This window comes from Phaseolus vulgaris, chromosome 1 (genome assembly GCF_000499845.2).
Source record: "Phaseolus vulgaris cultivar G19833 chromosome 1, P. vulgaris v2.0, whole genome shotgun sequence".
NCBI classification, from domain to species: domain Eukaryota; kingdom Viridiplantae; phylum Streptophyta; class Magnoliopsida; order Fabales; family Fabaceae; genus Phaseolus; species Phaseolus vulgaris.
Genome location: NC_023759.2, coordinates 228,492 through 510,364, shown reverse-complemented (window position 1 = coordinate 510,364; position 281,873 = coordinate 228,492). Strand labels below are relative to the sequence as shown.

At 30.8% G+C, this 281,873-nt stretch overlaps 37 protein-coding genes, 2 long non-coding RNA genes, 1 other non-coding gene and 1 pseudogene across 46 annotated transcripts; 20 read left to right on the top strand and 21 right to left on the bottom strand.

Moving 5' to 3' along the window:
• The first annotated feature begins 1,593 nt into the window (after positions 1–1,593).
• Positions 1,594–3,769, top strand: LOC137816343 (elongation factor 1-delta-like). The gene is made up of 8 exons (XM_068619441.1): positions 1,594–1,738; positions 2,001–2,109; positions 2,192–2,308; positions 2,513–2,600; positions 2,718–2,844; positions 2,954–3,067; positions 3,294–3,455; positions 3,579–3,769. Coding segments are annotated over exons 2-8 (696 nt in total). The 5' UTR covers positions 1,594–1,738; positions 2,001–2,023; the 3' UTR covers positions 3,581–3,769.
• A 1,197-nt stretch (positions 3,770–4,966) lies between these two features.
• Positions 4,967–7,142, top strand: LOC137816346 (L10-interacting MYB domain-containing protein-like). 2 transcript variants are annotated; one of them, XM_068619445.1, is made up of 3 exons: positions 4,967–5,231; positions 5,913–6,248; positions 6,323–7,142. In XM_068619445.1, the coding sequence occupies exons 2-3, from the start codon at positions 5,919–5,921 to the stop codon at positions 6,905–6,907; spliced, it is 915 nt and encodes a 304-aa protein (XP_068475546.1). In that variant the 5' UTR covers positions 4,967–5,231; positions 5,913–5,918; the 3' UTR covers positions 6,908–7,142. The 2 variants fall into 2 exon arrangements, with proteins under 2 accessions (XP_068475546.1, XP_068475547.1); XM_068619446.1 differs by lacking the exon at positions 4,967–5,231 and adding an exon at positions 5,291–5,515.
• A 2,050-nt stretch (positions 7,143–9,192) lies between these two features.
• Positions 9,193–12,496, bottom strand: LOC137816345 (protein SPA, chloroplastic). Its single transcript, XM_068619444.1, has 5 exons — positions 12,139–12,496; positions 11,949–12,032; positions 11,806–11,857; positions 10,315–10,471; positions 9,193–9,381 (listed from the first exon to the last, which is right to left on the bottom strand). Exons 1-5 carry the CDS (start codon positions 12,286–12,288, stop codon positions 9,360–9,362), a joined length of 465 nt encoding a protein of 154 aa, XP_068475545.1. The 5' UTR covers positions 12,289–12,496; the 3' UTR covers positions 9,193–9,359.
• A 1,297-nt stretch (positions 12,497–13,793) lies between these two features.
• On the bottom strand, positions 13,794–16,728 carry LOC137816342 (sm-like protein LSM5). Of its 3 annotated transcripts, none has more exons than XM_068619440.1 (6): positions 16,574–16,726; positions 16,369–16,459; positions 14,834–14,889; positions 14,606–14,729; positions 14,266–14,338; positions 13,794–14,099 (listed from the first exon to the last, which is right to left on the bottom strand). In XM_068619440.1, the coding sequence occupies exons 3-6, from the start codon at positions 14,865–14,867 to the stop codon at positions 14,067–14,069; spliced, it is 264 nt and encodes an 87-aa protein (XP_068475541.1). In that variant the 5' UTR covers positions 14,868–14,889; positions 16,369–16,459; positions 16,574–16,726; the 3' UTR covers positions 13,794–14,066. The 3 variants fall into 3 exon arrangements, with proteins under 3 accessions (XP_068475541.1, XP_068475540.1, XP_068475539.1); XM_068619439.1 differs by lacking the exon at positions 16,369–16,459 and adding an exon at positions 15,624–15,675 and having other exon boundaries at positions 16,574–16,714; XM_068619438.1 differs by lacking the exon at positions 16,369–16,459 and having other exon boundaries at positions 16,574–16,728.
• Positions 16,729–20,184: 3,456 nt separating this feature from the next.
• LOC137816340 (HVA22-like protein i) lies at positions 20,185–23,523 on the top strand. Its single transcript, XM_068619437.1, has 7 exons — positions 20,185–20,650; positions 21,216–21,256; positions 21,364–21,462; positions 21,674–21,730; positions 21,835–21,898; positions 21,988–22,197; positions 22,662–23,523. Exons 2-7 carry the CDS (start codon positions 21,225–21,227, stop codon positions 23,214–23,216), a joined length of 1,017 nt encoding a protein of 338 aa, XP_068475538.1. The 5' UTR covers positions 20,185–20,650; positions 21,216–21,224; the 3' UTR covers positions 23,217–23,523.
• A 3,391-nt stretch (positions 23,524–26,914) lies between these two features.
• LOC137816339 (uncharacterized) lies at positions 26,915–33,002 on the bottom strand. The gene is made up of 13 exons (XM_068619436.1): positions 32,628–33,002; positions 32,432–32,547; positions 31,318–31,507; positions 30,997–31,078; positions 30,456–30,526; positions 29,972–30,013; positions 29,368–29,492; positions 28,995–29,088; positions 28,367–28,463; positions 28,114–28,289; positions 27,932–28,037; positions 27,517–27,603; positions 26,915–27,360 (listed from the first exon to the last, which is right to left on the bottom strand). Exons 1-13 carry the CDS (start codon positions 32,741–32,743, stop codon positions 27,250–27,252), a joined length of 1,413 nt encoding a protein of 470 aa, XP_068475537.1. The 5' UTR covers positions 32,744–33,002; the 3' UTR covers positions 26,915–27,249.
• A 15,421-nt stretch (positions 33,003–48,423) lies between these two features.
• On the top strand, positions 48,424–51,688 carry LOC137816338 (uncharacterized). The gene is made up of 3 exons (XM_068619435.1): positions 48,424–49,163; positions 49,325–49,425; positions 50,803–51,688. The coding sequence occupies exons 1-3, from the start codon at positions 48,691–48,693 to the stop codon at positions 51,453–51,455; spliced, it is 1,227 nt and encodes a 408-aa protein (XP_068475536.1). The 5' UTR covers positions 48,424–48,690; the 3' UTR covers positions 51,456–51,688.
• Positions 51,689–56,392: 4,704 nt separating this feature from the next.
• LOC137816337 (hexokinase-2, chloroplastic) lies at positions 56,393–60,156 on the top strand. The gene is made up of 9 exons (XM_068619434.1): positions 56,393–56,790; positions 57,001–57,151; positions 57,485–57,667; positions 57,919–57,993; positions 58,242–58,397; positions 58,494–58,589; positions 58,684–58,814; positions 59,044–59,125; positions 59,545–60,156. The coding sequence occupies exons 1-9, from the start codon at positions 56,510–56,512 to the stop codon at positions 59,887–59,889; spliced, it is 1,500 nt and encodes a 499-aa protein (XP_068475535.1). The 5' UTR covers positions 56,393–56,509; the 3' UTR covers positions 59,890–60,156.
• A 538-nt stretch (positions 60,157–60,694) lies between these two features.
• LOC137816335 (AP-2 complex subunit sigma) lies at positions 60,695–62,661 on the top strand. The gene is made up of 6 exons (XM_068619431.1): positions 60,695–60,935; positions 61,020–61,118; positions 61,194–61,244; positions 61,417–61,590; positions 62,133–62,192; positions 62,406–62,661. Exons 1-6 carry the CDS (start codon positions 60,933–60,935, stop codon positions 62,445–62,447), a joined length of 429 nt encoding a protein of 142 aa, XP_068475532.1. The 5' UTR covers positions 60,695–60,932; the 3' UTR covers positions 62,448–62,661.
• Positions 62,662–63,025: 364 nt separating this feature from the next.
• LOC137816334 (uncharacterized) lies at positions 63,026–67,776 on the bottom strand. Of its 2 annotated transcripts, none has more exons than XM_068619429.1 (13): positions 67,099–67,776; positions 66,721–66,905; positions 66,207–66,255; positions 65,826–65,941; positions 65,494–65,704; positions 65,154–65,388; positions 64,998–65,061; positions 64,842–64,896; positions 64,657–64,717; positions 64,473–64,569; positions 64,039–64,359; positions 63,730–63,954; positions 63,026–63,480 (listed from the first exon to the last, which is right to left on the bottom strand). In XM_068619429.1, exons 1-13 carry the CDS (start codon positions 67,193–67,195, stop codon positions 63,130–63,132), a joined length of 2,067 nt encoding a protein of 688 aa, XP_068475530.1. In that variant the 5' UTR covers positions 67,196–67,776; the 3' UTR covers positions 63,026–63,129. The 2 variants fall into 2 exon arrangements, with proteins under 2 accessions (XP_068475530.1, XP_068475531.1); XM_068619430.1 differs by having other exon boundaries at positions 65,835–65,941; positions 67,099–67,698.
• A 3,363-nt stretch (positions 67,777–71,139) lies between these two features.
• On the top strand, positions 71,140–72,302 carry LOC137816336 (gibberellin-regulated protein 11-like). Its single transcript, XM_068619432.1, has 3 exons — positions 71,140–71,273; positions 71,737–71,797; positions 71,872–72,302. The coding sequence occupies exons 1-3, from the start codon at positions 71,196–71,198 to the stop codon at positions 72,051–72,053; spliced, it is 321 nt and encodes a 106-aa protein (XP_068475533.1). The 5' UTR covers positions 71,140–71,195; the 3' UTR covers positions 72,054–72,302.
• A 1,936-nt stretch (positions 72,303–74,238) lies between these two features.
• On the bottom strand, positions 74,239–74,767 carry LOC137815398 (gibberellin-regulated protein 11-like). Its single transcript, XM_068618540.1, has 3 exons — positions 74,690–74,767; positions 74,502–74,541; positions 74,239–74,420 (listed from the first exon to the last, which is right to left on the bottom strand). Exons 1-3 carry the CDS (start codon positions 74,765–74,767, stop codon positions 74,239–74,241), a joined length of 300 nt encoding a protein of 99 aa, XP_068474641.1.
• Positions 74,768–77,471: 2,704 nt separating this feature from the next.
• LOC137815397 (gibberellin-regulated protein 11-like) lies at positions 77,472–78,041 on the bottom strand. The gene is made up of 3 exons (XM_068618538.1): positions 77,935–78,041; positions 77,744–77,783; positions 77,472–77,661 (listed from the first exon to the last, which is right to left on the bottom strand). The coding sequence occupies exons 1-3, from the start codon at positions 78,010–78,012 to the stop codon at positions 77,480–77,482; spliced, it is 300 nt and encodes a 99-aa protein (XP_068474639.1). The 5' UTR covers positions 78,013–78,041; the 3' UTR covers positions 77,472–77,479.
• A 3,471-nt stretch (positions 78,042–81,512) lies between these two features.
• On the bottom strand, positions 81,513–82,076 carry LOC137815396 (snakin-2-like). Its single transcript, XM_068618537.1, has 3 exons — positions 81,985–82,076; positions 81,793–81,832; positions 81,513–81,710 (listed from the first exon to the last, which is right to left on the bottom strand). Exons 1-3 carry the CDS (start codon positions 82,060–82,062, stop codon positions 81,529–81,531), a joined length of 300 nt encoding a protein of 99 aa, XP_068474638.1. The 5' UTR covers positions 82,063–82,076; the 3' UTR covers positions 81,513–81,528.
• Positions 82,077–84,930: 2,854 nt separating this feature from the next.
• LOC137816333 (snakin-2-like) lies at positions 84,931–91,775 on the bottom strand. Of its 2 annotated transcripts, none has more exons than XM_068619428.1 (3): positions 91,574–91,775; positions 91,384–91,423; positions 84,931–85,112 (listed from the first exon to the last, which is right to left on the bottom strand). In XM_068619428.1, the coding sequence occupies exons 1-3, from the start codon at positions 91,649–91,651 to the stop codon at positions 84,931–84,933; spliced, it is 300 nt and encodes a 99-aa protein (XP_068475529.1). In that variant the 5' UTR covers positions 91,652–91,775. The 2 variants fall into 2 exon arrangements, with proteins under 2 accessions (XP_068475529.1, XP_068475528.1); XM_068619427.1 differs by lacking the exon at positions 84,931–85,112 and adding an exon at positions 90,834–91,288 and having other exon boundaries at positions 91,574–91,770.
• Positions 91,776–97,099: 5,324 nt separating this feature from the next.
• Positions 97,100–98,284, bottom strand: LOC137815336 (transcription factor bHLH53-like). Its single transcript, XM_068618481.1, has 2 exons — positions 97,700–98,284; positions 97,100–97,315 (listed from the first exon to the last, which is right to left on the bottom strand). Exons 1-2 carry the CDS (start codon positions 98,282–98,284, stop codon positions 97,100–97,102), a joined length of 801 nt encoding a protein of 266 aa, XP_068474582.1.
• Positions 98,285–101,303: 3,019 nt separating this feature from the next.
• Positions 101,304–102,577, bottom strand: LOC137815335 (transcription factor bHLH52-like). Its single transcript, XM_068618480.1, has 2 exons — positions 101,942–102,577; positions 101,304–101,525 (listed from the first exon to the last, which is right to left on the bottom strand). Exons 1-2 carry the CDS (start codon positions 102,575–102,577, stop codon positions 101,304–101,306), a joined length of 858 nt encoding a protein of 285 aa, XP_068474581.1.
• Positions 102,578–105,857: 3,280 nt separating this feature from the next.
• LOC137816332 (vacuolar protein sorting-associated protein 35B) lies at positions 105,858–114,238 on the top strand. 2 transcript variants are annotated; one of them, XM_068619426.1, is made up of 22 exons: positions 105,858–106,065; positions 106,128–106,224; positions 106,326–106,449; positions 106,572–106,760; positions 107,193–107,286; positions 107,411–107,546; positions 107,639–107,728; positions 107,827–107,949; positions 109,043–109,117; positions 109,184–109,243; positions 109,842–109,958; positions 110,061–110,300; positions 110,373–110,438; positions 110,632–110,721; positions 110,803–110,892; positions 111,814–111,903; positions 112,132–112,200; positions 112,462–112,542; positions 112,633–112,740; positions 113,270–113,373; positions 113,635–113,748; positions 113,828–114,238. In XM_068619426.1, exons 7-22 carry the CDS (start codon positions 107,690–107,692, stop codon positions 114,036–114,038), a joined length of 1,677 nt encoding a protein of 558 aa, XP_068475527.1. In that variant the 5' UTR covers positions 105,858–106,065; positions 106,128–106,224; positions 106,326–106,449; positions 106,572–106,760; positions 107,193–107,286; positions 107,411–107,546; positions 107,639–107,689; the 3' UTR covers positions 114,039–114,238. The 2 variants fall into 2 exon arrangements, with proteins under 2 accessions (XP_068475527.1, XP_068475526.1); XM_068619425.1 differs by having other exon boundaries at positions 105,859–106,065; positions 107,490–107,546.
• A 2,077-nt stretch (positions 114,239–116,315) lies between these two features.
• Positions 116,316–122,568, bottom strand: LOC137816331 (ABC transporter B family member 13-like). The gene is made up of 10 exons (XM_068619424.1): positions 122,224–122,568; positions 122,042–122,096; positions 121,209–121,384; positions 120,917–121,117; positions 120,482–120,741; positions 120,027–120,340; positions 119,476–119,699; positions 118,173–118,962; positions 117,839–118,080; positions 116,316–117,710 (listed from the first exon to the last, which is right to left on the bottom strand). The coding sequence occupies exons 1-10, from the start codon at positions 122,479–122,481 to the stop codon at positions 116,487–116,489; spliced, it is 3,744 nt and encodes a 1,247-aa protein (XP_068475525.1). The 5' UTR covers positions 122,482–122,568; the 3' UTR covers positions 116,316–116,486.
• A 3,634-nt stretch (positions 122,569–126,202) lies between these two features.
• Positions 126,203–126,970, bottom strand: LOC137816330 (uncharacterized). Its single transcript, XR_011081790.1, has 2 exons — positions 126,831–126,970; positions 126,203–126,731 (listed from the first exon to the last, which is right to left on the bottom strand). It is a non-coding gene; the product is annotated as an uncharacterized lncRNA (long non-coding RNA).
• LOC137816329 (uncharacterized) lies at positions 126,859–127,715 on the top strand. The gene is made up of 2 exons (XR_011081789.1): positions 126,859–126,998; positions 127,416–127,715. It is a non-coding gene; the product is annotated as an uncharacterized lncRNA (long non-coding RNA).
• Positions 127,716–129,026: 1,311 nt separating this feature from the next.
• Positions 129,027–131,413, bottom strand: LOC137816323 (uncharacterized). Its single transcript, XM_068619418.1, has 5 exons — positions 131,325–131,413; positions 130,865–131,208; positions 130,240–130,319; positions 130,099–130,157; positions 129,027–129,603 (listed from the first exon to the last, which is right to left on the bottom strand). The coding sequence occupies exons 2-5, from the start codon at positions 131,174–131,176 to the stop codon at positions 129,299–129,301; spliced, it is 756 nt and encodes a 251-aa protein (XP_068475519.1). The 5' UTR covers positions 131,177–131,208; positions 131,325–131,413; the 3' UTR covers positions 129,027–129,298.
• Positions 131,414–132,350: 937 nt separating this feature from the next.
• On the bottom strand, positions 132,351–135,505 carry LOC137816322 (uncharacterized). Its single transcript, XM_068619417.1, has 7 exons — positions 135,220–135,505; positions 134,676–134,738; positions 134,507–134,586; positions 133,829–133,937; positions 133,451–133,610; positions 132,956–133,119; positions 132,351–132,844 (listed from the first exon to the last, which is right to left on the bottom strand). Exons 1-7 carry the CDS (start codon positions 135,220–135,222, stop codon positions 132,494–132,496), a joined length of 930 nt encoding a protein of 309 aa, XP_068475518.1. The 5' UTR covers positions 135,223–135,505; the 3' UTR covers positions 132,351–132,493.
• Positions 135,506–136,504: 999 nt separating this feature from the next.
• LOC137816328 (synaptotagmin-2-like) lies at positions 136,505–141,733 on the top strand. The gene is made up of 12 exons (XM_068619423.1): positions 136,505–136,948; positions 137,563–137,661; positions 137,773–137,823; positions 137,932–138,055; positions 138,734–138,852; positions 138,994–139,095; positions 139,229–139,303; positions 139,423–139,499; positions 139,576–139,822; positions 140,309–140,659; positions 141,048–141,179; positions 141,308–141,733. Exons 1-12 carry the CDS (start codon positions 136,838–136,840, stop codon positions 141,434–141,436), a joined length of 1,617 nt encoding a protein of 538 aa, XP_068475524.1. The 5' UTR covers positions 136,505–136,837; the 3' UTR covers positions 141,437–141,733.
• Positions 141,734–143,459: 1,726 nt separating this feature from the next.
• On the top strand, positions 143,460–150,390 carry LOC137816327 (uncharacterized). The gene is made up of 2 exons (XM_068619422.1): positions 143,460–143,770; positions 146,708–150,390. Exon 2 carries the CDS (start codon positions 146,819–146,821, stop codon positions 149,966–149,968), a length of 3,150 nt encoding a protein of 1,049 aa, XP_068475523.1. The 5' UTR covers positions 143,460–143,770; positions 146,708–146,818; the 3' UTR covers positions 149,969–150,390.
• Positions 150,391–152,353: 1,963 nt separating this feature from the next.
• On the bottom strand, positions 152,354–153,172 carry LOC137816321 (uncharacterized). Its single transcript, XM_068619416.1, has one exon. It carries the CDS (start codon positions 153,050–153,052, stop codon positions 152,705–152,707), a length of 348 nt encoding a protein of 115 aa, XP_068475517.1. The 5' UTR covers positions 153,053–153,172; the 3' UTR covers positions 152,354–152,704.
• Positions 153,173–157,032: 3,860 nt separating this feature from the next.
• On the top strand, positions 157,033–162,099 carry LOC137816326 (endoplasmin homolog). The gene is made up of 15 exons (XM_068619421.1): positions 157,033–157,445; positions 157,533–157,653; positions 157,726–157,879; positions 157,990–158,070; positions 158,210–158,321; positions 158,408–158,534; positions 158,645–158,783; positions 159,218–159,335; positions 159,467–159,669; positions 159,782–159,997; positions 160,090–160,255; positions 160,492–160,630; positions 160,724–160,874; positions 161,030–161,434; positions 161,517–162,099. Exons 1-15 carry the CDS (start codon positions 157,379–157,381, stop codon positions 161,769–161,771), a joined length of 2,454 nt encoding a protein of 817 aa, XP_068475522.1. The 5' UTR covers positions 157,033–157,378; the 3' UTR covers positions 161,772–162,099.
• Positions 162,100–163,584: 1,485 nt separating this feature from the next.
• Positions 163,585–166,098, bottom strand: LOC137816320 (thaumatin-like protein 1). Its single transcript, XM_068619415.1, has 3 exons — positions 165,932–166,098; positions 165,171–165,849; positions 163,585–164,406 (listed from the first exon to the last, which is right to left on the bottom strand). The coding sequence occupies exons 1-3, from the start codon at positions 165,981–165,983 to the stop codon at positions 164,208–164,210; spliced, it is 930 nt and encodes a 309-aa protein (XP_068475516.1). The 5' UTR covers positions 165,984–166,098; the 3' UTR covers positions 163,585–164,207.
• A 2,264-nt stretch (positions 166,099–168,362) lies between these two features.
• On the top strand, positions 168,363–168,446 carry TRNAL-CAA (transfer RNA leucine (anticodon CAA)). Its single transcript has one exon. It is a non-coding gene; the product is annotated as a tRNA-Leu (tRNA).
• Positions 168,447–185,917: 17,471 nt separating this feature from the next.
• LOC137816325 (thaumatin-like protein 1b) lies at positions 185,918–188,457 on the bottom strand. Its single transcript, XM_068619420.1, has 3 exons — positions 188,211–188,457; positions 187,424–188,117; positions 185,918–186,498 (listed from the first exon to the last, which is right to left on the bottom strand). The coding sequence occupies exons 1-3, from the start codon at positions 188,263–188,265 to the stop codon at positions 186,300–186,302; spliced, it is 948 nt and encodes a 315-aa protein (XP_068475521.1). The 5' UTR covers positions 188,266–188,457; the 3' UTR covers positions 185,918–186,299.
• A 3,456-nt stretch (positions 188,458–191,913) lies between these two features.
• Positions 191,914–197,460, bottom strand: LOC137816324 (protein PSK SIMULATOR 2-like). The gene is made up of 13 exons (XM_068619419.1): positions 197,167–197,460; positions 196,685–196,923; positions 195,640–195,953; positions 195,228–195,320; positions 195,049–195,139; positions 194,551–194,644; positions 193,902–193,999; positions 193,669–193,738; positions 193,435–193,532; positions 193,158–193,274; positions 193,015–193,091; positions 192,641–192,685; positions 191,914–192,473 (listed from the first exon to the last, which is right to left on the bottom strand). Exons 2-13 carry the CDS (start codon positions 196,889–196,891, stop codon positions 192,005–192,007), a joined length of 1,773 nt encoding a protein of 590 aa, XP_068475520.1. The 5' UTR covers positions 196,892–196,923; positions 197,167–197,460; the 3' UTR covers positions 191,914–192,004.
• A 3,317-nt stretch (positions 197,461–200,777) lies between these two features.
• Positions 200,778–203,264, top strand: LOC137816319 (tubulin beta-3 chain-like). Its single transcript, XM_068619414.1, has 3 exons — positions 200,778–201,464; positions 201,750–202,019; positions 202,444–203,264. Exons 1-3 carry the CDS (start codon positions 201,065–201,067, stop codon positions 203,121–203,123), a joined length of 1,350 nt encoding a protein of 449 aa, XP_068475515.1. The 5' UTR covers positions 200,778–201,064; the 3' UTR covers positions 203,124–203,264.
• A 1,544-nt stretch (positions 203,265–204,808) lies between these two features.
• On the bottom strand, positions 204,809–207,964 carry LOC137816318 (uncharacterized). The gene is made up of 3 exons (XM_068619413.1): positions 207,681–207,964; positions 206,419–206,797; positions 204,809–206,326 (listed from the first exon to the last, which is right to left on the bottom strand). The coding sequence occupies exons 1-3, from the start codon at positions 207,753–207,755 to the stop codon at positions 204,975–204,977; spliced, it is 1,806 nt and encodes a 601-aa protein (XP_068475514.1). The 5' UTR covers positions 207,756–207,964; the 3' UTR covers positions 204,809–204,974.
• A 13,481-nt stretch (positions 207,965–221,445) lies between these two features.
• LOC137816317 (GDSL esterase/lipase EXL3-like) lies at positions 221,446–227,817 on the top strand. Its single transcript, XM_068619412.1, has 5 exons — positions 221,446–221,794; positions 225,363–225,493; positions 226,247–226,471; positions 226,655–226,910; positions 227,471–227,817. Exons 1-5 carry the CDS (start codon positions 221,485–221,487, stop codon positions 227,659–227,661), a joined length of 1,113 nt encoding a protein of 370 aa, XP_068475513.1. The 5' UTR covers positions 221,446–221,484; the 3' UTR covers positions 227,662–227,817.
• Positions 227,818–235,150: 7,333 nt separating this feature from the next.
• LOC137816316 (GDSL esterase/lipase EXL1-like) lies at positions 235,151–238,880 on the top strand. The gene is made up of 5 exons (XM_068619411.1): positions 235,151–235,535; positions 236,491–236,621; positions 236,720–236,953; positions 237,135–237,390; positions 238,497–238,880. The coding sequence occupies exons 1-5, from the start codon at positions 235,223–235,225 to the stop codon at positions 238,685–238,687; spliced, it is 1,125 nt and encodes a 374-aa protein (XP_068475512.1). The 5' UTR covers positions 235,151–235,222; the 3' UTR covers positions 238,688–238,880.
• A 1,471-nt stretch (positions 238,881–240,351) lies between these two features.
• On the top strand, positions 240,352–243,720 carry LOC137816314 (GDSL esterase/lipase EXL3-like). Its single transcript, XM_068619409.1, has 5 exons — positions 240,352–240,752; positions 242,214–242,344; positions 242,437–242,670; positions 242,887–243,142; positions 243,253–243,720. The coding sequence occupies exons 1-5, from the start codon at positions 240,461–240,463 to the stop codon at positions 243,441–243,443; spliced, it is 1,104 nt and encodes a 367-aa protein (XP_068475510.1). The 5' UTR covers positions 240,352–240,460; the 3' UTR covers positions 243,444–243,720.
• A 3,721-nt stretch (positions 243,721–247,441) lies between these two features.
• On the top strand, positions 247,442–250,348 carry LOC137816315 (GDSL esterase/lipase EXL3-like). The gene is made up of 5 exons (XM_068619410.1): positions 247,442–247,728; positions 248,601–248,731; positions 248,922–249,155; positions 249,324–249,576; positions 249,707–250,348. The coding sequence occupies exons 1-5, from the start codon at positions 247,467–247,469 to the stop codon at positions 249,895–249,897; spliced, it is 1,071 nt and encodes a 356-aa protein (XP_068475511.1). The 5' UTR covers positions 247,442–247,466; the 3' UTR covers positions 249,898–250,348.
• A 1,974-nt stretch (positions 250,349–252,322) lies between these two features.
• Positions 252,323–255,164, top strand: LOC137815334 (GDSL esterase/lipase At1g23500-like). Its single transcript, XM_068618479.1, has 6 exons — positions 252,323–252,629; positions 253,039–253,169; positions 253,556–253,783; positions 254,278–254,533; positions 254,661–254,860; positions 255,144–255,164. Exons 1-6 carry the CDS (start codon positions 252,380–252,382, stop codon positions 255,162–255,164), a joined length of 1,086 nt encoding a protein of 361 aa, XP_068474580.1. The 5' UTR covers positions 252,323–252,379.
• Positions 255,165–261,570: 6,406 nt separating this feature from the next.
• LOC137816313 (la-related protein 1B-like) lies at positions 261,571–266,034 on the bottom strand. The gene is made up of 6 exons (XM_068619408.1): positions 265,199–266,034; positions 264,312–264,885; positions 264,090–264,231; positions 263,930–264,020; positions 262,276–262,347; positions 261,571–262,159 (listed from the first exon to the last, which is right to left on the bottom strand). The coding sequence occupies exons 1-6, from the start codon at positions 265,691–265,693 to the stop codon at positions 261,998–262,000; spliced, it is 1,536 nt and encodes a 511-aa protein (XP_068475509.1). The 5' UTR covers positions 265,694–266,034; the 3' UTR covers positions 261,571–261,997.
• Positions 266,035–268,548: 2,514 nt separating this feature from the next.
• LOC137815333 (GDSL esterase/lipase At5g63170-like) lies at positions 268,549–270,959 on the top strand. Its single transcript, XM_068618478.1, has 5 exons — positions 268,549–268,802; positions 269,322–269,452; positions 269,680–269,907; positions 270,057–270,312; positions 270,730–270,959. The coding sequence occupies exons 1-5, from the start codon at positions 268,562–268,564 to the stop codon at positions 270,957–270,959; spliced, it is 1,086 nt and encodes a 361-aa protein (XP_068474579.1). The 5' UTR covers positions 268,549–268,561.
• Positions 270,960–273,278: 2,319 nt separating this feature from the next.
• On the bottom strand, positions 273,279–277,500 carry LOC137816312 (la-related protein 1B-like; annotated as a pseudogene).
• Positions 277,501–281,873: the final 4,373 nt, after the last annotated feature.

Below are 281,873 nucleotides of genomic sequence, written 5' to 3'. Positions count from 1 at the left end.
AACTCATGTATAAAACTATACATTTATGGATGGTTTGATAGTTGAGTGATTGGATAAATCTAACAAAATTCATTATGATAAACTCTAAAAAAATCTGATACCATATTAAATAGTGATCTTTAAATTTAACTAAACCTTATAATAAAATTTACATTTATTTTTATATTATGATATTATGAGCTGTTGTTATCTCTAGTTTCGAAATTAAGTCACTTTCACCATCACATTTTTATTTCTTTTTCGTCTTTAATTTAAATTATTCAAATATAAAGTGACATATAGCCACCTTTTTTATATCATTCCAATAAACTCATTTTGGTTTATTGAACCCATTTGATTGATCATATGAACTCAGTTAACAAGAAAAAAAAAAGAGAGAAAGATACTAGAATATACATTGTGGAAGAATTTACTAGAGTATGCTACGAATACTGATTAGGAGTTGTTGAGATTGTGACTGAAAATATAGTATTAATTAGCAAAGTAACTTATTTAGATGCAACAAAGTCAATGAATAAATGGTTATGGTTGGTATTTTATTTTGTTTGAAAATTAATCTTAAGGAGAGTAATAATTGAAGAAAACATGTGATGGTGACTTTATTGAATGAAGAAATGAAGAAGATGGCAAGTGTGAAAAACAAAAAGGAAAAAGGACAAAGTGAGTGACAATTGACAGGTTCTTCTGATTCTGATCTTACTCATACAATACATTTTTCTTAATTACTTTCACAAAACTTTCTAATTTATTTATCATTAGCTATAATAGGGACAATTACATTTCTATGTACCATGTTTTTCAAAGTCGCAGCCATTCATTTGGTGTATTCGATTTTGACATGGCAATTTAATTTAGACGAATAAACAAACTTAACTAATGACATAAACACTCTCTTTTTTTCAAATATTATTTAATAACTATTTGAAGGTTGTACTTCATGGGTTGAGTTGGGATAAACGGTTGTTCATATATATTTATTTTAAAACACTGATATTTGTAGTTAGAGATATCAATGTCGTATCAATGTAAATAAAGAGATTCTTAATAATTAGAGATAATGTTTATTATGAACATACACTAATAAAAAGTTAAGTAAAAGAAATTAGTGTGAGGATTTTTAAGTATACATAAGAAAGTATCGAACGACAAATCACACAATAAAGTAATCTCAAAGCTTGTTTTCAAATTCGTAATTAACTTTTAGATTACATAATTCAAAAGCTTTTTTTTAGATGCGTGATTAGTTTTCGGATTATGTAATTTAGAAGTATTTTTTAGCTTCCAGATTACATAATCCTGAAGCTTTTTTCAAATGTGTGTCTAGATTACATAATCTGAAAGCTACTCTATGGGGTGACACAAGAAGGTTAAAAAAGTATTTTCACATTGTGTATGGGGTGACAGAAGAACCTATGGAGGTGCAAGAAGAAACAGTCCACACACAGCCACCTCATAATGCCACACCTAATTATTTGAGTATCTAAATCTATGGGGTGCAGAATGCAATTGCCCAAAACTTCATTTCCAAACCCAAACCCATGCCACATATTCTAAGTAAACTTAGTAAAACTTAGGTGAGAATAGCAAAGCCCATTGAATGGGTAGTAACACAGTTTGATGATGGCCCATATCCAGATTGCAAATTGGGGTAGGGTTTTAGTTTGAAGCAAATAGAAAGTGACACACTCACAATCTCTGTCTCTGCTTTCTGCTGCCTTCCTTTGCCTTTCTCGCACTGGTAAGAAACCTCTTCTCTTTCGATACATGATTTCTTCCTCTGCAATTTCTGTTCCCAAAACCTATGCTAATTTCACCACTTTCCCTCTTAATTCCCAAATTCTCTTCGTACAATTACAATTCTGGGGGTTTAATCCCTTTTTAGTTCACTTCGCAGTTCAAACATTCTATTAATGGATTTCAATCCAACATCTCATTTTTCTTGCCCTTTTTTTGACATTCGTATTGCTGCTGTTGCAATTCATGTTATGCAAATTTTCCAGAAGAATTATCATACATAGCAAACATGGCAGTCACATTCTACGACCTTAGCTCTGCCTCTGGGTTGAAGAAGCTTGACGAGTACCTTCTCCCACGCAGTTACATCACCGGGTATGGCTTTTATCCATCTTCATTTGTATTTTTGTTATTATCTTTGTTTTTTATGTATTGTCCCATTTTGCGTGCTCTTTAGGTACCAAGCTTCAAAGGATGATCTCACTGTCTATGCAGCTTTGCCAACTGCTCCATCAGCTGAGTATGTGAATGTGTCCAGGTGGTACAAGCACATTGATGCTTTGTTGAGAATCTCGTAAGTTCGCTGAATTACACTCCAATTATATGTATAATACTTTATATGGATCTGATTATATTTGACCTATTTGAACACGGAGATACGTACTCTAAAATATGTATAATACTGAATTACACTCTAATTATATGTATAATACTGGACATGGATATGATTATATTTGAGTGACCTGATTATATTTTTATGCCAATTTTGTGTCCACAGTGGTGTTTCTGGTGAGGGTTCCGGTGTCACTGTTGAGGGATCTCTTGTTGCTGAGCCTGTTGCTACTCCCCCAGCTGCTGATACTAAGGCAAGTGTCTTTCCAGTGATAGATATTTCGACTGTGGTTTTGGTTTCATGTAATTTTTGCATTGTGTGGCTTAACAGGAATGGGTTATTGACCTTTGAGTGTAAATTGTTTTTTCAGGCTGCTGCTGCTGTGGATGACGACGACGATGATGATGTGGATTTGTTTGGTGAAGAGACAGAGGAAGAGAAGAAGGCAGCTGAGGAAAGGGCAGCTGCAGTGAAGGCATCTGGAAAAAAGAAAGAGTGTAAGTTTCACATTTGTCATTTACCTGTTATCTTTGAACTTTATTCTGCTCTCTCCCCTGATTATAGCACTTGGTTTGGTGTTGATTTTTTGCTGATTCCATTTTTCAGCTGGGAAATCATCTGTTCTGTTGGATGTGAAACCATGGGACGATGAAACCGACATGAAGAAGCTCGAGGAAGCAGTGAGATCTGTTACCATGGAAGGGTTGCTTTGGGGTGCATGTATGTCATTTTTTATTTATATATATTTTGGGTTTGGTTATTGATATTCGTACCTGTTTTGAACTTTTTTAATTTTGATCCACTTCCCAAATTAGTTGAATGATAAGATTCACTTTTCTGCATTTGTTAGTGTTATATATGCTGTTCTCTAGTCTTTGATTTAGAGAAAAGTGGTACTTTCTGCCCCTCTTTTGTGGTTCTGATATCAATTTTTTTCGTGTCTTAGCCAAACTTGTTCCCGTTGGGTACGGCATCAAGAAACTGCAAATTATGCTTACTATCGTGGATGACCTAGTTTCTGTCGACGATCTTATTGAGGAACGTCTCACAGTTGAGCCCGTCAATGAATATGTCCAGAGTTGTGACATTGCAGCCTTCAATAAAATTTGTAAGTATTTTTTAGATGAGTTTTTTATCCCTATTCCCAAGTGGTTTTGTATTTCGTGATAAGATGCATATTGTATATGGTTTCACTGCTTGTTCTAATGCTATTTCACAACCTTTGTTACAGAATCTACAATCGTGGGACTTGGAGATCATGGCAACCAGAGGAATTGTGATATTTAGAAACTATGTTCTAGGGCTCATGTTTGTTTCCAGAAGCCTGTTTGTTACTCTGTTTTTGTTATACATTGGTCTATTTGTGTGATGCCATCGGATTATTTGGAGAGTAATCATTTTAGGCTTTAAGCCTTTGATTTATGTTGTGTTCTTTAAAAGCCTTTGATTCATGTTGTGTTCTTTAAAAAGCCTTTGATTCAATGGTGATCCTGAGCAGCTTCCTTTTAAGTTAAACCCTGTAAAGTATGAACAAACAACAAATGAAGATTCAATATCAGTGATACAGGAAAAATAATCTTCAATGGCACATTAATGAAAAAGGTGTTCATGGTTTAATCCAAATATCAGATAAATTAGAAACTTTATCTCAAAGTGTTTTGCAAGTGCATTAGCCAACATCTCCTGATATATTTCTGACCCTGCAAAAAATGGCAATTGAGAGAAACAGTGAGTTGAAAAGAAAGGAAATCAGATCCTAATTTTTTCATTATGTTTTTGACACAATATTCAAAGTAAATGTTAATCATTATAACTAAGTTATGAGTTTTGCTCTTAGTTTGAAATAACTTTTAATCATTAACAAAATTGTTTTGTTAAAAAAAGAAGAAGACATAAACACACATATATATCATTATATAAAATTACAAAGTAATCTATAAATTTAATTGTGTATAATAATGGTTTTTTAAAAAAAAATTAATGTACGTTTATTAAAACATGTAAGATATTCTCATTAAATAATATACTTTTTTTAAATTTATACTTTATATGTGTATATATATATATCATTACTTAAATTCAGTTTAAATTTAAATTGATTAATATCAAATTAAAATAATCTTATTTTAGATAAACTAAAATTTTAGACTGTTAAATTTTAACCAATATTAATTTATCTTTGATTTTAAAAATTTGAGTTTCAACACAAATATATCACCCAAAAAATGTGTTTTGATTCGAATAATTATTATTAAGTTTTCTTCATTTTATTAATATTGTCATATATATTATCAATAATTATTTATCATTAATATTTTCATAATTTAGAAATTAAATAATGAAAATATTGAAAATTTAACATTAGATTGTTGAAACAGAACACACAAAAATTCAACCATAACATTAAACATAATATGAAAAAATGCAAGTTTAAATTATTTAAATATAAAGTATTAGCTTTAGTGTCGTTTTCGTCGATTTGAAATTAAAAAGACTACATTACTCTGTTTCTAAAAATAAGTCAAACTTAATTGAAAACGTTAAAATATAATTAAACTGATATTGAAATAATACGATTTAGATTATTAATAACACATCGAGCAGAAAATCATTCAAAAAAACGCTCATTCTCTTCTAAATCCCAAATTAATTCTCTTTCTGTCTTTTTTTTTCTTTTTCCTTTTTTCTCTTAGCACTGTTTCCTTTTACCGACACCTCTCGCCGACAACGTAACGGTTCGCGGTGGCCGTTCCCGGCGGCGCCGCCGATCTCTTCCATCCTCTGCCGTCAGATTCATATCTACTCCTCTCCTTTCGTATTCACACTATCCTTTCCTTTTTCTCTTTCCCTTTCGCTTTCTCCACCGCAACACACTCAACTCTAGGTATTTCTTTTTCATTTTCATTTCCATTTCAAATGTTAGTTTTGTTTTTTATTTGCGAGGTGTGAAACGAATCTGATCAAATCAGAGGCTTTTAGTGCATTAGACGGTTCTGTTACCTCTGCTGGTGTTGTGGAGTTTGATCTTCGACGCTGATCTTTAATTTACTTCGCATTGCTTCGACCTAGTTCTTTGATTCAGCGGTTTTTGCCTCTACATTTTATGTGTTGTGTATTGAGATGATAATGAACACTATCTACGTACAGCAACTCTAGATTATTGTTGTTGTAAGAACACTGCGCTTGCTATTGTTTAAGTTTGGAAAGAAAACCAAAATCGTTGTTATTATGAGTGTGTTAATGGAAGATTTTCGGCTTTGAATTGTACAATGTTTTGAAATACAGGAATTGTTATGGCAATGCAATCGTTGTTATTCAGTTTCATTTGCTTTAATGTTGTTATGTGATGCTGTTTGGAGTGACCTTTTTTCTTCAATGCCTCTTTTGTCATGATGGATAATGTGGTAGTCTTGTAAAATTGAAATTGTTGATATGTGACTTTGGTTTGAGTGATAAGTTTAAGCTTCAAAGTCAAGAGGCTCTTTTACTTTTTCTTAAATTTTAGTGGGATCAGTGCAGGAGGGGCTTTAATGAGGATGTTATTGAATTATAATCATTTGTGCAGGCGTGGATGGAACTTGAAGCCAGCAATCATCCCAAGCAAGAACGATCAAGGACAAGATGGACAGCATCCCTTGACAAGATATTTGCAGACTTGGTTGTCAAGCAGATTCAACTGGGAAATAGACCAAACAATGTTTTTGACAAGAAAACATGGAATCACATTCGTGATGAGTTTAATACGCAAACAGATCTTAATTTCAATAACAATCAACTGAGGAAGCATCTAGATGTTCTTCGGACCCGCTTCTACAATTTGAAATCCGCTTATGATCAGAATAATGATTTTGTAATGGATGATTCCTGTTGCATTGGCTTTGAGCAGTGGGATGATATAGGGGTAAGTTCCTTTCATTATAGCCATCTTTTCCTTTGTTTATTCTTAACCTGAATAGTGCTATTTTTGGTATGCAGGCACAGCCCAGGCACGAAACAGTTAAAGGGAAAGATTGTCCAATATACGAGCAACTGTGCACAATCTTCATAGATTCAGCAGCTGATGGGAAATACGCCCAGTCTAGTCATTATGAAGAACTGGACAAATCTTTTGGAACTGATGCATCTGGCTTTACACCACGTCTAGAAGCTAAGGTCTCACATTATGAAAACCCATCAACATCTAAATCTATTCCTGGGAATATCTCAACTTCTGAGAAGGTCACCAAGAATTCTCTAGATAGGAAACGGAAACGGTCGTACGAGACACAAACTACTAGTCTGGATCAAGACACCTGCAATGCTATGGCAGAAGCCTTGTTAGATATGGTTGCTGTTTCAAGGTTAAGGGCAGTAGTTTCAAGTGTAAGTGATGACAAGTTTTCCATAACAAACTGCATTAAGGCTCTAGATGAGATAGAAGACATTGATCAGCAGCTCTACTTTTCTGCCCTGGATCTCTTTGAGAACCCTAGCTTAAGGGAGACATTCATTTCTCTAAAAAGTGTCAAGATAAGATTGGCATGGTTACAAGGAAAGTGCAGTAAAAGTCCCTTACATTAGTAGATTTAAGACATCAGCATAGATTTCATAGTCACAACACAAATGCTCAGTTTATACCCTCCATTTTGTTTGACTGTAAGTAATGCCATTCCTAGTTTCAACTTTTTCAACTTGCCGTAGTTGTTTATACACATGCTTTTTCAACTGGATTTGATAGTTACTTCTTCGAATATGACTTTTATGCACCTTCTGATCCTGTTGACTAATGTAAACTAGTGTATGTTGAAAATGCGCATATTAGTAGTGTGATTTGTGGAATATATATGCAGATTTAAATCATCTAATGCTTTGCTAAGCATGCTCAGTTTACTGGGGCGTGAACTAATTTAGTTACATATTTGGTCAACTTTTTAGAATGACTAGAACATCAGAATTCAATCCATTTTGGAACCACTTTAGATTAAATTCGTAACAGTTCCAAACGTAGGGCGAAGGTAGTTACCATACAGATTTTCTTTCGGAAATATTTAATTTGAAATTACAGGGGTAGTGGTCTACTTCAGAAGAGTTCTATAGTATCACTGGCTTCGCTCACCTGATTAAAAGTAAATAAAATAATTGTTTATGTTCAATTGTTCATTCCTATGTAATATAGATACTGATACGACAAGATACAAACACGTAGTTATATATAATCTCTATGAATATCGGTGCATGATACATGTGTCCGATACAGACACGTATTTTAAGAGAAGTGTTCGAGTTTATAGTTAAGACAGACACACCCTCATGAGAAGTGTCCGGGTTTATAGTTAAGACTAAAAACCAAGAAAATGCACATATGATATTAAATTGGGATCAAGACAAAAAAGTTTCTTCTATCGAAAAAGGACATGCTTCTTTTGTTGAACTAAGTATAAATGGTTTGGTTAGATATTTTTTAAAAATTACTCCGGGTTTATAGTTAAGACTAAAAACCAAGAAAATGCACATATGATATTTCTTTTTGGGCTAAAATTGTCACATGACATGCTTTTTCTTTTTAAAATTCTGTCACCTTACTATCCACTTAATTGTAGGGTTTAAATTTGTTTAGTTTTTGAAATAATTTTGTCTATTTATTTCCTCAAATTGAAAATTATTATTTTTAATTTATTACCTGATATTTCTTAATTAAGATGTTGAACGAAAAGCAAAGTGATCATATCAAAATCTTCAAAAAGAACTTTTAAATTTTGTTAGACACTAAAATTAGTGATTTCAAATTTTAAAAGAATGGAAAACACATTATTTTACCGGAATTGAAACCAAAATGTATATATTTTACGAGTACATTCATTTTACAAGCCTCTGAAAACATATTTAAACCTACTTTCTATTATATGTTAATTATTCCAACTTATGTTTATTGACCTTTTGGATTGTCAATCTTTTAAAGTTATCTTTTGTATTTTTATTATTTTAAAAATAAACTAAATATCAGTGATAAAAAGCATAATAATTTTTTTTATAAAATAAGAAAGTATCGTTTTATTAGTATACACACAAAAACATATATATAGTATTCATTTAATTGCCATTTAATATTTTTGTACTTAATGATAAATTTATACCCACAAGTCTTACTAAAATAAAACTTATTTAGTTAATTTTCTATATTTCTTCAATAATGCGCAAATTTTTTATACGCAAAAGTATTAGTTCAAACTCCTTCAAGCTTTAATGATTTTTTATACGCAAAAATATTAGTAAAGCGCTTCAAATATATTAGTATATACTTAACGTTTTTAACAGAGATCTTGCTTAGTATAATACGGTATAAGTTTTTACACACATTTTCAGCAGAGGACAAATTATTTTATTAAATGAAATAATAATAAAAACTTGTTAAGTTCGAGTTTTAACTTAATAAAACTAATAGTTATACTTTTTTTTCGAGTGAACTAGTAGTACTTGTGATGAAACATACTTGAAATTAGGTAACCAACAAAGTTTACAAATCAGTTAATATAATCTTATTTAGATGAAACTATTGATTTGTTTAAATAAATTATTTTATTTCTAAAATAAAATTATTGATTTGTATGAATATATTTGATAATGATATGTGTACACTTAATTTTAATAGTTTTATTAATAATTACTAGAGCAACTCTGGTACTTTTAGTCCAACCCATATGCACCTTAAAATGCCTCTAAAAATGTAATTTTAAGCATTAAAGCAATAAAAACATAATAATGAAAACTTTGAAAAGAATTTGAAATAACGAATTTTTGATAGAATGTGTAGATGTACAATGTTTGGATTAAATTAGAAGATGATAAAAAGAATAACATTCAAGACAGAGCCTAATAATATGATATCACTGATTAAAATGTAAACAAATCAAAGGATGAACATGGTTTTTGATTTTGACAGTTGCATTAGGTGTGTACTCATATCAGAGAAATTAAATAAGTACATTAACCTCATATCAGATCCAAAATCAGAGCCAATTAGTCTTAGCTTGCCTCAGTCATCATCTTTGAATTCTCTGATTAATTTGAAGCACAAAACAGCAGTCAACAACAGTACAATACAGAAGACTTGAATTGAACACTTTTCTATAAACAATTATCATCAGTTTATTTTGCAGAAGTGACTAGTGGTTTTACTATAAGATGCACTAACCAAATCAATGCTCATGTTTTTGTTGAAGAATAGTTTAAGGTTTCTCAAAACCATTGATCTTTTTAGCCTCTTATATGCTGACTCATTCCTTAAAGTACAGCCTTATTTTTATTGCAGAGAATGTTGATTGAAAATTTTTCCATGGTATGCATATTGACTAAATTTGTTCTTGGTAATTTTGAAGACAGTTTTTATTAAGAAATGAACTTTAAATCTAACTCAAACTTACAAAACTGGCTTAAAATGTGAGGTTTGTACCCACTTATATACTATGAAAAGTCATTATCTCTAGTCGATGTTCTCCAACAGTTTCAGAGACATTCTTTCGTAAACAGAGAGATTTTAAGCGGGAGGAAGATAGGGCATATGTACTGCAATTTTAGCAGAATGTCAGAGGAAAATGATTTTAAAGTAAAGATGAGAGATGTAACATCACAGTTGAAGTATTTGGGATCAATAATTCAAAATGATGAAAGATTGTTAAGGATGCACACAAAAGATGCAAGTGGATGGCTAAAATTGAAGATTATTTATGATCACAAAATGTCTACTAAACTCGAAAGAAGTTTTATGGGACAGCTATGGCATTGAAAGTTGGACTTTAGAAGGGTAGGGAATATGGTAGGAGTGGCATAATTGAGAATGTTAAAATGAATGTATGACCATACAAGATACAAAACGATTTTAGACAAATGACATGGTATGATTCATGTAGCTGATCTGATCTAATGGAACAAGGCTTTTGCTATTGTTGGTAAATTACAAAGAAAGGGAAATTAGGCTGCAGAATCCATACCTGCGATCAAGGTAACGAGGTTGAATTCCAGATCCTTGACAAGTTGTGCATGTGAGTGAACCAACACCATCACAATTTATGCATCTAGAGACCTCATTCTCACCCCCACCAAGTTCAACTGTCACATTGCCAGATCCCAAGCAAAACCTGCATTTCTCTGGCCACAATATAACAATTCGAACAACATTGGTCAAAAACTTACCAACAATTGAATTCTCAACTTCAGAGGAAAGAAAGAAGTTTAACTGCTAAATCTATGAAATAGCATATCCCTGGCTTGCTGCACTCTCAATTTGAGATGAGACAATCAAATTGTCAAAAATAATGGTTCCTCTCCATTCTCTTTAATTCAGCATAGTTTTTTTATAAAAAAATTCATGTTAGGCATCAACTTGACATCTCAGTTAGGTTAACACTTCAACTAACAACAATCATCTGTCATCATATGAAAACATTCAGCATAGTTGAATTGTTTCCCTTTTCCACTATAGTAAGCAGGTTAGAGCCAATCTTCACACCATAGGACAAAAAGACATATACCTTAAGGACATAATTCTTACATAGATAACAACTGTGTAACCAAGTGTACATTTACAGTACTGTCTGGCACAAATTAAAGAGGTTCAATTTGACGACCTTGTAAACGCTTGTTTGGATAAATTTCCTCATAAACACTTCTAAGAGGACCCTTATATTAGTTTCTCTCGAAGATTATTTTTAACTTTACATAAGTTTATTTTCTTATCTTAAAAGTGTTCACAGAAAATTTTATTCAAACATACCTTTTGTTATATCTGGAATTGTGGGGAAAGAATCAGATTTTTGTGTCATTGAAATAAACACTGATTGATTACATGGAAAATAACGTTTCCCTGTGTTAGCTGCTTAATGGGAACATTCAAAGTGAAAACTGAGGCTCAACCACATTAGAGGGGTCTCATAAGAGCTGTAATTAGGAGGTGTTTGAACCTCAGAGAGTGAATGCCTCCACCTCCTAGGACTTCCAAAAAGGCATTTGGAAGAACTTCTAAAAAGCTATTTTCAGCTCATTTGGGAAGGTTCATGTTAAGAAGAGGGTTTTAAGCCTAACTCAACCTCATAAAAACAGTTTATGAGGTGAGGTTTGCACCCTCACGCCAAGGGTGACAACTCGTGCGTAAGATAATATATTACGGATGGTCCGATAACGACTCGATAGCGGGTGACCTGATAAGTCTAACAAACAATCGCTAGAATAGACTCGAAATGACTCTGATACCATGTTAAAAAATGAACTTTAAGTCTAACTCAACTCCGTAAAACTTGCTTATAAGATGAGATTTACACCCACTTGTAAAGAATGAAATGTGCCAGTCTTTAGTCGATGTTCTCTTATTTGATAAGAACTTTATGAATAACCTTAATTAAGTTAACTAGTCAAACACATCCTTATTCAACAATTACGATTGTGTAAACAGTGTATGCACTCTGATAAAAGATAATAAAACTTACGAGCACCAGATCCACTACACGGGAAGCAGGGCTGCGTGTTTTCTCTCTTAGCCTGCAACAAAGAGAACCTGTGATCAAAACCCAAAAAATCTGATGAAAAATAAAGATACAAAATGGTAAAGTGCAGAGTAAAAACACTTCACAGCATTATCGATTTGGTTTTCATAGAACACTGGAATGCCAATCCCCACAGCCACACTCACAAGTCCTACACTTATAGCCACTACCTGAAACAAACAAACAAATTAGAACCAACAAAAAGAAATCAAGATCATGTTTGTTAGATTGTAGAAACAAGTAATAACTGAAAAAAAGTGAAGTTGAAGGAAGAACCGTGTTTTGATCAAGTTCCAAAGCTCTAATGCGTGGATAAGAAGAGGGTTTTGGTTGAACAAAATTTGTTGCTAATGGCTTGGATTTTAGAGGGCAACAGAGAAAGGAAGAATGGAACTTAGGGAGAGAAAGAGAAGGAGAAAGTGTCATTTCTCACTCCCTTTTCACTTCAATTCAGTTCAGTTCAATCTCTGTGTTTATGTTTTGATGAGTTTTGTGGTATCTGAACTGAATGAACTCAAAAGGAATCGTTGAGAATGGGAAGTGAGGCAATGAAACTTCCAACAACATCATCCAACCAAAACCAGTGGCAGTAACGACCACATAGTCATTGTCCCATCTTACACGTGGCTCTATTATCATCATCATCATCATGCATTTCATTTCAATTGTTTATTATTATATTTTAGACAAATTCTTCTTAGACAATTTTTTTTTAAACTCCATATTTTCAAAAATATAAAAAATACTCATATATTTTGCTTAAGTAAATTTAAAATACAAAATTTGTATTTTGAAGTCTACCATTCAAAATACAATTTTATATTCTTAATTGTATAGTTGTGAAGATGTTCTATTCCAAAATTGTAGAGTTCTAAAGATATTTTCATCAAATCAAATTCTACAATTCAGAAAAGTAAATTATACTTCTCACAAAAAATATGGAGGTGTAGGAAGAAGGTACGGAGGTGCAGGAAGAAAATGTCTAGATTTTATCATCCAAAGCCCATTCTTTTGGCAAGCCCAACTCTAACATTTTTTTTTTGCATCTTTAATAAGATTAAAAATAAATATGAATAAGTCTAATGTATTTTGTTTGAGTAAATAGGTAACTTGGACTTTTAGTGTTATATTTTAATGTTAATGGTACATTTTATCATTTAATTATTATTAGTATTTTTACAACTTTTACCATCTATATTTTCATAATTTACTATTAAAAATTTTAATTCTCGCAAATTATACTGAAATTTTAAATTTCTAGCAACACCATGATGGGTCGTGTCTTTTTAAATGAAACGAGGTTAAAAAAACGACATTTTGCAAACACTTAATAATATGTTATTTTAATTTTTTACATTTTTAAACAAATTAGTGAAATTTATAAGAAAAATGAATACTTTGATGGTAAGACGTGTGACAAAATTAATTATTGTTTGATTATAGAATATGCAATTCAGACTTTATTCCACTTGTAAATTAGTTTTTTAAAAATTGTTTTGAATTTCGGAAGAACGAAGACAGAACTTTATAAAATATTAAAACATAACATTTTTTAAATAAAAAAGATAGCCAAATTTGAATGAAACATCTTTATATAGCTATATTTAACACATTATAAATAGACAACAAGTTAAAAAAGACATTTATATCCTATTTTTGATGTAAAAAACCTACCCATTATTAATAAATAAAATCCAATAATAACCCACCTATATATAGCACCAAAAAGATAAATACTTAGTCATGATTAAAAAAACCCACTTTCTATTACAACCAAACCAAGATTAGAACCACTTGTCATGAAGATTTAACTCAGTTCGATAGAATACGTGAATTTGTGTTATAAATTCTTGACACGTTTAAATCCTATGGATAAAAAAATTATTAAAACCTAATTAGGAATCAAAGAGGAGACCAATTGACTCAATATAGAGAGAATAAAAACTGATCAAAACGGAAATAGGAACAGGAATATAAAGGTGCACACACCTCTGTCATAATCAGTAGGCATTAATTGTTACACTGGACAATCCACCGTTCAACATGATGACAAAAGTTTATGTTATTACACTACAATCATGTATTATAAAAACAAAGTTAAGGAAGCAAAAACTTAGTGGCCAGAATCCTCGTGAAATTATAGGATTTGTGTGCCGAGAACTGGTGTGTTACTACTGGTAATCGAGTAAGTACTTTTCATTCTGTCATTCTGTCTCAGGTGAACCACCGGGGACCAACTGCATTACACCAGATAATAGTTAGTTAGTACCAGTGTAACACTTACGAGGAACAACTGAAAACCATGTTAGATTATTGCCGACACTTTCTAAAGTTGCATGGTGAAATGATTTATTAATACTCCAAATATTTCAGATAATGGAAAATAATTGAATATTGACTTACAATGGCAATGTTGTTTCCATTGAGTAAAATCTGATCGAGCTTGGTTATACGTCTCCCTTCAGCAGTGATCTCACTTTTGTATGAATATAAAAGCAACAAAACAATTCATTTATTACATACTCTAGGCATAGCCATGTGCATACATGAACATATATCGAAAGCTAATACAAATCATGCAGACACAAAAGTCATGGTAACCAACCCCTCTGTAAGTACAAATTCAAACAGTCAAGCTGATAATCAGAAATGCTGCAAAGTTCCTCGAATAACAGAGAAAATGGCAAACACAAAATCCAAATCCAAAAGAGAAAAAAATCAGAAATGCTGCAAAGTTCCTTACTATTCAGTAACATCTTCAAGAACCATGTTGACATAAACATCAAAACCTCTGAGAGTGCCGACAAGCTCCTTGTCACCTTTCATTATCACCCATATTTTTGAACCTATACACCGGTCAATCAACTCTGCATTTTTCCATGCAAATCATAAGTTCTCTTAAACACACTTCAAAGCTACATTGGATTGGTTACAGATAAAAAACCAAAAACAAACTAATGAAATCAGAAACCTGATGGTAGAAGCTGTGAAGGATTATTGGCCATGGAAAATTAATCTTCTCAAAATCTGCGGAGGATACACATAAATAATATAACAAATAAAGAGATGGAAATTTTATTTATCACCAAACAAATGTTGTAAAGAATAAAATGTGTCAGCCTTTAATTGATAGGTAATTAGGATTGTCAGTCAATGATCTGCCAGAACAATGTTAAGAGCTACCAGAAATTATCCATCCTCTCCTAATAAGTAATATTTCATGATGAAAATAGAATTTTAGTAAATTTCATAGTTGAGAGCTATGACAACAACACAGTTGAAAATAGCAGGAAACACAAGGACCAATATGTGTTCTGATAGATCCGCAAAACCTCCGTGATCACACCATGTCCTGATGTTTTACAGCATTATTGAATCTGTATTTAAATACTACCAATACAAGAAACTCTATCCTGAGACATTTTCCCATGATTACCCACTGTCAAGATTGTCTAGAAAACCCTTGCTTGGTATATCAATCAAGACCTACTGATAATTTTGGCACTCAAAAGTTGAAATAGGAAGACCACTGCTGACCCTACTTGATTGGTCTCAAAGATGCGAATAGGACCTTAACCATCCGATCTTGGGTCTCCTCAAAAGGTATCTACACCACCAGTCGTTTTCGTAAAAAAATCTCATCATTACAGACAGTCAAAGTTACTTGGTAAATAACTAAACTAAGAAATCTGTATCTTGACAAACCAGGGTTTAAAAATAAAGCACTATAGCGAAATAGTTTAGTGTAGTGAATCAAATACCAGGCTGAATACCAGATGTAGTGGGTGGGATACCAGAGCTATGCGTTGATTCCTAAAAAAATCATTTGGACAAAGCTGTTAGGGCCTTTGTTAGGGAGGTAATTTTGGCTATTCAATTTCCACAACTGAAATTTACAGCACGTGAACATTTTGAAGAAGACATGTATTTAGAAGACTGAATACTGCTGTATAGGAAACTTATACTCGACTTTTGTTGGTATTTAACCATATGTTTTGTTTAAGACACCAGTGATTTTCTTTTGTTAATTTTGAGTAATTTGTAACACTTTTAGAGAATTTGTATATGTATATAGAGTATTAATTATATAAAGAATAAAAAAAAATTCATACTAGCAACATGTGAAAAAGAAAGTAAAACATAATTAAAAATAAAACAAAATTGATAAGCACCCAAACACTTGGGAACAAACCACACTCAAAAACCTAGCGGATTTCACTCTAGAACACTTGTGTACATTTTACTCAACTCCCCGTTAGTGAGAACCTCCATTAGAAGCCCTTTTCGAGAAACCAAGAACCAGCTCGAATTCCAATTGATAAACACTTGGAAAACTCACCCTCAAAAAGCTAGCAAAAATACTTCATGGAGCATCTTATACTACTCTACAAGAGACTTAGCAATCCAATAACACAGAATTTGCAGTCAGAAATTAACAGGCTGAATTGAATTCCACAATAAAAAGAATTTAATCAACATGAAATTACTGGTCGCATTCTCACTAACAATTTATGAAGCTAGTGTTGTATCAGATAGCAGCAACATCCATTGATCGGGTGAACCAAAACCAGTAAATCAACTCATTCGCAAATAAAACCTAACCTCCATTCACGAATATACAAAAAGCTTAAGACACCATAGCAACCAAACCAAACATTCATTTAATAAAAGCAAAAAAACACCAAAATCATAAAACGATACCAAAACTTACTCGGCAAGAGATGAAAGACAATCACAATGGCAAGTGTAGGTTTTCAGAGAGGGAAAAACAATGTTAGGGTTGTGCGAATTTGAATTTGAATTTGAATTTTAGTTAATAGGAACAGAGTTTCATTCAGATTTCATGTTCGAGACTGTGAGAAACTCAGTGAGAAAGAGAAGCGAATTGGTTGTCATACATTTTGGGCTCGGCCCAAATTCTATTTCCTCTTTCATTTTTACATTCGGCCTTTTCTTCCTCCACCCCCACTATTTAAAATGACTATTTTATCCTTTCTAAAAGTGACTTAGATTATTTTGGATTCTTCGAGAACAAACTTTACAAAATTTCGAATTTTTGAACTACGGAACACATGAAACACATTCTGGAACGGACTGTTTCTTCATGCACCTTCATACCTTCTTTTTTCACCTCCATAAATTTTCGAATTTCTAAAAAGACCCCTATATAATATTCTGGATTACATAATCTAGAAGTCATTTTTTAAATTTGTAATTAGCTTCCAGATTACATAATCCAGAAGCCTTTTTTCAGATGCATGATTACTTTTTGGATTACATAATCCGAAAGTCTTATTTAGCTTCCGGATTATGTAATCCGAAAGTCTTTTTTCAAATAATTTTTCGAATTACATGATCCGGAAACTATTCTATGGGAGTGACACAAAAAGGATAAAAATATATTTTCATGTTGTGTATGGAGGTGGCAGAAGAAGATATGGAGGTGCAGGAAGAAACAGTCTATGGAACGAAACGAGCTTTTCAGAATATAATTTTTGAAAAAAAAATTTCAACACATACATGATAGTTTCTGAAAAGAATGTTCTAGAATGAGCTTTTCGTGAAAGAATTTTCAGAATAGCTTCTAAGACGAGTTTTCTCTTATTTTTCCTCTCAAAGAGTGTAGTGAGGAAGTGTATTTTTGTCTTTTTCTGTTACTAAGGAGGTGCAGTTAGTACTAAAGGGTGCAGGAAAAAAAAACCTTACATGTTCTCATGTGGGCCTAGCTCCACCCATCTTCTACTAGGCAAATTCTTCCTACATTCAACTTTTTTTAAACCTACACCCTACACACTTTTGAATTTCCAAAAATACTCTTTCTTCTAAAAATAAAAATCTAAATAAAAAAAATACATTTTCGAAAAACAAATCTATAATAGAATATTGTGCTCCATAAATAAAAATTCAGAATAGAATTAAAAAAAAAAATCAAAATTTCATTCTAAAATCAATTCCAAAATATAAAAGTTATGTTTTGGAAAAAAAAATCCAGATATATATTCTGGAATCTCTTTTATTTAAGGAAATATTTATCATTTTACATAAAAATAAAATACAAGTTCAAATTTAATAAGTTGTAGTTTTTCTGCCTATACGTAATTAAACTACCAAATGCAATATTTTTTTCTTAGAAAGGCTAAATTTATGAAAATGATAGATTTTTGTAATTATTTTTCTTGAATAATAATTTATAGCAACCGTATTGATTTTTATGGAATCTGGTTTTGTCTTTCATTGTGACACCCTCCAGACACATTGTGACATCTGATGCATGCACATTTTATTTCTGACACAATAATAGCCTTCTTTGCTGTTTCAATTTTATTCCCAATAATAGCATTACAACACACATTAGGTATATGCCCATCCATGTGTTTGTTGTTTTTTGCTTTATAATTCCACCATTCAAAATCCAAATTTGAATAATCCAGATTTTCCATAATAATAATATCTCGTATAATAATTTAGATATTTAATTATCAGTAAGTAACTGTTTTATCATTTATAATTGTTTTATGAATTATAACTATTTGATAAGTTATAACGGTTCTATCAGTTGTTATTGATATCAGTTGTAATTATTTTAATAATATCAGTTTTTTTTATTCTAAGAATAATTCTTGATTAATAAAATATATCATTTTCTTTCTCTCCTTCTCTTCTTTCAGATGTATAAAACTAATATCCAACCATTTTATACTCCTCCAAAAACTCACGCTCAAGTTCACAATCTTAACATGAGAAAGATGTGTTAAAAACTAGAGATTATGACATTTTATAGTATATAAATGAGTGTAAACTTATATTTATAAATCAATTTATAAAGTTGAATTGGGTTTAAAGTTTACTTCTTACTGAGTAATTATTTTTTAAAAAAAATAAGTTAAAACGAAAAATACACTAAACTAGTGTGAAGTATCCATGAAAGAAAGAAGATAGATGAAACATGATTGTGTTTGTTAGATTCTTTATAGGGTAAAGAAAGAAAAAAAGTAGAAATGAGTTGTTGTGGTGAAAGAGAGGGAAAAAGTTGGAAATAGGAGATGGGTATTATATATATAAAAATGAGAGTGAAAGGCTACCAAATAGACATAATTAGGTGGCACATGAAGGAATGAGCAACATTGGACATTGATGTTGAAGTTTGGAAAATTGGTATCATGGTACATGATAATATCTATATTCAACATTGGCATGCCCCATAACATGCAATGAAATGGATCACTCATAAACTTTAAGAAGAAACGTAGAATCCAAGGCTTTTGCTTCTTTTTCTTTTTCATTTTCATTTTCATCTTCACCCCCACTTCTTTTCCTCTTGATGAGGAAACATCAACTTCTCCAATCTCCACATGGTTCCCTTTTCTTTGCCCTTTACAATGCATAAATTATTAATGATACCCTTATAGTCATATCATCAAAGGGTCCCTTTGCCTTTCTCAAATAAAACTTGACCCTTTATTACATGAGAGTGCTCTTTTCCTCTAAGCTTTTACTTTTTGAACCCAATAATCTACCATGGACATGCTTCGTTTCTTCTCTTAGCTTTCTTCTGCTTCACAAAAAAAAAAACTCCAAGAGACCCGTGCTTCCCACTCCACCACCTCTCAAAGATAATAATTATCCCAATCCAACTTTCTTTTCTTAATTATAGAATCTTTTCTCATTAATTCTTTAAATTATGAAAACTCCATGTAAATTTCCTCAAAATCAATTCAATAATTCAAAAAATTTAGTACTAGATGTTGGAGATCCCACATCGACTATAGATTAGAGTCTTTCATTTATATATAAATGGGTGCAAACATTAACCTCAAGAATTGATACCCAAAATGACGTATCTATCTCCTCAAAGAAAACAACCCAAAACATCAACAAACATGTAAGGTCAATAAATTATCTTTTTCCTCCCTCTCTCTCCCCTATTTACCTTAAATACTAATTTTTAAATCACTCAAAATTTGTCGAAGTTGAAATTAGTTATTTTGACCAGCACATTTTTCTTTCTTGCTTTACCTTTTTCTTATTTCCACTATTTTTCACATTCCTCTGCCAGATTATAACGGTTAAAAGTAAAAGAAAAAAAATAATCTTTTACAACTATTTAACTCAATGTTGTAAAGAATATTTTTTTTACAATGATACCTACACAATCTCATTTTTTATACAACTACCTTACAACTCTCAATACTATTATTTTAATATATTTTTATATAATTTAATTATAAATTTATCCTTTACTATATATTTATTTTTAAATCTATCCATCAAAGTTGTATGCAACTCCAAGAGTTCTCAACCAATATTTTTTTTTTTTTTTTTGTGTTTTGAATATTTGAGTGAAAGTGAAGGATAATTGATGAGCGAGGATCACGCCAAAACGAAGGCTACAACACAGCGCACACAATCTTTTCTCGTAGCTACACTACAGTGTAGTAGTGAGTCATCGATAGTGTATAGATTAATACACTGCGCACACTCTCTCACACTGATCCATAATAATCAACACAAAAACCATTTAAAATGCCTCTTCCGTTCTAAATCCAAAATCCTAATTCTCTTTCTTTTCTTCTTCTTTTTTTTTCTCTCTCTTTGCACTGTTTCTTTTCCCCAACACCTCTCGCCAACAACGTAACGGTTTGCGGTGGCCGTTATCGGCGCCGTCGCCGATCTCTTCCATCTTCCGCCGCCAGATTTACCTCTACTTCGTTCCTTTCGGATTCACACTGTCATTTCCGCTCTCTTTTTTTCTCTTTCTCTTACTTCAACGCAACGCGCTCAGCTCTAGGTATTTCTTTCTCATTTTCACTTTAAATGCTAGTTTTATCTTTGATTTGCGACGTGTTAAACAAATCAGATTAAATCAAACGGTTTTAGTGCATTAGACGGTTCTGTTGCATGTGCTAGTGTTGTGGAGTTTTTATCTTCGCCGCTGATCTTTAATTTACTTCGCATTGCTTCAACCTAGTTCTTCGATTCGCCGGTTTCCGCCTCTGCATTTTTCTGTGCATTCCACGGTTAGGTATTGCGGTGACTGATGAGCATTATCTACGTACGACAACTCGAGAGTTTGATTGTTCTAAGAACACTGCGCTTGCTATTGTTAAAGTTCGGAAAGAAAACTGAAAGGAATTGTGGTTCTGTCAAGAAAAATGGGCTGTAGGGATTAGGGATAGTGTTTAGGATATTGTCATGTTGCCATTTTATTGTGCTTGGAATTGGATGATTTTTGGCTCTGAATTGTTGAATGTTTTGAAATAGATTAGTTTTTGTGGCAATGCAATTGTTTTTATTCAGTTTCAGTTGCTTGAATGTTATGCTGTTTGGAGTAACAATTTTTTTTTCAATGTCAGGGATACAGAATGATAGGATCCTTTCTTACCTGGGCGCTTGCGTATGTATTTTGCTGTTCTAAATTTCCAGGTTTTTTCTGATATGAATGGTTTGTGTGTGAGATTTGAAGGTTAATCGTTTTATTTGGTTTTTTTAATTTATTGACAGGATGGTCTTTGGCTATGCTTATCCAGCTTATGAATGCTATAAAGCGGTTGAAAAGAATAAGCCGGAAATTGAACAACTCCGCTTTTGGTGCCAGTATTGGTATGCATTTACCATGTTTGGTTCAGCTGTTGGCAAGAGAAATAATCATTTTTGTTTTCAATAGCTTTTTCTTGATTTGCTGGAAAATAATGTCATTTCCCCCTCAAAATAGAGCTAATTTGAAACGCATTATAGATTCGTTGTTTGTGCTTAACGTGATAACTTCTACTAACAAATACTGATACCAACTTTGTTTTTCCCCTTGTTGCAGGATCTTGGTGGCCGTTTTAACAGTATGTGAGAGGGTTGGTGATACTTTTATATCATGGTAGAGGATTCTATCTTGGATGTGCTCAGAGAATATCTGCTTTCCTTATTAAAAAAAGAGTTTTTTTAATGACTTCTTAATTTTAAATTGATTTCTTCATGAAGGGTCCCAATGTACAGTGAAGCTAAGTTGGCATTTTTCATATTTCTTTGGTATCCAAAAACTAAGGTATGAAACTTCTTATTATGGTTGAAAATCTTATATTTCTTAGTTGCTTCTCTTCAATATGACAGTAGAATTTAATATTGATGTGTTAGGGAACAACATATGTGTATGACTCCTTCTTCAGACCATATGTTGCCAAACATGAGACAGAAATTGATCGAAACTTGTTGGAACTGAGGACAAGGGCAGGGGACATTGCAGTTTTGTATTGGCAAAGAGCTTTCAGTTATGGTCAGACTAGAATATATGACATTTTTCAGTTTGTTGCTGCACAATCGACTCCATCACCTCGACCTGCTCAGGTAGTTGATTATGATTATGCACTGGTTGTGTCTGCTATTATGATTGAGTGTGACTTAATTATACTAGAATATCAATTATCAGCTTTCGTATGTGGCATTGAATTGTGCCTCCCAAACTGATTTTTTCTAGTTTTTAACGACAAAATATGTATTTTTTAAAAATTTATGCATAAGTACATTTAAAGGTGCCAGACAGAAAACCTGTTAAAACGACATTGTACAAAGAAAGAGGAAAATATTGTAGTAAGTAATATTTCCTTTTTCCATGATAAATGTTGAAACGAAGATACTGCTTTTTGGTTCCGTGTTTGTACGTTGTTAAAAGTTATATATAGTTATTATCCATTTGTAACTTCAGTTTGTAGATTAATAGTTGCTTGGTGCTTCAGGAGGATGCAATTATTATCCAACTCATTGTTTTTTATGCATATCAATAAGAAAACAATTTGTTCTTGAAACCACAGCAACGCCCAGGTGTGAAGGTCCGTCAAACAGCACCTGCAAATCACCAACCAGCTGCTGCAACAGAACCACAAGTTGAGGAACCTCCATCCCCTACCTCTAGCACATCTTCAAGTCAGCTCCAGAGGGAAATAGCAGAGGAATTGGATTCTCCAAAAGTTCCTAAAGCAACCACATCTGCAACAGCTTTAACTAACAAGAAGACTCCTCTAGCAGGCTTAAGTAGTCAGAAATCGGGTGGAGCAGGTTTGAGCACTCAGAAGTCTGGTGGTGCTGGTTTGAGTACTCAGAAGTCTGGTGGAGCTGGTTTGAGTACTCTAAAATCTGCTGGAGCTGGTTTGAGTACTCAAAAGTCTAATGTTGCGCCTGAAACAAGCATCCAATCTGCACCAGCAGAGGCAGAGGCGAAGCAGATTGAAGCAGCACCACCATCTTCATCCTCTTCAGTAAATGAAAATGGGAATCCTCCAACTCCTACAAAAGAGACCCAAATGGAAGAAAGCATTCGGGTAACACGTGGCAGACTAAGAAAAACCCGATCAGCAGGAACTCGCTAGCACACGGATTATTGTCAAATTTTAGCCTGAAATAGGAAGTAGGTGGACAATGATGACATTGAATTGTTGTAAAACTTCATGTAAATCTGTTTTCCCAAGTTTCCATTCCATTTGTTGCTTCATTTTATATATTTTTTTTTATAAATTTTATCTTGGCACGGAAGCATTTGTAGCCTGATGCCACTTTATATGAACTTAGTTTCCAACCAGATGTTTGCATCGGCTGCTTTTGTATAGCTGGTCTTCATGTTGGTGTAACACTATTACCAAGTTTTTCATTACAGGGAAGGCAGAATAACTTCATTAATTCGCAACTTCTCTCCATAATACCTCTTTGAATACATTACACGAAGCAGGTTGGTTATGCACCACATCAACCAAAAGGGTTGGTTTCACAAATTTAATTTAGAATATGCTAGGAAGTGGCATTTGTTTTTGGTGACATTAATTGTTATGTGGCGAAGGTTAAGTGAGTTAAGTTACAACGAAATCGTGGTGTATGGGTTAAGTAAAAAGAGTTGTGACTTGACTATTAGTTATAGTTTTTTGTCAAGTGGTAAATGTTTGATCTAACAATTAGTATTAGAATCAAGGTTACAAATTTGATTTCTAGAAAAGCAATTGTGAAGGAGAAGATTGTAGTTAGTGATATCAATTATTCCGTGATGGAAGTCAAGTGGGTCAAGTCACAATTGAATCGTGACACTTAAACTTTTATATTTAGAAATAGTTGTATTATGACTATTAGCTATATGTTTTGGTCGAGTGACAAGTGTTAGATTCAATAGTATCGATGTATATATAAAAAGATATCAATGCATAATTTTCTTTTTAAGCGGTTTTCATAATTACAATTTATGTTGAAATTGGAATATGAAATACTCTTTTATACTCTAGATTCTGTCGATTTTCTTTATTCCATTATGTGAATACTTTGAGAAGAGTTTAGGTGCAAAGAAGAAAGTTAAACTTAGAAATTCTACAAGGTTTCGAAATTTCAAACGGAAACTTTCAGAAGTATTCAGAAACTAACGTCTTCAATATGCTATTTACCCTCAGTTTGACTTGGAATTCTATAACGAATTGAACCGTTGCAACAAAGACCTGGTCATTTCTCAATCGACTAAATTTTGTTTAATGTTAACTAAATCGCACTTTCATTGCACGAAATTATCTCTATCATAATATTTAATCTTGGTTATGAATATTTCAGAGGTAGTATAAAACTATTTTCTACTGCAACTTAAACCATGGTCTCATACTAAAATTTCTAACATTGTGGAATAGAAAAGAGAGTGCAGAATAATTGGTAGCATTTCCTCATCCCAAATGAATGGATGAAACTAACAGCTACTACAAGTGATGTGATGCAAAATAGTTAAAAAAAGAGTTTTCAGCACATGATAAGGGTTTGGGTAAGAGAATTTCTTTCCACTAGCCGTTACCATTGACTTTTCACAAACTTATCCTTTCATTGATCACATCATCAAGAATTTAATCAACTTATATCATAGCATATCTTTGATGAGAAAGGAAACAAGAAAATATAAAGTTTTTGTGATGCATGTAAATGAAAAAGAATTACTGTATATAGATTTAACTATTTGAAATAAAGTTAACTATCATTAAACATTTCAATATTTTCACTACATTAATCCATAATTTTTTCTCCTTACTACAATTACTTTTTTCATAGAACCCAAATCTTTCTAGAGTTTATTATTACTCTACATCCAATTAGTGGTATTTTGGTCTTTGAAATAGGATTAGCTTGAAGTGCTTGCAACAAAAAAAGATGGCATAACCAAAGTGGACCTATATTTGCAATTGCTTTTGGTATGCAAACCCCATGAGCATGACACCCCAACTAACCCTGCAAAAGTAGGGAAAGCTGAACACTCTCACTCTTCCATTCCATATACTTTGGATAAATATTCTCATTACAATTCTAACAAAAATATCAGTTACCAACTCTTTCATATCACTTTCATTGCACTCATTTTAGAATCCACAACAATAATACTCCTACTACATCACAATACTTCATCTGTTTACTAATAAGAGATATGCACTAATACATATTGGAAGTTGAGACTTCTAAAAAAAACATTATCAAATATAAATCAATTTTAGATAAAAAAAAAATTAGTTCTTATAGACTAAATTAAATATTATTTTAGAAACTAAAAAAATTATTGGTTTCTAATTTAGTTTTTATTATTGATAAATAGTTTTTAACTTAGTATATATTAATTACCAAGGTTTTTGCTACCAAATTTAGAATGTAGATAATTGGTAGTTAAAACCTTGGTAGTTAATTAGATACCAATTTAGAAACAATTTATCAATAATAGAAATTAATTTAGAAATTAATAATTTTTTTAGTCTCTAAGATAGTATTTAATTTAGTTAATATAATAATTAATTATTTTTAGTCATTAAAATTGATTTCTGTTTAATAATTTTTTATTAGTTGATTTCTGTTTAATAATTTTTTATTAGTGTGAAGTGATACCAACTTTAACAAGAAGAAGAGCAAGTCCACCATCATAGGATTTTTTTCTTAATAGTAAGTAGAGATAATTAGAGAGTGATCCTTCACCAGCATTGTACCATCCTTGCTAGTGGAAGCATCTATTGTTCTTAATGCACAATGGACACTAATGCCATAACAATCAACGATTATGATTTAACTGTATATTTCCTCTCTTTTTTTAATCTCAGAGCAACTTTAAAAGTATAAATAAATAATAAAATATAAAATTGTGAGGCCCATTTAAGAAATATTTTAGAGTTATAGGTTAGATTAAAAAGTTTATTTGAATTGTTTAAAGTGGTAAAATTGATGTAATATTATAGAGAAGAGTGAGTTCTATACATAATGAATTTTTAACAACTTGATGGAGTTGTTCAGTTGGATTTTCCCTAATTATAAACTACTTTGAAAGTAACTGTTAATCTCATGTTTGTTGTTATATCTCACTTTTCATTCAATGGTGGGTCCCAGAGTTGTTCTAAGTTTAAAAACTCATTACCAACACAAGTTTGATGCAGTGCCTTTTTAATTTTATTTTTTTTGTACTGTTGTAGTGCCTTGTTTGGTAAACTGCAACCACTAATTCTTACAAAGTCAGTGTTTGACATTAGTTTAAACATACATTTTAATTGCTTACAAAGTTTCAAAAATAATTTCATCAAAACCCATCCAACCAAACTCTAAAACAAATAGGCATTGAAAGGTGTGGTGGGTCCATTAAAAATTATAAAATTATTGGGTTGGAAGCATCTATTGTTCTGTTATTTAAAATGGTTTAAAAGGAATGAAAATATGTGTATTAACAATGGTTTCTAGAATGTAGTTATGCAGGTCGACACATATACACTAATAGAAACATATGGCTAAAACAGAAGTTAAGTTATTAAAATTTTAGGAGAACATAATTACATAATTACATAATTCGAATTTTTTCTAATGAGATTAATTTTACATAATCCAAATGAATGATTAGTATTCGAATTATATAATCCAGAATATTATTTTTAAAAATATATTCCATATTAATAATCCGTAAATTAGCTTTGAATTATGTAATCTAGAATATATATATATATATATATATATAATTTTATAAAATTATTACTGAATTTTATGGATAAAAATGTATTTTCACGGTTTTTTATAATGTGACACAAAATCATGAAAATGCAGGAAGAAGCATTCAGTAAAAATACCATCAGATTACAGCCCACGATAAAATTTCTGTGCCAGTTAAGATCATTGCAGGCAGTAAACATTAAAATAAATAATTAGTGTACATTCTCCATGTCATGTCCTTTGGCCGACCAAAAACCTAGTGGGAAACTCAAAAATGTTAAATTTGCACAGCACCGTATGCAGCCGAAAAGATGACAGTTGGTCCCTGAAAGCCTTGGGATTCATGTGCTATTTATCCAATATGCATGCACAAGCTGGAAATTTGACTGATGGCAAGAGTGAGGATGCAAATGGAGAAAGTGGGTAATCAAAGCAAAACTATTCTGTTGGAGCTATGGAGTTAGCTGTGCTGCATATCTTGGTTCCACTTAGAATGTAGCCCCCAAATGCACTCATTTGCATGCATGGGTGAGTTCTAGATGGAAGTACCTGTGTTATAAATATGAATGAATGAATTGTTAAAGGAAGGGTGTGATCTGTATATAAAAATTTGATGAGTAACATAAATAACTTGTGTTACTAAAGGACTTCATACAAGGTGTATAATTTCATTACATTGATATGAATGGCATAAATCACATGTACCTGGTATTCACGTAGCCAAGGCTCTGATATTTGCAATCCAATGGCCATTTTCCCAAGCTGTAGATTGTGCATGCAAGTTGCAAGAGGCTGCATTTATACAACAGTGGACGAAGATTCTGTTAGTTTAAGTGATCCACACGTTGGTATAGGACAAGATAAAAAGGTCAAGGAAGGAAACTTCATGAAACAATGGAGTGAAGAATTGGAGAAATCAGTTGTCAGAGAGATGCAAGACAGAAAACATTTTGAGTTCTTGAAATATTTTGGTATTCATAAGCTACCCGGAGAACACGGAACTTGATCCCCCAATATTAAAGAATTAAAAGAAATCATCAGTTAATAGAAAATATTATCATGCATGAATGACACCAATAATTACATAATAATTCATCAAGCTAGAAATGAGAGAAAATACCTGAAGATATTGGTGATAAATGGCAAATGGAGCAGAGTTTGCTAAAAGGGGCAAGAGATCTTTAACCAGTGTCCAAGTATCCAACTCTGGTGCAGCAACAATTAGACTGTACAGATGGAAAAGAAAAATGTTCAATTCCATTATTCTTTGAACCGTGAAGGGACATATTTAAAGTTAGGTACCTAGAAAAACCATTTTCCTTCCACAAGTCAATGACTTCTTTCTGCGCCCTCTCTCCAGCCTTTGGAGCTTTCCGAACTTCTAGAGCAGGTTCAGTATTCTCTGTCCCAATATCAGAAATTCCATTTTCCGATGTATGAGAGATTTCCACCATGCTGACCGATGCAGAGGTTTCATCCTGCACACCATCATAACTTATTATAGTCTGCAAACAAAACAAAACCTCCATCAAGAGATCAAGGAGAAGCTACTTACATTTGACTGGCTTTCCACATTGCAGACATCATGTTGCAGAATTTGTTCAGATGATTCTTTTGGTAATAACAAGTCAGAAATGGGAGAACGTAGAATTCTGCAACAAATAAGAGATGAAGATGATAAAGCCAGAGACAAGAAACAAAACCTTGGAACATATTCAAAATGACCACCTAATGTGGGTTTACAAACAACTTGTTCAGAATCATTTTCTATGGTTCTCAGATATATAACATGAAACTAATAATATCAATTATATGAATACAAGAGATTCATATGGTGAACGACCATATAATATCAACTATTCTTACTACTAAATTATCCATCATTATCTATAAAGAGACCTCCATAAAATTTTCTCCCTTTATCCCTGGGCTTCATAATTATTAAATTCAAAGAAAAATTGTGTCTAAAACTTATTGTCTGGAATTAAAAAATAATTATTTTAATATTGTAAAAATATCCAGGTTTACAAAGAACATCCAAAACTATCTTTGAAAAAATAAAGCTTAAAATATGCAAACCATCCATTTCTCTTTTAGTAACCAGTACAGCAAGATTGATAAAACAGATTATGATGATTTTAATAAGAAAATAATTATTAATGCAATAAAACACATCATCTAACCTCTTGCAGATTTCATCACTTAAGTTAAATATCCTCACGATATCCATGGAATATGGTGCCTGCCCAAAATATGAGTTGCATACAAAACCGGTACCTGTAAAATATTTAATGTTGTTACACACTACAACACAGGTCTATCACTTGCTCAGTCAGAAGATCGTTCAGAACAATAGAATATATGTGTATATATATATATATATACAACATGGAAGTGCTATTTCCTTTATATTACCATATTCACTGGCAATAATTCCTCAGTTTATTACACATTTAGGAGTTACAACTTCTTTTGTAAAAGAACCATATTTATACTTATTATTAGGGAAAAAATGGCACTATCTAAATGGCCAACTTAGTTTAATTTATATTATACCTCCTAAACGTTCTGCCACAGCACCAGTGAGAAGGCCACCAACCGTATCAACTACGAGAATGTCAGAACTTGAAGAGACGTTAGCCATGGAAAGTAGAAGGGACAATGTGTCTACTCGCAGGAATCTGAATCATTAATAGTTAGTCAGAAACAACATCAAGGATAGATGATCAATTCATCGAGAGAAGATAAACCCACTATTTTAATTCTATAAACAGCCGAATATGTATTTTTGTATGTCTGCACAGCAAACAGGATACACAAGTGCAAAAACACGAAAAATAGTAAGAATATATACATCCCAACACTGATAATAAACTCAGGAGTCTGACTTCTTCTCAAAGTCATAAAGTTGGGAGTTTGCTTTAATAAAAACCAGAAAATTAGCAACTATAAAGCCTGTCTATCCAGTTTAACATATACAATGATGAAACTTTCTCTCTTCTATTTCTTTTTACTTTTTTTTAAAACCACATACATGCATCATAGATTTTAATACTTGTTCACAATTTACGTCATGCCCCATAAGAATAACTCAGCCAAATAGAAAATAAATACACATGGTAAAACATGTGAGGAAAAAAAAAATGAAGACAAGACTTACCCAATTTTGGATGGATACTTCTTAAAATAGGCTTCACATATACTGGAGGAAAAAAAAAAGACTAACTGTAAGTAATAGAGTAGAGACTCAATATCAAAAACTGATACAGTATACACTTAAAGATATGTATGTCAGACAAAATATAAGTCACAAACAACTTCATAGTAGAAAAATATCCTGTTCTTGATAGATGATATATCAGGGGGAAAAGTCAATCATTAAAGAGAATGATATATTTGCATGACGTAATTATTTGTATAACTTTTATAGAATAATATAATGCTCCTTTGTCCCACCACAAGCGAACAGTTTGTAGTACAGTGACAAATGGCATAACAGCATAATGTCTTATCATCAACAGAACAACAGCCAGAAAGTCCAAATAGGGTAGATCTAAGGCATGTGATCAGTTGCAAAAAAATATTATGTTAACCATTATCAATATGTAATAATAAAAACAGCACAGAAAAATAATCATGGAAACCTTCGAGCAACAGGACGCCTCATAAGTACTTTTGGTGCATATTTCTTCTGCTTCTTAAGTCTATATTTCTCCTGCAAAAATGGCACAAGATTTACTTCAATTTCATTCCTAAAACATATATATATATATAAATATATATATATAGACACACACAACAAGGTCCCAAAGAGATAATACTGTGATATTTTGGTCTCCAAAGGTTTACAAAGTTGCCAACATGCTAACATGTTCAACCTTTCGTTATTTGGTTATTGGTTATTGCTTATTTGTGAACCCTAACAGTGAAACTGATGTAAAATGCTAAAGGAACATATATAATGCTATTTGTCTGGTAGAATGCTTATATGGAATGACATTCCCACCTACAACCATATATGGTCCTGAAATCAGTTGTTGCAGTACATTTGGAGAATGTTTAGGATGGCTTAAATTATTGACTCCAGTTGATTTTGTTAGAAAAATAAAGCTATTTGAGAATTTACAAAAGCTTTTCGTATATTTACTCCAGAGTAAACCATGAAAGCTTCAACAGTCAAAATACCTGTGAGAATGATGTTTTCTTTTCAAATGTCGCGCTATTGGCAATGAGAGCTTCAATTATTTCATTACCTCTTGCACCCTGCCTACATAAAAGATACAGGATATCCATTCACCACTAAATTCCACAACATTAACAAAGAAATAATATATTGATAGGTCATTTCAGAAAAGCAAGTAGAATTCACAAGAATAAACTCAACAAAGAACACTAAAACACACTCACATTACACGTCAAATCAAAGTCGCAGAACCAAAATTCATTTAATCCCCAAAAGCTATTACCAGGAACCAATACTCAACCAAGAGAAGAAGATGCACTCACCTTCTCATAGCTTCTATATCTTCACCAGTAAGACTTTGTGCGGTATTATTGTCAACCAACGCACGATTGTCCCTTGACTCAACATTCACTTCACCATCTCTTACTTCTTCAACGTTATTAACATTAACTTTGTCCCTCAACTCATGACTCCCCTGACCATCTCCTATTTCCTCAGCATTGTTAACATTAACTGAATTGAAAATAGAGAGTGACCGTTAGAGCAAGAGAAAACAATGGTAGGGTGCAGAAAATGCATCAATTAACCATAAAGAATAAGATTTTAAAAAAAAATCAATCACAGATAACCTCACTCAATCACTCACAAGACAGAAACAGGCCTATGACAGAACAATGCAATTCTTTTTCTTATGAAGAGGCAAAAAAGCTATTGAAATCAGACTTGAAGACAAGGTGTTAAGTCTGAACAACCAAAGTATTACACAAAAAAGAGCAAATGTTTGACACAATGCAAAACATAGCAGCTCCACCGTTACATTTCATCCTTAAACTAATCCACCCTTTCCCTAAAGGTATCCAAACTAACTAAAAAACCCATGAAAACTCCTCCCATATGGGGCAATCTCCACACATATTTGCATGTAATAAGTGTGCACTGATATAGTTGCATTGCAGTAACCATTTCAAACAACTCAAACACATTGTACTTTTTCCACCACCCCCCACATGTATATTTATCATCAAACTTCATCCCTAAACCCTGCACACAAAAACACCGCAGCACCAAAGCCAGCCAATACGTACTTAAAAACATGGTCACCCCCAAACATACATCCCATATGAACCCAAGTACAAACTACAGCCTACAAAACAGAACAACGCTATAACAAAGTACAATCTAACATTGGCAAATGAAAACTAGAGAAAACTATCTATAAATCATAATGGAGTTCTACATATCATCATCTAGTCACAAATTGCCAAGCAAGACCAATTTACTGACTTTTACAGCAACTACCTACCTTAAGAGTCATACAATAAAAAAGGTTTATTTTACACTGCATAATCAGAAGTGAATACACAACGATAACAAACAACACTTTACTCAAAATGGGAATGGCCAAAAGCAAGTAAATGAAAAGGAACACGAGTGAACCTTGTGCGGGAGAAAGACAAGGCCCTTCGGGAGCATTATCTACTTGAAAAACAGTACCAAAGGCACGACCAATTAAGGGTTGCAGAGAGCAGTTTTTATTCCCAATCTTCAATTTCCTGCAACACCAATTTTACTAGCATTTAAAAACCAGTAAATAATATCAAACACAAAATAGAAAAAAAAGAAGAAAACTAACGCTGCGGGAGAGAGACGAGCGAAAACGAGACGGTCTCCATCGTTGATATCAAGCAAGACGCTGCAACCTTCCCAAGTGACTCTGCCACTGTTACTGTTACTGTTACTTTCTCTCATCTTCTTCTCAATTTTATGTAAATAAACTTCTAAACTGAGTGTTTAACAATGAAATTTTCAGTCACAGAGAGAGAAAGATCTGATAATAAGATTGAACTATGTATATATGTTTGTTGATCGTGCAGCAATTTTGGTGTTTTCGTGCTAGCGGTTTGTGTTGCGTCACAGGCATAAACCCCTTGTGACATAAACTGGGGTACTATTCGAATTAGAATTAGGTTTTGGAATAGGATCTGTTAACCGTTGCGTTTTTCGTCATAAACTTGTGTTGGGCTTTCACTTTCTAATATATTGGGGCTGCTTCTTCCTGCACCCCATGACTTGTTTAGACACGTCCATAAAATTCAAAATTTCAAAATGGTCCTTCAGTAAAAAGTTAAAATAAAAGCTGTTGGTAAGTGAGTGAAGAGAGTGTGTGGATTGAAGGTGGTGATGGTGGCGGTGGCGGTGGTTGTTGTGGTGGTGATGGGTTGTGTTGACGGTGATTGGCATCATTGGTTGTAGTTCATGGTGGTGATATCGTTGATGTAAGTCTCAAAAGAATTTAAGACAAAATGCGACAAATTTCAGGTCAAATGAATGAGTATTCAGTTAGGAAAAAAATAACACAGTTTCACATATACAGACGAACATCCCTTTCGACCGTGGCAATGATGAATAAAAAATTTATTGCAAAGCTTATGGGACGAATTTGACGCTCAAACCTTAGCGAGAACTCATACAAGAACTTTCATATGTTGTTTGGACCCAGATAAGGAGGCAGGTCCATAGACAATTCACCAAAATAAGATGCGGGGAAGAAAAGTCAGGACGTTTTGTTTTCGGTAAATCACTTTTGTTCACTCTTCGTCTGGGAGTTACTATGCCTTACTCCATGGCTATTTTGGTATGAAAAATTTATGAGACATTCGCCATTGTGTCTAATGAAATTTTGCTGAGATTTGAGCCCCAAATTCGTCCCACGACATATTTGCAATAAATTTTTTATTCATCACTGTCACGGCTGAAAAAAAAGCTCGTTTGTGCGTGAAACTATTTGATTTTTTTCCTAGGTGAATACTCATCCGTTTGACTTGAAATTTGTTGCGTTTTGTCCCAAATTCAGTCGAGATTCTTACTTGTAATTTAAGGGAAAAAAAGTACTTCGGGAGAATTTTTAAGAAATTTTGTGCAAACCAAGGCTATGATCATCCAAAACTTGTGAAATTATGCTCTACATTATGCAATTTTATTCGGGGTCCGTATTGCTTTGAAAAATTCACACAAGTACTTTCATATGTTGTTTGCACCCAGGTAAGGAGGCACGACATAAACAAATCACAAAAAGAAGATACGGAAAAGAAAAGCAAGGACGTTTTGTTTTCGGAAAATCAGTTTTGAGTCCCAGATTCGTCCCACAAGATTGGCAATAAATTTTTTATTCATCACTGTCAGAGCTGAAAGGAGAGTTCGTTCGTGTGCGAAACTGTTTGATTTTTTTCGTGGGTGAATACTAATCCGTTTTACCTGAAATTTGTCGCGTTTTGTTCCAAATTCAGTGGAGATTCTTACGTGGAATTTCGGGAAAAAACCATTTCGGGAGAATTTTTCTGAAATTTTGTGCAAACCAAGGCTATCCTCTACCAACACTTGTGAAATTTGGCCCTACTTTCTGCAATTTTATTCTGGGTCCGTATTGCGCTGAAAAAATCCACACAAGTACTTTCCTATGTTGTTTGCACCCAGGTAAGGAGGGACGTCCACAAACAAATCACAAAAAGAAGATACGGGGAAGAAAAGCCAGGACGTTTTGTTTTCGGAAAACCAGTTTTGTTCGCTCTCGGTCTGGGACTTACTATGCCTTACTCCTTGGGTATTTTGGTCTGAAATTTTTACCAGACGTTCGTCACTGTGTCTGTTGAGTTTCGGATGAGATTTGAGCCCCAGATGCGTCCCACAAGATTGGCAATAAATTTTTTATTCATCACTGCCAGGGCTGAAATGAGGGTTCGTTCGTGTGCGAAACTGTTTGATTTTTTTCGTGGGTGAATACTCATCCGTTTGACCTGAAATTTGTCGCGTTTTGTCCCAAATTCAGTGAAGATTCTTACGTGGAATTTCAAGAAAAAAGCATTTCGGGAGAATTTTTCAGAAATTTTGTGCAAACCAAGGCTATCCTCCACCAAAACTTGTGAAATTTGGCACTACTTTCTGCAATTTTTTTCTGGGTCCGTATTGCGCTGAAAAATTCACACAGGTACTTTCCTATGTTGTTTGCACCCAGGTAAGGAGGCACGTCCATAAACAAATCACAAAAAGAAGATACGGGGAAGAAAAGCCAGGACGTTTTGTTTTCGGAAAACCAGTTTTGTTCGCTCTCGGTCTGGGACTTACTACGCCTTACTCCTTGGGTATTTCGGTCTGAAATTTTTACCAGACGTTCGTCACTTTCTCTGCTGAGTTTCGGATGAGATTTGAGCCCCAGATGCGTCCCACAAGATTGGCAATAAATTTTTTATTCATCACTGCCAGGGCTGAAAGGAGGGTTCGTTCGTGTGCGAAACTGTTTGATTTTTTTCGTGGGTGAATACTCATCCGTTTGACCTGAAATTTGTCGCGTTTTGTCCCAAATTCAGTGGAGATTCATACGTGGAATTTCAGGAAAAAACCATTTCGGGAGAATTTTTCAGAAATTTTGTGCAAACCAAGGCTATCTCTACCAAAACTTGTGAAACTTGGCCCTACTTTCTGCAATTTTGTTCTGGGTCCGTATTGCGCTGAAAAAATAAACACAGGTACTTTCCTATGTTGTTTTCACCCAGGTAAGGAGACACGTCCAGAAACAAATCACAAAAAGAAGATACGGGGAAGAAAAGCCAGGACGTTTTGTTTTCGGAAAACCAGTTTTGTTCGCTCCCGGTCTGGGACTTACTATGCTTTACTCCTTGGGTATTTTGGTCTGAAATTTTTACCAGACGTTCGTCACTGTGTCTGCTGAGTTTCGGATGAGATTTGAGCCCCAGATGCGTCCCACAAGATTGACAATAAATTTTTTATTCATCACTGCCAGGGCTAAAAGGAGGGTTCGTTGGTGTGCGAAACAGTTTGATTTTTTTCGTGGGTGAATACTCATCCGTTTTACCTGAAATTTGTCGCGTTTTGTCGCAAATTCAGTGGAGATTCTTACGTGGAATTTCAGAAAAAAACCATTTCGGGTGAATTTTTCAGAAATTTTGTGAAAACCAAGGCTATCCTCTACCAAAACTTGTGAAATTTGGCCTACTTTCTGCAATTTTGTTCTGGGTCCGTATTGCGCTGAAAAATTCACACAGGTACTTTCCTATGTTGTTTGCACCCAGGTAAGGAGGCACGTCCATAAACAAATCACAAAAAGAAGATACGGGGAAGAAAAGCCAGGACGTTTTGTTTTCGGAAAACCAATTTTGTTCGCTCTCGGTCTGGGACTTACTACGCCTTACTCCTTGGGTATTTTGGTCTGAAATTTTTACTAGACGTTCGTCACTGTGTCTGTTGAGTTTCGGATGAGATTTTAGCACCAGATTCGTCCCACAAGATTGGCAATAAATTTTTTATTCATGAATGCCAGGGCTGAAAGGCGGGTTTGTTCGTGTGCGAAACTGTTTGATTATTTTCGTGTGGGAATACTCATCCGTTTGACCTGAAATTTGTCGCGTTTTGTCCCAAATTCAGTGGAGATTCTTACGTGGAATTTCGAGAAAAAACCATTTTGGAAGAATTTTTCAGAAATTTTGTGCAAACCAAGGCTATGCTCTACCAAAACTTGTGAAATTTGGCCCTACTTTCTGCAATAATTTTCTTGGTCCGTATTGCGCAGAAGAAATTCACACAGGTACTTTCCTATGTTGTTTGCAACCAGGTAAGGAGGCACGTCCATAAAAAAATCACAAAAAGAAGATACGGGGAAGAAAAGCAAGGAGGTTTTGTTTTTGGAAAACCAGTTTTGTTCGCTCTCGGTCTGGGACTTACTACGCCTTACTCCTTGGGTATTTCGGTCTGAAATTTTTACCAGACGTTCGACACTTTGTCTGCTGAGTTTCGGATGAGATTTGAGCACCAAATTCGTCCCAAGAGATTGGCAATAAATTTTTTATTCATCACTGCCAGGGTTGAAAGGAGGGTTCGTTCGTGTGCGAAACTGTTTGATTTTTTTCGTGGGTTAATACTCATCCGTTTGACCTGAAATTTGTCGCGTTTTGTCCCAAATTCAGTGGAGATTCTTACGTGGAATTTCAGGAAAAAAACCATTTTGGGAATATTTTTCAGAAATTTTGTGCAAACCAAGGCTATCCTCTACCAAAACTTGTAAAATTTGGCCCTACTTTCTGCAATTTTGTTCTGGGTCCGTATTGCGCTGAAGAAATTCACACAGGTACTTTCCTATGTTTTTTGCACCCAGGTAAGGAGGCACGTCCATAAACAAATCACAAAAAGAAGATACGGAGAAGAAAACCCAGGACGTTTTGTTTCCGGAAAACCAGTTTTTTTCGCTCCCGGTCTGGGACTTACTACGCCGTACTCCTTGGGTATTTTGGTCTGAAATTTTTACCAGACGTTCGTCACTGTGTCTGCTGAGTTTCGGATGAAATTTGAGCCCCAGATGCGTCCCACAAGATTGGCAATAAATTTTTTATTCATCACTGCCAGGGCTGAAAGGAGGGTTCGTTCGTGTGTGAAACTGTTTGATTTTTTTCGTGGGTGAATACTCATCTGTTTGACCTGAAATTTGTCGCTTTTTGTCCCAAATTCAGTGGAGATTCTTACGTGGAATTCAGAAAAAAACCATTTTTGGAGAATTTTTCAGAAATTTTGTGAAAACCAAGACTATCCTCTACCAAAACTTGTGAAATTTGGCCCTACTTTCTGCAATTTTGTTCTGGGTCCGTATTGCGCTGAAAAATTCACACAGGTACTTTTCTATGTTGTTTGCACCCAGGTAAGGAGGCACGTCCATAAACAAATCACAAAAAGAAGATACGGGGAAGAAAAGCCAGGACGTTTTGCTTTCGGAAAACCAGTTTTGTTCGCTCCCGGTCTCGGACTTACTACGCCTTACTCCTTGGGTATTTCGGTCTGAAATTTTTACCAGACGTTCGTCACTTTGTCTGCTGAGTTTCGGATGAGATTTGAGCCCCAGATGCGTCCCACAAGATTGGCAATAAATTTTTTATTCATCACTGCCAGAGTTGAAAGGAGGGTTCGTTCGTGTGCGAAACTGTTTGATTTTTTTCGTGGGTGAATACTCATCCTTTTGACTTGAAATTTGTCGCGTTTTGTCCCAAATTCAGTGGAGATTCTTACGTGGAATTTCAGGAAAAAAGCATTTCAGGAGAATATTTCAGAAATTTTGTGCAAACCAAGGCTATCCTCCACCAAAACTTGTGAAATTTGGTCCTACTTCCTGCAATTTTGTTCTGGGTCCGTATTGCGCAGAAAAATTAACACAGGTTCTTTCCTTTGTTGTTTGCACCAAGGTAAGGAGGCACGTCCATAAACAAATCACAAAAAGAAGATACGGGGAAGAAAAGTCAGGACGTTTTGTTTTCGGAAAACCAGTTTTGTTCGCTCTTGGTTTGGGACTTACTACGCCTTACTCCTTGGGTATTTCGGTCTGAAATTTTTACCAGACGTTCGTCACTTTGTCTGCTGAGTTTCGGATGAGATTTGAGCCCCGGATGCGTCCCACAAGATTGGCAATAAATTTTTTATTCATCACTGCCAGGGCTGAAAGGAGGGTTCGTTCGTGTGCGAAACTATTTGATTTTTTTCGTGGGTGAATACTCATCCGTTTGACCTGAAATTTGTCGCGTTTTGTCCCAAATTCAGTGGAGATTCTTACGTGGAATTTCAGGAAAAAACCATTTCGGGAGAATTTTTCAGAAATTTTGTGCAAAGCAAGGCTATCCTCTACCAAAACTTGTGAAACTTGGCCCTACTTTCTGCAATTTTGTTCTGGGTCCGTATTGCGGTGAAAAAATAAACACAGGTACTTTCCTATGTTGTTTTCACCCAGGTAAGGAGACACGTCCAGAAACAAATCACAAAAAGAAGATACGGGGAAGAAAAGCCAGGACGTTTTGTTTTCGGAAAACCAGTTTTGTTCGCTCCCGGTCTGGGACTTACTACGCCGTACTCCTTGGGTATTTTGGTCTGAAATTTTTACCAGACGTTCGTCACTGTGTCTGTTGAGTTTCGGATGAAATTTGAGCCCCAGATGCGTCCCACAAGATTGACAATAAATTTTTTATTCATCACTGCCAGGGCTGAAAGGAGGGTTCGTTCGTGTGTGAAACTGTTTGATTTTTTTCGTGGCTGAATACTCATCTGTTTGACCTTAAATTTGTCGCGTTTTGTCCCAAATTCAGTGGAGATTCTTACGTGGAATTTCAGAAAAAAAACCATTTTGGGAGAATTTTTCAGAAATTTTGTGCAAACCAAGACTATCCTCTACCAAAACTTGTGAAATTTGGCCCTACTTTCTGCAATTTTGTTCTGGGTCCGTATTGCGCTGAAAAATTCGCACAGGTACTTTTCTATGTTGTTTGCACCCAGGTAAGGATGCACGTTCATAAACAAATCACAAAAAGAAGATACGGGGAAGAAAAGCCAAAACGTTTTGCTTTCGGAAAACCAGTTTTGTTCCCTCCCGGTCTCGGACTTACTACGCCTTACTCCTTGGGTATTTCGGTCTGAAATTTTTACCAGACGTTCGTCACTTTGTCTGCTGAGTTTCGGATGAGATTTGAGCCCCAGATGCGTCCCACAAGATTGGCAATAAATTTTTTATTCATCACTGCCAGAGCTGAAAGGAGGGTTCGTTCGTGTGCGAAACTGTTTGATTTTTTTCGTTGGTGAATACTCATCCGTTTACCCTGAAATTTGTCGCGTTTTGTCCCAAATTCAGTGGAGATTCTTACGTGGAATTTCAAGAAAAAAGCATTTCGGGAGAATTTTTCAGAAATTTTGTGCAAACCAAGGCTATCCTCCACCAAAACTTGTGAAATTTGGCCCTACTTTCTGCAATTTTGTTCTGGGCCGTATTGCGCTGAAAAATTCACACAGGTACTTTCCTATGTTGTTTGCACCCAGGTAAGGAGGCACGTCCATAAACAAATCACAAAAAGAAGATACGGGAAAGAAAAGCAAGGACGTTTTGTTTTCGGAAAACCAGTTTTATTCGCTCTCGGTCTGGGACTTACTACGCCTTACTCCTTGGGTATTTCGGTCTGAAATTTTTACCAGACGTTCGTCACTTTGTCTGCTGAGTTTCGGATGAGATTTGAGCCCCAGATGCGTCCCACAAGATTGGCAATAAATTTTTTATTCATCACTGCCAGGGCTGAAAGGAGGGTTCGTTCGTGTGCGAAATTGTTTGATTTTTTTCGTGGGTGAATACTCATCCGTTTGACCTGAAATTTGTCGCGTTTTGTCCCAAATTCAGTGGAGATTCTTACGTGGAATTTCAGGAAAAAACCATTTCGGGAGAATTTTTCAGAAATTTTGTGCAAACCAAGGCTATCCTCTACCAAAACTTGTGAAACTTGGCCCTACTTTCTGCAATTTTGTTATGGGTCCGTATTGCGCTGAAAAAATAAACACAGGTACTTTCCTATGTTGTTTTCACCCAGGTAAGGAGACACGTCCAGAAACAAATCACAAAAAGAAGATACGGGGAAGAAAAGCCAGGACGTTTTGTTTTCGGAAAACCAGTTTTGTTCGCTCCCGGTCTGGGACTTACTACGCCTTACTCCTTGGGTATTTCGGTTTGAAATTTTTACCAGACGTTCGTCACTGTGTCTGCTGAGTTTCGGATGAGATTTAAGCCCCAGATGCGTCCCACAAGATTGGCAATAAATTTTTTATTCATCACTGCCAGGGCTGAAAGGAGGGGTCGTTCGTGTGTGAAACTGTTTGATTTTTTTCGTGGGTGAATACTCATCCGTTTTACCTGAAATTTGTCGCGTTTTGTCCCAAATTCAGTGGAGATTCTTACGTGGAATTTCAGGAAAAAACCATTTCGGGTGAATTTTTCAGAAATTTTGTGAAAACCAAGGCTATCCTCTACCAAAACTTGTGAAATTTGGCCCTACTTTCTGCAATTTTGTTCTGGGTCCGTATTGCACTGAAAAATTCACACAAGTACTTTCCTATGTTGTTTGCACCCAGGTAAGGAGGCACGTCCATAAACAAATCACAAAAAGAAGATACGGGGAAGAAAAGCCAGGACGTTTTGCTTTCGGAAAACCAGTTTTGTTTGCTCCCGGTCTGGGACTTACTACGCCTTACTCCTTGGGTATTTTGGTCTGAAATTTTTACCAGACGTTCGTCACTGTGTCTGTTGAGTTTCGGATGAAATTTGAGCCCCAGATGCGTCCCACAAGATTGACAATAAATTTTTTATTCATCACTGCCAGGGCTGAAAGGAGGGTTCGTTCGTGTGCGAAACTGTTTGATTTTTTTCGTGGGTGAATACTCATCCGTTTGACCTGAAATTTGTAGCGTTTTGTCCTAAATTCAGTGGAGATTCTTACATGGAATTTCGGGAAAAAACCATTTCGGGAGAATGTTTCAGAAATTTTGTGCAATCCAAAGGCTATCCTCTACCAAAACTTGTGAAATTTGGCCCTACTTTCTGCAATTTTATTCTGGGTCCGTATTGTGCTGCAAAAATTCACACAAGTACATTCATATGTTGTTTGCACCCAGGTAAGGATGCACGTCCATAAACAAATCACAAAAAGAAGATATGGGGAAGATAATCCAAGACGTTTTGTTTTCGGAAAATTTGTTCACTCTCGGTTTGGGACTTACTACGCCTTTCTCCTTTGGTATTTTGGTCTGAAATTTTTACCAGACGTTTGTCACTGTGTCTGTTGAGTTTGGGCTGAGATTTAAGCCCCAAATTCGTCCCAGAAGATTGGCAATAAATTTTTTATTCATCATTGTCAAGTCTGAAAGAAATGTTCATTTTCGTTTGAAACTGTTTGATTTTTTTCGTGGGTGAATACTCATCCGTTTGACCTGAAATTTGTCTCGTTTTGTCCCAAATTCAGTGGAGATTCTTAGTGGAATTTCAGGAAAAAAACTATTTCGGGAGAATTTTTAAGAAATTTTGTGCAAGTCAAGGCTATCCTTTACCAAAACATGTGAAATTTCGCCCTACTTTCTGTGATTTTATTCTGGGTCCGTATTGCGTTGAAAAAATTTACACAAGTTCTTTCATATGATGTTTGCACCCAGATAAGGAGGCACGTCCATAAACAAATCACAAAAAGAATATACGGGGAAGTAAAGTCAGGACGTTTGTTTTCAGAAAACCAGTTTTGTTCACTCTCGGTCTCGGACTTACTACGCCTTACTCCTTGGGTATTTTGGTCTGAAATTTTTACCACACATTCGTCATTGTGTCTATTGAGTTTTGGCTGAAGTTTGAGCCCCAAATTCGTCCCACAAGATTTGCAATAATTTTTTTATTCATCACTGCCAAGGCCGTAAGGAAGGTTCTTTTGTGTTTGAAACTGTTTGATTCTTTTCTTAGGTGAATACTCACCCGTTTGATCTGAAACTTGTCGTGTTTTGTCTTAAATTCTTTCGAGATTCTTACGTGGAATTTCAGAAAAAAACTATTTCAGGAGAATTTTTCAGTAATGTTGTGCAAACCAAGGCTATCCTCTACCCAAACTTTTGATATTTCACCCTACTTTCTGAAAAATTGTTTTGGGTATGTATTATGTTGAAAATATTCACACAAGTACTTTCATATGTTTTTTTGCACCCAAATAAGGAGGCACGTCCATAAAAAAATCACAAAAAAAATATACAAGGAAGAAAAGTCAGGACGTTTTGTTTTCGGAAATCCAATTTTGTTCACTCTCAGTCTGAAACTTGCTACGCCTTACTCGTTAGGTATTTTTGTCTGAAATTAACAACAAATATATGTCATCACATGAAAAAATAATTACTAAAATAAAAATAAAAAAATATGGGAGGTCCTCAATTCTTGATTATTAAATGGTTAAGTCTGTTTACAATTTTAAAATTTATTTTACTTTGAGTAGAATTCAATTATCAGATTCCTTAAATACAAAACAATATATTTATATTTTAGACTGAGTTTAAGATAATTATTTAAAGCAAAACACTTCTTCTATTTTCAATTTTTTTTCAAAAGTATTACTAAGTTACTAACTGTATAAATGTAACAATTATCTTTGAATAATTATTTCCTTCATTTGATTTTTTTTTCTCTTTTCTTTTTAATGTTTGAGTTTCGGCTTTTAATCGAAAATGTATCGAAAAAGGTTCTCCAACATACTTAAGTAAATATTTGATATTTAACTATAATTAATATTGTAATAATTATAAATATTTATCTTAATTATTACGTTTATTTATATTTATCCTTTACTATTATTAGGACTAGACTAAAATATGTCGTCATATTAATATTTATATGCTTACCGACATGCTTGTACCATTCGACCCTAGTACAGAAAAATGAATTTTCTTTTTTTTAGAATTAATTATGTTACCGATTTAACAAAACTATACTCTATTTTACAATAAATATTTTAGAAGTTTATCGTTGGAAATCGTTAACTTTCATAACAATTTTTTTTTTTAAATTATATACACTTATATTTTATTCAATTAATCAATAGTGTTAACTTCTAAAAGAAAGAAAACGAACAACTTTATTCAATTTTAGATTGGATTCGGATTGATTCTGAACCAAATTCTTAATCCTTGAATGATTAGGTAATTGAATTGACAATTAAATAACGACTCATGCTAAGAAAAGATAGGTGACCCTCCAATGCTAGGGTAGGGTGGATCATGTCTTTTCATTTTAGTTGCTAAATTATTGTTTTATTATTATTGTAACATGTTTTGTGTTAAAAAATTAGGGTTTGGAACAATGATGTGTAGTTTATATGTGTTTTTTTATGCTAATTTTGTTAATTGAATGGTTGGCCAAATCTATGTCTCACCTAATGATACTAATTCTACATGACTTGTCCCATTTACTCAATATTAAAATTCATTTCTCATCCTTTTCTGCATTGTACGTTGAATCTCACAGAAACACATGGAATATGACATATGTAATAAGACCAACTCCATCTTAACTTTAATTATTTCATATTTAATTTTTGTGTTCTCTACACATAATTAATGTTGATTTTTGTAGAATACTAACAATGGTGAATTTTATGTAAGATATTTATTGTTATTTTATGTATTTTTTTTATTTTAATAATATTTTTTATATATAACAAAGATGATTGTTGATATTTAGAGTGTGAATTTAGAGTGTAATTTAGTTAAGATTTTTTACATAATTATGTTTAACCTGAAAACTTTATATATGAAAAAAAGTAGAGATGATTTTGATAAGGTAAGTAAACTCATTTGAAAGTTGTTGTATGAGGATTTAATGAACATTTTCATAAGATAAAATCAATTTATATGTAAATTAAGAATAAAAAAATAAAATTAAAATATTTACAAAATAATTTTTTTAATTTGAAAAGATATCTCAAATTTGAAGAGAATTTATTTAATGATGATGTTTGAAGACTTAGATGTTCAAGATGTTTTTTTTTTGTGTTTTTAACTTTTATTGTATGTGGTTATGGTAGTTTTTTATATAAGGTATTAGGTTTTTAATTTAACACATTGTCTATACTAAAATTAAATAAAATAAATTTTTTTTTATAAAGTTAAAAATGTGAGAAAATGTTTTATCACTTTATTAATTGATTAAGCTTTCAAGTAATAAAATTAAACTATTCATGAGTGGTGTGAGAAGAAAATAATCGATTAATACACTGCATTTAAGTGTTTTCAATGTTTTTATAGATTAATTGATTGCAGTTTTGTTGAATTAATTAATTTTTCTTTATTAAATATGCAAAGCGAAATTAATCTATTAAACTGCACTATAATCAATGTTGTAACTGTTTTTTAGATTTCAGTAAGAAAAGTCAATGCTTTAAGTAATCAACTATATAGTTATAACTCTCTTCAAAATAAAGTTTTATAAATTCAATAAATAGAGTCTTGATCTCATTATTTTATATAACTAATATTGTTGCAAAATGTAAAATTTAATTGAGATTATTTGAGTTGTTTTTATTTTATCAATAGTGTTTTTAATTATTATTTTTTATAATCATAGAGGTTTATTGTGATGATTATCTCCTTTATATAGTTGTTAACTAATTCAATCCATTTTTATTAAGGAAAAATCTATTATTTTCTAACACAATTTATATATAAATTAAATTTTAATTTATAGAAAATTTATTTTATTTATTATTAAAATTATCCAAACAAATCTTTCCTTTAGTGGACATTGATTAGAAGGTGAAAATTAGCATATATTTTTTTGGCTCATATGCTTTTAACTTTTGCTTCCTTTTGGAATCTTGGGCCCATCACACATGATCGTTTCTTCGTTGCTTCAATGCACTCTTCTCTTTCTCCGATCTATTTGACACTATTCTAATTGCTTTATTCTCATGTTGACGAACTTTCCAAAAGGAAAAGAATAAAATAATATTTTTAATATTTATGTTTAACAAAAAAAAAGTTTATCTATTGATTAAAACTTCAATTTTAATCGAAATTTTAACTACAAATCAGTTGTTCATTAGTAGATAAATGTAAATATACATAAAAATATACTTCTTTTATCACTTTTTACATAAATTTTATTTTATTTTATAGACAAAAGTGCTTTTATGTCATTACATGTTGAATATTTTTAAAGATGAAATAAATTTTCGCAAAAATAGAAGAAAGAGTACATATATAATGTTAACAAATTATTTTTTGGGTAAATAGTACATTAATAAAAGGAGATAACATGTTAATAGATTGTATGTCAAAAAATGATACATTTTTATTAAAATGACAAGGTTTTAAAAACAAAAATAATAATTAATTATCAATTAATTAACTGATTCTGATATGAACCACGCAATAAAAGAAAATAGTAATATACTGATAACTAATATTTTTTTATATAATCTATTAACAACCCTTTACTTAATTACTTGTCAAAATACTAATAATTATTTCAAATATTACTATTGTAAAAGAATTATTAGTTTGGTGTTGTCAAATCATGATTTTTCTGAAAACGAAAATACTGCATTTAGTCATACATTACTATGCATAATAAAAATGATTGGCTTTTGCAATTATCATTTTAAAAATTATACCTAAAACTGTTTTTAATTGGTTGATAATGTAATATAATTTTCACGAGTGGTGTATTAAAATAAAAGTAGTGAATAATTGAGATAAGTCTTCTATTTCTATCTTGATCATATAAATGTGAGCAATTAAAAAACACCAAAGTTATTTAAAATGCACACTTGCAATATGGGAAACTCACGAATATGTTGCCGTACGTAGATATGCAATGCAATAAGTGATTATTTATCTGCCATTAGTGGCATTATTCACACGAACTACACATCCTGGTCAAGTGCCTATTCCTGCGCTACCTTTTTACTATCAGATCTTGTCAAATGTTCATCTTCTCCCACCAAGTCATTCTTAATTAAGAAAAAAATAACTTCTCACCTTAACCTTCCTTTTTTTTTCACCATTCCCTAGGTGTAAAATAGGTATATCTTACTCTATTTTTTTTTATCCGACAAGTCATGTCACTCAGTCTTGATGATCGATCAATCGAGTTATAATACATTTAAAGTAGTTATAATAAATAACAGTTAAGACAATTATAGAGATTCACTAAGAATCAGGGACACATCCCACTAAATCTGGATAGCGTCTCGAGAAATCAGAAAACTCCCTACAACTAAGTTAACATTAATATTTGATAGATTCGACTCATCATAATAGAGGGTCTATGACTAAATATTATAAATAAATCATCTACAAATGAATAAGGTATGCTTTTATCAAAGACATCATATACTTTTATACATATTACTTACTTTGGATAACCTTTTGCAGGTTAACTCTCAACCAGATATGAAGGAGCGAGTACGAGAAGAGGAAGAGGGAGAGATCCAACACCAAAGAGTGAATATGAGAAAAAATCCAAAGGAGGAACGATCAAGGGACGTTGCAACCAATAACATGTATTATTTAAGTCCTATCAGTTTATACGAGTAAAGTTAGAATTCAATGTTTTATACGTGAAAAATTTATATAAAAAATGAGATTAATGATTAATGGTGGTTATCTATTTATATTGTTATTTTTATATTGCATGTTTATACATAGATATAAATCAAACTCTTGAGACTATTAATATATGTCTTTTTTTATATAATACTACTCATTTCTACCTAATAAACTCACATTTATTATGGGAGAAAATATTTCTTAATTTTCTTAGTAACTAATTCTTGTCTAGAAATTACTTACCATTTTTTTTTCTATTCACATGTCTACTACTACAACTAGAAACTTTACACATATCCATCCACATGAATGGGTGAATGTTGAAACATGGAATTAAAGATCCACCAACACACTTAAGATCTTGGTTTTTTCCTCATGGTCGAAGCACTAGGCCACACCTTCCTAGCCATAACATGAATAATACTATGTTATAGGGGGTGTTCACATGGCCCATTAAAAAAAGTATCAAACATTAATTACCATTTCGTATCTTTCAATTTTTCTATTCATTTCAAGACATTCAATAGCCCTTCCACGTTCAAATAAACTCAAACCCCAAGTTTTAGTTGAGAAATTCAAATCTCCCTTCACTTGTACCACAAATTTTAGTTGAAGGACAAGCACCCCACCACCACCCTCTGTTCAAAACTTTAAAGTGGAGAGAGAATAGTAATAACAAATATACCAGTAATCGAACACGTCCAAAATCTTAGTGCAACATTTATTTATTACATTCCCAATAGTGAACCAGAGGTAAATTATATCATCTAACGACACAACACTGATGACATAGACACAGAAAAATATATAAATATCTAAAATGTAAAATAAATAAAAAACGGGTGGTACATCAGTACTCTTCCTGCCGGTTGACCGGATGCGTCTTTGTGCGTGGCTTGTCCTCACGAGTTAGGGCACCTTTGTTCTGCTGTGAAATGTTCCCGCTAGTTGACCGGGTGTGTCTTTGTGTGTGGCTTGTCCTCGTGAACTAGGACACATTCGTTCTATTCCGTCTGTGAGTACTTGAAAATGTTTGTTTATTTTTATAATTATAATAAAATTTTATATAATAAATTTGAGTTTTTAAAAAATTAATGTATTTTTTATTTTTAAAGTTGTATTAAAATAGAGTTAGAATTATCAAAAGTTTAATAAATATTTTTTGAATTTGACACTTCACAATAAGTATTTTAAAGTATTGGTATCTAATACATGTGTCTCTGAATTGTGCTAGAATTATCAAAAATTTAATAAATATTTTATCGAATATAGTATAAATATTAGTATTCAATACGTGTGTTGCAACAGTGTTATAATTATCAAAACTCTAATATTTTTTGAATTGAATATTTTATATATATATATATATATATATTAATATATACGTAGACAATTTAAAATGTATTTGAGTCTGATAAGAGGTAAGTGAATTTTAATTTCACGCGTTGGTAGGTCCAAAGCAGTGAAAACAATAACTATGGTATGCAAAATGAAATAAAATAAGAGCAGCATTAAATTCTGATACTAATACTGCTACTCCATTATACTATAACATTAGTCAATAAATAAAGAATGAGTGTGTGTCCCACCACACACACCACCCTCTGCACCCTTCTTTATTACTCATCTCAGATCCTCCATTCTTCTGTCTCTCATTCACACAAACCCTTCACAACAAAGAAAAAAAAAATCAAAACTTTTTCCAAACACAACCTTCCCTTGTATGAAACACACACACAGAATCACCCTTTTGCTTCACAAACATGGCTCTCTTAACTTCCTTGCCTGAACACTCCACCACCCCCAAACGCCACAAACGAAAACCACAGCAGCAGCAACACCAGAAGCAGAAGCAGAAGCAGAAACAGAAACCACCCTCTTCATGGGATCAAATCAAGAACCTCTTAACCTGCAAACAGATGGAAGGTTCGAGGGTTCACGACCCTTCAAAAGGGTACTCGAGAATAGGGTCTTCTTGCAGCTCCATATGCAGCTTCAGAGACGTTGTTCATGGGAACACACGTGTGGTGCATAGGTCTGATAACTCTTCACCAGAGAGTAGTTCTCTGGGTCAGGAAACTGGTTTACTCACCAGAAAACCGGTAACCGCTTCTACACGCTCCACCGCCGCCAAATCAAACGCCGGAACAACCTACACGTCATCGTCTTCCAGGGGGATGCAATTCAGAAAGCTTTCTGGCTGTTATGAATGTCACATGATCATTGACCCCAGCAGGTAATAATAGCTTTAATTTCTCCATAATTAATTAAAAAAAAATTATTAAATTTTCATTTTAAACATTATTATACAACTTCACATCTTAATTAATTTTATTTATAATAAAAATTCAAACACTTGAATTAATGAAAATGGCTTCAAAAATATTATTAATTCAGGTTACCGGTTGCAAGGAGCACTGTGTGTGCTTGCTCTCACTGTGGTGAAGTCTTCCCTAAAATGGAGAGTTTGGAGCTTCATCAAGCTGTTCGTCATGCCGGTACTCTTTAATTTCTCTTTTTCTAATTTTTTATTTTCAGAATAATATAAATTCATCATTTTTTTTTCTGTAATGTGATTTAATTTTCAGAAGAATGCATGCATTACATAATAATTCCTTCCTTTAATGCCATTTAATTATTTATTTATTCGTTCATGAACGTTACTACTACTAAAGGCTAACGTTTTTACATAGTTAATCCTAAAGAAAAATAGTAATGAAGTTCTTCTAACATTCACTCGAAGAATTATTATTTTTTTCATGATATTAACAAAATGTTGTAATTCCTCTGTTTTTTTTATATATTTTTTTAGTTTGATATTTATTTATTTATTTTTAGTTAAATGTTTTTAAGTTAATTCTTTTGTTGTTATTTATTATAAATTTATTTCCCCCTATTTTTTTGATTTATTATGAAGAAATAATAAAGATAAAACAGAAAAAATATGTTATATATATTGATTTCTACAGACAGTAGTCTTGAACTACACTCAACAGTAAATGTTTTAAAATTCAATTAAGAAATTTTATAGAACGAATTTAATGTTTTTTAATTAATCCATTATGCATTGACGATAATTTTTTTTAATCAAAACATAACTTCTTTTGTTGGCAATGAATAGAACAATTGATTGAGGTTTTTGTTTTAGTTTCCATGCAGTAAATAACATCATGAGTGTTTCACTTTACTGAGGAAAGAAAACTTTAGCAGCGATGTAGAACAGTAGGATATAGATCTGATGGGTTTGTTTGAAGCATGATAACACTTGTGTCTCTGTCAAAGTTAATTGATTGGATTAATTGCCTTGTGGTTGAGGGAAAGTGTTTGTGGGGTTAAAACGTAACAGTAAGCTTCGAAAATTGAAACATGCATGTGATGTTCACTATTTTGGAACCTTTTCTCCGATAATTTTGCTCTTCATTGTTCCTTCTGTCCCAATCAACATTTGAAGAAACTAGCTAGAGATGGTTCTAAGATACGCATCTTTATTAAGATTATGTTTGTTTAGTTTGAATCCCACATCGAATAAAAATTAAGAAATTTTATAATATATAAGAGATTTTAAACTTTTAAAAAAATATTTTTGTTTTAAAGAACCGCAAGCATTGATCATGATTCAGAAGATGTACCCACCAAAATTTGAGTGCAATGGTTGTGGGGCAAAAACATCTGTAGATAACTTGTTGTGTAGGAGTATACGTACGAGATAACAGCTGTCATAAACGACAATATAATTAAAAAAATAATAATTTATTAATTTAATCACAATTATAAACTTATAAACTGTTAATTTCGATTTAAATTATAATATTTATATTTTATTGTTAAATTAAATAATGCATGTCAATAATATTAATTGTGTGTTTGGGGAACAGTTTCGGAGCTGGAACCGGAGGATTCGGGTAGGAACATAGTGGAAATAATATTCAAATCGAGCTGGTTGAAGAAGGATAATCCGATATGCAAGATCGAACGGATACTGAAAGTGCACAATACCCAACGCACCATCCAACGGTTCGAGGAGTGCAGGGACACGGTAAAGAACCGTGCGCTGAGCAGCACCAAGAAAAACCCCAGGTGCGCAGCCGACGGCAACGAACTCTTGCGGTTCCACTGCACCACCTTAACGTGCGCACTGGGCGCACGTGGGTCATCCTCGCTGTGCGCCTCCGTACCCGGCTGCGGTGTCTGCACAATCATCAGGCACGGTTTCCAAGGTGGCGGCGGAGGGGACCACGCGAAGGTCAAGGGCGTGGGAACCACCGCCAGCAGCGGTAGGGCACACGACTCCGTCGTGTGCGGCGACGGCACGCGGAGGGCCATGCTGGTGTGCAGGGTGATCGCGGGGCGCGTGAAGCGCGTGGCGGAGGACACGCCGCCGTCGGAGGAGGAGCACGTGTCGGTTGCGTCCTATGATTCCGTAGCCGGGTACGCTGGAATCTACTCGAATCTCGAGGAGTTGGTTGTTTTCAATCCAAAGGCTATTCTTCCTTGTTTCGTGGTAATTTATAAAGTGCCTTCGTGTTAGGGAAAAAAAAAATTAGTATTAATCTGTAGTATTATTACTGTGTATTTAAATTTGAATTCGAAATTTCACAACCCTACGAAAATAACAATGAATAAGTTACTAGTTATTGGTAATTGAAGTTGATAACTAGTAATTTATTGATCGTTAACTATATGGGGGGTGTGGAATAGTGAAATGGAAAAGTGTAAGAAGATAATGGTTGTTGAGTTATGAAATTAGAATGTTGTAATGTACTTTGCATGCTTCGTTGTTTCTGCTACTTCTGCCATGCACACGCATCACCAACTATGGTGGAAGCTCCATGTGGAACCCAGTTTGATGTCACCCTTTCTCCTACGGTTTTTTTTCATTACTTTTCTAAATCTCGTATATGAAAATGAAAAAGTTTAGGTATATTTATATATTATGAAATATTATATTTTTTAATCAATTGGAATATTCAACACATTTTATTACATTAAAATTATCAATTCATACGTGAACTATGTGATATATAATAAGATTATTTAAGAAACAATATTAGCATTTGAAGAGATTTAGTGCTTTACGTTAAGAAGTGGGTTTTAAGCTTAACTCAATCTTATAAAATCGGCTCAATAAAGTGAAGTTTGCATCCATTTATATACAATGAAATGTCCTAATCTCTAATTGATGTGGGATCTCCAACCCTTTAACCGATTATGTTAACATGGTAAACGAATGATGAGCGGTAATTAGATGAAGAAATGAAGGGTTGATGTGAGAGAGAGAAGATGGGATGAATGAGTGAGTGTAGAGCTAAAGCATTAAATCATTGAGATGTCCTTTTGGGAGCACACTGTAATAATTAGGAAGTCCACGCTCATTTTTTTTATTTCAGTCTTCTATATATAAAAAAACAGCAAAATGTCTTTCCCCAAAGTAAAACATTGGAAAGGATGCAATTACACACACAAATTTTGAATCCTAAGTATCAAATATCACACGAGTAACTAATATGTTACCTAAATATTTATTAATAGCTTTTGTTTATACAAATAAAAAATATCATTAAACATTAAAAGTAATACACATTTTACTTTTTAGTATCAAATAACATTAAAAAATGAATAAATTTTAAAACAAAAACCCAAATAAACTAAAAATATAATTTTAAAATTAGTGGTGCTTAAAATATATATTTTTTATTTTAAATATAAATATTTTTTAATCTCTAAAATATTATTTAATTTAGTCAATAATTATTATTATTTTTTATGTAATAATTTTTTTTAGTAGTGAGATCTGTCTATTCCAATTTTTATTTAAAAATAATAGTTACGTATTTATTTATTTTATTTCTAGTTCTCATTAAATAGTTTTAACCATTTAAATTGAAATAAACTTATATAAATTTTGCCTTCCAAATTTAAAATTGATTTTGATTTTATTTATAATTAAAAAAAAAGTGTTTAACTTTAACCACTTTCTCCCAAGCACCCTATTTCGTATTTGTTCACTTTTATGACATTTGCGTATAACACCGACAAAGGCTGATTTTTTAAAAACTTCAGAAACGAAAAGGATCGATTTTAATTATTAAAAACAAAAAATGCTTATTTAAATATTCGAAATAAAAAAGAATAAATCTCAAAACATATTAAGAGAATAAGATGTAGTGTTTCTTCGTCAACGTTGTTCATTATCATCTTCAACTTTTGTGTTTTGTCGTGGTTATAACAAACGTGAGGATGCAAGAATTTCTTCTTCTTCTTCCGACCAGAGAATCTTTTATTAATTATTTGAAGGATTTTTTTAATCAACAAACAATAAGTTAAATAGAAAGGGAAGAGATATTTCAATACAACTCAGATAAACGTTTGAAACAGATGTTCGATCTCTCAAACCACACAAATATCAACGGTTTTCTACCACGTTAATACAAATAATTGGACATTGGATCCAATATGAGAAAGAGAAAAACATCATTGGAACCTTGTTTTTAATCATGCTCACGACTACACTTGAACTAGATAAAAGATTTCGCGTGCATCCACTTTTACTTGATTAAACATTATCTCATTCTTGTGTTCCAAATGCACTAAATGATTGAAATCCACATTCTTTTCCACAACTTATTACCTTATTTGCTGAACCAAATACACTAAAATTGTTCAAAGTGTTCTTCAAAACAAAATGGTTTACGAAACTAATCTCTATCCCTTTACTGCATAAATTCCAAACAACATTATTTGAAGGATTAGTAGCATGATTTAACGGTAGACACAGACATAATCATGGTGGTCAACAAATTGACAAAAGTGGTTTGTAGTATTAAGCATGATTGAGAGAATAAGAAAAGAAAGAAGAGAGAAGGAGCAGGTTTGCGTTGTCCTTCACTTAGCATAATGAAGAACATTGCTTTCTGTTCCTTTTTTGTTTCTTTTTTGAGACATGTATCTAGGGTTGGTTCATGGGAGAAGCAACACAAGATGATAATGATGATGATAATTGCAAACACATGCGCCAGCACATGGAGATTTTCACTGTTTTTTTCTCTCTGTCTTGTTCAATTGTATTTTGGGACAAGCCATGCATTCCAAACACAATACTTTCCCACCGAATCTAACACCCCACAAGGTCTTGCTAGAGGAGTGAGTAATGCATCATTTTGTTGCTTCCATTTTCTTAATCATAAATTAAGAACTAGGGTTTAAGTTGTTGTGCTTTTCCATAGCAAAAACGACAAATTTAGGGTTAGTGGGTTGCTTATTCTTACCACTTATAATCATTCTCAAAAGCTATACCCACTTTAGATAATCCCCTCTCTATGTATGTACTTTTCATAACCAAACTTGTATACTTTAGAGAAAAAAAGTTTTTACTCTTTACTTTTCTAATCCTATTTAAAACATTACTTTTATTATAAATATAATTAATCATATTTTAATATTTTTTGGAATAAAAAACTAAAAGGTTAAAAATCTCATCTTAATTAGAAATAAGATAATTTGTTCAATTATATATATAAGTAGGTGTAAATCTTAATTTATGATCGATTTTGTAAACTTAAATTATTAGAGTTTTGTAAAATTGAGTTAAACTTAAAAAATTTACAAAATTGATACTATCAACTTACTTATTTTTATTTTTAGTCGATATGAGATTAACTTTAACGAGATACAAATTATTTTTAAACGCTTATTTTCTAAATACTAATTTGTGAATATAGCTTTTTCATTTTTATACATGGTTTTTTTCTTAGTGTTGTAAAAATAATTAAATTTCCATGATAATTGGTCATAGACATATATTTTTTGAAAGTTCAATATTAACTGATGATATTTTTCAATTTTTTTCCCGAACAAACTTGTAGCAACGAAGACGTGTGTCTGGTTGATTTTTTTCTTACAAATGCTAGCTTAGTTATAGTTTCATTCAGACTTAAGCTAAATAATTGTAGTTATAATTACGTATATAATAATTTTTCTGATTTGAATATAAAAACTATTTTTTTTAAATATGAAATTTTATTTTAATGATGTAAGATATGGTAATTAAATTGTGTAAAATTCTTGAGAATGTTTGTTCTCTCTCTTATTAAAAAAAATTGTTTTCTTAGTGTGTTTTTTAGAAACTACAAATATACGGGAGGAAATTTATTTAGAATCAGATAGGTTTTTTTTTATATATAAATATTAGTTTTAAATATATTTAATTTTCTAAAAAATAGTATATCCTTACTAAATTTCAATATTTCACTGGATTTGGATGGCACCAAGTTTTTACTTGGATTTGGGCTTAAGGTTTGGTTGGCCCATTAGAGAAAATAATGAAGGCTGCTTCTTCCTGCACCTCCATACCTTCTTGTGCCACCTCCATAAGTTTTTTGTATTTCAAAAATACTCTTTTTTAATATTCCGGATTACATAATTAGGAAGTCTTTTTTCTAGATCCAAAATTAACTTTCGGATTATGTAATCCAGATGCCTTTTGTAATTAGTTTCCAGATTACATAATTCATAAGTCTTTTCTATACATAATATTAGTTTTCGGATTATGTAATCCAGAAGTTTTTTTTTTTCAGATGTGTGATTAGCTTCCGCATTAGATAACTCATAGGCTTATTTCAAATCTAAAAAAGAGTTCCAGATTTTATAAATCTAAAGAACACTTCCAGATCCAAAAACATATTCTAGATTATGTATGGGAGTGGCACAAAAAGAATAAAACGGTATTTTCACATTTAGTATGGGGTGGCACAAGAAGTTATGGAGGTGTAGAAAGAAAAAATAATAATGAATGCAATAATTGGGCTTTATCGTCAGTAAAAGACCAGAGAAAAAAAGAAAGACATCACAAAAATGAAATCAATTATGCTAATTACGAATTATATTTGGCATAATCCTTCTAATAAACTTCAACCTTTTTTCAAAAAAATATGTTTAGCATGAGTGATATCACCAAGAATTATAATTTTTTGTCCAATAATAAATTAATTTTCTTTTTTTAAAAACAGAACAAGTAATATACTTTTCCTTTTGTTTTTAGAAACAATAAAATCCATTAACAATATGAAAAAATTATATATATCTCTCTCTACAGTAAAAAAAAGCTAAATTTTACTAATCTAATATAGAGAAAATTGTATTCACTTCTGTTTATATCTTAGAAGATTATATTCATATTTCTTTAGCTTAAATATTTTACTTTAAATTTATTCTCCTCTTTTGTAAGTTTTTTTTTAAATTACTTTTTTGTAAGTATGATCAATATAGTTCTAACAATAATAATTAATAACAATAATAAACACTGTTTAACTATCTTAAAAGTTAAACACACATTTCACACTTTAATAAATTAATATTTTTATTTATTTTTTAATTTAAAATATTATTATAAGTATTTGTTAAATATTTTTTTTTTACTGGATAAATGGGTAGATGGTGTTAAATAAACTTTTCTCTAAAACATAACCATCTTGTGACTGAAAAGGTGAAGGAGAGAGAGACAGAACAAATAAATGACTTTAACTAGTGCAATGTTTTTGGTCACATGAAGAATGTGTTGCATCAGCAAAAAAGAGCGAAACAAACATGATGTCTGTTACAGTCGCTGCCGCCACTTCCTCCGCCGCAGGCTCCTATCTTCCACGGACGCCACGGCGGAGTTTCATTGTGGCTCTCCGATCTGACGTGTCAGTTACCCCAACGAGAATATTGACGAAACTGAAACACGAGTGTGCCACTCCTCTGCCCCTTCTTCAGCAAGTGGCCAAAGCCATGTCTGATGATATGCGAGCTGGGCTTGGGCTTGGGCTTGGGCCCGAGCCCGGGCTTCCCATGATACCCACCTATGTTGAAAATCTTCCCACTGGGTATGTTATGTTATGTTCCCTTCCTTTCTGGGTTGCCATATTGGTGAAGGTTCTAGATCCCACATCCATTAAAAATGTTAAAATCAGAGTATAGAAAGACAATATCTATATGGCATGTTCGTCATTTATTATTGAGTTAATCCTACATTGGGATTGCTAGAGTGATTGTTAACGATTTGATGTGTGTTGGGTTGGATTGTGACATCTAAGGAATGAGAAAGGGTTGTTTTATGCGTTGGATCTTGGTGGAACCAACTTCCGTGTGCTGAGGGTGCAGTTGGGTGGGAAAGATGAGCGTGTCATCCACACGGAGTTTGATCAAGTTTCTATACCACAACACCTCATGTCTTCTACATCTCAGGTAACTAACTCATTCAGTTATATTTAAAATTTGCTTTGTAAGATGATTTTGTTCTCGATGGAGACTAGTATAATCTCTAAAATGTAAATTCAACAAATATTTTTTGAATTATATACTATTCACTGATATGTGTCTTACGAGTATCAGTGTCATGTCCGATATGTGTGTGACGGACACGACATTTAAAAGAGTGTTCGAGTTTAATAGATTGTAAGTAGGTTTTAAGGATGAGTTAAGTTCACTTTTTATACATGATGATAGGAATGACTTTTAATATCGGTAAGATTATTTTTGTCATCAAAAGATCCAAATAGATCCTGTGTTTGATTGCAGGAGCTGTTTGATTTCATTGCTTCGGGGGTTGCAAAATTTGCGTCGAAGGAGGATGCTAGATTTCATATATCACCGGGAAGAAAGAGAGAGATTGGGTTCGCGTTTTCATTTCCTGTCAAGCAGACATCTATTGATTCTGGCATACTAATCAAGTGGACAAAGGGTTTTGCAGTCTCTGGAACAGTATGCATTTTTCTACCTTTCACAACTGCAGAGCCACTCTCTAATCTCTATTATTTAACTTGGTGTGCATTCATTCACAGAAGAACTTCAATTCAAACAAATTGCCACTATTTTTCAAGTGCATTAGTGAGGGGCAATGTAAATTGTGTCATTTAATCAGTATCATTAACTAGAGTTCTATGTTTTGGTATAGTTAAATGGTAACTGAAATATATGAATCTAATTCTGGCATGTTTAAACTCTTTACACAGGCAGGAAGAGATGTGGTTGCTTGTCTGAATGAGGCAATGGAAAGACAAGGAATAGATATGCGAGTTTCTGCTCTGGTATGTTGTTTTAAATTTTAATGTCAATAGTTCTATAGGAAGTTAAAGAAATAAACCAAAAATGGATTGATCCAATGATGAATTGTTATATAATACAATTCAAAATTGTTGCTTTTTTAGATATTTACTTTAAAATGCATATGTGAATAGTTTCTAATTTGTTATACAATGTGTCAATTTGTCAAAATTAAACTCAAAGTGCAAACAATAGAGTGGTGCTATAATTTTAGAAAATGGGTACCTAATAGGTGAATGATGCTGTGGGAACATTAGCTGGAGCAGAATACTGGGACAATGATGTTGTGGCTGCTGTCATTTTGGGTACTGGAACCAACGCTTGCTATGTTGAGCAGATCAGTGTCATTCCTAAGTTACAGGGTCATGCCTCTTCTTCTGGCAAAATGGTTCATATAGACTTCATTACTCTCCTTTTCTTTTTCATATTAATGCTATAGATGAACAAGATCATCTTAATCTGAGAAAAGCATTCATTGATTCAGATCATTAGCACTGAGTGGGGAGCTTTCTCAAACAGTCTTCCTTCAACCGAGTTTGACAGGGAAATGGATGCAGCTACCATCAATCCAGGTGAGCAGGTAAATTTTTGAACCATCTTCACTGTTATTTAGATGTTCTTCTGACAAAGTATCAAGTAGAAGAGTCATTGGTCCTCTTCTTATTACTTGGCAGATCTTTGAAAAGACAATCTCAGGACTGTATCTAGGCGAAATTGTTAGACGAGTGCTACTCAAAATGACTAAAGAGGAGGGTTTGTTTGGCAAATCTGTCCCACAAAAACTATCTACACCATTCATACTCGGGTAAATTTTATTTCAGTTAAAATCAGAGGAGAAATCATATGACAGTCACTCTATGACATAGTTCTAATTTCCCTTTACCATTTATAATTTTGTCCCCATTATTCCTTCTCCAAAGTATATATTAATGCATGCCAATTTTCATACATGTTACACTTGTTAAGGTATATTTTCAGCTCCAGAATCTTGAGCTATATTCAAACTGAAATATGCCTTTATATAAATTTAACAGGACCCCAGATCTGTGTGCCATGCAGCAAGACTTTTCTGGCGATTTACATGCAGCTGGGTCCCTCCTCTATGATATACTAGGGGTAAAAAATTGTTGTCCAAAACTATATTGATGGCAATGCAGTTTAAGCACCTGTTCCATAACTCAACATTACTAAGTTACTCACGAATAGTTTCTTTCATGGACAAAGAAAGAAGATCATAATTTCCCAAGAGAACTATAATGGTAGTTTAAAGAAGCACCATTTGTTTATTCTATAATCCAACTATAAAACTCATTCTTTCAATAGTACTTTCTTTAAAATTAACTCTTCAAAATATATTTTATCTAAAAGCTTGAGTAAAAATGGAGAAAAAATGTCCTTGTTGATCAAATTTTCAAGATGATGCTGTCAAGAATGAGCCATGTGTTTCTATCATATCTACTTAAAATATTGCATATAATACTCATTCACTATGTTTTTCATTTTCTGTTTTGCTGACATTGGCTCATTCTCTTCAGGTTGAATCCAATTTAAGTGAAAGAAAAACAGTTTTAGAGGTTTGTGAGACTATTGTAAAGAGAGGTGGGAGGTTAGCTGGTGCAGGAATTGTGGGGATTCTACAGAAAATGGAAGAGGATCAGAGAGGTCTCATCTTTGGCAATGGGAAGAGAAGTGTTGTTGCCATAGATGGTGGCTTATACGAAAAGTATCCTCAATACAGGGCTTATTTGCAAGATTCAGTGAAAGAGCTGCTAGGGACAGAAAACTCAAACAATGTGGTGATAGAACATACAAAAGATGGTTCTGGCATAGGCTCTGCTCTGTTGGCTGCTTCAAACTCCATCTACAAACAAGATTTATAGGGCATTTACCTTTAATCATTATGGAAATAAACATTCTTAGTTTATGTAGCATGCATGTAATTGTTGATACCTGTTCCCCTTGATGGTGCATTTGGGGTGAGAATAAGAAATCCATAGAAGAATCCAACTACAAGATTTTACCTTTGGTGCATGGGAGAGGAAAAGATGTCTCTTCAGTGGTTGGTTGAGGATTTTTTTTTTCAATTGTTGCATTGAAATTTGAACTCTCTGTAAATTATTATTCAAGTCTCTTCTTGTTAGTTCAAAGATGAATATGGTTCAAATTAGTCAAAAAAATAAGTAAAGTTTAATAAAGAATTATTTTCTGTAATATATATAAAGATATATTATTAGAAAGACACGTGAAAATAAATATAGAACTTTTGTAAAAGTTACAACAGTTATTGTAAAAAAAAACAAGTTAAGGAATTTTTTTCTTTTAAAACAAGTAAATTCTTATTTTAATTTTTATGTTTTCATTTTCATTTCTCAACATTTATTCTGTCTGTATTCTCACTTGATATTTGTTACAATTGAATCCATTAAAGTATTAGTTAAATTTATTTATCCATCTAATAATAAATATTTAGACAAAAACATTAAAACTACAAACAGATAAAAATAAGTTAAAATGACGAAACCAAAATTTACATGTTTTAAAGGAATAAAAACAAATATTTTAGATTAAAAAAAAGCTATTTTATTACAAAAACTAAATTATAAAAATGAGATTAGGATGTAATGAATTAATTTAAAGTGATAATTGGAAGTGTTTATTCGAAATTAATTTGAATGTTGAAACTTGAAGAAAGTGAAGTATGGGCAAAACCCTTGTCTCTCTCGTCTGCGTCATTACACGCTAGCTGCATCGCAATAACAAAATAAAAATAATAAAAATAAATAAATAAATAAAAGAGAGAGAGTTTCAAAGTAAAGTCGTTGGAATGATCATCTTCTTCGTCTCTCGCACTTCACATTGAACGAAGAAGCTCAGATACATTCCACAATTCACCTCTTTCAGCAACCCTAATTCATCGTCGCAAATGGTAATTTCTCATAATCATAATCGCTTTCATTCCAAATTTTCGATTTCATTTTTGTAAATTGTTTTCCCCTTTTCGTGTTCGCAGATCCGATTCATTCTGTTGCAGAACAGACAGGGCAAGACTCGTCTTGCCAAATACTACGTTCCTCTTGAGGATTCCGAGAAGCACAAGGTCGAATACGAGGTAACAACAACGCGATTCCACTTCTTATTCCTTCAACAAACAACTCCTTAACCTAATTTTCCCTCAATTTTTCAGGTTCATCGACTCGTCGTAAACAGAGACCCTAAGTACACCAATTTCGTCGAGGTCAATTTTCTCTCCGCCATTTTGGTTATCATGTAATTTGTTATTTCTCCGATTATTGATTGATGTTATGGAACGGCGACGAGGTTCTGATTCTGTTGCTCTTAGGTTGTCTGAATTGTTACGCCGTTTATTTGTCGGTGTTCTTACCGTTCGATGGTAACGTGTCTTGCAGTTTCGTACGCACAAGATAATATACAGGCGATACGCTGGCTTATTTTTCTCACTCTGTGTTGATATCACTGATAATGAATTGGCATACTTAGAGTGCATTCATTTGTTTGTGGAAATACTGGATCACTTCTTCAGCAATGTGTGTGAGCTTGATTTGGTTTTTAACTTCCATAAGGTTTGTTTATTATTCATCTTATTTTTCCTCTACAATTGTGTTCTAATCCCACTCCTGTGTTTGTTTTTTATGGTTTATTTTCAGTAAAATAATTGTGTGACTGTTTATGTGGATGTAGATGTCTATCAGCCTTAGTTTCTAGTCACAGTATTGCTATTAATTGTTTTCTTCTGCCGCACATATTCTTGAGCTTATATTAGAATATTTACAAACCATAGCCAGCAATGATCAGTGTGCTACATTGTTTATTTAACTGCACTGTCTCAGACAGAATTACCTCCAATGGAGGATACCTGTGGAAAACCCAAGAATATAATCAATATGTAATACCATCCTTTGTATACACTAGCATCCTCCAGTGGATGTATGTATGTCTAACATAACGATTTGTATTGATCGCTGTTTTGTTTTTCTTTCTGAGTGGTGGCTTAGTGTTAGGTTTGGAGTACTTATTGCCCACCATATTATTGATCGTATTTTCTTCCTTGAGATTATTATTACTATTTTTTATTGCTTATTTATTTTACCATTGTATCTTGAAGGTCTATCTTATACTTGATGAATTCATTCTAGCGGGTGAACTGCAAGAAACAAGCAAGAAGGTATGCATCTTTTGGGTTACTAAGCACTTGATGTGTGGCTGCTGCTGTTATACACTATGATTTAAGGCATAGTTGTCTACTTCCATAACTTTTTCCAACACGTTTCTCCGCTTATTACAATGCTGTTTCGTGAGTAATTTTTTTTACTTAGCTATAAAGTCCGTGGAACCGAAAACCTCAATTCGATAACAAAACTTGTTTTTGTGGTCGCAGGCTATCATTGAGAGAATGGGGGAATTAGAAAAACTGGAGTGATGCATTAATTTTCTGCAGTCATAGAAGTTTGGAGGTTTCGTTGACCTGCTCTTGCCCTTGGCGTAATTCTTGTATTTCAATTGTGATACAGAATTTTGAAAATATTTTTTCTTGAGCCGTGTAATCGGTACCCTTTACCTACGCATCTTACTCGGCTTATGTTTATATTTGTAAGACATTCATCAAATCAGGGTTTTCACTAGCCTTTCTTTTATTGTCTATTTCTGTTTTTTTTTTCTTTGCTCGTCTTGACAGTTTGTAAAACACTTAATGGAATATAACCGGACAATTGTAGTATATAAGCAATGAAAATCGATTGACTTTGATGGTACAGATGAGCCATCAGGGAACAAATACTGGTGTTTTATTTTCAGTTAGATGATGCTAGTGTCCTGCAAAATGAAAAAAGATTTGGGGGCAATCCTTCTAAGTTTGATGTCTTGCTACACTAGTTCTGTGCTGCTCTCTACGTCTTGCAATGAATTAGACACATACTATCGGTTGGGGATATCTTAGTGCAAATAAAGAGTTTTGTTCTACTTTTAACATGAAGGGTGTAGCTCTAGAAGCTGCGCGTGTAGAAATATAAAACAATGAATCGTATTTATGTTGCTCATCATGACTTTACAATCGATTTGGCAGTCACATTGTCGCACTACTTGGGAGTGTGTCTCTAATTTCTTCACATAATGAAGGGAGATGAAGAAGGTCTGGTCCATTTGTCTTGGAAGGGTGCAAGGAGCGGCTTCTGTTGCCCAGGGATTGAAGAAACCTTAGGTACCAACATATCTTGTGATGCAGAGGGACAGGGATGAATGGCTTGGGAACACGGACTCATAGCATTAGAGTCATGCCTTCCACTTTGCCAACTAGGAAATTGGGTCCTCATTATACTGAAATTTACTGTGGACCTACTTTGCTCTGCTTGTTGCAACCCCCAAAAGCTTCGGTGATCTTGTTTATGTGAGAGCGTTGAACTATAATTAGTCCCACATAACGGGTTACCAAAATAATGAGGTTGCTGCAACCGAACCTGCACTCAATTAAACCATTATGTGACAATATTAGTAGGACAATAAGGGTGGCATATTTATGAGATATTAAATTGCACGCTAGTTTTGTTCAATTCATTACTAGCAATGAACTGTAGCCACCTCATTTCATATAGATAATCACATTAAGCTATTTTTACCAAAGTTGGACCTTATGTTTCCGAGTCCATTTTATTGGATTAATAATACTTTAATGACATTGCTCTTCCAACAAAAGAGATATTTAATACCTGTGGTCCTGCCACAGAAAGCTGATCAAGGAAAGAAGTGGAGGCATACTGACTCTGAGCCACAGGAATCGGCATGACCACCCCATGCTGCTGTGCTAGTGACTGAAAATAAGGCACTTGCAATTTTGATAATGGTTCCAACCTGCTTCCAATTTTGTTACAATTATTATTATTATGGACCTTTAACCCATTATTTCCTGCTGACAGGGACAAGAAATTGAAATTCTGCATAATAAGGATAATCATTAGTGCATGAGCAAGAGGGATGTCAAGGGGTGGCATCATCACCAAAATTAACCTTAAGCTTACTTGCTTTTGAGGGCCATACACCACAGGTGTTGAAGCAGACTGTGATATCTCTCGATAATGACATTGCTGCTGGAGAATAATATTCTTACTTTCATTAGGATTCCTCACAGTAAAAGTAGTTCCGTTTTTCATTCCGTTTAAGCTGTGCGCTTCTAAAAGAACTCCACGCTTTGATCCTTCATGTGCTCTCGGTTGATGACAGTCAAAAAGCTTAGTTTCTTTTATAACATGTCTTTTTGGCATCTTCTCTAAACTCTGGATTATATGACTGATGTGAACATGAGCTGCACATTTCTTCCACGATCTCTTAGGAATAAAAACCTACATGGTTTGAGTGGAGTGTACACAATTTAGGATCAAGAGATTTTAACATAATACGGGTAAGTGTAAGACAAACAAAAACAGCAGTGATAGTAAATTTGTTAGTCCTTTACCCTCCCACTAGACGAACAAGCTGAAGTTTCCATCAGATCCAGTCTGGAGCCACGGATTGCAGCTTCCAGACAGTCAGGAGCTTTAATAGCAGAAGACCTTGGAAAGAATCAAAATTATAAGAATTGGACAAACAGTGATCAAGCTATCTAACTAGGAGAAAATGAAGAATGAAAGAAGCTTTACTGAAGATAAGCCTGGCCAGTTGGTGCCAATAGAGACAAGTCTGGCCACAGTGCAAGGCCCTCTGGTAAAAAGGACAAAAGAAGTTCGAGAATCAGCCAAATTAATGTAAAAAAACTTTAGTCACCAAAATGAGATATCAACTATATCAAGAAGGCAATTTGATCTTCCATAATGAGAGAGCATACCATTTCCTTTTTGTTCCTTCATCATATGTTGTTGCTTGCATTCAACGTCTCTGGCCTAAATTCAAACCAATAATACCAATAAAACAAGTGTACTAGCTCAGAAATAAGAAGTTACGGTAGGACCCAAAAAACTGTAAAAGTTGAAATGTCCATCACCTCAAATTCCACGACTGGCTTTCTCTCAACCTGAGAAATCCTTGATTGTCTGGGCATATTTAATCTGCAATATGATGATAAAGCATTTCAATACCAACAGACAAAAAGGACTTGAACCGTACAGATACTTCAGAATGCAACAAAAAAATTACCCACCCCATTGCTAAGCTTAACTCAGAGCCGTGCAATGCAACTTTGTTGCCATTTTCACTTTTAACAATCACACTAGGCATGGTCTGGGAATTTACTGCTCGAGAAGTGCCATGAGATGGCATCAAGATCGTGGTACTGTCAGGCTGTTCTTGACCAAGATCTTCATTCAAACAACTTTTTTTTGAAGCTTCTCCAGTTGAACTTTCATGACAACAAGGACTTGCACCCTGAATAGTTGCTGAGGATAGAATAGAATCCATGCCAAAATGAATAATAAAGAGAATGAAAAAAGAATGCGTAAATAGTTTTACAATCCCCAATAAGGGAGAGAATTAAAAATAACCTTCAAGAGCAAGAGCAGCACTAGCATTATCCTCCAAGTTTTGCAAAACTGATGAGTTGTCTGGCAAAGATTCCTTACTATTTTGATTGGAGTCATTGTCAGGGAACATTCCAGCCAAAGCATAGAGAGTCTCAGCAACCTCTTCCTCATCTTTTGTGATGGGCCCAGAAACAACTTCTCTTGGGGTCCATTGTCGTCTCATTCCTTGTTTCTGCAAAAGCATAAAATTCCAAGCAAAAAGTGAAGACAGAAAATGCTGAGAAATTAAACCAACAAAGCAAAAGTGTGAAGTTTTGAAACTGGCAAACACAGCCCACAGATGTCTTACTTACAACACTCACTTTGGACTTCTTTACACTATCCTTTTTGAGATATTCCATTCCATCCACCTTATTCTTCACCTTTTCTGAATCAAGTAACATGGATTCGCGACCCCGTTTCTTCGTGGCTGTGTATTTTCAAAACACAAAAAACAAATCACAATATTTTCAGAAAACAATTGCAATAATTCACAAGTAAAAGAAAAAGACCAAAACCAAATCCGCGGTCCAACAATTGCAACAAACAAACAGGAAAAAAAAAAAACCTTCTCAGAGATTGCTTCAACTCTAATCCAAAAATCAACAACAAAAGAGAAATTACAGAGGAAAATGCATATTATGCATTATGCATACATTAAAAACGCTTTGGTTTCGAATTTGAAACTCACGCACCTGAACGTAGCTTCCGTGGAACAGAGACACCGTTGCAGTCATTAAAAAACTGCAAATATCATTCAAAGTAGAGAAAGAACCAAACACAACAAACTCATCAAAGTGAGAAAAAATATCCACGAACTAAAAAGTAAGCAAATAAATAAATACCCACTTCGTTATATGCTTTCAGTATCAATTTTACATTCAAATTGAAGTTTCAGTTCTCGATAATATATATAATAAAATTTCGTCAAAAATAATGTAATCACCCACATACATAAAGTTCTAGCTCTGAATGAAAAACAACAAGAAAAAGCAACATGTAAGTTTCTTTTAGCGACTCAACCAGAAAAAATTTGAAATACACTTCTCCAAAATGGTGTACAAACAAATTAAAATTATCTTTAAGAAAAAATAATTAGAGAGAAAGTTCGTTTGATTTTTTTCAACTTACTTTTCTTTTCTAAAATTCTACTTGAAAAAAAAAAAAGGAATGAAATAAAATATTAAGCACAAAACAAGAAGAACACACATTCTTATGAAGCTTGAATCTCTTGGTGGTGGCAATGAGAGTGGGAGAAGGGTCACGTGTTTGTTGCTGTTGAGCGACATGGCAACTCATTTGCAAGCTCGACGACGCCGTTCCGACCGCACTCAAGCTTCTCACCTTTTCCTTCTTCAAATTCTCCGAGAATCGAAGGTCCCCACGGCTGAAAACTACGCCTCAGAAACCAAAATAGGTAAGAACGAAGGGAAAAAAAAGGAAAGAAAAACCAAGAACACAAGCGTTATCTGCAGCAGACTCTTCGTTATCGTAAAGATTAAGAAAAAAAAAAAAGACAGGAGAAGCGACAAACATAAAATAGGTTTTGTCCGGTAGCGCAGAAAAAGTTGGTGTTGTGTAATTTACCAGCGAGGAGGTTGTGTTTGTGCTTGCGTTTGTGTCGTCTCTTGTTCGTGTTTGAGAACACACTGCTTCCACGCCTCACGTTTCGCGTTTTGTCCATTTCTCCAAGGAAAAATGAGAAACAAACAAGAAAAATAACAAACAAACAAGAACAAGAACAATAACAATAATCTGTAACAATAATAATAATAGTAACAAGTGAAAGAGAAGGTTCAGTGGTGGAAGGTGTTTGATGTAATGTCCGGTGAAGTTGAAGTGGAAGGTTGAGAGAGACAAAAAAAGGGAGTGAGATTGTACGTTGCTTACTTGCTTACATGTTAACACTACAAACACAGTGGTTGGTTTTGGTTTTTGGTTTTTGGTTTTTGGGTTTTGGTTTTTGGTTGAGTTCAGTGGAAAAGAAGACAGGGAAAGTAATTGGTGCCTCGTGTTCAGAGAATCAGGTTCTTTTTTTAAGTAAAGGTATATTGCAGAGCAAAACACACCCAAAAGTCAGAACAAGAAGAGTGCCAAAGATCTAACCTCCAACAAAAGGGTGCCACAACAGAATTTCAGAACCATGCTAAGAAGACTCTTCAAAAAATTGTGCTTCATAATAATTTTGTTTAGTTATGATTGTGAAAAAATAAATAAATGGGTCACACAAATAAATAATTGGGACATTAATTTCATGCCATCACTAGGGCATGGTTAAATGAGCATAGATATTATAAGCTTTGGTTATAGTAAAAAATGAAAAAAAAGAGTGTGAATTATAGTATTTGAAAAATATTACTTTTACCATAGCATAGTTAAATATATCACTTTACAACTCGCTGTAGAATTAAAGAAGTCTATTTATAGATGTAATGTGTACATTTAAAATGGTATTTTTGACAACTAAAAAGTGAAATGCATTCGTTTACAACTGTTATCTGATCCATATAATTTTAAAATGAATTCATTTTAACAAATAATTGTTTCTCTTTCCAGTTGTAATTTGGTGTATGGTTATCAACATATCATTATCACTCTTTTAAAATACTGTCTAGCTAGTAAAAAATGTCAGTTTATAATTGTGATGTGATACAATATCATTTTAAAATGAAAAATGTTACTTTGACAACTGCAAATTGAAATGCAACAATTTACAACTATGATTGGACCCATATAATTTCAAAATTATTTCATTTCAACAAAAAATTGTTTCTCTTTCCAGTTGTAATCTGATGTATGGTTGTCAATATATCATCATTCTTAAAATTATTTCATTTTAATAAAAAAAATTATCTCTCTTCTTATTTATTTGTAAGATAGTGATGCTTGTGAACTTATCATCACTTTTATTTATATTATTTGATCGGTTGAAGAAAGGAAAGAGGAGGGTTGAAAATGGTGATGGTAAGTTTTGATTGAACATTGAAGTGTGAGAAAGGATTGGATGGAAAAAAAGTAAGAAGGGTTTGGGTAAGTTGAAGAAGTGACGCATAAATCAATAGCATATCGCGATTCTTCGTCTTTAATCCGTTAGGTAGTTACCTAAGTCTTTTCAATATTGTCTTATTGGGATTTCGAAATTCGCTTCTTTCTTTTTTGCTTTATTTTTCACACTGCACTTTTCTCTTTTTATCTTTTTATTTTTTTATTTTTTTATTTCAATTTTCATGATAATGATAAAAAAAAAGTTATTTACCAAAATACTCCTTGTACCACTTTATTCACCAAAATATTCTCTCTTTTTTCGTCAAGATAACTCCTCAACTGCGTTGATTTATTTTTGTTTGACACTGTTTTTCTTAACAAGAGCTTCAATAGAAAAAAAATTAAAATGATTGTATGTATAAATTAATTTGTAAGAAACTTGTTTAAATGATTTTTAAAAAAATATTTTTAATTCATACATAAGCTATTTTCTTCATTTTTTATATTTTTATAGAAATTGGTTCCAAACACATATTCCACGCCAACTTCTCAATGTGAACAATTTGTGGTGATTTTTCAAGTTTTATTAAGGAGTTTCAAACGTTACCAAAATTTCTGACAATAAAATAACATAAGAAACTTCCAATGTTAGAAAGTTTTCGAACTGAAGTCAAATTTCAAATTATTACATTCAATTATTTTTTTTTGTAGTGTGCGTGTGTATATATATATATATATATATATATATATATATATATAATATAAATAAATATTTTAATTTTAAATATAATTATTATTTTATAAAATGAATTTATCCAAAAAAATTACGAGTTAATCTGACAAATTTATTTAGTCGACAGAAACACAAAATAAAATAATTTAATTTACATAATAACTTTTTTTAGTTTAGCATAAATCGGTATGTTTTACAAATTTTTTAAATCAGTTCATGAAACAAAAGCATAATACTTCTTAAAGTTCGAGATTTTTTATATGAATAATGTAACTTTCTTTTTTATTATTTAATGTAATTAATATTTAAATTCAACTTTGATATTATTTATTAAACTCACTTACTATGGTTAAAGGTTAAATTTTTCTCATAAATCAATTAAAGAGCATTTGTATAATCAATGAGATATACAAGAAGAGATTATTAATCACCATAGTATAATCTTCAATCCACACTTTTTGAGCTGAAAAGGTTAAAATGCTACTCTTAATATATTTTACTAAATCATTAATATTAATAAAAATTTAAGAAAAACTGATTATAATGGTAAGTTTTATCTTTATTTAGCATATCTCATTTTTATTTATTTAAGAAGTTACCCATAGAAGTTACATTAGACCAATCTCTAACATACATGTTGCTGAACTCTTAGTTTGGGCCCTGTTCGAAACTTCTTTTGTTGGGTCCTTGGCCCAAAATATAGAAGCCTACCTCAATTTGACTTTTGGACTTCAGCGGTCCACGGTTCAACATTTTTTTTTTCAGGTAGAATTAACGAGGTTCTGATATTTCTTTTAAAGGGTGTGTCCGTGTTAGATACACGTATCGAAATTCATTTTTGTAAAACACGTATCAGTGAAGTGTCTAATTCAAAAAATATTTATTGAATTTTTTACTATTTTAGTATGATTCTAACACAATTTTAAAAAAGTAAAATATATTAATTTTCTAAAAACTTAAATTTATTGTATAAATTTTTATTATGATTGTAAAAATAAAAAACAAATTAATTTGAACCAATCATAAGAAACATCTTTCTATTACAAAAGAAAAACTAAAACATACTTGTACACATAAGTCTTTATTATCAATTTATATAATTCATAATTATATAATATATAGATTCGTATCTCCATATCCTACATTTTAAAAATTATACTTATCTTTGTATCCGTGTCCGTATGATAAAAAAAATTGTTTAGCAATATAAAATTTATCGCAGGGATAAATTCAAAATAAATTATGTGTAATGTTTTTTTACTACACTCTTAAAAAATAATGTAATGATTTCAATATAAACTATTTTTTATTATCTTAATTGTTATTTTCAATTCCTAGTGCTAAACAGACCATGATTAAGAGTAAGAACAAAAAGAATACTAACAAAATTATCAGAATCTACAATTAACAATTTTTCTTTGCATAAATTAAAATCAAATAGGTCTATATTTGTATAAACTTCAAATCTATTTAAATTTAAATTTTTGTACAAAAGGGCACCCGTTTTTTTTTCGTGAAAAATATATTTTATATTTGTATCTTTTGACGAATAGGCACAAATTTTCAGACTTACTTCTTTTAATAAATAAAACACATAAGTTTACAAATCATTAAGAAATTAAACTTGACATAATTTTACAAATCATTAAGAAATTAAACTTGACATAATTTTACAAATCTTCCATACCATGGATACATGTATTGCTTATTCTTTTGCAAAAAATAATACAATTTTGATTACTTTACAAATCTCAAAGACGTTTATAATTTAAAACTTTAACAAAAGAAAAAGGGGACCCACCACTTTAATGGAATAGAAGTGTTTAACGCGTGGTAATAAATGCAACAACATTTCCCTCATTCAACTCTTCCATGCAACTCTTTGGCTATAAATACAACCACACTTCTTTTCCTCTCTTCATTCATATAACAACTCACAAAGCCTTCTCATTCTCATCTTCAACTCATGGCCATTTTCAAAGCTCTCTTAGCTTCAATCCTCATTTCTCAAGTCATTGTGATTCTTGTAGAATCAGATTCAATGGTAAACCTCTAAATTTTTCTTTTATATATATATTGTTATATAATTTTCTTTCAGTTGAAAATCACACATCGATTATAGATTTAAGACATTTCATAGTTTATAAGTGAATGAAAACTTCACTTCACTTTATATGTCGGTTGTGTTAGACTTAAAATACATTTTTTAATACTTTTTATTTCATACAAATCATATTATTACGTTGGTGATTGCAGTTGGTGCTGCATGATTTAAAATCAGTGTTAGTGGGTGTCATAGATATATAAAACGTTAGATGTTTTTTCTTACCGTTTGTGTATTCTGTATAAAGATTGAAATATTTCTGAAATATCTACTTTTATTCATTTATTATTTGCTGATAAAAAAATATTATTAGGTTGAAATTGTGTTTTTCCTCTATCTTTGTTTTTTCCAATCAACCTTCAAAATGACTTGTTTGATGTTTTTGTTTTCTTAAACATCACAGGTAATCAAGAACATGGTAGAGGGACCAAGTCCTAACCCTTCTCCTTCACCTCCAACCATAAGTGAGTTAACTTTAGGGTTTATCTTTGATGTTGTATAGTTCATATTTTGATAAGTATTTTTGTTATATATGTAGATTGTGATGGTGAATGCAGTAGAAGGTGTGAATTATCATCAAGACCAAATCTATGCAAGAGGGCATGTGGAACATGTTGTGAAAGGTGCAATTGTGTGCCTTCGGGTACTAATGGTCACTATGAAGAGTGTCCATGCTATGCAAATATGACTACTCATGGAGGAAGACACAAATGTCCTTAATTAATCACTTTTATTGTCTTCTATATATCGATATAAATTAGTTTGGTTGTTCAGCACTAATGTATTAGATCTCATCAGAATTTCGCAGTTAAGTATGTTTGGATGAGAATAGTACTAAGATGGGTAACCTCCTAGAAAGTTATTGTGTTACACCTAAAAAAAATAGTTTGATTGTTTATCATGCACTTTTGGTGCTACATAGTTACTTGTTACTAAAGTGAAGTTTCACCTTGCTTTGTTTTCAAGAAATTTTTTCTCTTCTTTCTTTCATGTCTTAAAAGATACAAAAGGAAAAAAAACATGTTTTCTAAAGATGCAATATTAGATAGTTGAATTCATCTAAAAGTTGATACTTAATTATATATTAATTATATATCAAAGTTAAAACTTTTAGAACTATACATATTTTTTTGGTGAACCAAGATTTTACTTTATAAAATTAGTCATCTAATCAACTTGCACACAAAGATTAATTTTGGACAGATCTTACTTAGCTATTATACCAAAATCCTTTGCCCTTCAATAGTAAAAATTTAAATCAAATGTTTTATCTACTTACATATATATCTTGTCACTTTAAAATATAAAAAAGTATATATATATATAATTATTTTTATTTAAGTATTATTGAGATGAGAAAAATATTATTGGGATAAACGATTCCGTAAAAGCTAGTAAGATTTTCTGAATAAAACCTAGTGATACATTAAAAAAACCATTACTTTTAATATATTAATTTAGTCATGTAATTTTAAAAAAATCTTTGATTATCATTACATTTTCTTCAAATTAAACAATTATAGATCATATATTTTTTAAAAATGAATTAAAAAAGTTAGGTGAGTGGTAAATGAGGTATATATCCAAATTATATATCAGCATCTACATCAATGTATGTAATTTTTGGACTTGGGAAATTGTTGAAAATGTAATTGAGTCAATGACCCAATCACATCATGAATCAAAGTTAGAATTTTGCACTTTGCTTCAAGCTGAAAATTTATTTTCCTTTCCTTTGGGGTTAAGTCTTGAGTCTTGAACAATGATTTCTTTTAAGCAACTTATCTGACCAAAATTGGAGGTAACATTAATAATAATAAAAAATTTAAATATAAAAAAAAATTATTTTAAAAAAAAAATTAATTTAATTAATATAATAAATAATTATTTTTTATTTTTTTAAAAAAATATTTAATGATTTTCTTTTTAGTTTTACAAGATATTCCTCCATTCCAATATGGGGGCTAGTAATGTTGATTACCATAACTTGGTGCAGGTTTTTGTCACCCTCACCCACAAACAACTTCTTCCAACCTAATTCCCTTTTAATAACATAAATAAATATCTTTAAAAACCACAATTGTTTACGCAGAATGATTTTGAAAATTCTAAATTTGAATTTCTTAGAGATAATGAAGAAACCAGTTTTTATTTTTTTTAATAAAAAAACAAGATGTCTAAATGATGATTTTTTAGCTAGCTATACCGAAAAGTTTAGGAAGTTAGAATATACTTCTTTATAATAATTTTAAAAGAGAGAAAAATAAATTTAATTTATGCATAAATTAAAAATTTGATAAATCATATAAAAAATTTCATTTTTATTATTATAAAAGAAAGCTAATTTTATTTTTTAAAATATTTATAATTTTTTTTTCCTGATATGCCTTTGTTCACATTTGATTTCCTTTATTGTGCTCTAACCATTTCTTAAAGAAATATTTCTCTACATTTTTTTTATCCAATGTTTGTTTAGTTTAGTTTCGAAAAGTTGAAAATGAATTACCTTAGTGAGAACTCTATTATAATAATTTTTTATTTTTTAAGACTCCTTCGCTGAATTTAGCTAGTTAAGAACAATATAATTTAAAAAAATAAATATTAAATACAAAATTAAATACGAAAAAATGGTATCATAGAGGGAATTACTATGAATAAAATGACGAAAATATAAAATAATAATTCTCATTGATATAACAATGAAACATTACAAGACAGACAAGTACATCTTATGAAAGAAAAGTAATCAAAAATAAGATTCACAACGTAGTACTTAATTTTAATTCTGTACTATCTAAATACTCATAATCACGTAGTGAAGACTTGATGGTTCAAAAGTATTAATATTATTACTTCACTCAAAAACACGTTATATATATAATATTAAATTTATGCATGATGAAGCCTAAGGGCATTTGCGTTTGCCATCATGAGTAGTTAACCTAGCATAACATGGACACATTCCTTGGTGTCCAGAAGTACCGGGTGGGACGCAGTTGCAGCGTTGACAACAAGTTCCACAAGCTCTTTCGCAGAGATTTGGATGAGATGATAAACTACACCTCACACCACATGCTTGATTACAGTCTGAACATCAAAATATGTATTCATTATACTTAACTCAATTTCTATTATTAGTTCATAAAAAAATGTGTATATATGTATTACCTATCTGCTGAAGAAGAGAACCCTGCATTTGTTCTTGCACCTGCAGTTCCCCAAAACCATGCATAAATTGGTTAGTTAATCCTAGTTGAAACAATTAAAAAAACCAACTTATCTTTGGTTCATATTGTTATATGAAATGATCGATAAAGAAAAAAACAAAACAAGCAAAGTATTTGAATCTTTTATACCGATTGATGAGCATCAACGAGATGAAGCAGGAGAAGCAAGGCAAGAAGGGAAGCAAGTATGAGCTTAGAAAGAGCCATGGCTAAAGGTAACTGTGAGTTTAGATGGAGATGTGTATGTGTATTGTTATTGGAATGAAAAGCATGAAGAAGGGTATTTATAGTTGTGTGAGGTATGAAGAGAAGGTGATCATTACTATAATGATGACAATAATTGTTAATTTGTATTTTTTTATTAAAAACAGAATTATTATTATTATTATTAGCATTAACCAAATAATACAAATTAAATTAATATTATATTTATATTTAATTTAGCATTATTTTAATTGATATAAAAAATAATTAAAAAATAATATAATAATTAATGATGAATTAATGTGAGAGCCCATATTTAAATATCAACTTAAATAACCAGAATATGTTTCAGTCTAATAAATTTTTAAAAATAAACTCTAATAAATTATCATCAATAACAATCAATTTGTAATCCATTATATAATGTTATTTATTAAATAATATCAGCTTTTAAATGTTAACAAATACTGATTTTAAATGTTAAAATAAAATTTTAAATTAAATATTTTTATATTTTTATATATCTTATTTACTTTAAAATATATAAATACCATATATATTATTTTTAAATATTATTGAGATGAGAAAAATAGTATTGGGATAATCATCCCATAAAAGCTACTCGAATTTTTTACAAAACCTGGTGAAAGATAAGAAATATTTGTTATATATCAATGTAGTTATACAAACAATTCATATAGTAGCATCAACAACATTTACAAGAACTTTTGGTGATGGAAGGACTCAAACTGTTACAAATTAGGTATATGAAGGATAATATGTTGCTCATTTATGAGTAAAAAAATTGTGATTTTGCAAAAATTATAGTAGAAAACAAATGTGGCTAGAGATATTTTAACATATAAGATATTTTAAAATGTTGATATCATCAAAATACACATTTAACATTAGTATTCTCTAATAATTAAAAGCAGATATTATTTAATAAATAAATAACTTTATATGTCATAGATTACAATTATTATTGATGATAATTTATTAGAGTTGATTTTTAAAAGTTATACATAGTGTTGGTTAGATTTATGCTAATTTATTAAAGTTGATTTTTAAATATGGATTCTCATATTAATTTACCATTAATTATTAAATTAATTTTTAATTAATTTTTTTATTTTTTTATTACTTATTTTCTATTTACTCAAAAGGAGCAATTAAAATGATATCAAAATCCGAAACATTTTGAAAAGCAATATTATACCTCATTTTTTACTATATTCTATTCTTCAATTCATTTATCCTAGCAGAACATCTCATTAATTACAACTCCCATCAATATCAAAACATATTATACATTAATAAATGAAATTAATATTTGATTTAATGTTAATTTAATTGATACAAAACTTTTTAATTAAAAATTAAGTTAATAATTAATGATGAATTAATATGAGAGGTAATATTTAAAAACCAACTTTAATAAATTTGCATAACTCTACTCAACACTACATAGGGTGAACTTTTGAAAATCAACTCCAATAAATTATCATCAATAATAATTTTAATCTATGCCATATAACGTTATTTATTTATTAAATAATAGCAACCTTTTTTTTAATTGTTTCTTATTGACTTTAATGTATTTATATATCTTATTTGCTTTAAAATATATAAAATCCATATATTATTTTTAAATATTATTGAGATGAGAAAAATAATATTAGAACAGACAATCTCTGAAAGCTAGACAGAATTTTTAATAAAACTGATGAAAGAGAAAAAACCTTATTTTTTATATATTAATTTTGTCATATAAATAGCTCATAGTATATATACAAAAATATAGTCATATAAATAGCTGATAATATAAATAAAAAACTATTCATAAAAATAGATGATAATATATAAAAAAAAAATTAGTCATATGTGTTCGGAATTATTCCATATGTAACATATGTAATGCACACAAAAACAAAACCAGGTTTGGTTGCTTTTTACTTTTGTTTTTAATTTTAGTTTTTATTTTTTATTTTTAAAAAGAAGTTAAATTGTTTTTCATCGAAACTCACAATTATTTTTTTATTAAATTGAACAGACTAAAAAATAATCAGATTTACCTAGGAAGATAATCCAACACTTTATCAACTAATCTTTGTTATTTTTATTATCTATTTACATTAAAAAAATTGTAGTCATAATATATACACACGTGTGTATTTTTTTAAAAAAACAATTAGTGATATATTTGTAATTTTTAATGATATATGATTAAAACAATTTTTATTTAAACGTGTAAGAAATGATCCATGTTTGTTTGGTTTCGAGGTAATAAAAATGAATTACGTTAGTGAAGAACTTTATCATAACAACTTTTTATTTTCAAAAGACTGCTTCTTCTATATGCTGAATTTAGCGAGCTAAGAACAACATAATTTTAAAAAATAAATATTAATTACAAAATCAAACACTAGAAGATGGTATCATAAGATAAAATGATGAAAGCATCAAATAATAATTCTCATTGATATAACGATGAAACATTACAAAGAAGACAAATACACCTTATAAAGAAAAAGTAATCTGAAATTCACTACGTAGTTCTTAATTTTGTAGTATCTTAATACACATAATCACGTAGTGAATACTCGATGATCCAACAATAATTGAAAAAAAATGGTTCAATAATAATAATATTATTATTATTATTAATTCACTCAATAACACGTTATATAATATGAAATTTATGCATGATGTAGTCTAAGGACACTTGCGTTTGCCATCATGAGTAGTTAACCTAGCATAGCAGGGACACATTTCTTGGTTTCCAGAAGTACCAGGTGGGACGCAGTTGCAGCGTTGACAACAAGTTCCACAAGCTCTTTCGCATAGATTTGGATGAGATGATAAATGACACCTCACACCACATGCTTGGTTACAGTCTGAATATCAAAACATGTATTCATTATACTTAACTCAATTTCAAATTATTAGTTCATAAAAAAATGTGTATATATGTATTACCTATCTGCTGAAAAAGAGAACCTTGCATTTGTTCTTGCACCTACGGTTCCCCCAAAATCATGCATAAATTGGTTAGTTAACCCTAGTTGAAACAACTCAAGAAAATCAACCTAACTTTGGTTCATATTGTTATATGATATGATCAATAAAGAAAGAAAACAAAACAAGCAAAGTATTTGAATCTTTTATACCGATTGATGAGCATCAACAAGATGAAGCACGAGAAACGAGACAACAAGGGAAGCAAGTATGAACTTAGAAAGAGCCATGACTAAAGGTAATTAACTATGGAGTTTAATTGAAGATGTGTATGTGTATTGTTATTGAAATGAGAAGCATGAAGAGGGGGTATTTATAGTTGTGTGAGGTATAAAGACAATAATTGTTAAATTTTTTATTGAAGACAAAATTATTATTATTATTATTAACATTAACCAAATAATACAAATTAAATTTATGTTAACTTTATCTTTACATTTGATTTAATGTTAATTTAATTGATATAAAAAAAATCATTTAATAATTAATGATGAATTAATACGAGAACCAATATTTAGATATCAACCATAATAATCAACATCCGTCTAACTCTTATAATTTGTTAAAAATCAACTCTAGTAAAATATTATCAATAACAATCAATTTGCAATCCATTGTATATAATGTTATGCTATTTATTTATTAAATAATACCAGCTTTTAAATGTCAGCAAATACTAATTTTAAATGTTAATTTTCATGATAATAAAATTTTAAATTAAATATTTTTAAACACTTATATATCTTATTTACTTTAAAATATATAAAATCCATATATACTTTTTTTAAAAAATATTATTGAGATGAGAAAAATAATATTGGGATAATGATTCCGGAAAAGCTAGTCAGAATTTTTGACAAAACTTGGTGAAAGATAAGAAACATTATTGTTTATATATCAATGTATTTATATAAACAACTAATATAGTAACATCAACAACATGTACAAGAACTTTTGGGGATGGAAGGACTTAGATTGTTAAAAATTAGGTATATGAAAGATAATATGTTGCTCATTTATGATTAAAAAAACTTTGGTTTTGCAAAAATTATATAAAAAAACAAAGTGTGGTTGCAAATATTTTAACATATAAAATATTTTAAAATGTTAATATCACAAAAATATACATTTAACATCAGTATTCTCTAGTTATTAAAAACTGATATTATTTAATAAATAAAAAACAATAAATAACGTTATATGCCCTTAGATTACAAATTATTATTGATGATAATTTATTAGAGTTGATTTTTAAAAGTTCTACATGGTTTGTTAGACTTATCCTAATTTATTAAAGTTGATTTTTAAATATTGATTTTCATATTAATTTATCATTAATTATTAAATTAATTTTTAATTTAATTAATTAATTTTTACATCTTTCACAGTCCCAGATTTCTTCCTTATTTTCTATTTCCTCAAAAGGAAAAATTCAAAACATTTTGAAAAGCAATATTATCCAACTCCTAAATCGTGAATTGTTAACCTCCTATTTGAGTATAACTTTAATACCTCATTTTTTACCATATTAGATTTTTCAATTCATTTATCATAGCATAACACCTCATTAATTACTGCTCCCAACAATATCAAAGCATATTATACATTAATAAATGAAATTAATATTTGATTTAATGTTAATTTAATTGATACAAAACTTTTTAATTAAAAATTAAGTTAATAATTAATGATAAATTAATATGAGAGTTATTATTTAAAAATCAACTCCAATAAATTATCATCCATAATAATTTGTAATCTATGCTTGTTAAACGTTATTTATTTATTAAGTAATATCAGTTTTTTTATGATGTTTCTTATCAGCTCTTATGTACTTATATATTTTATTTGCTCTAATATGTATAAAAATTATATATAATTATTTTTAAATATAATTGAGAAGAGAAAAATAATATTGGGACAGAAGATCCAAAAAGTTAGACAGAAATTTTAACAAAACTAATGAAAGATAAGAAACATTATTTTTTATAAATTAATTTAGTCATATAAATAGCTGATAGTATATAAAAAAATATAATCATATAAATAGCTAATAATATATATATATATAATTATTCATAGAAATAGTTGATAATATATAAAAAAATTCGTCATATGTGTTCGGAATTATTCCATGTATAATTGTCATGAAAAAAAAACCTCGTTTGGTTGTGTTTTACTTTTGTTTTTAATTTTAGTTTTTATTTTTTTATTTTTCAGATGAAACTAAATTGGTCTTCATCGAGACTCACAATTATTTTTTTTATTAAATTGAACAGACTAAAAAAATTAATCAGATTTACCTTGGGAAAATAATCCAACATTTTATCAACAAATCTTTGTTATTTTTATTATAATCATAATAAAAATTATAATCATAATACATACACACGTGTGTAATTTATTTATTTTTAAATAGTTATATATTTTTAATTTTTAATGATATATAATTAGAATAATTTTATTCAAACATGTAAGAAATATTTGTCTACTCCTTTAAAATTTGATCCATGTGTTTATTTGGTTTTGAAAGTGTGAAAATTAATTACGTTAGTGAATGAAGAACTCTGTCATAACTTTTTATTCTTTTTATTTTTAAAGACTCATTCTACTATGCTGAACTTGGCGGGTAAAAACAACATACTTGTGAAAAAATAAATATTAAATACAAAATCAAACATGGTATTATAGAGAAAATTATTATGAATAAAATGATTAAAATATAAAATAATAATTCTCATTGATATAACGATGAAACACTACTAAGATACACCTTAGAAAGGAAAAGCCGTATAAAGAAAAAGTAATAAAAAATTCACAACGTAGTTCTTAATTTTGTAGTTTGTATTATCTAAATACACATAATCTTGAAGTGAAGACTTGATAATCCAACAATAATTGAAAAGTTTAGGAAGTTAGAATATACTTCTTTATAATAGTTTTAAATGACAGAAAAAAATCTTAAAATAAATTTAATTTATGCATAAATTAAAAATTTGATAAATCATATAAAATAATCATTTTTATTATTATAAAAGAAAGCTAATTTTATATTTAAAAATATTTATAAAAAAATTGTCCTCGTATACCTTTGTTCGCTTCCACTTTAAGGGAAAGATGTGTTATTCAACTAATCTTTGTTATTTTTATTATCTATTTACAATAAAAAAATATAGTCATAATATATACACATGTGTGTATTTGTTTTAAAAACAATTAGTGATATATTTTTAATTTTTAATGATATATAATTAAAATAATTTTTAAACGTGTAAGAAATATTCGTCTATTCCTTTAAGATTTGATCCATGTTTGTTTGGTTTCGAGAGTATGGAAATGAATTTTGAAGAACTCTATCATAATAACTTTTTATTTTTAAAGACTACTTCTTCTTGTTGAATTTAGCCAACTAAAAACAACATAATTTGAAAAAATAAATATTAAGTACAAAATCAAACACTAGAAGATGGTATCATAGGATAAAATGATGAAAGTATGAAATAATAATTCTCATTAATATAACGATAGAACATTACAAGACAGACAAATACACCTTATAAAGGAAAAGTAATCTGAAATTCACTACGTAGTTCTTAGTTTTGTGGTATCTAAATACACATAATCACGTAGTGAATACTCGATGATCCAACAATAATTGAAAAAATGGATTCAATATTATTATTATTATTATTAATTCACTCAAGAACACGTTATATATATAATATGAAATTTATGCATGATGTAGTCTAAGGACACTTGCGTTTGCCATCATGAGTAGTTAACCTAGCATAGCAGGGACACATTTCTTGGTTTCCAGAAGTACCAGGTGGGACGCAGTTGCAACGTTGACAACAAGTTCCACAAGCTCTTTTGCATAGATTTGGATGAGATGATAAATGACATCTCACACCACACGCTTGGTTACAGTCTGAACAATCAAAACATGTATTCATTATACTTAACTCAATTTCAAATTATTAGTTCATAAAAAAAGTGTATATATGTATTACCTATCTGTTGAAAAAGAGAACCCTGCGTTTGTTCTTGCACCTGCGGTTCCCCCAAAACCATGCATAAATTGGTTAGTTAACCCTAGTTGAAACAACTCAAGAAAATCAATCTAACTTTGCTTCATATTGTTATATGATATGATCCATGGAGAAAAAAACAAAACAAGCAAAGTATTTGAATCTTTTTTATACCGATTGATGAGCATCAACGAGATTAAGCAGGACAAGCGAGACAAGAAGGGAAGCAACTATGAGCTTAGAAAGAGCCATGGCTAAATTGTGGAGTTTAGATGGAGATGCGTATGTGTATTGTTATTGGAATGAGAAGCATGAAGAAGGGGTATTTATAGTTGTGTAGGTATGAAGAGAAGGTGACGAGTACTTGTAATGATGACAATAATTGTTAATTAGTATTTTTTTTATTAAAAACAAAATTATTATTATTATTAGCATTAGCCAAATAATACAAATTAAATTAATATTAAATTTATATTTATATTTAAATTTGGTTTAGTATTAATTTAATTGATATAAAAAAAATATAATAATTAATGATGAATTAATATGAGAGCCAATATTTAAATATCAACTTAAATAATCAGAATATGTCTCAATCTAATAAATTTTTAAAAATAAACTCTAATAAATTATCATAAATACCAATCAATTTGTAATCCATTATCTAATGTTATTTATTAAATAATATCATCTTTTAAATGTTAGCAAATACTGATTTTAAATGTTAATTTTCATGATAATAAAATTTTAAATTAAATATTTTTATATTCTTATATATCTTATTTACTTTAAAATATATAAATACCATATATATTATTTTTAAATATTATTGAGATGAGAAAAATAGTATTGGGATAATCATCCCAGAAAAGCTAGTCGAATTTTTGACAAAATCTGGTGAAAGATAAGAAACATTTTTTATATATCAATGTAGTTATACAAACAATTCATATAGTAGCATCAACAACATGTACAAGAACTTTTGGTGATGGAAGGACTCAAAATGTTAAAAATTAGGTATATAAAGGATAATATGTTGCTCATTTATGAGTAAAAACATTGTGATTTTGCAAAAATTATAGTAAAAAACAAAGTGTGGCTAGAGATATTTTAACATATAAGATATTTTAAAATGTTAATATCATCAAAATACACATTTAACATTAGTACTCTCTAATAATTAAATGCTGATATTATTTAATAAATAAATAACTTATATGTGATTGCAAATTATTATGGATGATAATTTCTTACCGTTGATTTTTAAAAGTTATACATAGTGTTGGTTAGGTTTATGCTAATTTATTAAAATAGATTTTTAAATATGAATTCTCATATTAATTTATCATTAATTATTAAATTAATTTTTAATTTTGTTATAATAATTAAATTAACATTACTCCATCAAAACCAAGTTTTTTACACCACCCACGTTCTCAGATTGTTTCCTTATTTTCTATTTCCTCAAAAGAAGCAATCAACATCATATCAAAATTCAAAACACTCTTAAAATTCCTAACATCCTATTTGAGTAGAACTTAATACCTCATTTTTTACCATATTTTATTCTTCAATTCATTTATCCTAATAGAACATCTCATTAATTACAACTCCCATTAATATCAAAACATATTATACATTAATAAATGAAATTAATATTTGATTTAATGTTAATTTAATTGATACAAAACTTTTTAATTAAAAATTAAGTTAATAATTAATGATGAATTAATATGAGAGGTAATATTTAAAAACCAACTTTAATTTGCATAACTCTACTCAACACTACTTAGGGTGAACTTTTAAAAATTAACTCCAATAAATGATCATCAATAATAATTTGTAATCTATGCTACATAACGTTTTATTTATTAAATAATAGCAACCTTTTTTTATAATTGTTTCTTATCAACTATAATGTATTTATATATCTTATTTGCTTTAAAATATATAAAATCCATATATAATTATTTTTAAATATTATTGAGATGAGAAAAATAGTATTAGAACAGACGATCTCTAAAAACTAGATAGAATTTTTAATAAAACTGATGAAAGAGAAGAAACCTTATTTTTTATATATTAATTTAGTCATATAAATAGCTCATAGTATATTTACAAAAATATAGTCATATAAATAGCTGATAAAATATATAAAAAAATTATTCATAGAAATAGATGATAATATATATATATATATATATATATATATATATATATATATATATATATATATGAAAAAAATTAGTCATATGTGTTCGGAATTATTCCATATATAATTGCCATGCGCACAAAAACAAAACCAGGTTTGATTGCTTTTTACTTTGGTTTTTAATTTTAGTTTTTATTTTTTATTTTTAAGAGAAGTTAAATTGTTTTTCATCGAAACTCACAATTATTTTTTTATTAAATTGAACAGACTAAACAAATAGTCAGATTTACCTTAGGAAGATAATCCAACACTTTATCGACTAATCTTTGTTATTTTTATTATCTATTTACAATAAAAAATTATAACACGTGTGTATTTTTAAAAAAAAACAATTAGTGATATATTTTTAGTTTTTAATGATATATAATTAAAACAATTTTTATTCAAACGTGTAAGAAATATTCGTCTATGATCCATGTTTGTTTGGTTTCGAGAGTATGAACATGAATTACGTTACTAAGAACTCTATCATAGCAACTTTTTATTTTTAAAGACTATTTCTTCTATGCTGAATTTAGCTAGCTAAGAACAACATAATTTGAAAAAATAAATATTAAGTACAAAATCAAACACTAGAAGATGATATCATAGAGGAAATTACTATGGATAAAATGATGAAAACATCAAATAATAATTCTCATTAAAATAACCATGAAACATTACAAGGCAGACAAATACACCTTATAAAGCAAAAGTAATCTGAAATTCACAACGTAGTTCTTAATTTTGTTGTATCTAAATACACATAATTCACGTTGTGAAGACTCGATGATCCAACAATAATTAAAAAAAAGGGGTTCAATATTATAATAATAATAATAATAATAATAATAATAATTATTATTATTATTATTATTAATAATTCATTCAAGAACACGTTATATTATGAAATTTATGCATGGTGTAGTTTAAGGACACTTGGGTTTGCCATCATGAGTAGTTAACCTAGCATAGCAGGGACACATTTCTTGATTTCCAGAAGTACCAGGTGGGACACAGTTGCAGCGTTGACAACAAGTTCCACAAGCTCTTTTGCAGAGATTTGGACGAGATGATAAACGGCACCTCGCACCACATGCTCCGTTACAATCTGAACATCAAAACATGTATTCATATACTTAACTCAATTTCAATTTATAGTTCACAAAAAAATGAAAATAAAAAGGCTTATGTATATATGTATTACCTATCTGCTAAAGAAGAGAACCCTGCATTTGTTCTTGCACCTGCGATTCTCCCAAAACCACGCATAAATTGGTTAGTTAACCCTAGTTGAAACAAATCAAGAAAATCAACCTAACTTTGGTTCATATTGTTATATGATATGATCCATAAAGAAAGAAAACAAAACAAGCAAAATATTTGAATCTTTTATACCGATTGATGAGCATCAACAAGATGAAGCAGGAGAAGCGAGGCAATAAGGGAAGCAAGTATCAGCTTAGAAAGAGCCATGACTAAAGGTAACTAACTATGGAGTTTAATTGGAGATGTGTATGTATATTGTTATTGAAATGAGAAACATGAAGAGGGGGTATTTATAGTTGTGTGAGGTATGAAGAGAAGGTGACAAGTACTATATTGATGAAAATAATTGTTAATTTGTACTTTTTTTATTGAAAACAAAATTATTATTATTAGCATTAACTAAACAATACAAATTAAATTTATGTTAAATTTATCTTTACATTTGATTTAATGTTAATTTAATTGATATAAAAAATTAATTAAAAAATAAAATTTAATAATTAATGATGAATTAATATGAGAGCCGATATTTAAATATGAACCATAATAATCCGTCCAACTCTAATATTTTTTTAAAAATCAACTCCAGTAAACTTGGTGAAAGATAAGAAACATTATTGTTCATATATAAATGTAGTTATATAAACAACTAATATAGTAACATCAACAACATGTACAAGAACTTTTGGTGATGGAATGACTCAGAATGTTAAAAATTAGGTATATGAAGGATAATATGTTGCTCATTTATGATTAAAAAAACTTTGATTTTGCAAAAAATATAGAAGAAAACAAAGTGTGGCTACAAATATTTTAACATATAAGATATTTTAAAATGTTAATATCACGAAAATATACATTTAAAATCAGTATTCTCTAATTATTAAAAGCTGATATTATAACGTTATATGTCATAGATTAAAAATTATTATTGATGATAATTTATTAGAGTTGACTTTTAAAAGTTCTACATAGTGTTGTTAGATTTATGCTAATTTATTAAAGTTGATTTTTAAATATCGATTCTCATATTAATTTATCATTAATTATTAAATTAATTTTTAATTAAAAAAGTTGTATTAATTAAATTAATATTATCCTATTAAGATCAAGATTTTTACATCTTCCACAATCCCAAATTCCTTCCTTATTTTCTATTTTCTCAAAAGGAGCAATCAACATGATATCAAAATCCAAAACATTTTGAAAAACAGTATTATACCTCATTTTTTACCATATTCTATTCTTGAATTCATTTATCCTAGCAGAACTCCCCATTAATTACAACTCCCATCAATATTAAAACATATTATATATTAATAAATTAAATTAATATTCAATTTAATGTTAATTTAATTGATACAAAACTTTTTAGTTAATAATTAATGATGAATTAATATTTAAAAATCAACTTTAATAAATTTCCATAAGTCTATTCATTTTGAAAATCAACTCCAATAAATTATCATCAATTAATAATTTGTAATATCAGCTTTTTTTTATGAGGTTTCTTATCAGCTCTTATGTACTTACATATTATTTCCTCTAAAATATATAAAAAATTATATATAATTATTTTTAAATATATTTGAGATGAGAAAAATAATATTGGGACAGAAGATCCAAAAAAGTTAGGCAGAAATTTTGACAAACTAATGAAAGATAAGAAACATTATTTTTTATATATTAATTTAGTCATATAAATAGCTGATAGTATATAAAAAAATATATAATCATATAAATAGCTAATAATATATATAAAAAAATTATTCGTAGAAATAGTTGATAGCATATAAAAAAAATTTAGTCATATGTGTTCGGAATTATTCCATGTGTAATTGTCATGCGCAAAAAAAAAAACCCGGTTTGATTGCGTTTTACTTTTGTTTTTAATTTTAGTTTTTATTTTTTTATTTTTCAGATGAAGCTAAATTGGCTTTCATCGAGACTCACAATTATTTTTTTATTAAATTGAACAGACTAAAAAATAATCCAACACTTTATCAACAAATCTTTGTTATTTTTATTATAATCATAATAAAAATTATAATCATAATACATACACACGTATGTAATTTTTTTTTTTTAAATAGTGATGTATTTTTAATTTTTAATTATATGTAATTAGAATAATTTTATCTAAACGTGTAAGAAATATTTGTCTACTCTTTAAATTTTGATCCATATTTGTTTGGTTTTGAAAATGTGAAAATTAATTAAGTCAATGTAGAACTCCCTCATAACAACTTTTTATTCTTTTTGAATTTAGCCAGCTAAGAACAACATATTTATGAAAAAATAAATATTAAATACAAAATCAAACACCATAAGATGGTATTATAGAGGAAATTACAATGAATAAAATGATTAAAACATAAAATAATAATTCTTATTGATATAACGATGAAACATTACAAAGGTACACCTTATAAAGGAAAAGTAATCAGAAATTCACAACGTAGTTCTTAATTTTGTAATATCTAAATACACATAATCACGTAGTGAAGACTTGATGATCCAACAACAATTGAAAAAAGAGAGGTTCAATATTATTATTACTATTATTATTATTTGTTCGCTCAAGAAGACGTTATATATATAATATGAAATTTATGCATGATGAAGCCTAAGGACACTTGCGTTTGCCATCATGAGTAGTTAACCTAGCATAGCAGGGACACATTCCTTGGTTTCCAGAAGTACCAGGTGGGACACAGTTGCAGCGTTGACAACAAGTTCCACAAGCTCTTTTGCAGAGATTTGGATGAGATGATAAACTACACCTCACACCACATGCTTGGTTACAATCTGAACATCAAAACATGCATTCATTACACTGAACTCAATTTCAAATTATTAGTTCATAAAAAAATGTGTTTATATGTATTACCTATGTGCTGAAGAAGAGAACCCTGCATTTGTTCTTGCACCTGTGGTTCAGAACCAGGCATAAATTGGTTAGTTAATCCTAGTTGAAACAACTCAAGAAAATCAACCTAACTTTGGTTCGTATTGTTATATGACATGATCCATAAAGAAAGAAAACAAAACAAACAATGTATTTGAATCTTTTTATACCGATTGATGAGCATCAACGAGATGAAGCAGGAGAAGCGACGCAAGAAGGGAAGCAAGTATGAGCTTAGAAAGAGTCATGACTAAAGGTAACTATGGAGTTTAATTGGAGATGTGTACGTGTATTGTTATTGGAATGAGAAGCATGGTGAGGGGTATTTATAGTTGTGTGATATATGAAGAGTAGGGGGTGAGTACTATAATGATGACAATAATTGTTAATTTGTATTTTTTTTATTGAAAACAAAATTATTATTATTATTAGCATTAACCAAATAATACAAATTAAATTAATATTAAATTTATATTTACATTGATCTAATGTTAATTTAATTGATAAAAAAAAATAATAAAAATAATATAATAATTAATGATGAATTAATATGAGAGTCAATATTTAAAAATCAACTTTAATTATCAGCATCCGTCTAACTCTAATAATTTTTAAAAATCAACTCTAATAAAATATCATCAATAACAATCAATTTGTAATCCATTGTATATAATGTTATCTATTTATTAAATATTATCAACTTTTAAATGTTAGCAAATACTGATTTTAAATGTTAATTTTCATGATAATAAAATTTTAAATTAAATATTTTTATACACTTATATATCTTATTTACTTTAAAATATATAAAATTAATATATAACTATTTTTAAATATTATTGAGATGAGAAAAATAGTATTAAGATAATGATCCCGAAAAAATTAGTCAGAATTTTTTCTTTTATTGAATAACAGAACCACTAACATTACCTTTTATATATCAATGTAGTTATATAAACAACTAATATAGTAGCATCAACAACATGCACAAGAACTTTTGGTGATGGAATGACTCAAAATGTTAAAAAATAAGGTATATGGAGGATAATATGTTAGTCATTTATGAGTAAAAAAAACTGTGATTTTGCAAAAATTATAGAAGAAAAAAAAAGTGTGGCTAGAGATATTTTAACATATAAGATATTTTAAAATGTTAATATCATAAAAATACACATTAAACATCAGAATTCTCTAATAATTAAAAACTTATATTATTTAATAAATAAATAACCTTATATAGCATAGATTACAAATTATTATTGATGATAATTTATTGGAGTTGATCCTACATAGTGTTGGTTAGACTTTTGCAAATTTATTAAAGTTTTTTTTAATATTGATTCTCATATTAATTTATCATTAATTATTAAATTAGTTTTTAATTATTATTTTTTCTATTAATTAAATTAACATTACCCCATCAAAACCAAGACTTTTACATATCTCACAGTTCCAGTTTGCTTTCTTATTTTTTATTTCCTGAAATACGTGGAATGAAGAGTGCATGCGTAACATTAGTATATATAAAAATAATTTAATCATATAAATAGCTGATAACATATATAAAAGAAATATTCATATAAATAGCTGATAATATATATATAAAAAATCATTAATATGAATAGCTGATAATATATATATAAAAAATACTCATACGTGTTCGAAATTATTCTATGTGTAATTGCCATGCGAAAAAAACAAAACTTTGTTTGGTTGCTTTTATGTGTGAGTCAGCAGCAGTCAACATCATCACCGATTGCTATTTGTCACGTATGTTCCTTTTTTTTAGTTTTAAGCAAATTTTACTTTCGTTTTCATTTTTTCTTTTTATTTATTTTTATTTTTATGATGAAGCTAAATTCCTTTTCATCGAAACTCACAATTATGTTTTATTAAAATTCAAATAAATTTAATTGATTAAATTATTTCACCTTTTATTAAAATGCTAGGAAAAAACCAAATTCCAATAAAAATTATTCTTGTTATAACCTTAATACATATCATAAGATTCTTCAGACTTTATAAAATTTGCGAAACAAATTAAATCTAAACCTTTGAAACAATTTATTAAAATAGTCAGGATCGAAAATTATATTTTAAAAACTAAAAAGGAAAAGCAAAAATTAATGAAAAAAATGTTAAGTTCTCTCAATTTAAAAAAAAAAACTAAATTAGCTTAACAAATTTGGAAGAATCAAGATTACACGTATATACCAAATTGAACAGATTAAAAAAATAATCAGATGTAACTTAGATAAATAATCAAACGCTTTCTCACCAAATCTTTGTTATTATCTATTTACAATAGAAAATTATAGTCATATTATATACACCCACGTGTGTAATTTTTTTAAAAACATAGTGATATGTTTTTCATGATACATAATTAAAACATTTTTTATTCAAAATGCGTAAGAAGTGTTCCCTACTTCTTTAAGATTCTATCCATGTTTGTATGGTTTTGAAAGTGTACAAATGAATGATGTTAATGAATAGTTCTATAATAACAACTTTTTATTTTTAAAAACACCTTCTATGTTATGTTATGCATAATTTAACCAACTAAAAACATCACAATTTGAAAAGTTGAATATTAAATATAAAGTCACATACAAGAACATGGTATCAATAGATGAAATTATTATGATAAAATGATGAAAGCACAAAACAATAGTTCTTATTGATATAAACGATTAAACATTACAAAGAAGGCAAGTACACCTTAAGGGAAAGTAATCAGAAAATCACAATAGTTTTTAATTTTGTAGTATCTAAATATACATAACGTCGTCAAGACTCGATGATTCAACAAGAATTGAAAAAAGTGTTTGATATTCTTTCACATCATTATTCTTTCACGCTTCACTCAAGAAGTCATTATTTTATGATGATTTCATATAATAATATGAAATTTATGCATGATGAAGTCTAGGGGCACTTGCGTTTGCCACCGCGAGTAGTTAAGCTAGCATAGCAGGGACACATTTCTTGGTTTCCAGAAGTACCAGGTGGGACACAGTTGCAACGTTGACAGCAAGTTCCACAAGCTCTTTTGCAGAGATTTGGACGAGATGATAAACGGCACCTCGCACCACATGCTCCGTTACAATCTGAACAACAAAACATGTATTCATATACTTAACTCAATTTCAAATTATAGTTAACAAAAAAATGAAATAGAAAGACTTGTGTATATATGTATTACCTATCTGCTGAAGAAGAGAACCCTGCGTTTGTGCCTGCACCTGCGGTTCCCCAAAACCATGCATAAATTAATTAGTTGATCCTTGTTGAAACAACTCAAGAAAACCAACTTATCTTTAATTCATATTGTTATATGATATGATCCATAAAGAAAGAAAACAAAACAAGCAAAGTATTTGAATCTTTTATACCGATTGATGAGCATCAACGAGATGAAGCAGAAGAAGCGAGGCAAGAAGAGAAGCAAGTATGAGTTTAGAAAGAGCCATGGCTAAAGAGACTATGAAGTTTGATTGGATTGGAATGAGAAGAATAATGAAGAAGAGGTATTTATAGTTGTGTGAAGAAAGAAGAGAAGGTGGTGAGTTTTATAATGATGATGATGATAATAGAATAATTGCTATAAATGTGGGAATATGAAAGTGGGGCATGGTGATGTGGTGGAGCATACACGGAAGAGAGGTGAATGGAGAAAGTTGGCTTTGTGTTAGTGACTGGTGAAGGAAATTTGGTAAACGAATGGTTTTCTTTGCTTCTGTCTCCAGTTAACACATAATCATTGCCTAACCCAAAAGAAAGTTGATATTTCAGACCATAATCAAGAGTGTAAAGTGTGGTAACATTCATTCAAAAATGAAAATTTATTTGCCTAAGTTGGCCACAAATGGTGCAAAACAAGTTTCTGGTGACTGGTGTAACTGGTGCAGGTGGTGAAACTATGATATGTCATTTCTAGAAGACTCTTTGTAAAAATTTGGCGGCGTGTGGTTTAGGTCAAACCATGTGAGCTAACAGTATCATTAATTGGTATTTTTCTGGTTCATTAGTATATTTTGTTGATATACTATTTCCATGGATATTATTATCATACCTTTCTTTATCAATAAAAAAATAAATAAAATAAGATATTTTAAAAGTGTTTTAACTCTCATACAGATATTTAAAAGTATTTTAATTTTTATAAAAAAATAACCAAAATCAATCTACTTAACAGTGATATTATCATGGTATTATTGAGATGCATGATGTAACACTGCATATATCACATAATTTATGTGTATGTTATGGTTTTTGATTGAAAAATGTGTAATATGAAGTGGGTGTGTGGAAGTTTAGATGGTGATATGAGGAATTGGATGCATGTAAAAGTGTGTGGAGAAGGAAGATGAAGTAAGCATGAGTACAAAGTAGGAAAGGGATTGCAGAAGCCAACCTTGACAGCTGTACGCGGTGGCAACACAGCTGGATTATGCTAAAAACTATTATCAAATTATCAAATACTTTTTTTTTCTGGATTTATTATATTTTTCTGCTGCTTCCTACGTGGTTTATGTTTATCCTCATACATTTAACTACTATCATGTTAGTCCAATTCAGATCAAACTCATTTAAAAAAAAAAAAATTTAATTCAATTTCACAAGTAAATAATGATTCTTCTTTATATATTTTGCACAATGCATAAAGGTGGCAAATAAATAACAAAAGAGTGTGGAAAAGAAAAAGAGAAGGAATAATACATCGCAAAAGAGAAAACAGGCTTGTAAAGTGCATTTTTTTTATTAAATATATGCAAAGCCAATGATTTTAATGAAGTTTACGTTTACGTATATACTTTGAAATATTTTAATTATGTGGGTCTCTAACAGTTTGGTTTAAAGTATTGTGAGCCAAAGATTTAATTACAATTAGCAGAAGCTTATAGATATCGAAAATAATTCAAATAGGCAAATGTCAAAATTTACATCTTATATAAATTAAATAGTATTGTTTTTTTTTTCTTATTCAAAGTTTAAACATTATAGGTTTAGCAGATATCTATAGCTTTTGTCATATAGTCTGCTGAGTGATTTGGCTTTTGTCTATAAGTGTTCTGGATATTCTTTAAATATTTCATTTAATTTATTTTATTCTTTTAAAATAAAACAGAAAATTATTGAAATGAGTTTTACTAATATATTTTTTTAATAATAAACGAATTTTCAATGTAAATTATATTATAATATCATGTCATTCTTATTAGCGAGTTAAATGAAATATTTTAAAATTTTAATTTATAATAAATTCATTTATTATATAAAAGACTGGTAAAAACTCATTTCAACACATAAAAATACAGAAATTAAAAACATATTTAATCTTATATATAATAATATATTCTAACCCGTTTAAACTAAATTAAGATAGGGTGAAATAAATTACAAGTGTTTTATACCTTCAATATAGACTTAAATATTAGACTATTTAAATTATTTTTCTCATAATATATTTTTATTTTACATTATTTTACCTATTCATTGAATCAGACTCCACAACATATCAATACATATATAATGCATACATGAAAAATATTATACAAAGTGCATAAAATGTTATTAGATGTTAAAAGTTGTCAAAATTACATATAACCCAAAAGGGCAAAAACGTAATGAAGTGTGGAATTGGCCACTCCTAAATGGTTGACCCAATTATTTGGTTGACCTAATTTCTTCATAAAGATGATCTATTAAACTTGTGTAGTTATCAAAATTCAGGAATCTGAAAAAATAATGAGAAAGTTAGAGTATTTAATTCACTGGTCATGAACAAAAAAAAGCCTGACAGGGACAGTGACAGGGACCTGCTCACACAGCTGTTTCATCAACATGCTAATTTGTCCATCATCAAATTATGGATATGTTCATTCTCTATGGATGTTTCAAAAATATTTTTAATGTTAAAACATCACAAAAAAACACAAAAACTTTGTTTCATTGCTTTCACTTTATGTGAATAGAATATCACACCACTAAAGATATTTTTCATTCAAAAATAATATCAAAACTATTAACTAAATTATAACAACTTTATATAAATTAATTTAATCGTATGTATGATCATTAAAAAAAAACTATTAAATAATAATTAAATTTAAAGATAAAAAATAAGTAAATTAAATTAATTAATATTTTTAATTCTAAATTAGTACTAATTTAAAACATATAATTAGTAGTTAAAAACTAATAGTGAAATATCAATTTAGAAATTAATTTATAAATTTTTATTAATAATAAAAACTACTTTAAATACTAAATTTTTTTAATTTTATAAAATGTCTCTAATTTAATTAATATACTAATTAATTATTTTAGCTTATAAAATTAATTTTTATTTAATAATTTTGTGAATATATAAATAAATTATCTATTCAGAATATTTTTTTAAAATTTTTATATTACAAAAATCGTGGAAAATACTATATAAATCATGAAGTTTTTCTTAATTAAGATTTCAATAATCATTGATAGTAAATAATCTTTTTTGAATTCAAATATAGTGGGCAGGGTTAAAACTCTGTTCCACTTATTGTTACATTAAAAGTTTGCTTAAGGATTTTAATGTATTTCTTGAATTTGTTGGTAAACAATTAAATATTTAAAGTATGTTATTTTGTTAAATTTACCTGAATATAATTTTTTTTATTTAAGTTTTTTTTTTTTTAATAATTATAATATACAAACTATTTTCATTTTTATTCTTTTTATGTTTATTTTAGTTCTTAAGATATCACTTACTTTTATTTCAGTGTTTGTTTTTGTAAAATGACAACGTGAGTAATCGAGATTGAAAATCAGACGTCATGTTTTCAAATAATATAAACAAAAATACTAAAAAAAATTTAACGTAAGAAATAAATGAAAAAAACTGTTAACAAACAAAAGTGTGTATGTAAAATAGTACAAGAACCGTAATTAAAATGAAATATACACAAAATAATAATAATATTATGCCAAATTAAAGAAATAATAAAATATATATATGTCTTACTTTAACTTTTATAAATTGTTTTCCTACTTTATTTTTATTTAATATTTTATTTTAATTATTTAAACATTTTAGAAGTTAATAAAACTGTTTTTTAATTTTAAATTTTATTTTATTTGTTCTCAATTAACTGATAGAAAAGTGGAGAGATTCATATGTTAATTTTATTTGTTCTCACCTAATTGGCAGGAGAGTTGGAAAATTTGTTACTTTTTCTGTTTTAAACTGATATTTTTCTTTATTAAATAAACAATTTTTTAATTTTTAATTTTATTTGTTTTTGCTAAACTGTTAGGAAAGTAAATAGATTGGTACGTTAATTTTATTTTATTTTATGGTCACTTAACTAACTGACAGTTCTCTTTATTTAAGAAAATTATCAGAAACAGTTTTGAATGAACAATTTTCTTTTATTTTATCTTTCCATTTTCTCAAATATCTTGAAACTCAATAACATATCTCTCATACACATGAATTTATATTTAAATAAATATATATAATAATAATAAAAATAAAAATAATAAATGCGATCCATTTATAATATGTATATGTAGAGATTGTTTTTGAAATTTGATTATAATATTTGCATTAATAAAATTATTTTAATAATTTTCAGGCCTCTTTGGGAAAACCAGATAATAAATTAGCAATTGATCTGGTCAAAAGAGTTTGTTAGTGACTGTTTTTTTTCAACCACGAATACTGTTAAAAACTGAAAGCAATCTGAAAGTTTTTTTTCAAAAAAACTTTTAAATGGTATAATTTAATAATAATTTATAAATTTTAAATGCGGAAGCTTCTATAAATTACACTTTGTAAAAGACATTTTTAATTTTTAAATAAATGTTATAATTTCAAAAGAATAAAATGATTTTTTTTATTCACAATAATGCACTAGGAAAGTATGAAAGTGCAGAAAAAAATAGCCCAAAGGAAGTGAAGAAGAAGAGAGTCCAGCTATTGGACCCAAAGAGGTAGAAGTTAATTTGTATGACATTAATAACAATTAAATGATACTCAATTTTAAATAATTAATTAATTTTCTAATGTCAATATACAATTTTTTATTTTAAATATATATTTCTGCTGACAAAGTGATCATTTTTCGTAGACATGTCTGCATTATATTTATGATTTATATCATTCACTAATATTTCAAATGTTTTTTTATGTTTAAACAAATAATATTATTTTTAATAATTACTAACTGAAGCTGTTGCTGTCATTATTTGTTATGGTTGATCGTACTCAATTTTGTAATAAAATATTTAATTATTTAAAATCAATTATAGGTATAGGTTAATGATGCACTAATGTTAGCAATTTTGTTAGTTTTTTTTTCCTTCATTATCTTCCCACTATGTTTTTATACAACTCTCATGATGTATTCTAATAGATAATCTATAAGAAAAAATATTCCATATTCCTTTATTTAGTATCAATTTTTAAAGACATCCCGTTTCTTTCTAAGAAATATCCTATGAACATAATTTTAAGACTTTCAATTTTTCTTATCACCAATAAATAAATTAAATATTTTTTTTTATCATCAATAAACAAATTAAATAAAAAAGTATTTAAAAGATAACACAATTCTTCTTTCAAAAGGAAAAACAAGCTTGTAGAAGATCTAAGAGACTTAAGAATTTGATGGTAACAATAATTCAATATAACAAACAATTGATTCTTACATGCAAAATGAATTTAATCTACTCTAAACTGTAAATATTACCTATAAAATGAACCTAATTTTCACTATTTGGACATTCTAAATGAAATACAGATTCAGTCTAATCTAACCCTAAAAAGATGTTCTATCTACATAGTACTAACTTAATATTAAAAAAAAACTAAAGTTAAGGCATATCTAAAAAAATGCTAACAACAACAAATCCTTATGAACAGTGTGAAAGATTTATTCTTGTTTTGGTTTCTTAAGGTCTGTTCCAATTTGCTGTTTAAGTTCCTCAAGCATGGTAGGTTTTGATTGAATATCTTCAAGTTTTGTCAGAGTGGTGACAGTTTCTTTTGGCAGAAAGCACTTTTCCCCCACATACAACTTCTCTTGAACAAAGGGAGAAACAACCAAAGCATGTAGAATTTGAGAAGGAGGTGTTGCTTCATCTTCATTCTACAATCAGAAAAACATAAGATATGAAACATAAGAAATAAAAAGATGAAAAAGTCAAAAGTATTGATTTGAACACTGTAGAAACTAATTTTATAAACAAACACAACTTATTAGAGCAGTTACATGACAAACTGATCATGTTCATTTCTTGCTCTTGAAGAATCTCTTTATGTAACTGATTCCTTAAATTTCTCACTTTTCTAATAAAATCAAATAAGTCTCTTTATGTAACTGACAATTTTTTTATACATAAAATAAAAGGTATCACTATCACACACCTAGACATAACTAACCACATGTTCCAACAAAAAAAAACAATGATGTTTGATAAAAACAAAAATGGAGGAACAGTGGAACATGCAGTGAACTAAACAGTGAAGTTACCTCGAGTGTGTTCATGAGTTCAAGCATTCCAACTTGGGCTTGAAGGAACTTAACATACTTTGCAACTGCATTCAGCATATCAGCTGTGTTCATTTTTGTTCCACCAGGAACCAACTTACCAAGCTCTTGAGTCTTGTTCGTAATCTTTCTTCTTCTTTCTCTTGCAGCAACACTCTGTGGATATATGGTTCTTTCCTTACCATTCTCCTCATCCATGCAAAATAATTGCTGCTGTTGTGTCTCTTCAGATTGAAAAGAGTAACAATTACCAAACTCATCTATTGTTGGTGGTGTAAGGTCCTGTGAATGTAGTAGTACTTGTTGTTCCTCGAAGCAGAGCTTTTGGCGTTTTGAGCAGGGGAAATGATTGTAATCTTCATGAGGGAGTGAAATGAAAGGATCAAAAGGAGAGTGAATTTCCGAAGGATAGAGAAAAGCAGCATTTGGATCAATGTAGTTTTCCAAAAGGGTATTTGAAAGGAAGAAGCTTTCATCAGAGTAGGGAAACAAGTGCTGGATATTTGGTGCCACTTCTTCCTCTGACATGGCTTCGTTAAAAGTGCTTGTTTCTGAATCAGGAATCATAACGTATCAACCTTCTGCAACATGGAACAAAGTTCACTCCTATGTTGGTGGAGATATTTCAGGAGAAGTTGAAAGCAGTTACCAACAATGGATTATTATAACTTCTTTTATTATTTTTTTATCCATGGGTATTTATAATTAATAATAATTTATTAATTTAAATTAATATTAATAAATATGCATATTAAGGATATTTTCACTCTCTATGGATGTTTCAAAAGTATTTTTTAATGTTAAAACATGATAAAAAAACACACAAAAACTTTGTTTCATTGCTTTCACTTTATGTGAATGGAATATAATGTCTACTAAAGATATTTTTCATTCAAAAATAATGTCAAAACTATTGACTAAATTAGAATTTTTTTATATAAATTAATTTGAACGTGTGTATGATATATAAATAAACTATCTATAGAGGAAAATTTTTATTTTATTTTTATATTACATATAAAAAATGTGGAAAATACTATATAAAACATGATTTTTTTTTTTAATTAAGATTTCAATAGTCTTTGATAGTAAATAATTTTTTTTGAATTGAAATATAGTGTGCAGGGTTAAAACTCTCTTCCAGTTATTGTTACATTAAAAGTTTGCTTAAGGATTTAAATACGTATCTCTTGTTAAAAAAAACAACGTATGTCTTGAATTTGTTGGTAAACAATTAAATATTTAAAGTATGTTATTTTGTTAAATTTAACTGAATATAATTTTTTTTTATTTAAGTTTAATTTTTTTAATAATTATAATATACAACTATTTTCATTTTTATTCTTTTTGTGTTTATTTTATGTTCTTTTTACCAAATTAAAGAAAGAATAATGTGTTCATGTTTTATGTGTGCTTTCTCTCCCTTTCATTATATCTATCTCTTTCCAAATATAGAGTATATCTCATTTAATGTGGAAGTGAGTGTCTATTTATAATTAAAATCACAAATTTGGAACACCATGTTTGAGTAAAAGAAATTTGAGTTTTTTTTTTCTAACTTAATTTTAAAACACTTTTTTTTTCACAATTTTGAAAGTGACAGAAAAAAAGGTTTTTTAATTATTATTTTAATAAAAATTAAAAATTGCTTCTCCAAGTCTTGAAATCTGACGACATTTTATTTAGAAACCTTTTAATTAAAAATCTTGGATTGAAAAACAATAATAATTGAAATGATTTAAAATAATAAAAAAGATATGCCATTATAAAAATACAAAATCTATATAGAAAAAAAAGCAACCAAGAAATACATCAGGTGACGAAACACACACCTTCAAGATAAGCAGTAAAATATAAATAAAATATTATTTAATTATTAGTGAAATACTTCCTTAAATAATCCACAACTATGTCTTATAAATTCCCCTGTCAAATTAACTATCTTAAACTGTTTAAAATATAAAATATATTTATAATATATATGTATATCAAATTAAGTAGAGATTGTTTTTGAAATTTGATTATAATATTTGTAGTAATAAAATTATTTTTAATAATTTGCAGGTTGGGAAAACCACATAATAAATTATAGCAATTGATCTGGTCAAAGAGTTTGTTAGTGGCGGTTTTTTTCTTCAACCAAGAATACTGTTAAAAACAGAAAGCAATCAGAAAGTTTTTTTTAAAAATAAATTTTAAATTGTTTAATTTGAAAATAATTGATAAATTGTAAAATGCGTAAGCTTCTATAAATTACACTTTTTAAAGAATATTTTTAACTTTTAAATAAATTGTATAATTTCAAAAGAATTAAATGGAAATTTTTGTATTCACAATAATGCACTGTAAAGTATGAAAGTGCAGAAAAAAATAGGCTAAAGGAAGTGAAGAAGAAGAGAGTCTAGTTATTGGGCCCAAAAGATAATCAATTTTAAATAATTAATCAATTTTCTAATGTCAATATACAATTTTTTATTTTAAATATATTTTTCTGCTGACATAGTGATCATTTTTCGTAGACATGTCTACATTATATATTACGATTATATCATTAATTAATCTTGTTTCAAATATTTTCTATGTTTAAACAAATAATATTATTTTTACATGTAATAAATATAATTACTAACTGAATCAGAGCACTGTTGCTACATATGTCAAAAAATTTATTGTTTATCGTATTCATTTTTGTAATAAAAAAATCTAATTATTTAAAATCAATTATAGGTATAGGTTAATTATGCATTAATGTTAGCAATCTTTTTAGTTTTTTTTTTCTTCATTATCATCGCACTATGTTTTTATACGACTCACCTGATGTATTATAATAGACAATCTATAAGAAAAAAATTCTTTTATTCAGTATATTTTTTTAATACATCCTATTTTTCTTTTTTTATTGATATTTTTACATGAAATAATTGATATTATTTATAATTACTAACTTAATCAGAGTACTGTTGCTACATATATCAATATTTTTTATTGTTTATCATATTCAATTTTGTAATAAAAAAAATCTATTTATTTAAAATCAGTTATAGGTATAGGTTAATTATGTATTAATGTGAGCAATTTTGTTAGTTTTTTTTTCTTCATTATCTTCTCACTATGTTTTTATACAACTCTCATGATGTATTCTAATAGATAATCTATAAGAAATTTAGTATATTTTTCAAATACATCCTTTTTTTTTATAATGAATAAATTAAATAAAAAATTATTTAAGAAATATTCCAATTCTTAAAAAAAAATACTAAGAGAAAACAAGTTTATAGAAGATTGTGTAGATACTTAAGAATTTGATGGTAACAAGAATTCAATATAACAAACAATTGATTCTTACAAGGAAAATGAATTTAATCTTACTCTAAACTGTAAATATTACCTATAAAATGAATCTAATTTTGAGTATTTGGACATTCCAAATGAAATACAGATTCAGTCTAACCTAACCCTAAAAAGAGGTGCTATCTACAGAGTACTAAATATATATTAAAAAAAAAAGTGAAGTTAAGAGTTAAGGCATAGCTAAAATAATGCTAACAACAACAAATCCCTATGCACAGACACCACTGTGAAAGATTTATTCTTGTTTTGGTTTATTAAGGTCTATTCCAATGTGCTGTTGAAGTTCCTCAAGCATGGTAGGTATTGATTGAATATCTTCAAGATTTGTCAAAGTGGTGACAGTTTCTTTTGGCAAAAAGCACTTTTCTCCCACATACAACTTCTCTTGAACAAAGGGAGAAACAACCAAAGCATGTAGAATTTCAGAAGGAGGTGCAGCTTCATCTTCATCTTCTTGCTACAATCAGCAAAATGTAAGATATGAAACAAAAGACATAAAGATGAAAAATTCAAAGTATTGATTTGAACAAGATAAACTGTAGAAACTAATTTTATAAATAAACAACTTATTAGAGCAGTTACATGACAAATTGATCATGTTTATTTCTTGCTCTTAAAGTATCTCTTATGTAACTAATTCCTTAAATTTCTCACTTTTCTAATAAAATCAAATAAGTCTCTCCACAATACAAAATATATACGAAAAACAATTTCTTTTATAATAAAAGTGCATCACTATCACATACCTAGACATAACTAACACATGTCCCAACAAAAAACAATGATGTTTGATAAAAACAAAAATGGAGGAACATGAAAACATGGAGTGAACTAAACATTGATTTCAATCATTCAAGGGTGGAGTGAAGTTACCTCGAGTGAGTTCATGAGTTCAAGCATTCCAACTTGGGCTTGAAGGAACTTAACATACTTTGCAGCTGCATTAAGCATATCAGCTGTGTTCATTTTTGTTCCACCAGGAACCAACCTACCAAGCTCTTGAGTCTTATTCGTGATCTTTCTTCTTCTTTCTCTTGCGGCAACGCTTTGTGGAGATATGGTTCTTTCCTTACCATTCTCCTCACACTGAGCATCCATGCAAAATAATTGCTGCTTCTGTTGTGTCTCTTCAGATTGAAAAGAGTAACAATTACCAAACTCATCTATTGTTGGTGTTGTAAGCTCATGTTGTTCTTCCTCCCAGCAGAGCTTTTGGCGTTTTGAGGAGGGAAAATGGTTGTAATCTTCATGAGTTGGGAAGATGTGGTGATGAGGGAGTGAAATGAAAGGATCAAAAGGAGACTGAATCTCTGAAGGATAGATAAAAGCAGCATTTGGGTCAATGTAGTTTTCAAAAAGGGTATTTGAAAGGAAAAGGCTTTCATCAGAGTAGGGAAACAAGTGCTGGATATTTGGTGCCACTTCTTCTGGCATTGCTTCGTTAAAGGTGCTGGTTTCTGAATCGGAAAGTTGAAGAGTGTTCCAGTTGAAAAACTTGCTTAGTGCCATCATAACGTATCAACCTTCTGCAACATGGAAGAAAAACAGTTCACTTCAGTGGAAATTTCAGCAAACATAATAGAAGAAAAATGGTGCAGTAGTTAATGCATGGAAGCAGTTAAAGTTAGAGTTGAAGTGCGTGTAAAAAAAAAAACAATGCAAAAGACATAAGAATCTTTAGATTCTTGTAGCATCTACCTAGTATATTTGAGAGAGAATTTAGAGAAGAAAGAGGGAAGTACAATGATGTCTTGTTGAGTGTGTGAGAATGAAAACACTGTGAGACTTTTATGCAGAAAATATGAAAACTGATTCTCTCCTCACTCCTATGTTGGTGGAGATATTTTAGGAGAAGTTGAAAGCAGTTATTATAATTTCTTTTATTATTTTTTTATCCATTCGTGGAATTTATAATTAATATACAATATTATAATTAATAATAATTTATTAATTTAAATTAATATTAATAAATATGCGTGTCTATATTTTTTACACAGTATTAAAAAACAATTATCAAACATTGCATATAAAAGTAATTACTACATTATGATTTCGTTATTATATTAAGAAATAGTACCATAAAGAATATCGCAAGTGTAATAAAAAAGAGAAGGTTGGGATATCTGAACTTCTTATATAATAAAAATACTATACGAAAATAATTAGACATTCAACTATATTTTATTTTATTTCAATTATTATAAAAACTAATAAATGAATTATATGTGATAATACATGTAATTTTTTATATTGAATATATTTAAATTTCACTTTTATAAATCTCATTTTTCACTTTATTAATGTTATATTACATATATTTAACAAAAAAAAATTATTGTCAATAAGAAATTGTAAAAGCTGGCATGGTAAAACTAACAATGACTAAGTCATTTTTTTAAAATTATTACAAAACTATATACTGTATAAGCTTTTATTCATATTTTTATTACTTAAATTATATTTTAATTATCCTAGCTAGTTGTCTTTGACTCCAAGTAACAACACATCCCTAACTAACCTTATTTAAAATTCTAGAAGAAAATAACAAAAATAATTGCAAAACATAATTATATTCCTTCTTACTTCAAACCCTTTTTTGTCTTGGCCTCATCCACCTCTAAAAAGTAAAACAACACAATATAGGTAAAATGCAGATTAAAAAAATGTATATCTAGGGAAACAAAAAGTAAGAGAGAAAAATTAATATTGAGATAAAATGTGTTAGGTTTAGTTTTTGTTAAATTTAATTTTGGTTTTAATACTTTAAGAAATATGGTTTAATTTTCATATACTTTTTTTTATAAAACATAGAGATTAAGAAATTCAAAATAGAAAATATGTTTTTTTGTTAAACTCAAAACATCCTCTACCCAGATAATTTTCTGCAACTATATATATAGTTTCCTTAAAACAAATTGGTTTAATTCAAATTAGTTTTTTGAAAATCATAAAGCTATGATAATTAAATTTATTCAAAATAAAATTATGAACAAGACTTATTAAATAAGAAACCATACTTTTAAATTTTATATAAATTAAAAAAATGTTTTGTTATTATTTTTATAACTTTAAAATATAAGTTTTTTCATAATACTTAAAATAGTTTATTACTTATTTCCACGAATCAACAATACTAACAAGGTAGTATCTAAACTCAAAGCTTCTGTTGGTCATTGAATTAATATATAAAATTTTTAAAAAAAAAAATAAGAATTATTATAATAGTTTAAATGCAAACTAAATACTTTAGGATAAATTTAGCATAAATTTGGTAAAGATGAAGTGAAATTATCTCATCTAAGACATTGTAGAGATTGATAGTACTGAAAAATAATAGACATTACATGATAAAAAAAAATATATTATTTCATAATTTAAATATATGTTGGTATTAGAGCTTTCAAGTATGTACTTGGTTTTCTATGTAATGAATAAAACCACAACAATATTGTCTCCAACACAAATAACCATTAGTTACCACATAAAATAAGGAATTTAATTAGTGATATTAAATTAATTATGTAAGAGATAGAGTGAGTGAAATCTACTTACACATTAATAAAATGGGTCATGTAAATATGTTTTTGAAATTCATGAATCTATTGTTGAATTTAAGTCTTACATTCTAATTTTTTTATTCTTAGACTTTTGTATACATAGACTAAAAAAACCATAAATATTAGTATTCACCATGTTCACAAATAATTGATTTAGATACACGCATTTCTAATACAAATATTAGTTAAAATGGTTGATTTTAGAAAATGTAAGTTGAATAAATAATACAAACTTGAAGTGTACACATGATCCAAAGCTAATGATTGTAATGTTCAATATTAGATTACAATGTTATATTACCTTACATAATTTCAAAACATCTTGCAGGTTTTATACAATGATATATTACCATTATTGATGCCAAAGCTTATTACATTCCAATGAATTTTACAAGATGTTTGAAACAAATAGTGTGAAATCTTAACCAACTTCTAAATTGGTTTAACATTTTGATAGAGATAGGACTAGAATTCAAAGTTAAAATCATATGTAATTAGGGTCTCTGGTGTTATCCCATAATCTTGTAAAACATAATAAAAAAATATGAATAATATAAATAACACAAATAGAAACAAAGTTAGTGTATAATTCTAAATAAGAAAAATATATGTGCTTATTTTTTGAAATTGCCATGATTAAGTATTTAGGGTATATAATTAATGCTACAAATACTTGTCCTACTAACTACATCTCTATTGTGAACATTGGAATTGAAGCACATATCTATAATTTTTTCAACTACCACTCTACTCAAATCATCATATACAAGACCACAATTTGCAAGATAAACTAAAATTATGATGTGATCATTGAGGATTTAATATATTTCCATACTCTACATAACTTACTAAATTATAACAATTATAAATAAGTTTATTCACTTATTTTTATCAGTAAACAAACTTTTTATTTTAAAAACTTACTACAAATTAGAAATCACAATACAAAGTTTAATAAATGTATACATTTTTTAACTGTCCGTCATCATGTTAAGTAATTAGTAAGATTAAAAGCAAATAAACTTATTATGTACACAATTTATAATTGAATGACGCAACATGAACGTTGTATAAATTTTAAATTTAAAACAAACTTATTTACAAATAAATGACAGTGTTAAATGTAGAAAATTAAAAGAAAATGTTTACACTAAGATCTAGTTAAAATTTTATTTAAAAAATTGGAATCTAATTCTTTTTTAATTTATTGAACTCATCGTGGTTAATTTATTATTGGCGTCAAGAATCTACACATGCGATTCAATTCAACGTCTCATACTAACTCCAGCGTGGTGGTGGGTTCTAACCTGTAACTGTAGACGAGCGATCTCGCCGAATTGGAAGAGAATGATTGCAGAGAGATTCGAGGACGAAGAAAAATGGCTCGCGGAGGGTATCGCAGGGATTCAGCACAACGCATTCTTCATGCATCGCGCGCTGGTATTCTCCCATTTCTTCGTAACCTAATTCATTTCTCAATTCCTCACGGTTCGCTCTCGCAGGACGAAGACAATCTCAGAGACGCTCTCAAATACTCTGCGCAGATGCTATCGGAGCTTCGAACTTCCAGGCTCTCACCGCACAAATACTACGAACTGTGTAAGTAAAATCTTCTTCGCTTATTATTCGCATCGCATGTAGTGATGAATCGAACTTCTCGGTTTTCAATTCAATTGTTCGATTCGATTCGGTATTTCTAGATATGCGAGCCTTCGATGAGCTTCGGAGGCTGGAGATTTTCTTCAAAGACGAAAGAAGGCACGGCGTTCCGATTGCTGATCTCTACGAGCTCGTTCAGCACGCTGGAAATATATTGCCTAGACTGTAAGTGTTTTTTGCACTTTTTTCCCTATTGTTGCGTATCGAGTAGTACCAATGCTCGTGCTCATGATTTGAATTTGAATGATTGTGCGGTCTCTATGTCTGCGTTGGTAATTTACTGCCAGGTATCTGCTTTGCACGGTAGGATCTGTTTACCTTAGATGCAAGGATGCTCCAGTAAGGGATGTTCTTAAAGATCTAGTGGAAATGTGTCGCGGTGTTCAGCATCCAATTCGCGGTCTGTTTTTGAGGAGCTACCTTTCTCAAGTCAGTAAAGATAAGTTGCCTGATATCGGCTATGAACACGAAGAGGGGTAAGGCTATTATTTGGTTGGTGATGGATTGGCAGTTTTTGAGTATGGCATGCTTGTCTATCATTTTATTCAGAGTAATGCTATATCCTATAATTATACCCTACTAAACCACAGAAAAAAATTAAATGAAAAAAGTAAATGTATGTAGTTTCTTGATTATATAAAAATATTCAGTACTTTCTTCATATAGTAAATTGAAGGGTCGGTAGGAGGATATTGTAGGAGGATTTATATATATTTTTTCTATCATTTAATAGTGGGGTAGTTATTAGAAAGTCACTGAAAAGATAACTTTTTATCTTATTCAAATTTTCTTCCCGTGTATTTGGTTTCAGTTTCCAATATGGAATATTGTATTTTGGTATTATTGTTGGGGCTGAGTGAACAAGAATTAAAAATTGGAGATTGAAAGCTGCCTCTGTTGTCCTACAGGGATTCTAATGATGTGATGGTTGCAGTTGAATTCGTTCTACAGAATTTCACAGAAATGAATAAGCTTTGGGTTCGGTTACAGTTGCAGCATCAGGTTCATTGAACTTCCTTAACTCTTTTCTAATCTCATCTTATGAGATGCATAGCACCACAGTACTTGCATGCCATAGCCATTGAGGTAAAAATAAATCATGAGAACATGATTTCTGGCCATGCAGGTGTTATGGTGCTTGTGAATCATGCTTAATCTTTGGCGATCCTGAGCTGAGGTCTTCAATTGGGATTTCTGGTCTGCAGGGACCCGTTCGGATAAGAGAGAAGAAGGAAAAAGAAAGGAACGAGCTCCGTGATCTTGTAATATAAACTATTTCCTGATGAAGCAGTGTGTTATACCTTTGGATAGAAAGATAACTTATGTGATTTTCTTTCTTTCCTCAAATTATTAGGTAGGGAAGAATCTGCACGTTCTGAGTCAGATAGAGGGTGTGAACCTTGAGATGTACAAAGACATCGTCCTTCCAAGTGTCTTAGAGCAGGTCTAATAAAGTACACTTTCTCCCCAAAATATAATTTTTCTCTTATTGTAACCCTTGATGTTATAATGTCTCTCAGCTGTCTAAATTGGCTTGAGCAGGTTGTCAACTGTAACGATGAGCTTGCCCAATTTTATCTTATGGAGTGTATAATCCAGGTTTTTCCAGATGAGTACCATTTGCAGACACTTGAGACGCTGTTAGGCGCTTGCCCCCAATTGCAGGTGGGTAGCATGATTAGATTGGAAACAGATAAACTTTTTGTGTGCTTGAGATTAATTATTTGATCAGTCAACCTTGTAGAGGCTTCCTATACTTGTGAATTTTTTTAACCCTTTGTTAGTATTATATTGAATCCCTTCTTGAGATTTGTTTTTTACATGTTTTAATGAGATATACATTATAATCCCCCCTGCTAAGGTTAAATAGTATTTGAAACTCCATGACTTTTGAATAGTTTGTCACATATTTGATTGGTCATGAGTTTAGGCAAAATTTGGTGGCGACTGCTGACCTATTCAATTACATTTTGATAACACCATGAATTTAGTGCATAAAAAAATTGCACATGTTATGGTTGATGACATGAACAATTGGACATACTTACAGTGCCTTAAAGAGATTTTAGTAGTCAATGTAATTTTTAAGACTAATTCAGAGAAATACTTTGCTTGAATACTGTACGAGTGAATTTTAATATCTCTAAGCATTTTGGTTGAGCATAAAACAAGGATTTTGAAATTCTGCCTATTGAAGTGGAATTTCAGAAATTCTTCAAGAACTGACTGAACTGTGTCGTCTTTCTTTCATAATCCTTTGAGTGTCATCATGGTCTCTTCAGAACTTTGAGTGTCCAAGTCGGCAGCATTTGTTCAAACAGCTCCAGAACTAAAGTTGAAATTGATACATATTTTCCTACTTTTCCTTTTTAAGACTAAATTATTTGTTTGTTACTTATTTTTCCTAGATTATTTTTTTATCGTGTATTCTCAGTTTGTATTTTAGATCTTCAATCCTGTTGTTACCTGACTCTGTACAAGCTGCAATTGTCTCTTTCTCCATTTCTCTATCTACCTTAAATGCGTATCAATTCGTTTTTTACTAATCTCAACTCATCATGAAAGGTTTTTGCTTCACACTATCAATTAATTTAGTCAGCAAATCATCATACATTAGCTATGAACACCAATCAATCATTTGACAATATTCCTAGTCCTTACACGGAAGCTTCTCATAGATCAATTCTGTTCTATTTATCTGATTTTCTTAAAGCTGATACACATTTTTATCTACTGACTGACTTGACTGTATTTGCAGCCCTCAGTAGACATCAAAACAGTGTTATCTCAGTTGATGGACAGGTTGTCAAATTATGCTGCCTCTAGTACTGAAGTAAGTCTTATGCACCTTTTTAAAAAATTAAGCTTCCATGTGTTATTGATATCATTTATGCCTCAGGTATTGCCTGAATTTCTGCAAGTTGAAGCATTTGCCAAATTAAGCACAGCAATTAGCAGGGTAAGCCCGATTTCCTTCAGTTTGTTAATTTTATTGTGCTTATTTTGGGGGAACCACAGAAAAAGATGTGCTGATAAAGTTATGGACAATGAAGGAACTAAATGTGATGGTGTTTTCCAAATGCTGTTTTCCGTAATCATAAATATTTACCTTTGATAATTTAGTACATGTAATGGTGCCTCTGCCCATTCCTTTAGTATGGATTTCTGTACAGGCCTTTCTTTTCCTTGTTTTAAGACTGAGTGTGAAATCTTATGCTTAGAAGTTGTACAAAAAGTAGTTTGAATTAAAGGTATCTTCATGGTTGTGTTAACCTGCTAGTTGTAACTTTCAAAGCTGAGGCTATATACCAAGGCCATACTGGTTCATTTTTGTTAATATATATAAACCCATAAAAAAATTCCTTTGTGGATCCAATCGGCATTACTTGATATTTGATATTCTGTGTTATAGGAAGTGCTTTTCAACTCTGTATGAGAAAAATTAAATATGGATTATAGTAATTTGGTTTGTTCGTGCCTACTAAATACTAGATATACCTTTTATTTTACGGACTATGGAGCTGCAATCCAAACCATATACCTGCTTTTGACTGTAGGTGATAGAAGCACAAGTTGACATGCCTATTGTGGGAGCAATTGCTTTGCATGTTTCTCTTCTTACATTTACTCTCCGTGTTCATCCAGATCGATTTGATTATGTGGACCAAGTACTGGTATGTTTTTCAAACATCAGAGCCTTTTTCTGATCTACCGTTTTTTGAGATGTGATATTTGCATCTTATCTCTAAGCTGCATTTTTTCTGGAATTTGTTCAGGGATCGTGTGTCAAGAAGCTTTCTGGAAAACCAAAGCTTGATGACAGTAGAGCAACAAAGCAAGTTGTTGCACTTTTAAGTGCTCCACTTGATAAATACAATGATATTGTTACTGCACTGACACTTTCTAATTATCCCCGTGTAATGGATCATCTTGATCATGAAACGAATAAAGTCATGGCCATGGTTATTATCCAAAGTATTATGAAGAATAACACTTGCATTTCTACTGCTGATAAGGTATTTTACTTTGCCTTTGACTCAACATAATAAAATTATTTCTATGTAACAGTGTTCATTATGCCTTTGCAGGTTGAAGTTTTATTTGAATTAATAAAAGGGCTTATAATGGATTTGGATGGAACAATTGTGGACGAGGTGTGTCTTAGAGTATTGTTATAATATCTTGGGATTTCGTGTACAAGGATAAAATTGTTCTGTATTACATGTTATATTAAATTATTTATTTAACATTTCTTTATATGTTTAACCAATAAGTATTCTATTATTATTCCCTACATAAATATAGTATTTGCCTAAGATCAGCCCTTTTTTTCTATCTTATCTGTAGGTTGATGAAGAGGATTTCAACGAGGAACAAAATTCTGTTGCTCGTCTCATACACATGCTTCATAACGATGAACCAGAGGAAATGTTTAAGGTAACAATGAGTGTATTCAGAGTCAAATTGAATTCCACTGGTATTTTTCTATTAAGTGCTTCGTATCTTATTGACCTTCAGATAATATGTACCGTAAAGAAGCATATTATGAGTGGAGGACCAAGGCGCTTACCTTTTACAGTTCCTTCTTTGATATTTACTGCACTCAGGGTATTCTTCCTTCACGATGTTATTCTTTCAATTTGTATCATCTACACCATCTTTAACATGGTTCTTGAATTGAATTATGTATGATGATAGTTTGAAAATTATATGAATGGAGTTGCCTGGTCTTGTGAGGTCCATATTCCATAATTAAAGCTACCAATGGTTGTACAAGGGTCCTATTAACCATGTACTCCACAGCTTTGAGACTAAGTATATATGTGAAATGACAAATACTTAATCTTTTCTTCCCACTCTTCACTTTTATTACCCCCTTTAGCTTGTGAAGTATTCTGTAACACTTGCAATATTTGTACTGTGGCATTAACTTCAACTTTAGATCTTGAGGTTTTATATATGTGATTTAATGGTTAAGCCTCATTATTTTTTTAGCCGTATGAGGGCTTTACTGGTGTCTAATATTATTACCCCCACTATCTTGTGGAGTATTCTGTATCACTTACAATATTTGTACTGTGGCATTAATTTCAACTTTAGGTCTTGATGTTTTATGTATGTGATCTAACGGTTAAACCTCACTTTTTTTAACCTTGTGGTGGCTTTAATTGTGTCTAATATTATTAGCTCCTTTAGCTTGTGAAGTATTTTGTAACACTTACAATATTTGTACTGTCGCATTAACTTCAACTTTAGATCTTGAGGTTTTATGTGTGATTTAATGGTTAAGCCTCATTATTTTTTAACCTCTTGGTGGCTTTAATGGTGTCTAATCTAATATTATTATTCGTAAGATTTTTAAAAATCCATTGAGTTTTCTACTTCGAATTAGATACTCAATAGCTGGGGGCAACAAGGTCTGAAAATATTACTTAAACCGTAATTGTGGGTTTTCTTTTTTGAGATTTGAGAATGATACATAAGAATGAATAACTCTTTTTTGCCTTTTTGAATCATATTTTGCTGCAGTTGATCAGGCAGTTGCATGGGCAGGATGGAGATATAGTCGGAGAAGAAGTTCCTACAACACCAAAAAAAATATTTCAGCTTTTAAATGAGGTGATTTAAAATTTACAATCTTAGTGGAGTGAACGACAATAATTATCTCTCTTTATAAGTACATGTGCACAAACTCAAGCATTTTTTATTAAACTGTCATGGAGTTATTTTATCTAACTACTGTATAGCATTAGCATAACTATCAAGTCATTTCTGATGTTTATATAACTTTCTATGCACCGTACATTGTTATCATGTGATAGACAAATAGTAGTTATTTTGTTACAGATAATTGAAGCTCTCTCTTCTGTGTCATTTCCTGAACTGGCGTTAAGACTGTATCTGCAATGTGCTGAGGTATGCTTTACCCTGCAAACTTGAATTATCTAATCTAATCACTTTCGCCTTTGAAGGTTTAACATTTTAGTCCAAGTGGGGAATTGATTTTTAAGGGCTATGCTCATGCCGGACTTTTGGCTACTATCACAACCACGAATTTTAATATTTTCCTTACATTATAATACCTATTTACCCTGAGTATGACATTTCCCATTTTGTGCAATTGTTTCAGTGTATTTTTTTTCTCACTTTTACTAATATTATTTTTATTATCATCAGGCTGCTAATAACTGTGACCTTGAGCCTGTTGCTTATGAATTTTTCACTCAGGCATTTGTATTATATGAAGAAGAAATTGCGGTAATTATTATAGAAGCAGTTCATTTAACATTTTCTTAGTATGACTAAGAAATGGCTTTTACTAATAATGAATGTTTATGCTGGTTTTAGGACTCTAAAGCCCAGGTTACTGCAATTCATTTAATTATCGGGTCTCTTCAGAGAATGAACGTCTTTGGTGTTGAGAACAGGGATACATTAACACACAAGGCAACAGGGGTATAGTACTGTTACTTGTTTCCATTTTTTCGCCCTTGTCCTTTTACTTTTTAAGAGTCTCTTTGGAGGAGGAACGATGACAGGGTGAAAGGAGACCGGGTGTGCAAGGAACATTCTCTCTTATTTGGAGGTTTAAAACTTTTTTGAAGGGAAAGGGAATGCCAGGGCAATCATTCAACTTCGGCTCCTAAGTTACGATAACAAGGCTTAGATTGAAATAGTATATGAGGATTAGATTAAAATGTTACAATTATAATAAACCATTCCCATACATTTCCCCTTCCCTAATTATTCGTACATTGGGGAATGCAACCTCTTAATGTCATCCTACTTTCCTTTCCATTTTATATCCGTCCCTGGCTTCGTCCTTCCCAAAACGTAACCATCTAAAGTTTAAAATTCAGTATTCGCCAACCGTTATGAGTTTTCTCAAGCCAATGACCATTAGACAGATGGATTGTGGCAAATGTTATTAATGTTTCTGTGTATTGATGCCAAACTTAATATGGTTTTCTATCTCTTTCCACAGTATTCAGCAAAGCTTTTGAAGAAACCTGATCAGTGCCGGGCAGTTTATGCATGTTCTCATCTCTTTTGGGTTGATGATCAAGATGGTATTAAAGATGGAGAAAGGTATGCTCAACTGGTTTGATTGGGATAATTTGATCGGTTTTATGTATCTCTGCCTCTGCTTACTTATGTTTTATGAAATAATTATCTCCTTTGAATCAAGCTTCATGAAGTATTATGCGTGCCTCTGCATATTAGATGTACATTTTTAGAATTACTTAAAAATTGACATGGAATTTTACTGTATCCTGAAAAGTCTTCAACTTGTCATCTTTTGTCTTCTCTGTTTCTCTTGGGGTGGGGGTGTTGACTGTTTGATTACAGGGTATTGCTTTGCCTTAAGCGTGCTTTGAGGATTGCAAATGCTGCTCAACAAATGGCCAGTGTAGCAAGGGGTAGCAGTGGTCCAGTAACACTATTTGTTGAAATACTGAACAAGTTGGTTCCTGTTCTATAAAAGTGCTTGTTATACTATCTTCATGACTTTCTTACTGATGGATGGATGATTGGTTTCCAGGTACATATATTATTTTGAGAAAGGAAACCCGCAGATCACTAGTGCTACTATCCAGGGGCTTATAGAATTGATCATGACTGAGATGCAGAGTGACTCTGCATCAGCTCTTCCAGCCTCAGATGCTTTTTTTACCAGCACATTGAGGTACATCCAATTCCAAAAAGAGAAGGGTGGTATACTTGGTGAAAAATATGACCCTATCAAGGTCTAAATCCCCGCCTAACGTATCCAAGAGGTTAAGCATGTAATTGTCAGTGTTCAAAATTTACAGAGGTTTATCAGTGTTCACTACTTGTGCATTATAAAATGTTTGCATTTAAAGTGAATGATTATAAATCTTCATATATCTTCCTACAAATTGTATGTACTTTATATTTCCAAGATATTAAATGCATTCACTTTCTCATTTAATATTTCTTAGAGGTTTAGTAGATATGTCATTACTTTTGTTAAGTACAATTGGCATGTGCATATTATTGTTCAATTAAAGCTGTATGAATTGAATGTTCATTACGTGCTTTAACATGTTTGCTGAGGCGTCAAGGTCATTTTAAAGCACGATTAGAATTTGCTGTTTAAAGTTTCACTAGAACCATATAAGTGGGTTCACTCATAAAAAAAACTTTTTGAAGTTTCCATTCCTGCGATAGCAGTCTATCATTCCTAAGACTGTTTCTTCTTGCACCTTCATATCTTCTTCTGCCACCACCATACACAATATGAAAATACAATTTTATCATTCCTATGTCATCCCCATAGAGTACTTTCCGGATTATGTAATCTGAAAAATCATTTGAAAAAAAACTTCCAGATTACATAATCCGAAAGCTAAATAAAACTTTCGGATTATGTAATCCGAAAATTAATCATAATCATGCATATGAAAAAATATGAAAAAAGGATTATGTAATCTGGAAGCTAGTTACAAATTTGAAAAATGACTTTCGATTTTCGGAATCTGGAATATTATTGAGAGGCATTTTTGGAAATTCGAAAATATATGGAGGTGAAGAAGAAGGTATGGAGGTGCAGGAAGAAAGAGGCCATTCCTATTTGTGCTTTCTGTCGTACGTTAAAGCCCGGTTAGGGTTGAATATTAAAGCCCATGACCGGATTCAAAAGCTCTCAACATACCCAATCAGCTATCAGGTGTTCTCCTAACTGGTCTCATGTTATTTTATTCTACGATTTAAGGCTATTTTTAAGTGGCCCAAATATTAATAGTGTTTGGAAGAGGAATATTTAGATGGAAATTTATTTTATAAAGAATTTAAAATGTTTAATGACAATATATTGTTTGCATAGGAAACTTTAAGAAAATGGAAATTTAAATTTATTATAGTATTTTTCAGTATTTCAAATTAAGAATTTGAAAATTTTCTTACTTCGTTTCTTTCACATTAATGTTTCTATTTTTCACATTAAGCAATCTGAAATTTGCTAATGTATGCACAAAGTAGTGGATGAAGTCAAAATAATGCCGAGTGTGATCACATTCATATCAGCAAGTAATATTTGTAGATTGTTGACATAAAACAACAAATACTTAAGTTAGTAATTGTACACAATAGCATGAAATGTGATAAGCTAAGATCGTCCATAAATGTTGTGTTAGTTTTTTCGTCTGCAACAATGAATATCGAATTTAAGACTTTATTCAAACACTTCACATAGAACGAACGGTGTTCATCCATCGATCACGTGATATTTATTTGGACTACTAAATGTTGGCTGAACTAAACAACAGTCTTTTTGATGGTTGAACATGCTCCTTCCTTGCCTTTTGTTTCTTCTTTTCTTTTGGTTGTTGAATAACCACTTTGACAACAGCATCAAATACGGTTGCATTTCAGTTATGACGATGGCACGTGCAAGTATGAAATCCTGGCTAACGACCTGAAACACTCAAACGTATATGTCATGTACGGTACACCCATCCAATCTTTGGGAGGAATATCAATCAACTTTGTTAAGTCATCTTATCTTCCTTAACTCACAATCCTAAACCCTATATTTTAAACCTTAAAAAAATGTTGATTATGTTAAACACATATCAGACTAATACTCATAGGACACATATCAGTGGTAAAATGTCAAATTAAAAAAATATTTATTAAATTTTTTACAATCCTAACACGATTATAACATAATTTTAAAAAGAATAAATATATTTTTTTTTAAATTAAAATTTATTGTATGAACTTTTATTATGATTATGAAAATAAAGAACAAATTATTTTAAACCAGTCATGAAAAACATTTTTCTATAAAAAAATATAAAATATATTTGTACACATAAATCTTTATTTATCAATTTTTATGATTTATAATTATATAATATATAAATCCGTATCAGTCCTATATTTTAAAAGATTATACATATTTAAAGATATTTTTTTTTATCAAAGTTTCACTGAGGAAAGAACAAGGTTTAATGGTTGTCAAATACAGAAAGAAATTGCTTTGAATTCTACAACAAAACATCATAGGCTTTGAATTTTATCGCAGGGCTCATGTATATAAACAAAAAAAAAACAATTGTCGTATAAAAAAATACATCATTCAGGCATGCTCTTGAAAATAAACTAGGCCTTGCCTCAATTCAAGTTGTAAAATTTCAAGTACCCTTTTACATGGGAACTTGCAAATGAGCAATTCATCAATGGTCTTCTTGCTCTGGCTTTTCATGCTGTAGACTAACCAATTGCTTGTAGATGCTTCCAGGTTTGGCCATGAGCCTCTCATGGCTTCCCATTTCAGCAACCCTGCCATTTTGCAGCACTACAATGCTGTCTGCATCACGAACAGTTGAAAGCCTGTGAGCTACCAAAATTGTTGTTCTACCTTCCATCAGTTTATCTAGAGCCTCTTGCACCAGCCTCTCTGATACTGTGTCTAGAGCACTTGTGGCTTCATCCAACAAAAGAATGCATGGATCTTTCAGAATGGCTCTAGCAATTGCAACTCTTTGTTTTTGTCCTCCTGACAACTGCACCCCTCTCTCACCTACCTCAGTTTCATACCCTTTAGGCATTCTACTGATGAATTCATGAGCATTTGCTGCTTTGGCTGCCTTCATTACCTCTATTTCTGATGCCTCCTCTTTTCCATACTTAATGTTTTCATAAACTGTGGTTGAGAACAAAGCAGGTTCTTGCTGAACCAATCCTATTCTCATCCTTAATGATCTCAGGTTTAGGCTTTTGATGTCACATTCATCTATCAGGACTGATCCAGAATCAGGGTCATAAAATCTCATCACCAAAGAAATCACTGTGCTTTTCCCTGAACCACTTTGTCCCACTACTGCTAGACTCTTCCCTGCTGTGACTCTGAGATTCAAGTTCTGGAATATGGTGATGTCAGGTCTCATAGGGTACTTGAAGCTAACGTTTCTAAACTCTATCTCTCCTTTTAGAACAGTTACAATCTTTGAGCTGGGATCATTTGGGGTGATGGAAGTTCTCCTTTGGAGAATGCCAAAAACTGATCCCAGTGCCTGTGATCCCTTGACAATGTCTGGGGTAAGAGCTAGTGTTTCTGCTATTGCCAGAGAAGTGATGATTAAGACCATGAAGGACTTCATGATGTCCCCAAAATTTGACTCTTTCTTCTTGATTAAAACTGATGCATACCAAAGGCCAAGTGCATAGGAGCAGAAAGCCAATAGCTGGGTTATGCCATAGCCAAAACCTGATATGTGGCCCCTTAGAAGAGCTTGTTTGTTGGGTTTGTCCAATTCAGATGCAAACTGGATTGAGATTCTATCTTCTGCGCCAAATGCAGCAACAGTTCGTATGTTGGCAATAGCTTCACGAGCCAAAGAAGTTGCTTTAGAGTAAGCATGGTTATAATCTCCTCCAAACCCCTTGAGAAATAGTTGCTGCAAAAATAATTTAAACTTAGCTATTCTTCTGTTGGTTGTGCACTGAAGAATGATACATGAATCACTTACTAAAATATGCAACATAGAAGAGCAAAACATTGGTGAAGTGGGGTTATGAGGCTAACCTCAGTGATAGAAGCTCCTATGAGAAGGGGAAGGCATGCTACAACCACTGCTGTTAGTTTCCAACTCAATGTGAAGCCAATAACAAAAGCTGTGACAGTGAGAGCTACATTTTGCACAATGGTTGAGAGTCTGTCAGCTAGAGCACTTCTCACTAATGTTGCATCCGCAGCTAGCATGGCTGTCAGTGAGCCAGTGTTGTTCTCATCCTTATCAAACCATGCAACTTCATTGTTCAGAATAGCTGCAAGGTAAATTAAAAGGGTCAGAGTTTTTCATGCCAGAAAAGTTAATGCATGTGATTATAGTAGCAAAGCTTTTGCAGCCATGAAGTACCTGAGAACATTAACAAACGTACACGGGCAGTGAGATGCTCTCCCATCAATGTATAGAAGTAGTGAAGCAGTAGATAAATAGGTATAGTGATAACAGCCACTCCAAGAAATATAAGAGCAACCCTATCTACTTCTTGCTTGATTTTAGAACTCTGAGGAGAATAAAATGCAGTCAAAATGTGAGTGATTCCAAGTGCAAAGAGAGGTGCTTCCATGCCAGCCAATATTGCACCTACCGACCCAAGTACTGCATAGGGCCACTCTGGAGTATTCAGTTTCAGCAAATCCAAAATTGTTGGAGCTGCTGAAGTTGTCTTTGATGGCAAGTGCTGATCACTTGATTGCAGTTCTCCTCTTGTGTCCAACATCAGCTGCTCCTCTAGGGTAAGGTTGTCTGAATGTTCTCTAAAACTAGAATTTCTTGAACTTTCAGAGCGAGATATTGATCTGGAGTTTGAGAGGGTTTGTGATGCCTGCAAACTTACCAGATTCACATACTCTCCATTGTTGGACAGCAATTCCAAATGAGTTCCACTTTCAACCACTTGGCCATTCTTCAACACAATTATTGTGTCTACATCGCGTATGGTGGATAATCTATGAGCAACAACTATTGTTGTTCTGTCTGACATTATTTTTTCCAATGCCTGTTGCACAATGAGTTCTGATTCAGAATCTAGAGCACTTGTGGCCTCATCTAAAAGCAATACTTTTGGGTTTCTGAGCACAGCTCTTGCAATGGCAATTCTCTGCTTTTGCCCCCCTGAAAGTTGAGTGCCACCCTCTCCAACCTGAATTAAAAACAAAATGAAAATTATAGTTTCACAACTAGTTTTATACTATTCTTGGCTTTTAGAAATAAATATATACAATAACTGATATATTGATGATATATTGATAACCTGTTTCACTATACAACCTGTGATTCATAATATGAAAAAAAAGATATTTTCGTTATTTCATGCAAAATAACTGAAATTTTAGGTAAAGAAATGGAGTTGTAAACTGATACAAGTTGTAAATATATCACTTTTAATGTAATAAAAGATAAATTTGAAATTAAATGTTATAAAAAATATTAAAATAATAGTATTAAAAATGGTAATGTGATTGTATAAAAAATGTGGACGGTAATGTATTATTAGCATAACCATCAACATAAAAAGGACTTCTATAAGATAAACTTGATGACTTTTCTATGTTTAGTAGAACACAGATATTATGCAGCTGTTGAAGATACTTATGAAATTGGAAGAAATTCGAGCAGTATTTATTTACCCATTTGAAGATACTGCAAAACTAACCTGAGTTTGATAACCATCAGGCAATGCTTGAATAAAAGAATGGGCATTTGCAGCCATGGAAGCTTGTATGACTTTATCCATGTCTGCATCTTCTTTTCCAAATAAAATATTTTCAGCTATTGTTGTTGCAAATAGTGCTGGTTCTTGACTAACCAACCCCATCTGTTCTCTCAACCACTTCAATTGAAGATTCTTTAGGTCGTATCCATCCAACAGGATCTTACCTAGTGAAAATTAATGCATTAACCTCTCCTCCTAAATATTCAACTCTACATTCACAAAAAAAGGTGTTTGTACTAATAACTAAATAAAAAGTTTTTGGTCTTTTTTTCATATGGCAGATGATGTTGTTAGTTGAGGTATCATATCTAACATGAAAACTTTTAAAAGAAAAAAAACTAAATAAAAAGTGTTTGGCGTAAGTTAATTTTGTCCCTACATTTTCTTCTCTCTACCTTGATGTATCATCACTCTTCTATCTGTTCCCACTTCCCATAAAGGGCCATGGAAATTTCAAAGGAAACCAACTCTTAAAAGGTAATATTAATTACCTGAAGTGGGGTCATAGAACCGTTGAATAAGGGAAACAATCGTGCTCTTTCCGGAACCACTGGGACCAACAACTGCTATAGTCTTGCCAGCACTCACTGAGAAGCTCAATTTTTCAAAGATCATATTGGATCTTGAGGAATAAGAAAAACAGACCTCACAAAATTCAATTTCACCAGTAACTAGTGGCACAACAGTGCCATGATCCAACCTTTTAGAATTGCTTGAAGCGGATGCAATCATGTTCATGATATTGGCTGCAGCAGCACGCCCTTTGGCAATGGAACCAAGATTTGGAGCAGCTTGACCAAGAGCACTTCAAAGAGAAAAAGCCAAATTTGTAACTATGTAACAAAGACACTGATACAACACGAACACGTCATTTAAAAACGTTATTTAAGAGAAGTGTTGGAGCTTTGTAATCCAGAACAAAATTACCAGTTTCTAATGGACTTACAATCCACTAAAGATGACATTGATAATTGTTGTGAACGCTTTTCCTCCATTTGCCTTGTGATGCCTCACAAGTATGCTAGCATACCATAGAAGCAATGCCCAAGCACAAAATAACAAGCCATATGTGAAGCCTACTCCAACTCCTTTTGCCAGACCACCCTTCTTGCCCAAGTTCAGAGCATTATCCAGAGACTTTGAGTATGAACCAATTGCTTTCTCTTCTCCTACAAATGAGTAAACAGTACGCACTTGAGAAATCACCTGATCCACCCAAACATTGGGAAAGAAAAAGATATGTTATGCAAGGCATAGTTAAGGATAAAACACCAATTATGCAACTTCGTTATACCTCAAATAACAACAATCAATCATCTCTAATAACATGAAAAAAAAATATTATTAAACAAAATCTCAATTCCCAAATATGTTTATTTACCTCTTCTGCAACCTTCCCAGCCTCTGCATAAGCTGCTTCACCCTTTTCTGATAAAGTAGACATGATTATTGTATAAGCTCCCCCAGCTAGAGCTATGAGTGGAACCACAGCCAAGGTGAGTAGTGTGAGCTGCCACACTGAGATAAATCCAATGGCAAATCCAACAATGAATTGAGAAAGGTAACGAATGGTGTGGCCTGTCTGCATTCAGCACAATAAACAAGAGCATTTAATCAGCTAAAGAACCAATCTCAGCAATCTTAAAACAACACATCTTCTTTGACTGTCACACCTTGTCACCAATGGCATCTTGTACCAGTATTGCATCACTTGAGATGTGGAAAATGATATTAGAATCCCTGGCTTCATTGTCAAAGAAATCAATATCCTTCCTTAGCACTGCCTGCAAATACTTCAAACGCAAACGTGCCGTTTGCCTCTCCCCTGTTTGCATCCAGAATGCTACCCCTGAAAAATAGTAGTAAAAAGTGATTATGTACTCAGTATATGGTTAATGCTGTAAAAGGGTTGTTGAGGAACACCCAGAAAAGTTAAAGGGCTAATGACAAGAATCTGCACTCCTACTACCACTCAAACCTAACTAGCTAGACTCTAACATCACCTGTTAGAGAGTTTGGAAGAGCATCAGAAGAGTTACTTTACTTAGCTAATGACAAAGACTATCCCTTGTTAGGATCATTACTTAGTGTTCCAACCTCAAGTCCATTGATATAACATCACATTAGGATTAATTAGTGCATATGAGGTATGAGGTATTGTTGGTGTTTCATCACGATTTTGTCCTTAAAAGACATATCAGTGGGTTAGAGAAAGAATGAGTATATAAATTACTCTTAACCTCGACTTTTGAGCGATGTGAGACTATATTGACGGTATCGGAACAATAATTCAAGAATTAAAGAGTTTACGATCCACAGACGATGTCACAGTATCGGAACAATAGTCCCAAAATGTTTACGATCCATAGACGATGTCACGGTTCCAACCTCAACTCCGTTGAGATAACATTGTTATGATCAATCACCGCTTCGATTGATTCTAGCGACGGACTTGAGGTGTGAACTCTTAAAAAGAAAGAAATGAAGTCCAAGTTATAAGATTTACCCATCCAAGCAGATACCAGAACAACTCCTCCAAGGTAGACCAAATACAAAGCATGCTGCAATAAACAAAAAAGCCAAAACTCACTTCATCACATATACACATAAAAAACATACAACTCTAACACAAACACGTTAGAGTCTCATGGTTTATAATCATGGACGTAGCAAAGATGGTGATAGCACCTCAGAAACTCGCGAGGACAATTTGTGAGGGTTATTGGAAAGATGTCCCAAAGAGTCAATCATGCGACCAAACAAAATGAAGAAAACAGGAAGAGCAGCACCGTGGAGACACGAACCAACACTTCCAAGGAACATCAAGACACAGTCAGTTGAATCAGCAGTAGCAAACAAGCCAAAAAACGACACACTCTCAGTTTTGGTTTGTTGGTCCGTTTTAGATGCCACGCCTTGTTCAGGAACTAGTTCCACTTCTGCCATTGTGTTTGAATGTTGAAGAAGAAGATAGAAAGATCAAAGAAAAAAAAAAAGTTGCAGTGTGTTTTATGTTAAAGTTACGGTTGGTGTGTGTTGTTGAGTCTATTCCCGCCAATAAATACAAAGTGGTTAAGGTTTTACTATGCCAACGAACTCTTCGGTTCATAACTATGTTATAGGAAAAATGTTGCATGGGGTGATAACGTTAATTATAGAGCCAACAACCTCTGTGCCGATTTTGTGGTTCCAAGAGCACCATGTTTGATCATGTTACCTGTCACTTCATGAGGCCATGCTTTCTTTGCAATGAGCTTCGTCACTTCACTTGATTTATGGTTGCTAATGGCCATCATTTGGATGGTTTTAATCCAAAGTAGTAGGTGTAACCCTCCAACAAATAAGCATAAAGAGATTGAGATTGTGATTGTGATTGTGATGTTCAGAAAGGTTCCTTCGAACCATGCACTTTGTATTCACAAACTAAAAGAGATGTTTTTCATGTGGAAATGAAAATCAAACTCAAATTATCATGCATATTATCTAAGTTATTTTTTAGATTACATCAAACTCAATTAATTCACTAAACTATATTTTTTAATTGGTTTTCTAAACTGAAAAAAGTTAATCTTACTAAAATTTAACTAAAAATATATACTACATAATAAAATATGTAATTAAAACATATTTTTATAGTCTATTTGAAAAGAGAAATGTTTCACGTTGTATATAATTTTTTTAACAATAGATTTAGAAATAAATATATATAATAAATAGTAAATTTATAATTAAATAATAAAAAATATTAAAATAATAATGTTGGAAGTTGTATAGAATCTGTCCATTATAAATTTATCCTTACTCATCTCACTACAAGAAAATCATGAAATATAAATCAATTTGTAAAAACCAAAATAATTAGTTACAATAATAACTAAATTAGAGACAATTTTAGAAACTAAAAAGAAATTTGATTTCTAAATTAGTTTCTATTATTGTTAAATAGTTTCTAAATTGATATCTAATTAGCAACCAAGGTTTTTGCTAGCAAATTTAGAAACTAAATAATTGGTAGTTAAAACCTTGGATACCAATTTAGAAACTATTTAACAACAAATAGAAAATAATATAAACTAATTTAGAAACTAACTTTTTTAGTTTATAAAATGGTCTCTATTTTAATTACTATGGTAACTAATTATTTTGGTCTCTAAAAATTGGTTTCTATTTAGATTTTTTTTAGTGTCTCAAAATTAGTAAATAGTTTGCGAACTAATAAAAAGTTTATGTGAATATATTAGAAAGTTAATTAATACAAATTAGAACATTTATATAGGTATCTCATTATTATTAAGTCACAATAAATTGTGAAGCTAACTGAGTAACTAATATGATCCATTGAATAACACTATATAAATTTTACCTAGTGAATTTTTTTTCATAAAGTGTGTTATTGACTTTTCTCTCTAACTAGCTCAAACTTTGTTGGTCACATAGGGTTTGACTTCAAAGAGCCCTTTTTCTGCATTCACATCTAGTTGTCAAACATTAATGCTCCATAACTTTCTACCTATGTTAAACCCCTTTTGCTTCTATATACTATTCAATCTTCAATAAAACTTTATCTTTTGAGTCTATCACTTAAATTAATTTTAAGATATTAATTTCTGAATTTCTATTAGAAGATATATTGCATTTAAAGAAAATAGAAAAAATGATACACTTAATGGAAATATACACGTACATGAAGTTTTATGGTGTAGTCTTTTATTTATTCACTTATATGTGTTTGCTAAAAATAGCTCAGATTTATTCCTATGTACTTTTACGAGAGAAACATAAGAAGGAGAAATTATATTCAAAATTCATTTTTCTTTATTTAAATAACTTATACATAAATTTAAAGAAATTATATGAAATAATTTGTATAAATTAGTTTATACATAAATAATGTGAATCAAGATATATGATTTTATCCACTATTCACCATTAGTAATCAATAAGATTCACATCTATGACTTTTAAAAATCTAATTTATATTTTTCTTGAATACTATAATTTTTAATATACATTATTCTCCTAACTCTTTCTTCCTACACCTCCATACTTTCTTGTGCCACCCCCATATTAAATATGAAAATACCATTCTATCTTTTTTTTTCACCTCCTTAGATTTGAAATAATAATGGATTATGTAATCCGGAAGCTAATAACACATCTGAAAAAAAGCTTCCGGATTACATAATCCAGAAGCTAATCTTATGTATAGAAAAGACTTCCAGATTATGTAATCCGGAAGCTAATCACAAAAGACTTCCGGATTACATAATCCGGAAGCTAATTCTGAATCTAGAAAAAGACTTTCGGATTATGTAATCTGGAATATTGAAAAGGATATTTTTGGAATACAAAAAATTTATGGAGGTGGCACAAGAAGGTATGGAGGTGCAGGAAGAAGCAGCCTATTCTCCTTCCCTAATTCCTTACCATGGTAACTTCAAACATTGAATTTACACAGCAACATAAAAAAATTGAAATTGGGCTAGAAATAAAAGAAAGGGAAACCACCAGATTGGGCTTTTGTTGTTTTCATTTAAGAGCCCAACCGGGTAAAATAAGGTAATTGTTTGCTAAACAAACGCCCTTCAAAATTTCAACTTTCTTAAAACCTAATTTTGGAAACCTCAAATTTCACGAAAATAAACTTATGATTTAAAAAAAAAAATCATACACAAAAATGAGCAAAAGTAGAAATAAGTATATATGAAAAAATTGGTTACTTTGAACTAACCCACTAAAATCCGGGGTTTAGATATTATTTTTTAGTTCAAATTAAATGTGGACTATTTTGGCCCGATTCAATAATAATAATAATCCAATATGAACCTAGTTTGTAAAAGTTAAAATAAAATCAATTTTTTATAGAATTTTAAATAGATAGGTAAAGGCAAGGCAATTTTTTTATAGATCTAAATTAAATTTACACATTTTTTTATATTTTTTTCAACTTTTAATTGGTTAACCAACTTTTTTAAAAAATTTAAAGGAAGGAGAATATTAAAATGCATGTGCAGATCTTTAATTAAGAATTAGTAAGAGTAGATTAATGGACTATTTGTTTCAAAATGTTTAGGTTCTCAAATAAATTTTTATTTTTTATGGAACTTTTTAAAGATATTTGAGCCTCTATTTTTTCAGACATTTTTTTATATATTCAAATATATAATTTTAATATCATATGAAAACTTATTTGGAGCCTTTATCTAAAAGTGAAACATTAAATTATTAAATTTCATGTCAATCATACATGTATATCTAAAACTATATTTTCCACTTTAAACGCATATCTTATTTCTTAAGAAAAAAAAAAGTGAGACACAAAACAAATGCACCTTATAGATTACTTCTATGATTCTTATTTATGAAAACAGACCGTTAAAATATATGGATGATTTTTCAGTATAAATTGTTCTTTAACTTTCCGTTTTAATCTTTATATTAAAAAATTGTACATTCTAGTTTCTATTAAGAGATATCTTTTTATCTAGTTTTGTCTTTTTTTATTGTTTTTCTAACAATATAAAATCTAAGGAAGCTATTAAAATATAAAAATTATTTATATAAAAATACATTTTTTAGTATAAAGACCAAAATAAAAAAAATCATGAAAAATGGTGAGCTAAACAAAATAAATGCATCAGCACAGTTTCATATATCTTATAACATGTGCAGGACAATTACATAATCTCATTAAAATAACCAGAAAGATTCACTATTATCATAATTGATTAATGTAACATGTTAAAAAGAAACTAAAGTTCATTGTTTTGTGTGCCCCAGATTAAAAAACACTGATGGTGCACACAAACAAAACAAGTAAACACCATTGATAACAACAAGGAAAAAAACTTCATCGTACTCTTAGATTTCGTAGGTTAATTAATTACCACACACTAATCTTCAATGTGTTTCTGCATTGCAACTAAGCTTTGATCTTCTCACACAAAACTTTGGCACTGGCAAACTGCTTGGTGGTGGTGACAAATTGAACACCCAACTTGAAAAGTCCACGTTTTCAGTGCCATATCCAAATCCTTTCCCTGCCGTTGACCTAAACGACGACGTATAAGCCACCGGAGTTGTACGAAGCCCCATTGTCGGTTTCTTCGTGAGTTCCTCTCTCATGCTCTGCTTTGGTTTTCTGTTGGAAATTTCTTTGCCTCTGTTTTTTCCCCTGTTCACAGCACTTGCAGAAACTGTGGGTAAAGGAAGCAGTGGCGGTTGCTGCTTTTGGTGATAACAGTAAAAGGAAGAAGACAACTCAAATGGGTAAGAAGGAGGAAGATTCATGAGACCTGCATAGGTTCCAACATTGATCTCACAAGGATTTGACATGAACTTGCTTCTGCTGTTCTTCTTCTGGATTTTCATTCTGTTTTGCTTGTTGTTGGCAGCAAAAACTCTCTGTTCATCTTGGTGTGGCTTCAAAACACCATTCATTTTTGTTGCCACAACAACACAAGGTACCTTTTCTATATATAATCCTTATTTATAGAAGAGTAATTAATGCAGAACTATTATAAATGACAAAAATAACTTTTAAAGCAATTGCATGTTTAGACTCTTTAATAGTAAATGTGATCCTTGGTTCAGAAAACAAAATAAATTCAGAAAAATGTTATTGTTCTAAACACTTTTCTTTAATCTAGTGAGATGTGTTTTACAAACAATTTTTTTATATAATCATCAAATATATATATAAAATAACAATTAGATTGAAAAGATGAAGAGAACAATTTTGGTAAGTGTTAACCACTTAACCTATATATAATAGAAGATTTTGATCACATGAATGGATCTGTGTAGTTATTTTCTATGCATGCAGTGGATCTACGTAGAATTTTCTTATATTTTAATTAATATTTCGGAATGTTTAAAAGGAAGTCACCGTTTGCTGCGGTCGGTTACCGGAACAGAATAGTGTAGGACGGTGACCGCCAGAGTATTGAGTGCCGTTGGATTATGTCCTTGGGAATAGCCGTTCAGAAGAGCATGACCGTTGATTCATTTCTTGAACTTGATGATCTGATTAATAACTTCTTTAGTGTGTGTGGACATACTTTTTAGTTTATTTGTCTTATTTTATGTAAAAATGTAGGGTTAATTATCATTCATATACAGTGGGAATATAAATATTTTTTATATTCTAAATTGAAAAGAAAATTAAATTGGTTTTAATATAATTATCATAAAGTTAGCAAGTATGTAGACATTTAATTATATATAATAGATTGATTTTTTACTATAGAATTAATAATAATGCACATAGTTTATATAAGTCTCTCTGTAATTAGTTTTTTTTTCTTCACAAAAATAAAATAACGGAATGCAATGACAAAGAATAGAAAAAGAGGTAATTTTACGAGAAAAAAAAATACAAAAAAATGTATTTAAATTTAAAATAAAATATAAAGGATGAAAAATATTTGTAGTGGAAAATTACAACACGTAAAATATATATTTCATAATAATGTTAAAAATTAGAAAAAGAAAATGATGTAGAGAAGTAACCACACCATTATTTATAATATTATTTATCGTCACATGGCTGTGAGTTAGGACGGTGCCTTTGCCCCCTATCCTTTTCGCCACGCTTTCATCATGTCTACCACTTACTCTCTTCAAAATCACACCTAATATATAATTACAATTTATAAATAGTTATATTGTTACATCTTTTTTTTTAAATATTCAACATTTTGTGAATAGAACGATAATTTAAATAGTAATTAAATAAAAACAATTATAATTAGAATTTATTTTATCTATTTTATTTCTACTTCATAATAAATTCATAAGAATACATTATTAAAAAAATATAAGAAAATAATAATATAATTTAAACAAATTAATATGATTTTAAATTTTGAAAATAATGTAAAAATGAAAATAAAAATATTTTAAAAATGGACAACTATCCATTTATTCTTAATTTATGTTGTATACACTATTACTTATCATTGGTTTTGCTTGTTTTTTTTATTAACAAATGTATTTTTCTTTTATTTTATAATCTTAGGTAGCAGTAAACTAGCATTCACTTCTTGAAAATGTTAATCTTTTGAAATTAAGAAAAATTAAACAACTCTTTAAAAATAAATTTACTTTTATTTTCATTCTTACTTTTGATTATCCGTTATGGTTTTAATTCTTTAACATAAATCCGTTATGATTTAAGTTGTAGAACTACATATATTCATCTTTGAGTACAATCCACAAAGTATAAATTGGAATAACACTGTATCCTAACATCCTTCTAGAATCAAATACCATTCTCAAAATATACAAGCTTCATCAAGTGGAAGCTTCCTAGAATCTCAACAAGATAAAATATGAAAGAGTGAACCAACAGTAAAATTGTGCCTTGTGATCAATTGGTCATGATCACAAATATGAAACAGCCTCTTTGCATTTGCAATGGTAAGAAAGACTCTGCACAATGACCCTCTTCATAATTTTGTACAGTGAAGAGTCTTCAGCACTGGGATACATTAATTTATAAACTCCTTTTGAATTGCTTTGTTTCATGCCCTTAAGTTCAATACAAGATCTATTTATTGAATCAGCATGAAAGAAAAACAAAGACTAAATATAATATAAGAGGAAGCTCAGTCCAAGACACCCTTCCTTATGAAAAAGAATATGATTAGATGATGAAAAACTGTTCTTCCTATCCTTCATTTGCAATTTCATCCATGATCAAATCCACCCTTCTGCTTTTGCTTTACTGCTGTTTAGTTTAGCAGTTGTTCAATTAAAATGGTTACAAAATAGGCATGTTCAATATTTGCAAGACATCTTTGAACTCAAAATCACGTGTCTCTCTGTTGAACCTCTCAACCAGCTTGTACCTTGTATCATTCAAATAAAAAGACTGAGCAGTTTCCAAAAGCCATTCTGCCTCGGAATCAGTAAGCTTGCTGGTAAATACGATATCCCCTCGGATCAGTACTAAATCCTTGCTCTCTGCAAATTCAGTGTAAAAGGAGACTGTAAAGTAGGGAGATGCTTGTGTTCCCCTGGCCTTGTAATCTTCAAGACCTGTAAAAATCATGTGTGGCGTCTGGACTACAACAAAATAATGAATATGTATGTGAGACAACAATGAAAATGTTGAAAAAGAAAACAATCAGAAGAAATAAATCATTGTTCCGACATGTTTTATACATTCCAATTTTTATAAGTAGGAGAAGATTTGAAAGAGGAAGAATCATTCTTAAAATCTCCCCAATTTATCCTACCCACGATATTCAGACTCTCTTTCATAAGAGATACTTGTGCTCCTAGTCCATCTTTGTCTGTCTTTCCAATTTTCCATCTAATCCAACAACCTCAACAGTTTCCTAGAATGATCTTTTTTCTTTTTCATTCAGCCTTTCAAGTTCTCTCATACTCACATCCAACAAATAGATAATATCATTATAATACCTACATAAACTGGGGAAATAATATTTACATTTCCATCTTTCCCAAATACAAATCATCAATCAAGTGTGATATAGTTTTAATTCAAAACAATTATTAATTTTTACAAACAAATAAATAAGTATTTTTTTGTCAAACCTTGAACAAACATTGTCGTGTATCCACTTCCCCTCCACAGAGGAATCACAAAATATCGGCTGCCAAGGATAAAAGAAAGTTGAGAACATGAAATCTAGAATACCACAAATTCATAGTATCAATATTGATATAAATAAATACCATTCTGAAGCTCTATGTTCCAGCAAGTGATAAAGTTTTGCTTTCATAGTTGCTCCAACATGACCTCTTCCTATGTGATACTGAAATAAAATCAGTCAAACCATATATTTAAAGATACAATAACAAAAGCATATATGAATAAATAATACATAAGAAGAGCAACAAAACTAAAAGTAGGTTCAAAGGAAAATCCTAGAGGCCCACACAAAGAAGAACAGCAGAGATCATCACCATACTTCTATATGATCATGGACATTTTGCCTATATCATACTAATCACACACAAGAAAGGCCTCCTGTTTCCCATTGATCAACTAACTGCCCAAATTTTCATTTGTTGTTTCCTTTTCCATTCTTCCTAGAGATTATATCCTACTTATTTACTCCAATTTTTTTTGAACTCACCAAAACCTGAACAAATCTAACAAGAAGAGCAAGTGGCAAGCACAAAACCAAAAAAAAAATATGTTTCACTTAAAACCATAAGAAAAGCTTAAGTAAACTGAGTTATGAAAGAAGTTCAATTCATTCTACTTGTATCACTCTTCCAGCAGCTTCAGACATAACACAGTCTACAAGTCAACAAGTTTAAATGGCATAAGAACAAGTAATCAATGAGACATTACATCATCCCAAATAGAAGCAATATCTTCAGGATATCGATCTTTCAGTCTGTGGACATCTACAATAGTATCCAACGGTTTCGGTTGCAGAGGGTTGAACCCAGAGGCGAACTTCGACGTTCTACAGAATCCAATTGAACCCCATTTCTGGAAATCGCACGGAATATCCGGTTGATGCAATTTCGCAGCGGCTGCTGCAAGGGGAACCGCAGAGAAAGACCGCACAGCAAAATGGTCGTTGATGGAAAACAGGTTTTTTCTGATCTTAGAGGCTATGCTCCTCCAAATTGTGGAGTTTGTGTATACCCTTTGCATTGTGGAATCGGAGAATGAGGAAAAGAAACGAGCTTGCAAGAAGAAAATGAAAACTGATTTAGCAAAATAACTACTAACAAATCAACGCAAAATTAGAATAGATTGCTAAAATTGGTACACGCGAAGAGTGAAATTGCTGGAGCATTACACGAAGTGACTGGAGAATTGAGCGGTAGAAGAGCAGCGGAAGAAAGAGGTGCAACAGGATTTACACTATGTCTGGAAGAATGAACCCTAGAATTATTATTATTACTATTTCATTTTTTTCTTATAACAACAAAAGATAAAAAAATGTATCATTATAATAATTATTAAAATAAAAAATGTCATTAAATTATAAATAAACATATAGTTTTATTGTAGGCAATATTTTTATTGTATAAGTGTTTTTTATTATAGATAAATATTTAACTTTAAAAAATAGTTAATTAAAAGGTAAAATAATAAGAGTTTATGCATATTGAAAAAGTAATTAAGAGAAAAAATCTCTTTTATTTAACTTTAAAAATAATGCCTGTATAAGTGTTTTTTTATTATAGATAACTATTTAACTTTTAAAAAAAGTTAATTAAAAAGTAAAATAATAAGAGATTATGTATATTCAAAAGGTAATTAAGAGAAAAAAATATCTTTTATTAATATTATAAACTATAGATATGGTATAGGTAAATTATTTTTTACTGTATAGAGGGTTCTTTGATTGGAAGTAATTATTTGAATTTTAGAAACAACAAATAAAATGATTTGTTAATTAATTGAACACATTCAGGATTTGCTAACCCTGTTTATGTGGCATTAATGATTGCTTTTTTTTTTCATCAAGAGATCAACTCTTTATCAATAATATTTTTTTTCCTACTCACTATTGAGATACTGAATATATTTTTTATCTTAATAATAATAATATGTTATTTACAAGAGAAAGACAAACAAGTCAACAGCATAATTTATTTAAAAAAATTATAGAAAAACCTTAAAAAGAAAAATATTTTTTTCTAAACCAAATTTAATTCATGGAATCAATTACATATAAGAAAGGTACTAACACAATTTTCTTTAATTAAATGTGTAAGATAAATACAACGTTTAATTTATTTTATTTTCTTTCTAAATAAAAAATATGTATATAAAATATCAAACTATTCTTTCTTAGTCTATTGAGGGGAGGGAAAGATGGAAAATATGTTTCCGTTAACATATTCATAATTGGTTTACAACGGAAAACATAGTTCAAAGTTAACACAAGCAAAGCAACTGTTATGTACAAAGTTCCAATGCCCATTGCCAAGTCCAAAGTCACACACGTGTTTTAGCTTTCTAGCGTCTTACAGTCATCGAAGCTCCCTTGTTCTTGCCTGATAGCATAGCAGCCTGTGACCATGATGATGGCTTAAAGCTACCAGCTAGAAGCCTGGAGGCTGAACTTGCACAAATTTTTCTTCTTTTTGATTCTAGCTCTTGTTTTCTCTTATCAGACACAGACACTCCAGAGAAGATGGATTCGGCATTGATCAGTGCCCTCTTGTCCTTCCTATTCTTGTCAAACTTAGTTGGAAACTTAACTCTTTTGGCTGTGGCAGAATCTTCTTCAGTAGCTGGTAGAAGTCTTATGCCAAGGCCTCTTTTCTTGGAAGCATTCTCTTCTTCAGCAACTCTTTTCTTCTGACTCTGAGAAAATGGACAGTATTAAATAATGTTTCTTTTGTTTAGAGCAGGTTGGCAATATTATTTACAAAAGAAACAATATACTCAAGGGTTAAAATGAGCCAAGGAGTATACTCTTAGCCGGGCCCGTAGAGTCTTATTGAGAGCATAGTCATCTGAATGCCTGGTATCAGACTGCCTCTGGAGACGTACAAGCACTGGTTCAGATTCCTTCTTTTTCTTCAAGTCTTCTTCCTGGTGTTCAAGGCGGTAAAATGGATCTGCAAGCTTACCCCTCTCTAAAAAAATTAAATATGAAGATAGTTAGCTAACTAACCACAACATTTCAGTTTGCTAAAGAAAACATTCAATCCATTAAGACAGCCATTGGCCACTAGGGTCCTGATAGAATGCTCTTCCAGCTTCTAAACCAAGGTTGGTGACTGCATGCACTAACACATTCAGGCTAGCAGAAGAGAACACATACTGCTAAAAAAACTTTCACTGATACTGTAATACACACCTTCATCGGCATGCAATTCAAAAGTTTTGGCATCCTCAATATCAAAATCTTAAATTTGAAGTAAACATATATTGCTGAGAAGTTTTCACTAATACTGTAATATACACCTTCATCGGCAGGCAATTCAAAAGTTTCGGCGTCTTCAATATCAAAATCTTCAGTTTTTTTCTGGGCCCCACTAATAATGAGATATTCACAATTCTTAGGATCAGTCTGAATGACGATCTCATGTTTGCAGCAAGCAGACTTCATAGTGAAGTTCCATATCTGAAGGACCAATAAACAAGTATTAGATGAGGGACAAAATAATATATAATCAAACAAAATGGTAATCAACACCAACATAATAGTGGCAAACTAAACAAAATATAACTATTTGCAAGTTATATCAGGTCCACCCTTTAAATACCAAAATCATAGAATTAATCACATGTACTGAAAAAATAATTTAAATTCAGATGCATTTGTAGTCAACCTTAACATACCTTTGTTGAGTAATAATTCCCAACTTGCTTTTTCTCTGCATTGAACCGAACACCCTTTGCAATCATTGAATTGCATCCTCCACACCATATATTATAAGGCATCTCAAATCTGAAAGTAGTTTAGCTAGTTAATATCAAACTAAATATTAAAGAAAAACAATATCAACTTGGTATCTTTAGCAAACCAATTTAAAAACAGTTAGATGAATGAGACATTTCACAACAATTTTCAAAGCTTCCATATACACCAGACAAGTTTAGGTATCTCATATCTATCATATTGTTATTCGACATCGACTAAAGAAGGTCAAAGTACAGTATATAAGTAGGGACAAATATTATAAATCTGCATGAACAAGTTCAAGCATGTATTATTTTATACAGATTCAGTTCAATCACAAAGCTTCATTAGAACAAGCTAATAATTCATAGCATCTATCAAAATACTTTCAATTTTTGTTATTTTGTACACCTGATTGCACATAGTTTGTCCATGTGCTTGATAAAAAATGCATCAAATACTACACAGGCTTGTCATTCACATTCATCTATCATTTACTTTTCCAGACTATAGAACTTCAAGAAAGATATTGTAGTGGGACATATAATTGGGATCCTTATTCACCAAAGGCAGACAGTTAATATTACTAAATGGTTTCTGTAGCTACTTCTGATTACCTTATAATCAGGATACCCTGATCTAGTTTTCTCGCCCTCTCCCGCAAGGCATGCTGACCATGAAACTTGTTCAGTGAACCCTGAAAAGGAAGAAAGTGTATTAGTCTCTTGATACTTGACAACTTTTGAGTTACATGAGAGCTTAATGACACCTGTTATTCAAACATACCTGACTCGGTTCCCATTCTGGAGGATAGTAAAAGTTGTCTGCTCTAGCAGCCGCAAGCGAAGACTGTAACAATCCAATGAAAGCAAACTCAGTATACCAGGAAATTAGCAGACAACAAATAGGCCAATTCATAAGAAGCATCAAGTCCCTCTTAAGCCAAGAAACATAATTAAAACAGACAACCATTAAGCCAAAACCAATCAATTGTCTTACGAGAGCAGAAAAAACAGTTCTATCAAACACTAATACACATGCATATTAGCCACAAACATGTTCTATTAGCTTACGGCTATCAATATGCCTATTATTTTTCCCTTTTACAAAATTTGACCGTGAAAACGAAGGATTTTCAATATACAGATTAGAATACTGCTAATAAAGGTTCTCAACACAACAAACAAGAACACAAATGAAACAGCCTAATCCAAACATAAGATAGATAATCGAATCCAGAAATTAAGAGGCACGGAATAGAACAAACCCTAAACGTGATCGTATGACTAGAAAACGTAAAAAAAAAAATTAAAAATAACAAAACTCGCACCATTGTTGTTTATCTTCTTCAGAGACTATGAAGCTTTTCCCGCGGAATCTAAGATTCTTCACTGATCAGAAAATTTCGATCGGAATAAACAAAATTTGTTTCTGTAAGGTGTAATTGTATATAAATAGTATTTGCCGAGTCTTTCGGGTCGGGTAATATGCTAACCCGATTAAGTAACAATAACTTTGGGAATTGGGGTTGTGGGGTCAAAACGACAACGTTTCGTAAAGGCTGGTAAAATTAGAGGGAAAATTGGATTATTATGAGAGTTTGGTTTACATGATCTGTGAACAAAAAACAAAAAGACTTATTTATATAATCTTGCACTTGAGATAACAGTTTTTTAAGATTTAATAATATAATATATCATTATTTATATATAACAACTTATTTTTAATAATTTTTTCATTTTCTTAGTTATTATGAAAAAAAAAATCCAAAAAGACTATTTGTAAATGTTCAGATCAGTTTAGGATGAGTCAAAATTAAGATAATTTGTAAATATTTTTCTTTCAAAATCAATTAAAGATATTTTTAAAGATAAAATTATGATTAGATAAATCTCAAAATAATGTTTTCAAATTGATAATCTTGGACTATTTTTTAAAATTTAATAATATAATATATCATTATTTATATATAACAACTTAAAAGTAGTTATTTTTTTTCAATTAAGGGTAGAAAGGTCTTTTTCGGAAAAACCATGGGTTGCAGGAAGAAAATCTCCTGCGGAGTGAACACAAATAGGTTGAATCATTTATGAGATTTAAAATACAAAAAAATTATTTCAAATGTTCTTTTCTAAAATGTATTTTTTAATTTCAAATTTCCATGTCTAGAACGAAGGATAATTTTAAATTTTCCAAAACTAATTAGGTGTAAGTTCAAAATAATTAGATTAATCCACTTCAACTTTAAAACAATATTTTATAAATTAATTCTATAATAAAAGACACCTTTTATGTTTCTAAAATATTGAAAACGTATATTTTTATTAAACATTAAACAGTTACTTTATGGAATATTGATAGATGGGTAAGAAGATAACGTAAAGCATTAGTGTTTTATCAGTTTCTAAAACATCGAAAGGCCAAACAAAATACCAAGCGATGTGGGACCTGACTTTATTGCACCACTTTAAGGCATTTGTTTTTGTTTCTGATGAACATGGTTCACTGTTGGATCATTATTATCGTCCAAGTTAACAACATCTACCCTGTTGAAAACTTGGTAGTATTTCAAAAGATCTGAAGAAATAGACCTTACCGACACTAAGTGCCATCTCACGCGGTTACAAGTTTCTTTATCAGCAACTGTTGTGTGGATCAAGTGGGAGTTGAACAAGGTCTTTATTAGCCACTTGTTTCAAGCCTCTTTATTGCACTTGTATCATAACATTAAGATATTCAACATCTTTGTCTTTTCCACTCACTTTTTCATTGGCACTCAAAATGAATATACTCTCATCCACAACATTAGGAGGGTTACTCACTGAAAGCATTTATTGATTTGGATGCTTCCACTTTGGTTATGGAAACAACTTAACTCCCTTATTTCTCTTCCTGTTTTCCACATTTTAGTACAAATAAATTTTCAGCCATAGACAAAGATATTGAAGATGGGATTTTTTAGCACTATAACAAGTTCTTTAGGATTTGGAGTGGGAACTTCCATTGGGCTAGTGGTTGGCTACTATTTGTTCATATACTTCCAGCCAACTGATGTTAAGGTTCAGTTTTTTTCTTTCTATTATTATTCTCTTGTTTATTGTTTCTTTCTTAAATTTTTGGTTTGAAAGCTAACTTCTGGTTTTTACATTTTATTTATTTATTTGCATAAGCTTTAATACTGTAGATTTCTTTGATAAAAACAGAATGTCTTCCTTCTTCATGGAATAGGAAATATGTTTAGATGTTTGTCATATAAGATTCACTTCACTCTCTGGTCTTGGTTTTTTTTTTCTGAGTATGATTGTAGCCTGAACTATGATCTTATGACATTAATTGTAGATGAAGTATGTTGTAATGAAGGTTCTACCTTGAGGAAAATGTAATTGTTGTTTTGAATACAACTAAATTTGCTTTTCTCTGGGACAAATTTTGTTATCCCATTTTTTCATGTAAACTTTCTGCTGTAGTATTTCCTGGTTTTGGAACATTTAGAGGAATTTCTAAGAAAGCTGAAACTCACCATTGGAGAAAGAGGGGTATTTTAAGGTGGACAAATTCAAATTAGATAAACACAAAGGACCAGATAGTGTTATGTTTAAGGGAACTGACATTGTATTGAAATACTCTTTTAGTTATTGTCTCACATTTCAAATTATGGCATGCTTGATTTCAGGATCCAATAATTCAACCCTTGGTTGAGATAGATCCCAAAACTCTACAGCAGCTGCTTCCAGAGATACCCTCTTGGATTAAAAATCCAGATTATGACCGTGTATGTTAGTTATTCTTTACAGTTATATACCCTATGTACAAGTGTTTATCCTTTGAACCAGAAATGCATTGTATGTTCTACAGAAAATTAATAATACTTTTATGTTTGCAGCTTGACTGGCTCAATAAATTCATTGAGTATATGTGGCCTTATCTGGACAAGGTACCTATGCACACTTTTTATTGATTTTCAAAATTTCTCTCATGTTTGTAGTGTTTGTGCAACTACTTTGTTAAGCAATTTTCAGTACCTACAATTCAATGTTCATAGGCAATTTGCAAGACTGCAAGGAGTATAGCAAAGCCCATTATTGCTGAGCAAATTCCAAAGTACAAAATTGATTCAGTTGAATTTGAAGAACTTAGCTTGGGTTGTCTGCCACCAACTTTTCAAGGTTGATCTCTCTCTCTCCACACAGAACATGAGTATTACGTATGAGTAGACATGAATCTGGTATGTACAGTGTTACAGATATTGCTTGAACTGTGTACTTGCACTAAGTATATATGGGATAGAGGGTCTTCCAAACTCGCCTTCACTTCGTCCTTTCGGTCTTTCAATGCCTCTGTTCCTCCGTTCATGTCTACTCTCTCGATCACTCATGTTTACTGTAATTCCTCTCGACGTGTGATATGATACCTGCAGAATCATTTAAGTCAGTGTTTTGTCTTAATTAGCATTCAGAAAAACCAAAAACTAAACTAAACATTCTATCTATTTATATTATGCTAATAGGACTGTCACATCACTATAATCTTTTTGTTTATCTCACATTAATGGATTTTTATACTTAATTAACTTTATTCATGTATTTATAAGTGTTCCTTATTAATACTGATATTTGTGTGACTTTTCACGTAATATTTTCACTCACGTTAACACTTATCCATATCTTCTTTCGGCCTATCGGCATTCACATTTTCTACCTAACCAGTTCAAACTACAAAATGAAATCATTGTCACATGAAGTTTCATGGTTCCATATTTTTTTACACTTGTCCCTGATTACTCTTTCAGGTAATATAAGAAATTTAGATTGATTGATGTTAATTTTCTTCTGAATATATGCCAGGAATGAAAGTCTACACTACTGATGAAAAGGAGTTGATTATGGAACCATCAGTGAAGTGGGCTGGGAATCCTAATATTACTGTTGCAGTTAAAGCATTTGGGCTTCGAGCCACTGTTCAGGTATATATTAGTACTTCATGACCTTTTTGAAAATAGAATGTATGGTTTAAACTGTGTTGGCAGTTTTTAAAGTTTTCAAGTAATATTCATACACTTTGTTCTCACCCCATAAGGAGTATTTATCCTTCTGAACAATCTCAGGTTGTTGATCTTCAAGTATTTGCTGCTCCTCGTATAACTCTGAAGCCTTTGGTTCCAAGTTTTCCATGTTTTGCCAATATTTACGTGTCTCTCATGGAGAAGGTGTGTGTGATGTCAAACTCCTTATAACTAAATTTCATTGTAGCTCTTACAAGGACAAATATAATCTATGCAATTATGTTCTGATATTTTTGCCTCTTCTTCCTCTTTGTTGACTTGAATCTCTTGATTGAAGCCTCATGTTGATTTTGGACTAAAACTTTTTGGAGCTGATGTAATGTCTATTCCTGGTGTTTATAGGATTGTCCAGGTAAGCATATAGCACTTTCATGTCTTCTAAACTTTAAATAACTGTTTATGCCTACTAGTCATTATTCTGCTGACAAAGTTTTAGTTTTGATTTCTCTTCCTCATTTTTTTTCCTTTCAGGAAACCATTAAAGATCAAGTTGCAAAAATGTATCTATGGCCCAAGGCCTTGGAGGTTCAAATAATGGATCCAACAAAGTATGTATAATCTCATCCTTTCATCAATCCTATAAATTAGTGTTGAACTAGCTAATTTTGTTTGGTTTGTGATCAGGGCCATGAAAGTGCCAGTTGGAATCCTTCATGTGAAAGTTGTGAGAGCAGAGAAGCTTAAGAAGAAAGATCTACTAGGGGCATCAGACCCTTATGTGAAACTCAAACTCACAGAAGAGAAACTTCCTTCAAAGAAAACAACCGTGAAATACAAGAATTTGAATCCAGAATGGAATGAGGAATTCAATATAGTTGTCAAAGATCCAGAATCTCAGGTCTTGGATCTAACTGTTTATGATTGGGAGCAGGTAAGTAGTCTTAAAGAAGCAATTCTAGATTCATAAAACTGGATTTCAGACTTCTTTTATGACACTCTCATGAACTCTCAAGACTGAAGAATATTTTCATTGCATACACACACGTATCGAACACAATTCTAGCACGGTTTTAACCAAATTTTAAAAAGAGAAATACATTAGTTTTCTAAAAACTCAAACTTATTCTATAAAATTTTATTATGATTATAAAAATAAGGAATAAATCATTTTTAATCAATCATAAAAAACATCTTTCTGCTAAAAAAAACTGAAATATATTTGTGCACATAAATCTTTATTCTCAATTGATATAATTCATAATTATACAATATATAGATATGTGTCTCCGTGTCCTATATTTTAGAGATTATATGTATCTCCGTGTCGTATCAGTATATGTGTCCGTGTCTATGCTCATAGATAGGAAGTTTCCTATTACTCATTTTCAGTCATGATTTTTCTTTCTTTTTTGCATAGATTGGAAAGCATGAAAAAATGGGAATGAATGCCATTCCATTGAAAGAGATTACTCCTGATGAGCCAAAAGTAATGACTCTTGATTTACTCAAGACCATGGACCCCAATGATCCTGAGAATGAGAAGTCACGTGGACAGCTCACTGTAGAAGTTCTATACAAACCCTTTAAGGTGGATGAGTTACCTCTCAATGCAGAAGACTCCAATGGAATAGAAAAGGCTCCTGAAGGAACACCTGCCAATGGTGGTTTACTTGTTGTTACAGTCCATGAAGCTGAAGATGTTGAAGGAAAACACCACACAAATCCCTTTGCACGGCTGCTTTTTAAAGGAGAAGAGAGAAAAACCAAGGTATTATACACCGATTACTTTTGATTGGTTTTCCATTATTTGCTTATTTCCACAAGTACCCATTTTGTATCTAGACCAAATAGGGAGAATTAGTTCTGATTTTTTCATATATATAGTCAACTTTGATCTATTATCATATCTCTTGTCATCATTCTATAGTTTTTTTTCCTGTCATTAAGGTGTCTATGTTTCCTCACTTGAAACAGGAAAATAACCATTTTCTCATATTTTATGATGTATCTTTGCCTTGTGCATAAAAGCACCATGTGTATCTTCTTACTGAACTCAACTACTATAAATAAACCTCTCCAATGATTGCTGCATCAGTTTTTTTTAGAGTTTGAATGTAGCATAAAATTTGACTATTTCTCGGAACAAAACTCTACAGCATGTAAAGAAAAATAGAGATCCAAGATGGGGTGAATCGTTTGAATTTATGCTTGAGGAACCTCCTGCTAATGAGAGACTACATGTTGAAGTGCAAAGTGTCTCCTCAAAGCTTGGCCTTCTGCATCCTAAGGTAAAAATGCACTATTCTAAGATTATTTCATCTTTATCCTAAGAGTATGTTAAGAAAATCCATAAATTCATTTATAAAAACTCTTTGGGTTGTCAAATTATAATTTTTCTTTAAACCTTGTTAATCAGGAAAGTTTGGGCTACGTGGAGATAAAATTGTCTGATGTTGTTAACAACAAGAGAATCAACGAGAAATATCATCTTATTGACTCAAGAAATGGAAGGATTCAAATTGAGCTTCAGTGGAGAACACCCTGATGATGGCATTGGGTAGTACCAGATGCATATAATTGCATTGCACTCACAAATTTCCAAAGTACATAATAATTCTGTAAAGCACTCTTTCTTCTGATAAGGTTTGATGAAACCTCTCAAACTTGATGAATCTCTGAGACACTGAGAAAATACCAAGTGTTGCTATTCTATTGTTGATAAACAGAATAACACCAGAGAGTCCATTCTACTGATATTTAAGTTCTGTTCATCTTGTTTATGCAAATAAAGTAACAGTAACATATAGTTAATACTGTTATTGTTAGATTGCAAAATGCAAAACACTGTGTCCACCCAGAATACAATTTGTTTCATATGATATATATTATATATAGTCTATTTTATATAATCTATTAGATATAACATATTACATATAATTAATTATTCAAGTAGAAAGTGGTTATTAACACTTGTTGCTTCATTTAATTAATTGTTTTTAGAAACAATGATTAAATGGGGGTGTATGTTTGAGGCATGTCTATATTATTTGATTATCCACTTATAATAATAAATTATTTATTTATGATAATTAACCATTGCTTTTAAGATTCAAGCAATTCTTAAAGACTTAAAAAATAAATTATATTTAAATTTGATTGATTGATTTGTTCTTCATGCTATTTGTCAACATTTTTCAAAAGATTAATATAAGTATGCTCAAAGTTCAATCATTAAACCTTTAAAATAAAATCTAAAACCACACTATGTATTTCAAAGAATAATACATATTCATTTTATCATAAAAATTGTCACTAAAAACATTATATCTTTAAAATATATATAACACTAACTTTGATAAATAAAAGGAGACATTTTCAAAAGAATAATTTCACAGTGTATTTAAGAAATCATCAATATTTCTACATACATAACATCTACATATATATAGATGCTGTAAACTCTTAAAGATGTTGTTAAATATTCTTAATAACAATGTTAATAATCTAATATACTATAATTGACTACCTAAATTAATCACCCATATTAAGTTCCAATTTTTCATAAATCACTAATAAAAAACATCACAAACAACTAATTTCTTTATTTATTTTTAAATAATGTGAATAATCACTAGCTAATATAGTTAAAATTAATACCTATCATATTATTCAGTTAAAGTTAAATTTTGTAGATTAATCTACAATGATGATATAGGGTGTGTTTGATAAGATTAATAAGTTAGGTATTAACTTAATTAACTAGGTTATAAGTTATTTAGTTAAAATTTGTAGATTATTCTATGATGATGATATAGACTGTGTTTGATAAGATTAATAAGTTAGGTATTAACTTATTTAACTAGGTTATAAGTTATTTTTTATAAACACAAAAATATTTGTTCAGGTAAAACTAGGATGTTTTAGGAACTTTTAACTAATTATCTTTTATGTTTTAATACATTATTTCTTATCATTCTTATTTTTTTTTTACTTATTAGTAACTACTTCAATATTATAAAAACGACTAATTATTGCACTATTTGTTAAATTATTTTTTAATTTTGCAAGTATCTCAAATTTAAAAATTATTAAAATTTTTAATAATATAATGTGAAATTATACATAATAAAAATTACAAAAAATAATATAAAAATAATTTAAATTGAAAAATAAGAAAATTTAAATTTCTCAAAATAAATAATAATTAATTTAATTAATATTTGATAGATAAACTAATTTCAATAAAATAAATTATTCGAAATAAAAAATAATTAAAAAAAGTACTAATTTTGTTAATAATAATAATTTCTTAAAAATACATTATATTATAATATTTTACATTTATTAACCAATTTATTAGCTGATTTTATCAAACACTTCTTACTATTTCTATAAAATAATTTATTAAATGAACACTTACAAGGGAATAGCATATTTTAAACTAGTTTTGCAACCTGTGTTGTTCAATGAAAGTTAATTATGCAGAAATTGGAAGAAAACGGCTTTTAAAGTTCATGTTGTTATCCTGGTCCCATTAACTCCTAACAACTTCTGGCGTGGCACGTGTTACTGTCCAACCTTCGCACCAATAGAACAAATTCAAGAAAGAAAGAAAAAAAAAGAAAAGAAAAAACAAATCTGCACCAAATATTTGGAAGAAGTAAAACGTTGCTTCCTCATATTCCCTTCCGCTTTGAAAATTCGCAGAAGTCACAAAACCAAACTCTCTCTCCCGAGCGCCAAGCACCGCCCGCAAAACCCCAATTCCCATTCTTCGCGAACATTCGAGAATTCTCGCGAACCGTCGCGGTGAAGCTCCTCCGTTCCCTCGTTGAACCAGAGTTAGGGTTTCGATTCGATTCGATTCACCAGCCAAAACGTAAACCTCTCTCTCTCTCTCTCTCTCTCTCTCTCTCTCTCTCTCTCTCTCTCTCTCTCTCTCTCTCTCTCTCTCTCGCTTTTCCTCTTTTCTCGCTCAATTTGCTTATCGCATTTATTCTGTGTTCCTTTCTCGGGGATTTACCTTCTCAGTAAGGTATCTCGCTGTTTTCATTATGGCATGTTACGTATTAGCTTCATTCCTCTTTATATTTCGACGCGCCTGTCATTTTTTTTCAATTATTAGGGTTTTTCATATATTCTATCAACCACCGAATTTAGGGTTTTACAATTGTGGTGTCTGTGCCGGGGAGGGAGAATTTGTATGCTTCTATTTGTCCAAATTAAGGATTAGTGTTATTTTTTTTGTCGTTCCTCTTTTATGCCTGAGGATATCGGACTCCATTTGTTCTTAATCAGAAATTGTTAATTTAGTTGTATTTACTTCGTGGGATTATGATTTTAGTTCATAATTGGCCGTTGCAATGAGGAAATATTATCGATCCATTGATCGTGATTGAAAGCTACAGCTCATTATTATTAGCTGTGACTTTGTACCATTCCTTGAAGTGACTGGTAATCTTATTCTTGATAGATTTAAGTTGAGCCATTTTTGTCGCTTTTTAAGATAAGGTCTGATTTAACCATCGTTGTTTAGAGTAGGCAGTTTGTAAGTGATGGCTCATAGGTTTGCTCTGTCTTCTAAAATATTTCTCTTAAGTGCTCATCCAATGGTATTCATGTGGAAAACTTTCTACTAGTATGAATATTTCTGGTCTGTAGCAACATATTTTTCTTATTTTTGCTGAAATTTTGTGAAAATTTTAAATATTAGTGGTGAACTATGTTTTCTGAGTACGGATTCAAATTTGCTAAATGTGGTGGCTATAGATTTCTTTCCTTTAGTTAACATTATTCATGAGAATTACAACTAATTTATGAAAATTTTAGGAAATACATATGTTCATGTAAGAATGGTAACTTGGAATTTCGAACATAAATGGAACTCTGAATAGCAGTTCATGCAAAATGGCATGTTTTGTTGTTTATTTACTTGTACAATAAGTCTTGAGGTTGATGTTATATATTAGTTTAGATTTTAGAAAGCAATTATTATGGTTTGAATCAACATTTTCTTGTTAAAAAAGTTACCCTATAATTAGTTTGGATATAAAGTTGAATTTAAGCTTAGAAGGGTTGTAAAGTATGGAAATTACATCAAACTGTTTGGTGTGTGTTTCACCGCATCACAGTTGACAGCAATTTGTTCCTGATGAGTTGGTGCTAGTCAAGTTTTTTCCTAATTGGAATAGTTCACTGACATTGCTTTTATGAATAGTAAAATAGTTATAGTGATGGGGCAATTGATGCAATCATATATGTCTAGTGATAATTTAAAAGTTTGTTAATATAACCAAAAGTTTGCAGTTCGGTCAGCCTTCACTTTTGAGTTTGACGAGATAAATATGGAAACTGATTCTCTCAGGTTACTATAATTTTTTTTTAGAAATTTCTATTTGGAGTTATATTTGAGTTAGAATTGTCTCTTGGCTACTTTTATTTGTCAGTTATAGGTTTGAGAACTGTCCAAACTGCTTGTACTTACCATATATTTATTGATTATAGTACGTACTATAATTTTCTCTATAAAATATTAAGAGAACTTGATTTTTTCTGTATAATTGCTCTATGATTGCTGTCAACAAATGCCAGTAATTTAGTATCATACAGAACTAGACATATGGGCAGCTTTATTTTTTTATTGGGATAGAGTAGTTGGCAATGTAGTCAAAATCGAGATTATGGTTAGGATCATGGAGGGCTCACAAAATCGTGGGATCGTAGATTTTACTGTCTACAAAAGTATGCTATGCACACATATATATGAAATGTAAATAATTAAAAAAAAAATATTTTGTCAATAGAGGGAGGGTTAGAGGCCCCAATTATCAAAGCCATTACAATGTGACCGTGCTTTTGCATTTTATTTTCTAAAATCAATATAAGTTTATATAAGAGGAGATAGAATTGAAAGAGATCAAACGAAAGAGATAAAAACGACATGGAAATGCGAAAGTGGAAACTAACCCTGACTTGTTGCGACTACAATTGCTTTCCTGCATCAAGAAGATGCGACAGAAACCACATGAAGACAATGAAATGAAAAGAAGATGCATGTAAAAGGAGAAACAGAACGAAAACCAAAACAAGGTACCACACCACACTAGAACAACACACAAATGAAGAGATGAAATTGCACCATCGCACCACTTCGGAATAGATGAAGATGAAGACCGTGCGTAGAGTTATCTTGTCCCGTCATCTGGATTACTTGTCTTCACATGTTAAGAAACGATGTTTTATTAATATAAAACAATATTGTAGTTAATATAAAACAAAGTGACTTTTGTTTTTTTCATTGAAAACATATTAGATAAGGAGGTTGTCATGCTCCCCATGGCTTCTACGTCATCACTTGCAATGACAAAAGGACTATCACCACCATTGATGTAGGTGATGGACAATCCCTCGTTATCCAACATGTTTTTAATGAAAACAATAAAAGTCACTTGTAGTTTTACATTAATATATCATTATATTAACCCCAAACCTCACATTTCTTAACACGTGGAGACAAGTAAAGAAGATGATTAGGTACGATAATAATCACATCACCTAGTTAACGGAAAAATTAAATGACAAAGACTCAATTGAAAATATAGAAATTGAATGCTCAATAAACCGTCAAATTTATGAGGGACTTGAAACTTAATTAAGTCTTACTTTTTCAGTGATATTTTACCATATTGTTGCTGTAGACTTGGAATTCTATTTTGTGTGCTCTGATTTTTGTTGTAATTCTGCGTGAAGTTCCTCAAATACCTTGGAAGTCTCCATTTTCAGCATGCACATTTACTTTTTTTATTATATTTTGCAGTGCATGTTTGTGAAGCATTTTTCCTGAAAAAATAAACCTCTTTTAATGGGAGAAGTGCTTGCACACCAAAAGGATAGCCTTGATGCTTTGATAAAGGTTATTTGAAGCAGTATGACTCTTGAAGATTTCTTTACGTTGACTGAAATGAAAGATGGCCTCACGGCCCCTTCTCGAGTGCAAGAATTGGTCTCTGTAATGAAGAAGGAACAAGATCGTGTTGTTAAAAATGCTGGTGATGCGACAAGGCAGTGGGCTGCTGTTGCAAGCACTATTGCTGCTACAGAGAATAAAGATTGTCTTGATCTTTTTGTTCAATCTGATGGACTTTGGTTCATCAACAGATGGTTAAAGGATGCCCAAAATTTGGGTGCTGATAATACAAATGATGGCTTCATTGAAGAGTCAATTACTGCAATGTTGCGAGCAGTTGAAAAACTATATTTAGACAGCGAAAAGTCAATTTCATCTGGAATTTCGGTAACTGTTAATAACCTTCTTGGCCATCACAGCTCTAAAGTGCAGGATAGAGCAAGAGCATTATTTGAGCACTGGAAAGGAGGTGGACTTGGAGATGCTGATAATTCAGATCTTGATAGACTCAACAATGAGAGTGATAAGATTGTCAGGGAGGAAGGCCAGCCATCTTGTGTGAATGAAGCTGGCAATGACAATCATCTTCCATCTCAGCTTGCTGGAGATGAGAAGTCTCTATTGGGAGGCTCAAATAGTCAGCTACAAGAGAAAGTTTCTAGTATTCAGATACAGAGTATTGACAATGCACTTCAGTCCTCTGTAAGTTTGGATTGTGAAGATATCAAAGAGAAATCAAGCCATGTTGCTTCTGCTCAAGAATCGACCTTACGTGAAGGTGAGACCACATTGGCTGGGACGTGTAGCTTACCTATTACTAAACAAGGCAGTTTCAAAGGACAACAAGATGATTTACAGTTAAGTGACTTGTCCAAAAAGGAGAAGCAAGATCAAGATGTTAATGGTCCTCCTGAAGAATTAAGAGCATCAGATATCTCTTCTGAATCTGCAAAGCCAGATCCTGAACCCGCTTCCACTGGTGATAGTGAAGCAAAAGCACTGGAATCTGTTAAAGAAGAACCTGCTTTAGAACATAACGTTGAAAGCAATGAAAAAGTTGTTTTTCCCAAAATAAGTGTTTCTGGTAGCATGAGAACGCCTGAATCTGATGGAATGAGTGAGATGGATGATTTCAGAGCTACAAGCTCTAGCAATCCACAACTTCCCAAAGCATCAGAAACTGATGATGACAGTTGTTCAAAAATGTTGCCTGACTTATCTGTTACTGGAAGTAACTTGGAAAAGCCTGAGATGTCTTTCATCAAATCAGAATACATCATAGCAGTAAAGGAAATCAAGGACCAAGAGTCTGATCAAGATGATGATACATCAAATGGTTCTGATTCTTTTAATCAGGGCAAAGGTCACAGAAGCCCTAACATTAATGACAAGAGTTCTGACATGGAAATTGAATACGGTAATGTTGATGCTTTAGAAGTTGCCCGACTAGTTGCTCAAGAAGTTGAGAGAGAATGTGTCAGCCCTGTAAAGGAAGGGAATGACCATGGTTCTAATCGAACGACAAATGGTTCTGATTCTTTTAAATGGCGAAATGGTCCCAAAAGCCCTAATGTTATTGGTAAGAGTTGTGAAATTGAACTTGAGTATGGTATGGTTGATGCTTTAGAAGTTGCCCGACAAGTTGCTCAGGAGGTTGAGAGAGAAGTTTCCAGCTCTTCAGAGAAAATCTCCAAAGGTGGAATTAGGCAGAGAGGCAGCCTTGATTCTGTAGGGAGAAAGGATGAGGTTACTCGAATCCTGCCTGAGGAAGTATCATCCAGGCAAAGCAACTCTGCTGAAGTGTGTTCCGAAGAGGTCGGACATATGACTGTTTCAGATAATGTTGAGGCCGGGCCTGATGACTTGGACTCCTCGCAGGTAACTGAAGCAGCTCAAGACCCAGGAGGTAATTCAGAGAAAAGTCTCTGTACCTTTGATCTCAATGAAGAAGTTGTTTCTGATGATATGGATGTTTCTGTAAATGCTATGTCTACTGTGCCAATACCTGTTGTCTCTGCTTCAAAACCTGCTCAGTCTTCTGGGTTACCAATGGCTCCTTTGCAGTTTGAGGGGACCCTCGGATGGAAAGGATCAGCTGCCACCAGTGCCTTTCGTCGTGCATCACCTCGTAGAAATTCTGATGGTGAGAAGAATGTTTCTATTGGTAGAAACTCAGAGATTTCCAAACAGAGGCATTGTTGCCTTGATTTTGATTTGAATGTGGCTGAAGGTGAAGAAGGATTGGTAAAACAAATTGGTGAATCTTCAGGCCTTCCTTCTGGTCAATCATCAGTGGAACTTAGTCCTAAAAGAACAAACCGATTCGAATTGGACTTAAACAGTATTGGTGATGATGGTGATGCCCAACCTTCAGATCAGAGGATGGAGGGCCCACTCTTTTCCGGAAGAAATGGTTATTGGAGCCCATCACCTGCTTCTTCATCGTCATCAATGCAACCTTCAGTACGGAACATTGATTTGAACGACAGACCATACTTTCAAACGGATCTAGTGGAGTCATCATATAAACGGTCTAAATTGGATGCTTCTGTTATCTCTATTTTGGGTGCCAAGGTGGAAGTTGGTAGAAGAGAATATGTTCCTCAAACTTTGTCGTTGCCAAATGGCAAGGCTATTGAGCCAGCAATGGATCATCCATTGTCAGGAGCAGGTGGCATTTTAGGAATGGGTCCCCCACTATCCTACAATCATTCAAATGCTTTTGGGTATAATGGACTTACATCAGTGCCTGCTTTGTCTTTTTCGTCAGCCATGTATGGACCTTCTGGTGGCCCAATTCCGTACATGGTAGACTCTAGAGGAACTCCAGTTATGCCTCAGGTTGGGGGATCTTCCTCTACCGTTCTCTCATCTTATACTCAGCCTCCATTTATCGTAAGCATGACCAGAACGCAGTTTGGTTTAAATGGGGTTGGATCTTCACATCCCAACTTTGATCTAAACTCTGGCTTCACCATTGATGGCCCCAACAGAGACATGTTGACTGCAAGACAATTTTTCTTTCCTGCTCAAGGCAGGGCTATTGAGGAGCATGTAAGGACCCTTCCTCAATCCTCTAGTTCTGGGGTTAGTGTGAAAAGAAAGGAACCAGACGGTGCCTGGGAAACCTATCCACGTAGCTACAAACATCAGCAACCTCCATGGAAATAGCTCTAATTTATGATCTTACCTCTCATCTGATCTGTTTATAATTCTGCTTCCGATTGATGCTTATATTATTACTTTAAGTTGATCCTGAATGGTAGGCCAATCCATTGGAATCCTTTAGAATGAGAAGAACCAGCCCAATAAAAAGGTGAAGGACGATGGATCTAATATGATTCACGAGATTGATTGGCAAAGGGGGAAATTAGTTTTTTTTTTCTTTGTTTTTTCTTTCCTGCAGTTTCATAGAAAGTCAGTACAAGCTCACAAGGCTTGGTACATTTAGCTGTAATTTCTCTTTCACATGTCAAAGAAATTATAGGCATAGTATCGTGTTTCTCACTGAGTGGTACTTGAGTACATGGTCACAAATTTAGTTGAAGATTTTAGTGAGTGTTTATTATCAAGTAATAACTTGTATAGAGAAAGCTGTGTTCAAAACTTATCCGCTTACATAAAATAGTCTAACTCGATACAAGTCCTGCTTAACACATGCACTTAAATATGACTTTGGTTTCATACTGATTCACATTTCTTATTCCCCGTTCCCTAATTTCTGTTTTATGTTTTTTTTTTTAGTTTTCAAAATATTTTTTATTTTTCATTAGCTTTTGATTTTTTTCCCATCACATATTTTTCATGACATATCTTGTTAAAAATGTTATGGATGAAGTAATGAACAACCAGATTTCTGGAAAGAAAAGACAAAAAACAATTCATTAAGGAAAAAAATAAAATACAAATAATTTAGACAAAAAAAGTATTTAAAAGTTTACTAAAATAAATAGAAATCAGGTTAAAAAACTAGATCAAATAATTCTTCCTAACAATTAATCTGTTACATTGATGTCTGTGTCAGAATTATTGGAATAACATGCTCTCCTAGATTCTTTTAACCTTATTCATGAACATAAAATGTTACTTTTCCTTATGTCCAGAAACAATTCATGAAGGAAGTAGTCAATAAACCTGTTTAAATATCAATGTGTCTGATAAGAGTTCAATTTTCATGAAAAAAAAATTAAAATTGAAAAGAGAGCTCTACTCAATATTGTTATATTATATATTAAAAAAAATCCAACATTAAATACATAGTTGTAAGAATACCATCCAATTTAATTGATTCAACAAATGTTTAATTTATTTAAAATTAGACTCAAGTTGAATATGTTTTTTCCTGTTTTCACCTTAATAAAAAATGATTTTGTTCAAGTCTTTGAGTTCAATTGAATTTTACGAGTTAAACTGAATTCAAACCAATGAATAAGATTATCTGGTTTTCTAACTCATTTTGATTTAAAATATCGACCATTTTACATATTTTTATTGATTTATTGTATTAAAAAATTAATCATATAAATTATCCTTTGATTCTTTTATAAAGCCAAATAATGAATCTAATATAGATAAAACTTAATTACTTTAATTAATAAAATTATAGTTGTCCTAAATTCACGTTTCTTGAATTTTTCCATGACACCAATAAGACATGTATTGTTATTTATTTTTCAAACACTTTTCCTAATTTTAACTCTTCCACATTTACCATTAACATGATTATTCTTTTCATTTCTATTATTTTAACTCTTCTGTATTATCTATTTTTTTTACAATATATAATATCAAATTGATTAACTAATTGAATCACAACTAACTCAAATTTAATTGATTTCTTTAACAAATTTAATATTTAGCTTAAATTTGATTAAAGAATTGACTTTTACAAATCAAATTTCAAGTATTCTATTTTCAAGTTGGTGTGGTCAGTGTCATGGTGTACTTGAAGTAGTACTTAAAAAAAGTGAGAGATAAATACCATAGTGTACTTTTATTGAAAATCCAAATAAAATAAATAGGAATAAATTCTCATAATAAGAGATACACAATCTTAAGTATAATAATTAGGAGGAACTTCAACATAACATAAAAAAAAAAAAAAAATCTTTCTTAAATTTATAATTTCCCCAAAAATTATTACTCCAGAAAGTACCACACACAGAAAGTACCATCTTCACCAACTCTTCATTTTTCTCTCTCTCTCTCACATAGTTCCTTCTCTTCATCATATATTCTTTCTTTCCTCACTGTTCATATGAGTGTCACCAACCCTAACATTCTCTTCTCTCAACATATCTCATCGTGTTTAAGAGTTTTTCTATTGTTTAAAAATAGTTATTTACAAAAACAATTTCACAAAAATAACTTCATTATTTCAATAAATAAATTACTTTTACATGTTATAGATATAAACACTGATGTAATGCATTTCAGAGAAACTAAAAAATGGCTAACATTTTATTAAAAATTTCAATCAATCCAAATACTTTGAAATGCACTAATTTGATACTGAAGAACAACACGAGCAGAAATCAGAAGTACCCTTTTATGCCATTACACTAAGAAAAAAACATAGTTTATTCACATAAACCTTCCAACCACTATTTACATATCATCATCATATACACGTCTTTTTTAGTAAAAAAGAAAAAAAAAAACAAAGAACTACAAACTGCAGAGAAGTATGCACATATAAGGAACGTTATATCTATAATGGAGCAACAAAATTAACTTCCACACTCTCTCTATATATATATATATGTATATTTATTTATATATATGTATGTAAATATTTGAACCTAACTAATAAAAAAAAGGGCAAAAACAAGAAGAAAAGAAAAAAGCAAAAAAAAAAGTAATTAACAAAACCCCTCTTTTTTTTGTTGATGATGAGGGATTCAGTGATCACAAAGTTGTGTGAGGAAGATTCTGCGGGAGCCTGAAGCGAACCTGCGATGCCGGCGAGCGAACGGCGACGCCATGCCAGCAGATGCCGCCCTTGCAGGGCTCGTGCGCGTGATGCGGCGGCGATGGCGGCGGAGAGTGATCGGCGGCGAAGGCGTACGTGGCCTTACGAGAGACGTCCCAGGTGAGCGTGGCGACGAGAATGAGCGCGACGGTCGCAGTGGAAACGAGGAGGACGAAGGCGCCGCCGAAGCTTCGTCCACACGCGAAGCCGTACAGCTTGATGCAGGCGATCACCGCCACATAGAGCACCGTTAGGTTACTCACTACAGCATCAGACACAGCCATAGAAAGAGAAAAATGTTTGTGTGTGTGTGGGTCGATCTGTGTGTGGATGTGGCTTTAATGCGTCGTCGTCTTGGGAATGTTTCAGGTTTTAACTTTTAATTATAAGCCCCTATGATCATGAAATTACGATAATGGGTCCCTCTTGTCTCATATCTCACCCTAATTATCACAAACATCAAATTTACGTCATAATATTTTTACCTAATTATTCCCATTCGAATCTACCTTTAATAATACGTCTAATAATTAAACATTAATACATTTATTATAGTAAAACTTTATTTAATTACAAAATCAAATTAATAATGCTTCAGTATTTTTACTTGTATAGTTTAAGGAGCACCTGTGACTCGACGTATAATTGTTGACGTGTTAGTAGTGATCTTTTGATCGTTTTTCGATAAAAATATCTCATATAATATAAATTTCTGTTGTAATTATTTTATCAGTTGTAACTGTTTTATCAATTGTAACGTACTGTTTTATCAACTGTAACTGTTTTATCAGTTATAACTGTTTTATCAATTATAACTTTTTTTTCCTTCAATATTGATGCTTCAAATGTTCACCTGAAAAAAATATTCTAACACAAGTAAGTACTCTTATTTTTAAGTTAGTTATAGTTAATGAAAAAAGGCACATTACTTTTTTATAAAAAAAAATCTTATTTATAAACTTAGTCATGTTGTTAATATTAATTTTTTATACTTTATTAATACCTTAGTGTATTCTTTGAAGTGTCCTATACCGAAATAGTTTATCCAATATTTTTCATAATTACAAATTAGAAATGCTAAAAACACATGCCCAAATATATTTTTCTAGTACACTTTTATTTAATATGCTATTTAAAAAAATGTTTTTTATTTAACTGTTATTTATAAAAATTAATTATATCCTTGTTTTTAATAATCTCTATATTCAATGTTATGTAAAAATCAAGATAAATTTAAAGCATTAAAAAAAAATGTGGAAAAGAGTGTGTTGCGATTTTGATGGCGTGGTTATTTACTACAACCACATCGAGCTTATCTACTTCGATTTGCAGAACAAGGAGATCCGAACATATCCACTGTTTCGTAACTTATCGTGGTGTTATTATCGTACACAACCGCCGATTTTTAAACTCCAACGATATAATGCCACGTGTTTCTCATGTCTGTTTTCTTCTGACGTGGCGTTTTCTTTTTTTGCTTTTTGGGATTCGTACACCGTTTCCTTTTATTTACCGTATTCTGCTTCTGTCGTTTGTTGTTAAGGTACTTATACTTTTCGCAAGTATAACTATCATGTCTGCTTTTTTATACCAAGACTTCACAATATAATCATGCCTTTAACCGATGCCTACGTCACGAATAAACAAATAATATTATTTTTTATTAAAATTTAAGAACAAATTTAGCTTATACCACATAAAACTTGTTTAGAGTTGAATATGTAAATTAGTTTATACGAATTTATTATACTTAATTATTACTTTTTTTTAATCTGTTTTTTTGACCTTGTTTGGGTGGTTGTGATAACACCCTAGCCCTAACCCTCAACATCACCGTCACCGTCACCCACCGATCGTGAACCACCTTCCCTTTTAATATCGTGATTCTTGGATGCTCTTTTCATTTATGATTTCTCAGATCCAACTTCATTCTTTAGTGAGAAACTCAACGTCTTTCTCTTTTCATGCTTGTTAATCCATTCTAAGCTTTACCCTTTGCGTCCACAACAATTGAATTTTATGTATTATTGAAGACTAGAATCTGCATTCATCAGTGTCATTAGATAATGATGTGTTATATCGAATTGGTTAGAGATAAAAATATTTGTATAATATATAATTAGTTGTAAAATTTATTTTGTAAGTGGATTTTATAATATTGAGTTAAGTTTAAAATTTACTTTTTTAATATGTTATCAGAGTTTATTTTAACAAGAGTTCGTTAAACTTATAAACTCACTCGTTATCGGATCATCACAATATATATTCTCACACAAGTTAAATGGTTTCCACGTAAAAATGTATATTAAAAATCTTATTGTTATCGAACGAGGTTGAAACCAAGAGAATGATTGTCTTTTTTTCTCAGTTGGTCAGTTTGCTCCTCTTTCCTCTATATAAACTCCTCGTACTCCTTTTGCCTTTCTACTTCTCATCTTAGGGAATTTCAAGGTCGAATGGTGTCTACAAAAGGTATTATGATGCTCAAGTGAGATTTTGGTATTCGACACTTGATATATTTTGTGTATAATGATAATGCATATGATTTTTGAAATCTGTATCTATTTATATGATTATCATGAATCCTTTGTTATTGAGTTAGATTAAGAATATGAACTATAGTTAAAACATATTACCTAATATTTAGTTATTGATTAACTTTACTAATCTTCTTGGAATATGATGGTGTTGGTTGATTTTAACCGAATATTGAACTTTTATCAGATTTGAGTGGTACAAATATCAATAAAAAAATAAATTGATTTTATAAAATTATATTAGATTTAAACTCCAAACGATCCACAACAATATTTTTGCGATTGTATGAAGAAATAAGAGCCAGTTTATTTGTGGTATATTTTCTCAGAAACTAATTTGGTAGGGGCATGGCATTAGTCTGTTTGGCTGTCTCGTCTATAATAAATTTTATGAAAATTATTTACATGGTGTAGGCCTAAACAAGGGGTTATATTATTATACTAATAACTTTGGATTACGATGCTCCAACTTCATCTCTTATATTCTTCAATATATTAATTTAGTACACAAGTAATTAATGTGAAGTCTACTCGATAAGATAGTTGTTGAATAAAAAAGTTTCTGCTTTGACACATTCTTAACATCAATTTAATCTTTTATTCTATAACCATTTTAGGTGCTAATTCTAGACACTTTTGTATCTTGGGAATTATTTTTCAAGATTTGAACATGTGAAAGATTTAACTTTTTATTTATGCGTTTCAAAAAACTAACATTAATCGATTCTTATAATTTTAGTGCACAATGATAATTTTTACTGCGAGAGATTACAGAATGATTAATTTAGAATCATTAAAAACTAATTTTAAATTACATGTTATTGAATATATATCTCAAAATATATTTTATTTGAATGCTTCCGGGACGTGTAATTTTAATTTTTTTAACATATTTTAAATTGTATATTTTTCAAAATATAAAAAAATAATAATTTATAATAGAAGGTGTAAGAAGAAATTGTGAAAGTCAAGTAGCAATTTCCTTTTCCCTTTCCCATTTTCGTTGCAAACACAACCCAGGAATTTCTTTCTGCACCTCCATAGTTTCTTCCAGCACTTATTGTTATTTAAAAATATCTTTCTGAATTTATATTTCAAATTTTATAATTCGAAAGTCATTTTCAGAATTTAAATTCACTTCTGAATTATAGAATTTGAAAACCAACTTTTGTATTCTGAATTTTATAATTTAAAAGTCATTAAAATGCACAAATTCTCTCACAAAGAGATTCACGAGAGTCATTTTTATTTCATTAAGGATAAAATGAATTTTTAAAATAAATTGTGGAGGTGCAAGAAGAAATAATAGAGGTGCAGGAAGAACCTCTCCATAACCCATTTTGTTTGTCCATTTGTTTGTGTAATTTTTGTTTCGGCCCAAGGAAAATTCCTTTTGTCAGTAGCTACTTGAGCCCATTTTCGTAACGTGAATGTTGGTTTAAATTAGTCGTATAAGAATTTAAAAGACATATCTTCCTATTTAACGTTACATAATTTTATAAAACTTCCATTTTAATACATCTAAAACACAGTCGTATAGGATAACTGTCTTATAATTATCTAAGTTGTGTTGTAAATTTTAAATAAATAATTTATAAATAAAATATATATTTTATACTAAGATTTAATATAAAAATTGAATAAGGAGGAGGAAAGTTATTACGTTTTTCGACGTAAAAAAGAAAATATATAACCAATAAGAAGCTGCCGTATTAGAGAAAATTAGAGAAAATAACTAACATTTCCGAAATGGTAATGGTGGAGTTGCACTTTGGAGTCGTCTGGTGGGACCATCTCCTACACTACTCGCAAATTCCACGTCGAATGAACAAGAGAGAGCCAATAGAATAATGCCACGCGTCAGAACTTGGATTTGAAACCGTTAGATTGTCCACGCTGGCGGAACGGAGGTCTTGGTAGCAATGAAGCTCCCCGTAACAAACACGGGGAAACCTATAGCTGAGTCATATATAAATAAACCATCTAAACGCAGATGCGAAACCAATCCAAACTAAACGGATCTCTTCTTCACTGGTGGAAGCTACTAGAAGCATTGTGTGTGTGCGCACTGCGATGAGGAAGTGGACGGTTGCTTCCGTTCTCCTTCTACTCTCTCTCCTCTTTCTCTTTGCAGATCAAGGTACGCCACTTCACCATTCACTCTTGTTTTCTTCGTGTATCACTTCGTTTTCGAATTCGTTTACGCATCGTATTTTGCTTTCCGTAGGTCGAAAGTTTCAGGCGAATGCCGCGGGCGATTCCGACGAGCTTGTAGATCCGCCGAAGGTGGAGGACAAGATCGGCGCTGTTCCTCATGGCCTTTCCACCGATTCAGATGTCGTCAAAAGGTATGCGCTGTTCTCTCTCTAACTTTCGGTTTCTTGTTTTGGCGTCTGAACGCGTGTTATTGTGATTTTAAGGGAGGCGGAGTCGATCTCGAAGAGATCTCTTCGGAGCTCCGCGGAGAAGTTTGAGTTCCAAGCGGAAGTTTCACGGCTCATGGATATTATCATCAACTCTCTCTACAGTAACAAGGATATCTTCCTCAGAGAGTTGATTTCCAATGCTTCTGACGTAAGGCTTTGTTTATTAATTTAAATTAATTTAGTAAACAGTTGCATTTCAATTTTAGCGTCCGGACTCGAATGAATTGTTGTTAATGACAAATGATGCATGCGTTTTAGGCTTTGGACAAGATTAGGTTCCTCTCTCTCACGGACAAGGAGGTTCTGGGAGAAGGTGATAACACCAAGCTTGATATTCGGGTTAGTACTGCTAGCATCTATTAATTATTATTATTATTTTGAAGATTTTTTTTTATATAATGTTTATGATGGCAGTATAAGAAATGAATGGCGGTGTTGTATTGTTTTGTAACTAAACTGAAACATGTTGATGTTTCAGATTAAGTTAGACAAGGAAAAGAAAATTCTCTCGATCCGAGACCGGGGTATTGGTATGACAAAGGAGGATTTGATTAAGAATTTGGGGACAATTGCTAAATCTGGAACTTCAGGTACGTATGTTGTGGCATTTGCTGATGTAATTTTGTTGTGATATGGTTAGGATGGTGTTAATTGGAACTGTGTGTTGTTGATTCAGCCTTTGTTGAGAAAATGCAAACAAGTGGAGATCTCAATCTGATTGGGCAGTTTGGTGTCGGCTTTTACTCTGTGTATCTCGTGGCTGACTACGTTGAAGTCGTTAGCAAGCATAACGATGATAAGCAGTATGTCTTTTAAGACATGATATTGTTTTTCTAATCAGTAAATGTTGAACGCGTTGTTTTTTGTTTATTTGTAATCCAGTTGACTAACTTGGAAATTATTCGATTCTCAGGTATGTATGGGAATCAAAAGCTGACGGAGCTTTTGCAATTTCGGAAGATACATGGAACGAACCTCTTGGACGAGGAACCGAAATTAGACTACACCTCAAAGAAGAGGCTGGGGAGTACTTGGAGGAATCTAAACTGAAAGTATGCACCAAACTATTACCTTAATTATTATAACTTTTTTGAGTTTAAAATATCACGTCTTCTTGTTTACGGCGCATAAGTAGTATAATCTATATGTCAGCATTATGTAGTTTGCATTTACTTGAAAGTATAGTGCTATTGATTTTCACTGGGTAAATATGCAATATTAAGTAGGGCGCTGGGTTTATATGAAGTGTTGCACTTGTAAAATGCTTGAGTTCTCACTAGTTAAAGTAACATTTTCAGTCCAAGTAAATATTTATATGGATTATGATTTTGGCAGCACAAATCCGGTGTGCATTTATAGTTGCGAAAAGGATAAGGAAAACAGGATTGACATGATTTAATATTCGTTGTTTTAGTTAATGACTATTCTCAATACGAAAGAAGTCAATATCTTGCTAAATATGATTTGATAACTGTTTTTTTCACAGGAATTGGTGAAGAGGTACTCTGAATTTATTAACTTCCCTATCTATATCTGGGCAAGCAAAGAGGTTGATGTGGAGGTTCCCGCAGATGAAGATGAATCCGGCGATGAAGATGATTCTGGTATGTATATTTTAAAGAATTCAGCTGGATCTTTCCATTTGTAACCTGTCTCAATATGATGTTTCAGTGTCTGTTCATTCTTGTATATTATGGTAATTTAAGATTCTTACCTTGTTTTCTTCCTTAAACAGCTTATGGCAGCTCCAAAGAGGAAACCGAAGACGAAGATGCGGATAAAGGTGAAGATGACGAAGACAAAAAGCCTAAGACAAAGACAGTGAAGGAAACAACTTACGAATGGGAACTTCTAAATGATGTGAAAGCTATATGGCTGAGGAATCCAAAGGAGGTTACAGAGGAAGAATACACCAAATTCTACCACTCTCTTGCCAAGGTAATATTTGCATGTTCATTTCTTATGTGATACTTCAAGGTAATCTGTAGCTAAATTTCCTTCACTCCGAGTTTGTTAATATTCATAAAGTTGTGGATTTATCTGTGTGCAGGATTTCAATGATGAGAAACCTCTATCGTGGAGTCACTTCACTGCCGAAGGTGATGTAGAGTTCAAGGCAGTCCTGTTTGTACCACCCAAGGCACCTCAAGATTTATACGAGAGCTATTATAACGCAAACAAATCCAACCTGAAGTTGTATGTTAGACGAGTGTTCATTTCAGACGAGTTTGATGAACTGTTGCCCAAGTACCTAAACTTCTTGAGGGTAGGCATCACTGTGCCTTGTTATTGGACATAAATATATTTATGAGGATCAGAGTAATTTTTTGTTAATGTTATTTTTGACATTGGGAGCAGGGTCTTGTTGATTCTGACACATTACCACTTAATGTATCGCGAGAGATGCTTCAACAACATAATAGTCTAAAGACAATCAAGAAGAAACTTATCAGGAAAGCCCTTGATATGATCCGTAGGATTGCTGATGAGGATCCCGACGAGTCCACAGACAAAGAAAAGAAAGGTATGGTGTTAAATTATGGGCTCCATCTTATTCCTTTTCATGGGCTAAGGTTGACCAAAACGTGTATCAGTTCTACAATTCTAGGCTTGCTGTGTGTCAAACAGTCGAATTGTTATCGTTTATTCTTGCGGGGGTGGTGGTGAAATGATGTTGTCATTTTTCTTTAATTGTATAAGTGGCTTCTTGAATTCTATTCGTTGACTTCGCACTTCCATCTATCTTAAATATTTATGCAGAAAATGCATCCTCTGACAAGGATGAGAAGAAAGGTCAATATGTCAAGTTCTGGAACGAGTTCGGTAAATCCATTAAACTTGGTATCATCGAGGATGCCACTAACAGAAATCGGTTGGCAAAATTGCTCAGATTTGAGAGGTATATTAATTCTGCATGTAATAACTAAACTCGGTAGTGTTATTTCCTCGTTTTCGTTAGGTAACATTTTGCTGATGCCTGTAACTCTTACAGCACCACGTCTGACGGTAAATTGACATCCCTGGATCAGTACATATCTAGAATGAAAGCTGGGCAGAAGGACATCTTTTACATAACTGGAACCAACAAAGAACAACTGGAAAAATCTCCATTCCTTGAGCGGCTTAAGAAGAAAAATTTTGAGGTGCAATTAAAATCAATTTATTTTAATGCAAAAATGTTACTTCCAGAAATTGTATTTTTTCTTTCTTTGGAAACTTTTGTCTCTGTTCTGCTGAGGAAAGACGATCTCATTGATTTGATGTCTTCTAACTGTATTTTCTTTTAAACTTGGTACAGGTTATTTTCTTCACGGATCCAGTTGATGAATACTTGATGCAATACCTGATGGATTATGAAGATAAAAAGTTCCAAAATGTGTCCAAGGAGGGTTTGAAACTTGGGAAGGATACTAAAAACAAGGAACTGAAGGAATCCTTTAAGGATCTTACCAAGTGGTGGAAAAGTTCTCTTTCCAAGGACAATGTCGATGATGTGAAGATATCCAACCGATTGGATAACACTCCTTGTGTAGTGGTGACATCAAAATATGGTTGGAGTGCAAACATGGAGCGAATCATGCAGTCTCAAACTTTGTCAGATGCTAGCAAGCAAGCATACATGCGTGGCAAGAGGGTGCTTGAGATCAATCCTAGGCACCCTATTATCAAGGAGCTCCGCGAGAGAGTAGTAAAGAACCCCGAGGTATTCATTCTTAGATTTCAATGTTTCCTGTCACTTGAGACGATTAAGGTTTATTTGTTGACACAATGGGCTAACTTTTCAGGATGAGGGTGTAAAACAAACAGCACAGCTGATGTACCAGACTGCACTCTTCGAAAGTGGCTTCCTGCTTGATGATCCCAAGGATTTTACTTCCCGTATTTATGATTCAGTGAAGACTAGCTTGGACATCAGTCCTGAAGCAACAGTTGAAGAGGAAGATGACACCGAAGCGGAGGCTGAAAGTGAGGCAAAACAAGATACTCCAAAGCCTGATGAAGTTGATGATGATGTCGACGATACCAAAGACGAGTTGTAGATTTGCATCACATCCTCTATTTATTGACGGTGCTGTCGGTTTCCCTTTCTTTTTCATGCTTTAGCTATTAAGATAGACCGTACAAGCTTATGTAGTATGAATTTTGTTTTCATAACTTTTTAAAGGATACCTTAGTGTAATCATCTTATGCGCTCGAATTTTGCACTACCACCCTATTAGTCTTAACACAATTTTCACTTCCAAAAAACTTTCCTTACTTCTCTTTCCCATCATCAACGTTGTCAAAATGCAATATGAGAGGGTGTGAGAGATAAATTTGAACCATATAATTGTTCTCCAACGTGAAAAGTTAAGAGTAAATTATGAAGTCTCGTGACTTTCTTAAAAGAAAAAACGTATTAAGTGAAAGGAGCCTTTATAACGAAACGAAAGGGTGAAAGAAACACATTTGGATTACTCGAATAAAGGCATTAGAAAGTTAAGTCATCATATCATATAATTATTTGAAAATGTTGTTTTGACTTGGTGATTTAATTCTAACTATATTCATGAATAATTTAGAATTCTTTTTCCTTCACATTCTCATATAAATTTTTTCTCTCTAATGTTAGCAACATTCCTTTATTTAAACAGGTTAATTGCTTAGAATTAGTTTATGTTAATTCTTCCTGCACGCAATGAAGGGTGACATGTACCCAATCCACTTTTAAATTTCTAAAATTGTCCTTTTGAAATACAATAAAAGTGTTTCAAAATCTGAAAGCGAAAAAGAATTTCAAAATCCAGAAAAATGTTTTAAAAATCTAAATCTAGAAATGTTTTGAAAAAGAGATTCCAAAATGTATTTTGAGCTGCACCCCATTATATTTAAAGATATTTTTGTCATTTTGCATAAACAGCAGGTGCAAGTTCAAATTTCATTGGTTGCAGGAAGTAAATATTATTGCTTCTAATGACAAAATGTGGCCCAAATGTTGAATGTGTCTAGGACTACAAGAGGGCTGTTTCTTCCTGCACCTCCATATATTCTTCTCCCACCTCCATACATTTTCATATTTCCAAACCCTCAGTAATATTATGGATTACGTAATTCGGAAGTCTTTTTCAAATTCGTAATTAGTTTCTGAATTACATAATTCAGAAACCTTTTTTCAAATGCATGATTAGTTTTCAGATTATGTAATTCAGAAGTCTTTTTTAGCTTTCGGATTACGTAATCCAGAAGTCTATTTCCAAATGCATGTCCGGACTATATAATCCAGAAGCTACTTTATGGAGGTGGCACAAGAAGGTTAAAAAGATATTTTTCATGTTGTGTATGGGATGCGAGAAGAACATATGGAGGTGCAGGAAGAAACAGTCCTACAAGATTGCCCACCTCCATAAAAGTTTACGTTTACCCAAGAACTTTGGCCCAAAAGGAATTAAACGTTCCTAATGTAATAAATGTCTAATTCCAAAATGTTTCCATATATTGAACTACCATATTAAAAATAATAAGTAATAGAAATTTAAAGTAAATTGCGGTCCCCAAATTTCTTCTCCCACCTTCCATAACACCCCCAAATGTTAGCAAATAAATATCAGTCAGCCTTTCCTTATATATTCTCTCCAATTTTCTATTCACTTTTTCTTCAGCAAATATTCATTCAAAGTAAAATATTGTGCACTAACTAATAAATGGAAAAGGATCAACTACATTAAGACGTTACCATCTAATCTTTTATAAGCCTCAAAACTTCTAATGATTTAATGAACTAAATAAGCATTAACCGTTGCATTTCGTCAAATAAATACGTATAATCCTAACTGACGTTTCTCTTGTTTAATCGACACAAATATATGATAGTTAGGGATGAAATTTTATGCATAATTATTTTAAAATTGTGCTGATAGGGACATTGTAAAAGAGAGCACAGTAAGTAAATCTCAATGGGACTAAATCTTGAAATGTACAACACTTGAATAAGCCATTACATCATCATCAAGGTTTCAAAGAACTCCACTGCTTAAAAAACCATCATTGAGTTGTTTAATCAAACTAGCTACGTGCCTTTGAACAGAACCGAGTGCGTTTAGCATCAGCATTAGTTCAGCAATAAGTGGCTATGTCTCTTTGCTAGACAATATAATTGCATATCCCATTGTTTTGCCAACCCAAATGACACGGTTCCAAGCTTAAAATACCCTCAAAGTTGCCTTTAACTGGTTAGTAGAGTACCAACCATGTTACTCAAATTCTAAGTCAAGCAAAGCATAGAAAACACTACTTTTCATATTCTGCTACATCACTTTCTATTTGAATAATGGCAATCCATGTATGAAAAACCCCCTTTTGCTGGTGGGGTGCACATGATTCTGATTGCAATTGCTTTCCAGTTAAAATGATTGTGAAAGAGAATTCATTGAGAGGTTTTGTACCATTTACCATGAGACTTAGTTACCCTAAAAAATGTCACCTAGCACTTTTTTGCACTATGAGTATTGCAAAGAGAAGAAGATTAGCACAGTGAGTGTAACAATGAATGGCAAGGGACACGAATGAGAGTTGGATGAGAGTCCAGTGAAAAAGTTGGGAAACCATGGACTGTTAACTATCAATGGCATCTCCCCTGTCCCTGTTTCTGACCCAATTCCAGTTGGAGGAGGTGGTGAATCCCTTGCAGATTTTTGGCTGCACGTAAACACAAAACACTTTTGTTATTCCTAAAATAATTTATTAATTACATCAATTATTTATACCAAAAAGAAATATAGGATTATGGGTATAAACCATATTAAAGAATCTGATGGCGATATTATTTTAATGAATTTTTAAGAAGGAATTGTGAGAATTTCGAAGAGTCAACATATAAATAAAAGAAAAACATTTACTATGAAGTTGATAGAAAATAAGGTTAGATGTAACAGTAGCAGAAAAGAGAAATAATATATATACGAGAGAACTTATAAGAAAGATGACAGATAACACATTCGATTGAAAGTACACTTATTTTTAATAATGTTTTAGGTTTAAGGTTGTCAAAACTCTTATTTAAAACATACTCTTATTTTTAGATTTTAGATTTTGAAAATATTTGGAACAAAATGGTACATTATTTATGAATAAGGAAACAATCCAACGAAAATATGCTGTAATAGATTCGAATTGCTTGGCCTCTTATTTTGCAAGCAACTCTCTTTTCTTTTTGTGTTCCTCAAGCAAATATAGTTTCGACATTAACTTGTGCGACACTAAAAGGTCACTATAACTAGAAAACAAAAAAGTTAGTAACTACCATATCACTCCAATTTTAATAAAACGGTGGCATATTATTATAATGATGATTATTGCAACATTAACACTGAAAGCATAAAGAAAGAAATGGCACTGAAAAGAAAACAAACAAATAAAAAAATAATTGATGAAATTAATAGTTAGATGCAGAATCTCCTTACCTTGTGGTTGAAGGGCAGAATGTAATGGTATAATCAGCTCCCGTACACGTAAACGTACTCGTAGCGTCGTCGTATGCGTAGCTATACGATTTCGGACACGCGGATTTGAATACCTGCGAATAAATCGAAGGCTTGCATGTCGCGGGTGAACCGTACGCGCCGCTGCAGCAATACTCGGGGCTCCGAAACGCCTCGCAGGCGCTCCTACACGCGGCGCGATCCGCCACGCGTAACTCGTTGGGGCACCGTTGGTTCAGGTCCGCAGCGCACCCGGTAGACCCGCACGTACCTGATCCGCCACTGGGCTCCACAATTAACGGCAAGTTGTAACCGTCAACGAGACTCACATCGTAAAAGTCCTGCGTGCCCGAACCCGACCCGACCGTGAACTCCGCCAATGTGGCGGGTGGGCTTGCCCCGCCCCCGTTGCATTCTACCTGATTGGAGCCACAGTCTCCGGTTGTGCAACTACCCTGTTGGGTATTCGGGTCAAAATTGCACCCGGTTCTTCCCCAGAATCTTCCCGACCAATTCGGCGGCGCGTGGAAGATCCTTGACCCACCCGGTTGGAGTTGAAACCCGGTTGAATCCAATCCGGAGCTCCCTGCATTGGCCAAAATCCCAGGCCACACTGTGTAATCACATTTGTTTATAAGAGTAAATGTTGCACCTGAAGCACCTATTATCCAATGATGCAAATTTTAGAAACAAGTTATGTTATGCAAAAGATTTAACCAATGAAGAATGAAATAATGAATTACCTTTGAAAATGAAAACCCAGATGAGAGCAATGTGTATGCAGAAGCAATCCATTCGCAATGTGATTGATGAATGGAAGAAGAGAATGTTCTTGCATGAAATGAAGCAATGGAATATGATAATAAAGTCTTAGATTTTGTGATGAATAGATATAGATATATAGATACTATAGATTAATCCATAAAGAATATTAGGTGGAGTAAAACCCACTATAAGTTGCTGAGTCCTAAGTAAAAGATTAAGCTAAAGGGTATAATATTTTTATCTGGTTTTTTACTGCATGTTGCTATGATTCTTATAGGATTTAATCAACCAACGTATATAAGGGGCAAAGTATATTATTATGTAATTAATTAAAGGGAGTTGCTTAATTAATTAAGGTCACTCTCACTTTTTATAGTGGCTAAGAGATTCGATTCTTCTTCTATCTTCTTTCTTTCTTCTGTCTTTCATTTTTCTCTCAGCCAAGGAACTCTCACATCAGATTTTTTTTCCAAGTGTGTTGTTGAAGTAATTATTATTAATAATAATAAACTTATTATATATAATAATTTATACTTAAATAATAGCATCAAAATTCTTTAGAGTATTTTGTATAAACATTTTTCTGTGCTAACTTTCAGTTTCAGTTACTTTGAAAGCATCTTACTGTTATGTTTGGTGACAATTTTACCTAACATAATTCTAAGAATCTCCTCCTTTTTAACCCTGTTGCCTCTTCATTTTTTTCCAATGTTTTTTTGTTTTAAATAATCTATGACTTTCTACCATGGAATTGGATTCTCAATTACTGCATAAATGGAAAACTATTATCTTTAGTTGGGTTTAAACTAACTTTTTTTTTATCTATGTATGTTTTGTTTTTTATTTTTTAATTATTATTTATATTTATTTAATTAAAAAAAATTATAGTAAGCTTTTATAAAGAAAATTAACCTTTTTATTAATAAATGTTGTATTAAAATCCATTGTCAAGTATTGTTAGTGTTGATGATATGTAATGACGCGTTGAATTGCTTTTAATTATGGACTAACATTATTGAATATATAAAATTGAGTTTTTTTTTCTGAATAAAATATAAAAACACGCAAAGCACTTTGCTAAAACAGGACTTAAGAAACTAAGATTTTTGCATACTTTTTTTCTTTTCTTTTCTTTATTTTTCTTTTTATTTGCTGTCCTTTATAGACTGATGCATGCTAAATAACAACTAAAAATAAGATAATTAAATCAATCCTTAGGCTTAAGATCACGTTTAAGATTCATCTCATAGTGAATAATGATGAAAAAAAATATTGCATATATATATATATATATACATTTGTTAATAAAAATGAAAAAAAATATCAATATTTCAAAATTTGTCCAACAATATTAATTTATTCATTAATTGATTAAGAAAGCTATTATAAATAAGATACTAAACTAAACAGTTGAACAAAAGCTATGATAATTTATTAAATTTAGTTGTAAAATGAATATGAATCTTTTTTTTAACAAAAGTTAATGCACCAATGTGAAATAAAGTAGTATTTCTTTAAAATTTCTATAACTTATACCATCGTTGTACTTCTTCTAAATTAAATTAGGGATAGAAGATTATTTATTTGATTTTAAAAAATGTTAGAAAAGAATAAGCAGTTTTCTCAAAATTTTGGACAAAACTTAAAAGAGATTAAATTAATTCTTTTAATAAAATAACAAATAAAAATTTAATTTTCTATTTATAAATTTGTAACTTTTATATTTATTCTTCATTTATTTAAAACTCTTCTCTTTTTTATGTTTTATTATTACACTGTCCTCAAAAACCAACTAATCATTTCTCCCATTAAAAAACAAGCTAGAAAATGGAAATAGGACTTTCATCACGAAAAAATTACATGTATTATTTTTTTATTCTCAAAGTAAAAAATAGATCAATAACTATATTTTTTAAGAATAATTTTTCAGATTACTTTTCATTTTTTTAAGTATGTCAAACTCAGGGTATTAACGGATTTTTAATGTGACAGTTTATAATAATTGATTTGCAATTTTATTATTTGAACATCAAAATATTTGACACTATAAGTGGTATTATATATTATATATACACACACATAAAAAAGAAAAAAAACTTTTGTTATCAATGTGCATCTACTTTCCAGTAGAATATTTTTCACAGTATATACTTGGTATAGTGAAGTGTATAGTATTCATAATGGTACTATTGTAACATTTTGTTTCATTTATATACCTGTGACATAAATTAATACAAAAAGTACCGTATCTATATTTTAATTAATAGAAATGATTATAATCTACTTCTTGGTTCTATTGAAATTTAGATATGGGTAAAATTAATTATTTATTTTATTAAAAATTGATATAAATAAGATATCATATTATTATTGATCATAAAACCCATGATACATTCTCGAAACATATAAGTCAGGATGGCCGAGTGGTCTAAGGCGCCAGACTCAAGTTCTGGTCCTCGTTTGAGGGCGTGGGTTCAAATCCCACTTCTGACATTTTTCATTTAAGTTATTATGAAATAATTTTTTTTTTTACTTTACAATTTTCTTCATATTTAAAAAAGTAATATAATAAAACTATATATTACTATCTACATTTTTTTGCATATACACATACTAAAAATACTTCTTAAAATTAAAGGATATTATTTTGTAATAAACTTATGTAGAAAAAACATGCCGTAATATATATTTGATAATACTATACAGTATTCAGAACGATGTTACTATAATTTTTATTATTTTTATCAGCACTATAGTAATACTTTTTTTTATCAGTAATATAATAATAAGATTAATCTTATAAATGCGGGAATTAAAAGAAAACTAATATAAATAAGATATTTATTAAATAATAAAATAATAGCAAAAATGAAGCAATAAAATCAGAACTTTATGATAATTTATTAAAAATTTGATTTTAAATACATATTTTTAAAATTATATATAGTGTTTGTCTCATACATATGTGTGTGTATATATAACAAATATTAATGCACCCGTTCAACTGAAATAAATCAGTATTTTTTATAAATCTGAAGATCCTAATATTAGTGTTTATTTTAATTAAATTAAGGATGAATCAATAGCTATTTAATTTATTTTAGTTTAAATAATACCTACTTTGAAGAGGATTGAAGTAAACTATTTTTACAAAAATGTTAACATTAAGGACAGGATTTGTGCGTTTTAAATTTCTAAACTCATAAATTTAAATCACAACTTTGGTTCTAAAATTTACATTTTTTTCCAGTTTTCCTATACAAAACTACTGTAGTTATTTAAGGTGTTACACTCAAGCTTTTCTTTTAAGAAAACAATTCAAATAGTTTTTTAAAAATTTAACTTTTATAATTTGCTTCAATTAAATTTCTTTTATCGTTTAATATGTTACGTTCAAATTCTGTTTTATTTTTCTCTGATAAAAAAATATACAATTTCGTAATATATATCAAAAGCATAGATAAAATATGACATTTAATGTTCTTAATTATTTAAAATTAATAATCTTTGGTGATGACACTTGACAATTCTTTAATCATATCATTGTGTGTATTCAGTCATGCCTGAAATTTGAGCTCTAAATTAGTTCTACAAGAGTTGTAATAAATCTTTTATTCATAACTGTTAGGACTGAAAGGAAGGTTCATCTTTGTGTCAAACTGTTTGAATTTTTTTTCTAGTTGAATACTCATTTGTTTGACCTTAAATTTGTTGCCTTTTGTCACAAATTCAGTCGAGATTCTTACATGTAAATTCAGCAAAAAGTTATTTCGGGAGAATTTTTCAGAAATTTTGTGCAAACCAAGGCTACCAAAATTTGTGAAATTTTGCCCTACTTTCAACAATTTTTATAATGGGTCCATACTGCGTTCAAAAATTCCAAAAACATACACATAAGTACTTTCATCTGTTGTTTGCACCCTGCTAAGGAGGCACATCCATAAACAAATCACAAAAAGGAGATATAGAGAAGAAAAACCAGGAAGTTTTGTTTTTGGAAAACCAGTTTTCTTCACTCTCGGTCTAGGATTTACTACTCCTTATTCCTTGGGTCTTTTGGTATGAAGCTTTTACCAGACGTTCGTCAGTGTGTCTGTTGAGTTTTGGCTGAGATTTGAGCCCCAAATTCGTCCCACAAGATTGACAATAAATTTTTTATTCATCACTGGCAGGGCTGAAAGGAAGGTTCGTCTGTGTGCGAAACTGTTTGATTTTTTTCGTGGGTGAATACTGATTCGTTTGACCTGAAATTTGTGGCGTTTTGTCCCAAATTCAGTGGAGATTTTTACATGGAATTTCAGGAAAAAACTATTTCCAGATAATTTTTGAGAAATTTTGTGCAAACCAAGGCTATCATCTACCAAAACTTGTGTCAAAATTCACCCTACTTTCTGCAATTTTATTCTGGGTCCGTATTGCGCTGAAAAAATTCGCACAAGTACTTTCATATGTTGTTTGCACCCAGGTAAGGAGGCACGTCCGTAAAGAAATCACAAAAGGAAGATACGGGGAAGAAAAGCCAGGACGTTTTGTTTTCGGAAAACCAGTTTTGTTCACTCTCGGTCTGGGACTCGCTACGCCTTACTCCTTTGGTATTTTGGTCTGAAATTTTTACTAGACGTTCGTCAGTGTGTCTGTTGAGTTTTGGCTGAGATTTGAGCCCCAGATTCGTCCCACGGGATCGGCAATAAATTTTTTATTCATCACTGCCAGGGCTGAAAGGAAGGTTCGTCTGTGTGCGAAACTGTTTGATTTTTTTCGTGGGTGAATACTCATCCGTTTGACCTGAAATTTGTGGCGTTTTGTCCCAAATTCAGTGGAGATTCTTACGTGGAATTTCAGGAAAAAACTATTTCCGGAGAATTTTTCAGAAATTTTGTGCAAACCAAGGCTATCCTCTACCAAAACTGTGAAATTTCGCCCTACTTTCTGCCATTTTATTCTGGGTCCGTATTGCGCTGAAAAAATTCGCACAAGTACTTTCATATGTTGTTTGCACCCAGGTAAGGAGGCACGTCCGTAAAGAAATCACAAAAGGGAGATACGGGGAAGAAAAGCCAGGACGTTTTGTTTTCGGAAAACCAGTTTTGTTTACTCTCGGTCCGGGACTCACTACGCCTTACTCCTTTGGTATTTTGGTCTGAAATTTTTACCAGACGTTCGTCAGTGTGTCTGTTGAGTTTTGGCTGAGATTTGAGCCCCAGATTCGTCCCACGAGATCGGCAATAAATTTTTGATTCATCACTGCCAGGGCTGAAAGGAAGGTTCGTCTGTGTGCGAAACTGTTTGATTTTTTTCGTGGGTGAATACTCGTCCGTTTGACCTGAAATTTGTGGCGTTTTGTCCCAAATTCAGTGGAGATCTTTACGTGGAATTTCTGGAAAAAACTATTTCCGGAGAATTTTTCAGAAATTTTGTGCAAACCAAGGCTATCCTCTACCAAAACTTGTGAAATTTCGCCCTACTTTCTGCAATTTTATTCTGGGTCCGTATTGCGCTGAAAATATTCGCACAAGTACTTTCATATGTTGTTTGCACCCAGGTAAGGAGGCACGTCTGTAAAGAAATCACAAAAGCAAGATACGGGGAAGAAAAGCCAGGACATTTTGTTTTCGGAAAACCAGTTTTGTTCACTCTCGGTCTCAGACTCACTACGCCTTACTCCTTGGGTATTTAGGTCTGAAATTTTTACCAGACGTTCGTCAGTGTGTCTGTTGAGTTTTGATTGAGATTTGAGCCCCAGATTCGTCCCACGGGATCGACAATAAATTTTTTATTCATCACTGCCAGGGCTGAAAGGAAGGTTCGTCTTTGTGCGAAACTGTTTGATTTTTTTCGTGGGTGAATACTCGTCCGTTTGACCTGAAATTTGTGGCGTTTCGTCCCAAATTCAGTGGAGATTCTTACGTGGAATTTAAGGAAAAAAAAATTTCCGGAGAATTTTTCAGAAATTTTGTGCAAACCAAGGCTATCCTCTGCCAAATTTGTGAAATTTCGCCCTACTTTCTGCAATTTTATTCTGAATCTGTATTTTGCTGAAAAAATTCGCACAAGTACTTTCATATGTTGTTTGCACCCAGGTAAGGAGGCACGTCCGTAAAGAAATCACAAAAGGAAGATACGGGGAAGAAAAACCAGGACGTTTTGTTTTCGAAAAACCAGTTTTGTTCACTCTCGGTCCGGGACTCACTACGCCTTACTCCTTTGGTATTTTGGTCTGAAATTTTTACCAGACGTTCGTCAGTGTGTCTGTTGAGTTTTGGCTGAGATTTGAGCCCCAGATTCGTCCCACGGAATCGACAATAAATTTTTTATTCATCACTGCCTGGGCTGAAAGGAAGGTTCTTCTGTGTGCGAAACTGTTTGATTTTTTTCGTGGGTGAATACTCATCCGTTTGATCTGAAATTTGTGGCGTTTTGTCCCAAATTCAGTGGAGATTCTTATGTGGAATTTCAGGAAAAAACTATTTCCGGAGATCCTCTACCAAAACTTGTGAAATTTCGCCCTACTTTCTGCAATTTTATTCTGGGTCCGTATTGCGCTGAAAAAATTCGCACAAGTACTTTCATATGTTGTTTGCACCCAGGTAAGGAGGCACGTCCGTAAAGAAATCACAAAAGCAAGATACGGGGAAGAAAAGCCAGGACGTTTTATTTTCGGAAAACCAGTTTTGTTCACTCTCGGTCCGGGACTCACTACGCCTTACTCCTTGGGTATTTTGGTATGAAATTTTTACCAGACGTTCGTCAGTGTGTCTGTTGAGTTTTGGCTGAGATTTGAGCCCCAGATTCGTCCCACGGGATCTACAATAAATTTTTTATTCATCACTGCCAAGGCTGAAAGGAAGGTTCGTCTGTGTGCGAAACTATTTGATTTTTTTCGTGGGTGAATACTCGTCCGTTTGACCTGATATTTGTGGCGTTTTGTCCCAAATTCAATGGAGATTCTTACGTGGAATTTCAGGAAAAAAATATTTCCGGAGAATTTTTCAGAAATTTTGTGCAAACCAAGGCTATATCCTCTACCAAAACTTGTGAAATTCACCCTACTTTCTGCAATTTTATTCTGGGTCCGTATTGCGCTGAAAAAATTCGCACAAGTACTTTCATATGTTGTTTGCACCAGGGTAAGGAGGCACGTCCGTAAAGAAATCACAAAAGGAAGATACGGGGAAGAAAAGCCAGGACGTTTTGTTTTCGGAAAACCAGTTTTGTTCACTCTCGGTCTGGGACTCGCTACGCCTTACTCCTTGGGTATTTTGGTATGAAATTTTTACCAGACGTTCGTCAGTGTGTCTGTAGAGTTTTGGCTGAGATTTGAGCTCCAGATTCGTCCCACGGAATCGCCAATAAATTTTTTATTCATCACTGCCTGGGCTGAAAGGAAGGTTCTTCTGTGTGCGAAACTGTTTGATTTTTTTCGTGGGTGAATACTCATCCGTTTGATATGAAATTTGTGGCGTTTTGTCCCAAATTCAGTGGAGATTCTTATGTGGAATTTCAGGAAAAAACTATTTCCGGAGAATTTTTCAGAAATTTTGTGCAAACCAAGGCTATATCATCTACCAAAACTTGTGAAATTTCGCCCTACTTTCTGCAATTTTATTATGGGTCCGTATTGCGCTGAAAAAACTCGCACAAGTACTTTCATATGTTGTTTGCACCCAGGTAAGGAGGCACGTCCGTAAAGAAATCACAAAAAGGAAGATACGGGGAAGAAAAGCCAGGACGTTTTGTTTTCGGAAAACCAGTTTTGTTCACTCTCGGTCCGGGACTCACTACGCCTTACTCCTTGGGTATTTTGGTCTGAAATTTTTACCAGACGCTCGTCAGTGTGTCTGTTGAGTTTTGGCTGAGATTTGAGCCCCAAATTCGTCCCACAGGATCGGCAATATATTTTTTATTCATCACTGCCATGGCTGAAAGGAAGGTTCGTCTGTGTGCGAAACTGTTTGATTTTTTTCGTGGGTGAATATTCGTCCGTTTGACCTGAAATTTGTGGCGTTTTGTCCCAAATTCAGTGGAGATTCTTACGTGGAATTTGAGGAAAAAAACATTTCCGAAGAATTTTTCAGAAATTTTGTGCAAACCAAGGCTATCCTCTACCAAATTTGTGAAATTTCGCCCTACTTTCTGCAATTTTATTCTGGATCTGTATTTTGCTGAAAAAATTCGCACAAGTACTTTCATATGTTGTTTGCACCCAGGTAAGGAGGCACGTCCGTAAAGAAATCACAAAAGGAAGATACGGGGAAGAAAAACCAGGACGTTTTGTTTTCGGAAAACCAGTTTTGTTCACTCTCGGTCCGGGACTCACTACGCCTTACTCCTTTGGTATTTTGGTCTGAAATTTTTACCAGATGTTCGTCAGTGTGTCTGTTGAGTTTTGGCTGAGATTTGAACCCCAGATTCGTCCCACGGAATCGCCAATAAATTTTTTATTCATCACTGCCTGGGCTGAAAGGAAGGTTCTTCTGTGTGCGAAACTGTTTGATTTTTTTCGTGGGTGAATACTCATCCGTTTGATATGAAATTTGTGGCGTTTTGTCCCAAATTCAGTGGAGATTCTTATGTGGAATTTCAGGAAAAAACTATTTCCGGAGAATTTTTCAGAAATTTTGTGCAAACCAAGGCTATCCTCTACCAAAACTTGTGAAATTTCGCCCTACTTTCTGCAATTTTATTCTGGGTCCGTATTGCGCTGAAAAAATTCGCACAAGTACTTTCATATGTTGTTTGCACCCATGTAAGGAGGCACGTCCGTAAAGAAATCACAAAAGGAAGATACGGGGAAGAAAAGCCAGGACGTTTTGTTTTCGGAAAACCAGTTTTGTTCACTCTCGGTCCGGGACTCACTACGCCTTACTCCTTGGGTATTTTGGTCTGAAATTTTTACCAGACGCTCGTCAGTGTGTCTGTTGAGTTTTGGCTGAGATTTGAGCCCCAGATTCGTCCCACGGGATCGGCAATATATTTTTTATTCATCACTGCCAGGGCTGAAAGGAAGGTTCGTCTGTGTGCGAAACTGTTTGATTTTTTTCGTGGGTGAATACTCGTCCGTTTGACCTGAAATTTGTGGCGTTTTGTCCCAAATTCAGTGGAGATTCTTACGTGGAATTTCAGGAAAAAACTATTTCCGGAGAATTTTTCAGAAATTTTGTGCAAACCAAGGCTATCATCTACCAAAACTTGTGAAATTTCGCCCTACTTTCTGCAATTTTATTATTGGTCCGTATTGCGCTGAAAAAACTCGCACAAGTACTTTCATATGTTGTTTGCACCCAGGTAAGGAGGCACGTCCGTAAAGAAATCACAAAAGGAAGATACGGGGAAGAAAAGCCAGGACGTTTTGTTTTCGGAAAACCAGTTTTGTTCACTCTCGGTCCGGGACTCACTACGCCTTACTCCTTGGGTATTTTGGTCTGAAATTTTTACCAGACGCTCGTCAGTGTGTCTGTTGAGTTTTGGCTGAGATTTGAGCCCCAAATTCGTCCCACAGGATCGGCAATATATTTTTTATTCATCACTGCCATGGCTGAAAGGAAGGTTCGTCTGTGTGCGAAACTGTTTGATTTTTTTCGTGGGTGAATACTCGTCCGTTTGACCTTAAATTTGTGGCGTTTTGTCCCAAATTCAGTGGAGATTCTTACGTGGAATTTCAGGAAAGAACTATTTCCGGAGAATTTTTCAAAAATTTTGTGCATAACAAGGCTATCCTCTACCAAAACTTGTGAAATTTCGCCCTACTTTCTGCAATTTTATTCTGGGTCCGTATGGCGCTGAAAAAATTCGCACAAGTACTTTCATATGTTGTTTGCACCCAGGTAAGGAGGCACGTCCGTAAAGAAATCACAAAAGGAAGATACGGAGATGAAAAGCCAAGACGTTTTGTTTTCGGAAAACCAGTTTTTTTCACTCTCGGTTTGGCACTCACTACGCCTTACTCCTTGGGTATTTTGGTCTGAAAATTTACCAGACGTTCGTCAGTGTGTCTGTTGAGTTTTGACTGATATTTGAGCCCCAGATTCGTCCCTATGGATCGGCAATAAATTTTTTATTCATCAGTGCCACGGCTGAAAGGAAGGTTCGTCTGTGTGCGAAAATGTTTGATTTTTTTCGTGGGTGAATACTCGTCCGTTTGACCTTATATTTGTGGCGTTTTTTCCCAAATTCAGTGGAGATTCATACGTGGAATTTCAGGAAAGAACTATTTCCGAACAATTTTTCACAAATTTTGTGAAAAACCTAGACTATCCTCTACCAAAACTTGTGAAATTTCGCCCTACTTTCTGCAATTTTATTCTGGGTCCGTATTGCACTGCAAAAATTCGCACAAGTACTTTCATATGTTGTTTGCACCCAGGTAAGGAGGCACGTCCGTAGAGAAACCACAAAAGGAAGATACGGGGAAGAAAAACCAGGACGTTTCTTTTTCGAAAAACCAGTTTTGTTCACTCTCGGTCTGGGACTCACTACGCCTTACTCCTTGGGTATTTTGGTCTGAAATTTTTACCAGACGTTCGTCAGTGTGTCTGTTGAGTTTTGGCTGAGATTTGAGCCCGAGATTCCTCCCACGGGATCGACAATAAATTTTTTATTCATCACTACCAGGGCATAAAAGGAAGGTTCGTCTGTGTGCGAAACTGTTTGATTTTTTTCGTGGGTGAATACTCATCCGTTTGACCTGAAATTTGTGGCGTTTTGTCCCAAATTCAGTGGAGATTCTTACGTGGAATTTCAGGAAAGAACTATTTCCGGAGAATTTTTCAGAAATTTTGTGCAAACCAAGACTATCCTCTACCAAAACTTGTGAAATTTCGCCCTACTTTCTGCACTTTTATTCTGGGTCCGTATTGCGCTGAAAAAATTCGCACAAGTACTTTCATATGTTGTTTGCACTCAGGTAAGGAGGCACGTCCGTAAAGAAATCACAAAAGGAAGATACGGGGAAGAAAAGCCAGGACGTTTTGTTTTCGGAAAACCAATTTTGTTCACTCTCGGTCTGGGACTCACTACGCCTTACTCCTTGGGTATTTTGGTCTGAAATTTTTACCAGACGTTCGTCAGTGTGTGTTGAGTCTTGGCTAAGATTTGAGCCCCAGATTTGTCCCAATGGATCAGCAATAAATTTTTTATTCATCACTGCCAATGCTGAAAGGAAGGTTCGTCTGTGTGCGAAACTGTTTGATTTTTTTCGTGGGTGAATACTCATCCGTTTGACCTGAAATTTGTGGCGTTTTGTCCCAAATTCAATGGAGATTCTTACGTGGAATTTCAGGAAAAAACTATTTCCAGAGAATTTTTCAGAAATTTTGTGCAATCCAAGACTATCCTCTACCAAGACTTGTGAAATTTCGCCCTACTTTCTGAAAATTTTAATCTGGGTCCGTATTGCGCTGAAAAAATTCGCACAAGTACTTTCATATGTTGTTTGCACCCAGGTAAGGAGGCACGTCCGTAAAGAAACCACAAAAGGAAGATACGGGGAAGAAATTCCAGGACGTTTTGTTTTCGAAAAACCAGTTTCGTTCACTCTCGGTCTGGGACTCACTACGCCTTACTCCTTGGGTATTTAGGTCTGAAATTTTTACCAGTCGTTCGTCAGTGTGTCTGTTGTGTTTTGGCTGAGATTTGAGCCCCAGATTCGTCCCACGGGATCGGCAATAAATTTTTTATTCATCACTGCCAGGGCTGAAAGGAAAGCTCGTCTGTGTGCGAAACTGTTTGATTTTTTTCGTGGGTGAATACTCATCCGTTTGACCTGAAATTTGTGGCGTTTTGTCCCAAATTCAATGGAGATTCTTACGTGGAATTTCAAGAAAGAACTATTTTCGGAGAATTTTTCAGAAATTTTGTGCAAACCAAGGCTATCCTTTACCAAAATTTGTGAAATTTCGCCCTACTTTCTGCAATTTTATTCTGGGTCCGTATTGCGCTGAAAAAATTCACACAAGTACTTTCATATGTTGTTTGCACCCAGGTAAGGAGGCACGTCCGTAAAGAAATCACAAAAGGAAGATACGGGGAAGAAAAGCCAGGACGTTTTGTTTTCGTAAAACCAGTTTTGTTCACTCTTGGTCTGGGACTCACTACGCCTTACTCCTTGGGTATTTTGGTCTGAAATTTTTACCAGACGCTCGTCAGTGTGTCTGTTGAGTTTTGGCTGTGATTTGAGCCCCAGATTCGTCCCAATGGATCGGCAATAAATTTTTTATTCATCACTGCCAGGGCTGAAAGGAAGGTTCGTCTGTGTGCGAAACTGTTTGATTTTTTTCGTGGGTGAATACTCATCCGTTTGACCTTAAATTTGTGGCGTTTTGTCCCAAATTCAGTGGAGATTCTTACGTGGAATTTCAGGAAAGAACTATTTCCGGAGAATTTTTCAGAAATTTTGTGTAATCCAAGACTATCCTCTATCAAAACTTGTGAAATTTCGCCCTACTTTCTGAAAATTTTATTCTGGGTCCGTATTGCGCTGAAAAAAATCGCACAATTACTTTCTTTAGTTTTTGGCACCCAAGTAAGGAGGCACGTCCGTAAAGAAATCACAAAAGGAATATACGGGGAAGAAAAGCCAGGACGTTTTGTTTTCGGAAAACCAGTTTTGTTCACTCTCGGTTTGGGACTCACTACGCCTTACTCCTTGGGTATTTTGGTCTGAAATTTTTACCAGACGTTCGTCAGTGTGTCTGTTGAGTTTTGGCTGAGATTTGAGCCCCAGATTCGTCCCAATGGATCGGCAATAAATTTTTTATTCATCACTGCCAGGGCTGAAAGGAAGGTTCGTCTGTGTGCGAAACTGTTTGATTTTTTTCGTGGGTGAATACTCATCCGTTTGACCTGAAATATTGTGGCGTTTTTTCCCAAATTCAGTGGAGATTCTTTCGTGGAATTTCAGGAAAGAACTATTTTCGGCGAATTTTTCAGATATTTTGTGCAGTGCAAGACTATGCTCTACCAAAACTTGTGAAATTTCGCCCTACTTTCTGAAAATTTTATTCTGGGTCCGTATTGCGCTGAAAAAATTCGCACAAGTACTTTCATATGTTGTTTGCACCCAGGTAAGGAGGCACGTCCGTAAAGAAACCACAAAAGGAAGATACGGGGAAGAAAAGCCAGGACGTTTTGTTTTCGAAAAACCAGTTTTGTTCACTCTCGGTCTGGGACTCACTACGCCTTACTCCTTGGGTATTTTGGTATGAAATTTTTACCAGACGTTCGTCAGTGTGTCTGTTGAGTTTTGGCTGAGATTTGAGCCCCAGATTCGTCCCACGGGATTGGAAATAAATTTTTTATTCATCACTGCCAGGGCTGAAAGGAAGGTTCGTTTGTGTGCGAAACTGTTTGATTTTTTTCGTGGGTGAATACTCATCCGTTTGACCTGAAATTTGTGGCGTTTTGTCCCAAATTCAGTGGAGATTCTTACGTGGACTTTCAGGAAAAAACTATTTCCGGAGAATTTTTCAAAAATTTTGTGCAAAACAAGGCTATCCTCTACCAAAACTTGTGAAATTTCGCCCTACTTTCTGCAATTTTATTCTGGGTCCGTATGGCGCTGAAAAAATTCGCACAAGTACTTTCATATGTTGTTTGCACCCAGGTAAGGAGGCACGTCCGTAAAGAAATCACAAAAGGAAGATACGGAGATGAAAAGCCAGGACGTTTTGTTTTCGGAAAACCAGTTTTTTTCACTCTCGGTTTGGCACTCACTACGCCTTACTCCTTGGGTATTTTGGTCTGAAAATTTTACCAGACGTTCGTCAGTGTGTCTGTTGAGTTTTTGCTGATATTTGAGCCCCAGATTCATCTTGCAAGATTGGCAATAAATTTTTTATTCATCACTGCCAGTGCTGAAAGTAAGGTTTGTTTGTGTGCAAACCTGTTTGATTTTTTTCGTGGGTGAATACTCATTCGTTTGACCTGAAATTTGTCGCGTTTTGTCCCAAATTCAGTGGATATTCTAACGTGGAATTTCAGGAAAAAAACTATTTTGGTAGAATTTTTTACAAATTTTGTGCAAACCAAGGCTATCCCGCTACCAAAACTTTTGAAATTTTGCCCTACATTCTGCAGTTTTATTTAGAGTCCGTATTGGGCTGAAAATAATCACACAAGTACTTTCATATGTTGTTTTCACCCAGGTAAGGAGGCACATCCCTAAACAAATCACAAAAAGAAGATACGGGGAAGAAAAGCTAGGACGTTTTGTTTTCGGAAAACCAGTTTTGTTCACGCTCGGTCTGGGACTTACAACGTCTTACTCCTTGTGTATTTTGGTCTGAAATTTGTACCAGACGTTCGATACTGTGTCTGTTGAGTTTTGGCTAAGATTTGAGCCCCAAATTCGTCCCACAAGATTTGCCATGATTTTTTTATTACTCACTGACTGGGCTGAAAGGAAGGTTCGTCTGTTTGTGAAAGTGTTTGATTTTTTTCCTAGGTGAATACTCATTTGTTTGACCTAAAATTCGTTGTGTTTTGTGCCAAATTCAGTTGAGATTCTTACGTGAAATTTCAGTATAAAGTAATTTCGGGAGAATTTTTCAGAAATTTTTTGCAAACCAAGGCATCCTCTACCAAAATTTGTGAAATTTCGCCATACTTTCTGCATATTTTATTTTGGGTCCATACTGCCTTGAAAAATTCCGAAAACCTTGACACAAGTACTTTCATATGTTGTTTGCATCCTGCTAAGGAGGCACGTCCATAAAGAAATCACAAAAATAATATATAGGGAAAAAAAGCTAGGACGTTTTGTTTTCGAAAAACTGATTTTCTTCACTCTCGTTCTGAGACTTAGTACGTTTTATTTCTTGGATCTTTTGGTCTGAAATTTTTACCAAACATTCAATATGAAGCTAAGTATATAAGATCATTATTAAATTTTATTGGAAAAAGGTATTTGTTGTATATTATTTTAAAGTATAGATGATCACATGAAGAAGAGTCTGAAATGGAAATCGACACTAACTATAACCAATAATCTCCATTGTTGAAACGGTAAAACCTTCTAGCATCCTGCACAGTAATTTCTATTTTTTTTATCTCAATTATTATTAGAATTATCTTATTTATTCTCTTTTGTCTTAAATAATAAACAAAATGATGTAATAAATAGGATGGTGAAAACTATTAAAATTTATTCCTACACCCGTTATAAAGAATTTCTAATTTCTTTATCAGTATTCCATAACTATCATTTTACATTTGCTAATTAAGATTAGAATAACAAATATAAGAAGAGAGAGAAAGGGTGTAAAGGGATTTGGTAGTTGCCACAAGTGTCATTCAATTTCGGATGTTCTATGGGCCTTGGAATCAAATCACTGGTCATGATTAATGGGTCTTGCACATTACAATTTCAAAAATTCATTGTCACTTTTCTTGGCAAATTCTACCTGCATAAAATCTTGAAATGTCATTTTAAAATGTCGAATGTATATTTTAGGGTTTTGTCTAAGTGGGGGAATTGTTTTTTTTTTAAGGGGGAATTGTTTTTTTTTTAAGTTTTCGATTCAGTGGTGTTTTTGGGTGGTTCTTGATGGATGTGGATGTGAGTTAATGGTTCGTTTGCTTTTTTATTTTTGTTTTGTTATTGAATACTAGATCGAAAATGTTGATACATCTTATTTTTTAAAACGTATATTGAATTGATCTATTCGGTATTTTATATACAATACTGAATTTGATTTTGTATATCGAATTGACCAATCCAGTATGAGTTTCAAAAAATAAGATGTACAATCCAATTTGTTTAGAAAAAATGCATACCAGATTATGTAAACGAGTATATTTCTCAACAACATTATATTTCCGATTTATACAATTCGACTTCAACACAACATATAATTTTTTTTTACAAAAGGTAAAAAAATGGTGGTGCAAAATGATTAAAAACAAAAACTTAACTTACCTACTCTCGTGTAAAATGCTCTCTTCAATACTTATCCTTGATTGTCCTCAAATACTCTCTCAAATTCACTCCTATTGAAAAAATGGAAGTGTTGTCACAAGAGAAAAAAAAATAGATAAGGAGGTGTGCTGGTTTTGAGAGAGAATAATAAAGATGATTAAGGTTTTAATTTATTTTTTTAAATATAAACAAAAATAACTTTTATTTTTTCTATGGAGGTGTTGGGCTTTGCAGCTGTAGGGAGAATCCGCCATTTTCTTCTTGGTAAGTACAAATAATTAGAGCAATTACTCTCTCTAATTTTTCTTTTCTTATTATTATTTTTAATTTTGTAATTGTTTATTTTTCTTTTTTTGTTATCGTTTATATGAGATGTTATTGAGTGTCTATTCATTATATTAATTATTGACTACACATCTTTAAATCTTAATTTATATTAAATAATTATAAATATTATCAAGCCTATTAAATACATTTAATTGTCATATTTTATCTTTATAAGTCGACTAATAACTTATAAAAAATATTACTGAGATTTAATCTAAGACTGGTTTCAACTATCACACTACATCTTACTAATATACGATTAAACCTTTTTGAACACGATTAGAAAATGATAGAGAGAACATTGCAACTAAACCTTTTGAACACGAATCTTCCTATTTTTATACTTATTTGAATACAATTAGTTAGACATTTGTAATAATTATGAATGTGATTTGAGAAGTGTGAACATGGCACCATATTATGCACACATGAGTTAGGTTCATAAGTTTGAAAATTGTAAAATGGTCTTCACAAATAGATGGGTGTCGTAAAGAATAAAGATTCATGCAATTAATCAAAGTTCATGAAGGAATAAAAAATCAGTCACTTCTACTTTCACGCAATCACTCCAAATTCACGTGTCAAAGCTTTTTCCTATTTAAAATTCGGTGCAACATAACATGCAAGTCCATGTTCATTGTTCGATGCCCTCTAGATAAAACTTTTACATCAATTAAGTACAAATTTTAAAATAGACTTATAAACTATTATATTTATTAAATTCATTTTAGAGTTCTTAAAAAATATATTGTTCTTAATGAGAGTGAATTATTTTTCTTTTGATGTGTTTGTATAAGTACTGCCAATTTTTCGAGTTATTATACTAAGTAATGGGTCACCTGCAGAAGATTTTTTCAATACTAAAATAATAAGTGAATAAACAAATTTAAGAGACTAAATGTACTTTCTGATATAATGAAAGTATGTATAGACTTTTGAGCTTAAATATGAGTTTAATAAAATGGTTATTTTATCGTAAATTAGACCACGTTTTCTTACCTATATCATATTTCTCTAAATACTTGTCAGTTAAAACTAATATATAAGTAAAGCAGATAGTTAGTATCAAGTTATAAGATGAATTATAATAAATATTGACAGTTTTTATACATTAACTTATAATGAATATATTTATTACAATAAATATTTATATTTTAGATATGGTTAGTATATATAAATTTGTATATGGCCAAAGGATTTAGTAATTTTAGTCACATGGTTAAAACTTAAAGGTGGCTGTTTGATTTGAACCCTATGATCCAAGTATGACTTTTTATATAGAATTATTATATAAAAAAAAACATATCATATGGTATGATCTACAATTGAATAAGAATGTTTATCCTATCAATACATAACCTTTTATTTTTCTATTAAAACAGCATTTTTCTCACTGAACATAATTGTAGTTTTATACAGATCATCATTCCCCACTACCTAGGCCCATGATGAAACAAGAGGAAAGGGACTCGAATGGGCCCAGCCCAATAACTTTGTTATTAAAAAATTAAAATCTAGTGTTATGAATCACGCAAAAAGGCTAAGGGTAGTGATATCAAAACTTCAACTACTCTTCATAATTGAGCATGCCAAAAGTCAAGGGATCATCTTATCCATAAAACTAACACCATCAATTATACTTAGATATTTGTTTCCCATTGTATCACTTCAACACACAAATTAAGGAAGAGTGTCTCAAAATCAAAATTCGTTACTATTATACAATAACTATTGCTGTGTCAAAATGGAAATCTAAATTCAAAACTTAATTGTCTTGAAAAAGAAATAAAGACAAAACGTCTTTCAAATAAATCTTATGTCTATGTCACGTGTGATTTGTGATGAGATATCACATCAAATATTCAAATTTTAAGTCTTAATTAAAACTAATGAAATAATAATTTCATCCTCTCCCAAAAACAAAACTTTTTGTACCAAATATTCTTATTTGAAGCTTTTTCTCCCCTTCACACAATAAAATTGTTCTGAGCAAACAGTTGAGTATAAGGAAGTGATTTCTTCCCATTCCAATGAGAAATTTTTTATATCCTTAATTTCCTAGTTTCCTCCACACAAAAAATATCATTTTTTTTTATTAATGACATTTGTTTTAATAGACAATTCATGTCATATAGAAAAATTTCAACCCTAAACTCTAGAAGAATAAAATCAATTAGTTATATTTTGGAGGTCATTTGTAAGTTTTTCATGAATCTCGATAATAGATTATTATATTTTCAATATAGTCAAGATATGCATCTCTTAGACATCGATCCTTATCAATAAATTGAAAATTTGGTCATTTATAAATTAATTATTTGATTAAAATATAACATATGAATCTAACAAAAATATCATTCATAAAATGACAAGCAAAATTTATATGTATTATATCTAGTGTCTAATCCTTAAAATTTCATACAGTGAATGAACAATTTTACTAATAGGAAGAATTCAATAACTTTGTTGAGATTATTTTTTTTTATGGAAAACTTAATTTATTATTATTTAGTGGGATCTCTCTCTCTACTGTTTTTTTTTTTCATAACTTAACTCCATACCTCAGAAAAATCAACTTAGTTTGACTCTAACAAAGGACTTCTAGATAAATGCTAACAATTTTCAAAAGACAAAACAAAAGGGTTATGGAAACAAACAAAACAATAAATAGTTAGGTTGATTTTAAAAATGACACAAGACCAGTACAAAGACACTGAGAAAAAGGTACACGTAGAAATTTTCACAGTTCCTCTTTTTGTATGAAACTTTAGTAAGAAGAGTCAAAATATTCCCCATATATATGTTTCTTAGTACATTTGACTAATCAAATGTTAACCAGTGTTTGACTTTACTGGAACAGGTTTACATTTTCTGGTGGCGGCTGAAATGAAGAAATCTTGCTTCATTGATTTCAATTCAAACACCATGCATGCATGCATGAATCCAGGTTTTGGTATTTTTACTGCCATGTGTCCTTATCGCGAATCCAATTCCAAAAATCTTTATTCGTATGCCTAAATTTTCAACCCTAAATACATAAATAACTTTTGCATTCTTTGCTGTATTGTTGAATATTAAATTTTATAGTGCAAAGTGTTTGAGCCTACGTTTTACCAACATGAAACATCAAGCAATGTAATTGGTGAGTCAACAAATAGATTATTATGCTATCTAATGAATTAAAAATGCTTAGTTGAGAGATTGTTTACTTCAATATTACACCACTTGCTTCTATAATAATGCCTTCATTGTAGTGGTGTTTGTTGTACAAGTTTATTAGGGTTGTGTTTGGATATAGTATATATTATCTTCTTACACTCAAAATGAAGTCAGATTTTTTTTAATTATAAAATATTTTAGTTGCTATTTATTTATTGATTTTCTTTTATCATAACAAACAGTATGTTCTTCATATTATATACGTTGTGTCAATATAAGCAATGTAATTACAATGGTAAAAAAAAAATCTTAGAGATCAAATGTAAAATTTGAAAAGGCTATGAAAGAAAAAGAGGGGTGCCTATAATTATTGCAATATGAAGGTAGATTCCAAGAATAAAAAGAAAGGCTGAATATATACACCGTACAAAAAGTAACATTAATTTTTTTGTGGGCTATATAAAAAAAGTAGCATGTTAGGGTAAAATAGACAATTGCTACTTCTCATAAATAATTACAACCATACATTACTAAAAATAAAATAAAATAAAATAAAATAGCTCTATTTTTTCATTTTTAATCACGAATTATTTCTTTATTGAGTCAAATATCACATCCCCAACCAATAAAGAATTAATAATAGTATTCCGGAATGATAATCTAAACTAAAAAAATAAATTAATAACGAAAAATTCCCTTACTACGCCTATTTTGCTACATGTATATATATACGTATAGTAATAGTATTGCATTCTGGCACAGGAAATTATGGTGAAACACATTCGCACGGTCAATGTCACACGGTTCTTGTTCTTGGTGTGGAAGAGAATAACCGTGAGTCAAGCTTGGGCCCAGTTCCACCATCTTGTTCGGGCCAATGAACATGGACTTCTGCAGGCCCATGGGCCCAACCGTGTGAAAAATAATGCGGAAGGAACGAGTAGTAGTTAGAAGAGCTGGCTGAACCGCCACATTGCCATAGCGACACCGACTATGCCGGCAACGGCTCGCGATTGGGACACGTGGCTGGACGTGGCCCACGAGATTTCACTCTGATCGAAACCACCTTCGTACACCATGGTGCCGTTGTTGAGAAGTGGCGTGGTGGCAGAAGAACCACCCTGTTGTTCCTGTGACGCCTTTTGGCTGAAAACAGTAAAACAACAATAATTATAATTACGAGAAAACAAAGAAACAGCTGTGAAACGTGTCACTGTGTGATTTGTGCAACGGTCATGAATTGCTCAGAGCCAGTTACTTTAATAATGCTAACACGGTAATAATTGTGTGCAACGATAACCATCGGCGTGTGTGCCAGCCCCTACTTCCCATGTGCACAATTAAAAATATCATATCGTTCTCAAATTATGTAGCAACTTTTTTTAGTTTTTTTTTTTTGTGGGTGCTTGGCTCAAGATATGGGTCCCTGGTCTCTGTCTAAGGAGACCAATCACGTTAGGTAGTGTAGCGTGGGGACAAACTATTTGATTCATCTGTTCTACACATTGCTTGTAGATGCAGAAAAAATGGTTGGGTTTTGCGTATGTATTCACAGAACGCGTAGTTACTGTATATTAAATAAAATTTATATGTTATTTCGATCTTAAGTTTAAGAGTGATATAATTATGATTAATCATTGTATTTGAAGTTTAGAATTTAGTCTTTAAAAGACATTTTGATAGATAAAATATATATTATATATAAATTATTTTTAACTTCAATTTCTCTATTTCAACCATGTAAGAATATATCATCTAATCTATAAACATACGTTATTAATATATTCTTATTTTATTTTATTAGCTTCCTCAAATAAGAAAATAAATATATAGTAAATAATTTTTCAAATAGGACAAGATGAAACTGTCACCTCAGTTCTGCCAAACGCTAATATTCTTTTAACAAACAGTTATTGTTGGTATAAAATACTGACCCTGAAAATATTTTCAGAAGCTGTAGTATTAATTTCAGAAAAAAAATTATTATATTGAAGTAGATTTTTTTTGTGACATATTAAATATTTTAATGTTTAAAATTAACCGTTGTTGAAGTGGAGAGAAGGAAACAAACCTGGTGGAGGGGGAAGGGCAAAAGGTGATGGTGTAATCGGCGGAAGCGCAGGTGAAGGTGCTGGTTTTGTCGTCGTACGCGTAGCTATAAGCGCGTGGGCACGCGTTCTTGAAAATCTCAGAGTAAGATGAGGGCTTGCACGTGTCGGGCGAGCCGTACGCGCCGCTGCAGCAGTACTGCGGCGAGTTGAAGGCCTCGCACGCGCTCTTGCACGCGACGCCCTCTCTCCCGTCCGCGCTCATCACCTTCAGCTCCGACGGACACGCGTCGTTGAGGTCCCCGACGCACCCCGTGGCGGTGCACTTCTCGCCGGAGCCTCCTTGCGGCACCACCAACATCGGCACGTTGTAGCCGTCCACAAGGCTTACGTCGAAGAAATCAAGGCCTCCGGAACCGTCGAGGGTGAATTCCGCCAGTGTAGCGGGTGGAGCGGCGCCGCTTCCGGCGCATTCGAGCTTGCCGGAGCCACAGTCGCCGGTGACGCAGGTGAACTTGCCTGCGGAGTCTTCGGAGCAGAGCGTTCGGCCCCAGAAACGACCTCCCCAGGACGTAGGTGCGGCGATTGTGGTGGACGCACCGGTTTGTAGAACGAAGCCGGTGGTTGAAAGAGGAGGAACACCGGCGTTCGAGAGTATCCCCGGCCACACCGTGTAATCACATTTGTTAACTAGAGTGAATGTTGTTGAAATCACCCCTGTAGCAATAAAAATGTTACAAATTAATAAAAAAACAACAGTAAAATTGATTTAAGATCAGGAATTTATGATATTGTTGTGCAAAAGATTACCATATGGTGAAAGATAAAATGTTAGAAAGAATGAGAAGAGTGTGATGCGATCCATGAAAGAAAACGTTGAATGTGATGAAGAAGTTGTTGTGTTGTTGTGGGAGGGTGGTGGGGGTATTTATAGATAGAAACGGAAATAATATAATGGATGTGGGGCTGGTGGGACATTACACTGACCCAAGTAACGTTCAGTGTTTTTTTCTTTCTTTCTTTCACCTTTCCGTTGGTATTTTCCAGAAAAAATAATAAAGGTTTAGTTAAAATAGTGTGTTTATCTCACTGCCCCCAACTAAACGAAGTGTCCTCAATTACAGTAGCAAATACCTCCCACGATTATTTTTACTAAAACAGTTACTATGTTTGTTTTGTTTGTTACTAGGTTGATGAGTGAGAGTGTTCTATTTTCTTTTTCTTCACATTTATTAATTTTTTGATGAAAGCTACATGGGCATGAGTAAATTTATGTGAATGTTATTTCTTTATGCAATGTTCTTTCACACTATAGAGTTTTGGTTTGTAGTTTGTATGTGCTAAACATTTTACCATGCAAGTCATTTTCATTTTCGTTGAGAGAACAGAGAAAAACCTCTCTATTGATTGAGAGGAGAACAAAGCAATGGAGGAAGAATCAGGGACATAATCGTGGTGGTAAGTATAATCAATTACCTTTAGTATTGAACAAAGCCAATAATTAATTAAGTATTACTTTTTTTAGCATAATATATAATCAATGTTACAGTATTTTGGAGATTAGTGTAAACGAAATATAATTTATTATATATGTTTTCTTTTACCATAATTAATATTAGATAGTAGTGTAAACAAAACATAATCAATTATGTCTAAGTTTTGAAAATATAATTGATGTTGACTAGTTTTCTATTGTTAACATAATCGATTATTTAAATGTTTTTAAGTCATATATTTTTATATAAGTCAAATAATTAATTATCTAAATCTTTTAAATTTTTATTATTATTTGTATTTAGATTTTGATTTGCAATACGTTTAAAATTTTATATAATAAACAAAGAGTATTTTTATATTATATTTGTATTTTTCATGTTTATATGAGGAAAAATTGTGTATTATAATTATGGTTATATATGAATCTGTATTATAATTAGTTATACACGTTTTTGTGTGTAGTTATATAAACCATAAATCCTAAAATAATAATAAATTTTTCACTATAAATTAATTTTATATATTTTAATTTAAACAATCCAACTTTCTTTAATATTTCTTTTTCAAATCACTTCAAATTCACTATATTAAATCCTATATATTTAATCTCTAATCCAAACAAAAGATTAGATAAGTTTTTACTATTCTTAGTTTTCTCTATTTATATTTTGTGTTTGGCTTAGTCTTCTTTTACCTATTATTATATAATGTATGAGACTTTATCGATAAAACTTATTTAAAGTATATGATAATATTCCTTATCATCATATAATTCATCTCATTCTTGAACGATAATTTTATTTAGGATTGTCATATTTAAAATATTTTTTATTAGACAAAAGAAAATATTTATGAAGTTTATGTGATTTATTTAGTGTATAATTATTGAGTTCAAGTTAAAATATATACCCTCACTGTCTATAATTGTTGTTAGTACAAATAGTGGGTAATTGATTGAATAAAAAAATGTATGTGAAATATTTGTCATATCTGACTTAGCCCAACCCAAAACGGATGTTGAAAAAACATTGAAAACGTGTGCAGTTTTTGTTTGGTTTATGGAATAAATAAGGAATAAGAGTATTTAAAGAAAATTAATAAAGCTTGTTAACGTTAAAAAACTTGTCAAGTTTTACATAATTCACTCTTAGTATACATTAACATCATAAATCTAGGTGTGTTGGCATATCTCAACCATACAATACATTGTATCGATCGGTACTGGACAAATAAGTTACTCAATTTCGGTGATCGACCAATTGTGTCAAAATACACTTCAAAACACTTAATAATGATAACGACAGACAATTACAAGAATTTTTTGTAAGTCATAATTACATCTCTGATTATTCGGATGATATCTCCTAAAAATCAATTAATTAGATATTGATTAACTAAAAAATATTAAAGATATTCTTTAAATATATCGACTAACACGGTAAATAAACTCTTTATACAAATGTAAGGTACGTTTTAATCAAACATATGGTTTTTACATTGTCTTACTTGATCATTGAAATACTTTTTTAGGATCAACTCGGACCGAACACCAACAATTAAGGAAGCAAATACCAACAATTGAGGAAGAAATTGAAAGAAAAAGTTGCAACAGTATAATTTAGGCTTGTTTATACAAAGTATACGTATAAATTTAAAAATTTTAAAAATTACAAATGTTGGTGTTAGTGAGGTGTGTCATGACAAGAACATGGAACCCACATACGAAAGTGTGAGGTCCTGAGAAAAGAGGTTTTGAAAATTTATCGTCAAGCGTGACAGCATACTACAACCCTAATTGCTACTCTCATCTAGCGCAGCCTTTGCAGAGAGGGATATCAAATGGATAAAGTAGTAGGTCTTGTTTGGCAACTTTTGCAATTTTGACACGATTTTGAACATATCATCGTTAATTATTTTATTCTAAAATTCTTAACCTCTTTTGACTATTATGTTCACCACTTTACTCTTCTACCAAATCACAAAGTTAGTTGATCAAGTTGCTGAATCCGTTGGTAGAAGTTAGCTTCAACTTCCCACTTTCTCATTCCAAAAATTCCTGACATTGTTGAACTGCTTCAGTTTTGCTGCAGTCAACCAAATTTTCATAAGAATTGTAAGTATTGCCCTCAGAGAAATTTAGTCAGATGAGATATTTCAATGCTATTATCTTGCATCTTATACAAGGATTTGATGAATCTCGTGCCCTTAAAATATCTAGAAGTCAGAAAAAGCACACACAAAATATCTGGGACCGATATAGCAGCATTAATTAGCAATTTAATTTATGAAAATAATAGGTCGTTTGAACTGTAATTATCTACTATTATTATAGTCATCCAACTTGTAGACTTGATTAATTAGGTGTTTATTTCTCTTTTCTCAAGTTGCCCTTTTAAGCACGAAAGTTCCCCTGGTTGAGAGCATGTTGATTTTGGGTTGAGATAGAGACTCTTATATGAGAAGTGATAGTTAGATTTTCTTACATTCAAGAGATAAACCTCTAAAACAGAACAATATAATCTAAAAAAAGTTACTCTACTATAACTTTTATTGTCGATCACATGTTTACAAAACACAACATCAAACCTCTACAAGTCTCACACCTAAAATTTTTTAATGGATTTCATACAAACCAATGGCTCAAACACCAATTCAAATAAAAAAACATGTTACACATACTTTCGATATTATTCATAATCATACATTTGATTACACCACTGTAAAAACTTCAATGTGAACCTTTTGTTACATACTGATACATATATACTATAATGACGGATACTAACCCATATATACTATAATGACGGATACTAACCAATGCTATTAAAAGAGAATTTAATCAGTGGTAAATGTTTTTCCTTTCAATTCTTTAATCATCTTTTGGTATAATGTTTCCATTGGAGTGCAGTTTCGGCCTCCTAGTTCTAATAGTGGTAACACATAAAGCAGACCCTTTTGAGTCTTCAAAACAATGTGGTTTTAAGGAATAAATATGGATGAAGCTTGCACCAAGAAATTGAACACTGGTAGATATGTTTTTTTCCATTATCTTTCAGAAACATGTTCATCTTACATAAGAAAACAAGTAAAAGCAATTGAAAAGCATCTTATAGACCATCCATAATATCCAAAACATTAGATCTTTGGTGCTCCAAAACTTTTGTTGTAACAGGTGAACTCCTTTCACTATTGCTATGAGGACAAACTTTGGCTCTTCTTTTCTTGGTCACTGCAAGATCCTCACTTTTGCTGACTCCTGGGTTCCTTCTTCTCATAGTTACTTCCTCTAATAATCTTTTGTCCTCTTGGGAAAGTTGAGTTCCCAATGACTTGCTAATACTGTCTAAGGTTATAAACTGTAACATCTTTGCTTGAAACTCTAGACGCTTAGGAGAATTTGTTGTGGACATTGGTCTCATGGGATTGCTATGTCTGTATCTTACAAAGGTAACCAAGTAGTGAAGCCTAGTCAACAATTCAATGATGTAAAAATCTATCTTTTTCTTCTCTGCATAGTAAAGTGTCTGCAGCCGAATCAGTTTATTTTCTCTGACTGTGTTTTCGCAAAACTGAATACTGCAAACCACAAAAAATTACAACATATCATACTGCAAACTTTGATCTTCATGAATAAAAATAACATTAGTACAGTTCCTCCTTTCATTCACTTATTACATTCTCACTTTCCTTTCTTCATCAATCATTCTCTACACACAAAATTTGAATTGAAACTGAAAAATAACCTTGTATTTGCCCATTCGCCAACCCATCCAAAACCTTGATGTACCCTGCCAAAATACACCAAAGCAAATATTAGAAAAAAAAAAAACAGCATAACATACTTCAGCAATTTCAATGTTATTTGACTAGTAAAATGATTTTACTCACTCTTTATGGTCAAATTTTAATTTTGTCTTCTATTGTTTTTTGTTGATTTGAAATTTGATTTTTTTGAATAATAGTTTCCATCACTTGTCATATCACATACTATCATATGAACATGTAACTTTAGGAGATAAGTACAAAAAACAACCCAAACCAAAAGAACAACCTATTAATAAGTCCAACATAGAACTGGTGTTTTCAAATATCAAAGTAGAAAACTGCGTTATCTTACTTGGTCGTATTTGTGGCAAATGGAGTTAGCCACTGCAGCGTCTTATCCATTTCAGCTCTGACCTGAGTGATGGAGAGCTAAAGAAAATTCCCATTTAGCATAATCTAACAAGAACAGAACTCCATTAATCAGATTAGACATACCTCTTTCATGGCATCAGCATTTTGCAACCGAGAAGGAAGTGCACTCTTAATATTATTAGGCAATCCATGATACAATGTGTCCCTCATATTTGGAGGAAGAACAGTTGGACGAGATGCCTGGTATAAGTTGGAAATAGACATTTTATTTAGATTATATCTACAGCACCTTGCTAAGTTACACTAGTTTTTCTTTTATTACAAATTTCATGTGATGACAGATGATTATTATTACTTGAGGTATCAGTCTAACTGAGATGTCAAGTTGATACAAACTTACAATCATGTTTATCTGATTGATAATGTTAGCATAGTGCAGGGAGAGACCAGCTTCACCAAGTCTTTCAGAACTCTTGCAAGAGTTTACAGAAGTTGTACCTGCCACAAATCCACAATTCCATAAAATTTTAGGAATCTAATACTAATGATATGCCACCCAAATCCAAGTACTTCGCAGAATCAAATCAGACATATAACAATTGATTTTGAATTGTTATTAGATATGATCTCATACCATGGTTTCCAATGAACTGGAAAATCGCTTGATCCATCTGGGTAACTATATCAACCAACTTTTCAACAATCTGCAAGAAGTAAGTGAATGAACAAGTCCACTATTGTAAAAAAATACTTGTCCACTGACGCACAAAGCTTTTATATTGAAAGGAAGGAATGCAGGAAAATGGAAATTCTGAAAGTTTCAAATGAGGAACTATTCACAGTTAGAAGAAGCACAAACTCGTATACCTCTTCCAATCTTCTAGACCAAAGAGATTTTCTTTTCAAGCTCCTCACAAACTTTCTTTGGTGCTTTATTTCAATCTGAAAAGCTGTGAGACTGTCCCCTACAATTATAAAGAAAATGACCTGTTAGAAATAAGATAAATACTGCAGAAGATTGATTTGCAGATAATTTGTTAGACGGATAATCTTAAAATGATAACTCTCAAGAAGATCAATAATTAAGAATCTCAGTCAAAAAATAAATGACTCTTGTCTTGTTATTGGGATTGAGATTAAGAGAAATTGAAATTATGCAGAAGGCGTGTTTATTTGATTTCTAATGTGAATACATAATATGATGAAGGGAAAAAAAATGGGATTAATAACTAAATTCAACTCACAATAAAGGAAGGAATCTAATTTACTTGTCTGAATAAGTTAAAATTATCTTACAGAAGTTAACTGAGAGAAGTTGAGAACTCTTAAATTACAAAGAAATTTGTCTAAATAAGAATTTGAGTGTAATAGTTGCAGAACACAAATGCTATTGTTACTATATTCTAACACAAACATAATTATAAGATAATAATCTTAGCACATGATCAAAACTAAAATCATCAACAGAAAAGAAAGTCAAACTGTTTAGGGAAAAGTATATTAGGAAGCTTCTAACCGTTGAGAGGAAGATTTAAGGATTCCATTTCCTTAATCTTGTTCTGATAATCTTGTTCAAAACGTTCTAACGCAGTTAGCTCGTGATATAATTCCTATGTAGAAAAAAGATCGAGTTATTTAAAGAAGGAACTATATAAATTCAAGAATAGAATTGAATTTTAACCACATCAGAAGTAGTAAACACTACAATATCAACAACATCAATCATATTCATGGAATCCTTAATACTATCACTCATCAGAGGCATAAAATGTTACTTACATATTATTTCTAATCACACTTCACTCATTCATTACAGTTTACATTTTTCAGTTTTTTACTTTCTCAAATTCTCTCTTTTGTGAAAGGCCAGCACCATGTATTCTAACAGAAGAAAACAACAACTTATTTAAAATTACAATTTCTTTTATATAAATCTTTCATGTTCGGCATCACTATACAACTTGATGTCTCAGCTATGCTGACACATCAAGTAATAAAATTACAATTTGCTTACAGCAGTATTGTGAGATAGAGTTGTCAAGTCCTGCATTGTCTTTTCTGCCTCCACCCTTGGTTGCCTGTTGTCCAATATGTCCTTATGTAATCTGAAATGTTTGTAATTATTTGAGAAATCAACACATTGATTTAGCATAATCTTTCCACCAAGCAACATTTAAAAGCAAGCAAACTCACCTTGAGAAATATCGTTCTAGGTTATGCCACTGAGGATCCTTGCATAAATTTCCAAATCTAGCCACTTCCCGGGAGAAAGAATTTAATTCTTCCCTACAAATTCCCAAAAATCAGAGATAAAGATCATTAGTACCAGAAACATATATACACATGTAATGGAATATGTCCTACCAAAAACCGAATGACCGAATTAAATTCCAATAGAAAAGTATAAATAGAGGTAGAACTCACAATAAAAAGTAATGACTTTTCTAATTCTAAAATCTAAATAAACACATCAACACTTCAGCTGACTTAAGCGTTGAAGTGTGTTTGTAGGTATCTTACCCTTCGGACTTGATAGACGGATAACGAGAGAAGACAGAAGATACTTGATAGAATATAAAACACCTTGCTCTAAACAAGCAAATACCTTTTGTCAGCTTCAACTAGGCCTACTAACTCCTTTGTATCAGTTGAAACTAATTGCTGCACCCCTTCCGATTGTAAAATCTCTTTTTTAAGGAGCTGAATGTTTTCTTCGGACAGTGATTGAAACAAGATTGCTCCTTTATTTATTGTGTTAGCTACTTCAAATGCCAATATAGATATTTTATTCCCTCTAGGAGCTACGGCAGAGCCAAACCCATTACTGTTGCTTAACTTTGGCACACTACTTCCAAGTGTGTCCAGAACTTCCACTGCCCTCTCACCAGCTCTTCCCCAAATGGAACCTCTCTGTGATCCCTGAGAAAAGGAGAGACATTATTGATCAAAGTGCAAACATCAAACTTCCAATGCAAAGGCTCCATAACATAACTCAAATTTCATTGGCTCCAAGTAAAAGCAGCAATTGATTGATTTTATTCTGCTCATAATTTGATCATTTACAGCCAAAGAAACAAATAGTTCACTGTTTGAATAAAGTAAGAATCATACAGACAAATCTATGAATTGTTTGAGAGTTAGACTATTCCACCAAAAAGCTTTGCATCAGTTAAAAATCATCAATATGTATTAGAATCAAAACCAGTTCTTGTTAAGGTTTCTAACCTCAAAGACTACTTTGCAGGATCAAAAATCTTCACCACTTTCATAACTTAGGTAGCATATCTTCACTCAAAACAATAGTGGAAGGCATCAATGTAACTGATCTTCATTTTTACGAGCTTCCAACTCATTCATTATTATAAATAACAGACATGTTTTTTGTTACTCATAATCATGCTTGAACACATGTTAGAACAAGAAAACCCCTCACAAATTTAAAAATAGTAATGCAAAGGTCTTTTACATAGTCATTCCATAGCAGTTTACTGAGTATAAAAAATTCGTTGACTTTTATTCATACCCAAAGACCTTAAGAAAGCATGTCTACTCTACATTTAATGAGAATAATATGCATTTCACTGTTTTCTTACCCCTCGACCAAATTAATTCAGCTTCTGAAACAGCAAAAATCAGTAAAGGGAAAGTACCTGTTTCCCTTCTTTTCCATTAGGATTGGATATTCTGAATTCACTTTCCTTTTTCTTTCTACCACTATCACTAGTCCTTGGATTTGAATAACAATCTCCTTTCCCCTTAGCAATACTCTTCAACTTCTTAAGCTTTCCCAAGGCTTTCCCTCCAATTTCTTTGTTTTTGTTTTTCTCAGCCTTAGCAGCTGAGCAAACTGACCCCATTAAGCAGAATGAAAACAACAAAAACTCAACGCCTGCACAAGAGGAGTGACTCTGCAACTTTAACTTGCATAACATGGTAAACAAAACACAGAAAAAAAGACCAAAAGTAAAACAAAATAAAGAATATTCTCTAATGATGATGGTTGATTAAAATGAAAACAATAACATTGACATGCATAGTTTTATCATAAGAATTAACGACAAGAAAACAAAGCAGTTTTGATTCAGCAACCACTAAATTTCATCACCCCAATTGAATGGGAGCATAAACACACCTATTTAGGACTATTTACAGAGAGTATTGAACTCCAAAACGGAAACTTTAGTAGAAGAAGGGAAGAGGGATATGAAATAGATGTTGAAAGAGATAATTTGCAACTCTGGCTTTGACTATAATGTGATAGGTTCATGAAGGAGATTCGGGTGGTTGAAAATTTTGGAAGAAATAAAATAATAAGAATAGAAGTAAACTTAGAAATAAAATAAGAGACGCGTAATTGGAACTGAGAGGAGAGGAAATTTCGTGGCACGAAGCATGACAGTGATGAAATGGAATGAAATCAAAGACTGCTTCAAACTTCATGGTGTGTTATTGTCATGTACTACGTATGAAAGAGAGAGAGACAACGTGAAAACTAACAAAAATGTGATATCTACCTTGTCCTGTTTTGTTTGATTTAGGCTATGCTTTTTTTCTCGATCATACTTACTCCTCGTAACTCCCAATTTGCTGTAATCATGTATTAATCAATTGCAGAGACACTACAATGAGTGTCATAATTGAATTATATCTTGACTTACCTGTACTGGTGTATAAACTTAATTAGTAAAAAAAAAAACAAAATTAAATACATTTTTTTTAACTTTACTATAATACGAAATTGTTTTTTTTTAGACTTCTATGACATAAAAAAAACTATTAGAAAGAGTTTTTATTAGTGTTTTTTCTTAAAACAAATTTCTTATAATATTAAAACATTATTATGGATGATGAAATATTTTAATATCTTAGTCCATACTGGAAATTTATTTGTCATTTAAAAAAAATGACAATGACTAATTTTAATAATTTTCTTACTACAAGTACTTAGGAGGTCTAAATTTTGGATTAAGGACAAAAACTAATTTTGCATGAAAGTACATGAAAAACATATTTAACTCAAAAAAAAAAAAAGCTTGATGAGTCCTTCAAATGAAGTCCTATATGCTAATATTTTAGTTGATGGATAAACTCAACAAATTCTAGTTAGACTGGAGTGAAAGATTTTCAATTGTATGAGTTTAACGTATTTCGTGTTAACTTCTAAAAGGATTTAATTAGAAAAAAATATTATGAGTGTTTATTAATAATTCTTAAAATTGGAAAGTATAATTTGTTAAGTATAGGAAAAGAAAAAAAAAATGATAAACATTTATTTTTGTTATATTTTTTCTTCTCATTTACTTGTCTCATCTATTATTGTTTTCTTTATTTATTTATTTTTATCTTCTTACTCTTTTCCATTTGCAGAGTATCTCATCCAAAATTATATGCACTTTTTTTCCAACTCTTTTGGGAATTGGGATTATTTTTCTTTATTTGTTCAGATTGGATAGGGTACAACATACAAAGAACAGAGTAAAAAGAAGTGGAAACAAAATAAAAATAAAGAATACAACAAAAAGGAAGTGAGAAGAAGTAGAAATTTCAAAAAGAGAATTTTTTTTTTAAAGATTTGATGAAAGGATGCACATTACTGGTCTCTTATTTTGGTCGCAAATGTTGAATGAAACCAATATGGTTCAAACAAATCCAAAAAAAAACATCACTAAACTTGTGTGATTTACTCTTAATTTACAAAAGGTGACCTATGGTTTGAAAATTTAACATTTTAGGCCTTCATCATTGAAATTTCATTCCCACCTTACCAAACATTTTCTTTTAACCTTTTGATTAGTTGCTTTTTCATCTCATTAAAAGTATCCCTTTTTGTTATTTTAGATACCAAAAACACATTTTTGTAATCTTTATCAAAACCTTTGATTCTTAAGCTCCTGTGTTAATACCAACCCTTCTCAGTTTCTGTCTAATGTTTACAAGTATTCATAACATTTGTCAACACACACTCTTAAACTATTAAGTATTTTTTTGTTTATAAAAGTCACAAAATTGTACGAGTTTCATTTTTAGTTGAAATTTGAAAGAAAGAATGCACTTTTCAAATGGCATTTTTCATGTTTGAAAAAATAAGATAAACGAGTAGGGAGAAGATAATGTAAAATGGGACCTAGATTTAAAACTTTGACTCATACAATTCAAAAATACATATTATTTGAAAATGTTAAAAATAAATAATCATAGATTGATAAATTATATGGACCACAACTTTTAAGATTACATTTCTAGGAGATTAAGTATGTTTTTGATTCATGGATTTTGATGCAAATTTGGATTTAGTCTCTTATTAAGTGTAGAGTAATTATTTTCTTCTATTTTGAAAAGTTATGAAAGAGATATTTTTAAGCAAACGATTGTTTCTCGTGTGTCAAACGATTTCAGGTTGACCAAAAATTTAACTTCAATTATTTGTCTATATTAACATGAAAGTTTAAGACTAAAAACATATTTAACTATAAATATTTTTATATAAAATATACATTTTTAAAATATTTGTAACCATTTTATTTAAAACAATATTTTACATAAATAAAATTAGAATTAAATTATTTATCAGATAAAACTTTGATTTATCATATGACAAAATCGATAACATGGTATTTATTACATATCTTTGATAATGTTCCAAATATCTTTTTCAAGTGTAAGGAACACTTCATCGCACAATCTGTTTTTACGCATTGTCTATTTTGGAGCTTTGGTTGTTTCATCATAGAGGAAGGGAAAAGGCAATGAAAAAAGTTGAAAAATGAAAGCTAAGAAAATAAAAGATATGGACAACTAAATGCGAAAGCAACTGTTCACAAACGAAAAAAATGCAAAAGACCAAAATAACCAAGAATGAAACCAGCTTTCAACGTAGTAAACGGTTGATAAATTCTCTAGTAGATTCTTTTGCTGGTGATGATGATGAGGGAGTTTATTTTTACACTCCTACAATTTTTTTTTCCTGCACTCCATAATTTTTAAAATTCTAAAATTAGTCTTGATTTTATTTGAAAAACGGTATCTGCATTTTTTAATTATGAATTTGTGGATCTGGAATGTCTTTTTTTTTTATTATGGGTTCTGAAATTCGGAAACATACTGTGGATTTACAAATCTAGAAGATTACCGAACTCACCAATCCGAAAGATTTATGAATGAAACAATTTGGGAATTTTGTAGATTCAATATTCCGAAAGACAAAAAATAAAGTGTGGATTCCCGGTTTTGTAGACCAAGCAGACTGCACTCTGTGAAATCACAACATATGTACAGTGAAAATGAAAATCCGCAACAAAAATGGAACTATAGATTTGAAAACTAAAAAAAAGTTACTTACCTTCTTCTTCAAACAGAGAACCGCCAAGAGAAACCACCGAATAACCACCAAGTTGTTGGAGACACCACTGATCACCACCAAAATTTTGGAGTAGCATTGTCGTTGAGAGAACAATATCGTTGAGAGAACAATATAGTCTATCAAGTCTATGTGAAAAGAAAGAAGAAAGAGTAGTATGTGTGTTGTGCGCATTTTAGGATTTTTAGAAAATATTAGAAATAGTTTTACCTTTACATAATAACATTATGGGGCTACAGGAAGAAAAACATAGGGGTGCAGGAAGAAACTGCTCTCAATTTGTGAACCACAAGCCCAAGTGAAGGTGCCTGTTTCAGTGTGGGCTACTCCAAATGGGCCAATACCAATTGCATATTTTTTTATAAGAAAATAGAATAAAAATTATGTTGATGTACAAAAATTATGAAAGAAAAAATTGGATTGACGAAGGCCAAAAATAGAGCGAAATAGAAGGAAAAGAAGTTAAGGTAATGATAATTATGGCGCTTCAAGACCACACTCCAGGAACATAGAAATAATAGCTTTTTTTCCATTCCACGATTACCCTCGCACTCTCACTCTCTGAGATCCCTTATATATATATATATATATATATACACCTCTGTGTGTTGAATCTGCGGTGGAATTGAGAGAGAGAAAGAGAGAGAAAGAGAGAGAAGGTTGAGTAAGAAGAATGAGGGAAATATTGCACGTGCAAGGTGGCCAATGCGGGAACCAAATCGGTTCCAAATTCTGGGAAGTGATCTGCGACGAGCACGGGATCGATCCCACCGGAAAGTTCACCGGAGATGTGGCCTCCGATATCCAATTGGAGAGGATAAACGTGTACTACAATGAGGCTTCTGGAGGAAGGTACGTTCCGAGGGCTGTGTTGATGGATTTGGAGCCAGGGACCATGGATAGCATTAGATCCAGCCCCTACGGCAAGATCTTCCGCCCTGATAACTTCGTCTTTGGACAGTCCGGCGCCGGCAACAATTGGGCCAAGGGACACTACACCGAAGGCGCTGAATTGATCGATTCCGTCCTTGATGTCGTTCGCAAAGAGGCCGAAAACTGTGACTGCTTGCAAGGTTTCATACACTTTCTTTTCTATATCACTCTATCTCTGTTACACAAATATGTGTGGAATGCATGCTGTTCAAAATTAACCATTAATCTGAACTTCACTTGCCTTAAATTTCATTTTAGAAGATAGTGTCAAAATTTATGTTATTATCGGATTACTACTCGCAAATATATTGGGTGTGATGAGTGTTTTATTAGTTTGATTTGAATAGTGTCTTAAGATTGGACCGGCTATTGTTTATGAACATGGATGCATGCGATATTGTGTTGAATTTTATTTTTTTTCTCAGGTTTTCAAGTGTGTCACTCGCTTGGAGGTGGTACGGGTTCTGGCATGGGAACACTTTTGATATCGAAGATAAGGGAGGAGTACCCGGACAGAATGATGCTCACTTTCTCTGTTTTCCCTTCCCCAAAGGTCTCTGACACGGTTGTGGAGCCCTACAATGCTACTTTATCCGTTCACCAGTTGGTGGAAAATGGAGATGAGTGCATGGTTCTTGACAATGAAGCACTCTATGACATTTGCTTCAGGACCTTAAAACTCACCACCCCTAGTTGTAAGTACCCCAATCCCACACTGATTTCAATTCCTGCATTCATTATTTTGCCCATTCAGCAACTTGGAACTTTCATGTACCTATTCTAAATGCTTACTAAATCTGAAAAGGAAAAAGTTATCTGCATTCTTTAGAATTCTCCCCTACAGAGAAATTATTAGATCTTTGGTACCATCACATGTCCAAATTTCTTATGTACGAGGGATTGATAAATTATGATATATCATCACACTTTATGTAAAAAGTGATTATCTCAATCAACCTTTAGTCACATAGACAATTTTAAAAAATCATCCATTTTGAATCGTCCCTTAAAATGTGGTGATTGTGTGAATGCAAACTATGGTACTCTCCCACTCATACACCACTCCCAAGTAATTAATTTACTGCATAATTTGATTAATTTAACGGTTTGCAATTGTAGTTGGTGATCTGAACCACCTGATATCTGCAACCATGAGTGGAGTGACCTGTTGCTTGAGGTTTCCTGGGCAACTGAACTCTGACCTCAGGAAACTAGCTGTGAACTTGATTCCATTCCCACGTCTCCACTTCTTCATGGTGGGGTTTGCGCCTCTCACCTCACGTGGGTCTCAGCAGTACGCCTCCCTCACTGTCCCTGAACTCACCCAACAAATGTGGGACGCCAAGAACATGATGTGTGCTGCCGATCCCCGCCATGGACGCTACTTGACTGCATCAGCAATGTTCAGGGGAAAAATGAGCACCAAGGAGGTGGATGAGCAAATGATCAACGTGCAGAACAAGAACTCGTCATACTTTGTTGAGTGGATTCCCAACAACGTGAAGTCAAGTGTGTGTGACATCCCTCCCAGGAACTTGAAGATGTCAAGCACTTTCATTGGTAACTCCACTTCAATTCAGGAGATGTTCAGAAGGGTGAGTGAGCAATTCACTGCCATGTATAGACGCAAGGCCTTCTTGCACTGGTACACAGGTGAAGGAATGGATGAAATGGAGTTCACTGAGGCAGAGAGCAACATGAACGATTTGGTGGCAGAGTACCAACAATATCAGGATGCAACAGTTGATGAGGATGACTATGAAGAGGGTGAGGGGGAAGAAGATCCTAATTTCGAGTAGTAAGCAACTCTACAAACGGTTATTCATTACTATAAACTCATGAAGCTTCCTCCTTTTCTTACTTCTGCACTTCCTGTGTTAGTATTGTTCATTGTTCTGTACTTAATCCAAATGAATAACAAAAACTTTCCTTATCTAGAATTTTATATACATTTGGTATGAGGACGCCTTAAAAATATTCAACTTATATAATAATTAGATAATAATATAATTTTCATACCAAATACATTTAAATTATCCTTTAATATTTATACTATATTACTCGTATTGACTTTTTCCATGCTCCTCTCCCTTTTATTTGTGAGTCTTTCCCTTATGACTTGATTTGGGCATAGCAAAACAATTTATATATATCTAATTACAATTTTTGGAGGATATTTTTATAAATTTTTAAATTAAAATGATAAAAATAAAAATATTATAAAAAGTAGAGTCTGTAATAAATGAAAAGTTAATAAACAATGACACAAGGTTGTAAATATTAAAGTTTTCTCAACGATATAAGAAAAGAACCTAAATTTACACCCAACCTAGTGAAGAACTCAAAACAAACAATAAAAACTATTTTTCCACATATTTATAACGTGTAATTCATATTACTTTCGTAAAGTAATACTTTACCTTTTGCATGAGTTTCATAGTATATATAACTAGTGTAAACTACACTTTAAAAATTAGTTATAAGTTAGTTATTTCAAGTTAACTTACACTTAAAATTCACATATTAAATTCATTTAACGTCTAATAAAAAAATTTGGAATTCTTCGAAAGAGATACCATTATTCAAGTCCACTCCACTATGATTATAATTTTTTTATCACGTCATAAAAGATGAAATGTTTTTCTCTTTGGCGAAACTTCCCTACTTTAACTATAAGTAAATATGTTGAAGTATCCAGTTGGAAGTACACTTTGGATTTTTGTAAAGCCACGACAAGGTTACAAAATAACGAGCCTTAACCATTAAATCACTAATATCTAAAGTTGAAGTTAATGCCACCACAATACTTAAAAGGATTACAAAAAGAAAAAATACATTCCAGTGAGTTCTTGTACATTTCTGAAATTCCACTTCGACATACAGTATTTCAAAATCCTTAAGCAAAGTGTTTTATTTATTATATTAGCCAAATTCATGTTGCTGTGAAAATCCTATTGAATAGGTCAGTAGTTACCACTACCATGCCTAAAGTCATGGAAAAACCAAATTAAATTCCACGAAATTGTTTTAAGTAACCAAACCGGTTATAAACTGCTTTTCAGACCTTTTTATACATGTATTGTAAACAATTGCCACTTATTCATTTAACTTTTTACTTGGCTTTTCGCAAAATAAACGTATTCTTATTCTTTATTCATGACAGCATAGAAAAACCTGAATCAAGCAATCCCACCCAAGCAAAAAATATAGACAAATTTCCATATATCATCAGTGGAGCCATAATTCAAAGCTTATTACCATTCTTTACCAAAAACATATCTAAAAGTGATAGAGATTTCTAGCTAGTTGATTGTTATTAAATAAATATCTAGAAATCCGAGACCTTTTTCTTGAGCAACCAACCAAGAACGATTATCAGCTAAGTTTTGAAAAAAAAAATGATAGAGAAAAATGGCAACATATATCTATCTATATATATATATACGTGTGTATATATGTACATTCTGCAAAGACTCTACCGGTATGGAAGACAAAATTGCATCATTCATGTTAAGAATATATTACGCAATATTTGCCCACATGCCATGTAAGTGTTTTCTCTTTCAAAAAACAATAGTGCACCGGTTCTGTCAATTTGAACACAGCTTCCTAGCTTCAAACTACCTCTATTGTAAAAAAATCCAAAAGAATCAAAATGGAACTGCATATGGCAGCGCATACACATCGACCTCAGGGAAGTATTCTGCACGAGGCCATATAGAACTTGAAAGCTTGAAGACATCAGAATCACACTTCTGTTTCTTTGAGACATGCCGATTTGCCTCTGCTTCCGAACTAAATAGCCAATCTTGATCTAATGACTCAAAACCGTCATACGTTAGTGGAGGAATAAGTAACAGAGACTTGTACAAAGATTCCACTTTTTTACTACCATCATCAACTGCAGTAACTATGCCCATGGCATCACCAACTGCTTTATCTATGTCCATGGCATCAACTGCTTTATCTGTGACCACAGCATCCCCATGAACCAAGTTCTGCAACGCTTTGCTGTGTTTAGAGTCATGTTTATCATGGACCCGTTTGCGCTTGGTTAGATGTTTCGACTGATGATCACTTCCTGGAGTACTCTTAGTCACCACAGCCTCTCCGTGAACTAAATTCTGCACTCCTTTGCCATGTCTAGCATCAGACTTTCCATGAACCCGTTTGTGTTCGGCGTTCCCCAGACATTGTGTCTGGCGATCATTTTCAAGGGTACTTTTATCAACAGAATCTCCACGAATAGAATTATGTATCGTTTTGCCGGAGTTACCAACAACCCTTTTGTGTTCGTCCAACTTGAGACCTTGTGATTGCCGATCACTTCCAATAGTACTTTGATCGACCACAACCTTCCCATTAACTGAATTCTGCATAACTTTACCAGGTCTACCATCCGAGTTTTCAAGAGCACCATTGGGCACTGCCGTCCTCAAAGACTGTGACTGACGCTCACTTCCAACGATATTTTTCAACACTACGCCGTCCCCATGAACAGAATTCTGCATTGCATTACCATGTCTAGAAACAGAGTTTCCAAGAGGAACCCGTTTGCACTCTGTCGTCCTGAGAGACTGTGACTGACTGTCATTTCCAAGGGTATTTTTAGCCGCCACAACATCAGGACGAACTGAATTCTGAACAGATTTGCTGTGTCTAGAATCCAAGTTCCCAACAACCCGTTTGGGCTCCGTAGAGCTGAGACATTGTGACTGACGATCACTTCCAACAGTACTTTTAGTGACCGCAGCATTTCCACTAACAGAATTCTGCAAACCTTTGCAACTGCTGGAATCAGATTTTCCAAGCAACCGTTTGGGTCCAGTGTCTGAGACACATTTTGACTCACGCTCACTTGCAAGGTTAGTTTTATTAGTTAAGGGATCTTCGATATCCTCCACATTTCCTGAGGAAGACCCCACATGAAATTTTGAATTTGAATTCAATTCTTCAGGTTCGCTATGCTTCCTCAAAGGAAGTCGGATTTTAATAGCAGGTCCTGTTTCACACAAAAGTCAAAATTAGATCTAAGCACAAATTACCCAAACAAACCAATAAACAGTAAGATGACCAGCTTCAAATATTCCTCACCATTTTCATGAGTTGATTGTGGGGAGCCCCTTTTCCTCTTACTGCTTTGAGTACTGTCAGACAAGCAGCAAGGCTCCCGAGAAGTAACGGGTTGTTCAAGTTCCTCTGTAATTCCACTCCTCTCAAGTAGTTCGTTTTCACCTACTTCACCCTTTTGCAACTTTTCTTCTGCTTTGGTTTCCTTAATATCGTTAATGAGCTTGAACTTCTTGTCATCGTCACTGCCATTAGTAGCTTTGTTTGTTCCTTCTTTATGTTTCCTTTCTTTCTTCTCTTTCCTTTTCTCTTTCTTCTCCTCCTTCGCCCTCTTCTTCTCCTTCTTGATTTTCTTCTTCTCTATCTTCTCCTTCCTCTTCTTCTCTACCTCCTCCTCTCGGAGCTTTAGGCACCAGAATAACATTTTCAAATAGAGGACAGGGAAGAAGTCCAAAGAAACAAACATGCATTGCAAGCATTTCAATCTTGTTTCACCATGCAATTGCAATAACTAAACTATTTCATGTTTCGTACAAATCTTTCGGTGGTCAAGAACAATCGTTTCAGCCATTACAACAACAAGAACTATTTCATATCCTTTACAAATCTGACTGTAGCAGCCCACAAACCACACAATAGTAAAAGAGGCTCGGACTTGCTCCATAACACATGTTAATATCGAACGTCTACCCATGAATGAGAACATCTAGGATCCCCTATCACCCCACTAATCTATATATAACAAGAGACTAATGTGATCTCACATCTTCATCGCCTCAGATAAATAACCTAACTAAATAAACCTAGCATGCAGTGATTTGTATACAGAAAACCGGTTCAAGATTCAAAACCCATATTTATAATTGAAAAAAAAAAGTATTAGTTTATACAAGAGAAATTGATCAAAACCCATTAACCCACCCAAAGATCCAGATCAATTGTAAGTGATTTGAGAAAACTGCATGCATTTAAAAATCCTTTTCTCAATCCCCCCAAATATATTATGTTCAAAAAAGATTGTGTTAATATTTATACTACCCGAATAGAAAACCTAAAATTAATTTTCCATGTTTATTTTATTTTAAATCAACCGATCTTTGCTCAAAACAAGCACAAATCATGGTTCTAGGGTTCGATCAAAGCATCCATAAAGGGGAACAATCTCATCGTCTGGTCCTATTCTAACCTAAGTTGAAAAGGGGCCGCAGTTCTATCCAGAAAATCAATTTGGAACAACATGCAGAGTTGAGCGCACAAACGCAAAAACGAAACGGCTCAACACAAACCTTAATCGATTCGATCAAGGAGGACTCGCAACGTGCAGCGTACCGTGGAGGGGGGAAAGAAAAACAACGAGACATCTTCGATTAATACGAAAGTTGTTTGGTTGTGAGTGTTGGGTTTTGATCGAATCGCTCTGCTACGGAAGCGAATCGAGGTTCGATTTCAAGAAATGAGGGAAAGAGAAAAGCTAGGATCGAAGTAATCTCTCTCTGGCTGGCGGCTATGGCCTAAAGGGCTCCACAGAGACGAAACCCTAAATTCTGAATCGCGCGAGCCAAATGACCAAAATGAATTGCCAAAGGGTTGTATTTATAGCCACGGAAACTGAATTCCAGTACCACACGGTTTCGTGATGTGTACGCGACCACGCGTATTGCTCCTTTTACGATATTACCCTCCCTACATAACTTCAAAGATATTCACTTATGGTTTGTTTGGATTAGAGAGTGGAAATGGGGGAGTAGATTTGAGATGATTTAAAGGGAAAGTGTGAAGAAAGTTAGGGTGTTTGGATTAAGGTAAATAGAGTGAAAAGTGTAGGGAAAGTTTATGAAAATTTGTGAATGATGTGATGGATGTGATTGAAATTATATTATTTTTAATTGATAAAAATGTAAATTTACAAATTTATCCTTATATTTAAAAATTGTTAAATAATTAATTTAATTGATTTATTATAAATTATAATCATTTTTAATTAAAATATTATTTAAATATTTATAATTATAAATATTTAATAAAAACTTATTTTATATTAAATAAAATTATTATTTTTATTTTTACTCTTTTGTAATTAATATAACTATTATATAAAATTATTTTTTATTATTAAAAAATATATTTATTTTCATTTTTATTTTTATTTATAACTTATTATATATAAAATATGATTAATTATGTTATTATATAATAATTATTTTGTATAATTTTAATTATACTTTTTAGATTTAAATTGTAATTTTATTTTAAATAAAAACAATAATAATTTGAATTTAAAATAAAGGGTAAAAAAGTAAATTAAAATTAATTAATTAAATAATATATATATACGTTCCTTTCTTCGTATTTTGCGAAGAAAGTTCTGAACGTATAAAATATCTTGATTTTGGTGGTTTTTGAAAAAAAAATCATTGATTTTCTAACTTTCCGTAAGCACAGTAAATCTTTGTTTTTCTATTGTCAAAAACAAACGATGCCTTAATTGGACTACAAAATCAAAACTTATTTTGTATATATATTATCTATAATATCTATATATTATGTAATGACAAAAATATCTATTTATTATCTATATATTATTTATATTAAATATTTTACGTTAATTTTCCTGATTTCGTAATTTATTTAAAAAGTTTATTAGAAAGTCTTTTAATCATTAGAAGATACACAATAAAACTATTCAAAATTTTAGCAAAAGACAAGTGAATATATTTTTACAGTATCTGAAATTATTTGATGAAAATATAGATTATAAGAAAAAAATATTATATAAGATTTAAAGAATGACAAATAATTCAGTAGGATTTATAAAATACACTTTTCACAAAACTTATCTTGAATGCTATAATTTGAAATTATTTAAATTTCGAATCAGAATAATGTTCTCCTTCATAAAAATAGGCGATGAGGATAAATTTATTCTAGTTATGATCATATATTCTTGCATTGTATTAATAACTAGATTTATTATCTTAATTATTACTTTTTTAATTGAATTTATTTGAGTCTTAAATATTTTAATCATAAAAGATACACTATAAAACTATTCAAAATTTTAGAAAAATCCAAAAAATTTAATAAAAAAACAAGGGAATATATTTTTACAGTATCTGAAGTTATTTGATGAAAAATATAGAATATTAAAATATAATATTATATAAAATTTTGAAGATAACGAACAATTAATTATAATTTATACAATATATTTCTCACCTAACTTATATTGTTCAAATTTGAAATGATTTAAACTTTAAATGAGAATATTTCTTCTGTGTGAGAATAGGTGACGAAGATAAGTTTATTCTAGATATAATTATATATTCTTCCAAGGTAATAATAATTAAATTAATCATTTTAATTATGAATTTTTAATTGAATTTATCTAAGTCTTAAATGTTATTTATGTTAATTTTGTATTTTTAGTCTAAGTTGCTTCTTTCAATTAAATATATTGATAATTTATTTTAGTCTTTAATTAAATTTTTGTTGTTTTTTTTTTCAAGACTCGTGATTAAAAGTTAAAAGATTTAAAATATTATAAATAAACTTACGAATACAAGTAAGTTACTCAATAGATTAACGAACGTATGTTTTATTAATAAGATTCGCATCAATTTAATGTGATACGGTTATTAAAAATTTAATTTAAATTTGGTTATTAGTTATCTTTTTATCTATGTAGTTTTATTTTTTACATTTCTAACTTTGTTTTCTTTTGATTATTTTTTATATTTATTATAGTGATAAAAAATCTAACATTCATCATATTAAATCTTACTTTTATCTTATTTCATTTTATTTTCTTATATATTCTATCTTAAATTTTAATTTAATTTTATTTCTTTAGATCTTATATTTTAATCTTATTTTGATTTATTAATGAAATTCGATTGTGTTTGACTCATTCATACTTATCAATTTAATTTGGTATGGTTATCGAAAAATCCAATTTAAATTTTGTTATCAGTCGTCTTTTATCTGCATATTTTTTTTTATTTCATTTGCATAATTTTATTTTCTACATATCTAACTTTGTTTTTTTATATATTTATTACAGTGATAGAAAAAGATTAAAAAAAATCTAATATTCATCATATTTAATCTTATTTTTATCTTATTTCATTTTATTTTCTTATATATTCTATCCTATATCTTAATCTTATTTTGATTTATCATATCTTGTTTTATTTTATTTCTTTATATCTTATATCCTAATCTTATTTTGATTTGTCATATTATATCTCATTTTATTTATTTTCGATTTTTAATTATTTTTTCTACCATTTTTTTCTATTTCTGATTTTGTTCTTATACTAGTAATTTTTAATTCTTTCAAGATATTTTCTTTTCTTATATATATTATACTAAAATTGAAGGTGTCACCTATAGGGATGGCAAAGCGGGCCATCCCGCCCCGCATTGGCCCGCCCCGCGCTTGGCCCGCAAAAATGTGGGACGGGTTGGCCCGCCCCGCAAAGTTATTGCGGGCTAGAATTCCCGACCCGTCCCGCATAAGAGCTGGTTCGCGGATTTGCGGGCCAGCCCGCGTTCTTTTTTTTAAAATTAAATATTTATTTTTTTTACATTTTGTTCTTAAAAAATTGTCAAATTAAACCTATATATTTGTTATTATCAAACCTAATTTTTTTTTCTTCCTTTTCAAATATAGTCAAACATCAAAACATTAAACATTAAGATAAATATCAAATATCAATATTTTTTTCACTTCCAAAACATTAAAAATACATAATTCCAAAACATTAAACATAAACATTATTGACATTCTTCCATTTCAATAACATTGGATGCCACCCTAGAAGAACTTTCATCCATTTTTTCATAATTATAATCTTCCCCGTCATCTGCATATATTAAAACAATGACAATTAATTAATTAATTTTTCATAAAAATAATACAATAAAAATAAGATAACTTTTGGCTCAATACCCTCTACTTGCTTTTCCTTTTCTGACTGGTGTCTTGCTCTTTATCGTGTTTGAAATCGATTTAATTGGCATGACCCAGTTAGTTTAGGTGATATGTATCTCTATTTCGCTGGTTGTTGGTTTTTGTGGGCTGTTGGGTTGGTGGATAAGGGTTGTTGTTCTTTTTGCGCCTTGTTATGGTTGCAGTGAGTTTGTAATGGGTTGTTACTAAGTGCCAATTTTTTTTCTTGCAGGTTTGTGGGCCAGCCCGCCCCGCCCCGCTACTGGCCCGGGCGGGTTGCGGGCTAATGCGGGCTAGCGAGTTGAAAAGGTCAGTCCGTCCCGCTTTGCCATCCCTAGTCACCTATATATTAGTTAATACTCTGAGTCTCAAAGCAGACAATACTTCGGATGTAGTGATTGATCCTAACGATGTTATCTCAATTGACTAATTGAGGATTAAACGTCTCGGTAAGTATATAAAATGTCATTAGTCTCGACTCTTAAGTAATATGTGACTATAGTGAACGTATCAAAAAATGAACGAATATAAAATTCAAGACAAACAAAAATTATTATAAAAGATAAAAAAAATGCTTTGATATATGCATAAATAAAATTAGGAAATTTCAAACTAATAAGTTGTATGGTAATCACAAAAAGAGTCATATTGCAAATTTGTTTAAGAATAAAGTGGATTCCAAATTATTTTTCTCATTTATTATTAAAAAAATATAAATGACAAATTTAGACTTAGACCTTTGACCAAGAGAGGAATAGAATTAGAAGAAAAGTACACATTGGAGAGAGTAAACATTGTTTAGCTATAAGACTGAAAAATAAGAAATTTGTTTTTCAAGATATTAGGAGATAAAGAGATGTGTGTGGAAAAAAAAACATAAATATAAATAATCATCATTTATATATTTAATTGATATTTCATATTTCGTACCATTTTGATCAATAAAAAGTTTTGATAAAATATGTTAGAGTAATTTATTTTATGTTAGCTTATAACTTATTTTGTTATACGAATTCTATTTGAAAGGATCATAACCTCCTCAATAATTTTTTTATTTTATTTTCTTAATGACAAATGATTTTGGTTTTTATTAGTTTTGATTTTGATTAGGAATATATGCCTTAACCATACATAGGTATAAGGTAAGGTTTAATTTTGTAAATTGACAATAAATATTTAAAATACTGCAAATTGGTTTTATTTATAGGTGGTGTAAGATCTCTCATACATCCTATCACATTGAGGACATCGCATATTAATGTTGAGAACATCGTGTATTCATGTTGAGGACATCAAGCGTGGAAATCGAGAGAACTTGAAAACAGATGACACAATAGGCTCAAAAATCTCGATTACGGTAAACTCTTAATGACTCTGATGTCATATTAAGAAGTAAGTTTAAACACAACTCATCCTCACAAATTCAATTCAATGTGAGGTTTGCTCTCACTTATATATTGTAAATTTGTTTTATCTTTATGGAATTAGAGTAACTTACCGCTCATCATGACCAAATTATTTGGGGATATTATGTCATTATTATCGAGCTCATGTTAAATCACCCGCAAATATCTAACCTCGCACTCGACGAAAAGGGGTGTGTTGGATTGTTAGAGATCTCATATTGATTATAATTAAGCCATATTTTAATATATAAATAGGGTGCAATCCTCATCTTACTAGCCGATTTTATGAGATTGAGTTGGACATAAATGGATTGACTCATACTTAAATGTCACTATCTTAATATAGTATTAAATTCATTCATAGTATGATATCAAAGTTACTAAGAATTTATCCTAATTGATATTTTGTCATATCATGTCATCCTTTCTCGATTTTCATTTTGATGTCCTCGCCGTGAACACACAATGTTATTAGTGTGAGTGAGTGTGTTAGAGATCTTATATTTGCTAGAGATGAAACAAATTTTACCATATATAGGTGGAAGCAAACCTCACTTTATTAAATCAATTTTGTGAAATTGAGTTAAACTTAAGTTTCGTCATCCTAGTATGCTATACATGTCTCATTTCGATCCTCGTACTCATCTTCATTTTAAATGATCAAAATACACTTAGTTTATGGTGTACATATAAAACTTATTTTCATTATTTTCTTTGATCATTTGAAAAAAATTTCTTTTACTGCACAATTTCCCAATTGTTTGACTCATTCAATGTTCACCAAGATTGTTCAAATTTCCAACGTACTTGTTCTCTCACACTACAAGAAAATAATTAAATAGTAACAAAATTTAGAGACCAAGAATAATTAGTCACTATATTGACTAACTTATATACTATTTTAGAATCTAAAAAATTATTTGTATATAAAGTGGTTTCTATTATTAATAAAAAATATAAAATAATTTCTAAATTAGTATACAAACTAACTACCAAGGTTTTTAGCTACTAATATTTTATATTATAAATTAGCCTTTAAAAGACTAAAGACTATCTAGAATCTAAAGTAGTTAGTATCTAAATTTTGATAGTTAATGATTAAATACCAATCCATAAACTACTGTAGATATCAATAATTTTGTTAGTTTATAAAATTGTCTCTAATTTAATCAAATAGTAATTAATTGTTTTGGTCACTAAAATTGATTTCTATTTAGTGATTTTCTTGTAGTTTTATGACAACCTCAAATGCACATTTTTCTTTGTGTGGATTCCTTCAAACAATGTACATAAAGGAAATGTAAATTTCAAATTTATTGAATTAAATCATTTTTAAGTACAAACACTCAATCATTTATATTTTTTTAATATTTTAATATTTATAATTATGTGAGAATGTGTGACTATTAATTTTGAGTTAAATTATGTAAAGCCTTAATTATGTTGTGAACGTTATAAATTTTAATTATGTTAATTATTATTTAATATCATAATTTGTTTATGTGATTTTAACTTTATGAAAAAATGAAATAATATTCAAGAAAAAAACAAGAGTACATGTATATACATTATTTAAGAGGGAGATGAGATGAAATACAAATACCATATATGATGATAATAAATATAAATTGCTATTTAAAAAAAAAACAAAGATAAATGTAGTAAAACTTGTTTATATTGGTGTAAAGGTTTAATGTGACATTAAACATTACAACTCATAAATTCTAACTTCATTCCGTTGGTATACATAATGTTGTTTTTTACAACTCATCAATACATAATGTTGTTTTTTACTTTTCTTTCACTTAAATTCGTTATTGTGTTTTTTTATTGGACATATATATTCTGATGTTGATTACAATGACTATTTTATTATTCTTAATTACTTATATTATTATATTTTTACCAAATTCTTCGATCATGGTCATCTCTTGTATTAAATTTATTTTTGTAGTTCTTACTTGTATATTTTTATGACAATGTTTTATCTTTAGATATCCACGTAAATTTCAAAATGATGAACTATATATTGAAGTGAGAATTAAATTTCATATTCGTACTTTAAAATGTAATACACAGATGCAAAATTAGTAATTTAGAAGATTACGAATGCAAATTAATAACTTCATATTATGTAAGCAGAAATTGTTAATTGAATTGTGATTTTTAAAATAAACCCACATGTTCATTTCTCTTTATTTGTTTCTTATATATTTTTTCTACTTTTTTAAAAATTAATAACTTTTTTTTTCTACTACTTATTTATAATATGACAAGTTCAATTTGCAAAAAAATTGTTGGGCATCTCACTTTCTTAATTCAAGTTATTAACTCAAACAATGTAGAAGATTGCCACTGTTCTTTTCCATTTATTTTAGTTACGTTAATAAATTTAGCTAAAATTATTTAACTTTCAAGGTATATAGATAAATATATCGCATGAAACACTATAGCAAAATATATTTAAGATTATTTATATTTTTATATTCCAACAATTGTAGCTATGTATCAATGATAAAAATAAACTTTATACATTTAAATATAAGTAATTGCTTCGTTACAACACTAACATTTTAAATAACGATAAATATGTTTCATATAATAATTGATATTAAAATTAGTATCACACGTTAAATTCTCAATGCGAGATTTGTGGAAAATTAAATATTTTACATTAATAAGCACAGTACTTAATATTTTTAATTTAGATGTTTACCCTTTTCTAGTTCTTGAGCTACAGAACAAAGCATGGGCAAGTTCTTTCTGCACCTATAAAAATTCTCCTGACACCCCCATATTTTTTGAAAATACCGAAATTGTCAACTTTGAATTTTACAATACAAAATTTTACATTATGATGGTTGAATTCGAAATACAAAATTTTAATTTCGAATTGCACAATCCAAAATACAATACAAATTTGTATTTTGGATTCTCCAATCTGAAATAATAATTTAGATTTGTATTCTAAATTTTAAAATTTAAAATACAATGTATTATAAATTCTAAAATATGAAAATTTAAAATCCATTATATTTTTTGAAAATTGAAATACAGTTGTTGAGGTTGAAAAGGGAAAAAGAAGTGTTGAATGAAAAAGATGAAGAAAAGAGTTAAATTATTATTTCGTTTCTTCCTTCCAAGAAGGTGCAGGAAGAAGGCATGGGGGGTGGAGGTGGAGGAAGAATTGCCCAAAAGCGTGAGATTTCGATTGGGAAAGTATATAAATCTGCTGAAATATTGTATGGGCCGGAATGAAATGCTATTCAAATTGCTTTATGGTTATTTCTTCTCGCACCTACGAAAATTCTTTCTGCAGCCACCAATTTTCAAAAAGACTGTTTTGTTCTTTTTCTAATGACTTGAATTATTTTTTTTGGAAGTATTTTTCTGAAAGATACTTTCTAAAATTCATTAAATGTATTATAGAAAACGTTTTCTGTAATTTTTGGAACAAATTTTTCAGAAAAAACTTGTTGGAACATATATATAAAGTTTTGAAATGTATTTTTTAAAAGAGTTTTCTAAATTAAATGAAACATTTAATTTATGATTTAGGATTTAGGATTTTCATATTTCCTTTGTCTAGAAAGGTGAAAAGGATTATTGTATCAAATCCACAAGTATTTTCTTTGTTGAATATTAGGGTTTTCAGAACTAACTTAAAAAACTGATCCTACTAAGTAGTGTGACTTTTGAACCTAGTTTCAGAAGTTCCATAAATGACAGCATACTAAGCATTCAATTGTGGCTAGCTGTCTTGTCCCCACAGGAATTTATTTGGAGGGAAATGGATCCTTTGACATTGCTAAAATTTATATAATGTCATGGATTTAAATATAAATATATAATAAATAATAAATTTATAATTAAATAATATAAAAATAATAATATAAAAGGATTGTAATGTGATTTTATTAAAAATGTGATTAGTGAATCCATCATTAGCCTTATTTTTAAGTCAAAATTCCTCATATTCTAATGTGTTATTTCAATGCCACTTTGAAAATGGTTCTGGATTAGCCAGATTTCAGAGTTTATCACTCAATCCATATTTTTTTCTTACATTCTATTAATTTTGTAAATATTTGATAATGAAAATGAAGGGTAGAGATTCTCATTCCTTGAAAATGACTTATGATAAGCTCTTTTGAAACCTCTTTATCGACTAATAAACTCAGCTCTAAGCTATACTTTAATATTAAAAACAACAAAATCATTTTTTACAGCATTTAATACACAAATTAAAATATATATTTAATAATTTGTATAAAATAAGAAATATATTACTTAATTGAATAACATATTTAAAATTATAAAGTTACTTTAATTTATAATATTGTTTATTATCTTAATTATTTAATCAATATTTTATTTTATTAGTCATGTTAGTATTAAAATAGAGTTGATAATAAGGACTAAGTAACAAATATTAAAGTTCGAAAAACTAAACTTTTCATTTATTCTAAAACTTGTTTAACAAGTTTTAATTTAATAAATAATTAAATTATTTGCTTAATTTTTACATTACAAGAATATGATGATGGTATGATTACAAACCTAATTATACTCTGAACTAAATTTCAGCAAGTTTTAAGACTTCCAAAATAATTATTCTTTCTATGATAATTCAGAAAGCTCGAACAGACTTATATTTAAAGTAAGTACGATTAAAAAAAATCGAATTTTGGTTGGGTGTGAATAATTATCACTGAATCAAAATTAAAAGCAGAAAAAAATTAAGTGTTTTTAAATGATAGCATTATTATTTTATTTTTTTCAAAATGTATCATAAAAATATTAATTAAAATATTGTCCAAATGCACCAATCAACGTAACATCATCAAATAATGAAATAACGTGCAATATATTTAGGTTATGAATGCATGCATGCACATTAATTTGGTTCAATATTTATTAGACTTTATGGTTACGTTGCAACATATAACTAATAACAAGAAGAATTTGACCAACCTTATATAATAAGATTAGTTGAACTATGAGAAGCATTATTTTCAATACACTTTAGAATTTCTTCTCTTGTGAATTGATTATGAATCCATATGCATTAAACTTTATGGTTACACCAACCAACCAATTATCAGTACCATATTATAGTCTTTATGTACTCTCTTGGCAATAATGTGTAGTTAAATTTTATTTATGAACATGTACTTTTTTTATCAATTTTTTTCACATTTTTTTCATTACTATAATTCATTAGGTATCACATTATTTTTATAAATTCCACTTATTCTTTCTCCTTTTTTGTATTATTTTTTTTGAGATCTTATACAAATTTTCTGCAAGAATTCTTTCTTCGTGTAGTATGTTAAAAAGTGAGATCTTGTATCTAAGATCTCAAAGTGAAGCTCTTGCTCTACCAAACTTATATTATTTATGTAAAAAAACTGTAATTAATAATAGTATTTAACATTTTTACACATGTTTATTCATAATTCAACTAATTTTAACTAGTTAATAGTGTAAAAACTTTTATGTTAGCAGATTTACCATCAAATCAAACTTTCATATAATATTTTTTTGTAATTTTCTTGGAGACATTAGTTATTTTATCCTTTAATTATTATATTCTGGGTTTTGTTTTATTCTATTTTGCTAAATACCTAGTCTTCAAAATTGAGGTCAATAATAACACAGCTAATTATCATATTGATAATTTATTTTATTATTTTTCAATTTTTTTTCTTAATATTAAATTAAAGTTTATTAATTAAAAAACATTAAAAGTATATTCATTCAACCATGATTACAACTTTACAAGCAGGTGAATTTAAGTGCAATTTTTTTTCTAAGATGTAAATATCAACATAGTCATTACCCGATCCATAACCCTTGCATTTTGAAAAAAAAAATGATATAATTTTTTTTTAAAATTAAATAATATTTTTATGAGTTAAATGGACAAATTTTATATTTAATATTTGATTGTTACTATTTGTTGCAATGTAGGGTTAGAAAAGAGCAATACAAAGAACATCTGAGGCCATGTAAAATAGACCATAGAGGATAACAAGGAATGGACCAACTAAACCTTAATTTTCAGGCAATTTCTCCCTCCACCATATCAATTGCAGCATGGACCCAATCAGCTCTACAAAATGACAAAAATACCCCTCTTAAATGACAAAAATAACCTTACACAAAAATGGGAAAAATTATTTTTGAAACTTTTATTTGAAATATTTTGGATTTCAATTTTCAGAACATATTTTTGAATTCTGAAATCTTTTATCCAGAATGTATTTTTAGTTTTGTGTTCAGAATTTTTTTTCCAGCATGTATTTTTTTATTTCTCAATTATAATTATTATTTTGGAATAAGGATAGTTTTGGAAATTTAAAAAATTGATATAGTGGAGGTTAAAATTGATATGGTGCAGGAGGGTAATTTTGGAAATTTAAAAAATTGATATGGTGGAGGTTAAAATTGATATGGTGCAGGAAGAATTTACCTAATTTTCATACCACAAATCAAACCCTACTGGGCCCATGACGTGTCACAGTCATAGTCTCTGGCCCACTTGTTAGTGGGTATTGATGGAGGCCCAGTCTAAAAGTAGGGCCCAGGCAAGGCTGGTGCCAACTGCTACCATCTCATTAATGCCCACACACTCAGTTAATTTTCTATAGTTTTTTTAGAGATTAATTAAGTATGAATACCAAATAAAAATTAAGAATTTATATTAAAAAACAATATACACAGTAAATTATTTACGCAACTAAACATCGATTTCAACCTCACTTTTTCTTTCTCATGGTTGCTTATTTTTATTTCTTTTTTATTCAAATATTCCGTATTCCTCTTATTAAAATTTGATTTAATTTATTTAAATGGATTATTTAACCAAAATACATACATAATATATTTATTTGAAATTTATATCACAAGGAAATTGTAAAAAGAACTTAATATTTTCTTAAATTATAAATTATTGTTTATTTTGTTTCAGATATATTAAAACAGTAACATGAATTTAACTCAAAATATTTTAATTGGATTAAAAAAACTCAACCCAACCCAACCTATCTATAAATACCACACAAAGTAAATAAATCTAAAATTTTATAAAAATATATTTGATTAGAAGGTCTATATTATTTAAAAATATATTTTACACCTAAAAAATAGACATATATAAGTAAGTATATATATATAAATTATTATTATTATATTAAATTTATTATCATATATTAAAAATAAGAAACTAATTCATATCACATATATTTGCAAGTGAAATTTAAAGTAGATATCAAGCAATTATTTTTAATAGATTATAAATACTTTTAGTTATCTACTCCTTATTGAACGGGTAAAAAACATGAATAAAGTTTGTTAATATGTTTAAATAGGTAACAGTTTGTTAGCGTGTAAAATAATTGAAAGTAAAAATAATATGTTGAAAACAAAAGTAACCAACAAAACGATGTCGCTTTCTTCAGATATAATAGATCCTTACATCATTGCACATTTATCGAATTGCCAAAAGTTAAAAAAATTTAAAAGTAACAGTACAATATGAAAAAGAGCTAAATTATTAAAATTGTAATGAAAAAATAGGTCATTAAATCTTAAATATATTGGAATTTTTTTTATTTAGTGTAAGATATGAAATTTATACACCATTTAAAAATAAATTATATGTGATTATATATTATTTTATTTTTTCTGTCAAAACTTACAAAAATTAAACAATAACAAAAGTATAATTAAAGACTTCTCATGCTAAATATTCTAAATAATTTTGTTATTTATATAAACAAAGTAATTAATGAATATAGATGAATATCAAATTTTAGGAATATAGGCTATACTATATTGGAATGTTTAAACACATAACGATTAATGAAACAAAATTATCTAGAAAAAAAAAACTTGAAATTTATAAATTACTTTAATCTGCATACACATCTAAATTAGGTGTCAAACTTTGTAGAATTATTTTCAAAAAATTAAAATGTAATTTTATCAATTTAACAGTCAAATCTAAATTTTTCATAGAAAGGGTTAAATATGATTTAGTTTCCTTATAAAATGTCGTCTAAACATTTTTATTTGACAAACAATATGGCTATAATTAGTAAATTTTATCTCAATCAATGTCAGAAACACACATGTCATTTCACACTAAAATATATCACTATTATTTCTCATAATAACAAAAAATTACTATGTTTTTTTTTTCCTTAGACAAACCCACCAGAAAGAACAATTGCAAGTCCTTCTAGCAATAAATGACCTGAAAGGTAAAGGACACGAGTTGTACCAATTAATTTATTTTAAAATAAGAGAGCACCAATAAGTGTTTTTGAGACATTAATGAAAATATTAATTAAAAGTGTGACATTTTCATGAAAAATATATCATTACCCTCCCTTTAAAAAAAAAAATCTAAATAATAACTTCATGACCAATAACATAAGAATTAAAAAACTTATTTGTATTACTCTTAATTTTATAAAAATTACTCCTACACTATGTTTTATTCATTATTTATTGCTTATATATATTAAAAAATGAAGTAAAACTTGTTTATACATATATGGAAAAATAGAATAATTATATATCTTGTACTAATGGTCCATCCTATTTTAATAAAATTCTTTTTGTATTATTTCCATGAGAAGAGTACGTAGGTCACTAAATCTTCTCTATAAAAAAGAGCATTGTTATTTGTTCTCCAATGCATAGACAAAACTGAAGTGAGTAGCCATGGTTCATCTTACTAAGCTCTTTTCTTCTTCTTCTTCTTCTTCCTTTCAGTTTCTTTCTTCCTACATGCTTCGTTTTATACTGTTGCTGCTATTTGTTTGCTGCAAAACAGAGGGTTTGTTGAAACTGCCACCAAATGTGTCGGTTCCAGCAGTGTTTGTGTTTGGAGATTCAGTGGTGGACACAGGCAACAACAACAACAGAACAACATCATTTGCTAGGTCTAACTTCCCTCCATATGGGAGAGACTTTCAAGGTGGCATTCCAACTGGTAGATTTAGCAATGGAAAGGTTCCATCAGACCTTATAGGTACCTATATATACACTCTCTTATCTCACTCCTATGTTTTATTTTAACACTCTTATCTTAACAAATAAAATTTAAGTTTAATTCAATAAAAATAATTTGTAAATAAGATGAGTATAAAAATATGTAGAATGAGATTTGAATCCATTTTTATATTATAAATCGTCTTATTTATAATTCATGTGAGATCTTTAATACTCTTTGTGTTCAGATTGTGAATAAGTGTGTGAGATTAGATATTTATGAGTAGTGTGATAACTTATGTATGAAATTAGATATTAATGAGTGGTTCGTTAACGAGTAATACGATAAGTTTAACACAAACTCTTATTATACTACAAGAAAATCATGAAATAGAAACCAATTTGTAGAAACCAAAATAATTAGTTGCAATAGTAACTAAATTAGAGATCATTTTAGAAACTAAAAAGAAATTTGATTTCTAAATTAGTTTCTATTATTTTCTATTATTGTTAAATAGTTTCTAAATTGGTATCTAATTAGCACCAATGTTTTTGCTACCACATTTAAAAACTAAATAATTGGTAGTTAAAATGCTAATTAGATACCAATTTAGGAACTATTTAACAATAATAGAAAATAATATAAACTAATTTAGAAACCAATATTTTTTTAGTTTCTAAAATGGTCTCTATTTTAGTTCTTATTGTAACTAATTATTTTGATCTCTAAAAATTGGTTTCTATTTCATGATTTTTTTATAGTGTTAAAATAAACTATATTAATTAAAAATAAAATTAGTTCATAATATATAAGTGAAAACTTTTTTTATTGAGTTAGAGTTGACTTGTTAAAATAATCCAATTTTTCTTCTAATTTGTTGGATAAATGACAAATTTTAGCAACTTAATTAACCAGAAAAATGATAAATCCATTTTCCCTCGCGTGGGTATTCACATGCAACCTTTGTATGATAATACTTAAAGAGGTATATATGTATCTTTATGGTGAAAAAAGTAAACCCTGTAAAAGCTTTAAAATGGCAAACGATATATATTCTTGTTTTTCTAAGTAATAATGTGCAATGATGAAAGAGATGATGTAGAAGAACATAATAAAAGAGAGGCAAAGTGACAAGTTCACAAACCTAATAATTGAAGCTTTGGAATTGAATATAATGCTATTTTTTTATCAACAAAAAATAAAATTAATTAAAAATATAATATAAAAATAATTAAAAATATAATATGGTGCTAAAATTAAAAATCAATTTAAATGTCTCAACTAAAATCTAAATACACCTTTAATTGCTAAAACAACATATAATGTATAGTTAGTTAAATATGATGAAAAAAATCGAAAGAGTATACTAAATATTTCATTAGTCATATTATTAACGAGTAGTTTTTGTGATCTAATTTTATTGATAGACTTTTATTATAAAATATTATTTTAAGTTTCTATATTATACACACTAAATATAAGTAATAGACAGGAAAAACAATATTTATTTGGATTTCATTGTAAATTTCTTGTTCATACCTTATTTAAAAACATGTACGTGAAATTTCACCCAATTTCATTTATTTAATATATTGCTAGTTCACTTAACCCAAATCCCCCATACGTAAAAATTTTCTTAAACTTTTTTTTTTGGATGCAGTGAAATGTATTTTATTTGCTCAAAACTAATTTAAAATATGATAAATATCGGTTAAAAATGATTTTTAATAATATATACATGGCTGGTTTTATGTTTATGATCTACATTTGTGAAAATGCTCACTACAAAATTGTAAAATGACATAGAAAAATTGTATTTTATTGTGGAGAATCAATTTGCCCCCTATATATGATGAACAGAAGCAAAGCCTTGTTATTTTTATCATAAAAAAAATTAATTATATGAAGAGATATAACAATATTTTTTGTGATATTTTCTCTATCTCATATCAATAATTTCATCACACACTTTTTTCTATCTCTCTTTATTATAAAAAATTGTATAAATATAATTATAATAAGGTTAAATTGACAAAAAATATTTTTAAATGATATATAAATCATTTCAAAACATTTACGTTGACTATAATTTTTCTACTGAGAACATATTAAAAAACATTTATTTGAAATATTTGAAGAATGCTATTTATGAAGTTGTTTTATTTTATTTATGTTATTTAGAAGTAAACTTATGAATATTATTTCTGCATGTGTGACAGCATAAAGTATCATCACCCCACTGTCATGACAGTCACTGACATAAATAAAAGATAACATTTAAACCATTGAGAAGGACTTTTGGTAGCTTATATTTTAGTCAGAGATGCTACAATATGAACAAATTATTCTATTTTAATTAATAATGCCTTCATAATATAGAGAAAGAAATGTAAGAATTTATTTTTTGGTTTAATTAATATGTTATAGAATTTTTTTTATGTAAACAATAATTATCAAAACCTAGCTACTTTTTTCAGAGGACATAAAAGAGAAGAGAAAGAAGACGATACTACACTAATGGGAAATCAAATATTTGATATATATTTTTTAGTTTTAATAAAAAACTATTTTTCTCAGAAAAGCATGTGTTAATTTTTAAAATTTTATTTTCCTTTGTTTGATATTTCTAGTTTTATTTTCTCTCCCTAAGGAATAAGTTACACGGAGACGTGAAAGCGGAATTAGATTTAAGATGTCGATAACATATAAAAAAGTTAATTCTATTTTTCGACTTTAATTTTTTGTTTGAATTGTGTATAGTTATAGTGTCTCAATTTTAAAATTTTATTAATTTTTTATATTTGGAATCGAGAAAAATTAATTAGTTTTTGGTTGTTTTTTCTATTTAAAGTCCAAAATTATAATTTTCTTGGAAGTTTTATGAGACATTGTGATATGAATTTTTTTCCGTTATAAAATAATTTAGATAAAAATGAATTAAATTAGAAGAAATCTACAAGAAACAATATTAATATTTGAACGGGAGAATTTGGATTTTAATTTTAAATAAAATTTGATATCTCAACATATAATCAAATATCGTATATATTTTCACTAAATCCCTCACTATATTTCATACTAACTCGTTTCACAACATTAAATATATTTTTTAATTATTAAAAAAGTAAATTTTAAATCTAATTAAAGTGAAATTTATAGTCACTTAATTAATAATATTTTTAATAAATTACGATAGATATTAAAAATATAATTATTTTTTCTAAAGTTTTATATCTATGTTTTCATTTTCACTTGTGAACTTTGGGGTATTTATTGACCTAGGTTGAGTTTTTAATTCACTGCCTCAGATGTGCACATGCAGGATCCCTATATCTGACCAATTAAGCCACGTTATTCAATATGGGATCCTTTCTTATAATATAGTAATAATAATAATAATAATAATTAATAGATATAGTGCAATTAGAAATTAAATAACTGAAATGATTATTATTATTTTTTGGTTATTATGCATGTGGGTGGGACAGGTTGGTAACAGACATAATAAAGGCACTGGTTGAAGATGTGACTTTTTTTATGCATGTGGGTGTGTGTTCTTACTTGTTACTGTTTTTTTGTGTTGTGATATAACATAAATGATGGACAGTTGAAGAGTTGGGAATTAAGGAGTTTCTGCCACCATATTTAAAGCCCAATCTTCAGCCTAGTGATTTGGTCACAGGGGTCTGTTTTGCTTCAGGTGGCTCAGGATACGACCCTTTGACATCCGTAATAGAGGTATCTACTCTATCTATACGTAGGTTAACTTATCTTTATACCACAAATTATACATTCTTAACTTATAAGAAAATTTCATTTTATAATAAATGAAATGAGTTAACTTTTTTGAATCAATTCTTATTGTTATGGTTAGTCTAATTCGTTAATTCGATACACTAGTCTTTCCGTTTGTCTTTTTTATTTTTACATCTTTAAAGGAAGAATTTCATGATTTTGAAATTAAAATTGATAATAATTAATATTTTATATAAAACTTTATTTATATTAATTATTTTATAAATTATTTAATTCATTAAAATATTATTGATATTCATTTTATTTTGTTAGATATTAAATATTTTTTTATTAAAATGTTAAAGTTTGATTCAATTTTATTGATCTTCCTTACATCTTTATTGTCTAAAAAGTGATATTAGTAACTACAATAAAGTAAATATAGATTCAAAACAAAAATTTACAATTTTTTTTAAAAAAAATGACAAGTTGTAAATTCACCATCAAAACATGTTACTAATTTCATCTTGTATTATCTTAACGAATCAGTTTGCTATTAACGAATCGAGTCAAAATAGACCGAACTAACCTGATTCCTTTCTTACTCTTATTTACAAATAAAAGTTATATGATTTACACAAAATCTCACATAATCTTAGGGCTATGATATTTGAATAGTTTAAACTAATTGAATTTTGATGATATGATAAAACATTACATAAATTAGAAAAAGATGTATTAACAAGAAATAAGCAGGGATCAATCCCAGTGAGTGGGCAACTGGATTTGTTCAAAGAATACATAGGAAAGCTGAAAGGTGTGGTTGGAGAAGAAAGAGCAAAGTTTATCTTAGCCAACAGTCTTTTCATTGTGGTAGCAGGAAGCAGTGACATTTCCAACACCTATCGCACTCGTTCTCTGCTCTATGATCTTCCTTCTTACTCTGATCTTCTCCTCAACTCAGCTTCTAAGTTTTTAACGGTAAGAAAATATCTACATATGTCAAGTTGTATAGTGATGTCAAACATGAAAGCTTTAAAAAAAAAATTATTTTGCTTATAACACCAGAAAAGATTCATTCATTGATATTTAATGCTATGTGTAGTGTTGAGTCATTGAATTCATTGTTCAACTGAGGAAAAGTGCATTTTTTTTGTTTGAAAGGAATTGAATGAGTTAGGTGCAAGGAGGATCGCAGTATTCAGTGCACCTCCAATTGGGTGTTTGCCATTTCAGAGAACAGTGGGGGGTGGAATAGAGAAAAAGTGTGCACAAAGGCCCAACAACTTGGCCCAATTATTCAACACCAAATTGTCCAACCTCTTGCATTCTCTCAATCGCAACTTTCCCAATAGCAGAAATGTTTTCATCAATATTTATGATCCTCTGCTTGACATTATCCTCAATTACCAAAAATATGGTAACTAATTCCCAAACTACAACTTTATCCTCGATGATTTTTCAATAAAAATACTTATATTCCAAAAGAAAATTTCAAATAAAAACTAATTTTAAAAACTAAAATAAATTAAATTAGAGACTATTTTATGAACTAAAAATTATTAGTAAAAATTTATAAAATAGTTTTAAAATTGATATTTAACTATTAGCTACACAGGTTTTAGCTACTAACTACTTATATTTTAAATTAGTCTCTATTAGTCTTTTTAGATATCAATTTAGAATCTTAAATATTAGTAGTTAAAATTTTAGTAACCGATACCAACTTAAAAACTATTCTATGATTTTTTATTAATAATAAAAATCACTTATTTTTTAGTTTTTAAATTAGTATCTAATTAGTCAGTATAGTTTTTTTTTTATCAGCAATGTAATTAGTTAATGTAGTGACTAATTATTTTTTGTCTTTACATACGATTATTATTTAATAATTTTTTTTTTAGTTTTAAGCAATTTTTTTGTGAAAGTTTAGAAAACACATAGTATGAAAATGAAATGTGATAATATTTTTTTGAGCAGGGTATAAAGTTGGGGACACTGGATGCTGTGGCACAGGGAGAATAGAGGTTGCAATATTATGCAACAGTTTGGATTCCACTTGTTCAAATGTTCATGATTATGTGTTTTGGGACAGTTTTCATCCCACAGAAAGCGTTTACAAAAGGCTCATAGCTCCTATTCTTCAAAAATATTTGTACCAATTCAAGTGATCTTTTAGGATTCCTTCTGCTTAATTTCCCACTTCCTTCTTTTCGTTAGCTCAGAATATCTCTGTGTTCCTGTTCCTATTTCTCAATTTCAATTTGTTGAAAGATTATGTGGATTCATTATTAGTACTCACCAACAAATAGAACCCTTGTTTGCTTGATTTTCAATCTTACTAGTATTATATAATGATTGTATATTTCGATTTACATAACTTAAAAATTGAAGTTAAAGAACAATTTAAATATATAAATATAAATATATATATATATATATATATATATATATATATATATATATTTTAATTCACTGAAACTATTACGAAGTGGATTTAAGTCTAACTTAATCCCATAAAAACCTGCTCATGAGGTTGAATCTCCAACACACCCCTCACGCCAAGAGTGACAGCTCGTGCGTGAGATAATATATGATGGATGGTCCAATAACGACCCGATAACGGGTGACCTGATAAGTCCAACAAATACTCGCTATGATAAACTTGAAATGACTCTGATATCATATTATGAAGTGGACTTTAAACCTAACTCAATCCCATAAAACCGACTCATGAGGTTGAGGTTTGCGCCACTAATATACAATGAAATGTCTTCGTCTCTAATGAATGTGAGATTTCCAATAGAAACTTTTATTAAAAATTTGTTTATTTATTTTCAACTGTCACCTACAAAGTTTTTACTTTTTTCCTCGACAAAATAATATATTACTAGAATTTATTGATACTGATCATGCATGAAATCGATATGATAAAAATAACAAGAACATTTGATCATGCTTTTCTTTTATGTTTTCAAATCATATAACTAATAACATTAGTGTGAAAAAGGTTTTTACTTGTGTTATTATTTGTTAATAATCCCACGTGAATATGGATAATGTAAATTTGCTTTAGACCAAATCTCTCCTTAAAAACTTTTAATTTATGTCGGATATAATATAACACAGAGTTTGACATAAAGTTGAATTAAAAAAGCAATTTAAAAAAGTTCATCATTTACGTTCGACCATGTAATGTTTGATGAAAATTTAAGTTGGATTTAGTATAATCCATCATAAATTTACGTGAAAAAGTGGTCAAACATAAATTTTGAACATTTTCTTAAAAAATAATATTGTTTTTTGCTTCAAACTAGAAAAGTGCCAATAACAATAATTAAAAATTTCAACTAAAAAATATAGTTTTACAAATATTAAGTGATACTTTCTTTTTAATAAAATTCAAAATGATTTGTCTTTTAAAATAAGTAAAAATAACAGAAATAAAGACTTTGAGCCCAACCCATTTCATTTGTGGAAAATATTTTCTACTTCCAATTTTTTGAACATGCACCCTACACATTTTTAAATTTCCAAGAATACCCTTCATTCTAGAAATACAAATTCATAATTAAAAAAAAATACATTCTAGAAAAATGACTATAAAGGACGAATACCATTTTATTAATAAATTGATTTTAATATTTTTTTAATATTAAAAATTTTAAATTCATGTTTAAATAACATAACACGCTTTTAGTATAAAGAGTAAATAATAAAAAGCTGTGTGAATGATTTAAAATAGGTTTTACGTGGAACACTTTATAGTTCAAACTAAAAAAAGTTCTTCTTAATTACAAAAAAATGCCATTTGTATTTTCTTCATTACTTATTTTTTGGTAACCCAACTTTACATTAGCAGAAAAGTTTTTTAAATGATGAAATTTAATCAACACGGAGTTTTTAAAGATATTTTGTGACAATAACTTCTCAATACAATTTTCAAAAAATCAACAACAACCACATTCATGTCTCATGAATAATTAATTGAATCTATTATTAGTGAAGATAAAGTAGTTGATATTTTTCCCAAAACAATTAGGAAAAAGTCTTTTATGTGTCTCTTCGTATTTAAAAACCTTTAAAAGTGAATGTTAACAAACATCAGTTTAAGCCATGGTCTATTTATTGAGTTTTAAGTTAATGGTTATTATACTTTTTGTGTTTTTTAATTACTTTAATTTGCACTGTCCCCTATAAAAAAAAAACTCATACTATTGTAAATAGTATATATTCATCTTTTCACATACATTTCTTCTTCAATTTTTTACCAATTAAGTTATAGAACACGACTTTTTTATTTTTATTTCTTTCCGTATCACTGTTATAATCTCACATTATTTAGAAGTCGAGATCAAAGTCAGTTTATATACTCTAATTTATTGAGACGTTTTTTAAAGACAAAATTATAACAGAAACTCAAAAACTAAAAAATCAAACAAGAGATCCTACATCGACTAGAGATAAGGACAATTCATTGTATATAAGTGGGTGCAAACCTCAACCTTATAAGCCGATTTTATGGAGTTTAGGGTTAGGCCTAAAGTCCACTTTGTAACATGGTATAAGAGCCATTTCGATTTTATCCTAACGAGTGTTTGTTGGGTTTATTTGGAGATCCCACAATTCATTGTATATATGTGAGGAAATTGTAAGAATTAAATGGTACTTTGAATTAAATATTAAGCAAGACCCAACTAAGCACATGCATGTAATTAGTGGATTCGTTGACGAAACAAATGGCGATGGAATAATTTGCATGACTTGTATTCATGCAAGAGAGCACAAAACGATTATGAAAAGATTGTGTGGACAATGCTCAGTGATTTCATTTGCAAGATAATATAATCAACATATCCACCATCTAACTTTACGGGAACTGCTCAAAACCTATTTATTATATGCGACACATTATTAATTACAAACCCAATAAAGTACGACATCACAAACAAATAACATTAAGCAAAATACTTTAATATATCTTTAAGAAACTTTTAGATGTTCTTAGGCAACATTGTTTATTACAAACACATTTTCGTTAAAAAAAATAAAAAAGAAGAAGCAAAGAATCACATATGCAACATAGACACGGATACTGATACGACACGGATACGGACACAAAGATACGTATAATCTATAAAATGTATGACACAAGGATACAAATTTATATATTACATAATTAGGAATTATATAAATTGACAATAAAAATTTATGTAAACAAATATGTTTCAATTTTTTTTTGTGGTAAAAAGATGTTTCTTGTGTCTGGTTCAAAGGGATTTGTTCTTTATTTTTATAATTATATTACAAATTTATACAATAAATTTGAGTTTTAGAAAATTAATGTATTTCTTATTTTTAAAATTGTGTTAGAACCGTATTAACATTGTCAGAAATTCAACTAATATTTTTTGAATTAGACACTTCATCAATACGTGTTTTACGAGTGTCGGTATCCAATACATGTATTCAACACAGACATATTATTTAAGAGACGTGTCTGAACCTCATAACATTCCTCATCCCTACCAATGAATTTTAAACAAGAATCAATAATTTCAAACAAAAACATATAAAAACACGTGGCGATGATAAAGCTAAATTTTGAATATTTGATCGAGAAAAGGTTTTAAATTTTGAAAGAATTTTCGATGACGATTTTTAAATGAGAAAGCTTTCGTTACCAAATTGACAAGTCTAATTAATTGTTGGGGTTGGACAGAAAATTCAACACTTCACACGCGTCTGCTTATAATTTGGTTATAATTTTTTATTTTTATATTTGAATTTGGTGATTACTGATGCAACTGACACCTAACTCAATTTATGCATCCCTGTTTTATTTATTTAATTAATTAATGCTTCAACACCAGAACTACAACTCCCCCATCTGAAAACGATTTAATATTCAAAATTAAAACTTAATTGAGTTATAAAATTCTGTTTAATTCAAGCTTTCTCTTGCATAAAAGAGACTAATTAAGCATAAGAATGGATGAATTGTAGAATGTTCTAAAACAATGGATTTTCTTTCACAAAAATAAAAAATTAACGTACTTTCCCTAGTAAAATTTAATATACTTCATTGATTATTGAAGTCAGAAAAATTAGTATTATAAATAAAGACTATGCACACTTTGTAACTTCTATACCACAAATAGAATGCCCATATGTTTCTTTTTAAGTGTTACTTCTCTTAAAAAAAATACTTTTATTTAATTATAATGTTTTAAAGGGAAAAATATTTTTTTTTTATATTTACACCCTCCTTTTTTAATTATTTTACATAAAACATAGAAATAAAAAAAGTTAAAACAGAAAACTTATAAATATTTAAATTAAAGTAAATTTTTGTTTTTACATTTCTTGATTTTTCAAAAAAACTTAAAACTACACCTACACAACTAAAAAAAAAACTAAATAAAGGGATTTTTGGTTTCTTAAAAATATTTTAACTATAGACTGAATTATTTTCCTACATTTTTTTTAGATAATTTTATAAAACATATATATTTTTTTTCTATTCATGAAAATAGCTAACTAATGCTATAAGGTTTTGGTCACAAACTAATCTAACACTAATTGAACATGAGAAAAATTGACTATAAATTATTTCCATCAAAATTGACTATAATTAGTGTTCTTAATGCACTTTTTTATATATATTATTTTAGTGTACAGGTTTAAAAAATAAAAAATAAAAAAATCATGAAAAACGGATTAAAAAATTAAAGATATTTTTAATTCCTGTAAACTAAGTCAGCTTTTAATTTTTTTTGTAAGAAAATATTTATTTCTTAATTTCTCTAAAACTCGAAGTCGAAACTTTGAATTTTTACTATTTTTACATTAGTTAATTGCTTATAAGTTAAATAAAATATATACCATTATTGTAATATAATAACATTATGTGTTATCTCTAAAAAATCAATATAAAACTTATTTATTTACCCTAAAATAAATATTAAAGATTAAAAATAATAATTTAAAATTTTAGATACGTGAAAGTAAACAAAAAAAAAAATTAACAAGAATTTGAACCAGCTTTTTAAAAAAAAATATGCACCACAATCAAATTTCACTAAAGAGATTAAAAGTATATTTAATTTTTAAAAATAATTACAAATACGTTATATTTATTTCTTAATCATGTTTTAATTATCTTTGTCGGCGTTTGCTAAAAGATAATATAATGACTGAAAAAATTGGTGGTGATGACACAGACAGCAAAAATTAAAGCACTCAAGATTTTTCTTAAAAAATGTTTAGTATTATCAATCAGTTTTTTAATTAAAAAATTGAATAAGTATTTATACATATAATTAATCAATTATACTAGTTTAAGTTTTTTTAAAAATATTACAAAAATAATAATAGTAATAAATAGCCTAATTTATACACTAAGATGAATTTCAGAAAAATCTCTAATTTTTTTTAACTTTGAAGATTCATACGATATATAGTATTATATCTTTAATGTCCAAAATAGTAGTTTGCTTGTTCAAGAATTACGAAAATCTAAACTATAAAAAAATTGGTTTCATATAATTACAATATAAATTAAATTACACTCGCTGTTTTTCTTGAATTTGCTCGATATTCCTCATTTTTGAAAATCTGTAGGAAATTACATAATTACTCACTTTGTCTCAATTTTAATTAATTAATTTATTATTGTTATAAATGATAATTTTTAAGTTTATTTTTACGTCGCTTTCTTCTCAAATAAATAAATAAATTTGTAAATTTTATTTCATCTCTCTTTTTATTTGAGACTATTCAAATGAATTGTTAGATTAAAGAAGTAAATTACCTATATTATAATTAATAAAAATAATAATGTGTAGTAAATTTTTGAATTTTTTAAGAATATTACACAGTTAAATTCTTCTAAACTTTATTTACATAAATAGACCCATTCATACCTTTTAAAAGTCTGATATATGAATAGTAATAATTTTTTTATGTAAATAAAGTTTGAAGAAGTTTATTTATTTAATTTAAAAAAAAATATTTGTTTGTGAAAAAAAATGTATAATATATAATTCAATTAAATTTCTAAAGAAAACTACACTGAAATAGGTATGACCTATTTAAGGATTTTCTTTTTGCATATCAAGACAGAAAGAATCAATGTAGATGGATGATTGAGTTAATTTGACGGATGTAGGTTGAAATTTGACAATGCTGTGATATCATTTAATATAATATAGTACCATCATTAATACTGTAATATATAATAATAATAATAATAATAATAATAATAATAATAATAATAATAATAATAATAATAATAATAATAATAATAATAATAATAATAATAATAATAATAATAATAAGCATGTGTATAATTTTTTAAAGTTCCAAATATAATTTTTGAAAAGAAGGTGTTATAGTTATATTGATGCTTGAATTGGTAGTTTGAAGTAAATAACATGTGTTAAAATTGAAGTGAAGTTATTGTGTTATCCGTAAATGAAATTTGTTTATAGATTGATATTGTTTAAATAACATTTAAGTGAACGAGTCATTATTATAAACACGTTTATTATTGCTTAAACTTCAGTATAGATGCTCAAGCGATAAAATGCAAAGTAATAATTGGTCAAAATACAATCAAGAGGGTGAATTAATTTTAAAAAAATGACAGCTATCGATTTAAAAAATATATTTTAAAAATTGTTCTTTACGAGAATAACTATGTGTAATAATCAATGATTAAAAAAACAAAAAGAATTTAAGATAATATAAATAAGATAAAAAAAACACCAAATTTTATACTTGTGCGATTATACTTCAATCTACATCTAGTTAATGAAACTACTTTAACTTAAAATCATTCATTGCAATACCTTTCAAAAAGATTTAGAAGATAATGAAAACCCACAACACAGTCAAAACAAAAAAGAAAAAATACTATCTAATATTTGACAAAATTAAAAAAAAATAAAAAATCTAACATGGTCATTCCATTTAATGTATCTTGAATACTTCTTTTTCCAAAAAGATGTAATATATAGACTAAAAAAAATCATAAAATAAAAAACAATTTTTAGAAACCAAAATAATTAGTTGCAATAGTTACTAAATTAGAAACCATTTTAGAAACTAAAAAAAATGTTTCTAAATTAGTTTTTATTATTGTTAAATAATTTCTAAATTGGTATCCGATTAGTAACCAAGGTTTTTGCTACCAAATTTAGAAACTAAATAATTGGTAGTTAAAACTTTGATTGCTAATTAAATACCAATTTAAAAACTAATTAACAATAATAGAAATTAATTTAGAAACCATGTTTTTTTTTTAGTTTTTAGTTATTATTGCAACTAATTATTTTAGTATCTAAAAATTAATTTTTATTTCATAATTTTTTTTTATAAAACTCGTAGGATATTTCTAAAAAAAATACCAAAGTTCTATTTTTAAAAAAAATATGAAATGGTATGAATAATAAGAAGGTATGATTTTTTAATATAGAATTGATCATGAAAGGAATAGAAAATTAAAATCACAAAGCACTTGCATGCATTTATAGAGTTTGAAAATTTCCTAAAAAGAAAGTAATCATTAATGGGTTGACAGAATCGTGAAACTGTAATGAAAAGTTCCGGTAGCCTGACATAATGATGCCATAAATGAGTTAAAAAGAGAGAATGATGCACATCCAAATTATATAAGATGTTCATCCTTATCTATTTTTATTCAACAAAAACAAGCACAATCAATCATTTATGTTTCTTCTTATGAAGCTCCCTTCTTCTTCTTCTTCTTTCCCTTCTCCTTCTTCACTCTTCCGTTTCATATTATTATCACTAACAACACTTCTGATTGTGTGTGAAAAAACTAGGGCAGTTGTGAAACTGCCACCAAATGTTTCAGTTCCTGCAGTGTTTGTGTTTGGAGATTCGATCATGGACACTGGCAACAACAACAAGAATTTGGCAACAACAGCAAGGTGCAATTATCCACCATATGGTAAGGATTTTAAGGGAGGGATTCCTACTGGCAGATTTAGCAACGGAAAGGTTCCATCTGACTTTATAGGTGTGTGCCCTATTTCTCATCTCTTCTTTTTGTACCATGTTTGTAAAAATTTAATGTATATAGTTTTATCTTTTGTATAACCTCCAAAATGTCCAATGCAATCATAAATAGTATAAGACAATCAAAGTTATATATATTTGACTCTTCAAATAAATACTACCAAATGTGTTAGAATAAAAATGCAAGCTGAATGTATTATTTTGGGATTTAAGTATAAATAAATTTAGTGAATTTTATATTTTTAATTGGCAGAAATGTTAAACTAAGTTTAATTTAAAAATGTGTTATGTATTAGAATGTATAAAACATTTTTCAATGGAGGGCATAAAATGTTAAAACTTTTGGCGGTGACCATGACATCTCTCCAAGTCATTTTCTAGGTAATTATGATATGATTTAATGGTTTATAGAATCAAACACTATTACAACTAAATCATTAAATAAAAATTAATTTTAATTTTAAAAATAAAAAATAAAAAAAATTAATTTTAATTTTAAAAATAAAAAATAATTAATTATTATATTTAATAAATTAAATACCATTTTAAAAATTAAAAAAATATTAATTTTTATTAGATAAATAATTTTTAAATTAATATCTAATTAATTATCAAAATTTTAATTACTAATTATTTAAATTTTAAATTTAATAATAATTTAATAACTAATTAGATATAAATTTAAAAACTATTTATTAATAAAAGTTTATTTAAAAATTAATAATTTTTTTAATCTTTAAAATGGTATATAGTTCCGTCAATATACAAATTAATTATTTTTATATTTAAAGTTAATTTTTATTTAATAATTTTTTTTATAATGAAGAATTATTTATAAGAATAATAATTAAAAGCACTAATACACTTTTAATCATTTAAAAGAAATTGTAAATAACTTTTATGTTTCTGCACATATCTCAGTGTAATTTTGTATTGTACCATGGTAAATGTATCAGTTGAAGAACTGGGCATAAAAGAGTTTCTTCCAGCATACTTGGACTCAAATCTTGAACCTGGAGAATTGGTGACTGGTGTGTGCTTTGCATCTGGTGGCGCAGGATACGACCCTTTAACAGCACAAACATCGGTACTCATGCTTAATTTCATCTCCAAATCGATTCATTGATTTCTCTTGAAATGGTTTTGATGCTATTTCTAACTCAGTGTCAGTGCTGTGATACATAGTTGACTATATCTTTATCGGGTCAACTAGATTTGTTCAGAGAATACATAGGGAAGTTAGAAGGGATTGTTGGAGAAGACAAGGCCAAGTTCATCTTAGGAAACAGTCTCTATATTGTGGTATTAGGGAGCAATGACATTTCCAACACATACTTTTTAACCCGTGTTAGACAACTGCAATATGATTTTCCTGCATACGCTGATTTTATGCTCTCCTCAGCTTCTACCTTCTTGAAGGTATGCTTTTTATATAAGTTTGATGAAATCAAACATAGTACCATGTTGTAACTAGTGTTTTATCAGTTGTAATTGTTTGATCCAGTTATAACTGAGCTTTAACTGTGTTTTATCAATATCAGTTATTTTTTCTGTGGTGATGTTCACTGTGTTTGATATTTGGTGTGAAAACAATTGAAAGGAAATATATGGAAAAGGGGCACGGAGGATTGCAGTGTTCAGTGTACCACCACTAGGGTATTTGCCATCACAGAGAACTATTGCAGGAGGAATACAAAGAGATGTAGTAGTGAAGATAAACGACGCCGTACAGATCTTTAACACCAAATTGTCAAAGAAACTTGACTCTCTTCAACACAATTTTCCAGATAGCAGAATGGTGTACATTGATGTTTATAACCCTCTTCTTGACATCATAGTCAACTACCAAAGATATGGTAATTTCACTTTTCACTTTTCCAAAAACACATTCTAATAATATACATTTATTTGCAAACTTACCTATGTTCCAAGCTTGAACAAACCTTTAAAGAGACTTTGGCATTTTATGAGTAAAATTTGGTACTATTTCAGCTTCTTTTTTGGAATATAAACTTAGATCGATATGTTTATTTCTGTTTAGTTTATTTTAAAAAATTAGAGCAACACCTGTGTTTTGCACATGCATGAGTAGATAAAGAAAATTAAAAGGTAGGTCTGTTCATTTAATAACACTGTTGATTGAAACAATGAAAACATTGAAAGCACAGACATGTCAGCAGTGGGCTATGGTGACTGAATAATTTAATTACACTCACAGTCAAAGAAAGAACCAACAGATACGTCATTGGTTTCATTAATTTTTTTATAAACTAACAAGCAATTAATATTACTGATAACAATATTAAACTATTCATTGATTCTTAGTTTTATTTTTACATTTTTTTGAAAATATTTATAACTAACTAAATATATTTTAGTAATCATAACTTGTTAGTACCAAAAATGTCTCCTGTTAATTTTTTATACTTAAAATTTTTGCTAATGTGTAATTTTCCCTTTTGAGTAAAATTTGTTATATATTTTATTTTTAGGTATTTTAAAATTATTAATTTTGATTTACTGCTAAATTTTACAAGAAATTTAAAATTTAAAATGTCAGGATAATATGTGTTAAATTTTATCATTAAACTTTAGTGGATCGTTTAATAGATTAAGGGTTTAAACTTGTTAAACATTGTTATATTATGATTTTTTTACTAAAAATATGTAATTTTATTTATTAATTATTAAAATGAGTAAATTTTAAAAAAAATATTAAAATAGATAAATTATATATAGATAATATTACTTTAGTTGTGATTTGATTATATTAAAATCATGATAACGTGTCACAATTTTAATGTAAGACGACTTTAGTATATTCAAATTTCAACTAAATTAAACCATCTTAACACGATTAACCTATTTTAATAATTTTTTAAAATTTTATTTATTTTAATAATTATCTTACGAAATTGCACATAAATGTTAAAAATACCTTATATTATTCGTTTTTTTGCAGGGTATAAAGTGGGAGACAAGGGGTGTTGTGGCACGGGCACAATAGAGGTTGTGTTATTATGCAATCATTTGACTCCATTGTGCCCTAACGATTTGGATTATGTGTTTTGGGACAGTTTTCACCCTACTGAAAGTGTTTATAAAAAGCTCATAGCCCCTATTATTGGAAAGTATATCAACAAATTCTTTTGAGCTACACTTATCAAATTCATTATTTAAAATCAAAAGTTGTAAACATATAGGTTTACAAGAATAGAAACTTGTATCCTATTCTTTAGAATTACAAAAATTTAGTTAGATTTTAGTCTTATCCAGTGTTTAAGACTACAATTGATATGTGTAATTCTTAAGAATTAGAGATATATTAATTCTACGTTCTTAAAAATTATGTGTTGTTGTCAAACTTTTTTAATATTCTAATTTTGAATAAATCCCAAGGGTATCGAGCAAATTTTTTGGGATGGTTAGTTTGTTTTTTTTGGCAATACAAAATTAATAAATATGAACTACTTTAGGGGTGATTCAACTCTTATACATAATGATAACCTTAATCACTCTCAATAGACATACTTCCATGTATGGCTTTACAAAACACTCCTAACTTAACCCATAGAAAGTCACCTAACATATTAAGTAAATATCTCATAAGATCATCCTAATGCAAACCATTGGGTCTATGCACCAATCAGAAAAAAAAAAACGCAGACGGTGACTTGGATGAAATTCAAGACCAAGTTTTTAATTGGACCAACGCAAAAGTCTCTACTACATCTACTACTCCTCTCTAAAGATAATCCTATTTCTGTGCCTCCAGACTTCATTAACTACTGCGATCCAAGTCCCTCCCCAAACCTCATCCACCGAAGCCGGTGCATTGCTCATCCTAAATTGGGAAAAGTTTATGAAACACACCCTCCACACCCAGCCATACACAACAATGGTTCCACAATAACCAAACAAATCTACATTGTAACTTTCACATGAGAAAAAATAAATAAATTAGACATTTAAACTACAAATACTCAAATTAGACAACAGTTAAATATATTGCCTTATTCACAGTGTGATCAAATTCGTCATTATATTTATTGCTTGTGATTGAATCAACACTACAAGAAAATCATGAAATAGGAACCAATTTAGAGACCAAAATAATTAGTTGCAATAGTAACTAAATTATAGACCATTTTAGAAACTAAAACAAAAATTGGTTTCTAAATTAGTTTCTATTATTGTTAAATAGTTTCTAAATTGGTATTTAATTAGCAACCAAAGTTTTAGAGACCAAATTTAGAAACTAAATAATTGATAGTTAAAACCTTAGTTGCTCATTATCGATTGAAAAATTTAGGTTTAATGCATGTGCATTTCATGTTTTTCTATCTTAGAAATCCTAAATATTTTTTCCAACTACCATCACTAGTAAACAAATGATCTTATTACCCATAAATAATGTCGAAATAAAATCACAAAGAATTTTGATCCTAACTATGACACATATAGGAAAAGTGTAATAACATGATGAGTTTTTTAATGGAGCTATTTTGATGATTTTCTATGATAAAATCACAATCTTTATATAAGTATTTTTCTTTCTTGAATTCCAGTTTCAACTGCTTCATCGTTGAGAAGATTTCTGTGTGATTTATGTATCCGTTTTTAGTTTGCATTTAGATTATGAAGGTGATAGTGATTATTTTGAATTATAATTCATCTACCAATATGACAGTTAAAAAAGTTGATCCAAATTGAAAAAGAATGAGGACAGTTTTATAGAGTGAATATGTTCATAAGTCTCTCTCCAACAGACACTTCTATCCAATTTCAGAGACACTCTCCAAACTGAAACACATGACTGTCATAAATGAGATGCAACTGTTTGGTTCAAGTACAAACGAGGTTTATACATATATACTCATGTTGTCATTCTGAAGAAGCAATACCAAAAACTACAGTTTTCTGCCAATGAAGTTCCCTTCTTCTTCTTCTTCTTCTTCTTCTTCTTCTTCTTCTTCTTTTCTTTTGTCAGTGGTTGTCTTAGTTGTTATCTGCAAAAGCTGTGAGTCTGTAAAACTTCCAGCAGATGTTTCAGTTCCTGCAGTGTTGGTGTTTGGAGATTCGATAATGGACACTGGCAACAACAACAACAAATTGGCAACATCAGCAAGGTGCAATTTCTCACCATATGGCAAAGATTTTAAGGGAGGGATCCCTACTGGCAGATTTTGCAATGGAAAGGTTCCTTCAGACTACATAGGTTTGCTATTGCTCTCTCAACATTTATTGCTTTTCTCCATAACTATATTATGTCAGATACATCTATTATTTTCAACTTTCACTACTAACTACTACTAAAAAATCATTAATTAAAAACGAGACAAAAAAATTTATTAGTTTGTATATTAATTAAATTAAATACTATTTTAAAAATTAAAAAAATTATTAATTTTTATTATTAAAAAATAATTTTTAAATTGATATCTAATTAGTTATCTAAGTTTTAGTTATCAATTGTTTAGATTCTAAAATTGGTATCTAAAATCTTGGTATCTAAGTAGATACCAATTTAAAACTTATTTATCAATAATAAAAAATAATTTAGATATTAATAACTTTTTTAATCTTTAAACCAATATTTAATTTTATAAACATAACAATTAATTATTTTTATTTTTAAAATTAGTTTTTATTTAATAATTTTTTCTTGTTTTTATTGAATAAAGATTAAAAAATGGAATATTTTTACTAAATCGTCCTACTTTTATTAAACATTCAATTTAAAGAGAATGAAATCTATACGTATGTGTAAGTCTACAATCTTATTTATTAAGTTGTAATAACTCAAATTAATTTTGTTTGTGTATACTAATTTATAAAAAATAATTTAAATTCAAACATAAGCAAAAAAATTTAATTTTATATTTATTAAAAATATTACTAGGTTTCATTTAACTTTTTGATTTTGTAAAATAAAGAATGCACTTTTTGTTAGTGTGTTAATTGGAAATAAATGTTTACATTTGAACATACAAATATTTTAAAATAATCATAGGATTGAACGAGCTGAAATTTAATTGTATTTAGTTGGTTTGATGTTTATTTTATTGGTTTGAATCCACACAAATATACGTGATGAAATTTTCTGTGTTGAATTATTTTTACTTGGACTCATTTTGCATCTCACATCATGAATTAAATATATGTACTAAAAAAACAGATTATATAATGACACTGTACACTTTTACGCTGTCATGCAATCATAAACGTACATATTTAATATTTAATATTTAATCAAATCCCTTTCTTCTAAAAATTATGAAAACTTGTGTGATTAGGTATATATACTTTGGTAACCTTTGGTTAATTTCTTTATAGAAAAGTTTAGTAATTAATAATCGAACTTGATAATAAATATTTTAATTGGGATAAGCTGAACTAATTTAAAAAAATACTAAAATTGTTACATGTCCAAATACTCTGTTTTAAATACGTGTTTGGATATAATATTTTTATTAATTCTTTACTTAACACGATTCTATATGTAGTCTTTAAACATGTAAAAAAAAAATATAAATTAAAACATTTTATTATTATTCTAAAAAAATATTCCTTTTGAATTTAAATAAATAGTACGCCTAAAAAAGGTTGTCAAAATATATTTTTGTTAAGAGTTTTAGATTTTATTCTGTTCTTGTGTTGCATTCTGAATTTTTATCAGCTGAAGAATTGGGCATAAAAGAGTTTCTTCCAGCATACTTGGATCCAAATCTCGAACCTGATGAATTGGGCACTGGTGTTTGCTTTGCATCTGGTGGTGCAGGATACGATCCTTTAACATCAGAAACTGCAGTACATAGTTTTTCTCTTCCAAACTTAATTTCACAGAAAATTTCACTCTATGTTCCTCCTCTAATCAACTTTGCTTACTCGTTCATAACCAGGGATCAATACCACTATCTGGTCAACTACAAATGTTCAAAGAATACATAGTGAAGCTAAAAGAACATGTTGGAGAGAACAGAACAAACTTCATCCTAAGCAACAGTTTTTTCTTCATCGTTTTAGGCACCAATGACATTTCCAACACCTACTTCTTGTCCCATCTTAGAGAACTGCAATATGATCTTCCTGCATACTCTGACTTTTTGGTTAACTCAGCTTCCAATTTCCTCAAGGTATTCACAACTTTCAATTCTTCAAACTTTTTCAGAACCAAATTCACCCTTTAACATTAAATCAATTTGAGAAAGATAAAAACACCAGTGAAATCTTATTTTTTAACCATGCTTATGACTGCAACTGAACCAGAACCAGAGAGAAGATTTCAATCATATGACATGAAAAAAAAATAACTTTTCTGTGATGTATTAATTTTTTTCTTGTCTTTGAAGGAAATATATGAACTGGGTGCACGAAGGATTGCAGTATTCGGTGGGCCACCAGTTGGGTGTGTGCCATATCACAGAACATTGTCTGGTGGAAGAGAAAGAAAATGTATACAGAAGTACAACGATGCAATGATGTTCTTTAACGATAAACTGATGAAAGAGTTACATTCCCTTAATCAGAAACTTCCAAACAGTAGAATTGCTTACCTCGATGTCTACAGCCCTTTACTTGATATCTTTCAAAACCACCAAAAATATGGTAACTACATTACATATTTCACTTCATAATCTGTTCATGAGAGAAGTTACAATTCACAAGCTTCCTTGTTTCTCACTTTAGTTGTAACAATCTTCGATGATTTTATGCAGGGTACGAAGTCGCAGACAGAGGGTGTTGTGGAACAGGAACTCTGGAGGTTGCATTGACATGCAACCATTTGGATGCCACTTGTCCTAATGTTTTGGATTATGTCTTTTGGGACGGTTTTCACCCTACTGAAAGCGTTTACAAAAAGCTTGTGCCCAAAATTCTACAGGAATATATAAACCAGTTACAGTGATCAATTAATCTGCATCTGGCTTCTGATGTAGGATTGGGCTTGATTACAATTTCTAGAGGATTGCAACTTTTTCAGATAAAGCACAAAAGGGTGTCTTTCAGAACCATTTTCTCAGAAGATCCAAATAAGCCATACTCACAAATGGGCTCGTATATTTATACTATAGATTTCATCTTTTTCTATTTTATAGTAATAATGCAAATTGGTATCCATTTGAGTCATTTTATAAATGCAATCCTAAATGGAAAGAAGATGAATGTTTATCTTCTTTTTTTTATCTCATTGCTTAGTTGGGAAATGTAATTCACAACAATTTTTCATATGCTTTCTTCCCTTATATAAATGAGAAAATACCTATAGCTAGTTATAATACACAAGAGGCAATACCATCACAATATATACTCATGCTTAAAGCTTTTAATAACTCTTATATTTTTAATACATTCACATGACATATTCAGAACTTTGTATTGTAAAGTTGTTAGTAAATTCTTTGTATTTATAAAAGCTTAGAATCAACTATTTTGATTTTACTAAAGCTTAGTAAAATTTTGGAATTTTTTTAGTTAACTTGAAATTAAAATACTAAAGTTTAATTAGGTTCTTAGGACTGTGTGAAATATAGAGTAAGAAAAAGAAAAAGAAGAACCCAAATCCATAATGAGTGCAATGCAATATTAGCATATAACTGAGGTAAGCATCCAGAATTGCAGAATATGGATTCACCAATAAAAACATGGCTGAGTTAAGTACGATGAAGGTGTTTTATGTTAGTATCTACACAGAGAAACATAGTCTTACAGTTTAAGAAAAGGTTTCTGACAATTTGGCAGAGCATCAAAATTTGGCTCTTATTTGTGGTGATACTGAATGCGTTGGTTGAAGAATTTAATCTTAAGCTAAAAAGTTGTAAATAAAAGTCATGTTCCAAAATAGCCTATGGTATAATACACCCCTGCCATGTATGTTGATTTGCTTAAGGTGTTTTTCCCGACTAGTGCATTTTGGCATATTTAGGAAAAGAACCAATCAGTTTTTTACACGTATCTAATGTTGAACATACGTATTAAACACCGACAATGGATACTTGTAGAACACTTATGAATGAAGTGTCTCATTCAAAAAAATATTTATTAAATTTTTGACAATTATAATACGATTTTAGCACAATTTTAAGAAATTAATTGTTTACAAATTTAAATTTATTGTATAAATTTTTATTATGATTATAAAAAAATATCTCTCAACTACCAAAAAAACTGAAAGATACTTGTGAATATAAATCTTAATTATTATTTTATATAATTCATAATTATATAATATATAAATCTATATCCTACATTTTAGAGATTATACATATCTATCTTTCTTGTATTCGTATAGTTGTGTTAGTGTGTATATATACTATATATAGGTAAAAAGTATTGTATAAGTAGGATTCTAAATTATAATACTATAATTTGTTTTTTCCATATATATACATGATTGTAATATACAATTTCAGTAGTTTTACTCCGGTTCTTGTTCTGATCTTGTCATTTAATGTAATAGGTAAAGTGTGGTTATTCAATTTTTATTTTCTTTTGGGTGTTGGATCAATGACTTAATGTAAGGGTTTTTGTTTTTTTTACATGTATTATTTTACATTTCTAAGGTTATTTTTAAAGTTATTTTTTTGTCTTAATTATGTTTTCTGAATTTGTAACTTCATTTTTTTTCTTCTATATTACTATATTTTCTTATTTATACACGGTAACATGAAAAATATCTAAGGCATTGTTGAGAACAGTACTACAGCTTAATACTATTAAATTGTATAGCCACTTTTTGATGAGCAAGTGCAACCACCCAATTGAATAATAATAATAATAATAACAATAACAATTTTTTTAAAATATATATATAATTATATTATGAAATACTTTTTTGTAAAATAATTTAATTAAAAATTATTATTAAAATTTTGGAGTTAAGATTTACTATAAAAAAAAAACTAAGTCTAGTTATCCTTCAACCATTCTAATAGGTGTACACTTATTTCTTAAGATTATTATTAGAATTGTAATGAGTTATCCTCCAACTAAAACCTTTCAAAAAGAAGTAGTTAACAATTTATATTTGAATTATTTATAACATCTGAACTCCATATATAAACAATATACAGATGTAGAAGAAGTGAATATTAACTGGGAGGCTTAAAAACTTCCCAATTTTTTTTCCTTAAAATTACTAGATTTAAGTAATTCCATCTGTCAACTTTGAATCTACACTTTGTCCTTTTACTTTTATGAACTTTAGCTGGCTCTGCACAAAGTTAGCTAGCTCTATTATGTCCAAGGACAAACCAGAACATACTAATTTTATTTATACATTGCATAAATAAGTGGGTGGTTATTTTTTTATTAAAAAAATAAAATAAATAATAGAGATATTTCATATATATTTCAACTCTTATACAAACACATCAGTTTAAAGCTATTAACACTACAACAAAATCATGAAATAGAAACCAATTTTTAGATATCAAAATAATTAGTTGCAATAGTAACTAAATTAGAGACCATTTTAGAAACTAAATAAAAAATTGGTTTTTAAATTAGTTTTTATTATTGTTAAATAGTTTTTAAATTGGTATCTAATTAGCAACAAAAGTTTTAACTACCAATTATTTAGTTTCTAAATTTGGTCTCTAAAACTTTTGTTGCTAATTAGATACCAATTTAAAAATTATTTAATAATAATAAAAACTAATTTAGAAACCAACTTTTTATTTAGTTTTTAAAATGATTTTTAATTTAGTTACTATTATAATTAATTATTTTGATATTTAAAAATTGGTTTCTATTTTATGATTTTTTTTAAGTGTAATACTACTGCAGAAATTCAAAAGCAAAATACGAATCCAAAGTTATCAGTACCCCACCTAATACATAATATTTTTTGATAGATTTTATTCAAATCAGACAAGAGGCTCAAATACCAATCAAAGTAAAAAAAATTAGCTAATAAATGGATGGTTCATGCAAATAGTATATATACTAATTTGTCTTAAAATAATATTTTGTGCATGAGAAAAGAAACTGTTGAAAGTATTAAGTTTGAAACGTACAAGTGGATGAGGGGTAAAAAGAAACACATTGGGAAATATTATTAGCATTTATATATCTGAGCGAAGTGATTGAAGGATAATTTGAAAACTTCACCAAAAGAAGAGGAAAGACATAATTGGGTTAATGGCATCAGATAATAAGTGAAAGGCACTCACCATATTCATAACCTTTCATGCACTGTCCCTAATAATGGTATGCCAATAATTTACTGATGCAATACATAAAAAAAAATATTACTTTTGACAACTGTAAATGGAAAGAAACTAATTTATAACTATAATTTGATTAATACAATTTTAAAATTATTTCATTTCAAAATATCAACACTCTTAATATTCTTTCCAATTATAATTTAGTGTATGATTGTGAACGTATCCAAATACAGTTAATATATATCTTTACAAACCTACCCTTTTTCTCTACTTAATTTTTGCTAACTTATTCCTTAGACTTAATGTTGTTTTTATTCTTTCATTGTGATTATTTTCAATTTTAGTTTTCATATACTTATTTTTAAATGGGTTCAAATATTTTAAAAATTCACCCGTCCTTAAAATTGGCACTTAAAACTTAAATAATTAATTAGATATTAATATAAATACTAATAAATTTTATATTTTTTAATTTAATAAATATGATAACTAATTTTTTTTGTACTTATAGTTCACGATTATATTTGCTTAATTTATCCGGAAATAAATACATATTTATTTACTGTGAGAAAACATTGAAACATTATTTACTTTTTTCGAAAAGTAATCCACTCCAAACATGTTGATAAAATAAATCAACGAGATACATAAAAAGGAAAAAGAAAAGGCTCATGCAGTTATTGCATGTAGATACGTTCCTTTATATAACACCAGAGTGAAGAAGGGTCTTATTGCGTGTATCATATTTAGAAACAAGAAGAATGGGTCTGATGCAGCACACCTCATTGCTTCGTTTGATAGTAATATTTGGTTTATGGTGCAGAACAAAGGGTGTGGTGAAGCTGCCACCACACGTCTCAGTTCCAGCAGTGTTGGCATTTGGAGATTCAATTGTGGACTCAGGCAACAACAACAACCTTACAACATTGGTCAAGTGTGACTTCCCACCATATGGCAAAGATTTTCAGGGTGGAAAACCAACAGGTCGATTTTGCAATGGAAAAATTCCCTCTGATATAATAGGTACTCTCTTCTATCTTAACTGTTATTTTATCAGTAAGAAAGAATGAATAAATAGAACCACTTCAGAAATGATCTAATCGATCTAATCCTCATTCAGATCAAGAAAATAAAACATACCTCACTTAACTAGTCACCTTTTTTAAAGAAAAAGTCACCACCTAACAAAAGAAACTAAACGTACGCAACCTCAACTTAAAACAGCAAACTAATAATCCAAATAAACGAAACAGATAACACCAACTTAACTGTATTGTCTTGTTTACATCTCTCAGATTTTTCTTTGTTAATTACAGCAAAAGTATAATGGAGGAATGAGAATACTGTATATATAGTCTCATTCTTGTCTCTTTCTGTTGTACTAAACCTGCCCTTGATAGAAGCTTAAAAGGTTTAGACAAAATTAGTGCATGAAGATAAGAAGTTAAAGTTTTTGTGAAATAAGTAGAAAATAAATCAGTAGTTATTTTTATTATTATGTATACATGACTGTAAAAAAGAGTATTCTTCATCTCACATCATTAATCTTTTGGAAAATTACAGAACACTTTAAAAGGCGAGTGATTTCTCTGAACTATATATACAAAAATTAAGCTTCAAATTTTTAGCTAACTCATAAGTTAGTAAGTATTTTATGTGCATTCTTTTGGTACGAAACACAGTCAGTCATTTTCTACAAAAGGGTTTGTGCCTGGTGGAATGAAATTTTGATGTATTATTCTCAAGCTGAAATTGGAATAACCTGTGATGAAAGTCAGTGTAAGCTCTCAAGATAAAACCTTAACTTGAAGAGAGAGTAATAACACTAAAAACACCTCAGAAAATGCATCTAATAAAAACAGTGTATCTAATTGCAAATTTTCCTTGAGTTTCAGCTGAAGAGTTGGGTATTAAGGAGTATTTGCCTGCATATATGGATCCAAATCTCAAATCCAGTGATCTTGCTACTGGCGTCTGCTTTGCCTCCGGTGCTTCAGGATACGATCCTTTGACACCAGAAATAGCGGTAATATAAACCAATTTCACATTTTTCATTATAAATATATAATACACTTTGATTTAAAACAAGTAAAAAAGATCAGAAGATCAGTTTTATACACCAACTTATTATATGTATGAAATGTATTAATCTTTAGTTGATATAATATATCTGTTATTGACCATGGTTTACTAATTTGTTTGTGGTGTGAAAACAGTCAGTTATATCATTATCTTCCCAACTAGACATGTTCAAGGAATACATAGGAAAGCTGAAAGGCATTGTTGGAGAGAGCAGAACAAACTTCATCCTAGGCAACAGTCTTTTCCTGGTGGTGGCAGGCAGTGACGACATTGCCAACACCTATTTTGTTACTCATGCCAGAATATTGCAGTATGACATTCCTTCTTACACTGATCTTATGGTCAACTCTGCCTCTAATTTTGTAAAGGTATGCTTAAGATTCTTGTTAATCAAGCAACTCATTACCTCAAAGTGACAAAATAATTGACCCCCCAATAAGGATCAAATATAAGTCATAATCATTCTAATATAAATCTTCTTTGGTGCATGTGAAGTCAACTATGCCTTGTTCATCATATGAGTTTCTCTTGATTAGGAACTGTATAATCTTGGAGCCCGTAGAATCGGAGTGCTGAGTGCACCACCTATTGGATGTGTGCCATCACAGAGAACTCTGGCTGGAGGATTGGTAAGAGGGTGCTCAGAAAAGTACAATGATGCAGCAAAGTTGTTCAATTCCAAACTCTCAAAGGAACTTGATTCCCTTCACAAATCCTCCAAAAGCAGGATTGTTTACATTGATGTTTACAACCCTCTACTTGATATCATTCAGAATTACCAAAATTATGGTAATCCCAAGTTAACTTAGTTTCATTCATTCTTTCATGAGAATTCATATATTTAATAATTTTTAATGTGTTTTTTGTAATGATGTTTGAAAAGAAGAGAAAAATCTAAAGTTGAGTTGTTGAATTGCAGGCTTTAAAGTTATGGACAGAGGTTGCTGTGGCACTGGGAAACTAGAGGTTGCAGTGTTATGCAATCCTTTGGATTCTACTTGTTCTAATGCTTCAGAATATGTGTTTTGGGACAGTTATCATCCAACAGAAGGTGTTTACAGAAAGTTAGTGAGTCATGTTCTTAAAAAGTACATGAATCAATTGTTTTGAGCTCCCCATATAATAAGTTACAATATTAATAAGGATATATTTAGACAAATTTCATTCAAAGTATTTTTGAGAAAAATAAATAGTTTTTTATATGAATTAAAATAAATTATACATAAGTTAAAAAATTGTCTCAAATAAAATTATAAGAAATGATTTCTATAAATTAGTTTATATATAAATTAATTTTAACTTATGGATAATTTATTTTAATTTTTTTTCTTATTTCTTTTTCTTAGAAGTACTTATGAGAAGTTTGTCTAAATAAATTATATTAATAAATTATATATTAAATATGATGGCAAAGAGAATTGCTATTTTGAATTTGTTCGAGTTGTTTATGTGATTGTTCACTACTTTTGAATTTTATAGTCATTTTCCATCTTACATACCTTCCACATTTTCCATGTGTATTACTTTCAATTATGGATAATAAATTTAAGATCTTCTCCAATCTCTTACTCTTTGCTATATTTTCCCTAAATGTTTTCTTATGTTATTTTTCATCCAAGTTTGTATGATAAAATTGGTGACATTATTGATAGAATAACAATTCTCTATTATCTTCCAAGTTTGTATGATAAAAGTGGTGACATTGTTGATAGAATAACAATTCTCCATTATCTTCTCTTTTGGTAATAAAATAACAAAAGATGGAAGATGTCATGGGTGGATAGAAAAGTAAGACAATTCAATACCCGTTTAGAAATTTTATAAATTACATAGTAATTTAATAAGTGTAATTTTTTTTATATAAATTGGAATATTCCAAATATTCTATCTAATATCTATATCTATAATAAATTTATGATGAGTAATTAATTAAGTGAGTGTGATTAAAATGCATGCATCATAGAGTTGACATTTCACTCTTTGAATTAATATTAGTTTTAGAAAAAAGTGTGTTTATAATTAATTCATACAAATATGGTAATTATTATTTTAAGTTCTATTAATAACGTTTAGTTATTTAACCCAATAATGTAATGCAACATTGATATAACCATTATTATTAAGTTGAAATAATAAATTAATTTGTTGTTTTAGTTTTGACATTTAAATATTAATGTTAAGAAAAAACTATCTTGAGTTTTCTTAAGTCTATATATTTTATTTTTTAATTCAGTATGAGTTAATCATTGAAATGCATTCACTCGTATATTAAAATATATTAAAGGTTCTTCTAGAAAAAACTTGTTATGTCGTCACAATAATTTTACTAGAGTTGTATGTTATTTAGATATTCTGAATGGTAGAAGATACACTTTCGAATATTGTGTTTCTATTGGTGATAATTTAATTACTTGAAAAAACAAGAAACAAAATGTTGTGGCAAAATCTAGTGTTGAAACGGAATATAGAACTATGACTTCAATTACTTGTGAGCTTAAAGAGTTACTCAAAGAATTGCAATTTAGAGAAGTCAATTAAATGACACTCATCTATGATGATCAGACTATTCTTCATATTAGCTCAAATCTTGTCATTCATGAAAGGACCAAACATATTGAGATTGATTGTCATTTCACTTGAGAAAAAATTGTGTTTAGAGACATCAATACTAAATTTGTTAATTCGATCGATCAATTAAGAGATATTTTCACTAAATCTTTATCCGGACCTAGAATTATATTTGTAACAAGCTTGATATATATGATTTAATGCACTAACTTGAAGGAAGATGTTGAAGGAAAATGTTGAATGTAACGCCCTAAACTTATATACTATTCTGTCTATTATTATTTTCATCCATAAATAAACACCATTATATATATTTTACAAAAAAAAATATCAATCATATATCTTATTTTTAATAGTAAACATTGTCTCAGTGTCTATTATTTTTAGCCTACTTTACACTTCCATTACTTTCTAAAATATCCTATCTATTCTGTAAACTACTAACCACACCTTCCCTTTTTTCTCAAATCTCAAAAAATCATATTTAGTATTTTGCTAAAAAGTAAAAAAAAAAAAAGAGTAAATATTATCCTTTTCACTTATCACTAAGTAATGATAATTAATTCCTATGGATAAGAGATCCACTCATCTTTATTGTGTTTCCTTAAATCATTAAATGACTGATAAAACAATTTTCAAAACTTTAATTGATGCATCAAACAATCCAATAAATATATTAATATTGATTCCTGAATTCTAAGTTGACTTAATGATAATATTTTATGTTTATTTGTTATCATTATAATATATTAAATATGTTTGACTTTAGTTTCTATTATCTGAGTTGTATGGAGGATAGGATATTGATATATTAACACTCTCAAAGACTAAAAACATAAACTTCACACCTTAATAAATTAATATTTTATTTTTTATTTTATTATATTATTTAAACAGTCAAATGTATGTTTTTTTTACTGTTGATAGTGTCAACAAAACTTTCCTCTAGAGGATATAAACTGCCACACATAACTCATGCAGAAAGGCCATTTTGGTTCAAAGAAAAAAGAAGTGAGGAAGGAAGATGGATCATTGGGGGAGACTTGTAACTTTCATTGTTTTCATTTTATTTGCCATTCCAGTTCTCAAAACAGCAGCTGAAAATGGACACATTCCTGCACTGTTCTCATTTGGAGACTCAATTCTTGACACAGGAAATAATAACAACCTTGCAACATTAAGTAAGTGCAATTATCCTCCCTATGGCAGGGATTTCTATGGAGGAATAGCTACAGGAAGATTCTGCAATGGAAGGAATCCCTCGGATTTGATAGGTAATTACAATGCATTCTCTTCACTCCATGCACAACATTTTTCAACATGTGCCTGTTTTTTCTGACCAAATACATTAGTCTGTGAAAGTTTTTTCAAGTGGATCAACCCTTTTGATTATTTAAACTTTTTCTTATTGGAGTGGTGCTGAACTTAATTGTTTCAAATCAAGTTTTTAGTTTTAAATATTAAATGATTGAAAATTTTGGATAAAACCAATGAATACTCTATATGGTATAAAACATAGAGTTTTTCTATTAAAAGCTTTTTAGAAGAATAATTCCAACTATAGTTAAAAAAGTATCAGAAGAATAGGTTGTAATGGAATGAATTAACCAAAATGTGGTGAACTCTGAATCTCCTCATAGAATATGATTTGAATGTGAAGAAATTAGTGTTTACATTGTGTAGCTGAGGCTTTGGGAATCAATGCAACATTGCCAGCATATCTAGACAGTAACTTAAGGACAGAAGACCTACCAACTGGTGTAAGCTTTGCTTCAGGTGGATCTGGGATTGACAGTTTAACTTCACAACTACAGGTAACTCACTCACTTAGTTCTTTTTTTCATTTACACTACCCGCTATCGGACCGTTAGCGTACCATCCATAATATAATGTCTCACGCACGAGCTGTCACTCTCGGCGTAAGGAGAGTAGGTTGGAGATCTCACTTCGATTAGAAATTAGAGCATTTCATAGTATATAAATGAGTGCAAATATCACCTCATAAACCGATTTTATGAGGTTGAATTAGATTTAAAGTCTATTTCTTAATAAATATCAGGTGAGTAAAATTATTGATGACCTCACTTTCATTTTCTTACTAATACATAAACTATTTAAACTTTATTAAAAATCACTATCAACTTTTAACTGGTTTGACATTTTGAGATTGTGTTGTTGACTGTGTTATGTGTGTGAGAAGGGAGTTTTATCGCTATCAACTCAGCTGGGACTGTTCAAAGACTACATAGGAAGGTTAAGGGCAATTGTGGGACAGCAAAGAGCATCTTATATCATATCCAACAGCTTGTACCTGATTTCAGCAGGCAACAATGACATTGCCTTCACTTATTATGCAACCTTAGGACAATTGCAGCCTTTCTCTTCTTATGCCAATACCTTGGTTGAAGGGGCTTCAAGTTTCGTCAAGGTTTCTCATCTCCCCTTCAATTTATTTTATCATTAATACTCACAAAAACATGTTACAATAAGAGATTCAATTATGCAATCCTATCCTATCTTGCATCTTCATTTCTAGATCTTCTTCATTGTTTTTTATTTGAGTAATGAAATGTTATCCAATTGAGACACTTTTATTTGTTCAAAGTTTTTTCTAGAATTATCTTCTTGTTAGACAAATTTCTAGACTCCTCCTAGTAGTGTTGACCTAACCTCACTCTAAAAACTAAGTGTTACCTAATTTCATTTAGATTCACCGTCATGATTTTCACATCTTTCAAATTTCTACAACTCTTCATGCTTCCGCAATAGTTTTCATCATCCCTAGAAGATATTCAAATCAAAACAAGAAGAAGATCTAGAATTGAAGATGAAAGCTAGGATTGCATCATTCATAATTTATATTATGCATCACATCAACATCATAAGTTTTGATATATTATATATGATTGCAACAACTTGAAGAGTTTATATGAACTTGGAGCAAGACGAGTGTTTGTACTCAGTACATTACCACTAGGGTGTTTGCCTGGAGGTAGAACTGTAGCAGGAGGACCCTTAAGGATTTGTGCACCAATTGTGAATCAACAAGCACAGTTTTTCAATGGAAAGTTATCATCAGCTGTTAACTCCATCAGATCAGACCTTCCCAATTTTGACATAAGGTTCATCGATGTCTACACTCCTCTGCTTAATCTAATACAAAATCCTCTGTCAGAAGGTCATTTTCCATACACTATTAACGTTGTTAATTGAATATGATTAACTTAATTGTGTACCAAATTAGCATTGTTCATCATTGATTATGAAGTAATTAAGTTAGCTACTTTGTTACATGATTATTTCAGGGTTTATGGATGTTGGAGAAGCGTGTTGTGGGTCTGGTTTATTCGGAGAGTCAGAGGCATGTACCCTTTTGAGTGTGTGTTCAGATGCTAGCTCTTACGTTTTCTGGGATTTTGCTCATCCAACTGAGAAGGCTTATAAGTTTGTGGTCTCTTCTGTTCTTAGGAGTTCCAATGTTACAACCTCTTCTGGTTTTTTTCCTGTTAATTATTCTCTTTCACATTATAAAAATGATAGTTTCACAACTTTAAAGTTGTATACAATTGATCTGATGAGTTTAATATATATAATAAAAAATAAATTTGAATTAAATGATATAAAAAATATTAAAATAATAATATTAAAAATTGTAATGTGATTATATAAAAATTATTATCACTAGCCTTCTTAAGTATATTATTGCCAATCTCGTGGGACGAATCTGGGGCTCAAATCATAGCCAAAACTCAATAGACACAGTGACGAATGTCTGGTAAAAATTTCAGACCAAAATGCCCAAGGAATAAGGCGCAGTAAGCCCCAGACCGAGAGTGAACAAAACCGGTTTTCCGAAAACGAAACATCCTGGATTTTCTTCCCCGTATCTTCTTTCTGTGATTTGTTTATGAACGTGCCTCCTTACCTGGGTGCAAACAACATATGAAAGTACTTGTGTGAATTTTTTCAGCGCAATACGGACCCAGAATGAAATTGCATAAATTAGGGCGAAATTTCACAAGTTTCGGTAGAGGATAGCCTTGGTTAGCACAAAATTTATTAAAAATTCTCCCGAATTACTTTTTCCCCCAAATTCCATGTAAGAATCTCCACTGAATTTGGGACAAAACGTGACAAATTTCAGGTCAAACAGATGAGTATTCACCCACGAAAAAAATCAAACAGTTTCCCACACAAACGAACCTTCCTTTCAGCCCTGACAGTGATGAATAAACAATTTATTGCCAATCTCGTGGGAGAATCTGAGGCTCAAATCTCAGCCAAAACACAATAGACACCGTGACAAATGTCTGGTAAAAATTTCAGATCAAAATGCCCAAGGAGTAAGGTGCAGTAAGTCCCAGACCAAGAGTGAACAAAACCGGTTTTCCGAAAACGAAACGTCCTGGATTTTCTTCCCCGTATCTTCTTTCTTTGATTTGTTTATGGACGTGCCTCCTCACCTGGGTGCAAACAACATATGAAAGTACTTGTGTGAATTTTTTCCGCCAAATACGGACCCAGAATCAAATTGCATAAATTAGGGCGGAATTTCACAAGTTTCAGTAGAGGATAGCCTTGGTTTCCACAAAATTTATGAAAAATTCTCCCGAAATAGCTTTTTCCCAAAATTCCACGTAAGAATCTCCACTGAATTTGGGACAAAACGCGTCGAATTTCAGGTCAAACGGATGAGTATTCACCCACAAAAAAAAATCAAACAGTTTCGCACACAAACGAACCTTCCTTTCAGCCTTAGCAGTGATCAATAAAAAATTTATTGTCAATCTCGTGGGACGAATGTAGGGCTCAAATCTCAGCCAAAACTCAATAGACACAGTGACGAATGTCTGGTAAAAATTAGACCAAAATGCCCAAGGAGTAAGGCGCAGTAAGTCCCAGACCGAGAGTGAACAAAACCGGTTTTCCAAAAACGAAACGTCTTGGATTTTCTTCCCCGTATCTTCTTTCTGTGATTTGTTTATGGACGTGCCTCCTTACCTGGGTGCAAACAACATATGAAAGTACTTGTGTGAATTTTTTCAGCGCAATACGGACCTAGAATGAAATTTCATAAATTAGGGCGGAATTTCACAAGTTTCGGTAGAGGATAGCCTTGGTTTGCACAAAATTTCTGAAAAATTCTCCCGAAATAGTTTTTTTTCCGAAATTCCATGTAAGAATCTCCACTGAATGTGGGACAAAACTCGACAAATTTCAGGTCAAACGAATGAGTATTCACCCACGAAAAAAATCAAACAGTTTCGCACACAAACGAACCTTCCTTTCAGCCCTGACAGTGATTTTATAAAATTTTATTGCCAATCTCGTGGGACGAATCTGGGGCTAAAATCTCAGCCAAAATTAAATAGACACTGTGATGAATGTCTGGTAAAAATATAAGACCAAAATGCCCAAGGAGTAAGGCGCAGTAAGTCCCAGACCGAGAGTGAACAAAACCGGTTTTCCGAAAACGAAACGTCCTGGATTTTATTCCCCGTATCTTCTTTCTGTGATTTGTTTATGGACGTGCCTCCTTACCTGGGTGCAAATAACATATGAAAGTACTTGTGTGAATTTTTTCAGCACAATACGAACCCAGAATGAAATTGCATAAATTAGGACGGAATTTCACAAGTTTCGGTAGAGGATAGCCTTGGTTTGCACAAAATTTCTAAAAAATTCTTCCGAAATAGTTTTTTCCCGAAATTCCACGTATGAATCTCCACTGAATTTGGGACAAAACGCGACAAATTTCAGGTCAAACGGATGATTATTCACCCACGAAAAAAATCAAACAGTTTCCCACACAAACGAACCTTCCTTTCAGCCCTGGCAGTGATGAATAAAAAATTTATTGCCAATCTCGTGGGACAAATCTGGGGCTCAAATCTCAGCCAAAACTTAATAGACACAGTGACGAGTGTCTGGTAAAAATTTCAGACCAAAATGCCCAAGGAGTAAGGCGCAGCAAGTCCCAGACCGAGAGTGAACAAAATCGGTTTTCCGAAAACGAAACGTCTTGGATTTTCTACCCCGTATCTTCTTTCTGTGATTTGTTTATGAACGTGCCTCCTTACCTGGGTGCAAACAACATATGAAAGTACTTGTGTGAATTTTTTCAGCGCAATACGGACCCAGAATGAAATTGCATAAATTAGGGCGAAATTTCACAAGTTTCGGTAGAGGATAGCCTTGGTTAACACAAAATTTATTAAAAATTCTCCCGAATTACTTTTTCCCCAAAATTCCATGTAAGAATCTCCACTGAATTTGGGACAAAACGCGACAAATTTCAGGTCAAACGGATGAGTATTGAACCACGAAAAAAATCAAACAGTTTCACACACAAACGAACCTTCCTTTCAGCCCTGGCAGTGATAAATAAAAATTTTATTATCAATCTCGTGGGACGAATCTGGGGCTCAAATCTGAGCCAAAACTCAATAGACACAGTGACGAATGTCTGGTAAAAATTTCAGACCAAAATACCCAAGGAGTAAGGCGCAGTAAGTCCCAGACCGAGAGTGAACAAAACCGGTTTTCCAAAAACGAAACGTCTTGGATTTTCTTCCCCGTATCTTCTTTCTGTGATTTGTTTATGGACGTGCCTCCTTACCTGGTTGCAAACAACATATGAAAGTACTTGTGTGAAATTTTTCATCGCAATACGGGCCCAAGATGAAATTGCAGAAATTAGGACAAAATTTCACAAGTTTCAGTAGAGGATAGCCTTGGTTTGCACAAAATTTCTGAAAAATTCTCCCGAATTACTTTTTCCCCAAAATTCCACGTAAGAATCTCCGTTGAATTTGGGACAAAACGCTACAAATTTCAGGTCAACGGATGAGTATTCAGCCACGAAAAAAATCAAATAGTTTCGCACACAAACGAACCTTCCTTTCAACCCTGGCAGTGACGAATAAAAAATTTATTGCCAATCTCGTGGGACAAATCTGTGGCTTAAATCTCAGCCAAAACTCAATAGACATAGTGACGAATATCTGGTAAAAATTTCATACCAAAATACCCAAGGAGTAAGGCGTAGTAAGTCCCAGACTGGGAGTGAACAAAACCGGTTTTCCGAAAACAAAACGTCCTGGATTTTCTTCCCCGTATCTTCCTTTTGTGATTTGTTTATGGACGTGCTTCCTTACCTTGTTGCAAACAACATATGAAAGTACTTGTGCGAATTTTTTCATCGCAATACGGGCCCAAGATGAAATTGCAGAAATTAGGGCAGAATTACACAAGTTTCTGTAGAGGATAGCCTTGTTTTGCACAATATTTCTGAAAAATTCTCCCGAAATAGTTTTTTCTTGAAATTCCACGTAAGAATCTCCACTGAATTTGGGAGAAAACGCGACAAATTTCAACTCTAACGGATGAGTATTCACCCACGAAAAAAATCAAACAGTTTCACACACAAAAACGAACCTTCCTTTCAGTCCTGATAGTGATGAATAAAAAATTTATTGCCAATCTCGTGGGACGAATCTGGGGCTCAAATCTCAGCCAAAACTCAATAGACACAGTGACGAATGTCTGGTAAAAATTTCAGACCAAAATACCCAAGGTGTAAGGCGCAGTAAGTCCCAGACCGAGAGTGAATAAAACCGGTTTTCCGAAAACAAAACGTCCTGGATTTTCTTCCCCGTATCTTCTTTCTGTGATTTGTTTATGGACGTGCCTCCTTACCTGGTTGCAAACAACATATGAAAGTACTTGTGTGAAATTTTTCATTGCAATACGGGCCCAGGATGAAATTGCAGAAATTAGGACAAAATTTCACAAGTTTCAGTAGAGGATAGCCTTGGTTTGCACAAAATTTCTGAAAAATTCTCCCGAAATAGGTTTTTCCTGAAATTCCACGTAAGAATCTCCACTGAATTTGGGACAAAACGCGACAAATTTCAGGTCAAACGGATGAGTATTCACCCACGAAAAAAATCAAACAGTTTCGCACACAAAAGAACCTTCCTTTCAGGCCTGACAGTGATGAATAAAAAATTTATTGTCAATCTCGTGCGACAAATTTGGGGCTCAAATCTCAGCCAAAACTCAATAGACACAGTAACGAATGTCTGGTAAAAATTTCAGACCAAAATGCCCAAGGAGTAAGGCGCAGTAAGTCCCAGACCAAGAGTGAACAAAACCGGTTTTTCGAAAACGAAACGTCCTGGATTTTCTACCCCGTATCTTCTTTCTGTGATTTGTTTATGGACGTGCCTCCTTACCTGGGTGCAAACAACATATGAAAGTACTTGTGTGATTTTTTTCAGCGCCATCCGGACCTAGTATGAATTTGCAGAAATTAGGGCATAATTTCACAAGTTTCGATAGATGATAGCCTTTGTTTGCACAAAATTTCTGAAAAATTCTCCCGAAATAGTTTTTTCCTGAAATTCCACGTAAGAATCTTGACTGAATTTAGGACAAAACACAACAAATTTCGGCTCTGGCAGTAACGAATTGCAAAACTTGTGGGACGAATTTGAGACTTAAACGTTGGCCACCACTCAGTAGACACAACAAGGAATGTCAGGTAAAGTTTCAGATCAATACATCCAGGGTATAAGGCGTAATAAGTCCCAAACCGAGAGGAAACAAAAAATTAGAAAACTTGTTTTTTCAAAACAGAACTACCTGGATGTTCCTCATATCTTTTTTGTTTTGTATTTTATTTTTGGATGTGCCTCCTTAGTCGGATGCAAACAACATGTCAAAGTACCTATGTGAATTTTTTCAAAATTGTTCAACGTAATATGAGCTTTGGAAAAATTGCAGAAACTAGGGCCAGATTTTAAAAATCTAAAAAGAGGATAGCTTTGAAGTTGCCTAAATTTCTGATAAATTTTCCCGAAAAGATTTTTTGCTGAAATTCTATGTAATAGTCTCAACAAAATTTGGGACAAAACGCGACAAATTTCAGGTCAAACAGTTGAATATTCAGTCAGTAAAAAAATCAAACAATTTCACACACAGAGGCGAACCTTCCTTTCGGCTTTGGCAGTGACGAATAAAAATTTCATTGCAAAGCTTATGGAACGAATTTGAGGCTCAAACCTTGGCCACAACTGAGTAGACACAAAAAAGAATGTCAGATAAAAATTTCATATCAAAACACCCAGGAAATAAGGCGTAACAAGTCCCAGACCGAGAGGAAACAAAATTGAAAAACATGTTTTTCTAAAACAGAACATCCTGGATGTTCCTCGTCATATCTTTTTTTTTTTGTGTTTTGTTTTTTGATGTGCCTCCTTAGTCGAATGCAAACAACATATGGAAGTATCTGTGTGTATTTTTTTTTCGGTTTTTCTCAACGTAATATGAGCTCTGAAAAAAAAAATCAACCTAATATGAACTCTGGAAAAATTGCAAAGAGGATGAAAAATTTTCAAAAATATGAAAAGAGGATAGCCCGAAGAATTTTCCAAAATGAATTTTTGTTGAAGTTTTATTTAAGAGTCTCAACAAAATTTGGAACAAAACGCGACAAATTTTAAATCAAAATGATGAGTATTCAATTCAAAAAAAATTCAAACTGTTTTGCATAGAAATGAACCTTCTTAATCCTAAGAATGATGAATAAAAAATTTATTGCAAAATAAAAAAAAAATCTAATATAATATAGTTACTAACCTTTTTAAATAAAACTTTTTTTATAAGTATATTAGATTCATAAATACCTATATTCATATTATAGATATATTAATAATTAATAAATTATAGAAGTTAATTACATCAATAGTTATATAAAATGCTTTCATCTTCTTGCATAATAAAAATTGAGCATAGTCTTACATGGACACTTTAGTCCTACATAACTTTAATGATTTAAATTAATTTTAACAGAAGATTAAAATCAAAATAAAAAATAGGTTAATAATATCCTTAATAAAAATATTATTATTTTTACATGAAATACCAGTTACTGCCATAGTCTACTAATACAAAACAAAAAATTAAAATTTTAGAAAATGCTTAGTACATTGAAAAAGTAAATTACAATTTAACCACATGAAAATTATGAAATAAGAACATCTCTATATATTACAGATGGTACAAATATCTTAAAAGATTCTAGCTTGATTGTTAAAAGAAATTTATATTTCAAAAAAAAATATTTTTGATTTTTATTACTCACAAAACTCAAGTCTTAATCTTATAACTCAACCTGCAATGCTCTTAGCACCAATAAAAAAACAGACTAAATAAATAAAAACAAAAACTAAGACATTACAAATAAGAGACATTATTTACACCATCTACCATAAATCATTAAAAAAATTTGGAAATATTCAACAAATCAAATATAAGCTATACAAACCAATTACCTACTTAAATCAGCCTCAATCAAAATTTTGAAGTTATTTTTTGTAATTAGTTTTTTTCTCTTTTTTTCTCCTTTACCATAACAACTGTGAATAATTCTTATTTCCTTCCACTACTTCACTCAAAATTACTATCAAAATCGAGACTGCTGAAAGAATCAACTATCACAGTCTCCATTCCCTTCACCTCCAAAAAAATAAACCTAAGATCATGTGCTTGAATATTGGACCCCAAAAAGGTTAAGAAAATAAATCTGGTCTGGGTAGATTATTTAAATACAGTTGAGCTGCTACCTCCTGTAGCAGTTCTACAGGACTGTTGTTTCTTCCAGGGTTATAGCTTGAAAATTAGCTGTCAAGTTATTGTATCTTGGGCCACGGGGAGAAGATGAAGTAGAAGTAGATCCAGACCGTGTTTTAGTAGAGGACACCCATTTCATCCACTCATTATGTCTTCTCAACTTGTCACCCTGCAGTTAGAAGAAAACAAATTAAAATAGATTAAATTCAAAACAATTAACAAGATATATGCAAGTACAAAATACTTAATGAAGTATTGACACAGTAAAATTATAGGAGAACTTACCAGCACTTCCACTATTGTGGAAGTTCTCATAGAATCCAAGATCATCTGAACGTTGGTTGTAAGACTTCTAACCTGCGAAAGGACAGTCCATAGAGCAAAAACAAAGCAGAAGTGCTAAGTATTTGCGAATATTAATAAATGAAGTTGAAATCTTCAACGATAATCTTTCACTTTCTTTAGAAGAATATCTCAAATAACAGAAATTTTACTCAATAAATAATAAAGATTTCACTCCATTTTCTTCTCAACCCCACTCAATATGTCTCTAATCACATTCCACACTCTCATATCCTACTTATAAAATATATTGAGTGCACAAAAACAAATAAGTTCAAGGGAAGATGTCAACAATAATTAATAATGAAAAGTATTGATCAATATCTTTCATAATTGATCAACATTTTATACGTCAGATTCAAAGTTACAGAGTAGGAGGACGAATACAACAGGAGACTTTTCAGAAAATCCAATTTCATCACTTGTCACCCATGGTAGCAGGTCATACAACTGATCAGGTGATAATAAATATTAAACATTTTCATTTGGAAAATAGTCAAATCTAAAAAAAGACTAAGTGATCTAAAAGAATAAACATCAGTTAGTTCACTTGGATCATACCATAAACAATCAAAGCTCTGTTTCATGTTTGTGTGATTTTACAAACAAACTGATGATCACTAAGAAAGTTTACATTCTTTGAGATCTTATTTATCTCCTTATTGTATTTGTCACACCCTAAAAGGAATCCATATTTTTATTTTAACATCCAAACTCCAAAATTAATGTTGTGTGTCCTTTACTTTCTATAAGACATCATAAACTAACACATGATCACTGACAATATTGATGATGTGATTGTTTCCTTTATTTTTCTAGATGATACAATAACTATCACATCTGGATTCCGTAAAATTAGTCATGTTTGTGTCTACTAATATTGTCCACCTAGTTGCAACAGCCATCATCATTGAGACTAATTGCAATGAACTATGTTTGTCCTGGTGCATGTTTAAAGTAGGATATCAATAAAAAAAAGTCATTTTATCATGTATCCCGTAGCATAGAAATCTCAAAGTATAAGGCCCAGAACAAATACCAGATCTAAACCTCACTCAAGCACCTAGCCACTAGTCCAGGTTCGCTCAAGGAGTCAACCATCCATACTGGCAGCAATACAGATATTTAATACTGAGATATCAAGGCAAAATTGAGGTCTAAAGCTCACAAAAGCACATAGTCATCCTAAACAGTTCAATCCATCATATGCACCATATTCAACTCAGAAATTTCAACCCAACAGTTCAATCCATCATATGCATCGTATTCTACTGATCACCTGGAACAGCATTACTTTCATACAGACAGAATATATAACATAATCAACTTCAAAGAGAAAAATTAATCTTTCCTGAAGAGAGATATAGTCAATGTAGTAATATATAAGCAAAAGTGTCCCAAAACATTGATGCCAAATAAATTGTGTAAGGAAAATCCTCAACCGCAAAAATCTTAAGAAAACAAGAATAAAACTGCTACAGAATTACCTCAAGTCATAGACTTAGTGATTTACTAAATTATAACCAAGAAGTACAACATTAAAAGGATCACATAAAAGATGCAGGAAGTATTTTTTAACCGAGCACAAATAACTTACCCGAGGGAAGTCTGCAATCAAAGTAACAGGAACCCAACCCTGTTCATCCATTTTAGACCTTAAAAACTCATCCCTCACTAAATTAGCGTCACTGCAAAAAACAAATCGAGAATGAATGAATATTTCTTAACTGTCTAAATAATTAACATATCAAATTTACCTAAAGTAATATTCAATTTGGCGGACTATCTTATTGGAGAGAGGAGATTCAGCAGCAGGAAAGATTGTAGGAGGAGGGCTGGGCGTGAAGTAAGGCATACCCGTAAACTGTTCCATTGTTACTGGCTGATAGTAATAAAACTCTAAAATGGAAAAAGAAGAAAAACATTAGTTTGTTTTTTATTTTAAACCAAGACAATTGATACAAAGAAGAAAAACGAACCAGAAAAACCCATGGGGTTAGCAAATGGTCCAATGGGTTGATGGCCCACAAAAGCAGCAGAGTTAGGAGGTGGGTGCCTCAGTAATCCTCTAGGAGGCATCCTTGGTTGAGGTACAAAAGTGTCTCTGGTATTCCCGTAATTTCGGCGATCTTGATCATGCCTGCTACCGTAAGTATTACGATAGGAAGAGGAACCATCTCCTCGTGGATGAGGCCCAAAATAACCCCTGTGAGAGGAACCACGATATTCATTCATCCCAGGCACAAAAGCCCCCATCATTGGTCTATGATCCCAGTTACTGTTCCGGTAATGATCTCTTGGAGCAGGCTCAGGTACAAACGGTACCATACCATAGCTAACTGGTGGGATATGGTAAACAGGAAAAGGTGGTGGTGGTGGCGGTGGTGGAGGAGGATTGGAGAAGTTGCCCTGGGAAGGACCAGACACAATGCCACTACCACCTACCCGCTTCATCGATCTTTGTCTGCCAGGCACATTATAATTTGTTGCAGAATTAGGTTTTGCATTAGTAGTAGTAGCTTGTTTCTGAGGAGACTGTGAATTCACTGGCCCCTACAACATACATAACAAGAAGGTCAGCCAACAGACAATACCCAGCACCCACCATTTACCATTATGAATATTGATTTTAAATTCTTCCTTACCAAGACATGCTCTCTTCTATACATACATAACAATATATAAGGGTTCGTTGTCATAGACTCTTGCAAATAGGAAGCAATATCCATAGACATAATTCTATACTTGGGGATATTATTGCTATATTTTCATAATTTAAAAAAAAAAAACTATACAGAATTTACAGTGCAAGAAAAAAAAAACAGCACTAAGCAGAGAACTAGGGCATGATGTATATGAACCAAACCTGAGAAGTGGAGAGTGATCCATCAGCAACGGTCTTGGACGACGATTCAGCTGGCAATTTAACAGAAGCTTTGGTAGATGCAGCAGACAGAGCGGGCCACGATTCAGCGCCCATTACAGGCCCAGTCTCCACGACGACGCCGTTTGAGGGCTTATTCCAAACGGGTTTCTTAGAACGATCAGCATTGTCCTCAGCGCCATCAGAGCTATCTGCAACACCAACCGTGTTAGAATTGTCGAGCGGCGGCGACGCCGGAATGACCTTGGGAGAACAGTCGGAGGACGGGGGGTGGTCGGCAATGAGTGACGAGGAGGAGGATGACGTCGAGGGCGGCGATTGGTGAATAGCAGGCGGCGATTCGGGGTCGCCACCGCGAACGACTTGAGCCCAGGGCGAGGGAAGGTTTTTTGGCGGGAAGTTGGGATCGGAAGGGTGGAGGGGGGAGGGAGGAGTAGAGGAGGAGTGGTGGTTGGAAGATTTGGCAGTGGTAACCATTGATGATTAGGGTTTGTAGTTTTTTTGTGTGTTGTGTGTTTGTATTCTGAGACTGAAAAAAAGATTGATGAGTGAAGAAGTGAAAAAACAAAGCAATTCGATAATTACAATAGTGAAAAGGAAAAGGGTGAAATTGATGAAACTGAAATTAAATATGAGTTAGGGTTTTTCTGGATTCAATGAGATGGGAAACGGATCTTAGTTGAACAAGAACCCTTTCTCTCTCTCTCAGAGCATAAACAACAACAACAACTTCTTCCTTCGTATTCTTTTCCCTTTCCTTTTATATTGCTAAATTCATCTCCTCCTCTGTTTCAAACTATCATTCTATCTTCTATCTTATATCAAAATAACCATAAGATCACCTTACATTCATATTGTTACAGTGAATCTTAGTGCACCTGATTCCTGATTTCATGAATTAATACCTTTTATTTGTTAATTACTGTTATAAGATGTGTATTACATAAGATAAATATTTTATTTCTTTATCTGTTAAAAATAATAATACGTATTTATAAATATATAAACTGTATTAGGATTTAGATTTATATTTCTGTAAATAAATTATATTTTGATGGATAATTTAGAGAATTCTCATTCTGTTGCATATGGTACGCTTCAAATAAAAATATTTAAAAGATTGCATGTATATACGGTGTATAAGTCAAGTGTTATACCGTATTAAAAAAATATTTGATTAGGTATAAAAGTATCTTTATCATTGATCTCTTCAATTCAAGTATACAAAAAAGATAAAACATCTAAACTTAAAATAATTATCTACACTTCACCTTTATAATATTCAGTTAAACTTAAAATTTAATTTTTATTATTAATGAAGAATGAAATTAATAAAGATTAGTATTTTAATATACAAAATTAACTATTAAACTTTTTATGCGTATTATGTTTAGAATTTTATTATACTCAACACTAAAAAAGCAAAAATAACTTATTAACTCAAAATCCTTATAAATGATCTCCTCTATTTAATTTCAAAATTCAATCTGTTTTTTTTTTTTCTTTAGCTTGTTGTCGATAGTTGTATTTGACAGTTATTTTTTAAATAGTTGTTTGGGAAGTGTTGTATTGTTAAATTGTTTTTATTTTTATTTATATCAATTAAATTATCATTAAAGTGATATATATTATTTATAGTTGATAAAAAAAAATTGAATAAGAAGAAAGTTTGTGCATCTGTTATGATTCAGTATTCTCTCACACTTACACTAACATGTTAGGGGAGAGTCTGCCAGAATGATGAGAGATTTTTATTAATAAATAAAAACAAACTTAAAATATAGTTATTTTTCTGTTTTAATGTCTTTTTTTAATATATTTTAGTTTCGTGGTTGCATAATTTTTATATATTTTATTAACAAATCATTTTTTAAAATAAAATTTTCTATATTTTAAATTGTGTTATATTATATTTTTTAATATATATATTTAAAATAAAATAAACTACTATATTTTATGTAATATTTTAAAACAACTTATTTTTATCATGACATGTTTTTCATTTTTCAATTCAATCCCTTCTAATTTAAATTTTTACTTTTAGTGTTTATTATATTTTTTTCAATGTTTTTATTTATCATCGAGAATTATTTAAATTACATCTTATTATATTTATATTTTATTTTCAAAATAAAAAAAGTAGAACATTTTATTTAATGTATTTCAAGTAGAACATTTCATTAAATTAAATTAAAAAAAATATTTTCTACTCTCAATTTATCTTTTTAAATTTTATTATTTGTGGTGATTTTGTCTAAATCAATTTCTCTTTATTTTATTTAATGTGTTTTAATTATTCGGACGGGAATTGGGTGTTGATAACAAACTTTCATTCTAAAGTTTTAAATTGCTTAAATATAGCTAGTTTTCGTAGAAGACTTAGAAAGAAAAAATAAGTCTTTTTGAAGAAAATTATTAAATTAAAAATTTAATTTTAGAAATTAAAATAATTAGTTATTTTATTCATTAAATTAGAGTCTAATTTAGAAATCAAAAAAATATTAATATATAAATTAATTCTTATTATTAATAAAAAAAATTATTAACATGTAATGACTTTATTCATGAAAATATTTTCAAGACCAATTTTAAATCTTTATCCAAAATTATTCCCTCCTTTTAAAGTTAATATTTATTTCAATTGGTATTAGATTTAATTTATTGAGATTATTTCTTTTGAATGACAAGAATATACAGACCATTAATAAACTCCATCATTTATTTAAAGATGAAAAGTTTTACTCATAAAAAGTGTATAATTTGAAACAATCCAAATTAGACTTATCCTAACTTTTAATTAAGAAAAATCAATTGCTCATAAAGAGACATAAAATTAAAAAAAAAAATTAAGAAAAAAAAAACATAACTTGTAGAAGAAGACTTGCAAATGTTATTGTACAACTGGCTTGTTAAAAGAACTACAAAGTCTCAAAAGATAAAATCCATACTTTTTTTTTTCAAAAGTTATTTTATCATAAGAAAAAATGAATTTTATATTTAAAAAAACACTATTCAATTCCTTGTGGCCATGTTCTTAGTATCATTCCACTATTTAGCAAAAAACAGTAGAACATAAATTCTATAATTAAAATCATGGCTTAAATGTTTAAAATGTATATGTCTATTTATTTATTAAATATTAAATTTTCATGGTGAATTGCATCAAATTGTGTCCTAACATTTAAATTATATCCTTATTTATTTATTAATATACATTGACATGATGTAATTTGTTGAATTTGTATTAAATGGGATATATATGGAATACTTGGGCATGTACATTCTTGCAACATAACTATCTATAAATACCACAGAAGCCTGCAAGAAAACCATTGAGAAAGTAAAATGGAACAAATTGTGGAGAGAGCAGTGACAATTGTGTTGGTTTTGTTTGCTGTGAGAGCAGTAGCTGTTAATGCATCAATTCCAGCATTGTTTTCATTTGGAGACTCAATTCTTGATACTGGAAACAATAACAATCTTCAAACTTTTAGTAAGTGCAATTATCCTCCCTATGGAAGGGATTTCCCTGGAGGAATACCTACAGGAAGATTTGGCAATGGAAAAAATCCCACAGATTTGATAGGTAAATAATAAGATTTATATCAGCATGCATGATTTTTGCTTTTTTTACTGTTGGAGTATAAGATACGAAACTCGGACACGTCTTTTAAATGGTGTGTGCGTGTTGGATACACGTATCGGACGCTGATACTCATAAGGTATGTATTGGTAAAGAGTCCAATTCAAAAAATATTTATTGAATTTCTAACAATTCTAGGATAGTCTAACATAATTTTAAAAAAAAATACATTAATTTTCTATTATGATTATAAAAATAAAGAATAAATTCTTTTTGAACCAATAATAAGAAACACTTTTCTTCTATAAAAAAAACTGAAACATATTTATACACATATAAATTTTTATTAATTGTCAATTTATATAACTCATAGTTATATATATATAGACATGTGACTCTGTCTCCTACAAAGATTATACTTATTTCCATATCCGTATTGTATCCATTTTCAGAGTGTCTATGTTAATAAGATATAAGAGATCCAAAATGGTTTATTATATAAACTGAATATTGTATATGCAGCATCGGCACTGGGAGTAAAAGAAACGGTGCCAGCATATCTTAGCAGCAACTTGAACTCTCAAGACTTCATAACTGGGGTTTCCTTTGCTTCTGGTGGTTCTGGCATTGATGATCTCACTTCTCAAATACAGGTATAACATCAACTACACTTTCACTGCATTTTAGATGAAAAACTCCTTAATCCAGCACTGATTTTATTCTCCACTAACCCTCTGAATAAGACATATATTATCTTTGGAAGAACATTATTAGTTAATTTCTTCATATCTCTCATCATAAGCAATTGCCTGAATGCATGAATGAGATTTTGAAATGATAATTTATGTGAGTGAATGGTGTTTGTTTTGTGTGAGATCAGGGAGTTCTGTCACAGCCAACTCAGCTGAGAATGTTCAAAGAATACATAGGAAAGCTGACAGCACTTGTGGGACAACAACGTGCGAGTGAAATCATATCCAACAGCCTCTTCCTCGTTTCTGCTGGCAACAACGACATTGCCATCACCTATTCTAACCTTCTTGCCACTACACGTCCTTTCCCTTTATATGTCTCCACTCTAATTTCCACAGCTTCAAACTTCTTCAAGGTTCCATTGCCACCTCCTCCTTCTATTCATTTTCTATGTTATCATCATATGTTTATGAACTTGAAGATTGTTTTGTGACTCAAACAAAGTGGTTCATATTTATTTATTCTTTCTTACTACTGATAAAAAAATTTATGAACTTGTTGAAGAGTATTTATGATCTTGGAGTACGAAAAGTGTGGGTGTTAAGTACATTGCCACTGGGATGCTTACCTGGAGGAAGAGCTGCAGCTGGGGGGCCATTCAGATTTTGTGCACAAATTGTGAATATGGAAGCACAGACTTTCAATGCCCAGTTATCATCAGCAGTTGATTCCATCAGAGCCAGCTTTCCAAATTATGACATTAGATTCATCGATGTCTATAATCCTTTTCTTAGTCTTATAAATAATCCACAGGCATCAGGTTATTTTCTATACAACTTCATTCACTCATTCAAGATTAGTTTATGTATTTACCTACTTAGCATAGACACTCAGACAAATATTAACACAACACGGACAGGGAGATACGTATAAACTCTAAAATATTACATGGACACTGACACGGACATGGACATTTTTAGACAATTAATGTATTTTTTCTTTTTAAAATTGTGTTTGAACTGTACTAGAATTGTCAGAAATCCAATAAATATTTTTTGAATTTGACACTTCACTGATACGTGTCATATAAGTGTCGTGTCCTACAAGTGTCGTACGAGTGTCGTGTCCAAAACATGTGTTTGTCGGATATATCATTTAAGAGAAGTGTATGAGGCTCATAGGTATTAACACCGGAATCAAGTTGTTAATATAGTGGTTTACATTGTGATGATTTCAGGGTTTATAGATGCTGGTGAAGCGTGTTGTGGAACAGGTGCATATGGAAATTCAGGGGTGTGTAACCTTCTGAGTGTGTGTCTAGATCCTAGAACTTTCATTTTCTGGGATTTTGCTCATCCAAGTGAGAGAGCTTATCAGCTTGTGGTCTCTTCTGTTATTCAGACACAAAGGAACAATGATCCAAGCTTTTTTGCTTCTTCTTCTGTTAATACTTCTCTCTCAAATTAATTACCCTTTCTCTCAAATGGAGAAACACAAGCTTCATGTGTTCAGTGTTTATCAAGTCTCAACAGTGTAGCTTTGTTGCAATAATCAGCTTTTATCAAGTCTCAAGTGTTATTAATTATGGAAATTATTATATAATACAACAAGGTTTTTTTTTTCTTATATGTATTTGTGAGGATGCACCAATCCTAAACCTGATCTCAGTAAAATGAAATTGAATGTCTTTCTATGATTTAATTTTCCTTAAAATATATTAATAATTAAGAACATTTATTCTTTATCAAAATAAAGTAAAATACATATATTAAATAAGTAATGCAATCTTGTTTTAAAGTTTTAATTATTTTAAATGAGAAAAATATTTTTAAAATTATTAATTGTTGTTTTATTATGTAGCAATCTTTTTATACGCGTGTTTGACTCAAACTCAAATCAGGTTTCTAAGATAACCTTTTTAAAAGGATTTTTTTTATATTTTAGGAAAAATTTGACCATCTATCTATATTTATTTATAATTATAAATAAGACTTTAACATATTATATATAACAATTGATCAAAAACATAAATTTAATAATATATAAATAAATTTTACTGTAATCATTTCATCAAATAAAATTTAATGAACTTGATTATATTTAACAAATAATTAAACATTTGTTACATTAATATTATTATTTCATAGATATTAATATAACATAATATTATTAATACGGTGTTTATAAATAAATAATTTATATTGATATTAATTATTTTATTTATTAATTTTAGCATTTAAAATATAGATTTACTAAATGTATAACTTTTAGGCATAGTTTCTTTATATAAACCACATAATTAAATAAAATTATTATTTTTAAATATAGAGAGTAAATTATATATAATCATTAATTCAAAATGATTTTGGCAATAATTAATTGTAGCAATTATAGCATTGCATGTCATGATTATAATTTGGTTTGAATGTATATTTTAATTAGATTAATATATGCACACAAATTAATATAAATAATCAATAATTATAATTATAAACAGATAATTATATGCATTTAATCTGACATGTAGGTGGACAATGTACATTAGGTTGTGAAAATTGATTTGATTAGTGCTTTAACAAGTTGATGGACTAACTCAATCTATTGAAAATATATATATATATATATATATATATATATATTAAAAAGTTAAAGAAAATACATATAATTTACATAATTTTATCCATTTATATTTTAAACTTAGAACTACATTATCATAGTCAAGTATATAATATTAATTACTTTCTAATATATAGAAAAAAAATACTTTTTAATATTGTCATAAATAAATGTATAAATATTGCTTCTATATGATTAATGTTAAGGATACGCAAAAATGTGGGATATGAATTGAAAATATTGGACTTTGACTTTCTTCTGATTTACAAGGAAAGATATGAAAACAGAATAATAAAACACAAACACAATTGTAGAAGATACTAAACATACTATAAGCTATAAACTAAAAAAATGGAAGTAAAATCAATTATTTAAGCATAATTATTGTTCATCAATCGTAATCAATTATTACTATATTAGCTATAATTTTAATTAAAATATTAAAAATTATTTATCATATATAAATAATTAATCAACAACTAGGATTTTTTTTAGTGAATAAAAAATTATTTGATTCATTTGTTTTATATATTTTATAACTTGTAATTGAAAATTTAGATCAATGTCACATTTATTATATGAATAAGACTTGGTTTATGATTCGTTTTGTCATGCTTAGATAAAAATATGGATTCGTTTTATCTTCATATGTATTATGTGCACAATAAAATCTAAGACAATATAGTTACTAACTTTTTGAAATAAAATTTTATTTTTTTGAAAATTTATCTTATAAATATTCTCTTCATATATTAAAAATTATAGAAAAAAAATGGCATCAGTAAATTTTTGTAGAATGCTTTCCTCTTCGCGTTACATATACTCACGATTTAACTCAATTTTCAACAGAAGGTTGAAATCAAAATATATTAAAACATCTTTAATGAAAAAAAAAAACTAATTATTCAATTAATATCTTCACTTGAAATACCAGTTATTACAATTATATTAAAAAACACATTTAAATTATGGAAAATCCTGAGTTTGAAAAAACCAAATGTATTACAATTTAACTACATGAATATCTAAGTAAAATGGAAGATCATACTATGAGACCCTATCATAAGAATTATTAAAAAAAACAGAGTAATTAAAAACAAACTAATAGTGACAATATGATAGCACATAAATCAGAATAAAATTAAAACTCAACACTATAAAGAACGGACATTATTTACACTTTCTACCATAAATCATTAAAAAAATAGGAAATATTCATCAAAACAAATATCAGCTATACAAATCAATAATCTCGTTAAATCAGCCTCAATAAAAAATTTTAAGGTTTTTTTTCTAATTAGTTTTTTCTCTTTTTTTTTTCTTTACCATAACAATGGTGAATAACTCTTATTTCCTTCCACTACTTCACTCAAAACCACTATCAAAATCGAGACTGCTGAAAGAATCAACTATCACAGTCTCTATTCCCATCACCTCCAAAAAACAACCTAAGACCACAAGGCTTCAATATTGGACCCCAAAAAGGTTAAGAAATCTGGTTTGAGTAGATTATTTAAATACAGTTTAAGTGCTACTTCCGGTAGCACCACCATTGGTGAGTTGATGCAGACTACGTGGCTCTGCAGTTTCTTCCATAGTTATAGCTTGAAAATTAACTGTCAAGTTATTGGATCTTGATCCACGGGGAGACGGCGAAGTAGAAGTAGATCCAGACCGTCTTTTAGTAGAGGGCACCCATTTCATCCACTCACTATGTCTTCTCAACTTGTCACCCTGCAGTTTGAAGAAAATAAATTCCAAACTCTTAACAAACTATATATAAGTGCAAATTACTTAAATCAAGTAGTGACACGTAAAAAAGTACTATTACATGAGAACTTACCAGCACTTCCACTATTGTGGAAGTTCTCATAGAATCCAGTATCAACTGAACATTAGTTGTAAGACTTTTAACCTGCAAAAATTCGGTAGATAGAGCCAAAACAAACTTAAAGTGCTAAGTACTTATGAAGATTAATAAAAGACAGTTGAAATGTTACATAATCTTTCATTGTCTTTATTTTCTTTAAAGAATTTCTCAAACAAGAGAATGGTTACTCGATGAATAACATTCCATTCCATTATTCTCTGGACTACACTCAAACCTGGGTAATGTGCAGAACAATATGTTTGTAATCACATTCCACAACCTTGCTCTCTAAAATCCTTATAAAATATATTGAGCGCAGAAAAACAAACAAGTTCAAGTAAAAAAATCAATAATGATTAATATTGGAAAGTATTAATCAATTATATTTTGTAGTTGATCAATGTCTTATACATCAGATTCAAAGTTACAAAATAGGAAGACGAATAGAATAGAACACTAGATAGGAGACTTTTCAGAAAATCCAATTTCATCACTTGTCACCCTTGGTAGCATGTCATAATAATTAAATAATTTCATTTGGAAAATGGTCAAATTCAAAAACAAAAAATTATATTTATCATGCATCCCTTGGTAGACTATGTTTGTCCTGTTACATGTTTAAAGTAGGATGTCAATAACAAAAAATTATATTTATCATGCATCCCGTAGCACATAGATGTCAAACTATAAGGTGCAGAACAAATAACATATCTAAACCTCACTCAAGCACCTAGACACTAGTCCAGGTTCGTTCAGGGAGTAAACCATCCATACTGGCAGAAATACAGATATTCAACATGGAGATATCAAGGCAAAGGGTATACCAAATTGTGGAAGCATATGGAGAAAAAAGATATAACACAAAATACACTAATCCAAAAAGCTAAAATGGATGAAGAGCAAATGACATCAAAAGCTCACAAAAGCACATGGTCATCCTAAACAGTTCAATGCACCATACAGTACCAAACTGTTATTCAACTCAGAAATTTCAACCCAACAAGAAATTAAAAATTTAAATCAGAAGCAGAGCAATATTTGAAATAGTCACAAACAACAAATATCAAACTTATGTGTCAAGGACACACAAGAGTAAGTTGAAATTTATATCATCAGACAAAAAAAGGTCCAACTTTCTCATTTCTACTGGTCACCTGGAACAGCATTAGTTCCAGACAGACAGAATATGTAAAATAATCAACTACAAAGAGAAAAATCCATCTTCCCTAGCAAGAGACATAGTCAAAGTAGTCATATATAAGCAAAAATCTACCAAAACATTGATTCCAAATAAATTGTGTAAGGAAAATCCTCAATCACAATCATCTTAAGAAAAGAAAAAACTGCTACAGAATTGCTACCGTAAGTCAAAGATTTAGTGAATTACTAAATTATACAACCAAGGAGTATAACATTAAAAGTCTCTACACAAAAGATGCAGGCTGTATTTTTTAACCGAGCAAAAAAACTTACTCGAGGGAAGTCTGCTATCAAAGTAACAGGAACCCAACCCTGTTCATCCATTTTAGACCTTAAAAACTCATCTCTCACTAAATTAGCATCACTGCAAAAAAACAAATTGAGAATGAATGAAGATTTATTAACAGTCTAAATAATAAACAATGGATCAAGTTTACCTAAAATAATAGACAATTTGGCGGACTATCATATTGGAGAGAGGAGATTCAGCAGCAGAAAAGAGTGTTGTGGGAGGAGGGCTGGGCGTGAAGTAAGGCATACCAGTAAACTGCTCCATTGCCACTGGCTGATAGTAATAAAACTCTAAAATGGAAAAAGAAGAAAAACATTAGTTTGTTTTTTATTTTAAACCGAGACAATTGATACAAAGAAGAAAAACGAACCAGAAAAACCCATGGGGTTAGCAAATGGGCCAATGGGTTGATGGCCCACAAAAGCAGCAGAGTTAGGAGGTGGTTGCCTCAGTAATCCTCTAGGAGGCATCCTCGGCTGATGTACAAAAGTGTCTCTGGTATTCCCATAATTTCGACGATCATGATCATGCCTGCTACCGTAACTATTATGATAGGAACCATCTCCTCGTGGATGAGGCCCAAGATAACTCCTGTGAGATGAACCACGATATTCATTCATCCCAGGCACAAAGCCCCCCACCATTGGTCTATGATCCCAGTTACTATTACGGTAATGATCTCTTGGAGCAGGCTCAGGTACCACAGGTACCATACCATAACTAACTGGTGGGAGCTGGTATACAGGAAAAGGTGGTGGTGGCGGTGGTGGAGGAGGATTGGAGAAGTTGCTCTGAGAAGGACCAGACACAATGCCACTACCACCTACCCGCTTCATCGGTCTTTGTCTACCAGGCACATTATAATTTGTTGCAGGATTAGGTTTTGCATTAGTAACAGTAGCTGGTTTCTGAGAAGACTGAGAAGTCATTTGCCCCTACAACATAACAAAAAGGGTCACACCAAGTAATAATACCCAGTACCCACCATTTACCATTCTTGACATCGATTTTAAATCCTTCTTAACAAGACATACATACTCTTTTTGAGACATCCAAAATATATATAGGATTTTTTGCCATAGATTCATGTAAATTGGAAACATTATACATTGACAAAATTCTATACTTGGGCATTATTCTAGTTATATTTTCATAATTTTCAAACAGAAAAAAACTAAACAGAATTACAACGCACGGTATTCGAACCAAACTAAACAGAATTATAAATTAAAAAAAAAGGGAAAAAACTAAGCAGAGAACTAGGGCATAATGTATTTGAACCAAACCTGAGAAGTGGAGAGTGATCCATCAGCAACGGTCTTGGACGACGATTCAGCTGGCAATTTAGCAGAAGCTTTGGTAGATGCAGCAGACAGAGAGGGCCACGATTCAGCGCCCATTACAGGCCCAGTCTCCACGACGACGCCGTTTGAGGGCTTATTCCAAACGGGTTTCTTAGAACGATCAGCATTGTCCTCAGCGCCATCAGAGCTATCTGCAACACCAACCGTGTTAGAATTGTCGAGCGGCGGCGACGCCGGAATGACCTTGGGAGAACAGTCGGAGGACGGGGGGTGGTCGGCAATGAGTGACGAGGAGGAGGATGACGTCGAGGGCGGCGATTGGTGAATAGCAGGCGGCGATTCGGGGTCGCCACCGCGAACGACTTGAGCCCAGGGCGAGGGAAGGTTTTTTGGCGGGAAGTTGGGATCGGAAGGGTGGAGGGGGAGGGAGGAGTAGAGGAGGAGTGGTGGTTGGAAGATTTGGCAGTGGTAACCATTGATGATTAGGGTTTGTAGTTTTTTTGTGTGTTGTGTGTTTGTATTCTGAGACTGAAAAAAAGATTGATGAGTGAAGAAGTGAAAAAACAAAGCAATTCGATAATTACAATAGTGAAAAGGAAAAGGGTGAAATTGATGAAACTGAAATTAAATATGAGTTAGGGTTTTTCTGGATTCAATGAGATGGGAAACGGATCTTAGTTGAACAAGAACCCTTTCTCTCTCTCTCAGAGCATAAACAACAACAACAACTTCTTCCTTCGTATTCTTTTCCCTTTCCTTTTATATTGCTAAATTCATCTCCTCAATATGCATTCTATCTTATATCAAAATAACCATTAGATAAACTTAGATTCATAACAAAAAAATATAATAAAATCTTTATAAATATATAAACTGTATCAGGATTTAGATTTGAAGTACATATTTTTCGTAACAATAATATATTTTAGATTTCTGTGAATAGATTATATTTTGATACAATATTATTGTTATCGACTGATAATTCATTTTATAAAATATTAAATTTAAGTTAGAATTTGAAAAATTGCAAATAACAGATTAAAAAATAAAAAATAAAAACGTTCTCGTTGATAAGGTAGCGAGAATCTAATATAGGGACGGTAAACAGATTTTTAAAAATTAACAGAATCTTAGGAAAGCTAAATTGATAGAGAATGATATATTTTTTATTTATTTCTCTTTAAATATATAAAATAAAATATTAAAAAATAATAATTAAGAAAGAGTGTATTTTGGAGAAAAATTCGTTATCTTATAATTGAAAGAGAACGTGGAGATATATAGATTCTTCCGAATTGCATAATAAAAAAGAAAATCATTTTTTTTAGGGAATGAGACAATATTGTTTATTATGGTAAGTTGGAATCTATAATATCTTTTTAATCAATACGTAAAAATTATTTGAGGAAATAAATAGTGTATTATTCTTTCCCTGCAGTAGAAATTAAGGGAAAGGTAAAAAATAAATACTTTATTCATAGGTTTTTATATAATTCAAAGTCCATTTCACAATTATCCCATTGTGTGAAGTGGAATGTTACATATGCAAGTCACACACACAAAAGCTTATAAAGAGTTGTGTTTTTTCACCATTGAAAGGGATACTCCTTTTAAGAAAACAGCAATGGATTGAATTTGGAAATATTATAAAACAGATGAAACATCATTTCACATGGTATTTCAAAAGATGATTTTGTTTTAAGAATAAAAGGCATGACCTCTCCGCAATTTTTTTTTTAAATAGAATTAAAGTAACTTATTTATGTTACAAAATGGGTCAATTTTTTATACTCAATAATTTAACAAGTTGAATCCAACTTATGATACTATAAGTTCCCTAGTCTCATGTCGAAGCATTAGAGACTACAACTCCATTATCGACATCTAATTTATCGGTATCATAATCAGACTCGGTCCATGATATCACAATAAGATTTGTGAGATGTCTAATGAGTCTTATGTAAAAAGACGAGTCTTCCTCATTAAGTTTAGAATCTTTTTCAACTAAAAAATGTGTAGATGTTCCATAGGAGCACAAGCCAACATATTAGTCTCTCGAGTAAGGTCTTTATTTCCTTTTGCTATAGTGGATTCCAGTTTTATTTCAAGCAACTTCAAGTCCGAAAAATAGTTAAGATCACCTAATTTCTTAATTCATAAGTGTTGGTAGAGATGTTATGGGATGAATTTTCTAATGATTGTTTCAAATAACTACAATATCATCCACATAAACAAAAAGAACAATCCTTAATGTGTCCACATGTTTTAAGAAGAGTGAATGATCAGCAAAAGAATAATTAAAATTATGTGAAAATAAGTACACCACTAACGTCCAAATTTCTGCAAACTCATAAACATATTCTTGTCATTAATAAAACACCAGTTATAAACTTCATGTATACATTTTCATCTAGAACTACATGTCTGTTAATTTCAAATTACTTGAGAATCCATTTATTTGTAGGAACAAGAGCTAACAATAGGTGTAAAGTGAGAGCAAAGGTATCTTCCAACTCTTTGAGTTGTGTACATGCTTTTGCAATAAGTGGAACCTTATATTCTTACACCCACCCATCAAATTTGTGCTTCATCTTATAAACTCAAAAAAACACATAGGCATGAAAAAGGTCCAAACAGAAAAAACTAAGTTTCAAAGAGAAAAACCAAACAGCAACAAATAGATAGGTTATCAATTGTCAAAACCACCAAGTGTGTGGTTGTGGAAAGAGGTTCAAATTTTCAGGATAATCTATGTGGTTGTGGAAAAGTGTACAAAGTTTTTAGGAGGTAAAAATTAGGAACTCTTAAATCTATGAACATTGTGTGTGATCAACATGCTCACATAGGTAAAAAAATTCTTACATGGTTTCATATGTGTGTTTATCATTCAGTCAATGTAATCATGATTTTGTCAAAATTATATCACTTATGAGTATATTAACAACATTAAAAAAATAAGTTTGGTATTAAATGAGATATTTGTTAGATATAACTAATAAATATATTTTTAATAATATTATTCATTCATATTATTTATTATTATAAATAATGATCAATGCAATTGGGAACTTCAATGCATATAAAATAAATATTTCCTTTTACAACATAACTTGTTTTATACATAAAATGACATCACCAAAATTTCAATATTGAACCATTTTTTTAAGAAAGAGTAATAATGTCACATGATATAAGTAAATACAAGTTAAATTTTAAGATATTAAATAAAAAATCTATTGTTTATTTTTTAAAATATTCTAATAATCTTTTTTTAAAACTATACAGATAAAAAAGGAAAAAAACTATTAATGGTATTATTAATAGATAATAAATACAGTAACTATATATAAGTTAAATATGACGTATGGTGTGAAAAAAAAAGTCAAATATACCCTATAAATTTATGCATGTGCAATGCAATATCTAGTTAGCTTAAAAAGAATAAGATCAAAGATATTGTCAATAGAATATTAGTTAAAGGCGAAGAATTATATATTAATCTTCCCTCGTTTAACCTTTCAGTAACCTATATCAAAACTGAATTAGATTATTAGATTACGATACGTATTTAATTAAAAAATATTTGAACTGTGAACTAATATACCTTATACATATATATAAAATAGTTGTTACGAACTAAGTAATATTATTATCAGTAAATACTAACAAAATTGGCTTCTTAAAACAAACTTTTTTGTATTTTTTTTATCAATAATAAAATAAATAAATATAAAACATTTTAAAGATAATTCAACTCTATTATAACTTATATATAGGTTATGATTCTTAGATAACTCTAAATTTAAATAATAATAAAATTTGAATAAAGATATAATTTATAAAATCAGTTTTTGCTTTGAACGTGTGGAATTGACTCAATTGAATTTGGGTAGTTGGAAGAATGTTGTGGTTTTTTGATTTGGATGAGCATGGTTGTTTCTTATTGGAGGTTTTATATACCCTAATCTTCTATTTTGTTGCTCTTACTTTTATGAATAGTTACATTATATGTTCAACGGTAACTATCACCACCACCAACCATACATTTGTTGCCATGCCATCAGTGCTGAAAGGACCACAAAGATATTTGTCTTTTTTAGAAACAGAATTAAAATGTTTATTTCATTTTTACTATTTTAATTTCAATTACAGTAAACTAATTTCTAAATTATTTGATATCAAATGAGATTTAAACTAAGAATGATTATCTTTCTTCTCGTAAATTTCAAACTTGAATGATAAAAGACACTCTGATGTTTAAATGAGATTGGTATTTGATGTTCGACGCTATTAGTGTAGAATAACGACGTACCTTATCCTTAAAATCTGTAATTATTTATATTATTTTCATAAGCTTTTTTTAATTTGGATTAATTAATGTTTTAGATCATGATTAAAAAGTATATTACCTAATACTTGATTACTGTTTAATTTCATTAGTTTTCTGTTAAGTATAATGAATTTGGTTGTGTCGGTCGATCGACCAGATATACAAACTTTCACCTATCGTATAGACCGGGGTAAACTATTATTCCATATAATATTTAATGAGAAAAGGTTAATTTTTTATGTAAATATATATTATAACTATTTTATTAGGTTCATAGACTGAGCATTTTATCTTCTTCCTCCCACCATTTAACAGTTTCTGGGTACTTTCTGTCCACTTATCAGTCAACTAAGAACTCTGAGTCAGGTCTTCTATGATATAAAAATATGTAGTGCTAGTGTTTGCTAACAACAACCAACGTTGTCAATTTTACTTTTGTTTCCTGGGTTTTTCGTGAAAGTCGTTTCTTTTGCTTTTAGAAAAAGTTTTTGTTCATACTCAAAAAGAAAAATACACGTAGTGGATAAACCATTATAATATTATAATAATATTTTTAATTAAAAATAAATCAAATTAAATTAAAATATTAATCTATTTATTTATTAAGTATATTTTTATCACTCTTCATGCTGTCAAACTATCCTTCACTCTTTTTTCAGGACTTTATTTAACTACCAACAAGATTTTCTTTAAAAGATAACACTTTTAGAATAAGAAAAGTGTTTTATTTTAAGAACACTAAACAACACTTATAATATATAAATTTAGT

Bases quoted from the DNA above. Each gene is read 5' to 3' on its own strand.
- LOC137816322 (XM_068619417.1), bottom strand. The intron at 134,587-134,675 runs GTATGTTTGAAT...CTTCCTTTTCAG, and splicing joins CAGAATGGGAACCGAGTCAG to GGTTCACTGAACAAGTTTCA. The intron at 133,938-134,506 runs GTAATCAGAAGT...AACTACTTTCAG, and splicing joins CAGGGTATCCTGATTATAAG to ATTTGAGATGCCTTATAATA.
- LOC137816323 (XM_068619418.1), bottom strand. From the start codon at position 131,176: ATGCAAAGGGTATACACAAACTCCACAATTTGGAGGAGCATAGCCTCT. The intron at 130,158-130,239 runs GTATTTATTTAT...TATCCTTGGCAG, and splicing joins GAACATAGAGCTTCAGAATG to CCGATATTTTGTGATTCCTC. The intron at 129,604-130,098 runs GTTTGACAAAAA...ATTTTGTTGTAG, and splicing joins CACGACAATGTTTGTTCAAG to TCCAGACGCCACACATGATT.
- LOC137816313 (XM_068619408.1), bottom strand. From the start codon at position 265,693: ATGGTTACCACTGCCAAATCTTCCAACCACCACTCCTCCTCTACTCCT. The intron at 264,886-265,198 runs GTTTGGTTCATA...TGTATGTTGTAG, and splicing joins GATCACTCTCCACTTCTCAG to GGGCCAGTGAATTCACAGTC. The intron at 262,160-262,275 runs GTAAGTTCTCCT...TTCTAACTGCAG, and splicing joins CCACAATAGTGGAAGTGCTG to GGTGACAAGTTGAGAAGACA.
- LOC137815334 (XM_068618479.1), top strand. From the start codon at position 252,380: ATGGATCATTGGGGGAGACTTGTAACTTTCATTGTTTTCATTTTATTT. The intron at 252,630-253,038 runs GTAATTACAATG...TACATTGTGTAG, and splicing joins GAATCCCTCGGATTTGATAG to CTGAGGCTTTGGGAATCAAT. The intron at 253,170-253,555 runs GTAACTCACTCA...GTGTGTGAGAAG, and splicing joins GTTTAACTTCACAACTACAG to GGAGTTTTATCGCTATCAAC.
- LOC137816315 (XM_068619410.1), top strand. From the start codon at position 247,467: ATGGGTCTGATGCAGCACACCTCATTGCTTCGTTTGATAGTAATATTT. The intron at 247,729-248,600 runs GTACTCTCTTCT...CTTGAGTTTCAG, and splicing joins AATTCCCTCTGATATAATAG to CTGAAGAGTTGGGTATTAAG. The intron at 249,577-249,706 runs GTAATCCCAAGT...GTTGAATTGCAG, and splicing joins TCAGAATTACCAAAATTATG to GCTTTAAAGTTATGGACAGA.
- LOC137816338 (XM_068619435.1), top strand. From the start codon at position 48,691: ATGGCTCTCTTAACTTCCTTGCCTGAACACTCCACCACCCCCAAACGC. The intron at 49,164-49,324 runs GTAATAATAGCT...TTATTAATTCAG, and splicing joins ATGATCATTGACCCCAGCAG to GTTACCGGTTGCAAGGAGCA. The intron at 49,426-50,802 runs GTACTCTTTAAT...TTTGGGGAACAG, and splicing joins TCAAGCTGTTCGTCATGCCG to TTTCGGAGCTGGAACCGGAG.
- LOC137816331 (XM_068619424.1), bottom strand. From the start codon at position 122,481: ATGGCAGAAGTGGAACTAGTTCCTGAACAAGGCGTGGCATCTAAAACG. The intron at 119,700-120,026 runs GTAATTAATATT...AATTTTCACTAG, and splicing joins GTTCTATGACCCCACTTCAG to GTAAGATCCTGTTGGATGGA. The intron at 117,711-117,838 runs GTTAGCCTCATA...TTATTTTTGCAG, and splicing joins TAGGAGCTTCTATCACTGAG to CAACTATTTCTCAAGGGGTT.
- LOC137816342 (XM_068619438.1), bottom strand. From the start codon at position 14,867: ATGGCCAATAATCCTTCACAGCTTCTACCATCAG. The intron at 14,730-14,833 runs GTTTCTGATTTC...GGAAAAATGCAG, and splicing joins TTCACAGCTTCTACCATCAG to AGTTGATTGACCGGTGTATA. The intron at 14,339-14,605 runs GTAAGGAACTTT...TTCATACAAAAG, and splicing joins CTTGAAGATGTTACTGAATA to TGAGATCACTGCTGAAGGGA.
- LOC137816318 (XM_068619413.1), bottom strand. From the start codon at position 207,755: ATGTCTCGTTGTTTTTCTTTCCCCCCTCCACGGTACGCTGCACGTTGC. The intron at 206,798-207,680 runs GTTTGTGTTGAG...TGGTGCCTAAAG, and splicing joins CCTTGATCGAATCGATTAAG to CTCCGAGAGGAGGAGGTAGA. The intron at 206,327-206,418 runs GTGAGGAATATT...TGTGTGAAACAG, and splicing joins ACAATCAACTCATGAAAATG to GACCTGCTATTAAAATCCGA.
- LOC137816337 (XM_068619434.1), top strand. From the start codon at position 56,510: ATGATGTCTGTTACAGTCGCTGCCGCCACTTCCTCCGCCGCAGGCTCC. The intron at 57,152-57,484 runs GTAACTAACTCA...GTTTGATTGCAG, and splicing joins TCATGTCTTCTACATCTCAG to GAGCTGTTTGATTTCATTGC. The intron at 59,126-59,544 runs GTAAAAAATTGT...CATTCTCTTCAG, and splicing joins TCCTCTATGATATACTAGGG to GTTGAATCCAATTTAAGTGA.
- LOC137816339 (XM_068619436.1), bottom strand. From the start codon at position 32,743: ATGAGAGAAAGTAACAGTAACAGTAACAGTGGCAGAGTCACTTGGGAA. The intron at 31,079-31,317 runs GTGAGTGCATCT...TCTTTTATGTAG, and splicing joins GATATAGAAGCTATGAGAAG to GCAGGGTGCAAGAGGTAATG. The intron at 29,493-29,971 runs GTAAGTCTTGTC...TTAATGATTCAG, and splicing joins AAGTATCCATCCAAAATTGG to ATTCCTGCGAGTAGACACAT.
- LOC137816317 (XM_068619412.1), top strand. From the start codon at position 221,485: ATGGTTCATCTTACTAAGCTCTTTTCTTCTTCTTCTTCTTCTTCCTTT. The intron at 221,795-225,362 runs GTACCTATATAT...AATGATGGACAG, and splicing joins GGTTCCATCAGACCTTATAG to TTGAAGAGTTGGGAATTAAG. The intron at 226,472-226,654 runs GTAAGAAAATAT...TTTGTTTGAAAG, and splicing joins CAGCTTCTAAGTTTTTAACG to GAATTGAATGAGTTAGGTGC.
- LOC137816325 (XM_068619420.1), bottom strand. From the start codon at position 188,265: ATGGATCGCATCACACTCTTCTCATTCTTTCTAACATTTTATCTTTCA. The intron at 188,118-188,210 runs GTAATCTTTTGC...TTATTGCTACAG, and splicing joins ATTTTATCTTTCACCATATG to GGGTGATTTCAACAACATTC. The intron at 186,499-187,423 runs GTTTGTTTCCTT...TACTGTTTTCAG, and splicing joins TGCCCTTCCCCCTCCACCAG to CCAAAAGGCGTCACAGGAAC.
- LOC137816320 (XM_068619415.1), bottom strand. From the start codon at position 165,983: ATGGATTGCTTCTGCATACACATTGCTCTCATCTGGGTTTTCATTTTC. The intron at 165,850-165,931 runs GTAATTCATTAT...ATTGGATAATAG, and splicing joins CTGGGTTTTCATTTTCAAAG to GTGCTTCAGGTGCAACATTT. The intron at 164,407-165,170 runs GTAAGGAGATTC...GTTTACGTGCAG, and splicing joins TTCTGCCCTTCAACCACAAG to CCAAAAATCTGCAAGGGATT.
- LOC137816324 (XM_068619419.1), bottom strand. From the start codon at position 196,891: ATGGGGTCAGTTTGCTCAGCTGCTAAGGCTGAGAAAAACAAAAACAAA. The intron at 195,321-195,639 runs GTATTTGCTTGT...GGGAATTTGTAG, and splicing joins CTAGTTGAAGCTGACAAAAG to GGAAGAATTAAATTCTTTCT. The intron at 195,140-195,227 runs GTGAGTTTGCTT...CAAACATTTCAG, and splicing joins CTAGAACGATATTTCTCAAG to ATTACATAAGGACATATTGG.
- LOC137816343 (XM_068619441.1), top strand. From the start codon at position 2,024: ATGGCAGTCACATTCTACGACCTTAGCTCTGCCTCTGGGTTGAAGAAG. The intron at 2,601-2,717 runs GCAAGTGTCTTT...TTGTTTTTTCAG, and splicing joins CCCCAGCTGCTGATACTAAG to GCTGCTGCTGCTGTGGATGA. The intron at 3,068-3,293 runs GTATGTCATTTT...TTCGTGTCTTAG, and splicing joins AGGGTTGCTTTGGGGTGCAT to CCAAACTTGTTCCCGTTGGG.
- LOC137816334 (XM_068619429.1), bottom strand. From the start codon at position 67,195: ATGGACAAAACGCGAAACGTGAGGCGTGGAAGCAGTGTGTTCTCAAAC. The intron at 66,906-67,098 runs GTAAATTACACA...TCTGAGGCGTAG, and splicing joins CAAACACAACCTCCTCGCTG to TTTTCAGCCGTGGGGACCTT. The intron at 64,718-64,841 runs GTATGCTCTCTC...CCTTTTTACCAG, and splicing joins GAAGGAACAAAAAGGAAATG to AGGGCCTTGCACTGTGGCCA.
- LOC137816345 (XM_068619444.1), bottom strand. From the start codon at position 12,288: ATGACACTTTCTCCTTCTCTTTCTCTCCCTAAGTTCCATTCTTCCTTT. The intron at 12,033-12,138 runs GTTCTTCCTTCA...TGTTTGTTTCAG, and splicing joins TGGAACTTGATCAAAACACG to GTAGTGGCTATAAGTGTAGG. The intron at 10,472-11,805 runs GTAAGTTTTATT...TATTGTGGCCAG, and splicing joins GTGTAGTGGATCTGGTGCTC to AGAAATGCAGGTTTTGCTTG.
- LOC137816327 (XM_068619422.1), top strand. From the start codon at position 146,819: ATGACTCTTGAAGATTTCTTTACGTTGACTGAAATGAAAGATGGCCTC.
- LOC137816336 (XM_068619432.1), top strand. From the start codon at position 71,196: ATGGCCATTTTCAAAGCTCTCTTAGCTTCAATCCTCATTTCTCAAGTC. The intron at 71,274-71,736 runs GTAAACCTCTAA...TAAACATCACAG, and splicing joins TTGTAGAATCAGATTCAATG to GTAATCAAGAACATGGTAGA. The intron at 71,798-71,871 runs GTGAGTTAACTT...TTATATATGTAG, and splicing joins TCCTTCACCTCCAACCATAA to ATTGTGATGGTGAATGCAGT.
- LOC137816328 (XM_068619423.1), top strand. From the start codon at position 136,838: ATGGGATTTTTTAGCACTATAACAAGTTCTTTAGGATTTGGAGTGGGA. The intron at 138,853-138,993 runs GTATATATTAGT...GAACAATCTCAG, and splicing joins GGCTTCGAGCCACTGTTCAG to GTTGTTGATCTTCAAGTATT. The intron at 139,304-139,422 runs GTAAGCATATAG...TTTTCCTTTCAG, and splicing joins GTGTTTATAGGATTGTCCAG to GAAACCATTAAAGATCAAGT.
- LOC137816332 (XM_068619425.1), top strand. From the start codon at position 105,973: ATGATTGCAGAGAGATTCGAGGACGAAGAAAAATGGCTCGCGGAGGGT. The intron at 106,761-107,192 runs GTAAGGCTATTA...GTTGTCCTACAG, and splicing joins GGCTATGAACACGAAGAGGG to GGATTCTAATGATGTGATGG. The intron at 109,959-110,060 runs GTATGTTTTTCA...GAATTTGTTCAG, and splicing joins ATTATGTGGACCAAGTACTG to GGATCGTGTGTCAAGAAGCT.
- LOC137816316 (XM_068619411.1), top strand. From the start codon at position 235,223: ATGTTTCTTCTTATGAAGCTCCCTTCTTCTTCTTCTTCTTTCCCTTCT. The intron at 236,954-237,134 runs GTATGCTTTTTA...AACAATTGAAAG, and splicing joins CAGCTTCTACCTTCTTGAAG to GAAATATATGGAAAAGGGGC. The intron at 237,391-238,496 runs GTAATTTCACTT...GTTTTTTTGCAG, and splicing joins AGTCAACTACCAAAGATATG to GGTATAAAGTGGGAGACAAG.
- LOC137815398 (XM_068618540.1), bottom strand. From the start codon at position 74,767: ATGGCTCTTTCTAAGCTCATACTTGCTTCCCTTCTTGCCTTGCTTCTC. The intron at 74,542-74,689 runs GTATAAAAGATT...GGGGAACTGCAG, and splicing joins TCGTTGATGCTCATCAATCG to GTGCAAGAACAAATGCAGGG. The intron at 74,421-74,501 runs GTAATACATATA...TTTGATGTTCAG, and splicing joins TTCTCTTCTTCAGCAGATAG to ACTGTAATCAAGCATGTGGT.
- LOC137815396 (XM_068618537.1), bottom strand. From the start codon at position 82,062: ATGGCTCTTTCTAAGCTCATAGTTGCTTCCCTTCTTGTCTCGCTTGTC. The intron at 81,833-81,984 runs GTATAAAAAAGA...GGGGAACCGCAG, and splicing joins TCGTTGATGCTCATCAATCG to GTGCAAGAACAAACGCAGGG. The intron at 81,711-81,792 runs GTAATACATATA...TTGATTGTTCAG, and splicing joins TTCTCTTTTTCAACAGATAG to ACTGTAACCAAGCGTGTGGT.
- LOC137816333 (XM_068619428.1), bottom strand. From the start codon at position 91,651: ATGGCTCTTTCTAAACTCATACTTGCTTCTCTTCTTGCCTCGCTTCTT. The intron at 91,424-91,573 runs GTATAAAAGATT...GGGGAACCGCAG, and splicing joins TCGTTGATGCTCATCAATCG to GTGCAGGCACAAACGCAGGG. The intron at 85,113-91,383 runs GTAATACATATA...TTTGATGTTCAG, and splicing joins TTCTCTTCTTCAGCAGATAG to ATTGTAACGGAGCATGTGGT.
- LOC137816319 (XM_068619414.1), top strand. From the start codon at position 201,065: ATGAGGGAAATATTGCACGTGCAAGGTGGCCAATGCGGGAACCAAATC. The intron at 201,465-201,749 runs GTTTCATACACT...TTTTTTTCTCAG, and splicing joins AAACTGTGACTGCTTGCAAG to GTTTTCAAGTGTGTCACTCG. The intron at 202,020-202,443 runs GTAAGTACCCCA...TTGCAATTGTAG, and splicing joins AAAACTCACCACCCCTAGTT to TTGGTGATCTGAACCACCTG.
- LOC137815333 (XM_068618478.1), top strand. From the start codon at position 268,562: ATGGAACAAATTGTGGAGAGAGCAGTGACAATTGTGTTGGTTTTGTTT. The intron at 268,803-269,321 runs GTAAATAATAAG...TTGTATATGCAG, and splicing joins AAATCCCACAGATTTGATAG to CATCGGCACTGGGAGTAAAA. The intron at 270,313-270,729 runs GTTATTTTCTAT...TGATGATTTCAG, and splicing joins AAATAATCCACAGGCATCAG to GGTTTATAGATGCTGGTGAA.
- LOC137816335 (XM_068619431.1), top strand. The intron at 61,119-61,193 runs GTAACAACAACG...TCAATTTTTCAG, and splicing joins AGCACAAGGTCGAATACGAG to GTTCATCGACTCGTCGTAAA. The intron at 61,591-62,132 runs GTTTGTTTATTA...TGTATCTTGAAG, and splicing joins TGGTTTTTAACTTCCATAAG to GTCTATCTTATACTTGATGA.
- LOC137815397 (XM_068618538.1), bottom strand. From the start codon at position 78,012: ATGGCTCTTTCTAAGTTCATACTTGCTTCCCTTGTTGTCTCGTTTCTC. The intron at 77,784-77,934 runs GTATAAAAGATT...GGGGAACCGTAG, and splicing joins TTGTTGATGCTCATCAATCG to GTGCAAGAACAAATGCAAGG. The intron at 77,662-77,743 runs GTAATACATATA...TTTGATATTCAG, and splicing joins TTCTCTTTTTCAGCAGATAG to ACTGTAACCAAGCATGTGGT.
- LOC137816326 (XM_068619421.1), top strand. From the start codon at position 157,379: ATGAGGAAGTGGACGGTTGCTTCCGTTCTCCTTCTACTCTCTCTCCTC. The intron at 159,336-159,466 runs GTATGTATATTT...TTCCTTAAACAG, and splicing joins CGGCGATGAAGATGATTCTG to CTTATGGCAGCTCCAAAGAG. The intron at 160,875-161,029 runs GTGCAATTAAAA...AACTTGGTACAG, and splicing joins TTAAGAAGAAAAATTTTGAG to GTTATTTTCTTCACGGATCC.
- LOC137816321 (XM_068619416.1), bottom strand. From the start codon at position 153,052: ATGGCTGTGTCTGATGCTGTAGTGAGTAACCTAACGGTGCTCTATGTG.
- LOC137815335 (XM_068618480.1), bottom strand. From the start codon at position 102,577: ATGGCACTAAGCAAGTTTTTCAACTGGAACACTCTTCAACTTTCCGAT. The intron at 101,526-101,941 runs GTAACTTCACTC...TGCTGATTGTAG, and splicing joins AACTCATGAACTCACTCGAG to CAAGAAGATGAAGATGAAGC.
- LOC137816340 (XM_068619437.1), top strand. From the start codon at position 21,225: ATGATAGGATCCTTTCTTACCTGGGCGCTTGC. The intron at 21,257-21,363 runs GTATGTATTTTG...ATTTATTGACAG, and splicing joins TTTCTTACCTGGGCGCTTGC to GATGGTCTTTGGCTATGCTT. The intron at 21,899-21,987 runs GTATGAAACTTC...TTGATGTGTTAG, and splicing joins TTTGGTATCCAAAAACTAAG to GGAACAACATATGTGTATGA.
- LOC137816346 (XM_068619445.1), top strand. From the start codon at position 5,919: ATGGAACTTGAAGCCAGCAATCATCCCAAGCAAGAACGATCAAGGACA. The intron at 6,249-6,322 runs GTAAGTTCCTTT...TTTGGTATGCAG, and splicing joins AGCAGTGGGATGATATAGGG to GCACAGCCCAGGCACGAAAC.
- LOC137815336 (XM_068618481.1), bottom strand. From the start codon at position 98,284: ATGATTCCTGATTCAGAAACAAGCACTTTTAACGAAGCCATGTCAGAG. The intron at 97,316-97,699 runs GTAACTTCACTG...TTCTGATTGTAG, and splicing joins AACTCATGAACACACTCGAG to AATGAAGATGAAGCAACACC.
- LOC137816314 (XM_068619409.1), top strand. From the start codon at position 240,461: ATGAAGTTCCCTTCTTCTTCTTCTTCTTCTTCTTCTTCTTCTTCTTCT. The intron at 240,753-242,213 runs GTTTGCTATTGC...AATTTTTATCAG, and splicing joins GGTTCCTTCAGACTACATAG to CTGAAGAATTGGGCATAAAA. The intron at 242,345-242,436 runs GTACATAGTTTT...GTTCATAACCAG, and splicing joins CTTTAACATCAGAAACTGCA to GGATCAATACCACTATCTGG.